General features: G+C 41.6%; 4 protein-coding genes across 12 annotated transcripts; 1 reads left to right on the top strand and 3 right to left on the bottom strand.

Annotated features, from left to right (window-relative positions):
* The first annotated feature begins 12,478 nt into the window (after positions 1-12,478).
* Positions 12,479-111,609, top strand: BMAL1 (basic helix-loop-helix ARNT like 1). Of its 5 annotated transcripts, none has more exons than XM_054027679.1 (19): positions 12,479-12,573; positions 60,480-60,620; positions 61,449-61,596; positions 63,485-63,505; positions 66,952-66,990; positions 67,348-67,389; positions 69,271-69,428; positions 72,688-72,767; positions 73,998-74,090; positions 75,312-75,429; positions 83,496-83,645; positions 86,990-87,236; positions 91,730-91,836; positions 92,247-92,397; positions 93,075-93,163; positions 95,527-95,635; positions 99,306-99,399; positions 109,909-110,011; positions 110,947-111,609. In XM_054027679.1, exons 3-19 carry the CDS (start codon positions 61,457-61,459, stop codon positions 111,105-111,107), a joined length of 1,902 nt encoding a protein of 633 aa, XP_053883654.1. In that variant the 5' UTR covers positions 12,479-12,573; positions 60,480-60,620; positions 61,449-61,456; the 3' UTR covers positions 111,108-111,609. The 5 variants fall into 5 exon arrangements, with proteins under 5 accessions (XP_053883654.1, XP_053883657.1, XP_053883658.1 ...); XM_054027682.1 differs by having other exon boundaries at positions 60,480-60,608; XM_054027681.1 differs by lacking the exon at positions 12,479-12,573 and adding an exon at positions 25,910-25,928.
* On the bottom strand, positions 77,980-91,161 carry LOC128836949 (uncharacterized). Of its 2 annotated transcripts, none has more exons than XM_054027685.1 (4): positions 90,908-91,161; positions 89,172-90,533; positions 79,321-83,628; positions 77,980-78,612 (listed from the first exon to the last, which is right to left on the bottom strand). In XM_054027685.1, exons 3-4 carry the CDS (start codon positions 79,721-79,723, stop codon positions 78,326-78,328), a joined length of 690 nt encoding a protein of 229 aa, XP_053883660.1. In that variant the 5' UTR covers positions 79,724-83,628; positions 89,172-90,533; positions 90,908-91,161; the 3' UTR covers positions 77,980-78,325. The 2 variants fall into 2 exon arrangements, with proteins under 2 accessions (XP_053883660.1, XP_053883659.1); XM_054027684.1 differs by lacking the exon at positions 90,908-91,161 and adding an exon at positions 88,077-88,193 and having other exon boundaries at positions 89,172-90,577.
* A 745-nt stretch (positions 111,610-112,354) lies between the features above and the next one.
* BTBD10 (BTB domain containing 10) lies at positions 112,355-162,267 on the bottom strand. 4 transcript variants are annotated; one of them, XM_054027300.1, is made up of 9 exons: positions 162,158-162,218; positions 147,106-147,262; positions 129,983-130,176; positions 124,926-125,211; positions 121,821-121,923; positions 120,791-120,911; positions 118,583-118,780; positions 116,322-116,432; positions 112,355-113,489 (listed from the first exon to the last, which is right to left on the bottom strand). In XM_054027300.1, exons 2-9 carry the CDS (start codon positions 147,204-147,206, stop codon positions 113,179-113,181), a joined length of 1,425 nt encoding a protein of 474 aa, XP_053883275.1. In that variant the 5' UTR covers positions 147,207-147,262; positions 162,158-162,218; the 3' UTR covers positions 112,355-113,178. The 4 variants fall into 4 exon arrangements, with proteins under 4 accessions (XP_053883275.1, XP_053883277.1, XP_053883276.1 ...); XM_054027302.1 differs by lacking the exon at positions 147,106-147,262 and having other exon boundaries at positions 162,158-162,267; XM_054027301.1 differs by lacking the exon at positions 147,106-147,262 and having other exon boundaries at positions 162,154-162,244.
* A 9,803-nt stretch (positions 162,268-172,070) lies between these two features.
* PTH (parathyroid hormone) lies at positions 172,071-172,966 on the bottom strand. The gene is made up of 2 exons (XM_054027492.1): positions 172,881-172,966; positions 172,071-172,493 (listed from the first exon to the last, which is right to left on the bottom strand). Exons 1-2 carry the CDS (start codon positions 172,964-172,966, stop codon positions 172,205-172,207), a joined length of 375 nt encoding a protein of 124 aa, XP_053883467.1. The 3' UTR covers positions 172,071-172,204.
* Positions 172,967-219,161: the final 46,195 nt, after the last annotated feature.

The raw sequence follows: 219,161 nt of genomic DNA on the forward strand, positions 1-219,161 counted from the left end.
TTACAAATAAGGCACAAATATTCAACAGCGAGGATGTTTCACCACAGGAACAAGCTACCAAGGCAAGTGGTGGGTTCTCCATCTCTTGATGTCATTTAATGAAGACTAGACGCCTTTCTGGAATGTGTTTGCCCAAAAAGTAGCTATTGTGTCATACGGGAGGCCTGTGACATGCAGGGGGTCAGATTAGATGCTCTAAAAGTCTACTAATTTCTGAAAAACTGAGGGTATGTCTACACTACGAAATTAGGTTGAATTTATAGAAGCCAGTTTTATAGAAATCGGTTTTATACAGTCGATTGTGTGTGTCCCCACATAAAATACTAACAGTGCATTAAGTTGGCAGACCGCATCCACAGTACTGAGGCTAGCGTCGACTTCCAAAGCGTTGCACTGTGGGTAGCTATCCCACAGTTCCCGCAGTCTCCATCGCCCATTGGAATTCTGGGTTGAGATCCCAATGCCTGATGATGCAAAAACAGTGTCGCGGGGGGTTCTGGGTACATGTCGTCAGGCCCCTCCCCCTCTGTCAGAGCAATGGCAGACAATCGATTCGCACCTTTTTACCTGGGTTACCTGTGCAGACAACATACCACGGAAAGCATGGAGCCCGCTCAGCTCAGCTCACCGTCACCATATGTCATCTGGGTGTCGGCAGACGTGGTACTGCATTGCTACACAGCAGCAGCTAATTGCGTAGACGGTGCAGTATGACTGGTAGCCGTCATCGGCTATCTGGGTGCTGGCAGACGTGGAGCTGCATTGCTACACAGCAGCAGCTCCTTGCCTTTTGGCAGTGGATAGTGTATTACGACTGGTATCCGTCGTTGTCGTACTCCTCAGTGAGTTCGGTCAGAGGCACCTGGACAGACATGTTTTGTCTCCTGGAGACTCAGTCCTGCCGGCAGTCCTATTGAACCGTCTTGACGATGATGGCTAGCAGTCGTAATACAGCACTTTCTGCCAAGCACCCAGAAGATGCCGATGGCTATCAGTCATGCTGCACCGTCTGCTACCAGCTTAAGATGTAAAAAATAGATGGACCAGATTTGTTCTGTATTCATTTGCTTCCCCCTCCCTCCGTGAAATCAACGGCCTGCTAAACCCAGGGTTTTGAGTTCAATCTTTGAGGGGGCCATTCTGTGTGACAGTTGTTTGTGTTTCTCCCTGATGCACAGCCACCTTTGTTGATTTTAATTCCCTGTAAGCCATGTCGTCACTCACCCCTCCCTCCCTCCCTCCCTCCCTCCCTCCCTCCCTCTGTCAGACAATAGTTTCACGCCTTTTTTCAGTCCAGACGCCATAGCACTGGGATCATGGAGCCCACTCAGCTCACTGTGACAATTATGAGCACTATGAACACCACGCGCATTGTCCTGGAGTATATGCAGAGCCAGAACATGCCAAAGCAAAACCAGGCAAGGAGGCGACTGCAGCGCGGCGACGAGAGTGATGAGGAAATTGACATGGACATAGATCTCTCACAAAGTACAGGCCCCAGCAATGTGCAAATCATGGTGTTACTCGGGCAGGTTCATGGCGTGGAATGCTGATTCTGGGCCCGGGAAACAAGCACAGACTGGTGGGACCGCATCGTGTTGCAGGTATGGGACGATTCCCAGTGGCTGCGAAACTTTCGCATGTGTAAGGGCACTTTCATGGAACTTTGTGACTTGCCTTCCCCTGCCCTGAAGCGCCAGAATACCAGGATGAGAGCAGCCTCACAGTTGAGAAGCGAGTGGCGATAGCCTGTGGAAGCTTGCAACGCCACACAGCTACGGGTCAGTCGGGAATCAATTTGGAGTGGGCAAATCTACTGTGGGGGCTGCTGTGATCCAAGCAGCCAACGCAATCAAAGACCTGCTGATATCAAGGGTAGTGACTCTGAGAAACGTGCAGGTCATAGTGGATGGCTTTGCTGCAATGGGATTCCCAAACTGTGGTGGGGCGATAGACAGAACTCATATCCCTATCTTGTCACCGGAGCACCAAGCCACCGAGTACATAAACCGCAAGGGGTACTTTTCAATGCTGCTGCAAGCCCTGGTGGATCACAAGGGACGTTTCACTAACATCAGTGTGGGATGGCTGGGGAAGGTATATGATGCTCGCGTCTTCAGGAACTCTGGTCTGTTTCAAAAGCTGGAGGAAGGGACTTTCTTCCCGGACCAGAAAATAACCGTTGGGGATGTTGAAATGCCTATCGTTATCCTTGGGGACCCAGCCTACCCCTTAATGCCATGGCTCATGAAGCCTTACACAGGCAGCCTGGACAGTAGTCAGGACCTGTTCAACTATAGGCTGAGCAAGTGCCGAATGGTAGTGGAATGTGCATTTGGATGTTGAAAAGCGCGCTGGCACAGTTTACTGACTCGGATAGACCTCAGCAAAGCCAATATTCGAATTGTTATTGCTGCTTGCTGTGCGCTCCACAATATCTGCGAGAGTAAGGGGGAGACATTTATGGCGGGGTGGGAGGTTGAGGCAAATCGCCTGGCCGCTGATTACGCGCAGCCAGACACCAGGGCGGTTAGAAGAGTACAGCAGGGCGCGGTGCGCATCAGAGAAGCTTTGAAAACGAGTTTTGTGACTGGCCAGGCTACGGTGTGAAACTTCTGTTTGTTTCTCCTTGATGAACCCTCTGCCCCCCACCCCGGTTCACTCTACTTCACTGTAAACTAACCACCCTCCCCTCCCCCCTTCGGGCACCGCTTGCAGAGGCAATAAAGTCATTGTTACTTCACATTCATGCATTCTTTATTAATTCATCACACAACTAGGGGGATAACTGCCAAGGTAGCCCAGGAGGGGTGGGGGAGGAGGGAAGGAAAAGGACACACTGCAGTTTAAAACTTTAACACTTATTGAAGGCCAGCCTTCTGATGCTTGGGCAATCATCTGGGGTGGAGTGACTGGGTGGCCGGAGGCCCCCCCACCGCTTTCTTGGTGCTTCTGGGTGAGGAGGCTATGGAACTTGGGGAGGAGGGCTGTTGGTTACACAGGGGCTGTAGCGGCGGTCTCTGCTCCTGCTGCCTTTCCTGCAGCTCAACCATACGCTGGAGCATATCAATTTGATGCTCCAGCAGCCAGAGCATCGACTCTTGTCTTCTGTCAGCAAGCTGACGCCACCTATCCTCTTCAGCCCGCCACTTGCTCTCTTCAGCCCACGATTCAGCCCGCCACCTCTCCTCACGTTCATATTGTGCTTTTTTGCACTCTGACATTGACTGCCTCCACGCATTCTGCTGTGCTCTGTCAGCATGGGAGGACATCTGGAGCCACAGTCTTTTGGCTTTTTTAACCTTCTTAATATGTGGGAATGGTTTCAAACAGTAGTGCCCTCATTTCCCATACCAAGCACCCGTTGAGTTGGCCATTTAAAATGGGTTTGCAATGTAAAAGGAGGGGCTGGGGTTTCCGGGTTAACATGCAGCACAAACCCAACTACCCCCCCCCCCACACACACACACACAATTCTCTGGGATGATCCACGCCCCTTCACTCCTCCCCCCCCACCGCGTGGCTAACAGCGGGGAACATTTCTGTTCAGCCAAGCAGGAACGGGCACCTCTGAATGTCCCCTTAATAAAATCACCCCATTTCAACCAGGTGACCGTGAATGATATCACTCTCCTGAGGATAACAAAGAGAGATAAGGAATGGATGTTGTCTGCATGTCAGCAAACACCGGGACCATACGCTGCCATGCTTTGTTATGTAATGATTCCAGACTACATGCTACTGGCCTGGCGTGGTAAAGTGTCCTACCATGGCAGACGGGATAAGGCAGCCCTCCCCAGAAACCTTTTGCAAAGCTTTGGGAGTACATGAAGGAGAGCTTTCTGGAGATGTCCCTGGAGGATTTCCGCTCCATCCCCATACACGTTAACAGACTTTTCCAGTAACTGTACTGGCCGTGATTGCCAGGGCAAATTAATCATTAAACACGCTTGCTTTTAAACCATGTGTAATATTTACAAAGGTACACTCACCAGAGGTCCCTTGTGTGCCCTCAAGGTCTGGGAGCATGCCTTGGGTGAGTTCGGGGGTTACTGGTTCCAGGTCCAGGGTGATAAACATATCCTGGCTGTTGGGGAAACCAGTTTCTCCACTTCCTTGCTGTGAGATATCTTCATTGCCTTCATCATCATCTTCCTCGTACCCCGAATGCGCTTACCTGTTGCGTGATACTCTATCGATGGAGTCAAAGCACACAGTTGGGGTAGTGGTGGCTGCACCCCCTAGCATGGCATGCAGCTCCGCATAGAAGCGGCATGTTTGTGGCTCTGCCCCAGACCTTCCGTTTGCCTCTCTGGCTCTGTTTGCCTCTCTGGCTTTGTAGTAGGCTTGCCTTAGCTCCTTAATTTTCACGCGGCACTGCTGTGCGTCCCTGTTATGGCCTCTGTCCTTCATGACCTTTGAGACTTTTTCTAATATTTTGCCATTTCGTTTACTGCTACGGAGTTCAGCTAGCACTGATTCATCTCCCCATATGGCGAGCAGATCCCGTACCTCCCGTTCGGTCCATGCTGGAGCTCTTTTGTGATCCTGGGACTCCATCATGGTTACCTGTGCTGATGAGCTCTGCGTGGTCAGCTGTGCTCTCCACGCTGGGAAAACAGGAAATGAAATTCAAAAGTTCACGGGGCTTTTCCTGTCTACCTGGTCAGTGCATCTGAGTTGAGAGTGCTGTCCAGAGCGGTCACAATGAAGCACTGTGGGATAGCTCCCGGAGGCCAATAACGTCGAATTCCGTCCACACTACCTCAAATCCGACCCGCAATGGCCGATTTTATCGCTAATCCCCTCGTCGGAGGTGGAGTAAAGAAACCGGTTTAAAGGGCCCTTTAAGTCGAAAAAAAGTGCTTCGTTGTGTGGACGTGTCCAGGCTTAATTCAGTTTAACGCTGCTAAATTTGACCTAAACTCATAGTGTAGACCAGGCCTGAGTATAGCATTGGGAGCAGCGTCTGATGTTTTACTGTCTAGCCGGCTTGCTTCCTAGAATGAACACTCCTTGAGTGGGGTGATCCACAGGGAGTAGCTCAAACCTCCAAAGTGCCTGGCCAGCGGCAGGACATTAGCACTGCAAGGTAGGGGTGTGGCAGTGACATCACAAAGGCCTTTTGCAGGACCTTAGACTATTGGTCAAAGGTGGTGGGGAGGTGGTGACCTCACAGAGAGATGCTGACAGCCAGGCAGGACAGGGGCGAGGGGCCCGGGAAACCTCAGAGACTACTGTGGATTTGCTTCAGCAAGTCTCCTTCTCAAGGTCTCTCTTTGAGGACTGAAAGAATATTCGGGTTCACGTACATGAGCGCCAGGAGGAAAGGGCACCCTAACCCTCTGATACCCCCTGCCTCCAGGGTGAGGGAGTCTTGTCTGTGCCTGAGTGTTAGCTCTACATATACACTCCATTGAAGTCACAGGCTTGAGAACATGACCTATGAAGGAAGGCTGAAAGAATTGGGTTTGTTTAGTTTGGAAAAGAGAAGACTGAGAGGAGACATGATAGCAGTTTTCAGGTATTTAAAAGGGTGTCATAAGGAGGAGGGAGAAAACTTGTTCACCTTAGCCTCTAAGGATAGAACCAGAAGCAATGGGTTTAAACTGCAGCAAGGGAGGTCTAGGTTGGACATTAGGAAAAAGTTCCTAACTGTCAGGGGGGTTAAACACTGGAATAAATTGCCGGGAGGTTGTGGAATCTCCATCTCTGGAGATATTTAAGAGTAGGTTAGATAAATGTCTATTAGGGATGGTCTAGATGGTATTTGGTCCTGCCATGCAGGCAGGGGACTGGACTCGATGACCTCTCGAGGTCCCTTCCAGTCCTAGAATCTATGAATCTATAAGAACCTGATTGATTTTTCCTTGTTTTTAGATCCAAGGGGGTTGGATCTGTATTCACCAGGGAATTGGTGAAAGGTTTCTCAAGGCTTCCCAGGGAAGGGAATTAGCTTTGAGATGGTGGCAGCAGACCAGAGCTAAGCTGGTAGTTAAGCTTAGAAGTTTTCATGCAGGCCCCCACATTTGTACCCTAAAGTTCAAAGTGGGGATACAGCCTTGACAACTCCGCATTAGCCTGCCATACATTGTGTCCAGGTGGATCCTGCTGCCGCACACTAAAAGTTCCATACTGAGTTCTGACCTACCCCATTTGAAACGGTAGTAGATTAAAGTGCATTAGGAATATTTTAGTGCATGGCAGCAAGATCTATGTGGACACATGTTGAGGAGCAGGCTAGTGAGGGGGTAGATTTGCTGCAACTTGCTGCAAACTAAGTGTTTGTGTAGACAAGCTCTTACTAAAAGATGCTCCTAATTGCCCATGTGTCATACAGTCCTGGTCTACACTAGGGAGGAGGATCGATCCAAGATACGCAACTTCAGCTACGCGAATAGTCGAAGTATCTTGGATCGAATTACCTGGGGTCCACACGGCGCGGGATCGACGGCTGCGGCTCCCCCGTCGACTGCGCTACCGCCGCTCGCTCTGGTGGAGTTCCGGAGTCGACGGTGAGCGCATTCGGGGATCAATATATCGTGTCTTAACGAGACGCGATATATCGATCCTGGATAAATCGATTGCTACCTGCCGATATGGCGGGTAATGAAGACATACCCAAAGAGTAACTAATCCCAGAGGGAAGGTAGTGGTTCCCTAAGAGTCCAACCAGCTGTAGTGCCCCCTTCTAGTGTGAAGAGACATTGCCAGCAATCCCAGGGTAAAGAAGAGGGATTTTTTGCAAGATAGACCATCTTCTGTTATAGCAAAACTACTTATAGAAACATTGTTGGGTTTTTGTTGTTGTTGTTGTTGTAATAGAGTTAATTTTTTAGATTCTGTTAAAGAAACACAGAGGAGCTATGAAGTATCACGGGGTAGCCGTGTTAGTCTGTATCTACGAAAACAACAAGGAGTCTGGTGGCACCTTAAAGACTAACAGATTTATTTGGGCATAAGCTTTCGTGAGTAAAAACCTCAATTCTTCGGATGCATAGCTTGTTGTTTTTTTAGAGGAGCTATGGTATATGATTAATCTGTCATAGTAAATATGATATCAGCTGCAACCTGTTTAGGATCAGGTTTATTTCAAACAGTAACTTACAGATACTATTCTAAACCAATGTAGTCAATGGGCCAAATTCTCCTCTTACTTATGCCAGTACAACTCATTTGAAGTACATGGTGCTACAGCAGTGCAACAGAGAGTAAAATGTGTCTCAGTACATTTGTGAGTTGTTTTTTAAGCACACAAGCACAGTAGCACAGAAAATTAGCAAGGCATTTTATTAAGCCTTGCTAATTTTCTGTCAGTTCCAGGAGCTATAGATTTTATCCATGTAGATATCTTAAATTCAAAATGCAAAATAATAATAATGATAATAAATAATTAAAAAAACACTTGGAAAAAATATCCTTCAAAAAAGTACTAATACCAAAATCATTGTTTGGGTGCAATAATAAACATCCTGAGTCTACAGTTAGGTGCTAATAAATTTGGAATTAATACATTTAACAAAAATAAATATGTAGGGTAATGCTTCCAGACTTTTGAATGTACCACAAGACCTTAACTGACAATTCTCTCTCTCTCTCTCTCTCTGTATCTTTAACTGAGACCCAAAATGAATGTCAAAATGAATACTCTAGAATAAAGACAGATTCAACATTCTCATGATAAACGTCCCCTTCATCATCAACTTTCTAGACAAACATCATGTAGAAGCTTTTTCTCTCCTTTTTTCAAATATTAACTTTTTAAAACTACTAATCCGCTTATATTTCTCGTGTTAATTAAAGAAAATCACTGTAGTGGCTTCAGTTGATTTATTATGGAGGAACCACTTAAGGTTGCAAGTAAATTTCTATTTAAAGCCAAAATTTGTTTCTTCTCTAAAACCCACACCAGCCTTGAAAATTGTTAAGTCGGGTGCAGGTAGAGTACCTGGGGAAAAATGTAGGCTACTTGCACAGGGGGTTCCTGAAATATAGCACTCCCAAATAGCTGCTCTCAAAGTTTCAAAAGTCTTCTAATGCTTTTTTGTGCACAGATAGAGAATAAATGAGGGTTAAGATACATGAAGCTTATTTCTCTGAAATGAGATCTAGTGCACAATATGAAGAATAACGTGAAATTAAAAAAATAAAATGTTATTAGACCTTGTTTTGGAACTATAGAGTGGCATGATTGTGTCAGTGACCGATAGTGTGTGATCCACTAACAGATTACCAGTACTGGAAAGACTTCTGACTAAAGTGCTCTGCTGTGCTGTACTTCCCAGTATGTTCTGAATTTTGAGAGATACCTCCCCATCAGAATACCCTTTAGCCTAAGGGAAAGTGCACTGCCCATAAATTCAAGTCTCCTTTTCTATCTACTGCTGTTAACATTTCTGTACACTTCAGAATCTTTATTATTATTGACCACAGTCTGATGCCCCTACCCTAAGAGGCAGACAAGTATAATACCTTCTTATATCTTTCCCCCCACCTCCCATTTTACAAATATGGTACTCGAGAGGTGAAACAATGTTAATTCTGGCAGAGATGGGAGTAGAATCTAGGTCTCTAACATGGCAGACCCAACTCATTTCAATCTTAAATGTATCACTTCCTAATTCTTTACGGCTTGTCTTTGCAACCTTAACAGTTCTAATATATAATAGTCACTTATGAAGTTCTTTACAAACTTGCAGCAAGATGTTTTCTGCTCTTAACAGCTTGTAATCTAAGATTAATCTAACAATTAAAAATAGGGTGACCAGATAGCAAGTGTGAAAAATTGGGACGGGGTGGGGGATAATAGGAGCCCATATAAAAAAAAGAATCAAAAATCGGGACTGTCCCTATAAAATTAGGACATCTGGTCACCCTAATTTAAAAAATATAAATAAAGAGTAATGTATGGTTGGTATGTGCCATCAGATATCAAAAGCCAGAATTTGATTAACCTGATGTTATCACTTTCTTTAATACCTCATTAATATAAACTACAATAACAAAAACTATCTAATGTAAAGTGACTATAGGTGGGAAGTCACAACATATGGCCTACTGTGTGGCTGCTCTCCGACAGGAATAGATGCAGACCAGTATGCTTGGCAATTGGCATCATTCCCTGGCCAATAATTACTGTGCATTAACCCAGATGATGGGGTGTGCATGTATGGAGAATCTTTCTTTAAGGTGGAAGGAAACAGTGACGAAAACTGCAAAAATTCATGGATAAGAAGCCAGAGAAATTCCTCCAGTTGCATGACCTGTATGTGTTCAAAAATATTTTAAAACTTCCCAGCCAAGCAATGTATTTTCTCCTTCTCTTTTTTCCCATATGATGTGTATTTTCATTTGCTGAATACATAATATGCTATTTACTGTGACCTGCTGGAGGGTTGCTATTTAAGATCTTCCTGATTTGAACAGGGAGATTCTGCATCCTGCAAGGGCTACTTGTGGTCAATATTCACAAGTCCCAAATCAATTTAATAGCAAGCAGACCTTGATGCTGCCATGAGATGAGATCATGTTCTATGATGATGGGCTGAAGTAACAATGACAATGTGACAAAATAATATTGCAGTGTGAGCTTCTGAGGTGATGTGATGCTAATAAACATTAGATGAAATTTTGATGTGATGACGTGATAGGATAACATAGGAGATTTTGAGGCAATGGGATAACGTGTTACAAGTGGTGTAATGGTAATACAATGCAATGTTTGGGTGTGGTACAGTATATGAATGCAACAACATTGTGATTATGCAGTGGCGCAACCCATCCTCTCTGTGTACAAGTACTGAGATGTCCATGTTTCTTCCTACTCACTTCTTAGCATGTGTAACTTTAGACTGTAAACTGGGGCAGTGAGTGGCTTTACTATGTTCTGTAAAGTGACTAGCACACTTTAAGAGCTGTATAATAATACTATTGCATTAAGACACTACATGAGCCTATTGTGAAATGCTATAGCATTTGGTAACAAAGCTGGGGTGCTGTGAGTATACTGCTGTGACACTGCATGAACACTGTGAGGCAATCTTGCAAGGACACTATTGTACAAGGCAGTACGGGATAAGGATAAGTATGAGACAGTAATACGATAGTGATGCTGTAATAATAATTAATGGAGATATCCCATCTCTTAGAACTGGAAGGGACCTTGAAAGGTCATTGAGCCCAGCCCCCTGCCTTCACTAGCAGGACCAAGTACTGATTTTGCCCCAGATGGCCCCTCAAGGATTGAACTCACAACCCTGGGTTTAGCAGACCAATGCGCAAACCACTGAGCTATCCCCCACACTGTAGTGTAAAGGGATAATGTAGAAGCCTGAGGAAGTAACACTGAGCAGGTTCTGTGGTGCAAGATGATGACCAGGGATCCTAGTTTTCCGTGATAAAAAACCCAAAATTCTCTGATGAAAAAAAACATAAAAATTTGCATTTTCCCTTGATTTAAATGAAATGCTGAACCTTCATTTCCCATGTCTCGATATATAGGTATTAGTTGAACACAATGTTTTATTGATATACTTACAATTTTTAAGCTGACAGTGCAAGTGCCACTGCCCAGGGCTGAAGCTGAAGCCCTGCCACATGGACCTGACAGCCCGAGCCCATTCGCCTGATTATCCAAATTATTGATTATCCAATCTGGCCCCACTCCCAATTAGATCAGATAATCGGGGTCCACTGTATATGTTTTTATTTTTTCACAAATGTAAAAGCTAAAGATTATCTGTAAAAATGCAAATTCCCTGGCAAACAGATTTCTAGGATTCCTTTTGATGACACTGTGAGTGACATCACGGTTCAAGGCAATGATGCAGCAGTGGAAGCACTGCTGTGACACAACGTGGATGATATAACATCATGAGACAAGGCTAGGGTTTCCACCTTTCTGATTGCAGAAAACGGAACAATCTTGCCCCATCTCCTGCCTCGACCCTTCCCCAAGGCCCCCCGCCCTGCCCCTTCTCCGAGGCTCCGCTCCCCACTCAGTCCATTGCCCCTCCCTCTGTCGCTCGCTCTCCCCCACCCTCACTCACTTGCTCATTTTCACCGAGCTGGGACAGGGGTTTGGGGTACAGGAGGGGGTATGGGCTCTTGGCTGGGGGTGCAGGCTCTGGAGTGGGACCGGGGATGAAGGGTTTGGGGTGCAGAAGGGGGCTCTAGGCTGGGACCGAGGGGTTCGGAGTGTGGGAGGGGCTCAGGGCTGGGTCAAGGGATTGGGGTACATAAGGGGGTGTGGGCTCTGGGAGGGAGTTTGGGTGCGGGAGGGGGCTCAGGGCAGGGGCGGGCAGTTGGGGCACAGGAGAGGGTTCATGGTGTGGGCTCCAGGCGGTGCTTACCTCAGGCAGCTCCCAGGAAGCAGTGACATGTCTCTCTGGCTCCTAGACACAGGAATGGTCAGGGGGCTCCACGTGCTCCCGTCTGCAGGCACCACCCCCACAGCTCCCACTGGCAGCGGTTCCCGGCCAATGGGAGCTGCAGAGCTGGAGCTCAGAGTGGTGCTTGCGCCATGGGTAGTGGCAGCGTGTGTAGCTCCCCTGGCTGCCCCTGCACCTAGGAGCCAAGAGGGAAATGCCGGAGGCTTTTGGGAGCTGCACGGAGCCGGACGCTGTGGCCAACTGGACTTTTAGCGGTCCGGTCAGCTGTGCTAACCAGAGCCACCAGGGTCTCTTTTTGACCGGGCATTCTGGCCAAAAACCGGACGCCTGGCGACCCTACACAAGGCCATTGTGGTGACACAGCAAGGTCAGGCAGTAACAGTGAGGAGCTACTGTGGCATGAAGGGAGGACATGGAAGCATGAAGCAGTGGTCACACCGGCAGTGATGATGCTGCAGCACAACGGGATGGGGTAACAGTGTAAGGCAGTGACCCTGCACTAGAAGGTGGTGACACTGTAGTGACGATGCAGGGTGAGGTGACGATGTAGTGGCCCAGTGATGTCATGGCAATGACACAGAATCATAGAATCGACAGGGTGGGTGATGTCATAGTGATGACACGGCAACTGCGTGAAGCTGCTGTGGTGAACTGACCCACGGGAAGAATTGTTCAGAGACCCCCCCCCCCCCAGCTCGCCCGCCAAACCGCTCCCCAGAGTCCGATCGGGGCAAAAGCGCGCCCGGCAGCCCCAGCAGCGCTACATCCGGGTCCCGCCCGCCACCGAAGCGTTACGCAACTGCTGACTCCGCCCACTCATCGAACACGCACGCTCCGCCTCTCCCTCCCCAGCCCCTCGTTAGTACTTCAGTGGGGCGGGAGGAAAACTGCGAAGTCCCTTTCCTATTGGGTCCCTCTCCTTGGCAGTGCGCGGATTGGTCGGAGTTCTGAGGGGCAGGTCCTGCAGGCCATTGGACGACGGCTTTTGTGAGCGGCTCGCTCATTGGCGGAGAGGGGCGCTAGGTCTCGGGCTGGGGGAAGAAGCTATTGGCTGGAAAGTAGGTTAGTGGTGCGACGTTCAGTGGCAAGCCAGGCGGAAAGTAGGTCAGGGACGGGGGCTGCCTGCGCTGCCCATAGCCCTCACCGCGCCGCCGAGGGGCACCGACCCCCTCCCCCCTATACGGTGAGGCGGGAGGGGTGGGGAAGAGGGGCTGGTGCCGGTCAGGGACCCGGCGGGGGAGGGAAGGGGGGGACTCCTGTCAGAGGGGGGAGAGACGGGGTTACCGTCAGGGAGAGTGCGGGGGCGAGAGACGGGGGGCGATTCCTTTCCGGAGCCCAAGAGAGACTGGGGGCGAGGGGAGTGAGAGGGAGGGGGAGGAGTGTGTGTGTACATCGAGGGGGCGAGGGGCAGGGAGTGGGGGTGTATGGAGGAGTGGAGATAAGGGTGTGGGGGTGTAGGTTGGGGGTGTGTAGAGGGATGTGGGGTATTTGTATGGGAGGAGGGGGTGTTTGTGGACACCCAGGAGAAATATATATTACAAATGTGTGTGTGTGTGTGTGTGTGTGTGTATGCTGTATCTACATTACAGGTCCCCATCCCCATACCCTGACACCACCAGCCCCTCTCCCCCTGCCCAGTGTATCCCCAGGGTATATAGTTTTCAATGCTTCGTGAGGGAAGAGGTGGGGGAATAGACCGAGTGCCTCCTTCTGAGTGGAGAGCAGCATCCTCTCTCTTCCAGCCATGGCTAAGGCATAGTGGCTGGTTCAACTTGGGGTTTGTTTTTGTTGAATAACCCCCTGCTGTGTGGTGTAATAAATGACAACAGTTAACCATAAGCGTATATATAAGAACCTAATGGAAATACTAAGAAGTCAAACAGGATGAAATGGGCTTATTAATACACCGAAGGAGAAGCTGCAGGTGGATTCCACTGGTTATAGCTTACATGGTGGAAGATATCATGCATCAGTTCTTGGTGCTTAGAGTCTATCTTAGTACATTGGTTAAAATAATTTGCTTTACTTGTAAATCTGAGGTAACTGTAATTATTCTGTGCGGAAAATGTCCAGTGCTGGAACAAAGTGTGGTTCGGTCCCCTCATGTGCTCTCTGAAGTATGAGGGCTCCCAGCCTTCCTGTAAGCAGTATTTGAGTAGACTCTTTAACCATTTTCAGAGACAGAAGAAGAAGAAAGAGTGGGGCAAAGAGTATTAGGCCAGAAAATCTTGCTGTTTGATCATATTTAAAGTGGTTGACAATCTTTTCAAATTTGCCTTGCTCTCTTAGTTAGCTGAGCTGAGTTCAACCACTGAACCAAAGCGTATTGGTCCCCCTTTATGTAGGTCATCCTTGGGCCTGTTATCCCACTGTTGGCTGCCTTTGCTGTCTACCATAAATTATGTACCTGGTGGAGGGTTTGCTTATGTGAAGAATGGGATAGTCTGATGAACAAAAAATGTATGTAGTTTTAGACACCCCTTCACACCAATGTAAACAGGGTTTAAACATAACTTGTTTTAAATGAACTGGTCATGATCAATCCTAAAATCCTCCTATGGATCCTTTCTGTACTAGGTTCTAAGTAAAAAGAACAGGAGTACTTGTGGCACCTTAGAGACTAACAAATTTATTAGAGCATAAGCTTTCGTGGGCTACAGCCCATTTCTTCGGAGTAGTGCCTAAAGTATTATCTAAAACAAAATAAAAGCTACAAGACACACTATAGGAAAAGATCGAATTCCAACTGAAATGCTGAAACATGGTTCTTTGCAGACTTGATGCTAAATTCTTCCCTGCCACCTAAACTCACTAATTCTGAAACTATCATTGTTGTATGCAGTGTTGTTGTAGCTCTGTTGGTCCCAGGATACTAGAGAGAGAAGGTGGGTGAGGTAATATATTTTATTGCAGTGGTTCTCAAACTTATTTGATCCCGCCCTCTTCTTTGTGTCTAGTCATTTACGCTTCCCCTGCTCCCACCACACAAGAACATATACCGCCAGCTCCGAAGGCTGAGTGTAAAGTGGCAGCTGCTGACCAAGCGCCCAACACCCCGTCAGCAGCAGCAGCACGGAACTAAGGGTGGCATGGTATGGCATTACTGGCACTGGCAGTGGTGCTGCCTTCAGAGCTGGGTGCCTGACCAGCAGCCACTGCTCTCCTAAAGCTTCTCTCTCTCACACCACACCCCCTCCCCCCCAGAATACATTCTGTGCCCCCCAGTTTGAGAACCTCTGTTTTATTGGACCAACTTCTGTTGGTCACAGAGGCAAACTTTCGAGCTTACACAGAGCTCTTCTTCTGGAAGCTCGAAAGCTTGTCTCTCTCACCAACAGAAGTTGGTCCAATAAAGATATTACCTCATCCACCTTGCCTCTCTAATCCTGAAAGTATAATAACTGTCCAAAAGAATATTATTCAAGCTTTTGTGACTACAAAATATATCTAGTCAGTAAAACTAATATGAACATTAGAATATCTTTAATGAGAACTGCTATCTTAATACTGTCCTTTAAGACTTAGTAAGAAAAATGGAAAGACACTAATTCTCCATCTTTTTATGGTCTATTATACCAAATTAACTCTCAAAATTCCCCAACAGTACCTTTGATTTTGGCGTAGAAGTGCCAATATCTGTTTGAGTTGAATAGACTGATGCTGTCACTACACTACAGCTTAAGTTGACATAAGTTATGTCGCCTGTGGCTAATTCACACCCCTTCCCCTGAGCGACATAACTTATGCCTACTTAGTGCTGTCCACACTGGTGCTTATGTCGGCAGGAGAGCTTCTCCCACTGACATCGCTACCACCGCTTCCAGGGGCTGGAATAATTAAGCCGATGAGAGAGTGCTCTCGGAATTGGGCCTATAGCATTCACTAACTATGAACACTATAAAAACAATAGATAGGAATAAGTTATCTTTCTGTTCCTCTTAACTTTATCAAAACGTTTTGGGATGAAGTTTTCCAGGTATGATTTTAGTACCAAGCAAAAAGATTTTTTTTTTTTTTTTTTTTTTTAATTTGATCAATCTATTCAGGTTGAGTTATGAGTCCGCATAAAAATGTGGTGGGTTTTGTAAGCCTTATTGAAGGAGAAACTATCCAAGCTAAAAGAGAAAGTTGTATATTTTTAAAAACAAGTTATGACGTTGTTAAAGGTGGCATTTTCACTCATACACCTAGAGCACTTTCTACTCTGCTTTCTACAGGGATGACTAAACTGGCTCAAAATTTTCAGATACTTGCATATATGGCTGCCTTCTGCTCCCTTTACTAGTTTTTTCTCCCTCGAAAGCAAGGGAAGTTAAATGCAAAATCTAATGGCAAGGTTGAAGAACTTAGCATATAAATCCTACATTTCAAAAAATTTTTAACACAAAACATGAACTTGGCAGAACTGTGCATGCAGTGTTCTGATTCTCCTGATGAAATGTGTACCCTCATATAGTGCTGTTTAAATATGAGAGATTCAGGAAAAACAAGTTAACAATGTATTTGAAATCCTAACTTTTGCTGTATTTCGTTGAAAAATTCGTAGTTTTAAAGGTTGGTGAAATTGTATATCTTGGGTTTTCAGGTAATCTAATATAGCCTATAAGGAAACTTCTTTTATAAAAACCCTGGCTAGTTAACTGTTTTACCCTCAACTATGAATGGCTGATTCTGCATTAAATATACCCTGTTGTATAAAAATGACACATAGGTATATTTTCATCACCTTTCACATCAGATTATGTGCACCACTCTACAATAGGAGCTACATGTCTTATCTGATGTTTTAATCCAATCTGTGAAAAGAAATTTAATGTTAGGCTACATATTCAGAGCCCAGGCTCCATCTCCTTGGAAACCTGATCTTTCACTCAACATTGTAAGCTTAATTTGTCTATTTAATCAATTTTTAAGAATAGATGCAAAACCTCAAAGCAGCTACCACTAGGTTTCAGCAGCTTGATGGATTCATGATCAATTTAATAAACTGGAACAAGATGTTATTTGTGGCCTTTGAGAAAGGTGATGGCTAATGTAGTTGTCCTTGTACTAATTTGGACAGTGACTAATATCTAAAAACAAATTTCAAATTACATTATAACATTAAACTTTCAGTGGGCTTTAGCCCATGAAAGCTTATGCTCAAATAAATTTGTTAGTCTCTAAGGTGCCACAAGTACTCCTCATTCTTTTTGTTTAACTAAAGCAGGGGTCAGCAACGTTCGGCACGCGGCTCGCCAGGGTAAGCACCCTGGCGGGCCGGGTCAGTTTTATTTACCTGCTGACGCGGCAGGTTCGGCTGATCGCGGCCCCCACTGGCCGCGGTTCGCCGTCCCGGGCCAATGGGGGGCAGCAAGAAGCCGCGGCCAGCACATCGCTCGCCCGCGCTGCTTCTCACCGCCCCCATTGGCCCGGGACGGCGAACCGCGGCAAGTGGGGGCCGCGATCGGCCAAACCTGCCGCGTCAGCAGGTAAATAAAACTGGCCCGGCCCGCCAGGGTGCTTACCCTGGCGAGCCGCGTGCCGAACGTTGCCGACCCCTGAATTAAAGAATCTGAAGAGTAAAAATCTAATAAAACTCCTCCCCCATAAATGAACCTAAGATAGTACTAGGTTAGCGGTTCCTAGGAAGGACATCTGTTGTTAGCCCATGTTCTGTGTTTTTCTCATTTGCAACTACAATGGGTATTTCTTAGTCAGCATACAAATTCTGTGTAACCTTTTGAGCTCCTGCTGTTTGAAGAGCTTGGTATTAAGTGTCTCTGATGTCAGATATCAGAGAGGTAGCCATGTTAGTCTGGATCTGTAAAAAGCAACAAAGAGCCAATACGTCTGTTAGTCTATAAGGTGCCACAGGACTCTGATGTCAGAGGTAACACCGGCAGCTGACTTGGAGTCAGAACAACTTGTGAACCTGGGCTGATGCCCCACTGTAGTTTGGGGGCGGGGGGGAGGAGGAGTTTCTAGTAGGAAGGATGCCAATGGGCTTCTTTTAGAGCAAGAAATATCACTCTCAGGAGTTAAAGCAGTAAATGGCATAATCCATTTTAAATGGCCCAGTCAGTCTACATTTCTTAGTAACTTTCTAAAGAAGACTATACAGACAAGTATAAACAGTGATAAAACACAAATTTATTTTTCATAACATGTCGTTGCTTATGGCAACATTTTCTTGTCATTAAATTAGCAAGCTTTCCATTGATATGGGGCTTTTGAATAGCAGCTTATGTGAAGGAAGTACTGTTGTCTGAAAGCTTACTCTTAAGGTAAATATTTAATGGTACACTTCTGGTACGGCTACTGTTGAAATATAATTCCCATTAAGTAGTTACAGTATCATTGTGGAGGAGTATTTCTAACACTTGTCGTGTTAAAGAATGGTAGTTTCACAGTTTCTGAACAGTTTGCATTGGCATCATATCCTCCAAGCCATTTTGTAACAATCCTGCCATTGAGGTTTTTAGATTTCAGATACATGACAGATTTCAAAGAATACAGTCTTCAGCTATGATTTTTTTAAATGAAATTTAGGGAAAAACAGCTAATGCAATCTATGTATTTTAAATGTTTTCAGTGTTCTGGTTACAGGATTCTATATAGAAAGCCGATTAGGAGGTATTGTTATCTTGCGGCTCATGTGCTTTTTTCAGTTTCAGTGAATTACCATATTATTATAGGTTATCAATTTGCTAAGAATCAAATAAATACCATGCAGTGATTGAGCACTAGATCTTTTTTATGCAAGTTGCCCTTCATCTTAGAAGTGTGTGTGTGTGTGTGTGTGTGTGTGTGTGTGTGTGAAGAAGGGAGTACCTACATGACTTGTGCCTTTGCCTGCAGTTGTTTGACTGTCTTGGTACCATGGACAGCTGAAAAATTGGAAACTACAAAATGAGTCCATTTGTGTTTTTCCCCCTCAAACCTATGTTTTGAATCCTTCATGAGAATTCAGATGTCCAAGAAGACTCGGCTAATTATGCATGTTATACAATTAGCTTTATTTTTTTAATGAAGTATTTCTTCTGCCCTGAGATTTTTAAATAGACTAGTTATTTATGCACAATATAGTCTGTGCTTCAGGCCGGAAAAACTAAAAATGCAGAGTTGGATGTAATTGTTCCAGGCTAGTGTTATGAGCTTACTTAAACACTGGTATTATCATTCAAACATAGCCTTACATTATCAGTTCAGGACCAGACAACTGAAGGAGTTTTCAGTCTTTAAACCACCTATTGGACCGAGGGGGCACTGTAATCTTGAGATATAGGGAACTTAAAATGAGTTAAAAGAAATTTTAAGTACTATACTTGCTCCCAAGTGCCCCTGCCATTAAAAAAAAAAAAAAAAAAAAAATCCAATCACATTTTCCTGTTTTTATATTTTAGCTGATTCTTTCCTTTGTGGTGAAAGAGAACCACACAAACAGGAAAAGCCTATTGACTATACAAGAGAAACTGAATAAGCACAAAGTGTGATCAAATGCTTTTCCAGTTTTATACAAGATGCCAGTAGAGTTGAAGAAATATAGTTTCTTTTAAGGATTCTTTAAATAGCCAGATTATTCATTAAACATCTATATGAATATTTAATAAGTTGCTCTTGGAAGAGCTTTAATATACAAACATTCTGCATGGGGGAAATTACAGAAAGCCTAAGTTCATTCTTAGAATGGAAAGTTCTACTGTCTGAACACCTTAAGTTTAAATAATTGTCCATACAAAAGTTTCAGCCAGCCTTTCTTAGTCTGTACTCCTCTCTGTTTTCTGAGTGTTGTTACATTTCTGTCAATAAGACTAAGTATTGAAATGAACTGAGGAGGAATATAAGGAGAGAAGATGGAGTGGATGAATTACACCAGTGGAGGGCAACCTGTGATCCACAGGCCGCACACGGCGCATCAAGGTAATCTGCTGGCAGGCCGTCAGACTGTTTGTTTACATTTGCACGGTCGCCTGCAGCTCCCAGTGGCCGCAGTTTGCCGTTCCTGGCCAGTGGGAGCTGCGGGAAGCAGTGCGGGCCTGGCTGCCACTTCCCACAGCTCCAATGGGCCACAGGTTGCCCACCACTTTCACAGTCTCACAGTAAGATCTTCAAAGGACATGAGTGAGTAAAAAATCAGAAATGCAGTGCCAATGATACATGAACTACTTATGGGACTGAGCATCAGATATATTCATGGGCCAGCACTGGAATCTAAGGGTATGTCTACTCTGCAAAATAAAAGCCATGGCTGGCCTGTGCCAGCCAACTCCATCTTCCAAGGCTTGGGCTGTAGGGCTGTTTCATTGCTGTGTAGACTTCTGGGCTTGAGCCCTTGCAGGCTCCTAGAGCCCGGGCGCCAGTCCGAGCCCGGAAGTCTATACAGCAGTGAAACAGCCTTGCAGTCCGAGCCCTGTGAGCCCGAGTTGGCTGGCATGGGCCAGCCACAGGTTTTTCTTTACTGTGTACCTGAAGAAGACTTTGGGTAAAAACTATTGTACTTGGGCTCAGTGCCTGGGTGTACAGTTTGACTAACATTCTAAAGATGTTTAATATATGGTGTGAAATAGTGGACTTATCACTGGAGTTTCTCCTTGTTGCTACGCATGGCATAGCAGCGCGCGCTCTCTCTCTCTCTCTTTCTTCCCGCCCTCCCCCCATGCCACCTGCTGATGGCTGCTCTGGTCTTCCAGTAGTTCACCTCTTCCTGTGACTTGGTCCTCTGCCACCTTTTTCATTCATTCTTTGTTAGCCAAGTTTGTTTTTTTGTTTTTTAATATCCTTTCACTCAGTTTAGTGCTGTGGTTTTCAGCCTGTGGTCTGCAGATCCCTGGGGGTCTGCAGACTACACCTCTACCCTGATATAATGCGACCCGATATAACATGAATTCGGATATAACACGGTAAAGCAGCGCTCCGGGGAGGCAGAGCTGCGTGCTCCAGCCGATCAAAGCAAGTTCAATATAACGCGGTTTCACCTATAACGCGGTAAGATTTTTTTTGGCTCCCAAGGACAGCATTATATCGGGGTAGAGGTGTATATTTAAAATTTCCAAAGGAGTCCATACCTCCATTTAAAAATTTTTAGGGGTCTGCAAATGAAAAAACGTTAAAAATAACTGGTTGGGTGTCCTTAAAGAAATGCCACAAGGCTTCCTTTCCCCCCCTCACCCCCATTCCATTTCCCTGACGTTCTCATTAGTCTCTTTAAGGAAAAATTGAGTTGGCTTGGAATCAAAGACTTCTTAATAAACTTTCCTTCCACAGACTATTGCTTATTGTCTTTTATGCTTAGTCTATATACTACAGTGGTCTGTGAAAAGGGAAATATCTGTTCCCATCTGCACACTTTCTGGGAGATCATTTGTCATAATGTAAAACAAAGTAGCAGTCCCAAAACGAACTGGGTCTTTTTTAGCTACCCTCTTTACGTCTGACATTTGCTACAAGTGTACTGAGGTGGGGCGATTGGGTCCACAGGCCCTCATTAATCCCCCCTTGCCAGTGAGGGGCCTGTGTGCTCTGTCATGTATGGTGTAAGTAATTTTGTAATTGATTAAAAGTGTGCAGAGACTGGAGTTTTCTTTTTATGTTGCAAATGGCTGACCTTAAAGTGCATCTTTTTCTTCCATAAATGAAAATCTTCACTTTGTGAATTGCAATAAGTTGAGCTTTTTACTATTTTCAAAAGACTAGAGGTACATTCTGGAAGACCTTTCTGATTAAGTCTTTTCTGCTGTTTAATTTAGTTCTAAGATAGAAGGAGAAAAAATGTTTCAGATTTATGCTTGGATCTCTTATAATTGAATTGCCGCTATAAGTGAGAAATTTGAAGGTCATCCCTGCCATATTCATAGAATCATAGAAACGTAAGGCTGGAAGGAATTATAAATTATCAAGTCCAGTCCCCTGCACTAAGGCAGGACCAACTCAGCTTAGACCACCTCTGACAGATGTTTGTCTTACCTGTTCTTAAAAACCTCCAGTGATAGAGATTCTACAACTTCTTTTGGAAGCCTATTCCAGAGATTAATTACCTTTGCAGTTAGAAAGTTTTTCCTAATATCCAACCTAAATCTTCCTTGCTAAAGATAAAACACATTATTTTTTGTCCTACCTTTACTGGACATGGAGAACAATTGATCACCATCCTTTTTATAACAGCCTTTAACACATTTTAAGACTATCAGTCCCCCTCAGTCTTTTCTTGGGACTGAACGTGCCCAGTTCCTTTGCTGTTAGGTGCTAAAGTGATTATGTAGTTTGGCACTCTGTTTTAGGAAAACTACACCCTTTCTGGAGGAAACGAGTCTAACAAAAAGTCCAAAGTAAACATTGGCTCTAACCAGTGTCTGGCATTCTTTGCTCTCTCCAGGCCACAGTACTTTCCCTAAGGTTTGTGTGATATATTCTCCTTTATACTAGGATTCCCCACATATTTTCTTCCCTTAGTTATAGGATACAAATTGGACAACACCAGTCTTTTTTGTCTGGTTCTAATCTCTCTGCCAGGGTTATGACCACCTCCCATCTGACTGCAGTGGAGATTGGGTGAAGAGGAATATCTCCCTTCCTTTTCTTTCTCTTTCTGTCTCAGAAACCCTAAGCCTGTGCCCCTAAAGAAAGGGGAAGCTCACCTCCAGGGGCTCGGCCTGCTCTATTACAATGCCCTGGGTAACTTCATTCACCCACTTCTTCAACTTCTCTCATCTCCTCCCTTTAGTAGATATCTAACGCCTATTACTTTTCAGGCTCTCTAGCACAGCCTGGCCGTTTGCCAGGAACTCTCAGAAGAAGAACCACTGCAAGTCTTGATCCCTCCCTCCTCTCTCTTTCACTGGGGAACAGGAATTGCTTTTTTCCCCCCTGCTTCCTTTCCCAGAATGCATTGCTACCAAGTCTACAATTTAAAACAGTCCCTAAATGTAGATTTACACAACAGACTGTTATAGACTTGAATGAATTAAATTAAAAAGTTGTCTACATTGTCACTGTTACTTATGGTGTATATTCTTTAAAAACACTTATCTTCAGGTCTTGGTTTTAATTCAGAACCCCAGAAAATCACTTAGTCTCTGTAGCAGATAGTTTTGCACCTAGCATTCCTAAATGGCACTCTTATTAAAAAGCCTCAGGACAGTAGGTAATTTTGCTTCCCACTGAAATGAAAAATAGGGATAGTTAAGGCCAATTTCAGCCTTTACCCAGCATAGTGTGGCTTTTGTGGGTTATGCCAGACCTTCAACAACTTAATGTAAAAACAAACTGAAGTTTTCTGGTTTCAGATTCTGTCTGTCACAAATTGAAGTGTCTGTTACATTTCCATTTAGGAATTTAACTTTGCTTTTTATTAAAAAAAAAAAAAAAAAAAAACACTGTTCAAGTGACTTCCATGGCATGATTTTAAAACTCATATAATTGAGGAAATTCAGATGTCTGTTACTTGATTCTTCACTAAGCATTGCAGTATGCAGTGTTATACGCTGTGTGAGTGGAGTGGGGAGATAGCTAGCTGCACAGTAGTATGGAAATTTGTCAATAAAATTAAGGATATTGACACACGCTATTCTAATTTATTTCTCATAACATTTCTTTTATGTGAAATAGATTCCCTGTTTTAGTTGCTGCTATAACAGTTAAATTGGTTGTTCCTAAAGTAAACTGAATATTCAACATGGGACTTGCATATGAGATCAGTCCAGTGGTCCAGCGAGTCCAGTGTCTTAGGTGCCATTGGGGAGTACCAAATGCTTCAGAGGAAGGTACAAACATTCTCTTAAGGGCAATTATAGAATAACATGCCCATAGGACAGTGGTGTCAAACACCCAGTGTGCAGAGGATCCAGCTATCGTAAGGTATTTATTTGGCCCCCCTTTGGCAGACCCAGATTCTACATAATTTAAGCATTCTTTGAGCGGCAGAGGAGGTAGTATTGAATTGTGATGGTGGTTTGTGTTTTGTTTTGGGACAACCAAAAGGGCTAGAAAAACATTTCAAATGTGAGCAGAATGTAAACCCGTGCATGCTTTTCTTTCTAAATTTGCAAACAGCCTGAAACAGCTCAGGTAGCTAACCTTCTTTAAGACGATAATTCTTAAGCATGACTGTGACACTTAAATTGTTTGAATATCTAGCTTTTAAGTACTCAGCTGTGTGCCTGATTTCTGCAGTTACGGGAATTGTGTGTGTGATCAACTATTTACGTACACCAATGGCCAAACAAAGGACAGTAATAGCTGTGGTTCTAAAAGTGGCATAAAGCTTATGTCAGTCTAGTTCAGGCAACAGTGTCTGTGTAGACACTGTGTCCCTTACATGTCTGTTGGCTGTCTTGCCATGAAATTGACAAGAAAGCTGGGGAGCTAGAACCCCTCTCCTTGGAGAGCTGGGTGGCTGGCCCCCAGCTGGGAGTCATGGCAAGAATGGACTCCTTCCCAGCTGGGAGCCTTCCCTCCTTCCCTCAGCTGGGAGCCAGGGTGAGAAGCCACCCCCATCCCACCCACGCTCTGCCAGGAGCTGGGCAGCCTTTTCAATGTCATGGCTCTGTGATAAGACAGAGTCTGTCTAGGCAGAAATCACATTGGGGAAGAAAGCTACTAGAGCCTCCCCTGGGATAGTGCTTGGGCTGTGCTATAGACCCCTGGGATCTGATTTGGATATGGATAGAGACCTCTTTAATGTTTTGAATTAAGTAAACACTAATGGGAATTGTGTGATCATGGGAGACTTTAACTTCCCAGATATAGATTGGAGGACAAGTGCTAGTTATAATAGGGCTCAGGTTTTCCTGGATGTGATAGCTGATGTATTCCTTCAACAAGTAGCTGCTGAACCAACAAGAGGGGATGCCATTTTAGATTTGGTTTGGGTGAGTAGTGAAGACCTCGTAGAATAAATGGTTGTAGGGGACAACCTTGGTTTGAGCAATCATGAGCTAATTCAGTTCAAACTAAATGGAAGGATAAACAAAAATAGATCTGTGACTAGGGTTTTTGATTTCAAAAGGGCTAATTTAAAAAAAAATGAAGGAAATTAGTTAGGGAAGTGGATTGGACTGAAGAACTTGTGGATCTAAATGCAGAGAAGGCCTGGAATTACTTCAAGTCAAAGTTGGAGAAACTATCAGAAGCCTGCATCCCAAGAAAGGGGAAAAAATTCATAGGCAGGAGTTGTAGACCAAGCTGGATGAGCAAGCATCTCAGACAGGTGATTAAGAAAAAGCAGAAAGCCTACAAGGAGTGGAAGATGGGAGGGATCAGCAAGGAAAACTACCTTATTGAGGTCAGAATATGTATGGATAAAGTGAGAAAGGCCAAAAGCCATGTAGAGTTGGACCTTGCAAAGGGAATTAAAACTAATAGTAAAAGGATCTATAGCCATAAAAATAAGAAAACAAAGAAAGAAAAAGTGGGACCGCCGAACACTGAGGATGGAGTGGAGGTTAAGGATAATCTAGGCATGGCCCAATATCTAAACAAATACATTGCCTCAGTCTTTAATGAGGCGCTTAGGGATAATGGCAGGATGACAAATGGGAATGAGGATATGGAGGTAGATATTACCACATCTGAGGTAGAAGCCAGACTCAAATAGCTTAATGGGACTAAATCTGGGGGGCGGGAGGGATAATCTTCATCCAAGAATATTAAAGGAACCGGCACGTGACATTGCAAGCCCATTAGCAAGAATTTTTAAAATGACTCTATAAACTCAGGGGTTGTACTGTATGACTGGAGAATTGCTAACATAGTTCCTATTTTTAAGAAGGGGGGGTGGGGAAGTGATCCGGGTAACTACAGGCCTGTTAGTTTGACATCTGTAGTATGCAAGGTCTTGGGAAAAAATGTTGAAGGCGAAAGTAGTTAAGGACATTGAGATCAATGGTAATTGGGACAAAATACAACACGGTTTTACAAAAAGTAGATCATGCCAAACCAACCTGATCTTTTTTTTTTTTTTTTAAGACAAAGGAAACGCAGAGGATCTAATTTACCTCGATTTCAGTAAGGCATTTGATACAGTTCTACATGGGGAATTATTAGTTAAATTGGAAAAGATGGGGATCAGTATGAAAACTTAAAGGTGGATAAGGAACTGGTTAAAGGGGAGACTACAATGAGTCACACTGAAAGGTGAACTGTCAGGCTGGAGTGAGGTTACTAGTGGAGTTCCTCAGGGATCGGTTTTGGGACCAATCTTATTTAATCTTTTTATTACTGACCTTGGCACAAAAAGTGGGAATGTGCTAATCAAGTTTGTGGAAGACACAAAGCTGGGAGGTATTGCCAATACAGAGAAGGATCAGGATATCCTACAGGAAGATCTGGATGATCTTGTAAACTGAAGTAATAGTAATAGGATGAAATTTAATAGTGAAAAGTGCAAGGTCATGCATTTAGGGATTAATAACAAGAATTTTTGTTATAAGCTGGGGACTCATCAGTTGGAAGGAGCAGGAGGAGAAGGACCTCGGAGTATTGGTTGATCACAGGATGACTATGAGCCACCAAATGTGCTATGGCCATGAAAAAAGCTAATGTGGTCTTGAGACGCATCAGGTGAGGTATTTCCAGTAGAGATAAGGAGGTGTTAGTACTGTTATATAAGGCACGGGTGAGACATAATCTGGAATACTGTGTGTAGTTCTGGTCTCCCATTTTTAAGAAGGATGAATTCAAACTGGAACAGGTACAGAGAAGGGCTACTAGGATGATCTGAGGAATGGAAAACCTGTCTTATGAAAGGAGACTCGGAGCTTGGCTTGTTTAAATATATGGAGATATACCTAACTCATAGAACTGGAAGGGATCCCAAAAGGTCATGGAATCCAGCCCCCTGCCTTCACTGGCAGGACCAAGTACTGATTTTGCCCCAGATCCCTAAGTGACCCCCTCAAGGACTGAACTCACAACCCTGGGTTTAGCAGGCCAGTGCTCAAACCACTGAGCTATCCCTCCCCCTAATGAAAAGAAGGCTGAGGGGAGAGATGATTGCTCTCTATAAATATATCAGAGGGATAAATACCAGTGAGGGAGAGGAACTATTTAAGCTCAGTACCAATGTGGACACAAGAACAAATGAATATATACTGGCCATCAGGAAGTTTAGACTTGAAATTAGATGAAGGTTTCTAACCATCAGAGGAGTGAAGTTCTGGAACAGCCTTCCAAGCGGAGCAGTGGGGGCAAAAGACATATCTGGCTTCAAGACTAAGCTTGATAAGTTTATGGAGGGGATGGTATGATGGGATAGCCTAATTTTGGCAATTCATTGATCTTTGACTATTGGCGGTAAATATTCCCAATGGCCTGTGATGGGATGTTAGATGGGGTGGGATCTGAGTTACTACAGAGATTTCTTTCCTGGGTGTCTGGCTGGTGAGTCTTTCCCACATGCTCAGGGTTTAGCTGATTGCCATATTTTCCTCTAGGGCATATTGGCCAAGCCCCTGGGGGTTTTTCGCCTTCCTCTGCAGCGTGGGGTACGGGTCATGTGGGATCCTCTGCACCTTGAAGTCTTTAAACCATGATTTGAGGATTTCAATAGCTCAGACATAGATTAGGAGTTTATTACAGGAGTGGGTGGGTGAGATTCTGTGGCCGGTGTTGTGCAGGAGATCAGACTAGATGATCATAATGGTCCCTTCTGACCTTACAGTCTATGATTTTATGGCAAGGCTGACCTGCTCCTGGTGGTGGGTGGGGATGAGGGTGAGAAGCCAGGGCAGCTGGACCCCACTCCTCGGGGGCGAGAAGCTCCAAGCAGCTTCCCCTGGCTCCCAGCAGGGAACGAGGAGGGGAGAAGCCCCAGGCAGCGATTAATCGCAATTAATTTTTTTTAGGGCTGTCAATTAATCGCAGTTAACTCAAATGATTAACTTAAAATTAACTGTGATTTTAAAAAATGAATCGTGATTAATCACACTGTTAAACAATAGAATACCAAATGAAATTTATTAAATATTTTTGGATGGTTTTTCTACATTTTCAAATATATTGATTTCTATTAAAACACAGAATACAAAGTGTACAGTGCTCACCTTATATTTTTTATTACAAATATTTGCACTGTAAAAATGATAAACAAAAGAAATAGTATGTTTCAATTCACCTCATACAAGAACTGTAGTGCAATCTTTTTAGTGAAAGTGTAACGTTCAAATGTAGATTTTTGTTTTTGTTTGTTTGTTACCTAACTGCACTCAAAAACAAAACAATGTAAAACTTTAGAGCCTACAAGTTCACTCAGTCCTACTTCTTGTTCCGCGAATTGCTAAGATAAACAAGTTTGTTTACATTTACGGGAGATACTGCTGACTACTTCTAATTTACAATGTCATCTGAAAGTGAGAACAGGTGTTGCATGGCACTTTTGTAGCTGGCATTTCAAGGTATTTACGTGCCTGATATACTAAACATTCATATGCCCCTTCATGCTTCGGACACCATTCCAAAGGACGTGCTTCCATGTTGATGATGCTCTTTTTAAAAAAAAAAAAAAAAAAAAAAAGTGTTCATTAAATTTGTGACTGAACTTCTTGAGGGAGAATTGTATGTCCCCTGTTCTGTTTTACCCAGGTTCTGCCATATATTTCATGTTATAGCAGTCTCGGATGACGACTCAGCACATGTTCGTTTTAAGAACGCTTTCACAGCAGATTTAACAAAATGCAAAGAAGGTACCAATGTAAGATTTCTAAGGATAGATACAGTGCTCGACTCAAGGTTTAAGAATCTGAAGTGCCTTCCAAAATCTGAGAGGGACGAGGTGTGGAGCATGCTTTCAGATGTCTTAAAAGATCAGCACTCTGATGCGGAAACTACAGAACCCGAACCACCAAAAAAGAAAATCAACTTTCTGCTGGTGGCATCTGACTCGGATGATGAAAATGAACATGCGTCGGTCCGCTCTGCTTTGGATTGTTATCAAGCAGAACCTGTCATCAGCATGGATGCGTGTCTTCTGGAATGGTGATTGAAGCATGAAGGGACATATGAATCTTTAGCGCATCTGTCCCATAAATGTCTTGCGATGCCAGCTACAACAGTGCCATGCGAATGCCTGTTCTCACTTTCAGGTGACATAAACAAGACTTGGGCAGCATTATCTCCTGCAAATTTAACCAAACTTGTTTGTCTGAGCGATTGGCTGAAGTAGGACAAATGAGTGGATTTGTAGGTTCTAAAGTTTTATGTTGTTTCATTTTTGAATGCAGTTATTTTTTGTACATAATTCTACATTTGTAAATTCAACTTTAATTATAAATAGATTGCACTATAGTACACCTCTACCCCAATATAACGCGAACCGATATAACATGAATTCAGATATAACACGGTAAAGCAGTGCTCCGGGTGGGCGGGACTGCGCACTCTGGCGGATCAAAGCAAGTTCGATATAACGCGGTTTCACCTATAACGCAGTAAGATTTTTTTTTTTTTTGGCTCCCAAGGACAGTGTTATATTGGGGTAGAGGTGTACTTGTATGAGGTGAATTGAAACATACTATTTCTTTTTGTTTTTTACGGTACAAATATTTGTAATAAAAAAATAAAGTGAGCACTGTACACCTTGTATTCTGTGTTGTAATTGAAATCAATATATTTGAAAATGTAGAAAACATCCAAAAATATTTAAATAAATAAGATTCTGTTAACAGTGCGATTAATCATGCGATTACTTTTTAAATTGTTTGACAGCCCTAATTTTTTTGTTAATCGTGTGAGTTAACTGTGATTAATCGACAGCCCTAAATAATAGTAATAAGTTAGTCCCCTACACAGAATGAATTTAACACACCACACCCCCTGCCCCACCATGGGAAAATTCTTCCCAGAAAGCTAGTGATAAGCATATGTGGTAGGTGTATGCCCTGAAGTGCAAGTGCATGGTTTTGTGTGTTTAATCCTACTTGATTACTAATTAGTTTTTGGCCTCAGTGATATCTTTTTGGCAAAGAGTTTCACAGATTAATTATGTGTTGTACTACAGAAACAAGAGTCCTATAAATCACTTTTAAAGTTTTACCTTTCAATTTGGTTGGATGTCCCCATTGTCTAAAAGAGAGAGAGAAAGATGGGAGTGCCTGATTTATCCTGGTCTATGCTGTTAATTTTGTATCAAGGGTAGGGTTGCCAAACCTCGGATTGTCTGGGAGTCTCTAGGAATCAGGCTCGATCTCCCAGAGGATGCTGAAGCCAATCCAGTAGATTTTTAGGCCGCCGCTAAAAGTCCGTTGGCACAGTGGGGCTAACGGGAGCTGCGGGGGCAGTGCCTGCAGGCAGGTGCAGTGCACGGAGCTGCCTGGCTGCCCCTTAGCCTAGGAGCCAGACTTGCTGGCTGCTTCCCAGGAGCTGCCTGAGGTAAGTGCTGCCTGGCTGGAGCCCGCACCTCAACCCCTGCCCCAGCCTGATGAAAGTGAGTGAGGGTCGGGGAGACCAAGTGATGGAGGGAGGGGGGATGGAGTGAGTGCAGCGGGGCCTTGGGGAAGGGGTGGGACAAGGGTGTCTGGGTTTGTGTGATTAGACAGTTGACAACCCTAATCCAGGGAATCTGCTGCATCAGGCTTGAAATTGCTGTGGTTTCTCTCTTCTCTTTCCCCTCCCCCCATTCCCAGTTAAAGAGTCATACAAGACATTCGATTAATTTACGTAGGAAATACTATCTGCCTGTCGGCATCTGTTATGGGCACGCCTGGTGAACCGTACTGATGTTGCCTGGTGCCCCCATTTTCTCCTTTTCCTCAAGTTTTCTCAGCAGCTGTCTGAGGGCTCTATCTCCAGGTTATTTATTTATTTTGTCTTTAAACCAACTTTTCCATCTTTTTGCAGTTGGTCTCTGACAGGAAATTAATCCCGAGGGGAGCAAGATGGCTGGTGACTCCTCTTGCCTAGCAATAGAGCCTTAGCTATGTCAATGGGTCAGTATGTCCCAGCTGGCAACAAAAGTCTCCAAATTCCAGTATTTGGCTTCCTGCACTAGTAACCGCCACAGACAGCTTCTCCGGTTTTATTTTGAAGCTTTTCCTCAGCAGATGCCTGACTCGCTTTCCTAGCATGGGGCTTGCTTTCTCTATTCACCCTGCTCTAGTACTACAGCAGCCATCAAGTCTCAGGTGATTTAGCGGGCGAAGAATTGTTGAACCTACTCCTGAATTGTGCAGGAGGCTGGCTGTTAGTGTTCGAGGACAGTCCTTGTACAAGTTCTGTTCCTTCTTTGCTTCTCCCACTGTTCACCCTCTGATTCATCTAAGAGGTCCCTTCCTTGTCTCCCTTCTCAATTCCCCCTCAAGCTGTAAGTGACCAATTACTTCAATAACTTTAAATTTTAGGCAGATCAGGCTAATCCCACTTAAGCAACTTAATTCCTGTCTTTACTCAGATTCCGTTGCTCTGTTTTGACTAATTTCTCACAAATCCAAACAACATGGACTTCCTTGCTCACGAGTCCCTCGCACCTCAACAGGTAATCCCCCTCCTTTCCCCTGCATTTCACTCAGTGCGGAGGACAGAGTTCTCCTCTCTTTCAGGACTCTAAACAAAGGCCATAACTACCGTACCTCCAAAAATGGAAATGGGCCTCTTCTTCTGAGTGTTCTCATAGACATAAGTGTCTGCAGCAGTCCTCTGCTGATGAAGGGTAACTTTGCTCCTGCTTTAAATCAGATGGTTAGATTGCCTCTTTCTTAATGAAGACAGACATGAAGGTCTTGGTTGAACTGATTCATTCCATTCATTAAAATAGCTTAGCCAGTTCGACCTCACCTTTCCCATCTTGAAAAAAAATTGACTGCAGGTGGTCCATCCCTGACACAAATTGGTTCATCAGTAACAAGTCGTCTTAAATTTGATAATTTCACTTGTTAAAGGCCGGACTGCAGCTATTAAAAGATATGGACTTCCTACTGATAATCCCTCCATGTGTCCAGTTGTTACTTTACTGGTGGCGATCACCGTATTATCTCTGTGTGGGAAAACCTTTGTCAGATTTGCATGACTGATGGATGGACATTTGGGGCCTTACATGGCTCAGGACAGGTGGTGTCCTCTGGAATTCCAGATCAACATCAACCTCATGAGTTGTCAGCCTTCTTCCTAGGGTCCCTCTAGGAACTGCAGTCATTCATATGGAGAGCTACAGCAGAACCACCATGGATTAGCTCAGCCACCAAGATGGTCCAAAAAATGAAAGCCAGAGGACAGTGTTTCAAGTGCAGAAGATTCTAACATTTGTCCTTGGCAAGACCATCAGTCAGGCCACCTGGCCTAGCATTGAAGCCAGATGTGGGAGAAAGTAAGTAAAGACCATCTGGTATAAATCAGATTCCATTGTTGGTCCTTCCGTAAATCTACCAAAAAGATTACCAAGTCCTTGTCCTGGCATTGGTACCCACAGGCCTGAAGAATGGACACACTCTATCGTTTCTCTGTCTGAATCTATAGAGAGATGCTTTTCCATTCTTTACCTCCTTATAGTTTACTTCCCAGTTCTAGCATGTTGCTTCATCTATATGCCCCATTTTCTGAAAGCAACACTGGTATAAAGACTGCCCAACCTTCCTCCGAGTGGAACAATGGCAGCTTTTACTAAACCCTTTTTTTTTTTTTTTTTTTTTTTTTGAGCCACTGTTAGAAATGTCCTTGTATTTCCTGACCTGAAAGTTTGCTTTCCTTTCTTGCTGTCACATAAACTTGAAGGTTTAGCAAACTTTGGAGCCTTATCTTCAATTTATTTTCCAAATAAGGTTAATTAAAGTCAGAGGATGGAAAGAAAAATTATTGCCTTCCACTTAAACCAATCCTCTATCTTGTTTCTTTTGAGGCCATGATATAATTTAGGACAAGCAGGGCAATACAACTTTACTTACATAGAACCAAACAGTGAGGAAGCCAGATGTTCTAGGATATTTCATTAGAGACTTAGTAAGTGATGCAGAGTCATTTCTAGATGGAGTCTCCTATTTTCCAAGCTTACAAGGCATCTAAATGAGTCTCCTGAAGGTATAACCCCAGCAGAGTTACCGCTACTTTGTGAGTGGAAAAATACTATGTCTCTTCAGATGAGATTTGCTGGGCAGCTACTGAGGCTTCCATACACTTATTATTGAAGTCCTACAAAACTCATGTAATTTTCTTCATCTGAGGTGGCTTTCAGATATAAAATCTTTCATTTGTTCATTGGAAGGCATCTGTAGAGATCCTCTTTAAAAAATAAATGTTCTGTCATTTGACTTGATATGTTTCCACTTGTTAAGGCATTTTCTCTTTTGTCTCCCAGTTGGATATTCCTTATGGCTTGCTAACTCCCAGAAGTTCCAAGCATAATGGATCAGTGAATTCCCATGACAGACTAATATACTTTTACTCATCATTTTTTGTTTTCTCTAATGAGAATAATCCTGGGTCCTCACAGAGCATTTATGTTCAGCAACTTCTGAACTTCTGGTAACTGAGATTTCTTGTCACAGAGAGAGATAGCATATCTGCATTTATTTCATACTTTTCTTGTCCTGGAGGAGGAAAGGGGGATGGAGGTTTTCAACCTGTTGTCTCAAGATTTAATTTTTTTGTTTTTTCTTGTTAGTTCTGGCAGCATGACTTGAGAGCAGTATCAATGCAGTTCACCGGGCATGCCTGCATAGGGTACTGACAAGCACACTGCAAGGAAGGGTGGGGAGGGAAGAGAGGAACTTATTGCTAGCCTTAAAGACTTTGAAAAAGGCAGGAATAAAACCAGTGGTTCCAAGCTTGATGGAGCAGCAGATTCCTATTTAGTGAAGAAAAATTGCAGAGAAGGAAACAAATTTTATAATTTTTCCCCCCACAAGTAAAATTTAATGTTGATTTGCAGTGGGATGCTGTAGCTCTCCACCTTCAAATGCAAATTAGTCACCCCATCATGTAAATTGGTTGGATCTGTTGCTTGATGGCAATAGTATATAGCAAGCTTCTCTTAAATGGTTATTTATTCTGTAGATCTATTTTTTACACATTTTGCCAAAAGGTACTCATAAAAATCTTTTCTCTGGCTGATCTAATCCATCCTCTTCCACTCTCAGCAGGTGCAGTCATTTACTACCTGTGGATCTCAATTCTTGTTTCCCTGTATAGTTTTCTCCACTGCTTTTTGCTTGCCTTTTTGTAATCTTCTAAATGTACTGAAAGTGAGGAGAGAGCAGTTGCAAGGCGCTTTTTCTCATTATTATTCTGACTATAGAATGGTGGATTCATCAAATCCAAATTTGTCCAGATATTAGGCAATGCTCATCTGTTCACATAAGCTTTTGTTTGCCTGATGATTGTGTGCATTGGGGATTTGTGTTTAGCTGATATTTTGTTAAAGTGAAGTCTTAAAAGAATAGTAAGCATATTTTAAAGTAGCCGTTCACAAATTTTCATATGTACTCCACCTTTAGACAGTTCCATGAAACACATCCCATTACGTTAGTGACGTATGGAAAGATGAAAGTAGTAATAGGTATGCTGTATTGGCAACAGGAGGAGAGGAGCCACCTGCCCCACAAGGCTGCGAGACTCATGGCTCTTGCACACGAGGAGGAGACATAAGGTAGAGGTGGTCAGGGACTACCTTGTGAGCAGGACGGACAGAGAGCCCTGCAAATCTGCAGATATCCGTGGACCATTTCTGTGGATCGGACGCAGATACGAAATTTGTATCTGCATAGGGCTCTAGACAAAGGCATTCATTTTCTGACCTTGACATGATGTACTAGGAACTGTGCTGTCTGCCTGGAGCCTGTATCCAAGCCATTACACGAGGTTGCCAAAGCTTGCTTGTTATTCTGACGGCTACCCCTGCTGCTCATCCTGGGCACAAATGATAGTGTATGATCCTGAGCAGATGATCCTGATCAGATCAGTGGTGACAGGAGGACTCTGGGAGAAAGGGTGAAGGTGTTAGTCCATCAATCCTCCCGGTTGAGAATAAGCACCCAGGCAGGGAGCTGGGACCTGCATTCTGGAGGTGAAAGCATGTCTGCACAGATGGTGTTGATCGTAGGCCTTTGGCTTCATCAATCATAGGATGCTATGCTGGGAAGGAAGACTGCAGGGAAGAGATGAGACCCCCCTGACAAAGAAGGGGGAGAACATCTTTACACACCAGCTCACCAACCTTGCTTGGGAGGAGGGTTTTAAACTAGGTTCAAAGGGGCAGGTGACAAAAGCCCCCAGGTAGATAAGTTTTTTGTTTTTTAAAGGGACCTTTAACAGAGCACTAAAGGGGAGGGAAATGGAAAAGTATACTAGAATCATAGGAGCAACAAGAGCGATAATGGGGGAATCTACTCAATATCTTAAATGTCTATACACAAATCCAAAGAGTATGAAGAATAAACAGGAAGAACTGGAAGTATTAATAAACATCAGGACCCTGTCCTTGAAGCCAGGCCTGCTGGGTTTTTTGGGACGCAACCTTGGCTGTTGTGCCATACTGACTTTTTGGGTTACCAGGGAGTTCGCAGGCTTGAGGGGGCCAGCTTCCAGGAGTCCGTGATCTGCTTCCTGATGAGCCCCACATAGTCTTGATCCCGATTGGCTGGTGACTATGTATAAACGTACTGCTTCCCTTTGGGCCTTGTCGAGGGCAACCCATTGCCCATTAATTTCTATGGAGACCACCCTACTTATATTGGTTCCTTGATCCTAACAGGAATCATTAAGACAACTGTCAATCAGATCATTCAAGGCAGAACTTCCTGTGGCCACGGTGGCATACCAGCATTATGCTTATCACCACAGCCAGGAAGGTCCCATTTACACAGTGTGGCAGAAGGTGTGGCTAAAAACTTCAAAACAGACTAACCTGCCCACAAACTGGGCCACCAATATGTAGGTCCTTACGAGATCTGCAGACAAATCAACCTAGTAATCTCTGAGCTTCAGCTTTCCCTAACCCTAAAGCTGCATTCTGTATTTCATGCTTCCTTCTCTCACAATCCCTCCCCCAACCAAAACCAACCTTCTTTCACACTAATTCAGATTCAGGGACAAGAAGAATATCTAGTTCATGAGGTGTGGACTCCCAGGTATGCAAAGGAAAGTTGTGGTATTTTATTGGTTGGCAAAGGTATGTCCCTGAGGAGCGGAGCTGGGAACCAGATCACCATGTACATACCCCCTTAAAAAAAAAAAAAAAAAAAAATACACCCATAGAAGCCTGGACCTCTGGTGTGAAGTTGCACCAACTGGGAGCGTGTGATATCAAGACTCTGGTTCTAACTTAGACCCATTGGGTTTTCAGGAAATAGTGTTGGCTGTCATACACACTGACACAGAGGGTTGTTACCAGAGAATTCACAGACTTGGGTGGGCCAGCTTCCAGGGTTCTGTGACCTGCTTCCTGATTTGGCCACACAGTCTTGACCCTGAGTGGCTGGTGACAATAGATAGTAGCTGAGGCCTGGCCTGACATGAGTAATTAACACAGGGGAGGAGGCCTCATTCTTTGAAAGTTAGGATTAGGGAGGTACATGAATCATTAGGCTGAAAACAGGATGTTTGTGCTAAATAAGATGAGTAAATAGGTCAGTAGGCTAAAAAGCCAAATGTCTGAGCCAACTAAGAAAAGAGGGAGAACACCCAAGGCCTTATTTACTATGTACTAGATAACAAGGGACAAAATAAGTTAGGAATGTAAAGAGGAAGTTTAACCGGGGCCAGTGCATTCTGCACAGGCATTGATTACTGCAAAGTAGCCAAGCCAAAAATGTCTGATGCAGTGTATAGTAAATGCAATGAAATATGTAATGTATATCTAAATGGAGAGGATTTCTGTGTAACTTGGGAACTGATGTATTCTACATCCATCACCGCTCTGTTTGAATCTAACTCGGCGTAGGATTGCTGTATGCCAAATAAAGTTACCCGAGTAACGATGGCTCATGTCGAACTGAGTTCTGGGGAAACTAAGTGGAAAAAAGGTCTCTGAGAAAATCCAAACATAAACTGGGTTTCTCTTCTGGCCTTGCCCGAGCAACAAGCTGTTGCCTGCTGGTTGGCACTCACTCACCTGACCCTACCTTACTGCCCTGTTTGACCCGGCCATGCCACTGCATCTGAGCCTGCCCTGCTGCCTCACTTATGCTGCCTTGCTACCCCACCAGCTGCTTTGCTGTATTGTCCCCTTAGATTAGGTCTCATGATGATTGGACTCCTTGCATGAAAGCCGATCACTAATTGGGACTGCCCTTTGATCTGCATAACTCTTGGTCATTATAATATGTAAGATAAAGTATGACTTAATTGGTATCACAGAGACTTTGTGGGATACATCTTTTCAGTGGAATATTGATACAGAAGGAAAGAACAGGCAAGAAAAAAAAAAGGACGTGCTGCATTATACAACAAGAATATACACACTTGTTATGAGTAAGGCTCCATGTTTGTGACAGAAGTCATGGATTCTGTGATTTTATGTGTCTTCTGCAGCGGCACGGGGTGGCTGGCCTGGGAACTGTCTGAGCAGCTCGGGCAGCCCCTGGGCCAGTTGCACTGGCTGCTGCTGGGGCAGTCTTGGGCTCTCCCATGCCCTAGCATTAGGAGTTTGGGGGGCTCAGGGCTGGGGATTGAGGTGCGGGGCAGTACTTACCTGGGGGGGGGTGCTCCCTAGAAGGGCGACAGCAACTCCCCTCCCTCCGTTCCTAGCTCCATGTGCTGCCTCTGCCCTCAGGCAACGCCCCCGCAGCTCCCATTGTCTGCAGTTCCCAGCCAATGGGAGCTGCAGAACTGGGGTTTGGGGTGGAGCAGAGGCAGCATGTGGAGCTAGGAGCTGGGTAGGGAGTCTGCCCCAGCCCCACCAACCCCTCATCCCCCTGCCAGCACCCGGAGCGCCCCCTGGGCCGTGCCCCCCTCCCCAGCACCCGTGGGCCCCCTGGGCTATGCCCCTCTGCCCAATACCCAGGCTGTGCCCCTCTCTCCAGCACCTGCAGCGCTTCCCTGGGCCACACTCCCCCCACCACCCACCCCACCAGCAGCCGTGTTGCCCCCCAGTACTGCAGCTCCCCCCCAGGCCACCTCCCCCAGCACCTGCAGCATCGCCAGGGCCACCCCCCTGAGTTGCCCCCCCCCCATTTTAGTCAGGGGTATATAGTAAAAGTCATGGACAGGTCACAGGCCATGAATTTTTGTTTACTGCCTGTGACCTGTCCATGACTTTTACTAAAAATACCTGTGACTAAAACATAGCCTTAGTTATGAGGTCCAGAAGGAGGCGAGAGGCATGCTAGTTGAAAGTCTCTGGATAAAGATATAAAAGGGGTAAAAATAGAGGTGCATCATGGCAGGGGTCCATTATAGACCACCAAATAAGGAAAAAGGAGGTGGGTGAGTCATTTCTAGAACAAACAGAAACACAAGACCTGGTAATGCAGGACTTTTACTTTTCCAGCAGATGTCTGGATAGATATAAGGTAAAACACAAAATTTCCAATAATTTTTTTAGAATTGACTCTGATCAATAGGGAGGACTTGGTTCCAAAAGAGGGAGGCAATTTGGGTCAAAGAGAGAATGAAATGATAATTTCATGATTCTAAGGAATGAAAGGAGCGAGCATCAGAATAAGGCAGTAGACTTCAAAAAATGGACTTCAGCAAACCCAGAGAACTGGTGTGTCCCATGGGAAGAAAATCTAAGGACAAAAAGAGTTCAGGAGAGCTGGCAGTTTCTCAGAGAGACAATATTAAAGGCATGACAGTTAACTATGTTGAAGTGAAGAAAATATAAGAAAACTGCAAGGGGCCAGTGTGGCTCCATTAAGATTTCTTTCATGAACCGAAAATCAAAAAGGAATACTATAAAAATTGGAAACATGGATAGATCACTAAGGCTCAGTACAAAAGAATAGCACAAGCATGTAGGAACAAAATCAGAAAGGGTAAGGCACAAAATGAGTTACACTTATCAAGGGACGTAAAAGGTAATAAGAAGAGGTTTCTTTACATCCATTCGGAGCAAGAGAAAGATGAAGAAAGGTGTTTGCATTTTAGGGGAAGGAGAGCTAATAATGAATGACCTGAAGAAGGCTGCAGTATTGAATGCCTATTTTACTTCATTCTTCATTAAAAAGGAAATTGTGATGAGATTCCCATAGGAATGGAGAAGGGCAAACCTAGTATCCATCTTTAAAAAGAGTAACAAAGAGGATCCAGGGAATTATAGATGAGTCATCCTAACTTTGATACCTGGGAAGATGCTGGAACATATTATTAAACAATCAGTTTGTAAACACCTAGAGCAGGGGTCGGTAACCTTTCAGAAGTGGTGTGCCGAGTCTTCATTTATTCACTCTGATTTAAGGTTTTGCATACCAGTAATACATTTAAAGGTTTTTAGAAGGTCTCTTTCTATAAGTCTATAATATATAACTAAACTATTGTATGTAAAGTAAATGAAGCTTCTTAAACATTTTAAAAACCTTATTTAAAATTAATTTAAAATGCAGAGCCCCCTCAGACTGGTGGCCAGGACCCGGGCAGTGTGAGTGCCACTGAAAATCAGCTCGCGTGCCGCCTTTGGCACGTGTGCCATAGGTTGCCTACCCCTGACCTAGAGGATAATGGAGTTATAAGTAATAGCCAGCATGGACTTGTCAAGAACAAATCATGTCAAGCAACCTGTTTTCCTTCTTTGATTGTAGAAAGAAGTGGATAGGCAGTAAGTTGTAGACATGCTATATCTTGATTTTAGAAAGGCTTTTGACATGATCCCTTCTGATATTCTCATAAGCAAAGTAGGGAAATGTATTCGAGATGAAATTACTATAATATGGGTGAAAACTGATTGAAAGATCATACTCAAAGAGTAGTTATCAACAGTTTGTTGTGAAAGGAGGACGTAACTAGTGGGGTCCTGCGGGGTCTGTCCTGGGTCCAGTAATAGTCAATACTTTCATTAATGACTTGGATAATGGAGTGGAAAGTATGCTTGTAAAATTTGTGGATGATACCAAGCTGGGAAGGGTTGCAAGCACTTTGGAGACAGGATTAGAATTCAAAATGACCTTGACAAATTGGAGAATTTGTCTGAAATCAAGAAGATGAAGTTCAGTAAAGACAGCTGCCAAGTACTATACTTAGGAAGAAAAATCAAATGCACAACTACCAAGTGAACAACTGGCTAAACCAGGGGTCTCAAACACGCAGCCCACGGAGTTATTTGCTGTGGCCCGTCATGCTCCCCATTCCCCCCGCCCCTCCCTGAGTTATTTCCTGCGGCTGCCAAGCTCCCCTCACCCGCCACCCCTTCTTCCCCCACCCCTCCCAGCGTGCTGCGTCCCCACTCCTCTGTCTACCTCCAGGCGCTTCCCACTGCCAAACTAGTGCTTTCCAGGGGGGAGGGGGAGGTGCAGGGAGCTGTGCGCTCAGGGGAGGAGGCGGAGAAGAAGCGGGGCAGGGGCGGGGATTTGGGGAAGGCATTGGAATGGGGCTGGGAAGAAGTGGGCCAGGGCCTCATGGAATGGGTGGAGTGGGGGCGGGGGTGTGTGTGTCAGTGATGCGGCCCTCGAGCCAATGTACTAGTCCTCATATGGCCTTCGTGGTTATTTGATTTTGAGATCCCTGGGCTAGACGTCTTGCTGCTAAAAAAGATCTGGAGGATTACCGGGAATCATAAATATAATATCAGTCAACAGTGAGATTCAGTCACGAAAAGGCTAAAATTATTCAGGGGTATATTACATGAGAGTTAGTTGTCCCACTCTACTTGGCTAGGTCTACACTGGAGAGGGGGGGATCGATTTAAGATACGCAAATTCAGCTACGCAAATAGCGTAGCTGAGTTCAACGTATCCGAGCCGACTTACCCCGCTGTGAGGACGGCGGCAAATCGACAGCCGCGGCTCCCCCATCGATGGCGCTTACTCCTACCTGTGCTGTAGAGTACGCGCGTCGATTCGGGGATTGCTTGTCGCGTCCCGATGAGATGCGATAATTCGATCCCCGAGAGATCGATTTCTACCCGCCGATCCAGGCGAGTAGTGAAGACAAGCCCCTTGAAACTGGTGAGGCTTCAGCTGGAGTACTGTGTCCAGTTCTAGAAACCACAATTTGAGAAAGATATGGATAAATTGGAGACAAGCCAGAGGAGAACAACAAAAATAAAAGATTTAGAAAAAGTGACCTCTGAGAAAAGTGTGTGTTTGTTTTGTTTTTTAAACTGGGCATGTTGAGAAAAGAAGAGTGAGTGGGGACATGATATGTCTTCACGTGTGTTAAGGGCTGTTATAAAGAGGATTGAGATCAGTTGTTTCCCATGTCCAGTGAAGGTAGGGTAAGAAGTGATGGGCTTAATCTGCAGCAAGAGAGATGTGTAGGTTAAATACTAGGAAAAGCTTGCAGGGGACTGGGCTTGATGATCTCCCAAGGTCCCTTCCAGCCCTACACTTCTATGATTCTGTGATTAGTGATTGGATAAGCTTACTCCTTTCCCATTTGTGCTTGCATAAATATCCCTGTATAAATTACTCCCCTATTAGCTGCACCTGTTTGTCTGCTAAGGTGTTTGCTGGTCAGGGAGTCAGGAACTATGCATTTACTGTGTGATTTTGAGCAAGTCACTTCACCTCTTCCTCAGTTTCTCTATTTGTAAAATGGGGATAATGCCTCCCATACAGAATGTTGAAAATCTACTCACTAGTGTTTAAGTTGCTTTTGCGATTCTTGAATACATGGCACTGTGTAAGTGTAAAATTAGTAATATTACTAAATTCCTCAAACTTGTCTTGTATTTGTCTAATCCAGCCTCTGATTAGACAAATACATATCATCATTATCATGGCAGAGTCCAAAGAGATGTTGCCTCATTGCAAATTGAGCACCACCTGGATCAATCTCTGGCAAGGTGCTTAAGGTGGTCTTCTGATTGTATATTCAGTTTATGTCTATCACTGGCATTCATATCATGCCATCAAAGCTTTTGGCACCCACGTGATCACTGGCCAGATAGTAGCATTCGTGGGTAAACATGCTTTGGAATTTGTTGGTGTCCCATTCTTATTTATTATATGTCCATACCAAGAAAGCCAGTGAAACCAAACCATGCTGATGGAGGTGGTTGCTGGTTTCAGCTTTGAATATCCTTGTTTCTGGTATTGTTCTGCCACTTTATATGGAGCAGCTGATGGAGACGACAAGAATCGCAAATGTCAATATAGTTTTCTTCAGCTTTCCTCAGTACCTGCCTTTCACTTCCATGCAACAGAGTTGTAATCCCACTCTAGTGGTCTATATGCAGTCCAGAGCTAGTGATTCTTATATTTTATTCAAAGAAAACTTCCCTTACAGGGTTTCAGGTATTTGATTAAAATGGATGATTAAAGACAAAAAGTCCCAAAATTTAAGTTTGAAGTTTTCTCTCTCTCAGAGTTTGTTCTCTTGTGATGTTCTGGTCTCACTAGTTATTATTAATCATGTTTATTACAGAAGTGCCTAGGGACTAGATGATCCTGGGGCCCCATTGTGCTAGTCACCATACAAAGAGTAGAACACATTCCCTGCCCCAAAGAGTTTACAGTGTAAATAGACAAGACTGACACAGGGAAGAGAAAAGGGATGTGTACAAGCAAAATGAATAATGTGATGGCAGCAAATGTCACATTAGTCAATCATCATGGTTTTTCCATTCGTAGTTAGGAAATCGCATGCTTAATATTTTGAATAGGTCACGATTTCATATCTGTTATGTTTTGTATTAGTAATAATATAATGTATTCAATTTGTGAACACTTATGAGCCATAGGACAACTTTTCAACCTTTAGTCAAACTGCTCCAGAGGAAAATAGAGGAATAGTCATCCGAGTATCCAAGAAAACATAAAAGTGCAGTTCAACTTTCAGTTTTATTTTTGGGAATTTGATGTTTAGGACTCTAAAACGATAGGGTTTTTCTGATTATAGATGGAAAGGTAATCCAAATACCTATTTCTAAAAAAGATGTAATATTTCACTCTAGAGTGTCTAGTCAAGAGACACAGGCCTGACTCCTAGTTTCATGTCATATGTTTGACACTATTGGAAAACACGGTATTTTCTCAGCTAGGAATGTCAAACATGCTTAGTGAGCACTCAAGTTACAAAATCTAGTTCTTGTTAGTTTTATTTTGCTCCTTTCTTCTTTGAATATACAATTCCCTGTTTTGCTATATTGAAGATCAGATGCTTAATAAAAAAAATTTTTTTTTTTGGTTGGATGGAAGAGTAAGTAGTGCTGCACTGGAGGATAGTGTTCAGTGTAGGAGAGAAAAGGAAAGCTAGCCCTGTGAGCTCACTTTTTGACTAGTGTTTGTGTTGAATACATATAAAATTTAGAAAAGCTGGATGAGCACAAGTCCATGGGGCCGGATGCGCTGCATCTGAGGATGCTAAAGGAGTTGGTGGATGTGATTGCAGAGCCATTGGCCATTATCTTTGAAAACTCATGTCGATCGGGGGAGGTTCTGGATGACTGGAAAAAGGCTAATGTAGTGCCCATCTTTAAAAAAGGGAAGAAGGAGATCTGGGGAACTACAGGCCAGTCAGCCACACCTCAGTCCCTGGAAAAACCATGGAGGAGGTCCTCAAAGAATCAATTCTGATGCACTTAGAGGAGAGGAAAGTGATCAGGAATAGTCAGCATGGATTCACCAAGGGCAAGTCATGCCTGACTAATCTAATTGCCTTCTATGATGAGATAACTGGCTCTGTGGATGAGGGGAAGGCAGTGGATGTGTTATTCCTTGACTTTAGCAAAGCTTTGATATGGTCTCCCACAGTATTCTTGCCAGCAAGTTAAAGAAGTATGGGCTGGATGAATAGACTATAAGGTGGATAGAAAGCTGGCTAGATCGTCGGGCTCAACGGGTAGTGATCAATGGCTTCATGTCTAATTGGCAGCCGGTATGAAGCGGAGTGCCCCAAGGGTTGGTCCTCGGTCTGGTTTTGTTCAATATCTTCATTTATGATCTGGCTGAGGGTGCAGTCCACACCATCCTCAAGTTTTCAGATGACACTAAACTGGGAGGAGTGGTAGATATGCTGGAGGGTAGGGATAGGATACAGAGGGACCTAGAAAAATTAGAGGATGGGCCAAAAGAAAGCTGATGAGGTTCAACAAGGACAAGTGCAGACTCCTGCACTTAGGACAGAAAAATCCCATTCACTGCTACAGACTAGGGACCGAATGGCTAGGCAGCAGTTCTGCAGAAAAGGACCTAGTGGTTTCAGTGGAAGAGAAGCTCGATACAAATCAAAAGTGTGCCCTTGTTGCCAAGAAGGCTAACGGCATTTCGGGCTGTATAAGTAGGGGCATTGCCAGCAGATTGAGGGACGTGATCGTTCCCCTCTATTCGGCATTGGTGAGGCCTCGTGTGGAGTACTGTGTCCAGTTTTGGGCCCCACACTACAAGAAGGATGAGGAAAAATTGGAAAGAGTCCAGCGGAGGGCAACAAAAATGATTAGAGGGCTGGAGCACATGACTTATGAGGAGAGGCTGAGGGAACTGGGATTGTTTTCTCTGCAGAAGAGAAGAATGAGGGGGGATTTGATGGCTGCTTTCAACTACCTGAAAGGGGGTTCCAAAGAGGATGGATCTAGACTATTCTCAGTGGTACCAGATGACAGAACAAGGAGTAATGGTCTCAAGTTGCAGTGGGGGAGGTTTAGGTTGGATATTAGGAAAACTTTTTCACTAGTGGTGGTGAAGCACCGGAATGGGTTACCTAGGGAGGCGATGGAATCTCCTTCCTTAAAGGTTTTTAAGGCCAGGCTTGACGAAGCCCTGGCTGGGATGATTTATTTGGGGATTGGTCCTTCTTTGAGCAGGGGGTTGAACTAGATGACCTCCTGAGGTCCCTTCCAACCCTGATATTCTATGATTCTGTGAAAATAGCAGGTTGTTTAGAAGTAGAAAACATAAGGCTTCAGGAAAGTGAAAAGTTGTATGCAGTCAAACCTGACAGCTCTGACAATTGTCTTGTGCTGAGTCCGGGTTATCTGACTTAAACTCAGATATCCTAAGGATTTAAGTTTTCTGAGGGCTTGATACTTATCAATAATACCCAGAATGAATATGTGAAGAATATATTTTATGTATTGTTCCTTGTTATAAATGTTGTCTAAGAGCTTGAGTCCTGAAGTTTGGTGATTAACTAATCTCAAGAAACCCACTAAAGATACGGGAAGTGTTTTTCCATTTGTTAATGTGTGTACTGCACTCCGAAGGTATATAAGTACTAAACATTTAGCTAAGAGTTGAAACTACTAATGACCAGCATTCATAACTGAGTGAGACCCGGTCAATGTGATATCAACATTAGTTAAGAAAATAAGCAACTTGCAGAAATAAGACACTTAAAACTCTTGTGCTAGTTTTATGTAGGAGCATGAACTGCCTCCTGGTATTCCCCAGCTCCATCAGGAGCAGACTTCACAGGTCATGGAACATTGCAAGAGAACAATAGGTTTGACAATTTGTCTGCCCTACTCATCAAATATAGATTTTTTTTTTTCTCTATATTCCTCTTGTCAGAGAATAACAGAGTTCTGACTTTTTGTTTGGGTACAGCAAGTCAGATACTTTATTTTTTCTCTATCAATTGCATAAAGGGAGAGAGCTAAACAGGTCTCTTAACAGGTAAACAATTACAGCAAGCATTTATACCTTTTGTTACAGACAATAATGAGCAACAGCTGCATTTTGTTTATACATAGGTTATTCTGATATCTTGTTTTGCTCACTAATGTGGACTTAGTCTACATTCCATATTATTTACACAAGGTCGCAACAACTTTTTACACAGTTTTTTTTTCCACTCGCCTCACACATTCCTTGCTTCTACAAATGTCGCGTTATTAGGGTTACAGTTAGCCTGACTCTTGCTAACAAACTCTTATGCATTGCAATTCCCTTCCTGTCGATTCTTTTTTGGCTTTCACAAACCCCTCCCCCCCCATTTTGTACTACTAGTACAACAAACATTTTCAAATTTTTATTTGCATTAAGTTTTGGAATTTAGATTTTACTTTAGATGCTTTAACCTTAGGGGTTTTGATTGGATGTAATGACAATGCATGATGAGCATGGACATGAAAGGTATTACTATTATTACGTTTTTTACAACAATAACATACTTTTACACTAGCTAACAACAACACAAGCAATAACATTTTCATAGCGATAATATGATGGGGTTGTTGTACAGTTTTAGTTATAAAACACAATACATCATACTTAATACATAAGGTAGACACTTTATAAGCTGTATGAAAGGCAAACTTTTTAACTTGATATATATATATTTTGAAGCATGTGAATTTACCCTTGTACTTCAGAGATTTTCTGAACCTCTGGTAACAGTGAAAGCAAATTTTGAAATTGATCTGGTACTCAACTAGTTTAATTAAAGGGTATTTGGAACCTAAGGGCTACTTGCAAAACTCTATTTGCAGGCCAGTAGATAATATGATTGCCTGCAGTGGTAGTGAGATTAAAATGTTGTTGTGCAATGTGGTGGCACTAATATACACACAGCTATGGAAAAGTAAATGTTCTGTCAGGGTAGTTCCTTGTTCCCTACCCTTCCAGCAAACGTAGTTATGAACAGTGACAACTTTTCCTGGCTTCAGTTTACGTATACACTGAAGCTGTGGGTTTTTAATGGCCAAAATGTCCATTGACTCCCTAACCCCATCCAAATGTCAGGTGTAATTCTAGGAGCACTAACTAAAAATTGATTGGGCATACCAGGTAGTCTAATTTTCCAGATGTCTCAGTGAATTACCCACATCCTTCCCATGAACCCGGCAGGATTCGGTATGTGGGAGCCCACACCCCCTACCCGGTCCATATGCTTGGAAGGAGTACTGAGAACGTCCGCACTTCCACCCAGAAAGTTTCCAAGTATGTCTTCATGGCCACAGATCAGGTGGTACTCCTCATGTGTCTGTAAGGGCAGTGGGCCAAGCCTGATGCTCAAGATCATTTTGAATGGCCATTAGCTGGTCATTCAGGAAATTCTGAATTTCTGAACATGCTAGATCCCACTGCAATGCCTTCCCAGCTTTAGTGATATTCAGTACCATCTCTGACAGCAACTTTTGGGTTATTGAACTAAGGTGGAAATAACATATAACTTACTAACTCCAGCCTGTACCTGGGTTAGCTGTGCCCCAATTTTTTTATCATGTTTTTGGTTTTTAAAAATACTTCAAACTGCTGCTGCACTATTGGCCCCATCCCAAAGTGATCCGGTCAAGTCTCTCTTTTTTTCTAGAGGAAATAACCCAAGCCCTCTGTTGTGCTAATTTAATGGCAGCCCCCTGTGAGCAATTTGGGTATGCAGAGGTAATCTGGAAACTGGATAAGGGCAATGAAAATTTAACAGTCCCTATTGTAGTGTTAATCACAGTCCATTGATATTCTAATACATCTTTTTTTGGTGTAGTACTATACTACATTGGTTGGTTGAACACCTTTATATACTTCCGGGAGGCATTGATAGTAATGGCATAAGAAGGGGTGTATTGCAATAAGGCACAGGTTACATTATTAGTTACTGGAATAATTTCTATGCAGGTAAAATTTCCAGCAGCAGAACAAACTTTTTGGGTATTTGTTTGTTATTTGGTCACCCAATTAGTAAATCATCAATAAGGGCCTTTTTTATTTAACACAATGCAAATTTCAGGAACAGCCATTATATCTACTTCGCTATAGAACCCATCAATTGCAATTACAGATTCTTGGTGTTCACTGGTAGTGATATTATGTATTTTTATTTTCACTGATCCATTTGTTTTTTATTTAATTGTTCGCTTATATATATTATCCTGAACTTTAAAGAATAATTTCTTTGAACAAAATTTTAGTAAATTACTAAGATGTGAGGGACTTGGTCAATGGGTTTCATTGGAATATACAGTATTGTTTGTATCTGGGTAAGTAACAGTGGTGGTGGCAGGGGTCAAGGGACTAATCTTCGTGGTGGCAAGGCGTTTTTGATATTTATTATCTGAAAGCCAATTAGGGAGGGCAGTGCATTCTGAAGGTACCTGTCCATAAGCACAAAACCCTGCCCCTGGAAGAAATTCAAACCACCACTCGACCCCGCATTCCCAAGCACGATCCCCATAATTCCCTCCTTCCCAATTAACAATGCTCCGTTTTTTCCACCAGGGCCAGTTCTTAATGTTTTTTTTTTTTTTTTTTGTAGTTAGGAATCCCTGGACTTTGGTGGTTTCAGCAGAGCAAGTGTTTCTTCTTTTTTTTCTCTAAAAACAGTTGTGATTCAACATAGTACAGGGGAGAGGTTACGAGCACTTCACCCTGTACTGGTGTGATTTCTTTAGAAAAATTTAAAGGCATTGTAGATTTGTCAGTGGACAAAGGAGAGGTTACTAGCACTTCACCTTGTCCTCCTTCCCTGCTGTCCAGAAGGCACAGCAGAGCTAGCAGGAGAAATAGGCTGATTATCAGCTGGAGAATTATCTCCAGGTGGAGGGGTCTTTTTGCAGTGAGAAGCATGGGTCCAGGCAGGTAGTCCTTGGCACTTCACAGTGGTGTTAGTGGTTAACAGGACTTGGAAAGGGCCTTTCCAGTGTGGAGCCAAAGCAGTTTTTCGTTGATGGACTTTACGTTGACTCAGTCTTCTTGTTTTAATGAACAGCAGGGCTACTAGGGTCTTTGGGTAGCACTTCTTTTATCTGTGAGAAAAGAAACCTAACACATTTCATTAATGCCTGGCAGTGTTTTGCAGATCTTATAGTTGCTTGGGCACATTCAGGCCCCCCTTTTCTTGGCTGTTAGCCAAGTCTTAGCTGTGGGCAGTGTCCTTGGATGGGGCCAGCGTCTTATCTTTGGACTGAGCTTGCTAGCTATTTTTTCCAATTAACTCGTTCTGTGTCTTTTTTTCTTTTTTCCGTCTTGGCTTTTTTTAACCTACAAAGGAAACTTTCACTTTTTACTTATACACCTTTTTCCAACAATGAACACATACACATTGCCATTATACAGTATGTTAGTTTTATTATTCAATGTATGCCATGTACACCCTTCCAGTAAAATAACTTTATTACAGAGCTTTGGAGCAACAAACCAGGACAAGCACACCCACTTTTAAGGAGTCCACTCGGTATAACCTCTGGTGTCCAATAGCTTTTCTTCCTTCCCAGCCCTCTGGCTAGAAATCTGAGGTAGCCAGAAGGATCCCATGGGCAATATGGGGAGTGGGTTAACCTTCCATGTCCTTGCTTCCAAAGACTGTTGGTATGCAAATTTTAACAACAATTTTGGCCATAGAACACAAAAATAATTTCTATTGTGCCAGTAAATACATGGTACGTTGAATGCTATTCAGGTGGCATCCATTTTCTCTGATGATCTGAAAGACAATAGAACAGAGGTCTACCCCTTCTGGGCAGTTAGTCATTGCTTAAAATATTTTCTTTATATACACATACTTTTGTTGATTTTAGGCAAAACAGAGGAATTACCCCATATTTCCTTGTATTTGTTTTATAGGCAGCCCAGGTTTTAGTGGCTTTTACCTTATTAGTTAGAAAATTGCATTAATACATATGCTTTCTGGCTTGCTTCCAGATCCAAAGCTATTCACAGCTTAAAGATTCTTACGTAAAAAGGGACACAATTAACTTTTCCAGACGTTTGATTGCCTTTTACTTTTAACTTCTGCTTTCAAACACACAGTGGTTTGAAAAAGACAACACAACCTATATTGGTAGGTTTGCATTTTTTTTACCTCTACTACAATATACACTGTACATGTTCTGGGGAAAATGCACATTCTCTTCACAATTCAATTTTTACAACACTAGCCACATTAATTTTTACACAAGGTGTAACTGTTTCTTTTTTTAACACTGGGTAAAGGCCATTTACTTAACATATAATCCAAAGGACTATCCTTAGAGGGTTTTACCAGAGACCCACCCATCTGCCTACTGACACGCTAACAGAGAATTACACAGAGAACAGAGGGAATTATGGCCTAATAGGATCTTATTACAGGAATTTTTACTAATACTGACTGCAACAGGGGACGGGACAGAAGAATCCCAATTCAACCTCAGAGCTTCATTGCACGCGATGGCTTCCACTCTGAGCAATTACGAATGAGAGGCTCAGTTCCGTCCACACACCTAACGCCCAAATGTATAAGACAGAAATGTATTAACCGGTTAACCAAAACAGAACCAGACCAGAACCAGATAGTGTCTCCTTATCCTATTAGGACTCGTCTTATTAGATCACAAACCTCAGGGGCTGCGGTGAAGCAGAGAAAAGGGGCAAAACACCCTGTTGGCGCTGTTCCCAGTTCGCTGCAGCCGTTCGGAGTCCAATGTCCGAGCTAGGAGAGTCCCGGCGGAGTCGCCAGAAACTGTCACCAAAATATTGGGTCCACCTAGCTGAGAGCCAATAACAGCCAGACAGGGATAAGGAAGAGTTGCTTTATTCTGCAGAAGAAAGGAGAGCCTTGTACCTTGGTACAAAGACTCTGTCTTACACACATTTTACCATTTTAATTATTATTATGGGGATTTGAAATCCCCCATGCTTATAATTACTTACTCCTTTCCTTCCATTATGCCCTTAAAGTTTTCAACCTGTTTTTTAATATCTCTATCTGTTGCCTGCCTGCTTGGGCCCGATCCTGCTTTTGTCCCTGAACCGTCCCTTCCATGGGCACCGGCTTTTTCACTACCAATTTAGCTAGGAGGGTGGGCTTCTTAACTAGCTCCCACTCTTCCTGGTCTCTTCCCTTTAAACATTCTTACTCACAAGGCTACCCGAGTCCTCCCTTATGAGGCTTGCCACCTGGGCAAAACACATGGCTCATTGGCGTTTAGCTATTCAATTTTTTTTGTGGCAAACACACTGCTGTTACAGCATATGCAAACACAAATGGTTAAATTCTGACAAGTCCCTGAAGGACCAGTACTTGCTTAGCCAGTGCTTCCTTTTCTGCCTGGAAGTCCTGTCTCAAGGCTTGCAACTTGCCCTGGGCGTAGGTTTGAGTTGCTACCTGGTTCATGATTTATGCTCTTAATTGCTCAATTCTAGTTATCAAGTACACAACTCTTCCCTTTTCTCCAACTTTTCTATTGCCCAGTCCTGCTACAACTGGGGTAGATCCACCTGACACCCTTCCTGGTCAACCGGGGTGGAGAGAGGAATGCTAAATCCCTCTCCGGTTCTCAGACTTAACTGCGGCTGAGAGTAGGCACACTTTCATACTCACACACGTATGTCCAGACTGGCCATGTCTTTGTATAACGTTCAGAGAAGGTGCTGTGCAATCTCCAACTTGCTTCCTCTCTTGGGAGGGCAGTTCTTTTACGCCCTGGGGTCTCCTGTGGTGTCTTTTCAGTGATTCCAATCCAGGCCGGCTGCCTGTGGCTTCTTCAGATTCACCAAACCACGCCGGCTCCAGGGTCACAAAGGCGGACTGTTGGATCTCACTGGACAGTTAAGCTTTGCAAATGTAATCTCAGCACTGTAACTTGTATTGCCTTTGGTTTGACTGTCTGTATTTTTTTCAAAGCCAGCTGGGGCCAAAAGCAGTTTTTCTTTGTACTTAGCCTGGTCTGCATTGATTCTTAACCTTGAACGCAGATTAACTTTTTTTTATTTCTGGACCAAGCTGAATTTTAAATTAATCAGTTTCTTTCCTCAATAGACAAATTGCTCCCATTGTGTGTCAGAGGCTTTTTGGTGATTAAAAGCTCCTCTGAGATGTATGATCTTATCTAGATTGAAGGTACCTTTTAGTGGGCATTGTTTAGCTGGATTTGCATGCGTGTAATGATTCCAATTCTCTAAATACCTGCAGGTTTTAGGACCATAATGTACATACATGAAATCAGATGGGGTACCCTGAGGGGATGAGAGGGAATGCTTAGACTGTCTCCCACCCATTTTCCAATCACACACACAGGGAGGATGCCCTGTCCGCTCTAGCGGCACATAAACTAAGGATCTTTCCCTACGGGGTACTCACACAGGAGAGGCTAACGAGGATGGCCACGACCCTCCTACACCTCCCTTCAGCAAAGAGCGTCGGCTAATCTCTGAGAGATGGCGATGCTTACTCTCGTTGCATCCAGTGAGATGATCAGACTGTCAGTGGCTCACACAGAGAGGAAAAGGGGGAGGGAAGATGGGTTCACACACTCCTAGATCCAGGTAGCTTCCTCGCCGGATGATGCCAGGACGAGTTAGCCCACCGTGGGTCGGATCTCCTAAAAGATCCTCTAGTTACCGGGCTTGCGTTAGAGTAGTTCAGGTCACGAGCCAAAAGACTTTGCAGAGTACTCTGGGCGTCTTCCGGAAACTCTCAATTCACAGTGGTGTGTGTACACACACACACACACCAAGGGCTCTATCTCCAAATACCACGATGCATCTATACCTTATGTCTGGACTCAATACACTATGAGGCGGTAACAACCCCTCATGAGGCGGTAAAAACCCCTCAGCACCGGTGCATACCTAATGCATCTCTCTTATGCATATGGGGGCGGCCAAACTAACAGTTCCCCAGAACCGCATACAACTACCTTATTGGGTGCGGCAAAACAATTCCCCAGAACCGCTCTGCATCTGATCTTGCTGCACAGTCAATAAGTTCGGATGGCGTGAGCCCAACAGGGACAGACGGCCCCACGGACAGTCCTCCTCCGACACCCCAATAGAGATTTCAAAAGGTCTCTTACCTCTATTGTGGCGCCATGCGGTTCAAAGGGGAACGATCCGTAGCAGCTGCCGGTGCCTCTGCGGGCATTGCCATCCCGGACAAGCCCCCAAATTGTCGGAGAATAACAGAGTTCTCACTTTTTGTTTGGGTACAGCAAGTCAGATACTTTATTTTTTCTCTATCAATTGCATAGAGGGAGAGAGGTAAACAGATCTCTTAACAGGTAAACAATTACAGCAAGCATTTATACCTTTTGTTACAGACAATAATGAGCAACAGCTGCATTTTGTTTATACATAGGTTATTCTGATATCTTATTTTGCTCACTAATGTAGACTTAGTCTGCATTCCATATTATTTACACAAGGTCGCAACAACTTTTTACAGTTTTTTTCCACTCGCCTCACACATTCCTTGCTTCTGCAAATTTCGCGTTATTAGGGTTACAGTTAGCCTGACTCTTGCTAACAAACTGTTATGCATTGCAATTCCCTTCCTGTCAGTTCTTTTTTTGCTTTCACACTCTCCATTGCTTTTATTTTTTCTCAAAATGTAAAACCACCTATGCAGTAGTAGATATGTGATGATTTAGATATTATTCCAACCAACTTAGCATTTATCTGTACAAGAACCTTTCCTTTTCCTTCTATGGTTTTGTTCTGTTTTTTGTCTGTGTGAAAGTTTTTTTTATAATAATCAAGGATGTTTGCGTGATATAGAGATCTATTAAGTAAATCCACTAAATGTTCATAGTGCATGTATCTTTATGCTCTCTGTATTAATAGCCATCTCAATTTGATATGTATGAATGAGGTCCTAGCAATTTTAAAATATTGTTTTCAATTCCAATGATGACTTAAAGAAACATCTTACATTTGCAATTTTAAAACAATTTAGCTTTGGAATCCTCCCCCCATAACCAGTCTGTCTATAACTTAAAATTTGCACCCAAATTTATCTTTAATAGATAAATGTCATGTGGCTGATGATTTGAAGACATCAGCCTTGGAGTATGCATGTGCTGATAAGTGGAGCATGGCTCATCAGAAGTGCTCTAAGTATGAGCTGCTGTTAGCTATAGGCATTCCCCAGGAGGACAAAAGATGCCACTGCTGTAGAACCAATGCCTAAAGAGTGGGTGAGGAACCCTTGATTCAATTGCCCCAATCTAACATGACCATTTTAAAATGTTGGAAAGAAGGCAGCCAACCCTGAATCACTAGATAAAGTTCACCTCTACCCCGATATAATGTGGCCCGATATAACATGAATTCAGATATACTGCGGTAAAGCAGTGCTCCGGGGGAGCGGGGCTGCGCACTCCGGTGGATCAAAGCAAGTTCGATATAACACGGTTTCACCTATAACGCGGTAAGATTTTTTTGACTCCAGAGGACAGCGTTATATCAGGGAAGAGGTGTAGTACATTTGGAATGTCTCAAAGGAAAGCCTGTTAATATTAATAGAAGGATCCAAGGAAGATTCCAGAGGGAATGGGTAGTGATGCAAAACAGTAGGAAGGGGTTTAATAAAGAGCACTATGTAGCAACCTCTGCTGAAACAGAGAAATCCAGGTAGTGTACCAAGTGTGTGAAATACAGTAGAAATTTGTAAAGAGCCTTGCTTAAAACACTAGGGGGGAAAGGTTAAGAAGGAGATTTTTCTGTCAGTGCCACCATTAATATGGTGTTGACTTCAAGTGATTTACCTACAGCACTTTTATAGCCAGTATATATGGAAACTGGCAAATCATGAAGGGCTACTTGCCTGGTAAATAAGGAGAACACAATATCATTGTGTAACGTTCTTAGTTTTTGAGCAAAAACTGATGCTACGTATGTTCGTCATTTGACCAAATAAGCCCAATGCCCCACTGTATTTTCAAATTAAATCTTTAACAAAAGGACATTTCCCAGTACATCTGGATGCTGAAGAATGCTGAGGACAACAAACAGAAACATAATAAAAGATTAGGCTTTTTTCTTAAATATCCTGACTTTTGGAATTAGCAGTTGTTTGCAGTTTCTTCCAACAATTAAATATTGAGAGTTTTTTCCTAATTTCCTATAGTCTTTTGAGTATAATTAAGAGTATGCTTTTTAGCCTACTGTCTGAGAAAAGGAGAATATGATAAGCCTGTTGTTAACAATCACATCTATAACTGAATGAACTTTGTATTTAAATCCATTTAGTGTACATTTTGATACCAAAAATGGCCCTTCAAGTTTTTGATTACTAGCAGTGTTGAATATAATAAAATATTTGATCTCCAAGTTTACCTCATTTTAAGATAACGTATCCTCGAGAATTGATGGATCATAAAATCTGTCTGTCTGTGTTTTTTTTTATTTAAAACAAACTAGGATGATATTGTAGAGGGTTTTTTGACCAGAGATCAGTTGGTGGTGAGGGTGTAAGAGCAGAATACTTACCGAGGGCTTTTGACTCATATGAAGAAGTAGGAAGCTCTTTTAGACTTTGTGAAAGCTTTGCAACCTGCCTCCAGGAATTATCATCCAAATCAGAAAAGGAATCCACAACCATAAATATAAATGTCAAATTTTCAACTCCTCCAGATATGTCTTTAATTGAAATGAGGTGGTGTTTGAGGAATAAAAGGGTAGAAATCTAGGATGTAGGGCCTCATTATATGTCCCGTCTTCTTCTTCCCCAGGTGCAATAGAATACTCTATTTGTTCACCTTTAGGCATAGGAGCAGGAGTGCACACACATCACTTCTGACAATAAGCTTTTATTTGTGGTAGAGTTGTGGATATGTTTTAAATAGCCATTTTGATTCCAAATATCCCAAACTGTTATAATCATATCAGTCTCTTTAATGGAAAATTTTGATCAATTATTTTTATTTCTGTACAGTTTTATATATAATGCAGGCTAATAAGAAATACAGAAGTTCAGAATTTTGAAGAATTATACTCAACATAGCTAAAAAGGACTGATGGGAAATTTAAGAATCTCTGCAAAGATCCTTTGCCAGGAATAATGTATAAGCAGGAACAGGTTCTTTAAAAATTAGTCCTGCATTTTATAAAGAGGATGAAAAAACAAATGTAATGTTGAATACCTTACGCAGCTAAGTAGGCAAATAATTTTTTTTTAAAAGCACATAGATACAACCTCTTCATAGAACAATATTTAAAAAAAAAACCACACCCACCAAATTAGTAGTACTAAATGGATACATACTGTAAACCAAGGCATATGTCAAAGAGGAGCAGAGGATATGTACCTCTAATAAATATTGTAATACTGGACAAAAGTACTACAGTAAGACAGTCGTACAGTTCTCCTGAATAAGCCTAATATGGCATGAACTGCAAAAATCACAATTTTCTTACTTATCAAATTTCCATACACAACAGTGTCTAGCATTCGGTATGTTTGGCTCTATCATTTATTCCTCCCGGTGAAAGGAAAACCAAAACTCCTGTGTCAAATGAAGATCCATGATAATTAGCTGTGGCTTAAAGTTTCCAACTTTCAAAAAGATTTGGAGTCATTATAGATGCTAGATAAATGTATGCATCAATTTAATTTCCTTCAACTGATGAGGCATCTATTGTCATTAGATGACTCTATGGATTTGGTAGATAAGAAACCTATCTACTTTGTCAAGATATAAATGAAATTTGTAAATATCTCTTCCATCCTCCACACACAGGCTAGTAAGGAAAGCTAGGTTTTCCTCCTGGGATATGGATCTGTGGTGACTGATAACATATAATGAGGGAATTTCATTTTCATAGAGCATAATGCTCAGTGTTCAAAACTATCCTTGGTGAAGGAGCAGGGCTGGAAAATAAAATAAGTGGATGTGTTGTATCTAAATGTTGACTTACATAAAGTGTTCCCCCTTTTTAAAGCGTGAATGTTATTCAAATCCACTAGAGTAAATGGTATAATATGGCCAAAAGACAGCAGATTTTCTACTTTTGGCAGTAGATCCGGAGCGACATGGCTCAGTATGTGCAAATCAGGAGATTTATCAGAGCCAAGGCATTCTCACTTGATAAGAGATTTGATCCAAAAATCTGTTTATTGTTTATCCAAAACCGGTTGAAGTAAATGAAAAAGTTGACTTCAGATGGCTTTGGATCAGACCTTTACTTATAATAGTAGAAATGCTGTGAATCAGATGTGCCCACACATTAGGACAGCTTTGTATCACTCTGTTAGCCACAAGGGATCCTTTAGGTAGCTCAGAGCTGCTGGAGCAGATCCTGTGCCATCCCCCTCTCCTGTGGTTGGTACATAGAATGCAGTATCAATTGATACTCGGAGAGTAAGGTGCTATTCAACATGAGTAGGAATACCTGAGTCTGGCCCTTAGTATATATTACCTCTTTATTTATTTAATGTTGAGAGCCAAGTACTATTTCCCCTCCCACACATGAAGAAAAAAAGAGTCTTTAGAAGGACTGAAGGAAGTGAATATTAAATCCAGAGTGCCAGCATAGGTTTTACAATTCCTGTTAAAACTAGTCCCAATTAACACCTGTGCCCCTAGTTAAATACAAAATGTAACTATTAACATTCTGTCATACAGCTTACAGTTAGACATTATTGCTGTGCGAAATTTCAGGATGTCATGGTGAGCGAAATGTCTTCAGCTTTCTTTTAAAGTAAAATTGATTTTTTGAAATTGAAAACAAAAAATATCCAAGATCAAACCCAGGTGGTCTACTTTAAGCCAATTTTTAAAATATTCTTATATGTTTAGCTAGTCCATGCTTGCAATTTTTAACTTCTGAGACATGAAGTATTACTGTGAAAGGGAAATGAAGAATTTCCCTGGTAGATGCAGTTATCTGACTATTTTTGGTCCAGGCACTTTCTATAAACAAGATTGGTATCCCTTCAGTTATATTTCTCATGGAAACCATACCACAAATTTATTCTGTAACTGTGAAAGACTGTTTTTATGTTATTACATGCTTGTGATTCACAACAAGGCTGAGTGAAGTTTCTTTTTAAATAAATAATTGTTGTATGATGGCAGTAGTTGAATCTTGCCCTAGGCATTGCTGAAGCTGGCAGTGCTTACGTAAAGAAGCCTTGACTCCCAGATGGGTGCCTAGGCAGAGTTAGTTGACCTACTTTTGCTCTGACCTTGATTTGCTCAATGAGGTGTTTGCGTACTCGTGATCAGCTTTGCTGCACGATTAAGCCAATCACGTGACAACTGGCACTTAAAAGGAAAACAAAACAAAACACAGATGAACAGTTAGGATTTGTTTTTTAGTGTCTGATTTGCCTCTCTTGAATTTCAGTGCAGCTAATAGGAATGAAGATAAAATACAAGAAAAATAATGGTGTTCAGATATAAAGAGAGAGACTGCAGAGAAAAGATGCATAATGTGGGGCAGTGATAGCATGCTTTGGTTCTTTTCTACAAGGAAGTTTAATCAGGAAGTGGCCTATATGGCATTCTTTCAAGTAGGTCCTTGAAGTGTCTTGGCAACAAGCTCAGGGTCATAATTGGAAGCATTTGGCTGTGTTTATGTTTGTGGGTGTTTATAGTGTGTTACAGTAGTGTTGCATTATTTATAGAATTTTTTGTGCAGTTGAGCAATTAGCAACTGGAGGCTGAAAAGTTACTAAATCTACCTTTTTTTTACCAATTTTTTAAAAAAGCATTGCACTACTACAAGGCAGTTGAGAATTTATTACGGGAGATGCTGGTGATGCACTGATTGTGGGGTTGACAGTGTTTCCATTTTAAACCTCATTTCAAGGGATTTATAACATGTCTGTTTAAATTTACATTAGACTGAAATGTAAGACTGGTTTTCAGGACTGATGTGAGCATTGTGGGAGGGATTGTTATAAATCCATACAGTAAGTTTTTTTGTGGGTTTTTTTGTTTTGTTCTGTTTTTCATTTAATTACCCAGATCTTTTAAAATAGTTTGCTTTTAGGAACATTTTTAATCCTTCAGGTAGATGCTTTTATTTTTTATATATTTACAGATATTTCAGTAGCAGCAGAATTAAACGAACATTTAATTGCTAGACTGATTATATATCTCAATGATAATAAATAGAAGTATTTTGATTGAACTTCAGAATGTAGCTTTTTGTGTGAAAACTTACTCAAGCAAAATAAAAACATGCTGTTCCTAAAACAATCTTTTGTTCCTAAGTACTGCAGGTCTTTTAAATTGGTTTATTTTAGGTGCCATATCTGATGCTTAGAGTTTCTCAGGTTGGAGGATTGTGTCATAGATGCACAGTACTCAAGTTGCATAGTGACCACCTGGATGAGATGCTACTTCTAGTTAGCTGTTACCTAGAGAAGAGAGGCAAAGTAAAACATGGGGGAGGGGAGAGTGATGAAGAGGCAGAGGTGAAGAGCCTAATCCAGTGGTTTTCAAACTGTGGGTCGCAACCCAGAACTTGGTCGTGAAATGGATGGGATTGGGTCACGGCGGCTTTGGTCAGCACCGCCGACTGGGCCATTAAAAGTCCCATCAGCGGTGCTGCCCGGCTAAGGCAGGCTAGTCCCTACCTGTTGCAACACCGCACTGCACTCCGGAAGCAGCCAGTAGCAGGTCCAGCTCTTAGGCGGGGGGAGGGCCACGGGGCTCCACACATTGCCCCCACCCCAAGCACCAGCTCCGCACTCCCATTGGCCTGCAATCAACTTTCCCTTCTAGGGCTCATACATATACATCACCCACTGGTTTGTGGGCTGAGTGGAGCTGCAGCTAGGGACGGAGCTGGGCTGGGGGTAGAGCAGGGTTGGGTGGCACTCCCTTCCTGACCCCCTTGGGGGCTGGCCTGGGCCCTACTGCATGCCCCCTTGAGTGTTCCTCTGGGGCCCCCCTAGGGAGTGCACCCCACAGTTTGGGGACTACTGTGTTACAGTATAACCGAACCTATGTTTGCAGATTACTTCAGTACTAAACAGTCATTTTTTTTTGTGATGCACTCTGTAGGTGAAGAATCTCACTTTGACTAACAGGGCCAACCAGAGCTATATGATTATTAAAACTCCTGATATTAATATTTCTAATTTTGAGATAAAGCTGCAGAACATGATGCTGAGGCCCACCAGAGTCAGTCAATGCAAGGTTTCATGTTGTTGTTCAGACTTGTACTTCCTGCAGAACTATACAAACCTTCATTTATGTATAAACAAGCCTTCTAAGTTTTAATCATGCCAGAATAATTAAAGAAGCCATTTATGAAGAAGTTTGCTTCTTTCAGTCTTTTGCTTGAGACAAGTTAATAAACTATCAGGACTGCTTTAAAGCAATAGTTTTGTATAATGATGGTAAAAGATTGTGCTATAGGGAAAACATCCTCGTCCCTGGCTGAATGTTTTATCATCATTTTTCTCATAACTTTATTCTGCTAAAAGCATTCTCAGTCCTTCATGATGGATGTATGGTGCATCTCATAATTGGCTGTTTCCTACTTCTTTTATTTTCTTCTATCAATCTGCCATTACTGCCAGTTCAGTTTCTGTAATTTTTTCTCCTTTGTTCTATAGCATTTGGCATTGTTACTGGATTATAAAAGGTCTGTTTGCCTGGCATGAAAATATGCTATTAAGATTTGACTGTCCGTAGTATGAAACTCTGGAACAGTTTGAGTTGTCAGTGGATGCTTTTTGTCTAGAAGTGAGGAGAAACTATGTGAACGTGGTGTATGCTATTTGCCTAATCTTAATTTTGAGGGCGAAGTTAGTGTTGTTTTGGTGTAAGTAGTTTTGAAAAGTTTACGATGTTTGATAACTGACACAACTTCGTTTATAAAGTTTGAGAATCTTACTGTTTTATCTGAGGGTGAAGATGAAATTTAATCTGAGATGCTGCAGTCATAGGGGCCTTATTGCTGGATCAGAGCCTTATTTTGTAGACCACTCCCTAACCAGTACTCAGTATTTCTTTTCAGTATGGTTGTAATTTCTGTTCATCATGCCACTTTATTATAGTCTTTGCCTTTTTTAAAACACGTCATGTAATTAAGAATATTATGGCAAGATTTTAGCATATGAAGATCAAAATATATCCCTGCATTATTTATTTGAGATGAAGGGGCCAAATCAGCCTTTCTGTATGTGGTGAGGGTGGAAGGAGGGGCAGCCAGAAATTAGAGGGCTTAATTCATGATTGCACCTTGTGTAGTATTTACATGAGTGAACAGTTAGTGCAAAGTGCTACCATTCTGATTTGGTAGTGTGTTACACTCACTTTGCATTGGTAATTGCACCTGGTACAGGGTCCAAAGAGTTTCCTGTTAGTCATGCCATCAGAATGGTGCAGGACTTGTCCCCATCCAGCCTAGAGCAAGCATGGAGCATAGCTCTCTTAACCAGTAGCTATCCCAAACCAGACATATTTTAAAAGTGACGTGGCTCTTTTGTTTTCTTCCCATTCAGGTTTTTGAAAGAGCTTGACTAACAAATTGCCAGAGCATGACAGAAGTTTTAAGGTGATTGCTGAGGCAGAATCAGCTAGCAGATTGAGTGCAGACCTTTTCTTCTAGGGTGGAGCTAGGCTTCCAGAAAGTAAGTTTTAAGGTAAGAACTGTCCATTGTTGTTTAGTTGCTGCTGATGTGTAGTTACTTTGGGTATCTAATATTTTATTACGTACAGTATTCTGGCAGTGTTCCTTGCAAAATATAATTAAGTGGGTTATTTGGTCTATAGTACTCTAAAACATTATTAAGGCTAATTGATTTCTTTTGTACCTCTGTTCAGTCTTCTCAGAGTTTTTTTTGTTTGTTTGTTTTGTTGGTTCTCTTTCCACTCCATTTTTTTTTACTACCTTACACCTTTATGTTTTCCTTAGTCCCCTCTCTAGTACCTTTTATCCAATTCACCCATCCTCCACCACATCTTCTGCCTTGTTTCTTTTTCCTCATAAAGCTGTTATGATGCTTTGATCTGCTTTTTAAGCCTGTCCCCACTTCTAGGTATTCCACACTTATTACTTATGTGTTGTACTTAACAGATTGCAGTTAACAATGTAGTGTATGAAAGCATTTTAAGAAATTGATCATGTTATATTACTTAGTCTGCAGCACATCCTGGCAGCTGTATGAAACATTGCTTGACTTTAAATCATATGACTTTTAGAGAAAACTGTCTTAGTTATATACTATTAAATATTTATCATATGTGTTGTTGGACACTGTTTACTAAAAGAAATTTAATTACTCTTCAAAATTTCATAACTGTGCTGGTTTTATAATGAACAGAAATTATGTAAATTCATCTCTAGCAAATTCTCTTAGTTTTGTTTTTTTGGGGGGTTGCTTTGTTTAAAATGAAATTTGTAATTTTTTTCTCTTTAAATATAATGTAAAAGTAATGGACCCACGTGCTTCTTTTTTTGGTAATTCCAGACGATCCAATGGCTGACCAAAGGATGGACATTTCCTCTACAATTAGTGATTTTATGTCACCAGGACCCACCGACCTAATCTCTAGTTCCCTTAGCACTTCAGGAATGGATTGCAATAGGAAAAGGAAAGGAAGTTCTACTGATTATCAGTAAGTATGATTTCTATTAATTTTAACTCAGTTGAGAGGAATACTTATCTTTTCTACCCTATTGCAGTTTTGCTATGAAGAAGTAATGTGTTTTGGCATAGTTTCTAGTAGTTTGTTTTATTTTTTTCATAAACCATTTGAAAACTGCTCAGAGATTTGGAATGTTAGAAGTCATGCTGGTGCAGAAGGATTGGGCAAAGTGCTTGATTGGTTATCAAATGACTCCATACTTTGACATGACCATCACCACTGCATGTTTGGGATGTTTATGCCTGGAGGGTATATGTATATGTTATACATAGAAATCTCGACACATTTGCTTTCTTTTAAGTTTTGCCTTTAGAAATACTCACTCTTTTTCTTTCTAGCCTGGTTTAAAGCAAGGTATAGCAAACAGCAACATTACGTTTAGACTTTTTTTTAAGATAACTTTTAGCAGTTTCTAAACTGTTTTTTCTCTCCATCTGGGGCCTCTACAGTTGGATTCATGGTACTAAATACATCTGGCTTTACAGGCAGAAAAACATGAGAAATAGTATTTCAACTTCGTAATGTTACAAATCTTAAGTAAGGTCATGCAGTAAATCAGTGTTAGAGCTGAGAGTAGACCTCAGATGTCCTGTTGCCTGGTTCTTTGCCCTAACCAGTGTTCTGTGATTTGCTCTAATGCCCAGGTAAAACAAGGCTAAGCCAAGCAGTTGATCCAGTAGGAATTTGATCAGGACACAACTCTTTGTTTTTAATGAAAGATTCTATTATGTTCCTTTTTTTTTTTTTTTTTTTTTTTTTTTTTTACAAACTTTGTCAATATTGTAGGGATACTTACAATAGATATATGAAGCTGGGAAACTTAATGAATAGAAATAATTTAGACCATAAGGATGTAGTATACCTAAATAGTAGGAGGAAATGGAAAGTAGGAAATTTTTAGGAAAGTGAAGATTTTAGTAATTTCTGATGAATTTCAGAATAGATAATCCATATTCTGCAGTAAGCACCTCAAGACCAACCCAAAGGCTTTAAATCACCGTGTAAAAGAGTAAAAATCAGAATAATTTACAGCAAGCTCTTATCAATTATTTAACACAATTATTTCCATTTGGAGTATAGCCCATTTTCACGGAAGTCTGTACAAATTCTGTCATCCTAGGTCCTGAGTCTGATTTTGGAATGTTCCATTTACTCTTGACAATTTTTTAATCCATATTGAGCATGTCAGTTATGAAGTAAATTAAGTTTCTTTGAGAAGGATCCGCGAGGACAGTTTCTACTTTAGGGAAATCCAAATTCAAAATTCTAGTAGTCTTTGGAGACTCTGGACATATGTACTGTATACATTTTCACCTGCAAGAGTCATTTGGCCAGTCTTTTTGGAATAAGATCACTGTTCTAATTTAAATTAATTTTAGCAGATTTAGCTGGAGCATTCTTTATTTTATCAACTTCTGCTACCTCAAGAAAGCATTTTTCCATATTTATCTTTCTGAATGGGTAGCACTGCTGAATTCCTTCTTTCCTCCAGAAAGAAAAGTCTTTGGGTAGTATTTAATCTCAAGGGTAGTATTTGTACTTAAGAGTTAAATAAGTGTTAAAACACACTGGTTCCTTAAAGCCTAAGTTTAATAATCTTTCACAGTTCTCTTCTCCTGACCATAAGACACACCATAACCAGGAGGGAGTTGCTCCCTTTGGAAGTAGGTTATAAACAATTTTGTCACTTTAGATTATGAAAATTATTTGCTTTTCCAGACTACGGAATTGCATGTCAGTGTTTATGAATGTGGAAAAACTGGAAATTAAGACAAACCATAGCAATTGGCAGAATGTAGTCTAGTAAGCACTAATGCTCTTTGTACTTTGAGTAATAATTTTTTCTTTATCTTTCCAGACTTGATGGATTTTCTTTTGAGTAAGTATAAACAATAATCTCTCTCTCATCCCCTCCCTCACAGAATATCTGTAACAAAGTTTTTATTTCTGATTGAGACTCTGATGACCTCAACAAACTACTCAAATTCTGCTCTTTTTTGATGGTACTGGAATGTCTTCTAATGTACAGTTTGGAGTACGCTACTCCTCATGCTATAAATATTCTTATTAGATGAGCATTGATTGATGAGGTAGTGCTTCAACTATCTCCCTTGCTGGCAACGGGGGAGTGTTAGAGACCCAGATTGTAGACCCACTGAAACTGAGGACCCGAACCCCTGGATTTTTACACTTAGGCATACTCCTCTCCAGGGCGCCACTGGGCCTGGCTTGTTGGGACGATCCCAATAAAAATTTTCCACTAGCTCAGGGGCATGGACGTGGGCCACGGGCTCCCAGGATCATCCCTTAGGATGGTAACCTTTCCAGGCTCTGAAGTATTGGAGGCAACTTCACTACAGACAGGAGGCAAGGATTTTTATTCTTCATGCCTCTGAATCTTGACTGATGGGGTTGTTGAGACTGATCCAGGAAGGGATTCTCTATGCAGGGCTTGAGAATTGATGCCTGGGACACTTGGTGGATGCAGAGAGACTGGGGAAGTTGCAGCTTATATGCGACTCTGCTGCCCCCTATTTGCAGGTTCGGAAAAGACTGAGGAACTAATTGTCTAATTTTTGAGAAGGCCTGATCATCCTGCCGTGATTTGCGATGAGCCAGACCTTCTGGCTCACAACAAACGCCAAACATTCTTGGTGTTACCAGCCCACAAACCGCTTGTAGGCTTTTTTAGCCACAGCCAGGTGCCTGCGGAGTTCATCTTGGATATGGTGAATTCACTGTACCCAGTCGACGGCCACCAGCTTTGGGAAGTCTGTGGGTAACACGGTGGATATGGGGATGATATCCATAATTTGAAAAGAAGGGGCTCTGTCTAGTGGAGACACGATCGGCACCATTGTAGGAGAATTTGATGTATAATAACGGGGAAACCCAGTTGTACCAATGGAAGTTAATAAAGCACACAAGTATTGTTCCAATACTTGACTTGACCCTCTCCAACTGCCCATGGGTCTGGGAGTCATATGCAGTGGGGGTGGATGCATGAACATCTATTAGGTGGATTGTCTCCTGTGAGAAGTGAGACACACATTTTGGCTCTCGGTCAGGGATGATTTGGTCTGGGAGCAAATGACATGTGTCACCAGCAGCTGGGCTACTGTTTTGGCAAAAGGCTGACAATCACAGGAAATGAAATGGGCCATTTTAGTTAGTCAGCCTACAATTATAGGAACTACGGTGTGGCCCTCAGAGTGGATTGTTGCACTTTGGTCATTCCCTTCCTAGGTGGAGTCTTACAGAAGGGTCGTCTTGAGAAACTGTCTGAAGGAGGATTATCAGGTTTAGGTGGGTTGCGGTGTTAACAAAATTACAGGGCTTCAGGAGATGGGGTGGTTCCGAGTTGGGCTCCTCATTTCCTTGGTAATATTCCCTTTTACTTAAGAAGGTGTCTGCTTTCCCATTGCTGGTTCCTGGACGGTATGAAATGGTGATGTTAAATCAGGAGAAGAATAGTGCTCACTGGAACTCTCTTTGACTCAGGGCCCAAGCCTTCTGGAGATACTCATGTTTTTCTGGTTGGGGAATACCTGTACTGGATGTCAAGCCTCTCCAGATAGTGTCGCTACTTTTTGAAAGTGGATTTAGTGATGCGTAGTTCTGTGTCCAGTATTTCGTAATTCCGAAATCCAGCGGGTGTAAGCTTGCATCAATAATGTGCACATGGGTTGTGACGAAGTGGGAATGTTCTTATTGTTTCCTCTGAATACTGTAGGGGTGCCTCAGTTTCCCCTATGCATTTCTTAGGTATCTAGGTGGGGGGATCAGGGTGTACAATTGTTGCAGAGTCCAAGAAGGCCCCTATGATACTGTCTGGACAGAGAATGGCTTGCACTCTGTCTCCTGGCAACTAATGGCCTGGGCCCCTCCTCTGCAAAGATGCCAACTGAAGGGGTTGGAAAACAAAGAGATCAGGTGACTTCCTGGCCCGGGAAAGAGACAAAGGCCAAAGAGGAGGGGCTGGCGAGTGTCAGTTTGGGGCTGGTTGGGGACGTGGAGTGAGTGCAGACGTGAGTGTCTGGCTCACTGCCCCCCAAAATGGACCCGGCTGAGGGGTCCTGTTCTCTGCACCTACAAGCTCTGATTTAGACCGTGTTCCCGTCATCTAATAATCCTCTGTTTTACTGGCTGACCTGGCAGCAGCATACATTCTGCTTGGTTGCTTGAACAGCCCACCCTGGTCACTTCTGGGCTTACGTAAAGGGCATGAGCCAATTGGGCATTCTGATAGGACTTCCTGTGGGGGTCTGACCTTCCAGGATTGGTGAGGTGGTGTTTCATCTGTCTCTCTTTGTGGAGATGAGGGAGTGTCAGACCGCAGGGTCCCCACCATCTCAGGTTCTAGACCCACTGAAACTGAGAACCTGCACCCTCAGATCTTTACAAGTAGACTCCTAGATTAGAATCCACTGGTAGGAGCTCCCTAGCATCAATGCATTGAAGTCCTCTATGAATATTAGCTCACAGATGAATTTCAAAGCGAACCCTATTTTGAGAGGTACTTCCAGATTCCCATTGGAACAGATATAATAAAGAATTTAAAATGAAGAAAATGAATTGTGGTGCTCTGAAATAAGAGATCAAAAACAAATCTTTAAATAAATGGGGTGGGGGAAGGAGTATAAAGAGAGAATTTTTCTCTTTCATTGATCTGCACCTGCAGACTCCATGCAAGAATGTGAACACCAAGAGTCAAAAAGGAATCTTAAACAGAATGAGAAATCTAAATAACTGAGTTATCTTCGATTTAGAAGTGACCTGAAGTAAAGATTAAACCGAACATGAAGAACTTTTGACTGTTAGCTGAAGACTTTGAAGTTTGAAGACGTGGAACTTAGAGTGACTATTTGTAGAGTCCATAATGAATCTGCTACTGTGAATCTTTTTTTTTCTGTTTTGCCAGTGCAAGTTGACTGTTAATGGATTAAAAGTATTTCTGCTTAGAAGAAAAACTTAAAAGGACATATCAGTAGATTAAAGGACATTTTAATAACACTGATGTCTTCTCTGAATTGAAGCCTGTTTTACTGCCTGGTACAATTATTTGAACATCTTGGTTTATTCCATTGATGTGGTCCCCTCATACTATTTCACAGAAACATTTTTATGTTCTCTTTGAATAAACTGATGCATTATTTTTTGTACTAAAGGGTTTAAAGACAAAAGAAACATTTAATTATGATTTTTTGCAATAACTATGTCGGATTTTCCTTTAAGAAGCATGAATAAATGCTTACTTCATAAACAAGTTGACTTTCGCTAATTTCACTGTATTTCTGACATGCTGTTTTGTTTTTATTTTTGTAGAGAAGGTATGGATACAGATAAAGATGACCAACATGGAAGGTACTGTTACATTATTACTAAAATGTGCATTCCAAGAGATTTAATTAGAGACCAGATCCTTGTGGGTGAACTCTTTCATTTGTGTGGCATATCACTGAAGTCACAGGGGCTGGGCTCCATGTGAGTCTGAGAATTTGCAGGATCAGGAAGGGCTTAATGTTAAAGCTAGAATAGAAAGTAACATAAAACTTACTGTGAAAATCTACAGTAAATAAAAATCCTTTCTAAACTCCGTATGACACCCCAAAATATTGTTGTAACTAAAGACCAACAGCTACTTAGTGTATACATAGAAAATTATGTAGAAAATAATGGCAATAAACCTGTGACTTTGTACTTTAACTTACTCCTCATCAGGTTGGAATATACGGACCAACAAGGCAGAATAAAAAATGCAAGGTAAACTATTTTATTTCTTAACTAACTTACTGAAAAAAGATGATATTCCAGTTTTCCTGTCATGTTAGGGACCTTGTGCACCGGTGCCTGAGTCTCACAGTAAAAGCTTATGTATGGGTTTTTTTCTCTTTGGCTTTTCCATCCGTTTTCAGTTTTAAAGATTTGTTCTTTTATAAACTGCATACAATTTTATTAAAATACTAATACGGTATATTTTTTATTGGAAATGTGTAGTTAAAAAGCAGTTCCCATTAACGTTAAATAGAAATAGCATGGCTAACTCCCTTTAAACGGAACCAAAAGCATTGCATGCTATAAGTGTTATAGCATTACCAGGCGGTAAAGTGCTACAGTACATGTAGCACAATTGGAGGATTGGGCCAAAAGAAATCTGATGAGGTTCAACAAGGACAAGTGCAGGGTCCTGCACTTACAAAAGAAGAATCCCATGCACTGCTACAGGCTGAGGACCGACTGGCTAAGCAGCAGTTCTGCAGAAAAGGACCTGGTGATTACAGTGGATGAGAAGCTGGATATGAGTCAGCAATGTGCCCTTGTTGCCAAGAAGGCCAACGGCATATTGGGCTGTATTAGTAGGAGCATTGGCAGCAGATTGAGGGAAGTGATTATTCCCCTCTATTCGACACTGGTGAGGGCACACCTGGAGTATTGCATCCAGTTTGGTTCCCCCCACTACGGAAGGGATGTGGACAAATTGGAGAGAGTCCAGCGGAGGGGAACGAAAATGATTAGGGGGCTGGGGAACATGACTTACGAGGAGAGGCTGAGGGAACTGAGGTTATTTAGTCTGCAGAAGAGAAGAGTGATTTGATAGCAGCCTTCAACTACCTGAAGCGGGGTTCCAAAAAGGATGGAGCTCGGCTGTTCTCAGTGGTGGCAGATGACAGGACAAGAAGCAATGGTCTCAAGTTGCAGTGGGGGAGGTCTAGGTTGAATATTAGGAAACGCTATTTCACTAGGAGGGTGGTGAAGCACTGGAATGGGTTATGTAAGGAGGTGATGGAATCTCCATCCTTAGAGGTTTTTAAGGTCAGGCCTGACAAAGCCCTGGCTGGGATGATTTAGTTGGTGTTGGTCCTGCTTTGAGCAGGGGATTGAACTAGATGACCTCCTGAGGTCTCTTCCAACCCTAATATTCTATGATTCTATCATTCTGTGTAATATATACAAAACAAACAAAAAAAGCCACTTTGAATTTGAACGTGCAATGTCAAAATGATATGATACTCCACACAGTTTTTCTAAGCAATAGGAAAAGCCCAGTTTAGACCTGTTTTCCAAAATATTTTTAACAGTAATTTATAGGATGAAATAGGAAACTTATAAAGCACATACTTCAGTAAAGAATTTGAATATTATAGTGAATTATAATATTTACACTCTTTAATGCTATTCTTTGGCATGAATTGTTGTCTCATCCAGTTCTGTACACACTGGAACTTATGCATCTATGATCTTGAGCTTGATTTTTACATAATGCCTGTAGTACCTTAGTAGATGTGCTCAGATACCAAGGCAGTATAAAAAAACCTAAGATAGATAGATAGAACCTGCTTATCAGATAATTTCAGTATTTATTGTAAATAAGGCAGCATACAGTGCTGCCTGTGATATGAGTATCTGATGCTAAATTAGGGCCCCATCCTGCCACCTTTACTCCCATGAATAACCCTTATTCACACAAGTAATTAACTTTTAATAGTCACTTCAGTGGGACTACTTTTGTGTGTATGGCCTTATGAATAAGGGGTGCAGGCTGGGCCTTGTAGTCTACTACTTTAAAATTAGTTGTTTTTTATTTTTTCTGACCATTTGAAACTTCATTACGTAATTCAATCTTAAATTTTTGTTATTGCTTAGAGAGGCTCATAGCCAGATTGAAAAAAGACGTCGAGATAAAATGAACAGTTTTATTGATGAATTAGCATCTTTGGTACCAACGTGCAATGCTATGTCCCGAAAGCTAGATAAACTTACTGTACTGAGAATGGCTGTTCAGCATATGAAAACATTACGAGGTGAGTTAAAAAAAATTCTTATCTTTGTTCTGCATTGAGCTATGAAATGTGTTTTGGTCTAGATCTTATGAACTGAGAGCATGGTTCATATGTGTTAGCTGGACAACACTGTACCTTCTGCAGAATCCCTTATTTATATTGGATTACTCATGCTCTTGTCAGACATAATCTCTGTGAGGGATGATCGAGTAGTAGAATCCTGGCACAAATTGACTCTGCTTTGACAGCATTCATTTAAATCAGCTTTGAGACCAAAAGCAGTCTGAAATTGGCTTACTAATTAAAGGCAATGTAAGATTGCAGTTAAACAATGCGGAAGACAGGCAACATAAAGGCAAGATTTCTACAGGAAAGGTAACTCACCCATGTGCATAATGCATAGTGTAGGGAGGCAAAATCCACCCCCAAAACCCAGGATCAGTGTACAGAAGAGTATCATCTATAACGATACTTCTCAAAGCTGGTCCGCTGCTTGTTCAGGGAAAGCCCCTGGCAGTCCGGGCTGGTTTGTTTACCTACCGCATCCGCAGGTTCGGCCGAACGTGGCTCCCACTGGCCGCGGTTCGCCGCTCCAGACCAATGGGGGCCGCAGGAAGCGGCGCAGGCTGAGGGATGTGCTGGCCGCCCTTCCCGTGGCCCCCATTGGCCTGGAGCGGCGAACTGCAGCCAGTGGGAGCCGCGATCGGCCGAACCTGCGGATGCGGCAGGTAAACAAACCAGTCCGGACCGCCAGGGGCTTTCCCTGAACAAGCGGCGGCTTAACTTTGAGAAGCACTGATCTATAAGCTTGTTTACTGCCATTTCCTGCTCTTTCATATCACAGAAATGGGCTGCTAGGGTCTCTGGATCCATTTAATCATTGATCCAGTAGATCCTCACTCAGCCCAGCCCATTCTTGTTTATGCAGGCCGGCACAGAGACCCCTCTTGACACATAGAATGTGCCCTCTAGGACTTAATATGTTGCTGAAGCTCTTATGCCAACTTTCTGCACCTGGGTGAATTTCAGCTGTAATGTATATTTTATTATATATATTTAACCAGAAAAACAGGACTACAAAATGCTACAAGTATAAAATATTAAGGTTAAGGTTTCTGTAGGAGCATTACCTTTTGAATTTTGAGATTTGTGTGGTTAACTTTTTAACCATAGTTTTATCAAAACAAGTATTTAACATTTAACATCTCTGTTTTGTTAAAAAACAAAAACAAACAAAAAACACCAAAGACCAGGAGAGAGGGAGAAGAAAAAATAAATGCTAATTTTGTTACAGTTCTGTAAAATGGAAACCATATACAACTAACGAACTTTTCAGTGGGATATGCATCCGAAGAAGTGGGCTGTAGTCCACGAAAGCTTATGCTCTAATAAATTTGTTAGTCTCTAAGGTGCCACAAGTACTCCTGTTCTTCTTTCAGTGGAATAGGTTCCCCAAACCACCCCAATATAACTATCGATGCTAATATGTTTACCAAACAATATGGTCATGTAAAGAACTACAAATAATAACGACTCACTAGAAATTAGCATTATATGCAAAAAACAATTTATAGATTAATTTTTATTTTTAAAAATTAATTTGAAGACCGTTCCTCAGAGATGTCTATCTACATGATTAACTGTTTGAGTGATCCATGCACAAGATCTAGATAATTTTTAATCAGGAAAGTACATATTAATTCAATGCTGTGCTAACTCAGACAGCTGACCAGCTGTTTTGGCCAAACTTTCAAAGAAGTAGTAATTTAGTTGAGATTGTATGGATATCTTTAACCCAAAAGAAAAATTTTGGAGATAATTAATGGCAGCTCAAAACAAGGTTACATAGAGACTTTAATAACAGAACCCTAACTATAGCATTCACTGTCAGTTTTTATTAATTTACAAGATTGGCCTGCTTTTCTCTGAGGACGGGGAGAAAAACAGTCTTTTGGCACTTTAAGTATTGTATATAAACAGTTAGTATGGGTTTTACTGCAGAGATGTTACAGCGTGAAACTAAATTGATGAAAAGATATATATATATACCTCTACCTCGATATAACCCGACCCGATATAACACAAATTTGGATATAACGTGGTAAAGCAGTGCTCTGGGGGGGGAGGGGGGCTGCGCACTCCAGTGGATCAAAGTAAGTTCAATATAACGCGGTTTCACCTATAACGCAGTAAGATTTTTTGGCTCCCGAGGACAACATTATATCGAGGTAGAGGGGTGTGTGTGTGTATATATATATATATATATAATGTAAGTTGTAATGCAGCTATTTAAGATATATACACTTAAATAGCTGCAATCTAAATAAATATATATAGTGCCATAATTATGCACGTTACTTTCATAATTGTCAGGAGTTGAGGTGGGGAGGTGGCTCAGGGGAGGACCAGGAGGCATTCATTTTTTTTCTGTCTTGTGAATTATCAAGCATTACATCTTATATTACATTTGTTGTCTCTCACCCTGTTAAAGAACCTAACTTCCTGTGCTACTTTTAATTGATAAGACTATAATCTTCCATCAGCAACCTCATTACCAATTTAACTCAATTTATTGCTTTTCAAAGGATATAATGTCAGAAGAATTACTCTAGAATTGGTACAACCTGGGTGGCATGACAGCATTGGAAGCTGCCTCACCTGTAGAAGTGAATGGTAGTTCATTCTCAATTCTTATGCAAATTCTTGGCCTCTGCTGAGACATGAACAGTAAGAATTGGATTGAGATCACCAGTTCATTTCACAAAGGCCCTGAGTAGCCATCAGATAATAATGACTTTCAGCCACTGTTGTTTAGAGTCTACATTCAAGAAATTATTTAAAGATGGAAAACATCAGTCCCTTTAATAATGTCTCAGTTTTTGTTCTGTTGTGGAGAGCACAACTGGAGCAGCCGGGCTCGGGCAAGCTCAGTCCCCACTTGGGGTTGTATAGTAATTTTTGTTGTCAGAAGGGGATCGCGGTGCACTGAAGTTTGAGAAACCCTGCCTTAAAGGGTTATTAACGTTTGGAATTACTGCCTGTTCTTGTCTTCAGTGTGTACTTTCCAGCCAGTGTTCATTCTTTCCTGGGTTCCCTTCAGCTGTGTTCCACTTGTGTAAAGGATACTTGCAATTAGAACACAGCTGGAAAAAAACATGAGGGAGCATCAAAAGGCACGGAAGAAAAAGTGTTTGTAAACAAGAGTATATTTATATATAATAAATGGATGTATATTAAGTTTATTTACATGGGGTAGTCACGCTCTTCTTTTTTCCTGAAGGTGCCACAAACCCATATACAGAAGCAAACTACAAACCTGCTTTTCTGTCAGATGATGAATTAAAACATCTTATTCTCAGGGTATGTTTCAACTTAAAAATGCTAAATTTAAAACTTTGTTTGTAAAAAAAAAAAAAAAAAACAAAAAAAAAAAAAACGAATTTAATCCTGATGAAGGGAAAGACCCCAATAATTATGTCTTTAGCCAGACCCATGGTGCAACTTGAGATAGACCGTCTTGATTTTCAAAGATGATGAACTCCTTCAACTCCACTTCGAAGTCAGTGGAATTTGAGAGGATGCTCAACACCTGAAAATCAAGCCACAGTTATCAAGCTGGGCACCTAAAAATCGAGGGACCAAAAATAAAATATTTTCACATAAAAACATTTTTGACGTAAAAGCACCCTACCATCTAGTCGTTAGGATTTTCAGTTGTTGGGTTAATTAAGTTAGAAGTAAATAAATGAACACCATTGTTTTCAGCTCATTTCTTATTGGCTCATGGCCTTTTTTACAGCCACCTCCCCCGATCATTTGATACAATTTTCAGTGTATAATCAGTTGATGCATAAAAGTCATAACTCAGATTGGTGAGGAAACAACATATAGGTGTATTTCTACTGATTGTAAAAATAAAATCTATATATTTTATCAGCACTATAAAAACATAAGCTATAGCCTTTTTGTTCCAATACTTAAGCACTGACTTAAAAATTGATTCAGTAGGCTTGCAGTGCTTCACAAATCTCATTTAAATGACCAAATAGAGTACATGCAGGATTGAGTTATTTAAACGGTTCTGTGATTTTTATGAATTTACAAAGTTAGGGCCTGATCCCCACAAATGCTTATGTACATGAGGCCCCTTGAATTAAGTGGAACTACTCACATGCATAGAAATGTCTGCAAGATCTGGGCCATACTTAGTTTCCAAAAGAAGTCAAATGAATTTAAAATGAAATAAACATAGGTCAAACACAAGAAGATTAGTTATTGATTTTTTTTAATTTTAATTTAAGAATTGCTTAGTTTACAACTATAATATTACATGAGAAGATGTGAGCTTTTACTATACTAAAATTCTTTACATTCTTGTCATTATTAAGGAAAGTAGTGCCAAAAAAATCTAATTCCAAGTGCAAAAAGATTAAGCTTTTATCATAATTTCATACTTTGGTAATTCAATTATTTCTATAGATGTAACGATATTAATGTTAATATAGAAATCCTACTGTGTAACAATGGTACCTAAATACTTAAAAAATGTAATTGTCTTTTTAAAATAATACAAATATCTTTCCTTATTAGGCAGCAGATGGATTTCTTTTTGTTGTGGGCTGTGACAGAGGGAAGATATTGTTTGTTTCAGAATCTGTCTTCAAGATCCTCAACTACAGTCAGGTATTGTTCTGTACCTTTGGAACTAATAATGGACAGACCTCAGGAGATTGAAAGGTTTTGTTTGTATACACATCTAAACTTTGGAGTATTCATCTGAAATGTCTATGTTTGAGTCTAGAATTATTTCAAAAACATGCTAATTTGCAAGATTTACAAAAATTTCTGTTTTTTGCTGGATTGGAAAAAAACTTCTTTTGATAATACTGCTTCTGGTTTCAGCTGCACCAGGAAGTGAAGAGGAATATCTACTCTATTTTACCACTCACAAAACTATTGGTTTTTTTTGTTTTGTTTTGCCTCTAAAAAGGTTTGGGATAACATTATCAAAAGTGCCTAAATGACTTAGGCTCCTAGGTAAATTTTGAAAGTGGTACCTAGGCTCTTACGTCAGTTGGACACTTTTGAAAATTTTACTCTTGTTCTGGAAAATGTTTCCATTTAGTTCCTGTTTATCTAACTTGATTGCCTTTCCCTTCTTGTTAATTAAATAAAGTCACATAAGGTTTGTACTGAGAGTCAACTTTTGCCATCAGGCAACAGGAACCCTTTATGTAAACAATGTTGCATTTAAATCAGTTTACCAACAAATCAAAATGCATTTGAGTTGATAGTAGCTGGATATGGGGGAAAATGCCAGTATTATATAAGTAGATGTTCACGGGCACAGTATAAGGGAGAATGATTTAAATATGGGTGAGATTTGACAAGATGAGGAATCTGAGCAAAGTAGAAATTACTCTTATGCTACCATCTAGCAGGACAAGCTATATTGAAAAATAATCAGCATAATCATACCAAAGTCAGGTTTAATGTACACTTAACACAAGGCTTGACTTTTACCAAACCTCTTGTTTGTACTACTCTTGTACTACCATTTCCTTAATTTTCTGTACCCTCTTCTCCATCATTAAAATTCTATGAACTTCAAAACTAAATTAAAAAAAATATTCTTTTGGCCAGCCTTTCATTCAGGGTACATATTCTAAAAGCTTTGGGAGACATGATTATATTTTAATTGTGATTTTTACAATGAATATTTGATATATAATTGGGAATAAACCTTTTCAGGGGAAAAAAGAGGCCCAAACTTTGACTGCAATAGACTGAACGGGCTATCGTAGACTGACAAACTAAGTGACTCTTTAAAATTTATGCAATATTTCCCAAATTTTAACATATGTGTTTATTTTTAATTTCTGGTTTAATAATCCATATCTACAGAATGATCTGATTGGTCAGAGTTTGTTTGACTACCTTCATCCTAAGGATATTGCGAAAGTTAAGGAGCAGCTCTCTTCTTCTGATACTGCACCACGAGAAAGGCTCATAGATGCAAAAAGTGAGTGTTTCTTTCCTTGAAATGTTTGTGCATCTTAAACTTGATATATATTTTTATCATCTTTTTTTTAATACCAGGTACATCAATTAAATGCTGGTTAATACTGTTCACTTCCATAGTGCCTTCCAATTAAGGATCTCAAAGTATTAATATTTTCAAGTATTAATGAATTAATTTGTACAAATGGATTAATGAATATTTTCCCCATTTTACAAATGGAGAGACTGAGTTACAGAGAGGTCAAGTGACTTGCACAAGGTCATACAAGAAGTCTTTTTAGTAGAGCCAGGAATAGAATCTAGGGGTATGTCTACACTACGAGAGTAGTTCGATTTTACTTAAAGCGAATTTGTGGAACCGATATTACAAAGTCGAACATGTGTATCCACACTAAGGACAGTAATTCGACTTTGTGAGTCCACACTAACGGGGCAAGCGTCGACATTGGAAGCGGTGCACTGTGGGTAGCTATCCCACAGTTCCCGCAGTCCCCGCTGCCCATTGGAATTCTGGGTCGAGCCCCCAATGCCTGTTGGGGCAAAAAATGTGTCGAGGGTGGTTTTGGGTAACTCGTCATTCAACCTTCACTCTCGCCCTCCCTCCGTGAAAGCGCCGGCGGGCAATCAGTTCGCGCAGTTTTCTGGTGATTGACAGCGCGGACGCCACAGCACCGCGAGCATGGAGCCCACTGCGATCATCGCTGCAGTTATGGCCGTTGTCAGCATCTCGCGCCTTATCATGCACCTTTTTCAGAGGCAGATGCTGAGAAATGGGGCAAGGAGGCTACGGCAGCGCGGTGAGGACATTAAGTCTGAGAGGAGCACAGACCTTTCACAAAGCACCTGCGCTGTGGACATCACGGTGGCAATGGGTCATGTTGATGCTGTGGAACGGCGATTCTGGGCACGGGAAACAAGCACGGACTGGTGGGACCGCATAGTGCTGCAGGTCTGGGATGAATCACAGTGGCTGCGAAACTTTCGGATGCGTAAGGGAACTTCCCTGGAACTTTGTGAGTTGCTGTCCCCTGCCCTGAAGCACAAGGACACCCGGATGCGAGCAGCCCTGACTGTCCAGAAGCGAGTGGCCATAGCCCTCTTGAAGCTTGCAACGCCAGACAGCTACCGGTCAGTCGCCAATCAATTTGGAGTGGGCAAATCTACCGTGGGGGTTGCTGTGATGCAAGTAGCCAATGCAATCGTTGAGCTACTGCTCTCAAAGGTAGTGACCCTGGGAAATGTGCAGGTGATCATAGATGGCTTCGCTGCGATGGGATTCCCAAACTGCGGTGGGGCTATAGATGGAACTCACATCCCTATCCTGGGACTGAACCACCAGGCCAGCCAGTACATTAACCGAAAGGGCTACTTTTCAATGGTGCTGCAAGCACTGGTGGACCATAGGGGACGTTTTACCAACATCAACGTCGGATGGCCGGGCAAGGTTCATGACGCTCGCGTTTTCAGGAACTCTGGTCTGTTTAGACGGCTGCAGCAAGGTATTTACTTCCCGGACCACAAAATAACTGTTGGGAATGTGGAGATGCCTATAGTCATCCTTGGGGACCCAGCATACCCGCTAATGCCCTGGCTTATGAAGCCCTATACAGGCGCCCTGGACACTGAAAAAGAACTCTTGGACTACCGGCTGAGCAAGTGCAGAATGGTGGTGGAGTGTGCTTTTGGACGTCTGAAGGCGAGATGGAGAAGTTTACTGACTTGCTCTGATCTCAGCAAAACCAATATCCCCATTGTTATTGCAGCTTGCTGTGTGCTCCACAATCTCTGTGAGAGCAAGGGGGAGACCTTTATGGCAGGGTGGGAGATTGAGGCAAATCGCCTGGCTGCTGATTACGCCCAACCAGACACCCGGGCGATTAGAAGAGCCCGGTGGGACGCGCTGTGCATCCGGGAAGCTTTGAAAGCTAGGTTCCAGAGTGAGCAGGATAACCTGTGACTATTACGTTTGTTTAAACAGAAGCTGAACCTGCCCCCTTTTCTTTATCCAGTTAATGTTGACTATCCTCTCCAGTTACCAACTCCCTTCTCCCCCTTCCAACACACCTTTAAAAATAAAATAACTGAAACTTTGTTCATTAACACCATTTTCTTTATTAAGGATTTCGCGGTAAAGGGTTGAAACTGGGATGCAGACTGTGGTGGGGAGCAGGTGTAGTGATGGAAAAGACGCTTCTAAACTCGAGGAATGACAGGCTCCTTCTCCTAGAGCGGTCCACAGTGACGGACTGGTTGTTTCAATGGAGCCTGCCTTTTCGGGACTCTGTATGTGGGGGCTATGTGACTTTGTGGCGGGGGAGGGTGGTTACAGATCCCCTGCTGCGTGGCTCTGTCATCCAGGCTAAGGACCGCTGCATAAGATCTGTAACCGCCCTCCCCCGCCACAAACTCACATAGCCCCCCCCCCCCCCCCCCCCCAGAACATGAAAACCACCTCCCAGACTGACCAGTGTGCTTAGTGACTGCAATGTGTGTGTGACCTTCTGCTGAACCTGCCCCCATGTCTGTACCCTGGTAAAGGTGACTGTGCTCTCCAATTACCAACCTCCTTTCCCCCCTTCAAACACACTGTCCTCTAAAAGAACATGAGGGAAACAGTAATTAACAGAAATTTATTTTTTATTAAGAACTACACAGGGGATGAAACTGGGACGGGGGCTTGGGTGATGTGCATTTGGAGGGAAGGAAAGGATGTATCAAATCTTTGGGAATGAGAGCTTTCTGCAATTTGAGCAGTCTGCAGGGGTGGAGTGACTGTTTTCACGGCACCTGCTGCCCCTCCTTCTTGGTATTTTGGGTGAGGGGGGGATGGGACTTTGTGGCGGGGGAGGGCGGTTAGAGATAGAATGCAGGGGGGCTCTGTCCTCCTGCCTCCGGTCCTATAGAACATCTACAAGGCGCCAGAGTGTGTCCGTTTGCTCCCTCATTAGTCCAAGCAGCGTTTGAGTCGCCTGCTGGTCTTCCTGCCACCACCTGTCCTCTCTTTCGCTGTGTGATCGCAGGTATTGCGACATGTTCTTCCTCCACTGGGTCTGCTGTGCTGCCTCGGCTCGGGAACAGCCCATAAGTTCTGAGAACATCTTGTCCCGTGTCCTCTTCTTTCGCCGCCTGATCTGCGCCACCCTCTGGGAGGGGGATGCCGGGGTAGCTCGGGAGACGCTCACAGCTGTGGGATAGGAAAAAGGGAGTGAATTCCTCAAAAAGATACATTTTTGCAAACAACGAATATAGTCTTTCTCTGTGAACAAGACCATGCACAGTACCTATCACATGTGCGCTCAGTACAAGGTCGAATTTTCTTTCTTCACCTTGAGTGCCTGGGGTCTTGCTGTACAGATCACACAAACGGGGCCGGACACCGGAATTCTGCTAGCAGGCGGCCCTGGTAAGCCATAGACTTTTGGCTGCTTAAAGCCTAATTTACAGCAGTGCTTTCCTTTCACGTTCCTAGCGTTGGCCAGTTCCTGCTGCCGGCGATCCGGCCGGCATGAACTCTGCCCCTGTCCCACCCCCTTTGCCGCTGTCCCCGGGAAAGATCCCTGCATGCTGCCGGCGAACCCCTCAGTAGGAACGGTTCGCCTCCCCGCTCCCACCGCGTGGCTGTAAACTGCTGGTTACAGTTATTTAAAGGAACAGGCAATCAGTCCCCATACTAAAATTCCCCTAATTCAAAGCAGGCAATGATCCCGGAGTACCTGCCGCTACCCTGACACGGAAAAGTTTCTACTCTATCCCCAGACATGTTAACAGACTTTTCCAGTAGCTGCACTGGCAAGGACTAAAAAGTTAAGCGCCTAGGGCAAACTAATCATTAAAAACCCATTGCTAACATACCATGCCTATTCTATTCAAAATAAATGTTTACAACACTTACCTACTGATGTTTCCCCTGATTCACGGTCCGGGTTACCGCCTTGGGAGAGTTGGTTGGGAATCTCTGTGAGAGTGATGAAGAGATCCTGGCTGTTGGGGAAATCAGCGTTGAAAGCGCTGTCGACTGCCTCCTCCTCCTCCTCTCCTTCCTCATCTTCCCCGTCCGCGAACAGCTCAGAGGAAGTGGCCATCGACAATACCCTATCGTCAGAGTCCACGGACAGTGGAGGGGTAGTGGTGGCGGCCGCACCTAGAATGGAATGCAGTGCCTCGTAGAAACGGCATGTCTGGGGCTGGGATCCGGAGCATCCGTTTGACTCATTGGTCTTCTGGTACGCTTGTCTCAGCTCCTTGATTTTCACGTGGCACTGCATTGCATCCCAGCTGTATCCTCTCTCCGTCATGGCTTTTGAGATCTTCTCGTAGATCTTCGCATTCCGTCTTTTCGATCACAGCTCCGAAAGCACGGACTCATCGCCCCACACAGCGATCAGATCCAAGACTTCCCGATCAGTCCATGCTGGGGCCCTCTTTCTATTCAGCGATTGCATGGTCACCTCTGCTGGAGAGCTCTGTATTGTTGCCAGTGCTGCTGAGCTCCCCACGATGTCCAAACAGGAAATGAGATTCAAACTGGCCAGACAGGAAAGGGAATTCAAATTTTCCCGGGGCTTTTCCTGTGTGGCTGGTCAGAGCATCCGAGCTCGGACTGCTGTCCGGAGGGTCAACAGCGTGGTGCACTGTGGGATAGCTCCCAGAGCTATTAGCATCGAATTCCGTCCACACTAACCCTAATTCGACATGGCCATGTTGAATTCAGCGCTATTCCCCTCGTCGGGGAGGAGTACAGAAATCGATTTAAAGAGACCTCTGTCGAAATAAATAGCTTCGTTGTGTGGACGGGTGCAGGGTTAATTCGAATTAACGCTGCTAAATTTGACATAACCTCCTAGTGTAGACCAGGCCTAGATCTCCAGACTTCCTTTCCTGTTGTTTTAACTACAAGACCATTCTTCTGCAAGCATTGCAACAAAATGGGAAATGACTGAGTATTGTAGAAAGGAGTATTGTAGAAAGGGATCTCGAGTTCATAGTGGATCACAAGCTAAATAATGAGTCAACTGTGTAACACTGTTGCAAAAAAAAAAAAAAAGCAAACATAATTCTGGGATGTATTAGCAGGAGTGTTGTAGGCAAGACACAAGAAGTAATTTTTCTGCTCTACTCCATGCTGATTAGGCCTCAACTGGAGTATTGTGTCCAGTTCTGGGCACCACATTTCAGGAAAGATGTGGACAAATTGGAGAAAATCCAGAGAAGAGCAACAAAAATGATGAAAGGTCTAGAAAAACATGACCTATGAAGGAAGATTGAAAAAATTGGGTTTGTTTTGTCTGGAGAAGAGAAGACTTAGAAGGGACATGATAACAGTTTTCAAGTACATAAAAGGTCATTACAAGGAGGAGGGAGAAAAAATGTTCTTCTTAATCTCTGAGGATAGGACAAGAAGCAATGGACTTAAATTGCAGCAAGGGTGATTTAGATTGGACATTACGAAAAACTTCCGAACTGTCAGAGTGGTTAAGCACTGGAATAAATTGCCTAGAGAGGTGGTAGAATCTCAGTCATTGGAGATTTGTAAGAACAGGTTAGACAAACACCTGTGAGGGATGGTCTAGATAATACTTAGTCCTACCATGAGTGCAGGGGACTGGACTAGATGACCTCTTGAGGTCCCTTCCAGTCCTACAATTCTATGATTCAGGTCATTATTAATCTTTGTGACAGACCTCTCAAAGGGTTTGGGGGGGGATGTGGTGATTGGGAAGCTGTTAGCATCAATCCTCATTAAAACAGATCTTGCAGTCAGCATGATCTTGATGATATTCAGCCTAAGATTTTCCTTTTCTTAATCTATTCACATTATCTGTTAGGTACAGGGGCCTTTAACCAACTTGTTCGTGGTCTAAATGCCAGCTTAAACTGTAGCATCCAATAACTGCCCAGAAAAGGGAAGAAATGCATATTCAAGGAAATGAATTCATTGCCATTAAGGCCTTGTTTTTGCTAAGAAAAACAATGTGTTTTTACCACATGTTGGTAAACTTCAGTTAACTAACATGAGGTAAAATCCTAAAGAAGACAAGGCAGTCTGTAGTTATCACGTGAGTTAGCAGGTCGAGTTGAACACTATGGTAGAAACTAGAGTTCACTTGAACCTGCCAACTCACGTGAAAACTACAAACTACATTGTCTTTACTAGGATTTTACCTCTTATTAGTTAACTGGAAGTAAGAACACACCCTTTGTCCTACTGAAGAAGCACCCGTGTATGAGGCTGGGTTCATGTAATTAAACAGTGTGGATGACTCGTTTGTTCCTTGTTGACTGGAAGCCCTTTTTGAGTGGGAATGTATTCTGGAGTAATCCTGAAACAACTCTGTGGCAGGGAGTAAGGGATGTTTCAAAATTTCTATATCTTTTTGAAAGGACTTGTGACCTTTGGAGTGACGTGTTTCTTGGGAAGAGAAAGAAACTGACAATACAAATAACATTTATCCAGCTTAGATAGTATAGTCAGATAATATATGATTTTTATACAGTTAAAGGTACCTGAATTTAGTGGTAGCTAGTGAACTTTGTGTTTGTTTTATACAGCAATATGGCCAGTGAGTTAGGAAGCTACTACTAACCCTGGCTGTCCTCTTTTGTAGATTGGAAATCCTTGTAATGGAAGAATGGCAGGAAGCTGCAGCTTCTTGCACTTGGCAGAGTAGTGTGAACTCTGACCCTAGGCCTATGGCTTTTTGGGATAAGTAGTTTTATAACCAGGTGACCATTTTGCTTTAAAATGTTGTGATCTGGTTAACTTTTAAGAAAGTTGTTTTATTAAGCAAATTTTCCTATTTAAAGTGGTGATCTAGTCTCTTTGCAACACATGCAAGTTCATTAGGGTGGTTTCTGACGATGGGAAATTAATAGGATCCCTCGTGTGCAAATTATCTTTGTCTGTTCAGTTGTGGTGCTTTGCACACACAAAATTGCAGCTGTAAATTTAGAAGCCACTTACGAAAATTTGACCAAGTAAGTCTATGTTCCTCGCAAGCACATGTATAAATAACTTCTGTGATTGCAGGATCAAGGCCAATTATTTTTGTGAGGCACAAAGATATTCATATGCTTAAATGTTTGCAGGAACATGCTGATCCATTGAAAGTATCATATATCCTGAGTATTTAGAGAGAGAGAGAGAGAGAGAGAGATTTTGAAATCATTTAAATGTATCTGATACTATGTACATCATATACCACTTTAATGCCACATTTATATATAAAAACATGACAAAGTATGAGCTCATAATTTGCTTTTTTTGTGAAGTGTCAAGTTTCCAAATTCCTGGGGTAGCCATTAACAGTATGCACTGGAAAACATTTAAACACCATATATACTGTTAACATCTCACATTATCAGGATCTTGGCCCATGTATTATTTTGAAGTCTGGATGCCAGGAACTCTGAGGGCCAGATTCAGCCTTGGTGTAAGGAGACACAATTCCAGTGACATTAATAGAGTTATGCCTGTTTTGCACCAAGCTCTCAAATAAGGAGTCCCAAATGCCATACATATCTTGTAAGTTTACCACAGGCCCTATTAATGGTTTGTAGCATCTGGGCTAACTGCACAGTTATAGAGTTCAAAGGAATCACAAAACCTATTGCAAAGACAATGTAGGTTTTTGCAACAATTCTCTGACTTTCATATTTGGGACCCCTTAATTCTAGGTTGGTGTTCCTATACCCAGTGTGACCACTGTTGACAGTGGGCACACAAGTAAATTATCCAGCCAGGTTATTTATTTTATTTTATTTTATTTATGCATGCTGTCTGCTTGGCTGGTTAACACATCTTTCAATAAATAAACATACAGCAACAAAATAGCCCTTCTTAACTTCTGAAGGAGCAAGAAATATTTGTGTCATCTCTATGTGAATCCCAGCAACTCAGCATCGGATATAATCTGATCATTAAAAATAAACTTGAGGTGCCATGAAATTTTCTGAGCACATTACTCTCCCCTCAAAGACATTACTAAAATAACTGGAGAGTTGAGAATGTAGTTTAATGAATTTTAGTAAAGACAACGTTTACTGAGTTTAATTTTTTGTTTCATGCAGCTGGACTTCCAGTTAAAACAGATATAACACCTGGGCCATCGCGACTTTGTTCTGGAGCAAGACGTTCCTTCTTTTGTAGGATGAAATGCAACAGACCTTCAGTGAAAGTAGAAGACAAGGATTTTCCTTCCACCTGCTCAAAGAAGAAAGGTAACGTTTGTACATTTTATCAAATATAATGGTGTTTTTACAGTTATTTTCTCTGTACTGTTGCTATATGAAACACCTCCCAGAGCAACAAGAGTAACTGTCAGATAAAAACAAAACAACCTTCAGTTAATTATAAAGAATTTCTGAATAGAGCTGCTCTATGTTTAGTGCAGTCGTCACTGTTGCGACTGTGTAAAGGTTTGTCTGTTACTCTCTTGTTCTCTTTATAGCTCCCTAAAAGTAGATGTCCTAAAGTTACATGTGCTGAAAAAGAAATTTTGTTGATAAGGCAAAATTCTGCTCTCTGAAGCATGCATGACTTTAGTTGAAATCGATGGTAGAGTGTGCAATTATTTGGGTGTCTGAATTTAACTGTAAGCCCTAAGCTTCAAAGTTAATGGTTCTTAAGTACCTAGGGAATAGATTCACAAAGGTACTTGCATGCCTAGTTCCTCTTTGGGTGCCTAAATCCAACATTTAGGCCTTGGTGTAAGGAGACACAACTCCAGTGACATTAATAGAGTTATGCCTGTTTGCACCAAGCTCTCAAATAAGGAGTCCCAAATGCCATACATATCTTGTAAGTTTACCACAGGCCCTATTAATGGTTTGTAGCATCTGGGCCAACTGCACAGTTATAGAGTTCAAAGGAATCACAAAATCTATTGCAAAGACAATGTAGGTTTTTGCCAACATTTAGGCACCACTGACATTCTCAAAACCACTATTCAGCAGCTGCCTAACACTATAGGCGTCTAAAGTCACCATGGCACCCAAGTTTCCTTTGATAGGCATGTTCAAAGCTGCCTAAGTCTTGATGCTGCCCAACTGCTAACAGGCTGGTTAGAGCCCTCACTTATCCCTAAACCTCAGGGGCATTGTCAAACTAAGTGTTGCCCTGGACAACACCCTAGTAGGGCCCAAACCAGTAGGCATGCTCAGGTTCACATGTACTTTCCTTGGATAAGGTCACGGAATGGGCCAATGGCAAAAGCAGAAGTAGAACCTATATATCCTGTTACTCTGTCTCATGCACTGATCATTTTGCCTCAGTGTGAATGTGATCTCCAGCCAAATGCATCATACGAAAATATTCAGTATACCTGTCTTCAATTAATATTAGGGCTGTCGTAATATTAGGACTGTCGATTAATTGCACTTAACTCACACAATTAACTCAAAAAAAGAATCGAGATTAAAAAAATTAATCGTGATTAATTGCCATTTTAATCACACTGTTAAACAATAGAATACCAATTGAAATTTATTAAATATTTTGGATGTTTTTCTACATTTTCATATATATTGTATTCTGTGTTGTAATTGAAATCAAAGTGTATATTATTTGTATTACAAATATTTGCACAGTAAAAATGATAAAATCATATTTTTCAATTCCCCTCATGCCAGTACTGTAGTACAATCTCTTTGTTGTGAAAGTGCAATTTACAAATGTAGATTTTTTTTTTTAGTTACATAACTGCACTCAAAAACAAAACAGTGTAAAACTTCAGAGCCTACAAGTCCACTCAGTCCTACTTCTTGTTCAGCCAGTTGCTAAGACAAACAAGTTCGTTTACATTTACAGGAGATAATGCTGCCCACTTCTTATTTACAATGTCACCAGAGAGTGAGAACAGGCATTTGCATGGCACTTTTGTAGCTGGCATTGCAAGGTATTTACGTGCCAGATATGCAAAACATTAATATACCCCTTCATGCTTCAGCCACCATTCCAGAAGACATACTTCCATGCTGATGACGCTCGTTAATTAAATTTGTGACTGAACTCCTTGGGGGAGAATTGTATGTCCCCTGCTTTGTTTTATCTGCATTCTGCCATATATTTCATGTTAGCAGTCTTGGATGATGACCCAGTACATGTTGTTCATTTTAAGAACGCTTTCATGGCAGATTTGACAAAATTCACATTGGTACCTTCTTTGCGATTTCTAAAGATAGCTACAGCGCTCGACCCAAGGTTTAAGAATCGGAAGTGCCTTCCAAAATCTGAGAGGGATGAGGTGTGGAGCATGCTTTCAGAAGTCTTAAAAGAGCAACATTCCGATGCGGAAACTACAGAACCCGAACCACCAAAAAAGAAAATCAACTTTCTGCTGGTGACATCTGACAATGAAAATGAACATGCATCAGTCCACACTGCTTTGGGATTCTTCTCAAGCAGAACCTGTCATCAGCATGGATGCATTCCCCTGGAATGGTGGTTGAAGCATGAAGAGACATGAATCTTTAGCGCATCTGGCACATAAATATCTTGCGACACTGGCTACAACAGTGCCACGAGAACGCATGTTCTCACTTTCAGGTGGACATTGTAAACCAAGAAGCGGGCAGCATGTAAATGTAACCAAACTTGTTTGTCTGAGCAATTGGCTGAACAAGAAGTAGGTCTGAGTAGACTTGCAGGCTCTGAAGTTTTACATTGTTTTGTTTTTGAATGTAGTTTTTTTGTACATAATTCTACATTTGTAAGTTCAACTTTCATGACAGAGATTGCACTATAGTACTTGTATTAGGTGAATTGAAAAATACTATTTCTTTTTTTTTATAAAGTGAGCACTGTACACTTTGTATTCTGTGTTCTAATTGAAATCAATATATTTGAAAATGAAGAAAATATCAAAAAATATTTAAATGGTATTCTATTATTGTTTAACAGTGTGATTAATCGTGATTAATTTTTTTTAATCACGATTACTTTTTTTAATCTCTTGACAGCCTAATTAATATATTTTTTAAAGATGTGACAATATTAAATTGTTCTCTAACAAAAGGTAACAGACACTGTTTTCAATTAAAAACCTGTGTACAGAATGCCAGTATATATTCTGAAGGACGTTGCCATGGTATTCTCTTTTAATTGAAACCTCTTTTCTGTTATTTTGTAACCTCTGGAAACTTAAAACTGAAATATTTTACTTTCAGATTATATTTTCCTCCATAGTTTATGCCTCTGCACACTGATTTGTTTTGTCCTGTATGAGCTAAGAATTATTAATGAAAAAGCTCATAGTGTGACTTCTTAAAATTGCAACTTTGTCATTTGCGGGAAAATGCAGAATTGATATTGACTGCAATTGTTGAACTATCGGACTGGGTTTCGATATTAGCAGTGGTATCACAATGGTAAATTTCACACTAAATATTTGACTTGTCTCTAATATGCAGTGTGCATTGATATATACCTCTTCTGCATTAGTTTATTAGTATGCAGCAACTTAGTTTTCCAAGATAGAAGGAGAAGCACTGCAAGTTAGCAAACCTGATTGAGAGCCAAATTTATCTGAAGGCAATCCTGAAGATGTTAACCTTTTCTTTTATAGCAGACCGCAAAAGCTTTTGCACGATTCATAGCACAGGATATTTAAAAAGCTGGCCGCCAACAAAAATGGGACTAGATGAAGACAATGAGCCAGATAATGAAGGCTGTAACTTAAGCTGTCTTGTTGCAATTGGACGGTTACATCCTCATGTAGTTCCTCAACCAGTCAATGGCGAGATCCGGGTTAAACCTACAGAATATGTCTCTCGACATGCAATAGATGGGAAGTTCGTTTTTGTAGATCAGAGGTAAGAATAAGTTTATAATTTTCTTGGTAACTGGAATAATTGTATCATGCTACTTGCTACATAGCCTGATAAGTTATTTATTTACAAGAGAGCCATTGTATTAGTATGAAAATAAAATTGTAAATCATAACTCTTCTGTTGTACTTTATAATAGTACTAATCACAAACTACTTTCATGTAAAGATAATTCCAATGGGATTGCATTATAAATTATTTATGCCCTCATATTATACACTACTGACTCATTAACAAGTCTAACCAAAGCAAAATTATGTTGTACATTTTAAAAACAAAATAATACAAGGGTGGGAACCTTGGTTGCCACAAAGATGAATAAATTCAAAGATGAATTCTGCTCTGCAGATGCTTGATAGAATTTTCTATATGGAATGATCTAAGGAGATATACTATAATAATAGTTTATAAGTTAAAGCATATGCTTAAAGTTAAGGATGTGCTTTAAAGTGCTCAGCTGAATTCGTGCCTTAATAGGGAATCTCTCATAAATGACTCTGGTATAGAGTTTAAAAGATTAATAATCTGAAAGTATCAGAATCTTTGAAATGGAAACTATGTGCAATACTTCAGCAAAAATCACGTAAACTACTGATATCAGCAGTATGGTTTGGTTTTATTCCTTCTTAGGTTTTGGTTTCAGTCATGTTCCTGTGTTTAGCTTTTGTTCACAACTTGTCCTAGAGCAGAAGTTTTCAAACTGTGGGGCATGCTGCCCTAGGGGGGCGCGGAGGAATGGGGGGGTGAGGGTGAGGGAGAAGGGGAGCTGCAATGCTAGCCATGCGAGGCGGAGGGAGGGAACGCCACTTCCATACCCTGACTCACCTCAGTGGTCCACCAAGCCTGTGAGTCAATGTCAACATCCACTGCTGTGGTGCTGATTTCCACTCCATGCCCAGCGCTGGCTCCCCCCCAAAGACTGTTGCACGTGCCTTCCCCACCCTGAAATCCAAGGGGCAGATGTTTCTATTTTTGTCTGGGTTGGTGGGGGATGCAACCAAAAATTGTAACTCAGTGTGGGGGGCACAGCTCAAAAAGTTTGAAAACCGCTGTCCTAGAGCATGGGTTGTCAATCTAGGGGTCACAGACAAATCCAGGAAAAGTACCTTCTTTTTCTTTCGAGGTAGGTTAGAAGGGGGATCTTGAAACTTTCAGGTCATGCATGGAAAAGATCGAGAATCGCTATCCTAGAGTGTTTGCTTTTATTTGCTTATCTGTTGGACTAAAACATTGTTTTGGGAGCACTTCAGAATTTTGCCCTTTCAGTCAAATATATGTTATGGTATGTAAGTACCTTCAGATCTTCTAAATACCACACAATTTAACTACACCATTAAATGTTTAATTTGGTCATGTTTAGTTGCACTATTTTTGTTTCCTCTCTCTGTTGTATTTTCCTCCTCCTTCCCTGTGGCAACCAGTTCAGAATCTGAGGAAGAGAGAGACCTCTGCACATCCCAAATCATCATAGTTTTCTATCCTATTCCTTATTTAATGTTCAGTCCCCTGGAGAGGAACTTGCCTTTCCAATGTTCAAAGATGGAGAAGATGGAAGAGATTGTAGCAGGGTCTCAGTTGGTCCGCCCAGCCGCTGGGGGGTGGTGGAGAGCTACTGCCTCGCCGAAAGGCCTTGGTCACACCTTTCTTTTGTTGGGGAGTTAGTGGAGGGAGGTGTGCCAGCACGAGTCAGTGGCGCGCCCCTCAGGCAGGGGGAGCGCCGGCACGAGTCAGTGGTCTTTACAGAAGTTCTGCCACCTGAGGCGGGGTGGCTGGGGTAGGGGAACGCAGGCCCACCCAACTCCACTGCGTTCCAGCCCAGGGCCCTGACAGTGGCGGGGCAAGGTTCTGTGGGGATCCGTCCGCAACACGCTGACCAAACACTGACACACCACACAGTTCTGCCCTTTGGCTACTTCCTACCTGGTCTCTCAAGTGGGTCCCTCTGGTTCCTCCAGCTCATCGGGATATTCAGCCGCCGGTAGCTCCAGCTCACCCTCAGTATCAGGCTCGCTCTGGTTCGGGTCACTGCCTGGCTCCTCCAGTTCCTCGAGGTACTCTGCGGCCAGCAGTCCTGGTAGCCTGAGTCCTTCCTCAAGGTCAGGTTTCCCCTGGTCCAGGGCCTCCCCTGGCTCGGGTCTGCAGGGAACAGCCAGCAGTCTATGTCTGTCTCCCTCCCTGGTGCAGCCCTGGCTGGGCTAAAGGCCCTGCCTTTTGTACTTTCTGTTCCACCCCCTCCCCTTCCGGGGGGTGGAGTAAGCTTGGCCTGGTCCCACCCACTCAGGCTGAGAGAGTGGCTCTTTACTCTCTGGTTTGGAGGGAGGCCACCCTGGCTCCCTACAGAGATTCACTAGCATATAGAAACTCATGGAGATCTACTGTAAACATCAGTGATGCACTTCCTGTTCTATTTCTTAATTATTTTTTTCTTTCTCATAAGTGAGTTGCTTTATTATTATGTCTGTAGCTCAACTGAAAATAGTTGGCACAGCTTCTGGTTTTCCAGAGTTATCTACAGTACAGCTGCTAAAGCCAATGGCATCCAGTGACCTAACAATGTAAAACTATCCCCGCACAAGTAATTTCCATGCTAACGCACGGTAGTAGTAATGCAAGGAGTATGGTATTTTGAATTCAGTTCGCTGTGTTGTAAGCTGTATTTATAATGTAGAGTTTCTAAAGCAATACGTAGAAAAATTTGAGGACCATCTTGGAAGTTGCTGCACACTCTGGTCCTGATCCAGAAAAGAAGGTAAGCACAAGTTGAATCAGAATAAGGGTGCTCAGCAAACTGCAAGATTCAGTCCTTAATCTGGTCTTGTGACATTCAGGAGTCTATTATTCTGCACAGGTATAGAGCAGTTTAAAAAAATACTTCCATCATGCATTAGGGTTTATGTGCATGCATTGACTCCAAGCTTAGGATATATATAGATCCTTGTTATTGGAATGTCAAACCCAGATATCCCTAAACCTCTCTCCAGAATTAACAGCAGGATCCTGGAGTGCTTGAAGTTTTCCGATGAGGAAGTGAAAATAGGTTGGCTTTGAAGAAAAAATTCTAGTGAAACAAAAGCCTTGTATAATGTCACACATTCCTATATTCCTGTCTGATTATAGTGGTAGTAAAGATGTAAAGTCAGGTATCTCAGTGCTAAATCAGTAATATGTATCCATCGTATCTCCTCTTTACCTTTTCTGTTTTTTTTTTTTCATTCTCCGTCATCTTTTGCTCCTCCTTTAAGGCCTTTCAGCAAAGATTGGGAAACACTCCTATCTAAAATACTAAGATTGACAAAAGCAGGCTTTATGACCAGGGCCGGCTCCAAGTTTTTTGCCACCCCAAGCAAAAAAATTTTCCCGCGCCCCCACCCCCAGCCCCACCCCAACTCCGCCCCTTCCCCTCCCCATTCCAACCCCTTCCCCAAATCCCCAGCCCTGCCTCCTCCCCTGGGCACGCCACATTTCTCCTCCTACCCCTCCCTCCCAGGCAAGCCTAGGGGGGAGAAACAGAGCGGCGGCAGGCTCGAGGGAGCAGGCAGCAGTGGAGCGGAGGTGAGCTGGGGGGGGGGGAGCGGTTCCTCTGCGCTCTTTTTCCCCCCCCTCCACCGGGTTACTTCCTGCGGCCCTCCCCGTGCCCCACCACCACCGCAGCTCACCTCCGCTCAGGTCCGGCTCCTGGCTTTTTGCACCCCAAGCAAAAAAAAGGAACCGGAGTGCCGCCCCTTGGAAAGTGCTGCCCCAAGCACATGCTTGGAGTGCTGGTGCCTAGAGCCAGCCCTGTTTGACACAACAGAATCCTGGGTACACACAGGAAGAAAACAGATTTTAGAACTTTAGAAGCCTGAATGCTCTTGTTAAAATATTTGTTTTCAGTGTTGTAGCTGTGCTGGTACCAGGAACCAGGCGGGTGAGGTAATGTCTTTTATTGGACCAACTTCTGTTGGTGAAAGAGGCAAGCTTCCGAGCTACATAGCGCTCTTCTTCAAGTCTAGACTTGAAGAAGAGCGCTATGTAGCTTGAAAGCTTGTCTCCCTCACCTACAGAAAGTTGGTCCAATAAAAGATATTACCTCACCCACCTTGTATCTTTAGCTAAAATGGCATTTTGTGTCCTCAGGCTTCCTCAGTACCTTGTGGCCTGCTACCAGAAGGCTTTAGCCAATTCTAAACACTCCAAATTACAATTTACATCCAAGGCTTGGTAATTGGAAGTGCTTTTGTATCTGTAGATGACCCATCAGTATAAACTATTTCAGAGAAAGTTATTGGTATTGTATGTTTTTTGTTTTTAGCTTATTTCAAAATTAAGGTACAAATAATGGAAACTTTCAGTTTCTCCCCTAAGTTAAAATAATATATTCTATGGTATTGTTTTATAACTGAGTAGGGGGCATGGGTACATGTTAATAATACTGATGTACCATTTTATTTTAAAAAATTATTGTTTGGGGGTTTTTTGTTTGGTTTTGTGTTTTTTAGGGCAACAGCCATTCTGGCATACTTACCACAGGAACTTCTAGGCACTTCATGTTACGAATATTTTCATCAAGATGATATAGGACATCTTGCAGAATGTCACAGACAAGGTAAAATGATTTATAATTCAGTGTTAAGAATGAGGGTTTTGGTTTCAACAAGTCAAAACAGTCAAATATATATTAGTCTTCCTGATATTTCACACAAAAATAACAACAAAGGGATAAGATTTTTTCAGGTTGGCAAACGTTAGATTTTTCTTGCATGAAAAGGACTTTGTTTGATATACACTGAACAATGTAACTATCCTAAGCTAAAGTTAAATTAGTATGGAGTCTTCTAATTTGCACTTCAGGTACAAAGATAAAAAAAAGTATTAGAAATAGTGCTGTTCTCTGCACCCAAAAAAAAAAAAAGGGCAAATGAAACTGGGAGGATCTGCATCAAATCTTTACTCTTCATGTATTCAGTGTGCAGGTCTGAAAAACTAGGGTTGTTCCTTATGTCTCCCTATTTTTAGTTTTACAGACAAGAGAAAAAATTACAACTAATTGTTACAAGTTTAAAATAAAAGATGGCTCTTTTATTACCTTGAGGAGTCGCTGGTTCAGTTTCATGAACCCTTGGACCAAAGAAGTAGAATACATAGTCTCAACGAATACAGTTGTTTCGTAAGTATTTTCTTCTAGCAGATGCCCTTGAACATCAGGAGTGTAGCCATGCTTCAAGTGTAAAATCATGGGAGTTGCTCCAAAAATGTGTACACATCATATATTACATAAAGCGTATGAGCTTAATAATGGCTAGCCTTACAACAAAAGGAATGAAATCTAGAAATTAGCTGATCTTTTATTACAGTTTGTATAAATCTCAATAAATAATGTACAGAGTAAGACACTGGGCCCCTAATCTTTTCATTGATTGTACACGGGTGCATTGTTTACCCCCGTGGAGCCTCCATTTTCTTCTCTGGAGTTCTGTGATGATGCAGGGGTGTGCCCCTGCACAATGAATTGTTTGATCAGATCCTGGATCAGCTGCTCGCTCCTGTTAGGAGAAAAGCAATTTGGGCTCAATAATGCATGCTTGAGGAGCCATAAGGGTTTTTGTTTTTCCTTTAGGATTGTTTTTAGTATATTATGCAGCTGTTGCTACTTAATGTGTCCTACAGAACTCTTATTGATTTATATAGCCCTACCGTATGTGTCATTCACTATGGTTACCTCCATGGTGATGACTAAATTTGTCTTATAAATCGCAAACGTTGAAACTTCCCCCTTATAACTTGCTATGTATATTTAGCACTTACAGCTATTTTATCACAGTTTCTTCCTGTTGATTTCCTCAGCACCAATGTACTTGATGGTGGAGATGCAGCCTTTCCGCAGCTTGCAGCTTCTCCGCACAGCATGGACAGTGTACTTCAGGCTGGAGAAGGTAACTACAGTATAGTGAGAAGCTTGCGCTTGCTAGCCAGCAATCATTAATAGACTTTCCTTGGTTACTGAATTAACCCTGTGTGCTCCAGTTTGTTTCTGTCATCCACCCGAGATTATTAATCACTTGGAAGATGATAGGTGTACACTGTACTTAACATATATAAGTTCCAAGAAGGGCTCTGCCCCAGTGAGGTTAAATCTATTTTAGATAGAAACATACAAATAGTGACTGAGGAGCCAGAGTGAGTGCATGCACTCATAGGGCTCAGTGGTGGAAGGCTGTAAGGAGAGATTTGGAGGAGAGGAAAGGTGTTTGCCGCATGAGGACTGCTCCACATGTAGGTCACTTTTTTATTTTTGGAAAAGACACCTGTTCTGATCCTGAGCTGTGGCCCAGGAGCACATGGTGCAACTCAGCTTAATCCTTAGCATCCCTAATCCTATCTTTAAGATCCCCCCAGTTCTAGATCTGTCCTACCACTTTTCCAGTGCCAGACACGAAAGCTGCTCTAATTTATGCTTGTTGCCTACGAACAGCCTCAGAGGGCAGCTAGGGATCAGCCATACATGGGAGATACCCTGGTCATTTCAGTGGCACATGGCAGCAGGGTTGGGAGGCTTGGTGACATAAGAGCTGCTACTGTGACTGTATGCCACATGAGGATCCCTCTGTTCTGGAGAAATCCTGTAGTAGCCAGTTGAGCTGGCTTTACAACAGTTTTGTGTTAAATAGAGCGGCAGAAATCTGCCCCAAAGTACTGAAAAATGAGTCAGGACTAGGGGCACTGGCCACTAAGAAGAGAGGATTAGCCAAGAATGTATGACCTGTGAGGTGGTGTGGAAAGGAACAGGAGCTGAGCTGTAGGCAAGGATGTGGCTGCATTGCAGTAGTTCTGGCTACATTTAGTGTGCGGTGTTTGGGATCTTTGAAGATGAAAGGTGGTATATAAGCGGCTTTATTATTTTAAAATCTGTAATACAAATTTATTTTTCTTAGATTAGAAAAAAATCCTATTAGAAAATATGCAGCAAAATATTTCAGACGGAAAAGTTGAGGTGGCGTTAGCATGGGTTTATGAGTTCAAGTTTGGGCCAGCAGTGATTCGTGCTGTGACCTGGCACACAAGCTTGCAGCACCACTCAAGTTTGGCCCACCCACCCCTCCATCATGATGGAAGGACAGCCAGGCCAAATTTGGGTGAGTGGCATTGGGGTCTCAGTGCCGCTCAGAATTTATGCCTGCCATCAGTAGTGCGGAGAATGCTTTTACCACCCTGGCTGGGCCCAGATCCCACCATCGGCACCACTGGCATCGTGCAGGGCCTGAGGCAGCTCACCATGCCAAGAGCCCAAAAGTAGAAGCGGGGTTGGGGATACCACTCCCACTGGCGTGGCTCTGGAGCTTAGGGAGAGGCAGGACTAGGAGTGGTCCCCTGGTTGCAAGCAGGGCAAAACCCCTCCATCTGCACAGGGAGGATAGTGGCCCCACAGTTCTTGGCCCGCTGTATTCCCCCCAGCCCTCTACTGAGTTGAGATGTGATTTGTAAGGCTGACTTTAAGGACCTGATTCTTCAAGGTGCTGAGCTTCCCCAATTCCCATTGACTTCAACCCAAAGGGTTCCTGGCGAGGTTGCTAGTATGAATTGTTAACACAGAAGACCATTAACAATTGCACACAATCAAAACTCTATCACGTCCTTATTATTTTAGTTCATTTTATGTCAGTCCTTCCTCTACTTGCTTCATTGTGCCCTAGAATAGAGTAAACTCCTCCTGGCTTCCCCATAAGTGCTATTCAAGTGCCAAGTCCGTATCAGAATAACAAACAGCAAGAACATAATGTTCAGGTCCCCTGTTGCTTTTTACTCCCTTGTCAGACATTTACAGTTACCCTAATGGACGTGATTTAAAAGTTTAGCAGGTAACTGTAAATTATTCCCTGTTGGCGGTGGTGTTCTGCTAACATGCTGACATGATAGTACTGTGTTTAGTGTGTGTCAATCCTCTCTCCCCCTGACTGAAATGTGTATAGACAGTAGATGAGCAGCTAATATTAAGTATTTAGCACTAACAGTCTGGGCAAGGTGCACCCAGCTGGGCTGGGCCGGCTCACTCATTCAGCAAGCCATTGGATATTATAGATGTGTCATTAGATATACAAGTCCGGAGTCTGAGCTGCATCTCCTAAGAGGCACAGCTTAGCTAGGCCCAGAATTCACACCCATCGTATTCTGGTTCCAACCCCCAGCATAAGTTAGAGCAGCCCTGGGGCCTCCTCTCCTCCCCTCCCCTTTAAAAACCTTGCATAATCTCTTTCCCTTATTATGTGTGTGATCTTACAAATATTGTTCCATATTTTAGGTGGCACAAAAAGGACCCATCCTACAGTTCCTGGTATTCCAGGTGGAACAAGAGCTGGGGCAGGTAAAATAGGTAGAATGATTGCTGAGGAAATCATGGAGATTCATAGGTGAGAGAAACTGGTGTTCTGCTCTAACTTAATAGATAATAATTTTTTTTAAAGGGGAAAGTAAGAAATACTCTATCTTTTTGATTTCCATAAGCACCAAGTATTACTATGCAGTTGCAGTGTAGTGGGTATTTTCCATTACAGTGAAACTTTATCTGTATTAAGGGTATACGGACATGGTCAAGTCAGAAATTACAACATTATCGAGAAATATAATTTGCTCTCATTTTTCAGTTTGTTTCTTCTTACGGTTAGTCTTTTAGAGTAATCTGTGTGCATGATTACTGTAAAGATCTGATTATTAGTCACTGTAATCACTTACTTTAATAACCTTGGAAGAGGCAGAAAGAGAGCAGCTAACAGTGAAAGAGGTTAGCTCTGGAGAGAGGTCAATGAAGCAAATAGTCTGGGGAAAAAAGTTAAGTTTCACAAGCATAAACTGTATGGCCCCTAAATGCCAAAGAATGTTGAATAGGTACCAAGAAGCAAAGATTAATAGATAACCTGCAGCAGAACAAGGAATACTAGGACCAAATGCAGAGGTGATTTATCAATTGATGTAAGTTACATTCAGGACTCAAATACAGGATACTGCTCGGGGGAGGGAGAGCTGGGCTGGGGGGCATCCTGCAGCTGGATTCTGGGGAAGTAAGGGGTGTGAGTCTGGGCCAGTGGGTGCCCCATGGCTGGGCTCTGGGGAGAAGGGGATGCGGGTGTCTGAGATCGGAAGAGCAGAGTTTTCCTCCAAGATGGGCCCAGCTGGCATGTGTGACACATCCAGACTGAGACATCTAACAAAGAAACAGGAACTGGGTTGTCGCAGGAGTTTCTTTAACACACTACTCCTGGGGGGGAATTTTTGTTGTCTGTATTGTTACAGACGTACTTGCTGAAAGGTAATTTGAAATAAATTACCAAAATAATTGAAACTGGCATGATTATATTGTGTTATTTTGTCAAACAAAATATGCAGAATTTTAAAATATTGTGCGCAGAACTTTTAATTTTTTGGTGCAGAATTCCCTCAGGAGTAATACAATGCATGGAGAGAGCTAGGTGCCTAAAATTGGGATTCCTAGAAGTCAGCATGCTGAGTGGGGAGCCACTTAAGCTAGCCAGTAGGAAATGCTGAGGAGTGGGGTATAGCCTAAGCCCCACCCCCAAAGGGAGTTCAATTTTGTGAACACTGATGGTGTCTAAATGTTGAAATTAAGTACTTAAGGTTCAATTAGACATCAAAACCCCCTGTGAATCTAGCCCTAAGTGATTTGACTAAGGTCACACAAGCAGTATGTGCCAGAGGAAGTTGACCCCAGATCTCCTAGGAGGCTAGTGCCTTAACCACTGGACCATCCTTCTTCTCTAAGATAATAGTATCTGCCCTTGTCAGTTCTGTTCATACAGGCAATACCAGTAGTTAGCAAAATGGATAAACATTTTTGTAACAATGGAGAATAAATTCCTGCTATGTGTTTAGTTCATTAAAATTTCCCACTATGCTTGAATGTCAGTCCTAAATATTTCCAGTAGGTGGCCACAGGTGCCACACAAGCCATGTCATACTTCATACTGGGATACAATGGCTTGTTAGTGGCCTGGAGGTCACAAATCACAGTGGGCTGGATGCAGTTGACTACCAGATGTCTTGTGGCAGTCGATTTAAAAGTGAAACAGTATGGCGTTAGACCACTAATTAGTCCTCCATAGGAGACAATAGTTCACTGTCTTGCACTTCAGGAATAATCTATTATTTTACTCTCTGACATTCATTTCTGAAGTGTGAAAATTAGACCAAGACCAGTTTGAAGTGTGGTTTTGTTATGTGAAGGGACTCTAAAATTGGCATGGGAGGGTGGCATGTTTGTGTATGTCTGATTCCAGCCCAAATTTGGTCAGTTGAATGTGTTTTAGAATGGCCAGACCTGTAAACTCAGCTTGGGATCTGAAAGTAAAGCTTGCTGACTCGGGATGGGGATGACGGGGTGCAGAAAAGATTAAAGAAGGCTTTGCAGACACCCCCCATTCAGGGGCCATCTTTCCACCGGTCAAGCCCCAAACATGAAGGCTGTTCTAATTTACCCTACTGTCAACAGTCTTAAATAAGGGGCTGTTTTATATGGCTGGTCCCCAGCTGCCATAAAGGAGGCCCCTATCATGTTCCCTGTACCCAGCTAAATTCCCCTTCTCTAGCAGCTGGGATGGTAGTTGTCATAGGACCTGCTACAATGAGCTCTCTGGCATATGAGGTTTCTTGCTGCATGAATCCTCCAGTGGAAAAAACCAAGAAAATCTCACACATCCAATAATGATTCTGCAGCTTTAGTTCATAATCCTGATGATGCACAAGCCAGGACAAATTCCAGATCCTTTTTCCATAGCTGCTTTGATGCTGAAGGCACAAGAGGAGTAAAAACTAGTGAAATGTTTTTATCACTTCAGTGATGCACAAAATGTTATATAGGAAAATAACATTTTTACATAGTTGCTTTTGTGACCCTCCCCCACCACATTTTTTAAATTAAAAAAGCCAAATCCAAGGCTGAGCAAAGACTTTAAAAGTTTCCACTACTTTTAATAGCTGTAAAACAGTCTATTGAAGCTCATTTTAAATAGCATTTTGTACTATTATTCATCTTACTAACAGAAACAAAGTACTTTGGATTGTATACACTCCACCACTCTTGTTTTCCTTTCAAGTGGAGAGAACCCTGGTTTAGTTCCAGTGCTCTTTCACCAGCTGTTTCTATTTTCCTCTACTGCCTTCTGTTCACAATCTTCCCACTGAAACTCTGCCATGGTAAATGAGCTTCCCACTTTAAAAAAAAAGTTTGGCATTTTTAATGCTAAGAGGATCCTTTTTACAAATTATCACATGGGAACTACCCCACTCTATTTTCTCTAATTGTACAGCCACCAAGTCTACAACTCCCTAGCATTTCCGCTAATGTGCAAAACATTCAATGCTAGTATACCAGGTTGGGGAAATCCTGAACTAAGTAAAAATAGTGTGACTTTGAAATGTCTCTCTTACTGCATGCTCACTACACCATAGGGATAAAAACAAATGCCCAGTGTACCTGTCATGATAGCTTATTGAAAAAAAAATTAGGAAGGAAAATATAATGAAGAAGTTTGTCCTATTAACATCTCAAAGCATGTAGAAACTGTATAAGTCTGGCTCTTTTTTGGGTCTCCCATACAGCAATTTTATTGTTTGGACGTTGTGGGCCAGACCTTTCTTCAGCTTGTATAAATATGCAAATTTACATCAGCTGAGGATCTGACTGTGTACTGCTTAAAAATATTTCCTACAGAGGCTGTGCAAAAAACTGGAATAGGGGAGAGCTGAAGTTTATAATCTGAGCAAATTGGACTATGCCAAATTCATGTAATTGTTTCAGCTGTCTACGTTGTTGAGGGTAATAGTGGCAGCAGTGTTTAATTAATGGACAGACTAGCACTACCAACCCCATACCAACAGAAAAAGAGTGATCACAGAGGATAAACCTGATGTTAAAGGCACTTGGAGATTCACTTGACTGTTAGTCTGTTGCTGGCAGTGAACATTCAAGTATCCACCAACATGATTCATTGTTCTCTAGATGAATAGTACATTAATTGCATCATTTTGCATTGCCTCTTTCTAATTTTAATGACATTGGTTTGAAAGGATAAGAGGGTCATCACCTTCCAGCTGTGGTTCCAGTCCATTGAACATTACCAGCACACCACCCCCTGATACGTCTTCTCCAGGAGGCAAAAAGGTGAGAATAAAAGTTTTTAAAATTAGAATCAGTAGTAGTAATTGAATTCTTTGTCACATGTTTCATAAATCTGACTATCTGATCCCTTGGCTGCCCAAGTCTGGGGTAGCAGAACCTAGCATACTTAAGTTTTTGAGTATTTATACATAATGAAACAGCTTCAACAGGATAGATGAAGAGAGACCCATCCCAGAATGCCCATATTGGTTTGAGCATTTACCTGCTATATGGGAGACTCAAGTTCAAATTTCTATTCCAAGTTAGGCAAAGTGGAGACTTGAATCTAGATCTCCCACATCCCAGGTGAGTGCTCTAACCACAGGGCTGTAGGGTGTTGCGGGTGGGGAGCACAATCTCCATTTGTGGTTTTGGGAATAACATTTCCAAATTTCCTTTTTTTACACAACAAAAAGTGTTTAAAAATGCCCAAAATCAAAATGAAATGTTTTGTTTAACCCAATGCCTGCTTTTGTTTGTTTCATGAGAAAACCAAAGCATTTTAGTTTAGGATTGGTCAGAAATGAAGAAGGTTGGTTGGTTTGTTCAGTGACCCCTACATTGCTATGATACATATCAGCTTTAGCCCTAAAATTAGACCTCCTACTGTGAGCACAGTGCATTAGTCTAGAATAGGGCTGTCAATTAATTGCAGTTAACGCATGCAATTAACACAAAACAAATTAACACGTTATTTTTTTAACAAGAGTTAATCGCATACCTCTGAAGACAGGACTCGGCGGCAGCCGAGCAGGGAGGGAGGGAAGCACCAGCTGCGGCAGCAAGCAGGAGGTGGCCAGGAACAAGAGACTGCAGGTGATTTGGGAGACCTGGTCAAACACCTTCCAGTGGGGAGAGAGGAGCCCGGCCCCGCGCCGGCTGCCCCATCCCCTCCCTGTTGGACAGGGCCTGCCTTAGGGATGGGCAAGAGGGGCCACTGGCCAGGACACCATGCTCAAGGGGGCGCCACTGCATGCCTCCAGGGCACGGATGCCCTTCCTCCCACCGCCCTGCTCCACTGCTGCTCCTGCCTCCCCCCACCGCCATGGAGCTGCCCCAGCCAAGCTGTTCTGGACTGGGAGACTGCCTCCTGTCTGTTGTGCAGGTCTTCCCCTGCCCATGTACCTGATGGCGGCTGAGCTGGGGTCAGGGAACAGGGGGGAGCCTATCTGCTGCTGGCTCAGGAGTGAGTGCTACCAACAGCAGCTGCTGCTGGCTGAAAAAGTGTTCAGGTTCCTGAGTGCTCTGCTTAAAGAGGCAGCACTCCCCCAACACACACACACGCACGCAAATATTTGTAATAAAAAAAAAATATGAAGTGAGCCCTGTACATTTTGTATTCTGTGCTGTAATTGAAATCAATAGATTTGAAAATGTAGAAAACATCCAAAAATATTTAAATAAATGGTATTCTATTGTTAACAGTACGATTAAAACTGATTAATCGGGACTATTTTTTTTAATTTCGCGATCAATCGCGATTAATTTTTTTAATCATTTGACAGCCCTAGTCTAGAACAGTGTGACCTATATTGGGACTGGAGTGGAGCGGGGACAGATTTGGAGCGATAAAAGCAGGCCCTCCAAGCAGTTCAGTACATACAGATAAAGGCTACTGAACAGCACCTCTTACAGCAAGCACATTACATCTGTCCTCCAAGAGCTGCATAAGCATTCCTTTAGTCCTCTAGTTCAGGGGTCAAACACACGGAATTATTTGCTGTGGCTCGCCAAGCTTCCCACGCCCCTCCCCCCCCCCGAGTTATTTCCTGCTGGTGCCAACCTCCCCTCATCCGCCACCCCCTCCCCAGCACGCCGCGTCCCCGCTCCTCTGCCTACCTCCAGCCACTGCTGTTTGGCGGCGCTTAGCGCTTTCCAGGAGGGAGGGGGGAGGAGGCAGAGAAGAGGCGGTGCAAGGGCAGGGATTTGGGGAAGGGGTTGGGATGGGGAAGGGGTGGGAAGAGGCGGGGCAAGGGCAGGACCTCATGGAAGGGTGGAGTGGGGGCGGAGGCAGTGGGAGGTGGGATTTGTACCTTTATATGAAAAGGTGTTAGTGATGCAGCCCTCAAGCCAATGTACTAGTCCTCATGTGGCCCTCGTGGTGATGTGAGTTTGAGATCCCTGCTCTAGCTCCTCTTCTCATGGAGAAATCCTTCTAGAGTGGCTTGTTTCAGAGCTGCAGCAAGAGAGAATTAGACTAAATTTGGGATGATCTGTCACATGGGGGCCTAAAGTTACATGTTTACTAAAAATTGGAGAAGCGGAAGTACGTGCTTAGTACTATGTCTCAAACTTCTATTTCTGATTTTAAATGGGATGTTTTAATGTATTTCTCCCTTCATTGTTCTTTATTTAAACTATAAATGAATTTACAATACCTTAGGCTTCAGATCGGTGTTTGCTTAATCTCACTTACGGGCTAGATTTTTCAGTGGGCTCTGTGCACCTGTGCCTTGAAAATCTCTGGAGAGATGCTCTAGAACCCTTTGTATGCAAGAATTCTATGGCCATGCAATCCCCCTTCTCCTTGTGACAGAGCTGTGTTCCAGTATCTAAACTTTTCATTTTATTAAATTATTTCATAAGAACATAAGAATGGCCATACTGGGTCAGACCAATGGTTCATCTAGGCCAGTATCCTGTCTTCCGACAGTGGCCCATTCCACATGTTTCAGAGGGAAATAAATGAAATGGCAATTTATCGAGTGATCTATCCTGTTTTCTAGTTCCAGCTTCTGGTAGTCAGAGGTTTAGGGACACCAACAGCATAGGGCTGGGTCCCTGATCATCTTGACTAATAGCCATTGATGGACCCTATCCTCCAGGAACTTATCTAATTATATTTTGAAACCAGTTGTAGTTTTGGCCTTCTCAACATCCCCTGACAAGAAGTTACACAGGTTAACTGTGTGCTGTGGGAAGAAGTACTTCCTAATGTTTGTGTTAAACCTGCTGCCTATTAATTTCATTGGGTGACCCCTGGTTCTTGTATTATGCAAAGGGGTAAATAACACTTCCTTATTCACTTTCTCCAGAGTATTCACAATTTTATAGACCTCTATGATATTCCCCCCTCCCCCTTAGTCATTTGTTTTCTAAGCTAAACAGTCCCAGTCTTTTTAATCTCTCCTCATATGGAAGTTGTTCCATCCCCCTTATCATTTTTGTTGCCCTGCTCTGTACTTTTTTCAATTCTAATATATATATTTTTGAGATGGGGTGACCAGAAGTGCACGTAGCATTCAAAGTGTGGGCGTACCATGGATTTATATAGTGGCATTATTTCTAACCCTCCTAGTTCCAAAACTAACTTTGAAAATGTGAGCAGGATGTAAACTGCCATAGGATTTTCTTAAGGCCTGGCCTACACAAAAAAGTTAGATTAACCCAGCTACATTGTGCAGGGGTGTGAAATGTAGTTAAGCTGACATAACCCCCAATGTAGGCAGCGTTAGGTCAGTGGAAGAATTCTTCCGTCAACCTAGCTACTGCCTCTTGGGGAGGTGGATTACCTATACTGACAGGAGAACCCTTCCTATCGGCATCAGTAGTGTCTACACTGAAACAGTACAGCTGCAGTGCTTCAAGTGTAGACAAGCCTTATATTCTGCAGAAAGTCTAAAACAATATCCCCCAGAGGTGTGAACTTCCTATTAAGCTGAACGGGGCATTAACTCAAATCTAAGAGTGTCAACACCATTTATCATTTTAGATGATACATCCAACAGATGTTCTTATTGCACCATCTCAAAATGCTTAACATACCTCCACGGCTGACAAAACCCCAACAGGTACAGATCCAATTTTCCCACAGACTGTTCTGGGGCAATTATACATTGTCAGTACAAAAATGTGACATACTGAAAACTACAAATAGTGTGAACTTAATTTAATATCAACAATGAAACTACTGTGCTGATATTTTCATAATTAATGAAAAACCTCCATATTGAAATCAAACTGCTGCAGAATTTAGGCTCATTTTGCTTCTGATTACCTGGGGCCTTCTCTGTAGGAGAAGGTGGGAAGCTGTGGAAAATGCTGTTGGTGAAACCACTTGACATTTAATCAGAGATTATAGAGCTGCAAGCAACCATTAGCTTCCATCTCCCAGAGCAGCTACTAGGGAAAAAGTAAGGAAGTAGGCCATTATTCAGAATGGATGTAGCTGCAGGAAGGAAAGCAATTATTAATTATTTGTATGTCTGTAGCACATAGGAGCCCCAGTCACTGATCAGGGCACCATTGTGTTAGGTGCCATATAAATACAGAACTAAAAGATTGTAAGCTCCTTGGGGCAGGGACCATCTAAGTCTGATACATGCATGTGGTGTTCCCTTATTCTGTTAATCCTTCAAATGTCTTTTAATCCTATTGGGAAGAGGAGATGAATTCAAGATATTCTGTGGCCAGGGCCCCAAGAATTTTTAATTTAGTCCTGCCTGGTAATACAGTGTATTTCATCAAGAGCTATATGCTATGTCCTAAGACTGATTCTGCCTCTTTACCACTGGATTTACATATTTATAATATTAGAGTAATGTGATATTCAGATTCTTCCATGTGCATTGGTGTGTTAGTGTGCTAGAGTCAATCTGGATTCTGAGATCTACACAAGAATATTGATAAGTTTTCCCATGATGCTGTGTGTCATAAGCATTAGGTACTTAACAAAAAAGCCTATATCAACAAGAGTCACTGTGAAAATGGTAATTAAAAAACAGTATGGTAAAAAACCTTGTTATGCTAAATATCTCTAGAAATAAAAGCACTTCCATAGGAAACATGCTGAATGCTAAATATTCTAGTACCCTTCTAAATTTTTTTTAACGAAGTCCCTTTATTGAATGAACTAAACAATGTATGCTGCATGCAAGACTGCAAATGTCGTATCAGTTCAAGGGAATGACCCAGAAAATAGCATGACATGGCCCTGATTACATGTTTTTGCTGGAGGTAAGCAAAAGACAGGTTAAGCAATAGTGGATATCACCTTCACATTGGGTTTGGGTCAGCTCATTATGTAAATAGTTTTATCTATTCCATTCATTTGCTTTCTCATGTAGAAACTCTGTTATGTACAGTGACTTTGTCTAAAGTTTACAACAGAACAAGCTACTAATGAGACCTCCTGATTATTACAAAACTGGTCACCTTAAACATTCTCAATATGATAAAACATACAGCCAGACCAACAAATATTCAAATATGAATACTGACAAAGAGGCTACTAAAGAAGTGGTCTGATTTTCAGAGATGCTGAACACCTGCATTTCCTATTTACTTCATTGAGAGCTGCAGGTGGTAGGTAAACTTTTAAAATTAGGTCAGCTATTTAAAGTTGGACCTTAAGTTTGGAAAATATGGGTCTAGGGATAATGTTTTCTGCCCTTTCTGAAAATAAACACAAGATCTTTCTTGCTGAAGACTTGTCAACTTTCAAAGAAAATTGTCTTGCGCCACCTACAGGGGATCACTTAGTGTGCCAGTTCTCACATCCCCAAATGCATTTTTATCAAGCCAGAGATATTATTTCACATAAGTTTCCTAAATACAGTAGATTCCTCCTAATAGCAATGTTGTTATTAACAACTTTGCTTATTAGCAGCATTTTGCCAGGAACCAGTCCCATCCCATTGACTTTAATGTTAATGAGATTTGTATATTGGCAATAGTGTGATGCCTATGGAGAACTTTTTGGGGAAGAAAGGCCTCAGCTGCAGGCAGGTTTCTGGGGCTGCAACCAGGGAAGGAAGCACTTGGCAGACCTGGCTGGGGACTTGCCACCTACACAAAGGGGGAGGCCTTGCTGGAGTCCTGGCACTGCAGGCTGGGGGGGAGGGGGCGGCTTTGGACAGAGCAGCAGTTGGGAGGAAGCTAAAGCTCACTTGCTGGGGCTTTCCACAGGGAACAGGGGTGCTGGGGAGCTGTACAGTACCTCTCCCTGTGCTCTCCAGGCTGTGCTCTGCCCTGGCACAGAGGGGCTACAGCTAGAGAAGGAATTGTGGGACATGCTGAGGCTGGGCATAGCTTGTAGAGTGCAGGAGGAATTACAGTGCAGGCAGCCCCTGAGGCCCCAGCATACCTGCTGCCTGTGGAAAGCTGGGCTGCAGCCCTACTACCGCTGTGCCTGCAGGCAGGGCTGCAGCCAGGGAATGCATGTCCCACCCAGTGCTGCTTTCCCTGATTGCAGCCTACAAACCTGTCTTCTGTTTATTGGCAACTTCCAGATAATGGCAACTTTTTGCTGGGAACAGAAGTTGCTAATAAACAGAATCCAGTGTATACAGAAATTTTAGAAATACAAGTTAATTATCTTTATATGTGTATTGTGTATCAGGTTATAATTACAGCTCTCTCATTTGTGATGTCACCAGCCCCCATTATTAGGACCATAGGCTCATTAGGTTAAAGATCAAAGAGATTTATGACAGTACTGATTACTGTACTATTGCTGTAGTAGAGAATTGATTGTAACTACTTTCATTGTCTTGTGACCTTTAGCCCTGGTGCCATGCACCTTACCTTGTTTTTCCTTGCCAGCAAGCTAGTTAATTACTTTAGTATCCTTGTAATGGAAAAGACAAGAACGTAACTTCATACACTGTTTGTTGCACAAACTGACATGTTTTAGCTGAATACACAGCATCTAGATGAGTAGAGGCTGGAGCCTGCTGCTCACAGGAATTGTCCCATTTAAGTCAACAGAAGTATTTGTACAAGTATGGATTTGCAAATTCAAGCCTTAAGACAACAGAAGCGGTTGCCAGAGAGACTGACTAGATGGTCAATAAGAATTCCCTTTACCATTAGGGGAAGATGTTTAATTTGCAACCAACCAACCAACCTCTGTTACAATATTTCAATTCTAATGTGTTTATAAATGTATGAAATATCCCTCAGGCTACTCAGGTATGAAGTATGTGATTTAAATTAATGGAAGAAACTGCAGTCATATAGCACAATCAATTTTGAATCTCCCTTAAAGTAGCATAGCAAATACGTGCATAGAAACACTCCTCCCACCGTGGGGGCCCTGATCCATAAATAGGGCCCCCAGATGCTACTATTACAAATACATAATAAAGCAGACTGAGAAGTTTACATGTAGCCTTGGTGCTTCTTTGGAACTACTATTTAGCTATATTCTTTCATTAGGATACATGTATATCCTTTAACAGTGATTACCTAAGTAAAAAGCGCAAAAGCGGCTGACTGCTTTTTCTTTATGAAAAAGATTTAATTCCATAATCATACACTCAGGCACTAAAACAACTCAAAGTGCTTCAGTATTTGGCTAATATCACCTCAGGCAACATGTAGCAGTTACAAGCCATCATCACCTGGAACCTAGGTGATCATCTAGATTTTGCATCCCAACAAATACACTTGACTATGGATGATCCATTCCATTTAGGCTGCAAAGTTGAGTGGGCAACTCCCAGGCTTCTACCAAACAAATCTGATTTATTTTTTGCTAGGTTTATGGTAACTATAGGATCCATGAAAATGAGATTTGAGCCTCAAACTAATGGACATAAGCCTTGCTGTGCCTGTCCTGTACTTTTGAACACTGAAAGCCAATCATGCTGATCTGTATGGTTTTATAAGAAGGTTGGGTAGAGACTAGAGATTAAGTATGACCTTAGTCAAGAGGTGAATTTTCATCTCCTTAGCTAAATAGCTAGTGTATTAACCCAGACATTTCAGTGTGAAAATATCCTTGCCAAGAATCAATACAGATGTGGTGCCCTACATTTAATTTTAATAATTACTAGTTTAATTTATTCTCCCTGTACCCACAATGGCAGCAGTGAACTAACTATAGCATTTCACACATCTCTAAGCCAGTGTACAAAAGGAAAATATAACTGTAAAACAACAATCATGCTGTTAAATCAGTAGGCACAGAAGTTTGCAAGCCAGGCATTCAAAGTAGTGCAAAATAGTAAATTATAGTACAGCTAATTTCATATTACTTTTCAAAAGCTTGGCAATGCAGTCTCTTTAATACAAACCACAGTGACTCAGAGAACACAACATTTTGATACTTCAAATTCTGAATGTATAGCTAATGTTCGGAGTTTCATGGGTCTAGATGACAGACAGAGAACAGAAGTTATTTGCTCCATTTTCAATAAATGCTTATGAAAGAGAATAAAGTCACTTGAGACAAATCAATGAGTGACAGCAGCCATATACTTCACTCTCTTTGTTTAAACAAGTTAGTATTATAAATATCCTTGCAGTGCCATCAGAAGCCTAGAAATCCCATCAGACTAAAGCTATGGATACACTACACAGCTTGCCACTGTAGTGCTACTAGTGCAGATGATCTAAGCCAACAGGAGCCTTTGTGAACAGCGGTAGCTATGTCGGCAGGAGAGCTTCTCCCGCTGACACAGCATTGTCCACACCGGCACTTAGGTCAGAGTAACTTACGTTGCTTGGAGGGGTGGCTTATTCACACCCCTGAGCAACATAATTTATACCGCCATAAACTGTAGTATATACGTAGCTTGAGGCATATTCGCAGATAGTGTATCATAGAATTCAAATTCCCTAGGAGAAAATACAAAAACATAAAAAACCCCACAGTACCTTGGGAGGAGAACTCACCCCTCTCCAAACTAAACTAAAATGTTACTACAACCTCTACCTATATTACATAACAAAACTTAACAGCGATTGTAACCAGATGCTTTCTCTTGCCCCATGAGCCATGATCAAGCGTAGTAATTGCGGTGTTATACCTGCTGCTAGCAGAGTCTGTATTGTACAAAAATCCTTGCAGAGCATTTCCCAATGGAGTAGTTTCTTATCGTAACCTACACTGGTATAAAGAAACCACCAACTATACGTGCAGCTTTGGCCAGAAATTCAAGGCATGGTGCCAGTGCTCCCCTGGAGGGAAACACTACATTTTGGTTCTAGAGAGCAGTGGTTCCATTCAATGAAGGAAGGAGTAGGGCTGCTTTAGAAGCAGTCTCAGCTGGCATATCATGGAAGAAACAGAAGAGATCACCACTGAAAATACCATTAAAGAGATTTACTTATGGAGAAACTAGATGTTAATATAAGGCTAAAAAACTGAAGTCTTAGCTATATGGGGATGGGTTTTGATATTACCTGAGTTGTGAATTTAAACAGCTGCAGTTACACCAATAAAATCCCCACGTGGGGGGACAATCTCTGAGAACAGTGCTTTTTTGTTTAGCTTATGTCACCAGACCAAGTGTCCGAATTCGGGGAAGGGGTTATACCAGTGTAACTACACCATGGTAACACCTAAATCTTTCCCATCTCAAGAAGCCCTTAGTCAAGGGCCTGATTCTCTGCACTAGTATAAATCACTACACACAGAGCAAGGAAGCAAAATGGGAGTAAAAATGCTACCAATTCAGTTTCGTTATTTCCTCTTTGCACTCACTTTACAGATGGAAATAACTAGACAAGTTGCAGGGCAGTGGAGCATCAGGCTATATTTTGCCTAAGTATTGTTCTTGTGGATATATTCCTTAGAGCAAGCTCAGAACTAAATGACCTCTAATAAGCACAACTGAGTAGTTTCAACTAGAATCAATTTTTTTTTTTTTTTTTTTTTTTTTTTTGCTTCCTTATTGCCCTTTATATATTAGGGCATGGGGCAAAAAAAACAACCACCCTCCATCTCTATTCAGGGCATCCGGTAGGGTCTTTGTAATGCAGATACTCACCAATGGAATGTTACTAGCCAGAACAAGCTGAGCAGCCCCATGGCACTCTGTATCAAGAGGATTACACTAGAGATTGTCTGCGTTTCAGGGCTGGGACTGTAGCCTGTGTGTTTGCACAGCACCTAGGCACTACCCAGATTACAAATAAATACTCACCTTCTAGGCATCAGGAGTTAGACAAAATCATTACAACCTCTAACAGTGTTGGCGGGGAGGTTGGTTCAAATGCATTTTATAAATGGCTCTATTTGAAATTTACAAATGGTGGAACTTAGAAATTCCATAGCAAGAACCCAGTGCTGCAAAAAAAAAATTAAAAAAATAAGCAATGTTGTTTATAAAAAGCAGGTGTTTCTGAAGAAAGCGCTGCCATCTAAAGATCATTGGTTACAGTACCTTTTATAGCAGTTCCTTTACTTTCCAGTGTTTGACATTGCTTTGACACGTCTCACTTTCACTGGGCAAATAAACTTTGCCCATTCCTCACTGAGGCTTAAAATTGATACAATAGTAAGCATGAAGCATTTTAAGATAATTTCATGTTGTAGGTGGTGTTTAACTTCTAACAAAGTTGGTTTGCAGGTAGATTGTCTCGCATCTCTCCCCCGGTCTTCACCACATTTAATATTAAAGTATCCTGCTGTGAAGTCTCACTGGAACGCAGTTTAAGTTCATATGTTCGGATCCTAAGACTTGCTGTAGGCCCTCCTTTTTCAGATGTGCTACATAGGTTAAGGCTGAGAGCAACATGAGTACCACAGGACACTAGAAATTTACATTTTTCATTTGTTTCTAGATTTTGAATGGTGGAACTCCAGACATTCCCTCTGCTGGTTTACTATCTGGGCAGATCCAGGATAATTCTGGCTATCCATATTCCGACAACTCCTCCATTCTTGGTAAGCACAGTCATACAATTAAGTCTATAGTTCAGAGAAGTATGACAAATGTAACTCTAGCCATCTCAAAGCATCATCTTTACACAAAACTTTATCTAGAATAAAATTAGGCTTAAGAACATTTTAGGACAAAGACCAAGTAAGAGTCTTCAAAAATAAATTAGTAATAAATGCCTTTAAAGCTCTGTGCTGATAAATACGTTACAGCTTAATTGGTTATAGCAGCAAACCCCATTGTTTACCTGATGTCTGACATATCTCAGCTCTATGCACACCTTGGCATGATCTTTTGCTCATTCACAAAACAATTAAAATATATAAAATGGTAGTTTATACAATGAATCTTTCCCATATGAAGGAAAATTCCTAGCAAAATGATAAGAAAATAGTGTTTTATAAACATCTACCCTATATGATTTTCAAACACTTAAACATTTTACTTGGACTATTTGAGCCCCTCACTTCCTATCCCGCAAAAGTTCAGCTTCTTTTCAACAGCCCAATGGCCATTTTCAACTCATTTTACTGAAAAAATGAAATTGGATTTTTTTTTTTTTAAATAGAATGAGCTGGAAGTGGCCAAGGCCCCCCACCAGGCTGGCACATTGGTTACTTGAAACTGCTCACCCTGATATTCTACCCCTTTCACACACCTCCCACAGCCCTTGTCCTCCACTAACTCCCCATGCAGCCCCACGGTTAGCACAAATCCTGTAGGTAATTTTTCTGTCATCGGGATGAGATCCCAGCTCTGTACTGTACGCTGAGGAGTGCATTTGCCATCAAACATCCCCCCCGCCACCTATCAGAATGCAGTTTAGCATACTCACTTCCAACACAGTTAATGATTGACATTTTTCTGAGCAATCACTTTATACAATATATAAAATCATATTTTAAATGCTTGCTGCAGTTTTCTTTTAATACTTTCACAGGGGAGAACTCTCACATAGGCATAGATATGATAGACAACGACCAAGGATCAAGCAGCCCCAGCAACGACGAAGCTGCAATGGCAGTTATAATGAGCCTTTTGGAAGCAGATGCAGGCCTCGGAGGCCCTGTGGATTTTAGCGACTTACCATGGCCCTTGTAAATGCTACATATTAATTCAGCATCTGAATATCAAAGTGCATTATTGGTGGAGTTCTACAGTCTGTGAAGCTTGGATTATGAGAATAGCTTTTATGTTTGAATTTCATAAAAGCCATATCAGAACACACACCTCATCCTACCATGTGTCATTTCAGACAAAGTGGAGATAAAACATGCTACAGTGTTCTTGCATTATGGATTTGGTTAGCTGTGGATAGCTTGCATTAATTGTATATTTTGGGATTCTGTTCTTTTTGAATTTTTTTTTTAATCACTGTGCAACTCAGCACTGTTATCATTGGTAGCTTTTATATGCAAACTGTCATTTCAGATGTATGATGTGTTTTTACACTACAAAAAGATCTCCCATGTGGATATTTCTTATACTAATTGTATCATAAAGCTGTTTATTCTTTCTTGTCAGAATCCTTTACTATAAATATTGTTAAAGTGTAATGTATTAGACAGTTAAATATTTTTAAAATAAATATGTTTCCCTTGTTCTAAAATGCAGCATTTACTTTTTTTATAATAAAAAAATTCTGATAAGACCCCACATAAGAAGTATGGTAGAAGCCATAGATTGTGCCTTGTTACTTTCAAAATGGAGAAAAAGGGAAACATTCAGTCCCAAGGCTTCATTCTCAGCTCACTGCTTTCAGCCAATTTCATATACACACACACTTTACAGTAAACACATTTCTAACATGTTTGCTTTTTTTTTTTATAGAGTTAGTTCTTCTATAATTCCGGTAACTTAAAAATTATCATGAACTATCTTTGGAAGTGCATCCATTTGATAAATGGAGAGAATTATAGTTTAACCATATTGCCTTACTTCCACAACTGATGACTTCCTAATGGAGGAATGTCATCAGGTTTTTATTTTGGGGGAAGAAACAGATTGTTTATGACATTTTTGCCTCTTGTAAGTATGTCCTGTAGTCAAAACAGCTTCTCTAGTAACCCCCCAGCAATACCACCTCTTATCTAGTTGGCGTCAAGATGCGAACAATTTTTAATATTTTGATTCAGAAGATAGGAATCCCAGCACTGGGGAATCTAACTGGTATTTGGTGGCTGATAAGGAAGGGAAAAATTGAAGACTGACACCATGCCTTCCATTATTAACACATTATATTCCTCCTCTAAGACTAGAGGTGGAGAAGTAGTAAGTGCACAGATAGTCACTGGAATTTATACCTAGTATATATAATCTTTGGTAAGGGATAACTCGTGTCAAACTGATTAAAATAATGGAAATTTTATTTGAATGAAAAACTTGAATTTACAATCATTTAATAAATGAAGAGTGAACCATCTGCATTTTTCTATTCCATGACACTTATTACAAACTTTTACTAAATAAATATTTCCATCAACAAATTCAGGTAAGGCAAAATTTAAGAGAAATCCCCCATCAATTGTTCACAATCCTTGAACATGGCTCACATTACAAACAAGTGAAAAAATTCACTGGAGAAATTTGAGTTGGGCAGGATGTTAAATGGGTAATTGAATAATGTCCTCAATCCAAAAACCCCAGTGGTAATCATTTTGTGCTCGATCATATACAATACATTTAAGAGTCCATCTATTCACATTTAAATGAGTAGAAAGACTTTGATAGAAGCACTTTTTGTTAAAGTTAGCATTGTGCAACACATTTATAAAACATGGCTTTGAGAATCCATTTATCAAGCAGCCATTCATAAAGTGCTACTATCAATTCTGATTCTGCATTTTGCCTTCCATGTAACAATATTGAATGTACAGTAGCCAGCAGATCCCATTGTTTTTGATGGGCCTAGAGTGAGGAGGACAGTCCAGCATACAAATAACCAATATCGCAAACCTACTCAAACAAATACATGTACAGAACTGGAACCTCAGGATGTTTTAGTTGTACTCTTTAAAAACCACGATTAGATACTCCTTTGGTCTCTAAGAAAGCCCATTCTGCAATATCCTAAACACTGTGTTACACAATGAAGAAAAGCTGGAATTGCAGTGCAGTATGAGAGAGAGTCACTTTTTAAAGTAGCATGCTTTTGTTTGAATAAGAATCTGAATCAGAGTGCTGGGTTTAGTCCCTCCGGGTCCACATCATTGTTGCTGGGTGGAGGATGAATAGGTAGAATATCCAGCTCATCCACTTGTGGTGTGGGGTGCATTACCACTAGCTGATCCTGGGGGATATCTGCTGCAGCTGCTGCTAGGTTTGTAATAGATTTACTTTTTACACACTGAAAGTCAACATGCCGACTCTTTCCTTCTTCTTTTTCCCAAGACATCCGAATGAATGGTCTTTGGACATAGTTGTAAATCACCTCTGGCCTCCCACCTGGCCGTTTCTTCACTTTTTCTTTGTATGTGGGGTAACCTAAAAATATTAGAACAAAATGACAATTAAAGTTTCCAGTACTACTTAGCTCAAAGTTCTCCTTCACCAGCTCAGCTTCAGAGCATGTACACAACCAGCCAACCAGAAGGTTGAGATACAATGAAGATAAGCAAGTCCATTTCCAGATTAGCAGACAGAATGATGCCGACACCACCATGTTTTTTTTGTTTGTTTGTTTTTTTAACACCAGGCATTCCCCAGTTTACAAACCAAACACAAATTAGCCAAAATCCAAGGGGAAAAAATGTTAAGGCCATTTACTACTACAGCAAGTCTTTCTAGACCTAGTGAAGAGAATGCCTGCAAAAGTAATGCTAGTAACTCTCCCCTCCAGACAGAATGCTGGTATGCTCCCTCAGAGCACTGTTGGCCTGGAGACCAAGGGATGAGGTTTGAGATGTGAACCCCCAGAGCGGTGAAACAATAATATGCTGGCATGAGTTCTCCAGGCCAGGTCCCACGCATTTTCCCCCTCATTTCAAACACTGACTAGTGATAATAGTACATCACTATAACTTCTGCAGCAAAGCAAAACTGGTTTCCATATTTGCTTTGGGGGTAGGAAGAGAAAAATGCAGCCAAGTGGTATTTTATTTCTCATTACTAAGTATGGAAAGTTGTCTCCAGTTTTATTTCTATGGGGGCCCAGACATATAGTCCCAAACACTGCATTTGTAGGGCTATTTATTTAAGATCATAACCATGTTCACTTTCCTTAAATCTCCACTACTGGGTTTCTGGGAGCCGAGTTCAAGCCTAACTCAGTTCTTGTTCCTGCACTGATGCTCTAAAAATTTAGGGACACTAAACATTTCAGCTGTCCTTTGCCTGACTAACGTTGTGCTAATGGGGTATATAATAGGGTTACCATCTGTCCGTATTTCCCCGGACATGTCCGGCTTTTGTGTCTCTAAATAGCCGTCCGGGAGGAATTGGTAACAAGGTTAAAATGTCCAGGGAGGTTTTCTCCCTCGCCTCCCTCCCTCCCTTCCATGCAGAGTGTGGCTGCTGATTGGGCGGCTAGGCCGACTGACCCACTCCCATTGGCCTCCAGCAGCCAGAGCCCTCCCCTGCTCCCCCCTCCCTCTCTCTGTAGTCCTGTGTAACACGCAAACCAACCCACGTGGAGCCAGAATGGTAAGAGGAGTCGGGGGAGGGGGGGCCAGTCAGGGAGCGGGGGAGTGTTGGATGGGTCCCCAGCCTCCACCTGCCATCCCCTCTCTGCGCATCCCCCCCTCCGTGGGTCCCCCCTCCCTGTCTGCCTCTCCCTTGTCTGCGTGTACTGCCAGAGCCAGCAGCAACTGCTGTCTGCTGCCCCCGGGTCCTAGTACCCCCATCCACTAATGGGAAGACAGGCTGCCCTTACCCTGCCCTTCCACCCTAGCCCTGAGCCTCTCCAACACCCCAAACCCCCCAGCCCTCATCCCCACACACCCTAATCCTCTGCTCCATCCCTGAGCCCCCTCCTGCATCATGAACCCCTCATCCCCAGACCCACAGCCCTCACCCCTGCATCCCCTCCTATCCCCAAACTCCCTCCCAATCCCTTTCCCCCTTCCCACACACCTCCTCCTGCCCTCAAACTTCCTCCCAAAGCCTGCACCCCCTCCCTTTGCACCGCCTCTCACCCCTAAACTCCATCCCAGAGCCTGCACCCCTCACCCCCTCCTGCACACCCACCCCCTGCCCCAGCCCGGAGCCAGCACCCAGCACCCAAACTCTATCCCAGAACCTGCACCCCTCCTGCACCCTAATCCCCAGCCCAGGACCTGCACCCCAGACCTCCTCCCCCCACCCAACCCCCTCCCAGAGCCTTAGGCAGGTGGGGTGGGGGGTTCTGGGCACCACCAAAATTTCTACAACCCTGCCACCCATGCGAGTGGATAAGGGTCAGGGCAGTCAGGGGACAGGTAGAGTCCTGGGGGGGGCAGTTAGGGTAGAGGGTTCTCAGCAGGGGGCAGTCAGGGGACAAGAAGCAGGGGGGTTGGGGTTCTGAGGGGAGCAGTCGGGGTGGGAAGTGGGAGGGAGTGGATGGGGCGGGGCTTCCCCCCCCCGTGTCCTCTTTTTTGTTTGTGGAAATATGGTAACCCTAGTATATAAAGGGAACAGAGTCCAGCCCTTCTAGGCTAGAAGAAGGTTGTCATGAATACGGCTGGCCAACACTCTTCAAACTACTTTTGGGGGGAAATTTATCTTGACAATTTCCATAACATCTGGCTTACTGCTTTTTTGAGTTACTAAATTCTTATTTATGGAAAACCAGTGTTCAGTAAGCTTAAAAAGCTTTTCCTATTTTTCTACCAGCAGAGTAGACAGCAGAGGACAAGATCCTTAAAGCTCCCTAAAGTTCAGAGTGACCCAATTCCTTCCCTCTTCCCCCCAGTCCAGTCATGGCAGCTTTCTATAGAAGACTATGAGAGGGGTCAGTTTGTCTATGTGAGCAGGTCATGAGAAATATTTTTATATATAATTTTACATTAAAAATCTCCATTATGAGATTATTTAGATTGCAAAGAAAACACTTGAAAGTTAGGAAATCCAGAATTAAGGTCAGAGGATGCAGCAGAACCATCCACTCATTGATAAGTCAAAGAAAGCTCTGCAGTGGGAAGGTATGTTAGAATTTGGATACAAGATAAGCCAACAAGGTGAACAAATTAGTCTCCACCATAAAACAGACTAATAGGCTAATACCACTGACTTACAATAGCTCATGTAGCAAGGTAGGGACAGTGGCTGTACAGAGGGGCAGAAGCACAGAAATGCCCTTTGCCAAAGAATTAGCTTGGAAGCAATGAAAATTACTCTTACCTTCAATACCCAATCGAATCTTCTTGAGCCCCCTTTCCTTCAGAACCGATTTGGCCACATCTCTGTTTTCAATATACTTGAAGAATCTATATAACTTTGTGCTGTAAATAACTGGGGAAATTGCATTTCAGAGATTAATAAAAAGTTGTACTGGAAGTTTTTAGCCTCTAGTTGTACAATGAAAATGGTCTAAGTGGTGTTTACAAATGAGGCCAGAGGGGGTTGATAAACACCACAATGTAAAGTTACCTAGTATTCAAGCATATGGGTGAATCATGAGCTCATATTCCATCATCCTATTTAAATCTGTAATTCCAGTTGAAACTATTGAAAAAGTTCCTAGGATGTTATAAGTCAACTAAGATTGAAATATGAGAAAAATAAAGGCATATTTTCAAACACAATTAAAGGGTATTGTCAACTGATGGTCTGGATGGTTTCTCCCACTGATTTCATTCATGTTTTTATAGACTGATGTTTTCTTGAAGGCGCTCAGAATGGACATGGCAGAGTCTGTAGTGTAAATTAAACTACAATGAATCCCAAGAAAGGTAAAGTTCTAAGGTGTGTTCCGCATATAGATAGATTGCCTTGCACACGTTAAAATGCTTGCCAATCTACTTAGCAAGTGGATTAGAGTTAAGCTTTCGTTATTTCTTTTAGAGAAAAAAAGTTTCCTAAAAGGGCAGACACTCCATTGAGAAGTGGAGCCTGCTAAATACAGAGGAAACTTCTCAGTAATTTAGGTTAGTAGTCCACAACCCTTTCCTGTTTTCAAGCTATGTTATTTCTCAGAAAATAGGAATTGCAGAGATTTACACACAAAAAAGACCCCTTCACAAGCTGTGTAGGATTCCCAGAGAAAACACGAGAGTGTGTAATAAACAGTTTTGGAGTGGAGACCAGAACTAGAACAGCTTCGGAGCAGTGGAGCTGCAGGTTTTTGCCTGGAGCTGGAGCAGAGCCGGAGCACAGCTCCAAAGCCCTGGACAGAACTAATTTTTTTTTTTTTTTTTTTTTTTTTTTTTTTTTTAAATTGAGACAGTTACTGCCTCCTTAAGATTGCCAAAAGTCTGACCTGTCTTCTTTGCTTTGCTCTGCTAGAACAGTGATATTATTCATAGTTGGGCTTGGAAGTATTAGATTTTTATTGATAAATGTCAGTAAACATCAATGTCACCAAGTACACAAACTGACAAAAATATTTCCATCAATAATTAAAATTTATAGACAGGCAAAGTAAGAAAATGCTGTTTGAGAACTTCGTGATTTAAGTATACTTATTTTGTATATTTTGACAAAAACGCATGGTCAATGTGTTTTTAACAGTTATAAAGCTTTAACTTTTTGAATCTCAACATCTGTCATTAATTGTCTGACCCCTCTATTCTCTGACTACAAATTCCAACTGTGAAAATTTAAATTAATAAAAATCAAAAAATGGTTAAAAATAAACATTAGTATTTTCCGTTGAAATTAAAAAACAAAAATCAAATTCTGCCATGCCTACACATACTGTCTGAAATTATTTTCAACTGAACTATTTTCATTCCCTCAAACATTGAGGGGGGGTGGGAGGGAGAGAGAAGAAACAAGTTTCTCAAGATTAAAATTCATCTTGACTGAGTTTTTGGTAAAGTTTTAACAAAAGTTACTTGAGAGGTTTGCATTGTGTCAGATTAAAAAAGAAAGCCTTTGAGGGCCTTTTATTTGTTGGAGCACAAAAAAGTCAACTTTTTAAATACATTGAATCCATGTACTCAGACTGGAAAGGAACTTCAAGCTGCACAAAGATACTGTGCATGAGCAGAAGGGAATTCGTTATCAATTGCTTCTAACTTACTTATGGACCAAACTGTTAAAAATGTTTTCATAACAAAGTAAGAGAACATTGGCTGCTGCACTCGATCCATTTATCTTCTGTAAACCAATTCTTCATTTTAAAGTAGAACTGGCCAAAAATGGGAATCATTCTTCAAATGCTTTCCAACTAGCTCTGTTTGAAAGTATTTTCCCCCCTCAACTGCTTGTGTCCTTTAGGAAGTATTTTATTCCGGTCTTTGAACAGAGTGCAATTTAACATGGCTGCATTTTCTTGACTTCAACTGATACAGCATATCATCATACCAAATACAAATAATCTGCGCACTAGCAGCAGTGAGGATGTTGTAAAGCTCTAATAGTGCCTGAGTTTAATACTGATGCAGAGTCAAAGCACTTTGGTAGAGCTAAATTCAATAAAAGTATAAAATCAGACTTACTTTGTGAATATTCCTCTCCCATCTGTGGAGGATACTCTTCATCCCAATCAACCACATCATCATCCGTAAGCACAACAATGTGGCACTCTCTCTCGCCGCTCTGGGCACTAGCTACCATCAGTGGAAGAATCATTTCTTCAAGGTAAAATTCAAACTGTCTGCGAGCACCATCATTTGATAATTCATGCATAAGAGCACCTGAAATCAAACCCATAAAAAGCGTACTGACATTGGGAATCATGGTAGAGAAATGCAGGCTGGAATTAAAACTGAACAGCAGCACACATCCGCCCATAACGAAATAAAACAAGGCATAAGTCAATTCCTTTGACTGTTAAGTGGTCTGATAGATTTCCTTCAGTTTATTAGTATGAGCAAAAGCAGAACTGCCTTTCAATTTAAATAGCCCAAAATAATGTGTCAAGGTTTGTATCGGAAGGATTGTCTTGCAGTTTGCTATTCCCCTGTCAAACAGAGTAACCTGATAATGTAGAAAGACATGGTTGCATAATCTAGTTAAGTGATAATATTTTTCTTGTATTTCTGGTACATGTATGATAGTGATTTGTAAAATTCCCCTCGTATTTGCTAAAAAAAGTTTGCAGTATTGTAGCAGCCCAGGATATGAGAGAAACAAGGTACGTAAGGTAATAGCTTTTATTTGGCTAACTTCTGTTGGTGGAAGGGGTCAGGCAAGAGTTAAAATTTAGCTAACAGCTAAGACAGAAACCGCAGATCAAGCAGGAATGCTTTAGAAGCCCAAGGACACTGACACTGTAAACACCTGATAAACTTATATGATCAAATGTCCGCCCAGTAACTCGGCTCTTACAACAGAACAAACCCTCCCTTCACAGCCCTCTGGATATTGTAAACACTCACCCCCACCCCAACCCTTCGCCTTAAGGTATTCACGAATAATTGATGTAATCAAAACAGTTTGATGCGTATGTTCAGTTCCTGTCACTGTCATGTTAAGTGCGTTCTCTGTCATTGAAACAATGTTTGTCTCTGTAAGAACAAGATAAATGCAAATGAAGTGATAAAAGAAAGGAATATAATTGGTCACTGTAACCCCACACCTTTGAAGCTGTTTATCAGTCTTCCCAGTACCGTGAATAAACCCCCTTCAGTATTGTCTGTGCTTGCCTGATACTTGGGGAAAAGAATCGCTTTGCTTAACAAAGGTACAAGCTTTCAAGCTACACAGAGCTCTTCTTCCGGTCTGGGGAAACTCCAAGGTCTCAATTCTGAGGAATTTCCTCTAGGTGGGACATTACACTAATATGAGATTACAAGTATCAGAAATATAGACTCATGAATGCAAAAACGTGTATGCCAGTATATTACTTAAAAACTTGAAATACTATCTACGATGCACTTTTTATTTATTAAAAATTTTGTGCCTACTCTATTTGGACCAAAAGACTTGTATAAGTATTGCCTCTTCTAAGCCTGGAAAATACGGTCATAGATGCTAAACATTGTATTTTATACATCCATTTCTCATCAAGACAGCTTGTCACTTTTACTGTGAAAACACTGAAATTAGAGAATGACCAACTTTCTAAGGGTACGTCTTCACTACCTGCCGTATCGGCGGGTAGCAATCGATTTATCCGGGATCGATATATCGCGCCTCGTTAAGACGCGATATATCGATCCCCGAACGCATTCACCATCAACTCCGGAACTCCACCAGAGCGAGCGGCGGTAGTGCAGTTGACGGGGGAGCCGCGGCCATCGATCCCGCGCCATCTGGACCCCAGGTAATTCGATCCAAGATACTTCGACTTCAGCTACACTATTCACGTAGCTGAAGTTGCGTTTCTTGGATCGATCCCCCCCCCAGTGTAGACCAGCCCTAAGTAACAAATGATGGGGAGATCTGTTCATTAACTGCACCTTATGTATTTGTTCCCAAAAGATCTCTGCTGTCATCCAACTGCTGATATTTCTCAACTTGTCTACACAAAGATATACATGAATAAATAAGGACTTTAATGAAACACCTGTTACAAGGGCTGTGCTGATCTGGTGCACAGGAGAGAGTGAGAAAGTTTGATCCCCCATAACATTCTACACATTCCAGATTATGCATTTGATTGTCTTACAATATTTTACAATAACATCAAGACTAAGTAAACTATGTGTACATTTTAATTATCAAATGTACACTACAATTATTGTAATAAATTCCATACTTACTGAGATCTCTACATTTGATAGTACTATATTCAAAGGAGATGCAAAGATAGTCACATGCTTCTCTTAGTTCAGGAATAGATATTCCGTCAGGACAACGTATAATCCCAGTCTTATAGTAATCCTTATAAAATAGAAAAAGCACAAATATTAGACTAAACCATCTGCTGATAGAAACATTTCATTCACTATTAAAAGGACCTTTTTCACATTCATAAATCCTAATGCTTTGTATTGCAATCTTCAAAAACAAAGACTGAACCACATGATTAATATGTTCAACATATATTTATCCTCAGACTTAGAGCTTCCAGAATAGAAGGGCCACTATCAAGTGAAAAGTCATTTTCAAGTTTTAGCTGTATTACGTTTCTATTTTAAATTTCAAATTCTTGAAACTGAACATTTAAGTATGACATTTATTTTTATGGCTTACTATTTACACATCACTCAGCTTCCTCCACACTAGCTCGGCCAACAAAGCAGTACAGCAGCCGGACTGCATTGTGATAATGTTTAAGGCAGTCTAATTTTCTTTGCAGACTGCACTTCGCATTTTTCTGCAAGTGTAACTGCCACCTACAGTACGTTCTGCTGAAATAACTTATTTCATCCACTGCAAAAGAATCAAGAACAAGAGCTGATAAAATAAAGCCAAAATGGCTTTTTGAATTATATGTTTACAAAAAAACTGTTTAAAAATAAGTGAAATCTTTCATAATCCTTGATTCCTGAGGCTTAGCCAAACCCCGGGAGTACCTGGCTGGAAGCACAACTGCACTTAAAAATAAAAGGAGCATTTCCATATCAAGGTATTCTTTCAAAAGGAAAAATAATCACTTATTTATAGAAGATTGTATTTAAAATGTCACATCAAGCAGAGAAATATTGCCTCACCAGGATCTCTGTCAAACTTCTATTATGTGCCTGTGTAGTTTTTAAATATAGAAAGTGTTCAGCTTTTCCAGTTTCAGGGATTATAAAATCTACACCTCCTATTGGCTAAATTGTACTATTGAAAATAAAAGATCACCAGAATAGCACGAAACACAGTTGAGCCAATTCCTTCAGCTACTTCGTATTCTCCCTTTTCATTGGGACGGGTGAAGTTATGTTCTCTGCCTGATCCAAACATCCTATTGAACAGAATGACAATTCAGTTAGAACTCACTTCTGATTTACAAGGAACTTAGATGAAGCACAACATGCTCAAACTGCAAATGTAATGGCAAAGAATTCACACTCCAGCTCAGAAGTTATTGACCCTATACAAGAGAAGATATTTGTGCACTGTTCAGCAGAGCTGGCCAAAACTTGGAATTTCCATTCATGGACATTTCAATGTTTGATTTAGTTCCAAACTGGAATGAAAACAAGTAATTTCAAAACCTCCTGCAAAACAAAATTCTGAAAAAAAAAAAAAAATTCTATCTTGAAAAAAATTCAAAAGTTTCATGTTGAAATAAAACTTTCATGTTGATGTTTATTTTGCAATACTTAAGGAGGCTTGGAGGATCAGAGCGTGGTTGCTACAGAGTAAGAAGAGGAACACATTCTTCCTCAGGGTTGAGGGCACTGTCTCCGCAGCATTCCCAGTTTTGAAAGTTGGGTATCCAGCTCATTCCCAATCTCAGGTGTGTTATCATTATACTCCCCATTCTATCGGGCTCTGCTCACATCTCTTGGTTCATCCTCCTCCCTCTGCTTCTGGTTCCTACCATTTCCCCCAATAAAGTGCTTCCAGTAGAGGATTTTGCTTGTGCCACTGCTATACATAGCACATCAACAAGTACTGGCAGCAGTAAAGAGAAAGTTACTAGGATTGCACACATTGCAATTAACACTGTTGGTAGCAGCCTCATGAAACCGAGAAAGCATTCTGTGGTGAAGCAGCACCGGCACAATTCTCCACCGTGGAATTCTCCTGAGCTATCATTTTAAAAATGCAAGTTTAACATGAGGAAATAGTGACCCAAGTGCTCTTAAAACTCTACTCAATGTATTAATAGGAGTTATGTGCATATTATGGAAGTACAGTTTTGCTGGCTGTGCTTCCCAGTTAAAACCACCGATCTTCATTAATAAGGGAGACCACAATCTTAAAGAGGATGGACTTTCAGCAGTTTTGAAAACTCCATCTATTGCTTTTACACTTTTCATAAACATCAAGCTGTATCCATTACTTTATATCAGACACGAAGCTGAAACGCTGCTTTTTTTTTTTTTTTTTTTAAACACACAAACAGGCTTTAAGGCATAAAGTGTTATGCTTTTATCCATCTTATACCATTAGACATTTTACTTTAAAAATGCACCCAGTTGTCCCCCCCCCCCCCAAAAAAAAAAAGTTTCTGCATGTATGTACATATCAAGGGCAAATGCCTAGTCTGAGTAATTTTTGTATTAATACAGGAGGCGAGCCTTTACATTCATATCCATGCCCTTGTTTAATGAGTGAGTTTAATATTTTTAATTTATTAAAGCGAGCCCAATAGGTTCTATTAGGCTTTAGGCAAAGAGTAAGTCTTCACCGTGGTAACTTTCAATTCCAAGCAGACTCTGGTTAAGCGGTTCTTGCTCAATGCCCTGCCAACTGGTGCTGGAGAAGGAGCAACATTAGATGTTATTTTTAGACCAACATTTTTATTAATAACCTACTTTTGAACTGGCAAAAGTATAGAATAAGCTTATTTATTAGACCAATCCCTAGAGGAGAGACTAACCTAATGACGTCTCAACTACACAAGAGCTCTAGTATTTTTGTCACTAGATGTCTATCCCCCAAGTCAATGACAAAGGAGACAAATTTTCTGTGTTTTACACTGACAGACATTTTGTTTCCCACCCACTCCCTACATATGTCAAAAACATTTCCTTTCATCTATTATGCCACCTCATAAAAAAGAAGGTTAAAGAGGCTGGTTTTGCCTTAATTCCAGTTGTTTTTGTTTCATTTTGTTCTTTTGGCACAATCACAAAAGGACAACAAAGTTACTATTTAATCCTCCCATTGGTCATTTAAACAAAGCATGAGATTGTAGGTGGTAAAAATGATAAACACCTTGGCAAGAACCTCCATCCAGACATATTTAAAAATATGACCGCATGAGTGCCGTGCTGAGACACAGCCATGTCGCGGAAGGCTACTTACAGAGAAGCACAACAATTTGATACTCCAGCATGAGAGACCCCCTCAATGTCCCATGAAGAGGAAAAAGTGACCCTTAAACATAGGAAATGGGAAAGTGCCTGGCGCCCAGCTGGTTGACCCAAAGGGTCTTTTCTGACCCATTAAATTTATTAAAAATACACAAAATATTGAAGTCAACACTGACTATTAAAGCCACGCTTCTGATGATCTTTCATTCAACAATTTACCACTTCTTTAAGTGTTTTGATTCTCTTTGCTAATAAAACACTGCCAACCATCTGCATTGCCAGGCAGTGTCATTCAATCTCAGAAACAGGGCATGCCACTTTAGAAAACAGGAATTTGTGGGTGTTGAGCACCATTATGACTTTTCAACTGACTAGAACAAGATAATCCATATCTTCCTGAATGGCTTTCCTTCACTCTATTATCCCAGAGATTAGCTATGGTTCATTGCTTTGTTATCACCAAAAAAATGAATTAAGAAGGGCAAGTGTCCAGACAATCCCAACACTCACTGGTTCAATTCAAAACCAGTTGCTTTGTAAACTGACTACAGTGCGGGATTGTATGTCTGAAAAATGAGAAAACATTGAAGCAATGTACAGCAAGAGAAGAAGCAGCAAAGCTTCCATTAACAGATGAATGTTTAATTTCCTCTCTGAGAGACGGCTTGCCAGCAGTGACCATTTTTTCCATTTCACAGATTTCTCACTACCTTTTTAACTAGTCATTTCACAAGGATGTTCTCTCTTGGATACAACTAATTGTGCTACTAACTCAGTCACAAAATCATGTGAAGTGAAATACAGGAAAGTAGAACTTACACAGTAACTAGGTTTTTAAAAAAAATATTAAAAAAATTAAAGATAAAACATTAGCAGACAAAAACGTTAGTGTTTAACATTTGTTTACAAAAAAGCAATTCAAATAAGAGTCAAGAAATGTTTAGAGTACTGTATTGTGCAGAATAATAATGATACCAACCTGCCCAACATTGTATTAGGCTGTGCAGTAAAAATCGAAGGATCTACAACAAATCTAGTGTTGTCCACGATAAGAGTAACTCGTTCAGAGGTTCTTACACTCCGGGCTCCTTCTTTTGCATTCTCATATACAAATACCATTTCCCCAGCAGTCTTGCAACTCCCATCTGAACTTGACTGGCTACTGTTTCTACTGCTGTTCCCAACACTACTATTGGAACCATTTGGGGAAGTTTTCTGAGGACGAGGACTGCTTGGCCGAGATGAACTGTGATCCTTTTCTCGATCTAAAAACAGAAATTGGGGAGGGAAGGGAAGTCAGAATTTTAGGTTTACAAGAGCTCGTCAGCCCATCTACCTTATTTAACAAAAAGCAACAACCATGAACGTGGTGATCTGATTAACTGAAAAAAGTCTTAGGACTTGTCTACACAGCAAGTTAGTGCATGGCAAGTACAGCACATTAGCTTACTATGCAGTAGCATCCGGTGTGGACATTGCTGCAGCACAGTGGAAGTCCCAGGGTGGAATTTAGCACCAACACTGCCATATAGGAAGTTACTGAGCAGCATGCTGGTGTGCAGTAGACCCACACACTGGTTTGCAGAGCAGAAGCTTGCCCTGTAGACAAGCCCTTAAAAGCTAAAGACTAATAAGGCAAACCAAATATTACATTTCACAACACATCAAATCCTGCTACATTTTCAACCAAAGTTCCCATTTCCTAGATATAAGCATCCTTTTCTCCCAAAAAGAGTTCCTGAGAAAATTTAACATTCCATTTTCAGAGAAGTTCAGTGTATTGTATGAGTTGAGTTTCCAGCAAATTAAAACAAAGCATCATATTTTAAAAATACTGCTTTTTAACAGCAGTTAAGCTTTTGCAGTGTTCTGTACCATTTGCATCAACCCTGTTACTATCCTCTGGTGAGTCACTGACCAGCAGGAACTGCCAAAGGACTTATTATATGCTTCCCACTAGTGGTGCACCTAGAAGTCTCGTTACCTGCCAGATGGAGGCCAGCACCAGATTACTTCACAAAAAGCAATAAGAAACGCCATAGTGGACATGAGAACTAACATGCCCGTAGGGGAAATTTCTACCTAACCCTGTCAGTCAGTGGTTAACTTAAGCCCTGAAGCATGAGGATTTATGCCCATTATAAAAAAAGATTTTAATCCTCGCTATTATTGTGGATGTTCTCATCTGTAAAATCTCTAATCTCTTGACTTCGAAGAAACTCTTGACCTCAATGAGATCTTGTGACAAAATACTGCAACATTTATACATGGGTGGGGGTGGGGGAATCAATTTAACATCTGCCTTTCCGTTTCACTGTAACATTGCCATTTACTTTCTATATACCAGTCATAATTTCGTATACCTCACATCCCTTGTCATGTGTTTCCTCACTAAACTTTCTCAGTCTTTTCCCTCTTCATACCACTCCATGCCTCTAACCGTTTATACCACTTGGACCAACGATTTAAAAGTCACTTGATTATTTATTTTTTTTAAATCTGGTTTAAATCAGGTTGAGGCTTTGTAAAAATTAATTTGAAAATCTGGGCTATGGAATTTTAGACTAAAATTTATAATAAAAATACAGCATTTATAATTTTATTAAGTATCACTAATGATAATATATATTATTTAAGATTACAGAACTGCTGTAGGCAAAAAACAAAAACTTGAAAGTTAAGGCCCTGTTCTTACAAACAGCCATCAGACACAACTTTACTCACATGAATAATCCCATTGATTTAAATGGGACAACTTGTGTGTTTAAGATTAAACAGGAACCACAAGTGTTTGTAGCATCAGGGGCTAACATTTTTATTAAAAGCTTTCTAGCATAAAATCATTGTCATTTCAAAACAAAATGAACAATGTTAGCAACAATGCAATGTTTAGAGACTTTTGATACATTAGCAAAATTAGTGAATATTTTTTTATATACAACCCAAAAGTTTCAAAACAGGCATGTAAAGTCAGACCCCTAGGATTGTTTTTTTCAAAAGCACTGAAGTGACTCAGAAGCATAAATCTCAGTTACTGCACACCCTGAAGGAGGAGTTGTTGGGTGGTTGAAGCATTTCAGCCTTCTTAATTTGTGGAAGTTCTATAGGTCAGAAGTTGGATTTAATTACAAAGTTACACAGGCTATTTACTTAGCAATTTTGTGTTGCTTTCACAGTAAGAATGTTAACGAGACCCTGGAGTTGTCTTTTTCAGCATAGTTGAACATTTTAAGTATGAAATTTCTCCATAGAAAAAAATCCATGTAAAATCTAAAATGACACTAATTAGGAAACTTACAAGTACAAAACATCCACTTCAGCAATTTAGTACAAAATGGGAAGTAAAGCAGCTTTGACTTGTTTGTTTTAAAATAGATATAGATCATGGATTTTACCCACCATGCTTCGTATCGTTATGCTGTGACCAAGTCAACCCCTCCATTCTTAGGGGCAGAAGCACAGGGGCCCACTTCCATACAGGAACAGAAGGGGTAGTAACAGATATTCTCTCCCACCCACAGAGAAAAGGGTGGTGACAGGGCACCTCCTTCACCCCCATATACACCTACTCTAGAACGGGAGACCGTGTATTTAAACTTCCTATTGAGTTTATGCCTCTCAGAGCTATCATTTCACTCTGCCTGCCTGAGTCTGCAGACCTCACTGCATTGATTACATTCATTCAAGTTCTTCTTCACAACTGTGATAGCCAGATATTTGATATTTCCTAAAAAAATAAAAGCTCAGATTCTGATATAGTCACATGACTCCAGAAGATGGGGTCCTACATGCAGGCCTATAATTTGTATGCGTCATCTGTTTCCAACTGAAAAAGAAATGAAAGTTTGGGTTTTTTTTTAAACCAAACACTGCATTTCTTGGCAGCTAACAGAAAATTGCATGTTAGAAGAGGTCAGGATTGCTCCTAAAGTAGCACTTAGGAAACTGATTGCTTTTGTCAAAAGCAAAGAGGCAGACGACTTTGCATCCTTCAAGTTCTGGGAGGCAGGTAATATTCCTATAATTGACAATGAATGGAACACTGCTGAAGAGGACATTGGCACCTGTTGGATTTGGGGAGTTAAGGATTGTTCTCAACTGCCTCAATTCTGGATAGACAAGGTGGGTGAAGTAAGATCTTTTATTGGACCAACTTTGTTGCTGAGAGAGACAAGCTTTCGAGTCTGGGAAAGGTACTCGGTGTCACAGCTAAACAGAAGGTTGAACAGCTACTCTCTAGTAATCACCACATGGAGTGAGCATCTCTATACGCAGTCACCTATTTCTGAAATCATACTCAGTGCAGCAAAGGAAAATACAGCCCAGTAATTGCTGAAAGTATTTAAAAGCCTTTAAAAAGTCACCTTTATTAAATATAAAAAACATGTGAGTGAGTTGAGTCTCTGCTCTTTCATGATCTGTGACTTGACCTGCATCTGCCTCTTGATCTCTCATGTCTACCACTAGTACTATGGAGGCTCATTTTGAAGGGAAAAAAATTACAGCAGTCCGTCCACCAACACCATTTAACTTTTCTCATTCCGCTAGTGAGGATTATCCCAGAGACCAGATTTTATTTATAAGTAGCAATCTACTGTTATCTCATAGAAAATAGTTCTCAACGGTGTAACAATGGCTTCTCTGGAACAAAGAATGAAAATGTGAACATAAACCTTCACTTTCATTCTCAACCCTATAGTAGCCAGGTGAAGCAATGCTTCTTGTGCGCTTCAGAAAGAAAGCGTGTTCAGAATTTAGGAGTAAGTTAGTCCAGCTCAACAGTCCGCTTTGCCCAGTATTGCAACAGTTCCACTATTGCCTTAAAATGTTAATGCACAAACTTTAGTAACACCGGATTGTTAAACACCCCACAAACAGCAAGGTAGGGATGCTCATTTCCGAGCTTGCTTTTGGAACTGGAAAAATGCAGTTTACTTCAGAGCTAGAATCAAGTAAGATTTCATGTGTAAATTTGAGATCCTATAAAAATCCAGCTGTTTGACATTATGTTTCTATTACTGACATGACATGAGAACTAATCATGACCAACAACTCATTCTGGCTATATTTCATCAGCTGTGCCAACATGGGGCAGGAGCTCCAAACGCCAGACTCAAAGAAACATTTAGTATTTTGTTCATCCCACGATGTCCGTTTCCATCTGGTACACCAGCTCCTTCTCCTATGTCACATCCCAGAAGGCAGGGAGCCTGTCTTTAAAAGGTATGGAGAGGCTGAGTTTTTGTTTTAAAAAAAAAAAGCCAACTATATCACAGAGTCTCCAGAGTTTAATACTTTATACCTCAAAGAGTTCACCAATTTACAAAACAAGATAGTGTTTTGTTTTGTTTTTTTAATGGAAGTATTTACCAGACACTCTCCCTGCCTTCAAATATTTAAGGTGCTACAGTAGGGGAAAATATATTTATTAACCAACTCCGGGCTTCAGCAGAGTTCTCTGGTTATTATGACTCAACAGAATAGTGCCGATCCTACGTACTAGGGCATCATATCAAAACAGGAACCACAGGCCAAACATGAATCAGCAACACAGTATGCCTAAGTGGAAAACATGAGTTTTGGACTAAAAACTACTACACCTCTACCCAGATATAACGCGACCCGATAGAACACGAATTCGGATACAACGCAGTAAAGCAGCGCTCCAGGAGGGGGAAGGGGGGCGCTGCACGCTCCAGCGGATGAAAGCAAGTTCAATATAACGCAGTTTCACCTATAACGCGGTAAGATTTTTTTAAAAAAAGAAGAACAGGAGTACTTGTGGCACCTTAGAGACTAACAAATTTATTAGAGCATAAGCTTTCGTGGACTACAGCCCGCGTTATATGGGGTAGAGGTGTATTACTTTCTAGTCCATGAGAGGCATTTTCCTAGTCTGAGGAATTTGAGCATGTATATATCATAATCCTGACATCGCTTGTAAGAAAAATTTTCCTTAGTCGGCTCTACACAAAGGAAAAAAAAGATTAGATTAAAAGATTAAGTTTTTGGAACACAAATTAATCTCCAACATACCACCATGGTGTTGCCTTGTTGGTGAAGTTACATTCCTGATACATGGAGTGAGTTGAGACTCTGATCTTTCATGGGACGAGTCTCGTGATCTGTCACTTGACCTGCGTCTGTCTCGTGATCTCTCATGTCCACCACTAGCTCCATGAAGGCTCATTCTGGTATTGTCTACTCCTTTAGCAACACGAGATGGTGTACTAAAAAACAAAAAAACAAAAACAATCTATTCAGCATTCGACAATCTTAGAGCAACTTGTAAGACCATTCAGATTTTGAAAAATAATCCAGTATGTTTCTATATACAATTTTTAAATATTTTATACTCAAGATACACAAAACTAGATTAATTTTATTTACCTACAGTTCATTGCTATATCATTCACATATTTCTGTATCTATGCAGTATCATTTAGAGAATCAAACAATTACTCTCATATCACTGCAAATCAACCTATAGAAAAATGCTACTGATCGCTTCCTCGTTTGTAAAACCTGATTTCACAGAATCCCTTGCAGAGCTCCAACCATTACAAGTGAAGCACATTTTAAAGTCAAAACAAAATATTTTAATTACTTCAACAAAATATATGAACAAAAGAAAATAACAATGCACCTTCAAAAGAAAAACCATGAAATTAAAAAGGGTCAAGTTTAGCCCCAAAAAATTGAGTTTTGTAAAGAAAAGCTTTTATAAAATGTAAGACTAACAAACATTGCCATAATATTTTAAAATTTAACTTTTCCCCTGAAGTAAACATTCCCCTGCAGTGTTCAGCCTCATGCTAGCAACCAAAAAGAACCTGAAAATGATTTGAATTTTTGATATCCAAAACTGAGAGAAATAGAAAAATGAAAACCCATAAATCACAGCAACCCAGTAAGCAAAATAGTAAGCTACTTTCTTAAAGCTGAGAAGTTATTTAAAAATCTACAGTGCTAGTAACAGACAAGGACATTTGTTTTAAAATATTTTAACTTGACTGCATAAGATCAAAGATTTAATCAATATAAAAGTCATATGTTACATTTCTTTGTTTAAATAAACAGAATGTGTTTTCTTAATACTGGCACATTTAGCATTTAAACAAAGTTTTACTTATACATGTGAAAATATTTTTGTACTAAGAACTGGATTTCAAGCTCCATAATTCCAGAGGGTAGCTAAAATTACCTAATAATATTCTTAATCTTAAATTAATGTATGACACTTTAAATGCATCAAAATTTTAGATTACTACTGCGACAGCTTGGCACAGGAGTGATTCCACATAGTTTCTTTTTTGCACTCTTGACTTAGTTGAGAGTTCTAGGAAGACTATCAATATAGACATGAATTATAGGATTTCATATCCGATAATAGAATGCAAGCCACTTTCTAAAAATTAAGTACTGAATTACTGAGGCATAAAGAATCAGCCTAGGAGGCCAACATCAGATAAAGAAAATCACTCTTTCCTACTTGTTTGTGTCCAAGAGATGGGGCTTGAATTACTCCCTTACTTGCCAGCTTGTAAATCCCACAAACAACCGTACTCTCAACCAAGAGAGCTTAAAGAAAGGACTGCTTGAGAAAAGCAGAGAGATTCAAGAACAATCCTCACCAGAAAAGGTGGTAGGAATTATGATCCAATTAAGAACTACCAAGCTAGACAGTGCACCCCACTATACTTAGAGGTACAAACTTGACAAGCCAGTTTCTGAAATATTTTTAAAAGGTCGATTAGAAGTTATCCAAGTGGAGATGAGATACAAAGACCACTCAAAAGGTAAGTAGCCAGCACATAACAGATGTTTCCCCTTCAGTGATGGGTGCAACATAAGAACCTAAACACAACAGAATGATAAGCCTCAAGCCATCACTGCTTAATCTTGATGCTAGAGCCCACCAAATTAAAAAAAGGATAGTGACTCTCCAAGAGGAGGAGTTGGTTAATGCTAGTTAAGAGACATCCAAGAAAATCCTAAAAATCTATATCTTAAAAAGAATTTAAGAGGTCTAAAGTTTCTCCACACCCTACTTGGATGCAGACCATGAGGGAAAAGTTTCTACCAATGAAGCAAAAAATTGGTGCGGAGAAACTACTGCAGTATCATTTTCTGCCAAGTTTAAAATATGCTGCAGTAAGACGACACATTTTCTGGATGTAAAGTTGGCTAAGAAGTTACTGAATAAGGTAAAAAATGCCAAGTCTTGATTTTTAGAGAGTAGCAAGGATTAGACGCACATTTCAAAATGAACAAGCTCTAAATGGATTCATTAACAAATGATGCTTTCAGAAGACACTTAGTGCCTACTTTAAAAATAAGTAATAAAATAAATTTGCATTCTAGAATGTCAAAATTTAAGGACTGTAAACATATCTTCTTGTATTTGCCTCTCCCATTATGAAAGTAAAATAAGACTGGTTCTTCAAAAGAAAATGAGACTTGCAGCAGAAGTTGCAAACAAGAATCTGTAACCCCACCCCTTAGATTCCATGAAGATTTTGGGAGGGAACATCTGCAAATGCCTTATTTTTCTTCTAAGTATTTGCATTTATAAACTCAACTACTTTCCCTGGAAGACTATGAAATATTTTCAAAAATTAAAAGTGACAGGCTACAACCGGGGGGAGGGATAGCTCAGTGGTTTGAGCATTGGCCTGCTAAACCCAGGGTTGTGAGTTCAATCCTTGAAGGGGCCATTTAGGGATCTGGGGCAAAAAAACTGGTCCTGTTAGTGAAGGCAGGGGACTGGACTTGATGACCTTTCAAGGTCCCTTCCAGTTCTATGAGATAGGTATATCTCCACATATTATTTGAGCAGGCCAATGCTCAAACCACTGAGCTATCCCTCCCCCCTAATTTTAACCATGTGGTGAAAGGTGCCTCATTTCATAGTAACAGTATTCATCATGACATGTTTCTTTTTGGATAATGGTCTGCAAATACATACATTTCTTTAGACAAAGAAAATGCACTACTGACACATGAGACAATACATAAAAGACTATAACAGGGTACCTGCAGATTACATGCTTTGGCACTCTAGAGACATGAGCCAATGGAAAAGTCTATTCTTCAAGGAAGGACATTTATAGATTTTACTATATTCTCTAGAATTCAAATTCCTTTGTACACGAGGGCCCAATCTTTCAGGTTGAGGCAAAGTCCTTCAAAAAACAAATCAAGATATCTACAGTCACTGCCACTTCCCAGGCAATGTTCTTGGAGCTCACAGCAAAGCAAGGTTGACCCTGGTTAATCTTTCAATGGGAAATTTCTAAGGAAAATCAATGCTACAGGAAGTAGTGTTGGTGACTCAATAGGCCATGTATTTTCCTCTTTGTCAGTCCTGAATAAACACCCAACAAAAGAGAGAGCACTCATTATGTTACTGGAAATGCCTTCTCCTGGACAAGTTGTAAAAACCAAGACCTTCAGTACTCTGATCTTTTAAAAGGTACCAAGGCACTTTATGCCAGAAGAAGGGAGTCACAAAGGATAAGATTCCAGGCCCAATGTTCGCATTCCACCTACATTCTCCACGTAGTTTGAACTGGAATTGCTGTTCCTTCACTCCTCCTCTATAATAGGCTGCTGAAGGTTTCTTGTTTCCATTTTTAATGGAGACACAGATTAGATTCTCACATGTAGAATCCTGTTCTTTTGGCTGCTAGGTACTCTATAAATGTAAGACTTAAGTACACAAGCCAGACTGATTGAAACAGCACCACTTGAAACATGAACACTTATCTTAATGACAGCCACTTGAACATCAATGTTACTGCTGAATCATAGCCAGACAAATTCAGAAAATACATTTACTTGAGCAGTTAATATACCTGGCAACATTTAAAGTTCTATTCATCTGAACACATACACTACAAAATAGAATACTATTACTGAAACACAGGCATATTCAGCAGTAAGTAAGACAGTTAAAAGGGACAAGAAGCTAACCCCCAAATTTTGGGCTATATAAATAAAAAGGGTGGTAAAAGCCTTAATGTGTTAGATTCAGGAGAAAAATAAATGTCAGTTAAGAGAGTTTACTGAACTTTGCCCTGCAACATTGTGAGCCAGAACATTGCAGCATGAGGCTAGTCTCAGAGCCTCTGGAAAGTGAAGCTGAGTGAAATAGAAAAAACAAACCAGATGACTTGTGACTCAGTGATTATTTTGATTTGTAAAATTGTTTTAGCAGTAAAAGGTGTTAAATAGTAACACAAATAATTTAAAATACCAAAACCATCAGGAACATTTTTTTTTTAAAGTCTAGTTAAGCAAAAATCTTAATACACAAAAAGTGATCATCATCTCAAACTAAAAAAAAAAAAAGTTTTAAACAATTGCTACTTGTATCCTTAGTGAACCTATGTATGCAGCAGAATCTCTCTGTTTCACACCAAACACTGGGAGACTGGATTAGTTAACGATTTACACTCATTCGTAAGTGCACAAAAACAACAACAAAAATAATGCATCACAAAATGCATTGTATTAAATTTACCACTGTGGTGTAGTTTAAATGATAACACTACCAAGCGTAATAGCAAATGCACTGTAGTATATTTTGTGAATCAAATCTTAGGCTTTGTCCACATTGAAACTATAATCACCAGCATAGCTGCACTGCTGCAGACAAGCCCTAGGGGTTTACACTGGGGATTTTTACAGCAGTAGACTGTACACTGATACATCTCTGTCACAGCAAACTCCTAGTGTAAGTGAGCTGCACTGGTGAAAAACTGATTTGCACCAGAAGGGCCTATTCCACTTTCAAGCAAGGATAAGCCATGCCGACATAAATAAAATGTATAGCCACGTGGCACGTCTACACTAAGCAGTTGCACCAGTGCAGCTACACCAGTGACCGGTCACTGACAGCTAATACACCCACAATAATTATTACTCTACAGTACCCAGCTGTCACACTGCATTAATCTGTAATTTCAATCTTCAAGAAAGCTATGGTGTTTTGCTTATCACACTTTAGCAAGTGTCCAGATGAACCACTTTAACTGCACATCTCTCTTTCATTCTAAACTCTTGGAGGGTTTGCAACTGGGAACTTTCAGATCAGCAGAGACCTGAAAGTGCTTTTTTTTAATTCAACAATCACCTGTGAACTCCTCTCTCTCTCAAAAAACACCCACCTTTGAATATAATCAATAAATGATTTTAAAAAGTAATTAGATTTGGTAGTTTTGCATGTTTGGGTCACAGTAGAGGAACAGAGCAAATTTTAAAACCATAATTTGGAATGCAGATTCTCCTTATTTTGATTTTAAAATAAACTTAACATTTTGAAATCAACTGTTGCATAGTCGGTTTTGATCCAAATCAAAATTATATTGACCCAATATTGAAAATGAGGTGTACAACATCATTATAGAAGGCAATAAAACGAATTTGGCTTTTTAAAGTTGCCAACATAAAGCAGCAGCATAGTCTATTTTACTGTTTTCAGAACTAGAGAAGTAAAAAAAAAAAAAAAGAATGTTGTGACAATACTGGTACACTCATCCAAAACTTTTGGGCCAGCCTACCTGGAGTATTTATTTTTCTTTCAATCACTGGATTAGAATGTTTTGCCCCGTAGTGTAGTGGTAAAAAAAGAAGTGGGTAAACTAACCTAAACAACATATTCCCCAAATGAGAAGTAGGTAAACTCAGTTTACCGGTGCCTACTCTCTACTACACTACTGAATGTGCCTCTAGAAATTATTAAAATATATAAAATATTTTAAAGTGCTTTAAAAGCAATTGCATTACAAACCAAAAACTTGACATGCTCAAAGCTTTACTTAAACACAGAAAACTAGATAATGGAGTTGGATGGAAGAAAAGCGTAAAATTTGTCAAAATGGCAGGTTTGTCAAAGTGTCATGATATGTATATTTTGTATTTCTGCAGTCAGGCAAGAGTTGATAATTTTTATAAATGCCAAAAGTCCTATTCCAATTTAAAACCTGGATGCAATTGTGAAAAAAATTTTAACCTTTCAGAATAAAATTTTATTCATTTGATAGATACCAAACAATTAAGGAAGGATTCATTTTATCATCAAAGTAAGTGCCAGAGATTTCAAATTGCCAAGCTAACCCACACTCTAATGGACATCGTATAAAATGTAATGGTTTACAAGCAATTTGTTGTATCACTTAAATAGAATCATAGTATATTGATGTCTATGATCAGCAAAAATTTACGGTCAGTTCAATTACAGTGAGCCAATAACAAAACCAACTTTAATACAATTTCTCTTCTTGCTATATTCTCTAAGGCTTTTATTTAAAAAAATTTCCTAACATATTAATGTATAGCTAACCTCTTGCACGGAATTGTGACTGTATTCATGTAATCAACACTTTCAGAAAAGTGAGGCCAATCTTTAAACATAAAGTTACCACAGCATTTTTGTAAGGCTTTTTTGAAAAGAGAAAATCCTCTGCTTTTATTACAGTGACTTATCTTAGAAGTAACAAAATAGTCTCACACGCACTTGGAAGTCTGCTCATTTAAATTGACCAGGATACACAAAGGACAGTGCATCTCCATCTCTGTACTGTCCGTCCTGTTATGTATTGCTCACAGATTATCCCATTATCAATGGTTACGCACCTTCCTGTTGTATACACCAGGGAAGACATACAAAAACATTGAAATAATTTTGAAATCAGAGTACAAAAGAATTCTGCTCCTTCCAAGAAAGCAGCTCTGGAAGCCAGCTCAGCATCCTTTGGCATTACTTGCTAAGTTCAGCATATTTGATATTTCCATCATCTCCTCAGTAGCCCACTGCACCATTAGCCAGTCCTACTTTTTTCTTCTGTTTTCCTCTCTCCCTCAAGATTGACAATCCTTTTGCAGCTATTCAGTCCATTAAATGTTCAGAGACGCAAGCCCCCCAGATATTAATTCAATTCATTTTCTCACAGTCACTGACTCAGCCGTGCGTAGTGCAGTACTGACGTCTGACCTCGCAGCCTCCTGTGAGCTGAATTCATGCTTGCCATTTCGCCATCTCTAAGCAGCCATTGGATAATGAAATTGATAGACAGGGTAAAGAGCGCGCGAGAGGAGAGCTGCTTGATATATTGCCAAGTACCATCTGTGAAGCTATTTCTAGTCCTGCCAGTTTGTCAGGTTTCAGCACACAAACAAAACACTGAAAAGGTTGTTGCTAACTTTCTCTTATACATACATACATTTTTTATGTTTGTAAAATACCAAATGAAAACTTTAAACTAATGCCTTGAATAGCCATAAAACCAATCTGACTAAATTAGTATTTACAACCAAAACATTCTTTCGCTGAGACCACAAGCACGTGTTGCAATTAACTTTTGAGGGAGAGGGACGATAGGCTCCCACCTTTGGACCCAGAAATCTCTCTTCTGGCAAATCCAGATTAGGAAAGTGCATGCGAGAATGAGGAAATGATATAGCAAAGTATGGTACTTTTCCCTGTCACTAAGCATATTAGTATGTAATTGATACAAAACAAATTCATTGTCTCCTGATCAGTGCAATCTTACAAAAATAGATCACTGAGTTTTTGTTTGCAAGTCCAATTTCTCATATACAAACGGGACTGGGTAAGAGCATCCCAAGCCTATATTTAACAGTTTCAGGGCCACATTTCTGAAAGTTTTTTGGTGATCTGAATGCTACACAATATTTTTTAAATTGATTCATATCATATCAGACTACTGCTTTACAGTCACATTACATTTAAAGAGGGAGGTAAATCCCAGGAAACAGACAACCATAATATAGAAAGTAAAGAAGGTTAAAGAGCAGATGATGGAAGTTAGATAAGAGAGATAGTTAAGAGTTCATCAAGAATTTGCAGCCAGGAAAGCAAATTTGAATTTCTAAAACAAAAAGAAAACCAGTAAAGGAAACAAGACAATACGGTTTTACTACCAGGGACAAGAGAATAGCTTGCAGCATTCCAGACCTCTTGAAGGATTTCAAGAATATGGATTTAGAACAATAAAAAGGGACTTACAACAGTCAAGGTGGAAAGCTACAAAGGATTGAAGAAAGATTTCTGCTCATACAGGTTCAAAAATCTAGATCAATGGGGTTCCCTTTACCGTTCTAATTTGTCAGGAAGCATCTATCTATCACTGGCTTCCAATACTTTTTCTCCCTATGCCCTCTACAAGCTGGCTTCCATACCTTGTTCAGATAGTCTTCTGCCATATTTTAAGATGTCATTGGTCTCATTATGAAGCTGTCAACTGATAGGAAACACAGGTGCAACTGTATTCAAATTCCTTCAGCCGCAGGCTCACGATGCTGTAATTGCAGGACTCGTTTCACCCTCCTGCAATGGAGTAAGCCCAAGTTTGGAGTCTCTTCCCCCTCCCAGGGCAAACAATAGGGCCTCTTACAGCAACACCCATGCAAGGGGCAGTAAGCTACAACTCCTTTTTGCTTGGTTTCAGGTGAACACATGCCCTCTCCTAGCACCCCAAAGAGTAGTCAACATTAAGATATCAGGCTCCAGATCCCTCTCACTTCTCAGGCCAGGTGGTGTATTCCACAAAATGCCCCAAAGGTATGATTCAGAAGTCCATCTCTCCTTCCCACAAATAACTCTTCCAAAGCACCCACTACACTTCTTGGTGGTGCCACAAGTTTTTCCCTCACCAAGAGAGAACAGTACTCTAAAGAGCCTTCTGACCTGGGACCCTGGAGCACCCACAGAACCTTTAGTGGTTCCCCACCTCTAGTTCAGGGCAGTATCCCATACCAAGGATGGAGTACCACCATATTACTCAGAGCTTCAGATCCACTTCACTTCAAAATACTGTCAACGGAGGTCCCTACGAAGGAGATTTTTCAAGTAGTGAGGAATATTTTCTGGAGGTGGATTTACACAGAAACCCTATCTTCAGTGGGTCAGGTTATCCAGCATCCTGCACCATCCTCCATGAAAGGATGCTTGTTGTCTTTCTTTGTACTTTGGCTCCTCCTCTGTTTCCCAATCCAATCACTAAGTAAGAGTCCAAAAAAGGAAGAACTCAAGATGTAGGGACTTCCCACCCAGAGGAAGAGGAAGTCTCTTAGGGCAGGTCTATGCTACAGATTTACTTCAGTACAACTAGATCACTCAGGGATATGAATAATCCACATCCCTGAGCGACATACCGACCTAGCTGCCGGTGCAGACAGCACAATGTTGGCAAAACAGCTTCTACCACCAACATGGATTACCATTTGTCACAGAGGTGGATTAACTATGCCAATGGGAGAGCTCTTTCCCGTAAGCATAGAGTCTTCATTAAGTGCTAGTGGTGCAGCTGTGCTGATGCAGTGTTTTAAATGTAGACATGCCTTTACTCCCCAGAAGGACCAGACCTCAGACATTTCAATTCTGACAACCTAGGTTCAAGCAAAGGCCGAAACCGTAATAAGCCCATTACTAACACTCCAGCGACTGATAGGAACTGCCGGAACAAAGATTCACAGAAGGACAGGAAAGAATACTTTCTTAACAAGACTTAAAGGATTAACTCTTTCCCCTCCTATGAACTCGAAGATAGAGACGTGGAAGCATCTAGATCCTTATTCTTCCATCTCTCCTACTTATGACAAGCTCTACAACATCCTCTCAGATACAACAGAACAGCGGCAGTCCTCCCCAAAGATTGACCCAGTGGTCGGTCAATCTGAGAAATGTTCTCCTCTTTTCCAGTAAGAGACCAGAGTTTGCCTCTCAAAACCTGAGGCCAGAGAACTGGACTCTACCTTAAGAAAACAGCATGAATTGTCACTTACATTTTCATATGCACATCAATGCTTTCTCCTTGTGTGTCTCCTCTGAAAGCAAAATGGATTCAGTACCTCTTCAGAAACCTGGAAATTCAATCCTGACTGCCTAGAAAGTTTTTAAAAACAGCACCTCACATTTGCCTTACAATGTTGCCAGGGACTCAGTTTAAGATCCTGAATCTGGTAGTGGTATGCATCATTAGGGTCAGCCACTTCCAGCACAGATCATGAACTGCTGACTCAACATCCATTTTGTGGCCCTTTTCTTTGAAGGGATACCCTGGGACAGAACATGAAAGACATGGCTGATCCTAATACATTTCTTTCTTCAGATAAGCCAAAAAAACTGGGACCTCCTTGGCTAAATCTTCTAGGAACTGACTTTCCTGGATTTCATCCAGGCTCCAGTTTTCCAGATCTCAAGGCCAACTTCCAAATTAATATATCTGTCACCCATCTGCTAACTGATCAGTCCACGTTGCACCAAGTTCTTCTTCTGAGCCTGTTTCGCAGGGGTAGGCAACCTATGGCACGCGTGCCAAAGGCGGCACGCAAGCTGATTTTCAGTGGCACTCACACTGCCAGGATCCTGGCCACCGGTCCAGGGACCTCTGCATTTTAATTTAATTTTAAATGAAGCTTCTTAAATATTTTAAAAACCTTGTTTACTTTATATACAACAATAGTTCAGTTATATATTATAGACTTATAGAAAGATACCTTCTAAAAACGTTAAAATGTATTACTGGCACACGAAACTTTAAATTAGAGTGAATAAATGAAGACTCGGAACACCACTTTTGAAAGGTTGCCGACCCCTGCTGTATCCTATCCATAACAAACAAATGGCTACATTTAATTTCATTTTTTTTTTTAATACTCTTCAGTGGGTCCTCTCTTCCTTCTCTTTCCAAAACCTAGTTCTGTCCTCTTACTCATCTTCCAAAAGATACAGAAACCTCATGTTCCTCAGAGTCTATCCTATCTACAGTCAGCAGAAGATCGGTGCCAAATTATCCAGTCCTAGACCTTAAGGGGCTGAGTCACTTCACCCATGACAAAAAATATGAAGTATAATCCCTCTGATCCAGGGTAGTTTGGGCAAATTTCAAATGTCTATATATTAGAAGATGCACACCTTCACATATATATTCTAGAATACACTCAGAAGTCTTTGTTTTGCCCATGGGAAGGGTCATTTCCAATACTCCTCCCTCTCGTTTTGGTCTCGTCTCAGCACAGTGAGTATATTGAAAGACTTTAGTTGTTGTGACAGCAGCTCATAGGGAAAGCAACATTCAGGCAACCCCTTCTTTGGAAGTATGGTCAGTCTGGGATTTATGATAGACATGGATAAGAGCTCTCTGCACATCCATTCCCCCCAGCATTATGACCAGATCTACAGTACATGCACTTTGCCGGTATAGGTATGCTAAGACTGGCAATGCACATCTAGTGTGTATGCAGTTTATACCAGTAAAACTTCATTTTGCTGGCATAGTTTATTCTATGCTCCCTCCCCTAGTGAAACAAGCAGAAGTGAAGTTTTGCCAGTCTGAACTGTGTCCATTGTAGGGGCTTTTGCTGGCACAATCATGTCCATCAAAAAATCAGTCCTCATTACATCCATGAGACAGCTTTCGCTGGCAAAAGTTTGTAGGATAGACTGGCCTCTCTCTCATTTTGTAGCCCATTTCAAGACAGTAAAAGGGAAGGTTCATTCACATCAAGAATGCCTACAGTAGTTTACAAGACCACCACCTTCAGATCCTCTCACCAACAGTATTGGACATTCTCTGCTTTGAGACTGCTGTAGATATACTAACTGGTTCAGTACTGAGAGACTTCATTTCAGAACACTTCTCCACTCATTCATCCTCAGAGACTGCAACACTTCCATCTATCATTGCATCATGTCAGGGAATTGTTAGGCTGCTTGATTCCTCACAGCACAATTTCTATTGATGTTATCCACTATGGGTTCGTCATGGAGTCCAGTCTAAATGCTCTGCGTGCAACCTGAACAACCTCTCAGCCCAAGATTTATGAGCTAGACAAGTTTAAAAGTGGCACAGACTGGATCTGCAAATTGTTGATCTGTTGGTAAGTCAGCAGCACTGCCAAAGCCATACATCTGGTAGAGACACTCAATGTCCAGGTCAACTGGCTCAGAATTGATTCACATAGCAAATGTGATCTGGCCCAATCAGTATTTTTAAGAATCTACAGCCACTGACGGGTTCCAAAATTTGATCTGTTTGCTGCTTAAACAATACTCCTGGGGGAATTCTACTCACAATATTTTAAAATTCTGCATATTTTACTCATGAAAATAATACAATACAATCAAGCCAGTTTTAATTATTTTGGTAATTTGTTTAAAAATAACTGTCAGTAAGTATGTCTGTAACAATACACACACACACACATTTCCTGAATCTTTTTTGGACAAATAGATTCCTTACTAGGCATATTAATACAGAACTTTGAGTAATAATTAATTTAAACTACAATACAGAAATGTATTTCCTGCATCCTTCAAAAGCAGTGCAAAGACTTGGGGGGAGTCAGGAGTAACAGAGAAGCTGAGGGAGAGGGAAGTAATTGCTGGGAAAGAGCCTGAGTGTTAACTTGGAGAATTGTTGGGTTGTGGGTGGGAGATTGTTAGGAAGCCTTCCCCATGCAGACCCTGGCTGACCTCTAGCCTCTCCGTCAGGCACATCTGCCCCGTCCCCATGTATCCCTGTACTCCCCTCTGTTCCCATGTGTCCCTGCACCCCACTCAGACACCCCTCTTCCCCCATCCACACATGTCTCTGCACCCCTCCTCCCCATCCCCATGTGTCCCTGCACTCTCACTCAGCCAGCCCCCTCCCCTCATGTGTCCCTGCACTCACCTATCCCATCCGGCCCTATGCCCCACACTCAGCAACTCCCTCCCCATAGGGGCCTGCACCCCTCCTCTGCCAATTCCCATGTGTCCCTGCACACCCATTGAGCTCCATCCCAGAATGTCCCCCCAATTAGCCCTTCTGAACTCCAATCTTTAACTCCCCAGCAGCTCCATGTGCCCCACGCTGTCTGTCCCCCCATATCCCGTGCCTCCTGACTTGGCCCCACAGACAGGGCACTGTGAGGAATGCAGCCTCTTCTCTTCCCTATCTGCAGCTGGGGCTGCTCCCACCTGGGAGCTGCTGCTCTCTGTTCTGGCACCACAGTGGCCCCCTGGTGGGCAAAAGACATAACTGCAGCACTTCTCAGCAGAATGTATTTTCTACTGAGAAAAAGAATTTTGTGCAGTACATGAATTCTGCTTGTGTGCAGTGGCGCAGAATTCCCCTAGAAGTAAAACAAGCCAGAGCTCTACAACAGGGTAAAGAAGGCAGCAACTCATCCTGTAGATGCCTTGTCCATAGGATGGGCAAGAGTCTGAATATCTATTTCCCCTATACCAAGTCTTTCAAGTTACAAGCGAGAGACAGGGCACTCAATATCCCTCATGCCTTCTCTGAGGTCTCGGTATCCCAACTTCCTGCCCCTAACCAAACAGCCTCAACTTGTCCTTCCAATTGCTTCTTCCTTCCATTTCTTGACTCAGTACTGCAGCCCAGAACACAACAACTTTCTGTGGCATCCTTGATTAGCAAACCCTAGTGAATAAAGAGTCGTCAAATTCATCCACCCCACTATCCAGTAGGCACCCAATCATTTTCAAAGCCTACCTTGGTGTGACATACTGTACCCCAAAGTAGAATCCTACAACTCCCATATTCATCATTCAGATATTTCACACAAAGCATGCCACGTAAGATATCATATGAAAAGTCATATTCTGCTGAAAACCATTGTTCTGTCAAAATATGTATATCATTACCATGTATGAAGTTATGAGACGTTGCTGTACGGTTGTCATTTAAATATGTTGTAAGTTTGGGAGTCATCCACCACTAGTTCTCCAGTGACAGCAAAGCGGTGATCCACACCCAGGAGGGTGTTAAACGACCATTCATCGAAAAGGGAGTTGTAAGCAAGGAATTCACAATTCCGTAAGAGAATTGTGCAAGCATCACACAATGGGTAATTGCTCAAATCTGACTCAAAGCCCACCAGGACATGTCTGGGCTAGTGTTTTCCAGACACATGGAATGAGGATATAAAATAGGGGACAGTGGCATCATGCTTTTACCTTTCTCTTCCCCCACTGATACTGGAAGCAACAAGAATGCTAGGAAGACAAAGACTTGAACTGAGGAGACTGGTACCAGGCTTAAAGGGGAAGCCTGTGTATTAAGGACTGTAAACTACCTGCAACATCCAGTGGGGTGAGAAAAATTGTTTGATCCAAATACTACCTAGTCTAATAAGGTTTAAGATTTAGACTGCACGCTTACCTTTTATTTTCTTTGGTAACTATCTCTGACCTTTTGTGCCTACCACTTATACTCATTTAAAGTTTATCTTTTTGTAGTTAATAAATGTGTTTTTATATTTTATCTAAAACAGTGTGTTTTGGTTGAAGTGCTTAGGAATTCTCAGTTCAGTTGACAAAGGCTAGCATGTGTCCTCTCCACATCAAGGGAGAGGAAGACTGGGTAATGAATTTATGCTGGTCAGGCTTCTGACCAGGGTCAGACAGTATATTCCGGGGGTGCAAGGCTGGGGGCGTGGGAGATTTGCTGGTGCCTTTCTCTGTGTGATTCGTGAATGGCTCAGGGAGCATTCATGCAATTTAGCTGGGGCTCCACATGCTGTTGTGCTAAGTGATAAGAGCAGGTGGCTGGGTTTGCTGCTTGCCACTAGCAAAGCATTCTGAGAGACAGTTCAGGATGAAGAGTTAAGGGGGCACAGCAGTACCCCAGGTATCTAGTTGTACCCCAGGGATCCTGTCACACTGGACAACTCCAAAAAAAATTAAATTACATTAGATAAACATCACACAAGATAGTCACAATTACCTCACTCTTCTGGCAGGATTGCAATCTGGGTGTTCATAAAGCACCATGAAATTTCTACTCTTAAGGCAGGGGTTGGCAAACTACAGCCCGGGGGCCACATCAGCCCTTCAGACGTTTTAATTTGGCCCTCAAGCTCCCGCCAGGGAGTGGGATCCAGGGCTTGCCCCGCTCTGCGCGGCTCCCAGAAGCAGCAGCATGCTAGCTTGAGGAGAGTTAACACAAGTAGGTCTTGTCAAGCTGGGAATCATACCCTCAGCTTGAAGTGTAGATGTACCCTGCAATGAGCTACCACAACTGAATACTGAGCTCAGAGAGGGAACACACAGGCATTAACTTCACTTATGGGACTGAAACATTTCAGATCTGGGTTCTACCTGTAGGCTTTTTATTTTTATATTTTAAACTTGAGCAAAATCTGTTCAGCCATTTTCTTTTTACACTCTCTCTGTGTGTTCAAAAAAGAACCCAACAACATTCCCAACATGCCATTTGCTGCATTTAGTAAGGCACAAAGTGAATGAGACAGAATTCTGAAGTAGCCCTTGTCCGATTATCAACCTTGTGCAGGACAATTTGCAAATAGTTCCAGATCATACAGTCTCTTTTTTAAACCTAGTAAACTGCATAAAAACTATATCAAAAATGCTAAGGTTGCTTGGTTACACACTCAAAATCAGGAAATGCCAGTTTGTGCATGCAACCTTAACTTTACTCCCTTGTTCAGATGGATTAGAATACAGTCTAGTTACATTACTACCACGTGCACTTTCTCAAAACATTTTTTCCCTACCATGATGTAAAGTATATTCTATAAAGTGCAACATGAATGAGACTGGGGTACCCAATCCTCATAACAAGCTAGTGCCTTGTGAGTGAAGGCCTTAAGTTTGGATCCTAAAAAGCATTTTTCTACCACCACTAGCTCTATGCAGATTTTAGGTTCTTCTTTTGCAAAGATCATCCAGTAAGTTTAAACCCATACTGAATAGACTGGTCTCCTAAAAATACTAATTCTATTCTTTAGCTCAGCTTTTGGACGGAGCACACTTTGTTTTCTAGTAATTCAGTCCTTTGCCCTTACACACTACTTTTCATATATTTCAATGTCTCAATGTGGCAAAGACACAGACTTTTCAGTGTGAGTTATTTCTTGTCAGCTGAAACAATTAAGTCAATTTCTTGTTCAAAGTTTCCCAAAAGCTGCCTATATTATCCAATGGTCAAATGTTAGTTTGAATGCTTTCCCTTCAAAATGGACATTAGAGTATTTTTGGCATATTATACAGATCTAGAGCCTGTAGAGCACTTAGCACTACCAAGTTATTTATCTTTAAGAGAAAACATTTATTTGCTTGAACTTACTTTAATTTATGCTTCATTTTAGAGACATTAGTGCTCAATAATATTAATTCAACTGTTTTACCTGATGCATATTTGGCTGAAAAACAATTATGCCAATTGCATGTCTTCCATATCTCCTACTGTAATATTAAACTTTATATTGTAAATTTAAGTTATTTGATACAGCAATATCCTGTTACTGAGGGAGGAAGGTTTAGCAATTATAAAGGGAATATAACAATCTGGTCTTATAAATTGTATTTCTAGCTCAACTGTTGAATCACTGTGTGACTTGATAATCATTTAACAACTGAATGCATCAGTTTCCCCACCAGTAAAATGGATAGTCTAACACCTACCTAGCTGAGCAGAAGATTGTGAGGTGTAATTAATGTTTAATAACGGCTCAAATCCTTGAACAGACACATATGTGAAGAGAAACTTTGCTAGAAAAATGTTTGCAACTTAAGCTATTGTCTCGTTTAGCTTCTATTCTGAATACAACAGCTGAAAAATAAATTTACTCCCTAAACTGTCTTCAAATTGAGTATTTACAAAGTATCTCAACTTGAAAAAATCTGTATTTAGGTAAAGAACTCATTTAGCAGTCAAAAGCAAGCAAGTTTGCTAAGCAAACAAAGAGCCATAAAGAGTGAAACTCATATAAGCAAATATTAATTCATCCCCATGAGCAAGCTGCAATTACCCCAAGTGTGCTGTTAAACAGTGCCAACACACTGAAATGATTACCAGGGAATAAACTGTCTGGTATCCATCCCAACTATTCAGGTATCCACGTCACAAGCTACCAACTAAGTGAATTCATAATTCGTTTAATTTGGAGAAGACTAAGAAACGAACAAATACAAGAGAAGATTAGGAAGACTGATAATTGTTTCAATAAAACTAATTCTTTCAAGTGACATTTTTAACTAGAGTTGTGTTAAAAAGAGAAGAACTCCCACATTCATGACAGGACTTGCCACAACCAAATACAGTTGTCTTTAGAATGAGATTTACTGTAGCTCTGAGATGCGATAGATTGTATATGGCACCTACCTTGAATGTTTACAAAGCTTACGGGGTCTATTATGCAATTTCCGATCCCAATTCTCTGGATCACTGGAGTTACTGTCATAAGGATGAGGCCGTCCTGCCATCCCACTGCAAGCTTCCTCACACTATTGCTCTGAAAAGCACACATGCAGAACTCAACCTACATTAAAAGAGCAGTGTCGATCTTTAACAATGCCATACAGAAAGAAAGATGAAGAATTCAAAGTGCTCTTTCTTAGTTTATATTAATGAATACAGTATATTCTAGTTTTTATATTCTTCAGTCTCCATGGTGCAGAAGAGAGCTTATATCTCCTACCTGGCCTGCTGATACTGACACTAAAATTGTGTTTTCATTATAAGAGGTGTAATCCTATATACTTTAGTAAATAACTTTAAATTTGATTTAATTTATTCCATTGTATGCAGACAAAAGGTTATTAATTAGATGTTACAAGCACAGTAGAACACTTTTCAATATAATTTTAACTACATAAAGTTAAATAATTCAGAAACAAACCATTTGTCTACTACAGGAATCCTTGAACAGGAATAGATTTGGATTTTCTTAGGTATAAAATGTTATCGTCTAACAGTGAATGAACAGTTAATTGTTCATCCAGTTGAATCAGAATTAAAAGAACCAACTTTATAGTTAGCAAATAGTGACATTATTGCCTGTGCTCAATATCCCATTACAAAGAATTATTTAAATGTTAAATATAATGAAAAATCCTACAAATTCTAGAACAGACATAAGAATTAGATGTGAATATCTTAAAGTGAAGACTTTGCAAACCTGCATGCTTAAATTGTTTCTCAAACTGAGAAATGGTTTTGTACGTGACTCATCCATTAAGAGTACTTTTAGGTAAAACATTAAACTTATGACTGATAAAAGACACAGTCAATACAAGTGACATAAAACAAGCTACATCTGGAGTGGAAAATACATTCTAGAGAGATTTGCAAAGTTTTCCAATCAATCAATCAATTCTTCACCATTAGAAGAAGGACATGCTTTACTGATCATGTAAGCAGTTAACATAATTTACTTCTTGTCTTCATAAGATATGGAAAGCCTAGAGAAAATTATTTCAGAAATAATCTGCTACATTGGTTTGGCCAGATTAAGCTGAATATTCTGTGATCTTGTCTTCCTCTGCCTTTTCACTGTTATTCAAGTTTCAGCTTTTATATATTTTAATAACGAAAAATTACTCTCAAAACTAATGAGAATGTCAAAAAGTTTCTATTGCCCAAGAAGAATTTAAAATGTCTTGTTGCTTGGAAAAACTTCCAATAAAGGCAAACAGTAAATCACAAGACTCCTGGACAGAGTTAATTAAGAATTTAGAAGACAGAATTTGGTTAGTGCAGAGGAATGGAAAAGCACAATCCATTTTTAAATTAATTTGGGAATTATGTTTTCTAATTTGTGATGTCCATTTCTAACAAATGAAAAGAACAAACAGTTGTAAAAATATTTACTGGAAAAACTATTTAATACATGTAAGATCATCTTTTTCAGCTAGCTGTTTAATTAATCTGCACCATTATTAATACTTACATATAGGTGCTTAAGTGTTTAACTTCAATGGGACAACTCAAACACACCGTTAAGCACATGCATAAGCGTTTATAGAATTGGGGTTTTAGTATCTTAAATGTTCAACAACTCCTCCATACATTTCTTCACCAAACATTCAGACTAACAAAACTCAATGGTTGGTGTGAAGAATGAGGGAGGGAGTTGTATGTAATTTTTAATATAAACATCATATACCCTGATATTAACCTGCCTGAACACCAGAGGTTAAACCAAAGGATGCTGTGAAGGGGGAAAAGCCACAGGAAACTAAACAATGGTAAATACAAGGTTCCTTGAGGGAACAATGGGAGGGGGTGCCATCAAAAAAAAAAAAAAAAAAAAAGTGGCTTCAACCAGGCCAGAATTGCTTCTCCTTCCCACAGCTGAACCTAGGATCAAAGATGATCCTCAAACCTCATAGATGCTAGAAAAATGAGGGATTGAGTGAGTAGCCAAAGGCTACCCAAGTTGTATCAGTGAAAGCTAACAGACTGACACATGCAAAGACAGGGAGCCTGCTGCCACAGGACAGGCTGTTTCTCCCTGACAGAGACAGTTAGCTGGGCTGAGGGGAACTTACAAAGCTGGCAAGGAAAGTTTAAGATGTAAGCCCCATGTGTGTAGGGCCGGCTCTAGGTTTTTTGCCGCCCCAAGCAAAAAAATGTTTGGCTGTCCCCCCGTCCCCCCCCAACCCCAGCCAGGGCCAGCTCCAGGCACCAGCTTAACAAGCAGGTGCTTGGGGGGGCCAAGGGAGAGGGGCGGCACCTGTGACAATTTGGGGGCGACAGGTCCCTCACTCCCTCTAGGAGCGAAGGACCTGCCACTGAACTGCCGCCGCCGATCGCGGCTTCTTCTCCCCCCCCCCAATTGCCGCCGCCGATCGCGGCTTTTTTTTTTTTTTTTTTTTTTTGGCTTGGGGCGGCAGAAATGCTGGAGCCGGCCCTGACCCCAGACCTGGTCTACCCGCCCCTCCACCCGCACCCCCCTGCTGCCCCAGCCCTGGGCCTCCCTCCACCCGCACCCCCCTGCCGCCCCAGCCCTGGGCTCTCCCCCTCAACTGCACCCTCCTTCTGCCCCAGCCCTGGGTCACTGGTAACTCGCTCCCAGGGTGGGTCATTCAGCAGGAATTTTAGATGTGCACAGAACACAGACAGGATTGGTTCCCATATGGTTACAGAACTCTAGTAAAGTGGAACAATTTTCAGCTTGTGTGACCGGAGGATATCTGGATGCATATTATAAGACTGTCCTCCATAAATGAGGAAAAGTTGAGGTGCCTTTATTATTCTTTTGTTCCACTCTTTGTTTCTATGGGGAATTTGCCAATGCAATATCACGGTCTTCCTTTTAAACAAGTAAAACTAAAAAAAAAAAAAATTGGCAATGGCTGTTGAAAATAGCAATTCCAGTCCTAATAAACACTGGGAAGCATTTCTTGCTCAATTTTATCCTGCTTTTTCTACAGCAAGTTACAGTGGATCAGTATATTTGATTTGGGAGAAATGAAGTAATAGCTGCCTAAATTGAGCTTGAACACTCCTGAATTTTGAGATGTTCAAATCTGGAAGGCAGATGCTAGACTCCCTTTCTGAATATTAGCTAAAACTGGAAAGGAAAAGTCAATTTCTGCTTCCATGGCTCAGAAGTGGAAATCCGCCTACGTGCCTGGTACTGTATCTAAAGCTGCCCAGGTCCAGAGCCTCCCCTCCCTTACTTTTCATTTTAAATTCTAGTGGGATCCACATACCTCCCTTGCTAGGCTTCAGATAGAGAGGGGCACTGTCCAATTTAGTCCACCCAATTCTTTCTTTGGGGGCTGCAAGGTGAGGTCAACCCCAGTATCCCTAATCCAGGCTGGGGATATCTGGGGCAAAGCCTTCTACTCCTTGGGCATACTTGTTCCCCGTTCACAGTGCCACCCGTTCTAGCAGTGAGCTCTCCATTCACGGCAAGCTGCAGCATGAGGTTTCAGCTACCATACTCCCTCCCCCTCCCTTTCCTGTTAATAGCAGCCAAGGGAATGCTGGGAAATGTAGTTCTTTCCCTGCTCCGGGGCTGGTTCTTTAGACAGGGAGCTAACCAAGGAACTACAGCTCCCAGGGCCCCTTGTTGGTTCTCAGCTCCCATGCTGGCTCCCTGCCAGCTGCCGCCCCTGCAAATGGGCTGCCCCAAGCACCTGTTTGCTTTGCTGGTGGCTAGAGCCACCCCTGCATGTGTGTAGGCCTATTGATTTTACCCTGTACTGTACACACTTCATACCTTTGAGGAACAAATAAATAACGTTTTGTTTTGAAGACACTGTTTCTATATCACTGAAAACTTATGCTATCACAGGTTCTCAAATGGAAACCACTGCAGATCTCCAAACCAAGTTGTGCCTTCGTGGTCATGAATCAGGGAGTTGAAGCCCAGAAATCCCATCTAAGAGTGGTTTGACTGCAGTTACACCCTGAGAGAGGTGCAGGAAGCCAGGCAAGTCACCTAAGTGGGGCACTCAAGAGAGCTAAAGAGGCCTAAGGTGCAATTTGCCCTGTAGTCATAGCAGTTTGACTTTTGAAACCAAGAGAATTATAACATATCCTACAAATCAACAAAACATCTCTGTATAGCACACAAAACAAACATAGAAGCAAGAGTATTCAAGTTTTCGGTAGTAAAAAGCATTTTGACAGTATCGGTATCAAACCAGGTTAAAGCAGCAGCTGAAACTGCTACCTCTCACAATTCACAATTAGATGTTAACTTGTTTATCTTGACCTGTGTCTGCCCAAAGAGGCAGGAAGAAAAAAAAAAATCTTAAATTTATCTATTAGGGCAGAGGTGGGCAAACTACGGCCCACAGGACCATCCCAGCCAGGGAGGCTAGTCCCCGCTCCTCCCCTGCTGTCCCTCCTCCTATAGTGTGGCTGGCTCCGGCCAGGCGGCACAGCTGCCAGTCCTGGTGCTCTGAGCGGCCTGGTAAGGGGGCGGGGAACGGGGGGGTTGGATAAGGGGCAAAGAGTTCCAGGGGGCAGTCGGATAGACGTGGGGCGGGGGTGTGGACAGGGGTCGGGGGGTGTGGACAGGGGTCGGGACAGTCAGGGGACAGGAAGCAGGGGAGGTTGGATAGGGGGTGGGGTTCTGTGGGGGCGGTTAGAGACGGGGAGTCCCGGGAGGTGGCGGTCAGAGGACAAGGAGCAGAGGGGGTTGGATGGCAGAGGACAAGGAGCAGAGGGGGTTGGATGGGTCGGGGGTTCTGAGGGGAGCAGTCAGGGGGTGAGAAATGGGAGGGGGCGGATAGGGGATGGGGGCCAGGCTGTTTGGGGAGGCACAGCCTTCCCTACCTGCCTCTCCATACAGTTTCAGAACCCCGATGTGGCCCTCAGGACAAAAAAAGTTTGCCCACCCCTTTGTTAGGGGATGCTAAGTTATTGCAGCAGTAAAAGAGCCCTATGACTCATTTTATATGTGAACTGAAAATTTAGGAGGCCAAAACATGAAGTGTATGTGACAGTTTTATAACAAACCTAATGTCATTACTGTATTTACCATTTATCAAAGAGCAATGTTTTTGGTGCTTAATAAAGGAACCTGCAATCTAGTTCAGTCTCAGAAAAAAGTGGATAAGATACTGTGTGTTTCTGTATGAGCGGATGGTGAATTTAGTAGTAATCTAGAGCATTGTTTAATGTTAATTCATAGGTGCAGCATGCCATATATTTTCAGCCCCCAAATAGTATTTAATGAATAAAATCTTTTTACATACCACATTTCACCTTGAATTGATACAAACTATAAGCATCACTGATTCCATTATTAATGTGGGCTCACCTCTGGAATGATAAGCAGCAAGTTTAGCAATAATGTATCTGTGTAGTTTAGGACAGGAAGTAAAGAGTACTTTTTCCAGTTGAAACTACACAAGGAATTTAGGCAAGCAGGCAGAAGCGTAAATAGTCACACACACTAGAATTTGGCCAGAACATCAGTACCCCTATTCATAGGTATTATCTCCCCATCATTGCTGAAAGCCTGTCTCGTTTAGATCTGTTCTGAGCAGTGACATGGTGCTAAGAACACCTATACCCTATCTACTCTAGCACTCCTGCCATAACTACTGTTAATGTTGTTTTTCCAAATTACTTGCTCACTTTATACCCCATATTCTTCATGGAAATATGCTTATGATATGGATATGGCATAACAGATATATTTTATGCAAGATGGGGCTTGTAAGGTATCATCGGAAAGGTTATAATTTACTGAATGTGATTATCCAATTTTTATGCATGTACCATTTCTGTATCTAAAGTTAGGAATATTGACTATGTATGGATGTGTATTTGGGAGACACCCACCAGACAACAGCCTTGATGGGCCATTAGGAAGAAACAATAAGACTTTGAAGATACTAATCTCTCTCCTTCCTAAATGGCATTCTGGGACATTGTGGTGAAACTAATAGGTCAGGTGGTCCTGTCACCTGGTACTAAACACCACCTTGGACTTCTAGTAATTTTCCACTAAAAGGAGAGGGAGGTCAAGACTGGGAAACAAAAGATTCCCACCTTATGTAAATCTTATTTAAGGCTGGGGAGTAAGTTGATCTTGGTTCACTCTTCACTGAATCCCCACCCAGTATGACTGCTGGAAACACCTAAGGAACAAGGACAAAGGGAAAGGGGGCAGAGTACTGAACCCAGTCTGGAAATGGAATTCATCTAGTCTGTGAATAAGATACCTGAAGATTTAAGCTGCAAGCAGGATAGCTAACCTTCAAGAATTTCTGCAACCTGCCCCAAAAGCAACATTTAGGGTGAGAAATTCCTTCTTGAAACCAAGTCTTTTTAAGATCTTAAGCTTAGTATGTGTGTTTTGTTTTATTTGCTTAGTAATCTGCTTTCTTCTGTTTGTTATCCCTTATAATCACTTAAAATTTACCTTTTATAGTTAAACTTATTTCTTGTTTATAACATAACCCAGCTTGTGCAATTCATATGGGGGTGGGGGGAGGCAAGAAGCTGTGCATCTCTCTCCACATTGAGGGAGAGGGTGAATTTTTATGAGCCTGCACTGTGCAGACTTTTCTATACACCGCAAGACAATATTATTTTGGGTTTACTCCCCCAAAGGGGTGTGCACTTGAGTGCTGGGCAATTTCCTTGCTGAATCTTCCCATAGAGAGCTGCTTGCAGACCGTGTGTGATTCTACAGATGGTGCGTCCCTATCTGTGTGTGTGCTTCCAGAGGCCGAGAGCCTGATTCAGCAAAACAGGGAGAGGGAGCCCAGACTAGTGGAGCAGGCGGGCTCAGTGAAACCCAAATACATCAGGTGGCATCCCGGACAAATGGGGGGTGGTGAGGGGGTCCTAACCCATCACAGGCTCCCTGGACTATTCTAGGCTATACCTACACTAGGAGAACTTTACAAGTATACTTTACCAGCAAAGCGCTCTGAGCACATACAGAGATAGAACAGTAAAACTGTGCTTTCTATGAGTATAGTAAATCTACATCACCCCCTGAGCAAAAAAAGCTATACCCATAAAAGCACAGATTTACCAGCCCAGTGCAACTGTGTCTACACTAGGGGCTTCTTATGGTACAGCTGTGTCGTCAAAGATCACACCTCTTCACACTCCTGACTGACAGCCATGCCAGCAAATATCCTAGCCTTAGCACCTTACCCTCCAGTTCAAGCCAGCTGCCCTATCAAAATAAGTATGCAGCAGCTAATTTCAACTTTTTATAAAAATTAACATTTGAATATTAAACAGCTCTCAATTTAACTTTTACACTGGAAAGTGAGGCAAAAGAGGCCAAACGGACTAAACTGCAGCTGAAGTGGCAGCCAAACTTCTGGAGGGAAAGGAGCAATTTAAAAATCTGCTTTTTCTCCTTCACTTTCCTCATCCTCCCTTACTTCTCTCACCGCGTTCATCTTTGTTCTCTCCATCAACACTCCCTCTCTCCCTTCATTTAATGTAACAGACACAGGGATTGTGAGTAAGTTTGAGATACTAGATCTATGTACCACCGGGAGACAGTGTGCAGCTATGTCATCACCAAGAAGGCCCAACCTACCAGTGTCCCGAATCATATACACCTCTACCCAGATATAATGCGACCCGATATAACACAAATTCTGATATAACGCGGTAAAGCAGTGCTCCGCAGGGGCGGGGCTGCGCACTCCGGCAGATCAAAGCAAGTTCAATATAACGCAGCTTTACCTGTAACGCGGTAAGATTTTTTGGCTCCCCGAGGACAGCGTTATATCGAGGTAGCGGTGTACTGTAACAAAATGTTTCAATGTAGCAGATAATAAATAAGCTCTTACACAAGAATTCTTCCCAGGATCCTGCATTGTCCTTAACTGGATGCTTCAGAGACAGGCAAAAACTCTACAATGCCTTTGGCTTTACTATACCATGGGGAAAGTACTTACTTCCCAACCATAGTTAGCAAACAGGTGACGTCCTAAAGAATGAGGATTTGCGCCACTGTATATTTTTTTTAAATCATAGATAGTGTAAGTACAGATGCTATTTTTACTCATATAAATTGCTTTTTGCATCAGGTTTTTTTGTCCAAGTTTATGCCAGGCCAAGTGACATTTTTCAGCTCTTACTGCTCTAATAAGACCAGGTCATAAGAGAAATGTATCAAAAGATTAAAAAAGTGTTGATACCACTGAGAGAAGCTGTGCGGTAGTCTGAACTGAATGAGAAAACATTTGCTGATTGAGACAGAACTAATCTCGCTAACATTTCACTGAGGCAAATCCACTTTTACTGCAATTAGTCTCCCTGGTAACAAATAGGCTTGGGGAAAAACAACATTAAAAAAGATGACAGATTTCCACCTACACCAGGGATCATCTTCAATAAGAATCTGGGATGTGCACAAAAGATATACTTACAACCGCATACATAGAGGGTCAGACATTGATATGGACCATTAGCCTTTAAGATGGTAAAATGAGTTCTGTCTTGCCACTGAATATTGTAAGTCCATAAGGGGAGGATCTCCTATCGCACTCAGTATCTCATTTGGCAAATCAGAACACCTTAGCCAGGACGGGTGTGCGGTTACTATGTTTGCCTCGGTTTTCACTGCAGTGTCAATGGCAACTTAAGTCTCTAAATGCCCTGGGTTTAGCTTCCTCAGGCAGTTGATAAAATAAGGGGGATAGTTTATCCTAGATATGGAAGACATAAATTAGCTAACAAACTGATAGTTGTATGCACATTTGTTGAATAGCAATGAAGTTGATTCCAGGGACTAGAATCCACCTCTCCAAGGTGTGGTATATTTGACCCATTGAAGGGAGAGGCAGGAGAAGATTCCCTGTTTTGTGCCACAAAGGAAAAAAACTAACCCGGTAAAAATGGCAGCAAACAGACTTAACTCCCAATAGCAACTCTCTCTGTTGCCTGGTCCTAGGGGAAAAAAAGAAAAGGAAAAAAGAAAAAAAAAAAAAGGAGTGGAAGTATCAGAATTTTCAGTGCAACAAACAGACTCTTTGGCACCTGGGAGCTGGATGTAATGCTATCAATCCTCCCTGAGGCACTGACGCTGAAGCACTGAGATGCCGGATACAGATGCACTGAAACCCAATTCAGCAGACAAAGGTCTCCAAAACCAGATGGAGCGGATGCTAGAAGGCCTCTAACAGAGAAGTGCCTGGCATGGAAGATGATGCAGCACCATGCTGGCTGTAATGGGGTGGCCATTTAATGAGCACCCCCTCATAGCCAGGGGTCACTTTGCAGGCCCCCTGCCACTATTAGCCCCCCTCATGTGAGCCCCTTAATTGCTGAACACAGATTTTCATGTAGATATTAAATCAGGCCCAGGCAAGGGTATTAACAAAAATGGCTCAACAATCCTCAGGGTCCCAAAATAAAAGTCCATCACCACACTACAGTCCATACTTTGCTCTGGTGTCTTCTTTCTCAGCCAGAGCTCTTCTTCTGTCCTAGTCTGTTCTCACAGCCCATCCTCCCAGCTCTTCCTATCTGGAGCCTACCTTGCTACGCCCCCAAACTTCTAGGGTCAAACTCCATCTGAATTTCCCCACAGGAGCCTTCTGCTCCCTGTGCTTCTCTGTCACAGCTCCCTTGGTCTCAGGTCTTCCATGCAAGAGCTATTCATACACTCTGCAGTTTCTCCACAATTTTCTGAGCTTTCCACTGCTCTTTATAGGGCAATCACTGTGATCTCTGCAAGGTGTGGTTGATTCTGTAATCAGGGATGGCTAGCACCAGGCCTCCAGTGGCACACTAATCTGTTACACTGGCTATGACATCAAATTGAGTTGTGAGACACATGGCTCCATTTCTTCAACTCGAAATAAACACTGTGACAGCAAATAATCCTCTAAAGGTTCAACAGGTCTTTCCACATTGACACTGAAGCCAGTGTTGAGCTTGACAGAGCAGACATCTTCCAACTCTAGGTGCCAGATTTTGGGGAATGCAACTATGAGATTGAAGAGTTCTTTGGTGGTAGCTTAGCCTAACCCTCAGTATCAAATGTAAGTGATAAGTCCTTGGATATCAAGCTTTTTCTGGCAAGGAAGTCTGCTGGATGCCTGTTCTTGATTCAGAAGATAGGGGCCAGGTACTGCACATTGACTGCTCCAGTTGATCAGTAAGAGGACAATATTCAATTAGCCAACAGGTGGAATTTAAGGCTAATAGCCCTACAAGTATGATTGGTAAAAATCTAATACAGAGAAAGCAGAGTAGGTACAGAAAACTATCTGTTGCAGATACAGTACCCTCAGAGAAATACATCTTAAAGCTGAACAACAGACTCACAATAGCACAAGGAAGTCTCACTGGAGCCTGGAAAATAGAATGCCCAATGGGGCCAAAATTTTGACAAAAGTCACACTATTAAATATTCCAGATTTCTAAGTCAAAATACTAAACTTCCAAAAAGGGACAGACAGTTAATTTGCTGCTCACTGCCTACAGTTGGCGGAAGAATATGAATAGCAGTTGAACTGCACTCCTTTATATATCCTTAGCTGGGATGAGATGAGGAGATCAGCAGGTGTGCTTACAGTCCCAATGACATCTGCTTTGTAAGACGTTCCAAGTGAGCATTTGCCATTGGCGCGCGCACACATCCTACCCCACCTGCTGTGAAGATCCATGTCTGTTAAATAAATTTGCTGTAGACTTAAGTACACATCTACTATATAAAAGCAACTTTATGTGGCTGTATATCAATCATAATTACTTATAAAATGTTACTAAATTGACACTGATCAAAGCCTAATTGATAAAGATCCCTTGCAATACAGCATTAACTAACATTAGGTTAGGTGAGATGCAAGTAATTCAGAACTTAAAATAGCAGCCATGTACTCTACAGTGATGTAGAGAAAACTTCCCCTCATGAATAAACAATAGATGGCAGTTGAGTGAAACTGACAACATTCTCACCTGTGTAACAGCAGATGTAGAAGAACAGTCCTAAGTTTCACTTTATTGCTACTGCAAGAGTCATGGAAGAGAAATGTCTAGTCTCACAACAGCACACACCTAAAAACTTGTCCTCCTACTTTTCCAAGGACATAATAGATCAGCTCAGTGAAATTCAGTCACTCAGCCTGCTCCTATTGATTTCAATGGAAGCAGGAGGGGGCTCATCCTACATGAAAGCAAAATCTTGCCTGCTACTGCAGGACCAAATGGAATAGCAATTCACAGGTTAATCACTCATCTCCAAATGTATATGCAGGGCTAGAAGTCAAAAGGCCAGTCACAGCTATCAACAGTTCAACTGCCTCAATAAGCAAGAATACCATTCCAACAGAACCATAATTAGCTCAATACTACTCAACACCAGTGACAAAAGGATCATGGCATAAACTTAGGACTCACTGCCCAAGAGCCAGGAAGGGTTTATAAAGGAGGAAGTTTCAGCAATCAAAGAGCTAATGGGTATTTCTACACAGCAAAGAAAAGCCTGTGACTGGCCCATGCCAGCCAACTCTGGCTCGCAGGGCTCAGACTGCAGGGCTGTTTCATTTCTGCATAGACAGCCAGGTTCAGGCTGAAGCCCAGGCTCCAGGACACTTGTGGGGTGGGAGGGTCCCATAGCTCAGGCTCCAGCCTGAGCCCAGAAGTCTACACAGCAATGGAACGGTCCCTGAGCCTAAGCTGGCTGGCACGGGCCAGCCACAGGTTTTTCTTTGCTGTGTAGACATATACATGAGGCTTTGGGCAAAAGTTTTAGCTGTGTGGATGGAAGAAAATGTCCAGTCTTAGGGAAGGTCTACACTTACCCGGTAGTTCAGCGGCGAGCGATCGAACTTCTAGGTTCGACTTATCGCATCTTGTCTGGATGCAATAAGTCGAACCCGGAAATGCTCGCCGTCGACTGCGGTACTCCAGCTAGACGAGAGGAGTACCGCGGAATCGACGGGGGAGCCTGCCTGCCGCGTGTGGACCGAGGTAAGTTCGAACTAAGGTACTTCGAACTTCAGCTACGTTATTCACGTAGCTGAAGTTGCGTACCTTAGTTCGAATTAGGGGGTTAGGGTAGACCTGGCCTTAGAGATGCCATACAGGGAAAAACCGCTAGATTTAGACAGCCTGGATATGTCAGAGTAGAAAGAGAATAAGTCAGAGATGAAACCAAGACTGCAGTCCTGAGTAAAAAGAGACAGCAGCCGTGGACAACAACGGCACTAAGAAAGGGGAGAGATGTTTAGAGAAAACAGTTCAGTTTTGGCTATACTGTCAGGTTGAACTGAGAGATGTATATACCATCATTGTTTGCGATGTTACTGTAGCTTGTTGGTCCTAGGATGAGATACACAAGGTGGACTAGGCTCGAATGCTTGTCCATTCCACCAAGAGAAGTTAGTCCAATAAAAGACATTACCTCACCTATCTGGTCTCTCTCAGATGCATATACATAAGGTGATGTAGAAAGATTTAGTCTAGATAGAAGGAGGCAGGTCTGAAGTAGCAACAAAGATCTGTAAATCTGCATAAAGATGATGACTAGAACCTTGCTTTTGAATTAGATCATCCAGATATAATGTGTAGAGGGGCAAGAGGAATCCAAGAGCCTTGTAGTACCCCCACTGAATGTTGGAGCAGGGACGAGGAGTATCCTGTGAACGAAACATTGAAGAATAGTCTCAGGTAAGAGGAGAACCAGTAGAGGACAGAGCTATTACAAGCCAAAGGAAGGACAAGATTTTAAGAGCATGACTGATGTCAAAGTCAGTCAACAAATAAGAATGACAAAGATGGAGTACTTGTTTGTGAATTTTGGTGAGAACTAGTCAGATGAGTGTGTACAGGTAGATTTTGGCAAACCAGTAAAGTGCCTGAAACCACTATGGCTTATTGCTAAAAGCAACCTAGTCAGTAGTCTCAGCATAACCAAGGCAGGAAGAGAGGGGGTTTTGGATGCCACAGAAAGGGCAGCTTAACCCCGCATCCTTCCTGATAAGAATTGTGTTGAACTTGCTAATACATACATTTTAGAAGAGCAGGATGTGCCTCAGGAATGTCTATTGGGGCCTCAGGGCTGCAAACTCTGGAAAAACCCACAACTGGTTAATCAATAATCAGAAGGAACCTCTTGCTTGACCATTGAAACTGCTTACTTGACAAGTTTTCTTTAAGGGACATGTCATTCTATTACTAATGTATAAATAAGGGTGAAAAGTTTGAGGTAGTTGGACTCTTTTGGACGCTTCCTCTGGATACATCTTGTGGTCCCCACCGGCAGAGGGAAGATTTGGCCATTGGAAGCCTGCCGCTGTATCACTCAAGAGCCGCACTCAGCTTTAGTAATTATCAGGGGTTTGGGGTGTTTTACTAACTGTTGCGGATGTAAGTGCTTGAGACTATGTAAAGTTTAGCTTTAAGAGGACAACACAAGAGTGCTTTCAGTTTGTGACAGCCATCTATCGGTCGGACAGCCGTGTCTCCCGATTTATTTCCTGACACCATCTCACACTGAGTAAAAGTTACCAAGAGCTTTGGGTTGAAAGAGCCCTGGGTAACAAGTGAAGTGGGCATTTCCCAAATTGGAAAGGATCAAGGATGAAGTTGAAGGAAAGGAACTCCAGACAGGTGTTAGATGACATTCCATGATCTTAGAGATGAAATGGAGGAAGGAGATGAAGTGACAGCTGGAGAGGTGAGTGGGGTTGCGGGTGGGTTTTTATGCTATGTTGCTTGCAGCATTGGTGATCAACTGCATTTTACTCATCCCAAAATTTGCAATTGCATTTTGTCAAAGCAATTTTGTCAGAATACAACATTGTGCATTTCAGGTGCCAACACAGCATTACTAAGCGTATCTTTGATAACAGACTGATACTTCGGGACAAGGAGGCACTCTCAATAGTTTCAGGAGGCTCAGTGGAAAAGCTGGAGTTGCTGAAGAAAACATCAGAACTAAGACTTCATCAAGGTAAGGCAAAGTTGCTGGTCAATCAGTACATTCACCATTAGGACAGTGGTTTTCAGCCTGAAGTCTGTGGATCCCTGGGGTCCACAGACTATGTCTAAGATTTCCAAAGGGGTCCACACCTCCATTTGAAATTTAGGGGTCTGCAAATGAAAAAAAGGTTGAAAACCACTGTCTGATGATACTACAATAGGATTTCAGATTACTCTGTAAACATTGACAAATTCAACATCACCAAAAACAAATCTCAAATCCAGAAGAATCAGGGACAGGCTACAGTCTTAACAACACCCCACCATCTCATTGTTTTTATCTAGCCATCCATTGAGAGTAGTTCATTTTGGTGTTGAGAGAACAGCCCCAAAAGCTAAGTGCCCTGCTTTAAGTGACTGTACACAAAGGAACGTTCCACTGTTCACTAGTCACCACCAGGAGGAAGGGATATTAATTTCATAGGAACCTGCAGAACTGCCCTTTACAGTTTAATCACTGTTTTTAACTGGCACACAAGAGAACAGAGCTCCTTTCAATCCCCAACAGGAAATGCCATTCTGACACGTGACAGAAAACCTTCATTAACACGATTTATTAATAGCATCTCCAACCACTTCATTCAAAAGCTACTAGTATGACTAGCCAACCAAGAGCATCAGGAAACAAATCCACTGTCCATCTTCCCAGAAGGCAAGATATCAAATGTACACAGAGTACGAAGGAACGGTCACTTATAACGAAGTAGCACCTTATAGACAGTCACAGCAAACCTGCTACCAGGGGGTTGGGGGGTCATTTATCTACACCCACCCCAGCGACACCCCACTTGTGCGCCCCGCAGCCCTACCTGCTTCCCCACCCCTACAACCTCGAAGCCTCCGCTCCCCGCCCGGAACCTCCAGCCTCCTCCCCAACACAGCTCCGCTCCCCCTCGGCCCGGCTCCACAGCCACTCCCGCCCCCACACAGCCATGCAGCCGCGCTCCCCATCCTGTCAGCCCCCGCCGGCCCTGGGGGTCCCGGCCGATCTCTCACCGACCCCGCCAGGTTCCGGGACAACGGCCGCCTCGCTACCAGGCTCCTGCTGTACCTCCCAGGCCGCTCGGCCTCGGCTCGGCCGCTGCAAGCTCCTCCTCTCGCCAGAGAGGAGGGAGGAAACGGGAAAGGGGTGAAATATCGCGAGGTTTGCGCCGAACGCCCGGTATCGTGCGGGGGAGTGTAGTGGGTTTGCTGCTTTCCAGGCCCTGCCCAGGCGGAAGTGAGGGGGGTGGGGGCGCTGCCTGGTGAAACCGAAAGCGAGGGCGAAGCCCGGGTCGAGGCGCGTGTCTGTCGCCTGTGTGACGTTCGGTGCCCCAGGGTGCGGGCTGGGGAGCCGCGTGCGCCACCAGGAGGTCACCGGTCCCATGGTGACGGGGTGGTGCCCAGAGCCGCTCGCAGCAGGAGTGGGACAGGCCGGGGGAGGAGATGGGGGCAGAGGCGGGAGGGGGAGGTAGCGTGGGGGCGATGCAGCCGCAAGTGAGGGACGGAGGAGCCGGTGTGGGGAGATGGGGCTGTGAGAGCGGGACCTGGGTCGCCGCACAGAGCCGGTTTTCCGGGGGATTCGAGCAGGCGCGTGGACGGGGGGAGATTGACGGGCAGGAACTGCCCCCTCACCAGTGGCGCAGCAGGTTACAGACCATGGGGGGCGGGAATGAACCTCAGAACCGGGAGATTCTTAGTTCTCCGTGGCAGCTAGCGGCCTTGGTGATGGTAGGGGGTGAGGAGGACGAGAAGCTTGATAACGATGATCCTTGGCTCATCCAGCCCGTTAGCGTGGCTATCGGGGGCATATAAGAACCTACAGACAGGTCGCTAGCCTGCTGTCAGTGTCACCGGTTCAGCTGGCCGGCATCTCCTCCCAGCGGTCAGACTGCAAAGAGTTTACAAAACAGCATTCTGTAAGTAAGAATGACAGACAGGCCCTGAAAACAGAGACGTACCAGTGTTGTTCTAGTGATCATCTTTATTGGGACAATTTGGTGTAACATCTGTAATTTGTGGCTGGGAGCGATGTTGTTTTGCCACACGCTCAGAACTTTGGGATAGGGTGTGATGCTTTTGAATTATGGGTTGTCATAAGATCAGCCATGCTGATGAGTTTTCATGTGCTTGTCGTTTTGAAACCAATACCATAGCGTTAGATTTGGATCCTGGAATTTTGAATCTGTATACCCTGGTAAATTGAGAGGGTCTAGATCTGTGGTTACAATTTTGGCCCAATTCACAAAGTATAGTCATGAAGGAGGAAGTGGAGATGTACATATATTAGTACAGTATCTGTGAAATTACTTTGTTCTCTTCCCCCGTCTATATGGATCTTTATGTTTCTCAGAGCAAGAAAAATGGATAGAAACTGGATTACTGATGGTGGAAAACCCAAGCTGAGGCATACAAGTGGAAGCGCAAATAATTTCTACATGTCTGTTGCTGGCCCAGAGGGCCCGAGGGGGCAACAGCGGGGTTCGTTGCCCGGTCTGCGTCGCACCAATAGACACACTAGAGTGGATAAGCAAACCAAGTTTATTCGAGATCTCGAAAAGGCACTCAGGAGACCAGCATGTCTCAAATCAGAAGCGCAACAAATACAAGCAAGTTTCCCATTTTATATTCCAAGCTGCTTGTGTAAGCCTTTTGTTCTGTTTCCCCTCCACTCCTCCCTTCCCGACAGCAGTTACAGTAGGCGGGACATTGTGGCGTGTTAGAAAAGTTCTCATCCGCATGTTTATCTTTGGCCTTGCAGGCCCAGAGACATGTAGACTTCCCCCTCCCCCCCTCACCCTTCCTTATCACTACTGCTTTTGCTAGTTTGAGCGAAACTGCAGCTGTCTGCTAAAAAAGCTGACTGTTACATATTCTGCTTTTAGGCTGTTACCATTGAGGCTGGTTAAAGTTCACAAGATGGGGTTGCTTTGGCTCACTTAGCCCCAGAGCAGGGGGGGTTCATCGACACTTATGGCCTTCCGCCCTCCCGAGTTACCTGGTACCTATGCCTAGTGACACCAATATGTCTGTGTTCATAGATTCTCTCTTCTCTTCTTCCTACAAACATGCTCAAAAGCTGTTGGGGTGAGTTGCTTTATCTCTCTGCCTACATAACACAAGCTAGCATTTCTTGCATAAGGGTGCATTCATCCTTTTTTCACTGAGCTCACCCATATCCAAGGTTTCTTGAGATACCTGGAACTGAACATCATGTACATGTCCAACATCATGACACATTCCTTCCCCTGATTTGGTCCATTTAGAAGTCCTATACATACCAATCAAGAGCAAGTCATTGCTGGCTGGAGAAAGAGAGAGAAGAGTAACTAGGAGTCCTTGTAATAGAGACTGTTAACACCATGTTTGAAAAAGGGATACTACTTCCCACCTTAAAACCTGCTATAATCTCCCATTCCCAAAGAAACCTTTATGACACATAACAGATCTATCTTGGTACCAAATCTGTCTCTTAGCAAGCTAATCACAAAGCCCGCAAGTACATACTTCAAGCCAATCTTAGATCTGCTCCATTCTGGCCAGGAATAAATCTGAAATGGTGCTGGTGGTGCAGATGAATAGTCTCCTGCAATCCATGGATAAAGAACATCTGTTCCCATACACTTAGACCTTACTGTTATAAGATACTTAAGAGATGAGACAAGGGTCAAGGGAAATGCTCTGAAATCTTTCCTTGAAGGCTATACTCAGAGGGTGCTGCTGTACAACTTGTTTTTCACCACCACTTTTTCCATATTTACATATAGATGCTATGAGAAACTGACACTTTATGGGCTCAAATGCCAATGACCAAATGATCTTGGCTCCCTTAATCGTTTACAATATATACCACCATCTCGCAGCTATCTCCATGTCTATCAGAGATTAGTACATAGGTGAGAAAAGAGTTGGCTGATGTTAAATCTAAACAAAATGAAGGTTAAGCCTGTAAATCTGATCAAGAGAGGGCCTCTACCAGCTCCCAGTTCATTTCAAGAATGAATTCAAAATCCTATTCTTAATTTATAAATCCTTTAATAGACAGGGATTGTGCTATCTCAGGGATCAGCTATCCATCCATGACTCTCCTAGACAGTTATTGTTATGTTCCACATGCTAGACAAGCTCAGTTTGGTGCACGCTCCATATGGGAGGAGAATAAACTGACCCCAAACCTGAGTGCATTCAGGTTTAAACTCAATGCTCACCTCTTTTCTAAGGATCTTATTCAGTACTATTATTAATTAAGTATTTTATGTGAGGGTAGTGCCCAGGCTGATACCTCAGTCACCCCCATTGTACTGGGCATTGTACAAACACATACAAAAACAGTCAATTCCCCAAAGAATTTACAGCCTAAAACCATTAGTATCTTCTCCCTTGGAAAGCTGGAAGAAGAGAATGGAGAGAAAGAAAGAGAAGGGAATATATTTGCAGTGCAGGGAGATGAAAAGAATAGAGCCCCCTTTGGACACAATCTTAGAGATAGAATTGTTCCAGTAACATGCATGACAACCTGAGTTTGGGGGGTACCAGATATAGGATTGCTAGCATTCGCTTTGCAAAGGATGATGTCAAACTAGTGGAGAACGTTCACCGAATTGGCCCTGATTCCAGAGATTGAAACTCAATATAATCTTTGCCTGGTGTGCCCTTTAAAGTTTGCTCTGAAGTTTCAATGAGTTTATATCTCTGGCCTTGCCTAATGCATTATCAGGGCTGAGTTTTTGGAATTAACCTTTTCCAATAGGGAATCATCAACAAATATGTCTTAAACTTTACATGAGATATGTGCATGAAGCTTTTCTCCCTTATAACATTAAATGGCATATGAGAAACTGGAAGCTTAACTACTGCATGCAGCAAAATGTGATTCAGTTAAATGAGCTCTCTCTGGGTATGTCTTCACTACCCACCGTATCAGCGGGTAGCAATCGATTTATCTGGGATCGATATATCACGTCTCGTTAAGACGCGATATATCGATCCCCGAACACGCTCACCGTCGACTCTGGAACTCCACCAGAGCGAGTGGCGGTAGCGCAGTCGACAGGGGAGCCGCGACCGTCGATCCCGCACCGTGTGGACCCCAGGTAATTCAATCTAAGATACGATCCCACCCCCCCAGTGTAGACCAGCCCTCTTTCTGTCCTTTAACAACAGAGCGGTAAACCAGACTATTCTGGAAATCCATCATTAGGACAATAAAATGCCAACAAAGCCAGCACAAAAGACAAAGTAATTAGAATCAAGAATGTGCTACCTAGGCAAGGAGTCAAATGTTACATGCTGTTTACCAGCAGTCTCAGCAATATTCAACAGCAGTATTTAGAGGAGACAAGCAGCAATAATTGTTTTCTCAACTGACTTTACAATTTCTTCAGTTTTTATTGGAGTATATTTTGCATGCTTTCATTGCTGTACTATTGTTCTGCTTCCCCTGAAAGTAAAACAATTATTGTGATATTAGTTCTGCACAGCTTTTGAAATTTCTTTTTTGGGAGTATTCATAACCTCTTTTGGGCTGGCAGGAATCAGCATCTGCCATGATTGCTGATTTAATTGTGCCCATTGTTTCAATAATAATTCAGTAGTGATTCATGTATGGAATATTTATATAATAAATTGAGGATACAGTATTTCCTTTTTGCCTGCAGGCAGCATAGTAGTGTCAAAATTAGGAGTGTGATTCTACATGGTCTCCAGGGGAGAGGCCTCGAGCACAGTATTGCATTCCTGGTCATCTTGGGTAATAGCCATTGATGGATTTATCCTCCATGAATTTACCTAATTGATTTTTGAACCCATTTGTACTTTTGGCCTTCACAATATCCCCTTGGCAATGCGTTCCACTGTAACATGTAACGTGCTGAGCATTGTATGAAGAAGTACTTCCAGTTGTTTTAAACCTGCTGCCTATTAATTTCTTTGGGTGATCCCTAGTTCTTGTGTTATGAAAAAGTGTAAATAACACTTCCTTATTCACTTTCTTCACACTGTTCATGATTGTATAGATCTCTATTATATTCCCTCCTTAGTCGTCTCTTTTCTAAATTGAACAGTCCCAGTCATTTTAACTTCTCCTTGTATAGAAGCTGTTCCATACACCAATCATTTTTGTTGCCCTTCTCTGCATCTTTTCCATTCTAATATATCTTTTTTGAGATGTGATGACCAGAACTACACATAGTATTCAAACTATGGGTGTACCTTAGATTTACATAGTGGCATTATGATATTTTCTGTTTTATTATCTCTCTTTCTTAATGATTCCTAAAATTCTGTCAGCCTTTTTGACTGCCACTGCACATTGAATTAATGTTTTCAGAGAACTATCTATGATGATTCCAAGATCTCTTTCTTGAGTGGTAACAGCTAATTTAGATCCCATCATTTTGTATGTATAGTTGAGATTATTTTTTTCCAATGCACATTACTTGCACTTATCAACACAGAATTTCATCTATCATTTGGTTACCCAGTCACCCAGTTTTGTGAGATCCTTTTATAACTCTTTGCAGTCAGCTTTGGACTTAACTATCTTGACTAATTTTGTATCGTCTGCAGATTTTGTCACCTCACTGTTTACCCCTTTTTCCAGATCATTTAGGAATATTTTGAATAACACAGGTGCCAGTCCGGATCCCGCTACTTACCTCTCTCCATTGTAAAAACTGACTATTTATTCCTACTCCTTGTTTCCTATCTTTTAATCAGTTACTAATTCATGAGAGGACCCTCTATCTTATCCCATGACTGCTTACTTTGCTTAAGAGCTTTTGGTAATGGATCTTATTAAAAGCTTTCTGAAAGTCCAAGTATACTGTATCAACTGGCTCACCCTTGTCCACCTGCTTGTTGACATCCTCAAAGAATTCTAATAGATTGATGAGGCATGATTTCCCTTTACAAAAGCCACGTTGACTCTTCCCCAACATATCATCTTTATCTGTGTGTCTGATAATTTTACACTTTGAACCAATTCACTTGGCACTAAAGTTAGGCTTACTGGCTTGTCGTTTCCATGATCGCCTCTGGAGACTTTTTTTTTTTTTTTAAACGGCATTACCTTAGCTATCCTCCAGTCATCTTTTACAGAGGCTGATTTAAGTGATGGGATGCAGTTAGTAGTTCTGCGTATTTGAATTCCTTCAGAACCTTTGGAGGAATACCATCTGATACTGGTGATTTATTAATTTGTTTCAAAACCTCCTCTATTTACACTTCAATCTGGGACAGTTTGTCAGATTTGTCACCTGAAAAGAATGGATCGGGTATGGGGATCTCCTCCATATCCTCTGCAGTGAAGACTGATGCAAAGAATCCCCTTCTCCCGTCTCCCCCCCAACAGTCTTCTCTTCCTTGAGTGTTCCTTTCGCACTTTGATCGTCCAGTGGCCCCACTGACTGTTTCACAGGCTTTCTGCTTCTGATGTACTTTAAAAAAAATAGCTGTTAGTTTTTGTGTCCTTAGCTAGTTGATCTTCAAATTTTTTCTTGGCCTATCTTCTTATACTTTTACACTTGACTTGACAGCGTTTATACTCCTTTCTATTTTCCTCACTAAGATTTGACTTCCAATTTTTAAAGGATGCCTTTTTACCTCTTTTACTTATCTGTTTATCCATGGTGGCATTTTTTCGGTCCTCTTACTGTTTTTTTTTTTATTTGGGGTATACATTTTGTTTGAGCTTCTGTTAAATAATTTCCATGCTGTTTGCGAGCCTTTTACCCTTCTGACTGCTCCTTTTAATTTCTGTTTAACTAGCCTCCTCATTTTTATATAGTTGCCCTTTGTGAAGTTACTACTGTGATGATGGGTTTCTTTGGCATTTTTCTCCCTACACGGATATTAAACTTAATTACATTATGGTTGCTATTACTGAGCGGTTCAGCTATATTCACTTCTTGGACCAGATCCTGTGCCCCATGTAGGATTAAATCAAGAATTGCCTCTTCCCCTTGTGGGTCCCAGGACAAGGTGCTCCAAGAAGCAGTCATTTATGGTTTCTAGAAATTTTATCTCTGCATCCCTCCCTGAGGATAGTTGGAATCCCACATTATTATTATGTTTTCTGCCATTGTAGCCTCTCTACTCTCCCTGAGCATTTCAGTCCCGTCACTATCCTGGTCAAGTGGTCAGTAGTATATTCCTTCTGCTATACTCTTATTGTTCAAGCATGGAATTTCTGTCCATAAAGAGTCTATGGTATAGTTTGATTCATTTAAGATTTTTACTTTATTTGACTATATGTTTTTTTTTTTTTCATATATAGTGCCACTCCCCCACCAGCACAATCTACTCTGTCATTCCTGTATATTTTGTACTCTGGTATTGCTGTGTCTCATTGATTATCCTTATTCCACCAAGTTTCCACGATGCCTATTATATCAATATCCTCATTTAATACGAGGCACTCTAGTTCACCCATCATCCATTTTAGTATTTAGACTTTTAACATTTTATATAAGCACTTTTATATTTTATCCATATTCAGTTGCTTCCCATCATGTGTTATATTTAAATAGGATTTATGTTTGAGTGTTCCTCAGTAGTTCCCACATGTACTTTACCAACTTCTTTCCTATCCTCTCTACTAGGATACAGAGTTCCCCCTTTAATAGATTCATCCCTAAGGGATGTCTCCACCCAAACCATGTGCTCCTTCGCACCTGTCAGCTTTCCCCCAGCTCTTAGTTTAAAAAAATCTTCTACAACCTTTTTAATTTTTTATGCCAACAGTCTGATTCTGTTTTGGTTTAGGTGGAGCTCATCCTTCCTGTATACGTTCCCCCTTTCACAAAAGGTTCCCCGGTTCCTAATAAACCTAAAACCTGTCTCCCTATACCATCATCTCATCCGTGCATTTACCAATATAAATACTGACAGGAAAATCAGAGTTCATTATGCTTTATAATAATGTCCAAGAGCTTTTGGTCCATTTTATTTGGTGATACATAAGCGAGACATAGGTACAAAAATGCAATTTTATTCCTTTATAAGTTATGCACAAACATACAACAAAAGAATAAATAGAAGGTGCACTTTAAGGCCCCAGTCCCACAAATAGATGTACTATCATAGAACCCTAAACACCCATCACGTACCATTCACTGTAATGGGACTTTGTGCAGGTGCAGGGTCTGCATTAGTGCATCATCAGTTTGTAGCATCAGGGCCTTTACATTAGTAAAGGTATAGTCAAGATAGTGAAATACAGTTCACTAGTTGCAAGTACATTTCTAATTTGCCAAAGATTTTAATTTATATTTTGAAATTATTATTTATTATTTGTTCACTGGTTTCCCAAAGCGTGAAGACACCAAACAGACAAATAAACATTATGTGGGAACAGGGCAGGTTCTAGGGGCACCCTCGGTGCCAACTTCCAGGGAGCGCTGTGCTGTTGTGACCCGCTCTGCCTTTAATTTTTGCTCTATGCTTTGCCTGGCTGGCCATTTTCCATTTGCTTCATTGATTGGCCAGCCCTTTTTTCCCTCCTCCCCTTGGCCATTGCAGAGAGTGGGTGGTGTTGAAAATGTTTACTTCCATGGCTGGCAAAATGGCTAGGGAACATGGGGAAAGCCAGGCTGGCTGAGACCAATAGTTCATCTCATCTAGTCCAGTATCTGGTTCTGATAGTGCTCTGTAATAGATGCTTTGGAGGAAGGTGTAATAAACTCCACAGCAGACAATTATGGAAAACATTACCTATAGGAAAAGTTTCTTCCTAAACTCCATTAGTCAGAAGTTTGTTTATGCTCCAAAGCATGAGGGTTTATATTCCTTCCAAAATTCAGATTAAGGATTTTTTCTTTGTTATTCTTTTTTATCCTTACAATTTAACTTATAAACCTTTTTGTTATTCATAAAAATGTCCAATCCTTTTTTGAATTCTGCTAAGTTCTAAGCCTGTGTGGTATATTGTGGCAATGATTTCCACAGGCTAATGGGAACCTGTTGCAAGGATTTTAGAATCTATTACCCCATTCCTATAAATACTTATGCATGCACATGAGTAACATTACCCATATGAATTATTAGTCCTGCAGCATAAAGTTACTCACACATGGGGCCTACGATAACTTACAGACAATTTAGAGAGTGAATAATTTACAGACAAGAGGGAGATGAAAATATTGTGTACGATTTTGGTTTTAATTTTAATTGTCTGACCCATACCTCACTCCCACTTTGTGTTACCTAACCTCACACCTAGATGCATGCCACTACATCGCCTTTTATTGTTTATGTTATAGATCCTATCCTTTTGGCCTTTGTTGGGTAATTAAACCTTTCCCCTATTTTAATATTATATTTAACCCTTGATTTTTCTATTTTTTATAGAATTAGTTTTAATTCTAGCCCTTTCCTTTTAATAATTTATAATCTTTGTTTTTCCTATGTTTATATTTTACCTTACTTTTTAATATTTTTTAAATTAAAGTCCTCTTTTTTTATTTTTATATGTAACTAACACTTCCCAAATCTTGGCTTGATCTTGTAAATGAATGTGACTTAACTTTATGCATTGTGAGTAGTGGATCAATGGGACTGGTCACTGTGTGTAGAGTGAAGCACATGTTTCAGTCCCTATAGAACTGGTGGTGCCCTTTTTATTATGGGGTCAGATTCTGCTGTCCTCACTTAGGTTGATTAGTAAATTATTCTGTGAGGATTCCATTGGGTTAAGGTACTATTCAATGTGAGTAAGAGTGGTAGAACCTGGCCTTAAATTATTTTAACTCTGCCTTTTTTGTAACTATTTATATTTAAACCTCCTGCTTTTTTGGTTTTTTAAACATACATTATTTTTTTAAACAAACGAAATAAATGGGACCCATTAGCGATTGAATTAGATATTCAAAAATTATCAACATTTGAGATGGTGGGTAGGGACAATCTCTTAATTTATGTTTGTAAAGGACCTAGCTGAATGGAGCTTCAGTCTTGGTTGGGGCCTCTAGAAACTAATGTAATACAAATAATAAATAATAATAAAATGCCCTAGTTGCTCGGTGACTTACAGACATGTGCTTACTTGGACAGATACAATGCTATGCCTCTTTCACTGGGACTTTGTTTTGAAGAGGATGTTGTCCATGTAAGCTTTGTCCAGAACAATAGGTTTCTTCTGCATTGCTGCCTGCAAATGCTCAGGGAGCAGCCTACGACTTCTGATCTCTCCCAGAACAATATCATCCTTCTTTCGGGGCCTCTGGGTTCTAGCATCCACCAGTGCCTCGGGGGCACTGTGCACATCCTGCAGTTTCAGCTGAAGCCAATCCTGTCTCTCCACAGTGTGCAGGTGCTCCCCAAGATTGTGCATCAGTTGCATCTCACTCACTGACCTCTTCCTGTATGAAGGGTGAACAAAGTAACAATCTCACAATGGCCTTTCCTTGAATTCTTGATCTCCACTAAAGCCCAAGTTTGGGAACTTTTGGGAGGCAGTGCAAACACATTTATTCAACCTGGATTTTTACCCAGGGGATATACTGTCTGCTGGTGAGAGGGGAAGTAGTGATATTTAATTGGTGGTGGATTTATTAGAGGGAGGAGGGTTAGAAGAAGGAAATGGTCTAGTTTTGTGCCAATATTGTTTGGCCGCTGGCATTGTTTATTTTAATTCTTGTACTTGATGCCAGATTTCAGATGATGATAGGCACGTAATCATCAAGATGAAAGTAAAGATATTAGTAAAAATATCCCCAAATTCAAAAAATGTATAGCAATATACTTACGTCGCTGGTTTTCCATCAGATTTTGCAAAGAAACAAATTGCATATACAACGACTGCAGTCTTAGCCATATCTTTGACAGAAATCATGTTAACTGTAAGGATAAAAGGAAGGAAATTTGTAAATCTATATTTCAAATAATTTCAAAACAATTAAACTAGGGGAACAGTTAGGGTTAGGTACAGAGAAAAGTGTTGAACATGTGTATAGTCAGAAAAGAGATTGTGTAAAAATGTCTTTCACATGTAGTGGTTACAACAAGGAATTTAGGTATCATAAGAACTGGATTATATTCCTAATTTTTATAATGACTTGCAGTATAATCTTGGGCAAGTCTCTAAACCGCAGTATGCCTCAGTTACCCCATATTACCATGGGCATAATAATACCCACCATTTTGATATCTTTGGATGCAAAGCAGTGTTTAGTTGCAAAGTATTATTATTTATTATTAATTTCTGTCTCATGGAGATATTTGTAAAGATCCTTGAAATACCTGTATACAGCTATGTAAATTGCAAAGTATTACATTTTGTCTGCTTCTTTTGTGTCATTAAACTTTGCTGATTTTGCTGATAGAACCAAGAACCTTGGTTCTCTTATGGCAGCTTTACATTGGCATAACTACTGAGGTCGGTGTTGTTAGTCCCTATATACCCTGATGTAAGAAAAATCAGAATTGGGCCCCAAGTTTTTACAGTTTCTATTACTACATAGGTCATACAGCTATGGAAAAGAGATGGATTTTATTTTGATTTGCACATCAACAAAATTGTCAGTTGAATTATAATTGCAGAATATTTAGTACTGGTGATGGCAGAAATAAGTTTGAAAGGCAGAAATAACTTTGTATTTCAGATTCCAATTTGAGTTCTTAGTGATGATAGCTAGAAAAACATCTTTTGAGTTGTAAACCAAGCAAATTTGATGTGGAGTAACTGAGGCAGAATACATATAGAATCCTACAATGCCATTTTTACAGTTACTTTCCTGTTTGATTTTTACAGTTTTACTGTAGGTCAGAAAAGCATTTACAATACCATGTTTTACATCATAGCATGAATATGCTCCAAGCACAGTATCTAACTCACTATTTTAAATCCAGTGGTTGAATTCACTTTGAGTTATTTCTTTAATCCACCATCATAGGTGAATTTTATTCATTTAAGTGAATTTTAAAAAGCTGATTCAGTTAACAATCTTAAAAACAGCAGATTTTCACTTTCATTCCATTTTTATGCTTAACCTAATCAGAAAACAAAATACACAAACTGAATTATAATTTATTAAAATCACTTATCTAGTGTATCCTAAAAGAAAATATGGCAAACTTACCAAATAATGTCTTAAACAGGTTTCTGCTTCAGATAAGTTAGCAGCTGACTGTCTTCTGATGTTGAGTATATTTAAAGACTACTGAATTGGTCTAGTGGACCCCTTAAACGTAACTTTAAAATAGAACTTCGAAGTAACTAAGAAGCCCTTTTATTGTCTCAGTTGACGTCATTCCCAACACACGCCTCCTTGATCCTCATCCAATCCTATCCAATCTTATGCTTTTTTGTTAATTGGGCATTTAAAGAAAGAGAGAGAAAGGAAAGGTTAGGCTAAAAGAAAGTATCCTGGGTAACTGTGAAGGAGTTTGACTTTTGGAGAATCTGAATTTGGGTTAGGAGGAAAATGCAAGTAAAGAAATTATGTCAGTGCCTTAATTTATTGATCAGTTTTAAATGTTAATGAGTCCACAGATGACTAAAGATAGTAATTTGAAAGTGAAGTGCAATGACCAAATAAAGTAAATATCATGTTTCAGTAGCCTTTACTTTTCAACTCCTAAATAGCCTTATCTAGATAGCTATTATTCAATAAAAAAGAAAGAAAAACTATTTTCAGTTGATAACTTTAATTCAGTATTGAAACTTGCTTTCAGTGCACACGCTGCAAAATAGAACAGATTAATACTAATGAAATGGATCAAATATTCAACTATTTTAATAGCTAAATTGCAATTTTACTTGACCCACTCTGTTTCTTGGTTTTACAAAAGGATTTCTGACCCTTGTTATTCCTTATCCATCTAACAAAGGGGAAATAGTTAGGATTGATATCCTCAACTGCACACTATGGCCCCAGTTCAGCAAGGTACTTAAGCATGTACCTAACTTTAAACATGTGAGTTGTCCCACTGACTTGCTGAATTTGAGCCACAGTCCTGACTAACTGCTTTTTTGAGATAAATTAAGTAATATATAAATATTGAAAAAAATATTGTAAAGATTGCACCAATGTAGTGTTCAATAGAATTTCAATATTTATGTGAAAATGTATGTGGGCACAGGTATGTCATATAAAAAAAATCAACATCTGACCATAATCTATACAATTTCAAATATCTAAGGTCCCATCCTGAAGTCAGTGAAAGCAAGGTAGGGTCCTAAAGTAGGTAGATTGAATAACATCATCTTGCTGTTTGATAAGGTGTACATATTGTTATATCTCTCTAGAACCTATAGGAGAGATGTTGTAACTAAAGGCCCAATCCTTACAGCAAAGAGCTCCATGCAAGTGGAAACCCTGCACCCCATAGAATCCCATTGAAGTCAGTGGGGCACCATACAGGCACAGGGACCCACCCACACAGAGCACACTGCAGGACTGAAGCTTTAGTAATCACATACTTTCATGTTCCATTGCACCGGTAAAAGGCTTGATCCTGATACCAAACTGGGAGGGATTGCAACTACTTTGGAGGACAGGGTCATAATTCAAAATGATCTGGACAAATTGGAGAAATGGTCTGAGTTAAACAGGATGAAGTTTAACAAAGACAAATGCAAAGTGCTCCACTTAGGAAGGAAAAATCAATTTCACACATACAGAATGGGAAAAGACTGTCTAGGAAGGAGTACGGCAGAAAGGGATCTAGGGGTTATAGTGGACCACAAGCTAAATATGAGTCAACAGTGTGATGCTGTTGCAAAAAAAGTAAACATGATTCTGGGATGCATTAACAGGTGTGTTGTGAGCAAGACACGAGAAGTCATTCTTCCGCTCTACTCTGCTCTGGTTAGGCCTCAGCTGGAGTATTGTGTCCAGTTCTGGGCGCCGCATTTTAAAAAAGATGTGGAGAAACTGGAAAGGGTCCAAAGAAGAGCAACAAGAATGATTAAAGGTCTTGAGAACATGACCTATGAAGGAAGGCTGAAAGAATTGGGTTTGTTTAGTTTGGAAAAGAGAAGACTGAGAGGGGACATGATAGCAGTTTTCAGGTATATAAAAGGGTGTCATAAGGAGGAGGGAGAGAACTTGTTCACCTTAGCCTCTAAGGATAGAACCAGAAACAATGGGTTTAAACTGCAGCAAGGGAGGTCTAGATTGGACATTAGGAAAAAGTTCCTAACTGTCAGGGTGGTTAAACACTGGAACAAATTGCCTAGGGAGGTTGTGGAATCTCCGTCTCTGGAGATATTTAAGAGTAGGTTAGATAAATGTCTATTAGGGATGGTCTAGGCAGTATTTGGTCCTGCCATGCGGGCAGGGGACTGGACTCGATGACCTCTCGAGGTCCCTTCCAGTCCTATAATCTATGAATCTATGAAAGGAATCTTACATAGAACTCCCATTGATTTAAATGGAAACTTGAGCTATGAAAGCTTGCAAGATCTAGGGGCTTTGACATATGTCTTTCATATGGAGCAAAACAAGTCAAGAAAGTTGCACCCCATCTGAATTTTTTAAATCAAAATATGGTTTCCATTGTAAATGAGGCATTTTCTTGCTACTATCCAGAAGAAATAATATTTGAAATCAAGAAAATCAGATGCAGGATTAGCTGGAATGTAATGTAGCTGTTAAACTGAACAAACTGAGTTGTTTTGTTATTACTTTGTTATAGACTATTTTGTATTTAACTAGTAACTTTCATCAGAGAATTTCAAACTACTTCATAAGCCTGAACAAGGGAAGCATCACACCACCATGAGAAAGATACAAATGTTATCCCCATTTTATGTATGGATAAACTGAGTGACAAAGAGGTTTGTGACTCTTCCAAGACAGTCAATACCAAAGCTGTGAACAGAGCTCAGGGGCCCTGTTTTCTAATTTCCTATTATAACGATTAGGCAACAGTTCTGCCCTCTCCTTCAGAAGAAATGTTGCTGAGTGCACAAATGCTTTGTCCTGTTACCATTGCATATAATTTGGTGAAAAATCACATCCACCCAAATTTACTTCTGAAAGTCTTTAATAAGGACTTTAAACTAGGTGGTGATATTCTTTTGCATAGTGCACATATGAGTAACAAGTTGATTCTGTGAAAACTTGGTAACAAATCATTATGATTAGGTGAAAAAATTCAGAGATTATCCTCCTTGAGAGGATATAATTGATTTTTCTGACTTGTTTTCAATGTTTTTAAAATGTAAAATGTCTGCTAAAGTTTATGAAATAACATATAGAGGTGTACATGGCTGATACTGTAACATAGGCCTTGTTTAATCATTGCAGAAGACAAGTTTGCTGTTCTGAATCTACCATTATTGATCTTAGAAATGAAACAATATACAACTAGTCAAAAGTCTATTAGAATAATGACTTCTCCATAATCTCAGGCTTTGTAGCTACAGGAATCAGACAACAAAAAGGCACTCCAGAGGAAGAGGGCTGGGAGTCTGAGGCTATGTCTACACTACCGCTGGATCAACAGTCCGGCAATGGATGCACCGGGGGTCGATTTTAGTGGGTCTAGTGAAGACCCACTAAATCGACGGCAGATTTAGTCTGGTCGACCCTGGTATTTCACCCCGAACGAGAAGAATAAGGTAAGTCTCTCGTCAACCCAGCGCAGTGTAGACACCTCAATACGTCGACCTAAGCTGTGTCAACTCCAACTATGTTATTCACGTAGCTGGAGTTGTGTAACTTAGGTCAACTTACTGTGGTAGTGTAGACATAGCCCTCGGGACTGAAGATGCTGGAGTCACACTGTGTGAGGGAAGAGCTGACTACAACCTTTTGAAGAGCTTGATCAGGCATAGCAATACCCTTCTCTGACCTTCACGCTCTGATTGTACAGATACTTTAACCAAGTCAGCATGAAGAAACTTTGTACTCTTACGTTTGCAGGAGGAATGCCACCTTGCCTTGTGTTTGTGCCACAATGTAATCAGGCTCCAAGCGGGAAAATAAACCATATTATCTGCAAGATAATTTTTTCAGAGGGAGGCAGAGGACAGTGTCATTCTTAAAATGCAGACTTTCATACACAAACATCCTTCCTGAATTATATTCAGTTTGGCAGAGAATGGGGTTATATTCAGCTGAGAATTCATGCATATTCATGCTTAAGTGCTTTGCTGGATCAAGGCTAGAGCCTTGTAAGATGGACCCCTAAGTGACATGAATAAATTATCACAAATTAAATATGCATCCCCATAAAAGTACATCCCAGTAGCTTCCTAATGCATTAAAACTCTAATTAAAGTTAAAGTCTTAACTCAGATGAAAATAATGTAATTTATGATATTAGGCTTTTGGCTTATTGTTTGTTTACACACACACACAGTGGGAGCTCCCACATTAAACGCATTCTAATCACCACTGTAGCTAGAAGGATATTTGTAGATTTTTTTTGTGTGGAAGGAGGAGGGTAAATGGTGACACACTGGATGACTGTGGTGAGGCAACCTTTCTAAATGTGTCTAAGGAATGTTTCTGTCTTGACACAATCTGGATCCAAAGTGACAGTAAATTCTTTAGATCTTCATTTGATTGACAAGATTTGTGGCTTTTCAAATGCCTCAGTCGCATGTTTGGTAATTTATGTAAGCAATGTGATGTATCTTTAGGTGTTTCTTGGGTTATTGCAGGTAGATGAAGCTTTAATCAAATTAAATTTGATTCCAGTTAATGATGAAAAAGAGAGAGGCCTCATGTCGAACTCAGAATGAGGCTAATACAGCTTTTCGCAAATGCCTATGACAGTATGATGCAATTCATTTATTAGTAGCTACTGCTAAATCTGAGTTTAGAAATAATAGCTTGCAATAATGTTTCCCTGCAATTTTATCGCACCTTTCATCTAAGGATCTCAGAGTGGTGTACAAATGCATGAATTTCCCCAGTTCCCCTGAGAAGTAGCTAAGTCTTACAGTGTTGTCTATATACTAGGGAAATTTAGGCAAAGAGAGGCTAAGTGCTGAAGTTACTCAGAATCAAGTCAGAGGAGAAGAGAATCCAAGAATCTTGGCTCTCAATCTGCTTTAAGCAAACTACCTCACATAGATTATCTTGATAGTACTCACTACTCAGTAATCCAAAATCTTTCTAGAGTTTGCAGTGATTAAATCCAATATGTGATGTAACTAAAAGGATACCTGCTTTAGCCTTGCATACAGCACATCCACAGTGTCACCCTTGATTAGGCATTTTTGATAGTGATCTACAGTGGACATGCCATGTTTTGATGATATGATCATGAATGTATGAGTCTGCTCTCTGCATGCCACCCTACACCTTGGTTGCATAGAGTTTCATATAGCGTTACATGGCTGTTTTGAAGCCTAAATGGGGAACCCTGGTTACCTCATCTCTCTCTAATGAGAAGAATCTCAAGCTTGGTCAAAATACCCAGAGGAATGCTGCAATGGCTGTTAAGGAAAGTCATGAAGATGAGGTACATCTTATTCTCTACAGAGACATGCTTCACTGATCAATAACAGAAATGCCATTGTGTATCAGAACCAATAAGAAAAACCTTACTTAGTTTCAAAATCAATGTATACATACAAATATATATAGATATATACACACACACACACACACACACACACACACACACATAAATGACTTCTTTTGTGATATCAATTGTAGACCTAATGTCTTGTTGTTTATAGAATTGTGTAGGAGAAAATTAATTGTAATTTCAAAATTTAAAATTTGGGTAAATTACTATACTTTAAACTACTACACAATGATAGTAAAGTGAAGTATTAGCTTGCTCAAACTGAAAATTTAATATATTTACTCTGCTGAATATAATACATAATTAATACCAAGCATTTATAATATTTTTATTCTGTAGATCTCAGGGTGGTATTGTACTCAGACCTGGTGTCAGATAATCAGAAGTTTGGTGTCTGATCCCAAATTTGAAAATATCCATAGGTCAAATGCTAGCCTTAAATACTTTTAGCACAGACAGGGGTTCACATTTAACAATGTAAAAAGTTGCTTTAATGGGGGCCTGTTTTCTTTTTGTCATCCTAGAAGTGGACACACAATCCCTGCACAGCCACCCAAATAGATTACACATGCTAGGAGCACAAATAATTCCAGAGGGGTATGTATGTGTAAGAGGTCAGGAAGACCCCACCCTGGAATGCCTGCCCTGCTGCTGGGGCCAAGGAGGAACTCTGGAGTGTCAACTGTGTGGGGTTTGGCTGGGTTGCACCCTGGCTGGCTATCTCACTTTGGGCCATTCATTCAAATGCCATTGAAATCAGTGGAAACACTCCTATTGACTTTAACATGGCTTGGATAAGCATCTGAAAGTTAGCTTGAATTTGGCCCCTTAATGTTAGTCAACAAATCAGTTTATCATTAAAGACTCTGGACTTTTACAAAGAGAAGATATAATGAAGTAGCTGGTTTTTGGAGTGGTTGAAGCACAGAACAATTACATTCCCCGAACCAGTTAGATGGTAGCTATTCAATAAAAGGGAAATTCACCCTTGTGCAGATGGCCAGCACAAGGCCCATGCACCATTTGGTGTCTAAGTGAGACTTGAGTGGTTCATGTGTCTTGTGCAGGCCCCCTGCATAGGGGTAAATTTCACCCTAAGAGCTCTGCATTTCAATTCTTCAGCTTCATCAACATACGTCAGATTATTCCTGTTAAACCAAATGACTGAAATAGACGTGAATTAAATCATTTGTAATAGAATTTTGAGTAGGTAAATATTTCATATTTTTGAAATATAATGTCTTGGCATCACTGTGAGGTTACATCAGATTGCTGCCCTGGCCAAAATAGCTAGAGCCCATTATCACATAATCTCATTTTATTCCAGTATCACTAGCTATTAATCATATCACTGCTCATAATGCTATTGCTTGTAGTTAAATCTACAGTCTTTATAGTCTATGCAGTATTTATCAATACGTAATGCCATTTACTGTAATGCATATGCTGCCTTTTCTAATAGCATTCTTGTTCTATGATTAAATGTTTTCCTGCTGTCTGTCTTCTGATTAGGATCTACAAGACAAATTCTGCTCTTAGCTACACCAGAGTAAATCAGAAGTCAGGTTACCTGTAATGTGATTTTTATTTAAGTATCCTTATGCTCAAAAGACTAAATCTTTCCGTTGCACTGACAAATATACCTTAGTACAGTGGTTCTCAACCAGGAGTATGCAGACCCCTGGGGGTACACAGATATCTTCCAGGGGGTACATCAACTCATCTAGATAGTTGTCTAGTTTTACAACAGGCTACATAAAAAGCACTAGCAAAGTCAGTATAAACTAAAATTTCAAGAATGACTTGTTTATACTGCTCTATATATTATACACTGAAATGTAAGTACAATATTTATATTCCAATTGATTTATTTTATAATTATATAGCAAAAATGAGAAAGTAAGCATTTTTTCAGTAATAGTGTGCTGTGACACTTGTATTTTTATGTCTGATTTTGTAAGCAGATAATTTTTAAGTGAGGTGAAACTTGGGAGTACTCAAGACAAATCAGACTCCTGAAAGGGGTACAGTAATCTGGAAAGGTTGAGAGCCACTACCTTAGTACTCAAGTCCAGGTGGAAAGATAGGTACATTTGTTGGAGAATAACTTAGGTAGGATCATTCCCTCAGATAGGCAGAAAAACTAAAAGTGACAAAGTCAAGAAAAATGCCTAATTCCCCAAAACATGCTAATTCCCAAGAACAGTGCATAGATCTATAGCAGAACCCAGTCAGATTAGTAGTGATGTGAGTGCAAGGACTGGCAAGGAAGATAGAGGGTTCTGTGCTCCCCTTGACTTCAGCAAGAAGGAAGATGAAATCTTTAGATCTGGGCCTGAGGGTACATGGAGTGGAGGAGGAGAGCTGGCAGGATGGCATGCCACCATGTCCTCAAACCCCACAGAAACATGTCCCTGGGTACTGTGTTAGGGTTCTGAAGTGTTGGGAGGGGTAAGTCTGGCAGCCATCCATACTTCATGGAATAATTTCCCTCTAGCAACTGCATGAAACAAAGCTATAGAAATTTACATCATACAAATGCTATAGTAACTTATATAGGTTCTCATCTGTCCTGTGACACACACACCCTCCCTGAGGGGAGTTTCAGAGGTTAAGAAACAGGCAGCACCGCTTTGCAGAGGAGACATGCTGTCAGTAAGCTGCAGGGGCTAGACGGCAGTGCAGAGATAAGAGGCCGCCACTTGGATAGCCACTGTCTCTAGTGGTTTCTTCAAGTTACATGTGGATCATGGGAGATTTGCATGTTTATAATTATTAGTCCCTAGAGTCTTCAGTAGAGAGCTAGTTTCAGCATCCTGATGGAAGAATTCCAGGGAAATTCAGCCTCAGCTGATACTCTTAGTTTCCAATGCCAGGTGTCAGAAAGTTTAAACATAGACACGCACAGATCACTGTAAATGGAGAATGAGAAGATCTATTAGATCTTCAAGTCTGTCTTCCTACATCTGCAGAGCATAGACATCAAACAGAATATGTGTTAGATGAGACACTTGTATTACACTGGATCTTAGTCAAAGGGTCTATAGATTCAGAAACAAAACTATAGACTTCATATCCTAACATGACCAAATAGACGCCCCTGATTGGGGATACAGGTAACTGTTATAGAACATTACATAGAATCCTGGATTGGTACCTTCACTTAATAGTCTGGGGTCAATTTGATGATTAAACTTACGGATTTTATGAAAGGTTGTTAGTTTATCAATTTCTTCAGAGAAAATCTTCCCTAAGTGAATGTTTGAAATACATCACCCTTGCCTAGCATTCCATTTTTTCCACTTCTCATAAAAGGCTAGGGTTCAGACAGTCACAGCTCATTTCTTGCCATCCGTCCATCCATCTATGGTGTTTCTAGATCATGTGCACTACAGTAAGTAGATATATATCAGCACAATCCGCAAAGCCTGTTGATTTACAATAAATTAAGACATTTCCAAAGCTATGTTTAAGCAATTGAATTGAAAATATTCAATATCATTTTGGCCCAAAAATGGGAGGCTGGTAAACCATAGATACACAAGAGTATCAGTTTGACCTAACAGGGGGGTTGCTAATACTGCATAAAGCATTCTTACGTGGCTCTGAACAGTACAGTATTGAATAGGGGTAGGTCTAGATGTTTTATACAGGCAATCAGATATTTTCCCATTCCTGCTGTTCAAAAGACATTTCAAGGTGAGACTTCCATACTTTTGCAATCCTTGCAGATGAGTTGATAATTTCTGAGTAAATTCCCTACAGCTTGATGACACAGCATGGGAATGACCAGCTCATTTTACAAATGAATGATAACATGTCAGACCTTTGCTTCAACGAAGAAAAGTCCTTGGAAGTGCTAAGATTGCAGTTTCTCAGCTAGAAATATAGATTAAAAAATAGATTATCTCGCAAATAATTATTTGGCTTACTAAAGGCCCCATTGTGCTAGGTGCTGTACAGACACATGGCCCTTCCCTAACGAGTTTACAGTCTAACTAAAGGCAACATGTATGAGTGAGTTTAACAAACAATAGGAGGGAGGAATGATAGAATAACAAGTTCTACAGTAAAAAGAAAATTTTTGACATTCAAGTTAGTGCAGATCTTAACGGGGCTTCTGTAATAGTACTAGGTTTTTCTGTTTAATACAAATTAGGACTGTTTACAGGCTATTTTTAAGCATCAATGAGAAAAGGACAGTAGCAGGAAGTTGGCCAAGGGCAAGAATGGAAGAGGTACCAGGGATGGCAGGGAAGGACAGGAAGATAGCATGGTGTGGTTGATTGGAGAAGAGGAAGGAGAGTTGATATAAGGATCAGGAGAATGAGTACAGGTGGCATTGTGAGGTAGGCAAAAGCAAATAGTGTCAATAAAAACATGCTAGATCAAGCAGGTCAGTTGAATGATGGCCGCATCTATGAATTTTCAGTTAATGGAAAGTGAATGGGTTGGAGTGGGGGTTGTTGGAGTTCACCTTGCAGTCCACAAGTAGTGCCTGTGGTGAAGAGCAGCCAGAAACCTGGATGTTCTGGTTCATGGGAGGCCAAAAATGTGAAGCACTGTGCTGGTTAAGGAGCTTTAGCAGCCCTCCAAGCAGCTCTTGTGCCTGGGGCCAATTCTTCTGCATGATCCAGTGGGAAGACAGAGAAAGGGAGGTGAATGTAAATTTAAAATCAAACGAGCAAAATAACATAATACTGTAGTCTTTCAGCTACAGTTTCAGTGAGAGAGATAATCCCCAGGATAACTGCTATTCTGCATTAATGCTTTTTAATTTATTCTTATATTTGGATGATACCATACTGTTTATCTGCAATTTGCTAATTAACAGTGATTTCCATTTAAAGTCTCACTATTTGTATCTACGCTTTCTGAACAAGAGGGTAATGATTTCAAAATGGAGGCAGCACCAATAGCAAGAGAATACACCTGTGCCATTTCCTATGCAACTGTGATCTTCAAATGATGCAGTAGGACTAGAGGATTAAGACTGCAGAGGATCCAATCAACCAAAACTTTGGTCTCCTAGGCATGCTGGCCAGGTTAGAGTTGCACAACTCCCAGATATTGCCATTCTTCTTACTTCCCTCCAATTCTGTATTGCAACATAGTGTGAGGAGTTGAGGTAGAGGTACCATGGAACCAAGGTGCATTTCCTTTATGGGTCCTGCCCTAGCAGCAGGTAGTTGACCACAGGACCCAAATCTCAAGAATTCTGTCTGACTCCTTGCTTTACAATGAGCTTGTTATAAAAATAAGGAACTATCAGCTTTATGGAACCTGTCCAGACCATATGAGCTTCTACACAACATTAACTAAATCTCACAAAGTCCTGCCCCAGCATGTACGGAACTATGGTAGAAACAGGAATGGATGCTTTGGAAGTGGGCTCTTCTTTGGTTGATCCAAAGTCCTGGTCAAGAACTAGGAGGGGATCTTCCTAGGACAACATATTGTGAAGCCAATCCTCCCAACCTTGTCCCCCTGATTGTCAGATTCTCACAATTATCTCCATGTCTTCTTCCATGAACCTCCCCATGCATGGTACAACCTGTCCAAGCTCATCCATAAGACCCCTATCCTGTTCACATTTAAGTCCCTCCTGAAAAGCAACTTCAACTGTGCTGTCTATAATGAATCAAGTTGACCTGTACATAAATTACCTATTGTTATTCCCCTTCCCTGACCTCTTTTTATTTGTTTGTCTGTAGACTGTGAGATTCTCAGAAGGACTGTCCTTCTGAAGTGTCTGTAAAGTGCCTAGAACATAGTTAGTCCCGCCACAAATAAATAATAAATTATGATGTAGCCTTAAAAAATAACAACACTGCATAGATTATAGAAATAAGTGTTATGTCAGAATGGGTTTGCTAATAGGGTTTAATTAATATGTTTTTAAACACCATTTAGCCTCTAATATAGACAGGGTTCAACACCTTTAAAACATGTTAGCTTTTCAATGTTGACCTTAAGGGATAGCCCTCAACATTTCAACACACCATCTATCTTCCTAGCCTAAGACATATCCTAAAACAGAATATTGTCCTCTTCATTGTCTTGCCAATATTCTTCTAATTTGAGGTTCTGTGTTTATCCTGCAAAATGTGATGCAACCCAAGCGCCTAAAACACCGGATTTTCCTGAATGCTGTGCCCTGCTTCAGGTACTTATGGTGTCAGCTATTTCTGACTTTTCCTACAATTAGGAAAGGCATTAATCTCAATGTCTCAGAGGCTGTGGTGTGGTAACTCTTGGTAAATGCTCAGTTTTATTAGGGACCAATCTAGTATAGGAATCCTGACTATCCCAGCTCACTTGCAACACTGCTTGTGAATGTGATATTTCTGTTCTAGGGAGTAAAGTCCTTTTCACATTCCACTTGTGAATACATCATCAGTCCTTTTATCAGCAAAGAAAAGAGTTTCCCATTTTCTACATGAATGTCCAGAGAAGTATGAATGTAGGATTTAAATCCATAATCTTGTTTCTATCAGTATCTTGTATTCAAATGTATTGTGAATCTGGGTTAACATGAAAAAAATTTTTTAGTGGAAATAGAACATCTTTAGGGCCATAACTTCTCTCTCCCATGTAACAGGAAGACTAACCTGAAAATATGGAGAAATTATTTTGTGTGAGAATCCACCACACTCTCCCATCTTTATGGCAGGGCACATGATCTTGCAACATCAGCATAGGGCACAGCCAGTTGAACTCACAGAACCATGGGTAGAATTTGATTAACTCATACAGTTTACAGACATCCATGTGTCCCCTTACTGCTACCCCATTCCTTTCTGTTCATCCCATGCCACAGCTCAGGTTCTTGTGCTATCCTGCACTGGCTACTTCCCACTTCCCCTGTGCAGTACTGCCTCCTCTGATAATATGTGGAAAATCTGGAGGAGTTCTCATCATTAATTTACATGGCAATTTCTGCTCAACAACATTGCCCTGTCCCCTTCACATCATAGGCTCTTCACCTCTTGCTTCTCCATATGCACAGAGGAGCACATAACAGCTACATAGTATAGTGAACCATACTGCATATCTGATTTCCCCTCCCTAAAATCTCTTTTGCACATTCACCATCTGTTTGCTTCCTTCTGTGCCACAAAAGAGAGAGGCGGATATGGACCTCAGTTATTTGTGCAGTATGAGCCATCTTTATTTTTGTGAATGTGGCACTGAATGTGTAACATTGATACCAAGCATGGCTGATTTTAAAATACATTTCGATGTTAGTACAGTGATCCATGGTGAGTGGTTTTTTTAACATCTGTCAAGAGGTCCTGTGTGTGAGGAATCTAATTGATCTCCTACATATATGCCAGTGCTCCCATGCTCTGTGCATCTGCCAGCAGTTAATCTCTCTTTCAACACTTATTATAATGTTATCAATTAGGTTTCAGAAAGCTCTAAGGGACAGAGAAAGAGCACCTAACTGCTAGTCATTGTTGCTTATGTTTTCTTTACATTTTGTGTGAATTAGTACGTTGAAAAGTAATGAATATCACAGTTAGTCATGCTATATGTAGGACTTTATAGAGAGAATGTCCACAGACAAGGAAAAATAAAATGTCATGCAGCAGCACATTAGCTTTTCACCTCTGGAGAAGTGATCTGCAGTTTTGAGTAGGTTGCAACTAAAGAGAAATCTAGTGAGTTCAACACTCCTAATTCTGTTCAGCTACCATATATTAAATAAAACTATATATAGTGCTGAAGAATCGCTCTTGGTTGCAGTAGTGGAAATGTGTAGCAGCTCCATTGCTTTGAAGTCACTGAGAGATTGCGTGTACTCATCACTTTGCAGATCGGTGCACTAGAAAAAAAGGAAGGTAAAAGAGAGAGAGCTCTCAATTGAGAACTAACTTGTGCTTTCTGAAGATCATGTGCTCATAAGCTTGTTCCAAAGATTTGCAGGCTACAAGATTTACAAAGCTCTAAGGAATGAAAAAGAAATGTTTGAAAGGCTCTGCGTTGTCAGCATTCAGGAATACGCAACAAAATAAGTATTTATGCACTGTAGTTTTCTATTGTGTTCTAAAGCAACTCTCCCTGAAATAAACATTACAGTATTGTAGTATTTATTTATTTATTTAAATAAACATTACAGTATTTTTAAATATTATTTTTTGGTAGTACAGTAGAGCCTACAAAGATTCAAACACCATTTTGCTAGGGGTCTTACACATCATGAAAAGATGATTCCTGCCCCCAAAGAGTTTACAATCTTAAAATATATAGTTCTTTCTTTTTATACGGGTATTACTTCATTTATAACAGTGGCCAATAAAATATTTTATCTTGTATTTACAGAATGATTTGGCCCGGAAATTAAATTAAACAAAAAGCCTATCCATGCAAAAGGTAAAATAGTTTCATTATTATCCTTTTTATTTGGTGTTTCTTTAGGTATTCTCAGCGTCTGCATCATGCTGCAGATAATTTCCTTAGCTCTCAATTAATTGTGGATTCACAGGTACTGATTTTGCCCTTTTGTCACTGATTTCATAAGCAGAGATTTTGAGGTTAATTATGGGTAGACCTTTGAATCTGATTAATTGTTTTAATCTCTTTCCTCATAGTTAATATCGTCTAAGACCTTTCCTTCCCTAGAAAAAATATTCATCAAAGGTCTGAGAAAAGTATAAAGGGACCTCCATTCACCCAACTATGACCCTGTGTTTCTATGTTCCTACCCCAATCTCTATTTTGAGCTAGAAGTGAGAGGCTAGTTTAGACTCCATAGCTCATTCAGTCCTTGGTTTCTTAGCTAAGACTGTCAACAAAGGAACCAATTAGTACTAATTGTTAATGTAGTTTTTGTGAACTGATTGACTGTACTATTCTGAAACTATGAAGCTCATTATGTCTTGCTTGGATTACTGTAACGTCCTCTCATATGGCCTCCTTTCTTCTCATCTCTTCCCTTCCCAATCAATGCAACATGACTCAACTAAAGTTCTCTTGATGGCCAGTTTTTTTTTCTCATATTCTCCTGTGCTCAAATCCCTTCCCTGGCTTCCTCTCTCAATCTGTGTTAAATTCAAAGTCGACATATTCACATTCTAGACTCTTTTCTAAGGGCCTGATTCTCCACTGCCTTGTATCTTGTACTGTGTTATACACCTGTGTAAAGTGCGTATAAGATGCTACCAAATCAGAATCAGTTTTACTCTCTCTCTTTGCACCAGGTGTAAACAATGACAAGGTGCCAGGCGGTGGAGAATCATGCCCTATACATATACCCTTATTTTCTGCAACACCCCAGCTTTCCACTGCACTCTGCCAACTGTTTCCCTTGGACAGCATCGTTGCCAGAGGATGTTGTGAAGGCCAAAACTATACCAGGGTTCAAAAAAAGAACTGGATAAGTTTATGGAGGATAGGTCCATCAGTGGCTATTAGCCAAGATGGTCAGAGATGCAACCCCATACTCTGAGTGTCCCTCGTCTCTGATTGCCAGAAGCTGGGAGTGGGCAACAAGGGATGAATCACTCAGTGTTTTCCTACACTGTTCATTTCCTCTGATACACCTGGCATTAGCCGCTGTCGGAAGACAGGATACTGGGCTAGATGGATCATTGGTCTGTCCCAATATGGCCGTTCTTATGGTCCAGTGGGTATGAGCATCAACCAAGAGTTAGGAAACTGTTGTATTCTTGGCTCTGCTGTTAATTTGCTGTGCAGCCTTAACCAAGTCACTTAACTCCTCTGTGCCTTAGCATCCACATTTGTAAAATGGGGTAAAGAACTTTGATACCTGCAGGTTAAATGCACTAAGTGATAGGTACTATTATCTATCTGACTGAATCCTGTCACTTCCCACTCATGTCTGCATGCATTTTTCTGTGCTGACCCCAATCTGAGGAACTGTTGTTCTCCTGGATGCCAAGCACTTCACTTCTAATATCTCATTGTTTTTGGTCTTCTTTTCACCACCAACCATTCAATTCTACTCCATTGCCTACTTTATAATATGTAAGAAATATATAAAATCAATGTGTGTGTGTGTGTGTGTGTGTGTGTGTGTAATACATACACCCAAATATTAGAACCAACAAGCATGCCACACCTATGTAATCCACATTGCATGATTTGATTTTGCTGCCTTTCGTCTCCTTCCTTTGTCTGTGCATTGTGAAACTTGGGGCCTCGTCCTGCCACTACAAAGCCCTGGTACATTGGTGCTGACTTCCACTGTTCCCGGTGGATGCTTGATCCCACCCCTGCCCTGACCCCGCTCCTGCACCGCCCTCGCCCTGCCCCCATTCTACCACTTCCCCAAAGTCCCTGCCACCATTCCACCCCCCTCCTCCAAGCCCCCCGCCCTGCCTCTTCTCCACCTCCTCCCCTGAGCATGCTGCATCCCTGCTCCTCCCCCCTCCCTCCTGGAAAGTCCTAAGCGCCGTCAAACAGCTGTTTGGCAGCAGGAAGCGCTGGGAGATAGGCGGAGGTGAGGGGGGCAGGGGTGAGGGGAGCTTGGCTGCTGGTGGGTGCAGAGCACCCACAAATTTTTCCCCATGGGTGCTCCAGCCCCAGAGTACCCACAGAGTCAGTGCCTAAGCCCTGGTATGGTATACTGTTCAGGGATAGACCCAGTATCAGAGGGGTAGCCGTGTAATCTGTATCCACAAAAACAACAAGGAGTCTGGTGGCACCTACGGGATAGACCATGTTTTCTCATGCATCTATAATGATGGGCCACAAGTGCAAATGTTACCCTCTCTGCCCTTGGAGGCAGTGTCCCTCCCTGTCCCCAGAGCACAGACCCAGGGATCCATGTGGAGGAGGAGCATGAGCACGTCATAACCTTACCAGCTGTATAGAGTGAAGGTCAGAAAAGTAACACAGTCCATGGCTGCATTAATTTTCCACAGTCCAGCACAGGTGCCAACTTTTTTCTGCGCTGGTAGGTGCTCGCGCCTCTGCCCTGACTCCACCCCTGCCCCAAAGTCCCCGCCCTAACTCCACCCCTCCCTGCCCCTATTGGACCCCTCTCCAAATCCCTGCCCCGGCCCCGCCTCCTCCCCCAAGCACGCCGCGTTCCTTCTCCTCCCCCCTCCCTCCCAGGCTTGCCGCACAAAACAGCTGTTTCGCGGCGCAAGTGCTGGGAGGGAGGGGGGGAGAAGCAGGACGCAGCAGTGCACTCAGGGGAGGAGGCGGAGCAGAGGTGAGCTGGGGCGGGGAACTGCCAGTAGGTGCAGAGCACCCACCAATTTTTCTCCGTGGGTGCTCCAGCCCCGGAGCACCCACGGAGTAGGCGCCTATGCATCCCGGTGTCCTCCCTGCAGTGGAGAACCCCTTTAAAGGAGATTCTGGGGATAGCTGCATAAGGCCTGACAACACATTTCCTACTTGCGCATGCCATAATGCATGTACACATTCACATATGTGTCTTCTCCTGGGGAACCGTACAGCCAGATTCCTGGAGACTTGGCTTTAGATGTTAAGAGCCCACTTGGTGGCACAGGGCTTCAATGCAGATGGATCAGTTGTGGTAAAGTCTCCTTTTTAATCCCCTCCAATGACTTCCCTGTGGGAAGGATCCAAAATTTCATGCCCATTTATAGAATAAGGAAACCTACTTTATTTAGGATCCAAGCTCTTCAGGCTAGGGGCTATCTTTTACTATGTGTCTGTACAGCACCTAGCACAACAGAGCCTAGATCTTGGCTGGGCCTTCTAGGCATTACTTTACCACAAATAATAATTTGAGGGATACAAAAGCACAAACAGAATGTAATGAGAAATAGTTGGCTGTGCACAGTAATGTGTGAAACGTTTCAAAGACAATAGTGAGCCTACAGCTCTAAAATCTCATTGTAATTGAGAGTTCTGTGAACACAACCCCATCCTCAAATAAGATGCATAATGGTCACTTCAAATGCTAACTGTTGGTTGTTATTGCCTGTCGATGTCAAACTCTAGGAACCGCTTCCCTAGAAATAATTCTAACCAGTTACCTTTTTCAGATCTTCAGTGATGCTTGATTCCAAAAATAGATCATTTATATCACTTGTGGATTCTCTGTACATTTTTTTGCTCTGCAAAATAGTTTCTTTTAATTTTTTTTAATTATTGCATCCTTCTAGATGACAATTAAAACTCTTTGAAGCAGCTCCTCTGATCGTGTAAATAGGTATAGCTGCACTGAAATCAATGGAACTATGCTGATTTACAGTAGCTGAGGATCTCTATTCTTTGTCTTCAGACAATATTTGTTAAAATGCATGTAAAATAGGGCATAGATCTGATATATCAGACAGTAATGGAGATTGTAAGGCTAAAACGTAACCAAACCTTAAAAACAGCATTTCTGCATGCCTGACATGAATGCGCAAATCAGGGCTGCATGTGAGCATAGGTATATGTGTGTGGGCAAATATCCAAGCATCACATGCACATCAGGCTCTGAGTACACACAAAACCATGCAGGTGGGAGTTGTCAATTATTTTTTGTCAAGGTCCAGATTTCTTAGTCAAGCTATAGCAAAGTCCAGACTCCAGAGAAAATAACAAAAAAATAACAATATGATAAGTAAAGAAAAAGATTGCGGGGTCTGTTCAAAAGCATCTGGTGATCCGGTTTTGCCCCCGGGTCCACCTATTGACTACTCCTTCATGCACATTTGCAGATTTGTCCCTTACTTTAGTAGCTGAATTTAAGATTATAGCAGAAGCTAAGAGGATGGTCTCTTTTCCTGGAAAATGGCAATTATCTCCAGCACATGTGATTTTAAAAAAATATTCCATGTTTGGAGCTTTGAAATACCTCTGCAAATTTGGATCTGCAGCTTGCTGACTGACTTATCAGCATAACAAATACAAGCCCCATGCTCTTCTCTGCTCCAGACCACTGAGGGAAGAAAAGGCAGCAAAAATGGTGGAAAGGCCCTACAACTTGTGGGAGGCAGGAGACTGCAGTTCAGTGGCATATTCCCTCCTCCTTTGGAGCCCACAGAAGCCATTTTGCATCCATACCATTGAGCAAAGGAGTAGCTGATCTCTACATATCTGTGGGTCTAGTGGACGTCACATGGAAATCTCTCTCTGAAACAAACTTTAATTCCCTCTGTGTGCCTTTTACACCCACTAAGGGGAGTGGGGTGAGCAGGGGCAGAAGAAAGATGTAGGCACAGCCAGGGGAGCCAATAATAATACAGAATCTGAGGGGGCCCAAGCTGCCAGGAACCGGAGCTATATAAAGGGGATTAGGGCCAGATTTTCAAAGGTATTTAGGCACATAAAGATGTAAATAGAGTTCTAAACAGATCTGGTGTCTCCACAGGATTTCATGTCAGCATTAACTGTCCCCTTCACGAGCCTCCAAGCTCCTCCCCTGTAAGGGAAACATTTTTCCTCAGAAACTGTACAAAGGCCTTGATCCTTTAAGTCCATGTGTGCTACATGAAGCAGAGTTCATGAGTGCAGTTGGGAGCTATGCATGGACCCAGGTAACTAAGTTCTAGACATCATCCTCTGGCACTGAGCAGTAACAGGTCTCAAAGCTCTTGTACACTTGCTGCCAGACATGCAAGTTCACAGATTTAAAAAAAGAGGCAGGTCTTGGGAAGGGGTATATCTAAGGAGACATGCACTTAATCATGAGCCTCATCATGTTAAGGAGGCACTTAGAGGCATAGTCTCCTCCTTAACCTCCTCCTTAACCTGCTCCTATGCAGGAGTGACTTGGTGTCCATGCACCAACAGTACCATTAATGCAGCATCAGGTTTAATTGAACCTCACACATTTTCCAGAAGTGGGACAATAAGCCGTTCTTACAGCACCCCTAACAGGAGAGGTGTCTTATCCATTTTACAGATGGGTAAACAGACACACAGAAGGTGATTTGCCCAAGATCACAGAGGGTGAAATACACCTGTGGTGAGAAGTGCCACTGCACCATTCAAGCTCCTCACTGTGTGAGGGGAAGGTAGGTATGTGATGTAACTTGTTGTGCAAGGTTATGGCTGCAGAGACCAAAGGCCAGCCTCCATTTTGGAAGATGGGGTCCTGAACCGCAGGGGGCAGAACAGACAGTGCTGGCTGCCTTTTGCAGCAGTCTCTCACGGTTGTATTACTTCATGTTAAATAAAAATAATGTAGTTGCTACACACAAGCTCACTGTGCCTTATGGAGAACAACACAGTAAGAAGAGTGGCCTAACTCTTATGAGAACATGCATCCCATGATACTGTTACTGAATCTGACAGCCCATTTTCTTCCCTGTGTTGGGATACGCAGACATGAATATTACTCAAAAGATTATTTTCCTCCACGCTTCTCAAGTTCAATGTTATTCAGATTTTCACTTTAATTCTAACCCACATCTCTCCCATGTTTTGAGCTCTCCAGAAATGTCAATACCAAACACATTTGCAGGAGAGGGGTGTATTTATATTGAATACATACTTTTCTCTTAATTTATAGGTATGTTCTCTTAAACCATAAAGTAAAAGCTCTTTAAAAAATATAAACATTGAACGGCATGACTCTCATTCTTAGGATTGCTGGGAGGCCTCACACTGACAGCTGTTATTTCTGGTGCCAATTCCACCTCCGTTTTGTCATGTAATAAAACACTGTTCTGTATTATCTCACTAAACCAGTATGATAAATACTTTGTCACTGGCATTCACTTACATCCTAGTCCTTTCTGTGACTGTGAAACACAGGTGCTAACAAGTCACTCAGCAACTTCTGTGGCTGGACTGTTAATAGCCTTAGACTAATCAAGTGAGCATATCATATCAATATTTCTCACCCATAAAAACACAGGTTACATTTTTGAACCCAAAGTGAAGATCATGAAACATTACAAAAAGATTTTCAAATTTCTCCATATTCAGAAGAGACTGCTATTTGTGTAGCTTTTTTAACAGAAGGACAGGCTTTTAATGATCTCCCTATTTTACCACCAGATGAAGTGAGGGGGAAAAAATCTGCAAGATATAAAACCAATTATACATGAGTTTCCAGTATGATACTGATGCAAAAATAGCAGATCCTAGAGTGAGGCGTTTACTTGGCAGTTTCATATGCAAGACTAGGGAAGTAATTCCTCTCTGCATTGCCTTTTAAGGCCATACTTATGGAATGAGTAGCATAGGTTGGGGCTTGTTATTAATAAAAAAGACACTAAATTAAAGGAAAAAGCGAGAAAGGCAATTAAAAACAAAGAACTCTTAGAGAATGAATGGGAATAAACATTTATATGGATAAACTGCCTAACCAGAGTCATCAAAATTAATAACAAATTGTGTGAAAGGGCTATTACACCCTTTGTTTCAGGGCTTAAGTCAATATCTAATGATTGGAGATCTGGATGAGATCTAATGTGGGTGACAGATTATTCCACATCTGCCTATTGCAGAGTTTTTACACTTTCCTCTGGTACTGGCCACTGTCAGAGATAGGATACTGGACTATGTGGACCTTGAGTCTGATCCTGTATAGTATTTACCATATTCCTAAGAGTACATCACTCATTTGAGTCTCAAAGGTCCCTACATTCTACACAAATGTAGTGTCCTCTCACTTTTATTGTTAAAAGTTACTTAGACCAGGTATAAAGTAACATGAAACTGAGGTTACAGAAATAATTATTTATGTGAAAAGAAGGAATCCTACAACATTTAAACATGCCTGCATGAATAATTTGTGTGCACCCCTCATTTTAGATCTTTGTCACCCATTGCAGCCTGCATTTGGGTCTTGACAGGTTTGATACAGTTTCATTTCTAACTGCTCTAGTGTTGAATGCTCAGAGCAATGCAATGTGAGAGATTTCTGGGACTTCAATTTAGCTTTGTATCTTCTTAAACTTATGTGTGTGGAGGATTTCTTGATGTTTTCCAATCTTTCCACAGATTCTGCCATCTTGGATAATATTAATTTGTATAGCTATGTATGGATGACATTAAATGACACCAATATGTTCAGATTATATATACACATATACCTTCTGTTCATATACATGCTTTTATCACAAGAACCTATAATACTTTAAAATGTATAACACTGCAGGACAATGAGATTTTACATATATACAGTTGCGGTTATATCTGATCAAATAAATAATTATGATTGTTCACAACTGTATCAATTAATACGATAAATTTCAGAGTTTCATGGGGATTCCGGAACAGTAAAGTTCTTGCCTCTTTTTCTCACAGGCTTTTGCTGGCTGCCAGCAGCAGACTGAGATAGGAAATGTTTTACCAAACTGATGCCTTTGCAGCACATCAATAACACATATTTCAGCATTATCAAACCTACGCTATTAGTCATGGGCATTTGCAATCAGGAATGGATCTGCTGAGACGGATGTACCATGAAGGGCGTTCTTTGTCTTGCATGTGATTTCCTTGGCTGGCATTATCATTTTATCTGTATTACCATTTTTTTTCAGCTATTTTTGTTGGCATATTGAACCAGAAAAGCACAGCAGAAATATAAGATATTATGTGGAAGCAGGTATCATTTGAACAGATCATATCTGCCCCCACACTCCTTTGTGTCACATTTTAAAGATGCAATTTGTAATGCATTTCAGTGCACTCAGGCAGGACGCAAGGAGGGTGGCAAAGGTGGCACTATGACATATTTATGTTTCCTTATCCTGGAGACATCTGGGAGCCATCACAGTAATGCAAAGAAGATGGAGTGGGGCCCAGAGCTGGCCCTCAGACTCTGGCCTACCCAACGGGAAAAATTTTGATTGGATTTGGTCGGGACTACAGAAGCTCTGTGAGTTTCCTGGGCTTTGCAGCTGCAGAGGCTACTTTCTATTCTATGGGGGTAAGAACCTCTCTGTAGTGGTCAAGGATTATGCATTCTGAGGGGGACAATCTGTGATTCCCCTCAGTGTAAATTCTTGGGCCAAATTTCCAAAAGTAGCATCTAAAATTATACCCTCAGTTTATATCCAAATTTTTGCAAGTACGCCTGTTCTCACTTTTTGGTGACGTAAATAAGAAGTGGGCAACATTATCTCCTGTAAATGTAAACAAACTTGTTTGTCTTAGCAACTGGCTGAACAAGAAGTAAGACTGAGTGGCCTTGTAGGCTCTAAAGTTTTACAATGTTTTGTTTTTGAGTGCAGTTATGTAACAAAAAAATCTACATTTGTAAATTGCACTTTCATGATAAAGAGATTGCACTACAGTACTTGTATGAGGTGAATTAAAAATACAATTTCGTTTATCATTTTTACAGTGCAAATATTGTAATCAAATATAATATAAAGTGAGCACTGTAAACTTTGTATTCTGTGCTGTAATTGAAATCAATATATTTGAAAATGTAGAAAAACATCCAAAAATATTTAATAAATTTCAATTGGTATTCTATTGTTTAACAGTGCGATTAAACCTGCGATTAATCACAATTAGTTTTTTAATCGTGATTAATTTTTTGTTATTCGTGTGAGTTAACTGTGGTTAATCAACAGTCCTAATTTTCTAGCATCTATTGTTTTTGCAATATTCTCTCGGAAGCATGAAAATCATATTTATTGCCCTACTGGTTTTGTTCCTTTCTATTGAGTAAATAATCATTGTTTCCCCTCTCTGTTTCTTACAGTATGTAGCACAAGCCACTGGGGATAGAAAACAGTTCAGACATTCAATACAAGCTTCTAAACTGCAGGGCAGAGATTTACAGAAGTGAGATTTCTGCAAGGGCAGAATCACATTAGTCAATTTTGAAGGTTGAAATACACAGTGTAGTGTGGGAGATAAGTGGTTCAACACTGACACTACCACTGCAGAAAAAGGTCTTGGGAGTATGCCAGGAACAATGGTCCTGTAGCTGAAGAACAGGACTGCAAGTCAGAGCACCCGATTCTCCTCTGCTTTGTCTTGGTGGAGTCGTGCACCTGTGCAAAGGGTCTGTAAAGTACTAACAAGTCAGAATTTTCCTCTCAAATAGGTGTACTTTGTATGGGTGTAAATGGAGACACAAAATGCAAGACACAGGTTTTATTTCTGGCTTTATCACAGATTTACTGTGTGAGCTTGGCCAATGACCTGATCATTAGAGGTGGTGAGCACCCCATGATTGCATCTGTAAAATGAAGATATTAATTCGGTGTTTCCCTACCTGTTAGGGCATATGTGAAGCTTAACTGATTCATGTTTACATGTTCTATAGCACCTCAGATAGAAGTGATATAGAAATTCAAAGTATTTTTTTAGTTGTTGAGAAAATCAAAAACAAAAAACCTCCAACATTGTTAGTGGTAAAGGTGGGAATTGAAACAAAAAAGGGAAAATCTCAGTTAAGGTGCCCACAGCTAACTTTAATGATATCTTGTCTTTTTCACCAAGAGAAGTTGGTCCAATAAAAGATATTACCTTACTCACCTTGTCTCTCTCATGTCTTCCATATACTTGCAGCAACCCGCCTCACAGGTAGACAGATCTCCCTCCACGTAACAATAACATTAACTCTGCCCTCATATGAATACATACTTTGAACTTTATGAGTGCCTTTTATCCAAGTATCTCAAAGGGTGAAGAGGCCTTCAGCACGTAGGTAGAATGTGACCATCAGCTACCAGAGATGGCTTAAGGTTCTAATTGTGCATTTGCACCAATGTGCTTACTATGTGACTCACATTTAGTCCTCCCCCCATTTTTAACTAACATTTTAGTTCAAGTGCTGCTCATTAATAAAAGCTTTCTGATTCATTCCTCAAGGGAGCTGTGTGGAGTTCTATCAGTCTGCGAGACTACCATCCTCAACAACATTTCCTGAAAAGGGATTTAATACACATTAGCAGCTGGATCATGAAGGAGGAGAAAAATGTAGCACTGACATCGAAAATGGAAATCAACAAATCAGATTTATTTATAAATTAAGCAATAAATGATGATTGTCTAGGTTGCCAATCCTGGGGAAAGGCTATAATTATAGATTGTTAAACACCCGTAATGAAACCTCTTTGCTCTGTCCCTAGTTCTAAATAAGCTTTTCTTTATACTTTATAGTGCTTCAAAGTGTGACAAAAATATCACTAAGTTCTGAGATGCTTAAAATAAGGTATCTGGGTGCAACCACAGCGCTGCAGTGATGCACTTTCTGAGTATCCTATTTGCAATACTGCCATCAAGTGGAGAGAAGGAGAGAACGTTTTTATAAACAGATTTAATTGATATCTAATCATGTCCATCCAATCACTAACAAGAATGCACTGAATGGATTTGCTGCCTCTACTGAATGCAATAACACAGGGCACCTAAGTATTGTTATTTGAGGGACAAGCCCATCACGTGGGCGAGGAAGGAAATGGATAAACAAAGGGCCTCCTATTAAGAAAAGAAACCAGACAACTGACCATATGAAAGATGCTGTGGCCATCAGTAGAATAAGCTGTATTGACAGAAGAGACTGGAGCCAGTTCACCCTGGATGTAACTCCAGTGTAGTCAATAGATTCTAAGGCCAGAAGAGATGGATTTGGAATGATAGGTCTAGCATTTACAGTTTCTCCATTGCTGGCTGGTGGTGCTGAGGTAATTGACTCTTATGTATCTTCAGCTTAGAAAAGAGACGACTAAGGGGGGACATGATAGAGATCTATAAAATCATGACCGGTGTGGAGAAAGTAAATAAGGAAGTGTTATTGACTCCTTCTCATAACACAAGAGCTAGGGGGCACCAAAGGTTTAAAACAAACAAAAGGAAGTATTTCTTCACACAACGCACAGTCAACCTGAGGAACTCTTTGCCAGAGGATGTTTGAAAGCCAAGACTATAACAGGGTTCAAAAAAGAACTAGATAAATTCATGGAGGATAGGTCCTTCAATGGCTATTAGCCAGGATGGGCTGGGATGGTGTCCCTAGCCTCTGTTGCCAGAAGCTGGGAATGAGCAACAGGGAATGGATCACTTGATGATTGCCTGTTCTATTCATTATCTCTGGGGCACCTGGCATTGACCACTGTCAGAAAACAGGATACTGGGCTAGATGGACCTTTGGTCTGACCCAGTATGACCATTCTTATGTAACTTGATGAGTTATGCATGAGTATGAAGAGAAGAATATACATCACAATGAAAAATGTATGTCACCAATCCATGTGGAGACAACTGACATCTAATGGGAGTGTTATACTACTTAGAAAGTAGCATCTTAGCCAGTGTGTGTATTAATGGCATTATGAACAACCACACTAGAAAAATATCTTGTATTACACTACGCTTACATAGTGCCTGTCATCCAAGGATCTCAGCGTGCTCTCCCAACACCCACTAGCTCAGCTTCGTATCATCCCTGGGAGGTCAAGAAAGATGATCAACCCTCTTGTACAGGTGGGTAAACTGAGGCTAAAATAAGCTTAAGTGACTTGCCAAGATGACATAGCAAGTTAATGGAAAAGTCACTCAGGGGTCTTGCTCTAGATTTCTAAACCTTTGTGATCTTTTATACACACAGAGGAGAGAGAAATACAGGTCTCAGAGATGTTCTGATCACACCACTTGGCTGTCTCTCCAGTGTGACATCAGTTAACACAAACAGAAGCAGAAGGAGGAAATAGCTGCATGGAGTTTGTTCTTTGTCAACTGGTACTGTTGTATTCAAAGTTAACATTGATAATTAACTCCATGTTTCTTGTTTGTATAGACCACCAAAAAATGCATTTGACCATTACAGTTAGCAAAGCAAACAAAAAAAAATTGTCTCCTGGGAAATCAATCTTGTCAGACATTCTTGCTTTTCCTCTGCTTTTACAATGAAAATATCTGACAGGATAAGGACACAGTTTTTGAATGCCATGTTCGACTCTCACTAAGATGTGCATGTACATATCCGTGGCAGACCTGCAAGAGCCATCCTGTCAGAATCCACAAGTAAAAAGATGATGTTAAAAATACTTTTTAAATTAAGGTTTTTACCAGTTTAATTAAAGTTGTGATTTTAAAATAGTTTCATTAAATTGGTGCAAAATTATGTTTAAACACTCTTTATTCTATTTAAACTTGCATCAATTTAGCTTAACTCATGAGTTAAATTAACACAAGTGATACTTAAATTGAATAGAGTGAAAACACAGATTGCACCAGTTTAACTAAATCAGTTTTTAAGTCAATTTGAAATAAAACAGGTGCAATTTTGAATACAAAGAAGGCATAAATAAGATATTACCAATGGAGCCTTGCTCTTATATAGCACTTTTCTGAATGCAGTGTTATCTTCTTACAGTACAATGCCAACCTCCAAACTAACACACTTCTGAAGACCTGCTCATTGATACAGCGGTGACAGTGCTCATAACTAAGGTAGATTGGATTAAACTGTGTCAGCTTCTAAATAAAGAGTAGTATGATAAAGAACTTATTAAAGTCTTGCAGTAGCAATGCAGTCTTTTGCTTCACCCACATACATATACCCAGCAAAACAGAGCTATCGCAGCTGAGATGAATGACAATACAATAATAGATTGTTTTTACCTAACTAAAGACTTTTATGCTGTTTGGAACACGATATGAAATATTTCAAGAAACATTATAAATTCAAGAAACTTGTTACAATTTGTCTTTTAGTGGCTTGGGGGAGGGACAGGGATATTTGATATGGGAAGCATTCCCATTAAGCAATAAGGGGCTAGCGGGTGGAGTAGTTCATGGAAAATGTTGAGAACCACTGCCCTATGCTAAAGTAATTTCTCCCACCCCTCCAATAAGAAAATCCTCAACTGAAACCCAATATTCTGGAGAGTTAAATTTTGCTTACATGTGGTTTTTGTTGACTTCACTGAGCCATCAGAGCTCCAAATGCACACCCAAGGACAGAGGTTGACCCTAAGAATATCCCTGGTTAAAGTTACCTCCTAATATTCTTAGCCTTGGATTATCCTTGAAATAAAGTTACTACCCCACTACCAAGAATTTCATACTTCCCTCATACAAATATCCCAAGTGAAGTTTGTCCTGTAGGGATTTCCACAATGGGGAACCCATCTCCAAAGGCCTCTAACTGTCTAACAAACGTAAGGAGACAAATTAAATATAGCTCAATAAATCCTAGCACAGAAGAACGAGAAACCCTCAATAATCCCTGCCAAACAGTCAATACATAAAGCATCACTCGCATAAGATTAAAAAGGAAAATGGACATTTTTTGTGCTGTCCCTGGAAAGATGACATAAATATGTGTTGCTGTGTACTGAAAGACAGGAGTATTCCAATGTCATGGGCTGGCACAAGAGGAGACTCTGCCATCAAAGATGGTAAATTATTCCGCCTTTAATTTATCTCATTAAATTAATATGGGAATAATTAATAAGAAATTATTAAATTAATATGTAATAATTTACCTCATTACATTAATAGGAGATCTGCCTTTTTTCATACTGGGGGATACAAAGAGCTTATGGTTTTGGCAGCAGAGGCCATAGACAGACTGTACCCAGGCCCTGTTACAAAAGTGGTGGAAAAAGAGACTCCTCGGTTTCAGACATGGGGGCCAGGCAGATCTCATCATGATCACATGTTATTGATGATTTATTTCCAGCAGATCATATTCTCAGTACAAAGCCATTGAAGATCTCAAACCAATTTATTCCATGTTACAGAAATGTGTAGACTGAGGGCAGCATTTCACCCTTAATACTTTGATGGTGTGTTGTCAACACATTTTCCAATTAAAATCAAAGCACAAAAAGATTTTTAAGTATTGCCCTTTTGCAGTTTATTGAAATCTTGGTTTTCTCCTGACCCAATATGTGCCCTGATTGTTTGCCACTAGATGGTGCTCTTTCCTTCATAGCCAAGAGTCCCTTATGGATGTTGGCCAAGAAGACCAACAGCATATTGGGCTGTATTAGTAGGAGCATTGCCAGCAGATCAAGGGAAGTGATTATTCCCCTCTATTTGGCACTGGTGAGGCCACACCTGGAGTATTACATCCAGTTTTGGTCCCCCCACTACAGAAGGGATGTGGACAAACTGGAGAGAGTCCAGCAGAGGGCAACAAAAATGATTAGGGGGCTGGGACACATGACTTATGAGGAGAGGCTGAGGGAACTGGGGTTATTTAGTCTGCAGAAGAGAAGACTGAGGGGGGATTTTATAGCAGCCTTCAGTGCCCTCACGCTGGCTCACGTGCCAGGGCAGAAGCCAATAACAATGGCACTCTCCTGGCTGTCTCTGCTTTTCAAAAACAATCACTCCATAGCTGACCTCTCAGTCCTTATCCTCAAAGGAAATCTGTACAAAACCTTCAAGAGATGAGCCTGTCTTAGGCCATGTCTGTAGTGTAGCTGCACTACTGCTACAGCATGTCTGGTGAAGACGCGTTATGCTGACAGGAGAGACCTCTCCCGTCGGCATAATAAAACCACCTCTGCAAGCAGCAGAAGCTTTCCCGCAGAGATAGTGCTGTGCATATGAGCGCTTATGTCAGTGGAACTTATATCGCTCAGGGGGGTAGTTTATTTACACCCCTGAGTTACATAAGTTATGCTGACATAGGTTGTAGTGGAGACATAGCCTTACATTCATAACTTCGTTAGACCCTAAAAAATATGGACTCAATGAAGACACTGATTTGTGGCTCCTTGCAACAATCTATAACCCACTAATCCTCCTTTGTCCTACACTTGCAAAAGAGTTAACTGCCCACTTCAATGGAATCTTACAACATAACTCCTTACAATCTGTTCCACCCAGGGCCGGTTCCAGGCACCAGCTAAGAAAGCAGGTGCTTGGGGCGGCCAATACAAAGGGGCGGCACTCAGTCTGCTGTTGGGGCAGCCAGTCCGGGTCTTCGTCAGGAATTCGGCAGCGGGTCTCTCAGTCCCTCTCTTTCTCTTTGAGCTGCCGCTAAAGAGGAAGAGAGGAAGTGAAGGACCCACCGCCAAACTGCCGCCAAAGAATGGAGCGGCGCGATTGAGCTGCCGCCGAAGTGCTGCCTATTGGCCTTTTTTTTTTTTTTCCCACCGCTTGTGGCAGCAGAAAACCTGGAGCTGGCCCTGGTTCCACCTTGCATTTAGCTGTGACATTGAGTACCCAGGGCTGGTGCTACCATTAAGGCAACTAGGCGGTTGCCTAGGGTGCCAAGATTTGGGGGCGCCAAAAAGCGGTGCCCCCAATTTTTTTTTTACAGCGTTCCTGGGCTGGGCTGCCAGCAGCGTGCGCTGACATGTGCGGCTCAGACTCCCTCTCCCAGCGCAGCGGCCGCTCCACTTCTCCTGGCTCCCAGGCTTGCGGCATTAGTCAGCTGTTTGGCGCCACAAGCCTGGGAGAGGGGGAGAATTAGAGCGGGGGCAGCGAGCTCGGGGAGGAGGCGGAGCAGAGGTGAGCTGGGGTGCTGCGGGGGGAAGGGGTGCCTCAGAGTGGGAGGGGGGAAGCTGCCGCAGGGCTCCCCACCCCAGCTCACCTCTGCTATGCCCCTCCCCAAGCACGACATTACTGCTCCACTTCTCCTGCCTCCCAGGCTTGTGGTGCCAATCAGCTGTTTGGCGCCGCAAGCCTGGGAGGGGACGAGAATTAGAGCGGGGGCTGCATGCTTGGGAAGGAGGCGGAGCAGAGGTGAGCTGGGGTGGGGAGCTGCCACACAGCTCCCTGGAGGGGGGAGGAGCTGCCAAGGGTGGGGCGCCTCAGGGCGGGGGGGGGCGGGGAGCTGCCGCAGGGCTGGGGGGGGGCGCATGGTGGAAGTTTCGCTGAGGGATCGAAACTTCCTTGCACCATCCCTGTGAGTACCTTTCCCAGACCTGAAGAAGAGCTCTCTGTAAGCTCTAAAAGCTTGTCTCTTTCACCAACAGAAGTTGGTTCAATCCAAGATATTATCTCACCACCTTGTCTCCCTAATATCCTGGGACCAACATGTCTACAGCAACACTGCAAATCTCCTATCTCTGGCATCTCTCATGAGGAACACTGCCCCACCTGCAAGAGATAAGTCTGTTTGTTGTTGGTTCATGTGACTGTATGGCATTTTATCTTTTGTGTTCTCTCTCTCTCTTCTGGCTGCACTAACATTTTTTCCCTCATTCTTGAGTTTCCCCTCCCAGAATTCAGATGAGTATTATTTAGGTCAGAGCTCATCGAAGAACAGGTCCCTCTGGTCCCCAATACTTGTGCCACATGTGGCAATGACCCCATAAGCATTTTACTGGTTGAACAAGAAACAGGAAGGACAGGTGGTTGCGGGTGCTCACTTGCTAATAAGCCTGAGATTTAGGGTTGTTCTGGGGGGCGGATAATTTAGCCTAGTATTTCTAAACATCTGGATGCTTTTCATTATAACATTCCTTTCTGTTTTTCTCTTGCAGGTAGATGCTGGGCATGTGGGAATTGCTACTAGGGCATTTGCCTCTGGGACCTTTCAACCATGGCTCACATTACAGTGAGTGGCCTTAGCACAATAGTACTCTGTCCCTCCCCTTCCTCTCTCTGGGGCAGATCCTCAGCTAGTGTAAATCAGTGTAGCCCATACAAAGGAGCGTAGCTCCATACAAAGCTCCATTGCATGGAGCTACACCAATTTACACCAGCTATGGATCTGACCCTCTGTTTTTCAGACAGAATCTGTTTCTATGTAGAAAGAGCAAACCTTGAACTGACAACCTAAAATGACTTATTTTAGAATAAAGAAAACAAGAATGAACAAGAATGTGTTACAAGTTTCCCCTCTGTGTTGATCCACAGAGGATAAGAGTTGTTAAAGGCCAGTTACTCTTTAGTTCATGCTGTAGCAGGTAATGCTTTTAGCACTGTAGGGTCCCTGCTTCAATCCCCAGGTACTGGCACTCACCAGTGGGTTATAAGAGTACAGTGTATGAGTCTCCTTGTAACAGGCTGTATCTACTTGGAGAACAAAAATGGCTGCTAAATTGTGCACACAAGAACTCTTGGAAGTTTAAAAGTGTAGTACACAAAAGAAAAAGTATCACATTTTCATAATTACAAACTTACATAGTCTAATGAAAGTGTGTGGAAGAGAGGGAACTAGGTCCACAAGAAACTTCATCCAAGTTCATTCTCAATTTTTACTAAGACAAAGTAAGTTTATTATAAGTTAGTAACATTTTTTTTATTGCTTCAATGTATCTTCTGCCTTCAACCCCCAAAAACATTTAAGGACAATCAAGACCCAGAAAATCTTCTAGTTTGTGTCAGGTCTGGGGATGAGAACTGGGAGTTGCAAAATGCAACAATGGGATAGAGGGGCCTCTATAAAAAAAGTTGTGCAAAGCGTCCAACTTAGGTGTTGACCTTTTGTTGACTTTTTGAGTGATTTGACTTGCTTTTGATTTCCTACCTCCAGGTGAGAGAAGATTTCTTTGGAGTTCATTGTATTAAAAGGGCAAAAGTTTTGTATTATTGTGGCTTTTTTAGCAGGGAAGACATAACTAATGTAAACCCTGGGAAGTGTTATGAGCATCAAAGGACTATTTTAAACAATGGGCCAGACAAGAATAAACATTTGACTGAGTGGAATACCAAGGAAATACTTGAGAGGAAGGGAATGCCAATTTCGACTTCTTGACCCAACCTTCTGCCCTAAGAAAGCCATTATTTATGAATTACCTATTCCCAGATCAAAAGGTCCAAGCTGTATAAAGGAGGGACTAAACCTTTCTATCAGTGTTCTTTTTCTGAGCAAAAGGCCTTATAAATTTGTAACCACAGAAAATCCTCCGTGAGGGATCTGAAGGATTGTTCACCTGCCAGACCCATTGGTGGAGTTGGGGTAACCTCTGCTAAGCTTATTAGCATGTGTGTAGGTTCTTCTATTGTTTTTACCTTAAAAATAAATATGCTTGCTTAGACAGAGCAGTGTGCAAACTTAATTGTGGGCAATTACACTGTTTATAGCCTTTGAGGAGAAGGCTAAGCAGGCTGGCTTAAGCAGTTTGACTTGCTGGATAATTCACAGTGTAGGCAGGGAACTGTGCAGCCTGGAAATACCCTGGTCTGGAGGGAGAGAGATGCACGTCTCTGCCGAGCATAAATGATGGCTGGAGAGCCATAAATCTTAGAATGGTCCCCTGGCAGGATCACGGAGGGGGAAATACTGGTGCAGTTGATCTAAACTGTGACACATTGGTTTTGGAAAAATAAATTAGCTGTAGTTTATTCAACAAATTTAACATCTTGTGTGTCATCTCCCAAATACCTTGGCCTAGAAATTCCCACACTTAGTTTGGCTAGCTGAGGAAAAGTGAAATTTTGGTATTTGGGGAAGGGGAGAGTAGACAGGAAGAGGAGCATAGAGGGAGCATGAAAGGAGTTGTATGTGTGGAGGTGATAGAGGTGGACAGGGAAAGGCAAAATGGTTAAAGCTTTCCAGGTGAATAAAAGCATTCCCATGTCCTTCATGCCCTCTCCACCAACTACTCCCCTATTTCACACAGGTAGACTCTGCCACCACACCCTTTTTATGAGCCCCAGAAAATCTCAGAAAGCAGAGCTCTCCTCCTGCAAGCTTTATCTCTAACCTACTTTACACTTCTGTCACTTCTCAAAGGAGAATTTGTAAGCACGAGAACTTTTCAAAATGTGTTAGAGGTAAGTGTTTCAGAAGAACTATACCTCCCATTTGAACAAAAAAAATCAGTTTAACATCTTCTGGGATATGAAAATCACCATGCTCAACATAAATGATGACACCTTCCACAGCAGTACATACACTAACCCTAACTTTAATGCTTAGACTGCGGGAAATTTGTTTTCTATTGACTGAGTTGTTAAAAACCAAGTTATACCAGTTTGACTTCAAGACTCTTGAGACAGTGACCTCTCACTTAATCACTGCTTGCCAGACCTGTTCAATTGACATTAGAAGTCAGGAGTTCCCAATGTAAAGTGTCTTGTGCTCAGACCACTTTATCACATTGCTTTTAATAAGCATAATTATTGAGAAATATTGAATTAAGAAAAGAGCTAGTTTACGTGCATCACAGATTCACACTTTTTTATGACTCTATTATTTCTTGTCATCGTGGAAGAATCCACACCATTCTCCATAGTTTCACTGAGATATCTACTGTCTCAAGATACTTTAGTAGGCTGCACCGGATTTTTTATTATTATTATTTTTTATTTTTTACTATTAGAGGCAGAGGTTCATACTGTGAGGGTAATTTCTCACACATAACTGTCACTCTAAACTAAGTGGAAGGTTAAGGTTAGTAGAGAAAGGAGGATGAGGCTCACAAGTTGTGTTGTGAGTAGAGCTGGGTGAATCATTCATTTTTTGGTTCAGTGGTCAAAATGAAAAACTGAAAAATTGGTCTCAGAGTGAATGAAACAAGCTCTGAGGGGTTGCAAGTGCTTTGGAGGATAGGATTAAAATTCAAAATGATCTTGAAATGGTCTGAAGTAAACAGGATGAAATTCAATAAGGACAAGTGCAAAGTTCTCCACATAGGAAGGAAAAATCAGTTGCACACATACAAAATGGGAAATGACTGCCTAGGAAGGAGTATTGCAGAAAGGGATCTGGGCGTCATAGCGAATTTCAAGTTAAATATGAATCAGTGTAACACTGCTGCTGCTGCTGCTGCAATAAAAGCAAACATCATTCTGGGATTTATTAGCAGGAGTGGTGTAAGCAAGCCACGACAAGTAATTCTTGTCTGATTAGGCCTCAACTGGAGTATTGTGTCCAGTTCTGGGTGCCACATTTCAGGACCGATGTGGACAAAGTGGAGAAAGTCCGGAGAAGAGCAACAAAAATGATTAAAGGTCCAGAAAACATGACTATGAGGGACAATTGATTGTTTATTCCGGAGAAGAGAAGACTGTGAGGTGACATGATAACAGTTTTCAAGAACTTAAAAGATTGTTACAAAGAGGAGGGAGAAAAATTATTTTCCTTAAACTCTGAGGATAGGACAAGAAGCAATGTGCTTAAATTGCAGCAAGGGAAGATTAGGTTGGACATCAGGAAAAACTTTGTAATTGTCAGCATGGTTAAGTACTGGAATAAATTGCCTAGGGAGGTTGTGGAATCTCCATCATTGGAGATTTTTATGAGCAGGTTAGACAAACACCTGTCAGATATGGTCTAGATAATACTTAGTCCTGCCATGAGGGGACTGGACTAGAAGACCTCTCGAGGTCCCTTCCAATCCTACAATTCTATGAATTGCCCTCATTGATGAAAAGCTATTGCTTTGTACCACTATGAAGACTGAGGGCCAGAATTCCTTTGGGGAATATCACATTAGTACTCAGACTTTAGTGTGACAAATATTGATGGGCAAGTATCCATCTTTATTTTATTCTGTTAATATATAATACCTGTGCACAGAATGGAGCCATTCAAATACTATCAGAGGAGTAACCAGGAACTGCAGGCTTGTAATCAGTCATCACCCACAACGTAAATAATGGAAAGGGTAAAGGGCAAACAATGTTCTATATCTGCAAATAGCACATTTAAAAATATTATTTACAGTGGTTGTACAGGTGCTTGCACATATATTTAACTTGTTAAACACTAATAAATGGTTAGGTGATTTGAATCTAAAAAAAACTAAGCAATTTTTTTTAAATATATCAGAAGCAGGAAGCATGCCAAACAATCAGTAGAGCCACTGGATGATCAAGGTACTAAAGGAGCACTCAAAGAAGACAAGGCTGTTGCAGAGAAGCTAAATGAATTCTTTGCATCGGTGTTCACTGCAGAGGATGTGAGGTAGCCATTCTTTTTAGGTGACAAATCTGAGGAACTGTCCCAAATTGAGTTGTCAGTAGAGGAGGTTTTGGAACAAACTGATATATTGAACAGTAATAGGTCACCGAATGGTATTTACCCAAGAGTTTTGAAAGGACTCAAATATGAAATTGAAGAGCTACTAACTACTGTGGTATGTAACCTATTGCTTAAATCAAACTCTTTACCAGATGACTGGGAGGATAGCTAATGCAACACCAATATTTTTAAAAGGTTCCAGAGGCAATCCTGGCAATTACAGGCCGGTAAGCCTAACTTCAGTACCAGGGAAATTGCTTGAAACTACAGTAAAGAACAGAATTATCAGATGAACATGAACATGATATGTTGGGAAAGAGTGAACATGGCTTTTATTATGGGAAATCATGCCTCACCAATCTATTAAAATTCTTTGAGTATGGCGTCAAGCATGTGAACAAGGGTGATCAAATGTACTTGGACTTTCAGAAAACCTTTGACAAGGTCCCACACCAAAGGCTATTATACAAAGTAAACGATCATGGGATAAGAGGGAAGGATCTCTCCTGGATCAGTACCTGGTTAAAAGATGGGGGGAAAAAAACTGTAGGAATACAGTTTTCATGAGGGAAAGAGATAAATAGTGGGATCCCCCAAGGATCTGTACTGGGACCAGTGCTGTTCAACATATTCATAAATGATATGGAAAAGTGGATAAACAGTTAAGTGGCAAAGTTTTCAGATGATACAAAATTACTCAAGATAGTTAAGTCCAAAGCTAACTATGAAGAGTTACACAGGGATCTCACAAAACTGGGTGATTGGGCAACCAAACAGCAAATGAAGTTCTATGTTGATAAATGCAAAGTAATGCACACTGGAAAAAAATAATCCCAACTATACATACAAAATGATGGGGTCTAAATTAGCTATTACCACTCAAAAAAGAGATCTTGGAGTCATTGTGGATTGTTCTCTGGAAACATGTGCTCAGTGTGCAGTGGAAGTTAAAAAAACGGACAGAATGTTAGGAACCATTAGGAAAGGGCTAGATAATAAAACAGAAAATATCATAATGCCACTATCTATATATCCATTGTACGTCCACAGCTGGACTACTGCATACAGTTCTGCTTGCCCCATCTCAAAAAGGATACATTAGAATTGGAAAAAGTAAGAAAGACAACAAAAATGATTAGAGGTAATGGAACACCTTCCATAATGAGGAGAGATTAAAAGATTGGGACTGTTCATCTTAGAAAAGATTCTATTAAGGAGGAATATGAGAGAGGTCCATAAAATCATGACTGGTGTGGAGAATGTGAATAAAGAAATTTTATTTATTCCCTTCACATAACACATGAAGCAGAGGTCACCCAATGAAATTAATAGGCAGCATCGCATAAAACAAACATAAGGAAGTACTTCACACACACATACACAGTCAACCTGTGTAACTTGTTGCCAGGGGATGTTTGAAAGGCCAAAATTATAACTGTGCTCAGAAAAGAACTAGATAAAGTTCATGGAGGATAGGCCCATCAATGGCTATTAGCCAAGATGGTCAGGGATGGAACCCCTTGCTGTGTGTGTCCCTAAGCCTCTGACTGCCAGAAGCTGGGACTGGACAACAGTGAATGGATCACTCAATAATTACCCTGTTCTATTAATTCCCTCTGAAGCATGTGGCACCAACCACTGTTGGAAAATAGGATACTGGACTAGATGGACCATTGGTCTGACCCAGAATGGTCATTCTTATGATGTCTTCCTAGAACCTCATACAGATTTAGCTAAAGGCTCTTTGAGGCTGCTTCAACTGAATAGTACTGGGGAAAGGAATTTTTGTATCTCCCAGCGAGACCATCACTTCTTAAAGTGAGCTGCCTCTGTAGTACAGTTTGTTTGTCTTGAAGACAGGGCAGTCTACTAATGATAGACTATGGTCCTGTTCTTTCAATCAGGTGGGGGTTGAGAGAACAGTCAATTATCCATTTTGTAGCAGAAGTTTTCAGGCATAGTATTTCAGGGAAACCAAGGTTACATAATGTAGCACAGTATTGACTGGAACCTACACTACCTTCTGGAATTCCAATGTCTAATCTGCTTTTGACTTGCAAAACTGAGCCTATTATAATGAGCTGCACAGTACATCACTCTAAATACATACTTATGAATTTAATTTTCTGTTGTGTAACCTCACATGTTAATTCCTCTGGATTAATCAGTACTGTTTCTCAGATTCTAAAACCAGAGCTAATCACTGTGTATTTCTTAGATCAGACCACATCCTGATCCTGGCAGCACTAATCTATGTACCACTGTTCTCCCTCCACAGCTCAGATCCTTGTCCCAACTGAAATTTTGATGGGCAAATGGACCTCATTACAGCTTTCAAACATAGATGACATTAAGCTGAAGACAGAGACACTCCAAAGTTACAAAATTCCAGAAGCTGAGGTTGACATCCTGTATTTTTAATGGTATACAGAACTAATACTGACCTCCCTCTGTAATGGGATGAAATCAGTGGGCTGATCATGTCAGCAAGGGTCTATGGATCAAGTCTTTTTGCATTAAAATTTACATTTAACAAGAAAAACTGGAATAGATTACATCTGTACAATATGTATTTAACTTCTCTGTAAAGTTATGCGGTGCTCTTCTTGGAGACCTTACAAACTCTGCCTTAGAGCTTGTAACTTCCTTAGTGGTGATATTCAGTTTGCAGAGTTTGTGAAATGACAACTTCACCAGCAAATCCTGTAAACTGCTTTAAGTGGAGTTATTTAGCTTGCCCTTACTACTTTAGATCTGAGCCTATGCTGAAATGCTAATAAGAGCTTTAACTCTGGGTTTATGATAAACGGGGCCCTGATTTAATGTTCTCGCCCAAATTTTTAAACTGAATGTTTTCAGTCCTAGTGGCTCTAGTACAACCATCTTCAAAGCATTCAATGGGGCATCCTTAATTTATCTGTACATAACTGGCTTAACGAGTTTTTTGATACAGAGTTGTTCTAGGGCAGGGGTCTCAAACTCAATCTTAGGGCCAGTGCCAGTCTTCAAATCCTCCCAGCGGGCCAATGTCACTCATGCTGCCCAGAGCCCGCCTCCCAAAAACTCCACCCCCACCTGCCTAAGGCTCTGGGACGGAGTTTGTGGGGGGAAGGAGGTCTGGGTAGGCAATTGGGGTGCAGGCTCTGGGAGGGAGTTTGGGTGCAGAAGGGGTGAGAGGGGCTCTGGGAGGGAGTTTGGGTGGGGGAGGGGACCTGGGATACAGGCTCTGGGAGGGAGTTTGGGGGCTGGGGGCGTCACACCCCAACGGTCCCCTCCCTCAAGGTGTCCCCTGGGGAAGGCAGATCAGCATTGTATATTGCTAATGCTGTTGCAGGCATCACAGGGCATTTTGGGAAGGGTCAAAGGTGCGAGTATGGAATGGAAGATCATGAAAGGCCAAAGGGGGAAGAAGGGAGCAGAGAATGGGTTAACTCCACATTCCTGCTAGGCCCGAAGATAAGACGCTGACTCGAGCCAGCTCAAGGCCACAGCACACATCTGACTCTCGGCTGCCTGCCAAGAAAGAGAGGGGCCCAGACAGGGCTGGCGCTTCCATTTAGGCAACGTAGGCGGTCACCTAGGGCACCAGGATTTGCGGGGGGCGGCATTTTGCCACCCTTGGTGGCAATTCGGCGGCAGGGGGTCCTTCCGCGCTCCGGGTCTTCGGCAGCAATTCTGCAGCGGGTCCTTCACTCACTCCGGGAGCCGCCGCCAAAGTGCCCCAAAGACTGGGAGCTCAGAGGGACCCCCCCGCCGCAGAATTGCCGACGATGACCGGGATCGTGGAAGGACCCCTGCCTAGGGCACCAAAAACCCTGGCGCCGCTCCTGGGCCCGGAATCCACCGACCAGCCGTGAGAAAGGAAGATTCAGCTGAACAGACCTGCAGAGCCAGCCCATAACAAGCGAGGCAAGCGAAGGCCAGCCTGGAGGAAAACCAAGAGGACAACAAAGTCTAGCCGGTGTGTTTTAGGAAAGTTGAGGAGACCACAGAGAGTGGTTTTGACTGGTACAAAGAGCATTAGGAGCAGAGGTCCCTGAATGGAACATCCCCAAAGGAACCCAGGACTTAAAACCCTCCTGAGAGCTGGAGCAATTCAGAGATCAACAGTGGATCTCGGATGACCTAGACCCAGGACAGAACTCCCATCCACCCTTCCCCCTCTTCTTCTTACATTACTCCCAGGCTTGGCCAGCCTTGGGTAGAATGTGTGTGAGTATGAACGTGGGTTAGGGCTTGGGGCACTAACACTTTCTTCCTTCCTCTGAGTGACCTGGGGAGCACCCATCACTCTCTGCTGTTATTTTATTATTTTATTAATAAAGCTTTAAAACTTAGACACTTGATGTGTTTTGTCATCTCCTCCCCAAACAATCCTGTGGCCTCAGCCTGATCACCTGAAGCCTCAGGCAGATTGGTAACAGAAATCTGTCACAGGGGGGTGTGGGGATAGGGTGCAGGCTGTGGGAGAGAGTTTGGGGGCAGAAGGGGGGGTGTGGGAAGGGGGTGCAGGCTCTGGGAGGGAGTTTGGGGCTGGGGGGGTGTGGGGACAGGACACAGGCTCTGGGGGGTGAGTTTGGGAGTGGGAGGGGATGTGCGGACTGGGTGCAGGCTCTGGGAGGGAGTTTGGGGTCGGGGGGAGTGTGGGGACGGGGCCCAGACTCTGGGATGGAGTTTGGGGTGGGAGGAGGTATGTGGGGAGGGGGTGCAGGTTCTGGGAAGGAGCTTGGGGGAGGGAGGAGGTATGTGGGGAGGGGGTGCAGGTTCTGGGAGGGGGTCAGAGGTGTGGCACTTACCTGGGGCTCCAAGGCGGGATGGGGGGCCTCCGCACGCTTCTGCCCCCAGGCACCACCCCTGCAGTGTCCCATTAGCCACAGGGGCGCTTGGGGTGGGGGCAGTGCGCGGAGGCACAGCCCCGCCCTGCCCCTGGGCTGCAGGGAAGGGCCGGCAGCCACTGGAGTGAGTAGTCAGACACCGCTTCGCTCTGCTGCGCTGCCGGGGCCCCTGAGGGGGGAGCACCCGGGGGTGCCAGGTGGGGACAAAGGAGAGACCCAGCCCCAAAACTGCTGGAGCCCCGCAGGCCACATTGGGGAGGCTCGAAGGCCACAGATGGCCTGTGGGCTGGGAGTTTGAGACCCTTGTTCTAGGGAACTTGTGGTCCACTGGATTTGCTAGCAGATTAAGATGTCTTTAATTGGTATCTCCTTAAAATTCATTGTGACACTAAGCACCCCTGTATTCACACACTATTGTAATAATCTTTGTACAAAATATGCCTTGTGAGGTATCATTTGAAAACTAATAACTTGCTGATCCATAATATCCTGGTAAAATGTATGTAGTAACATTATATGTAAGGTTACAAATTCCTCTGTATGATGTTACTAGCACATGTTCAAGACCAGAGAGCCTTACCTAGGTAAAAGGTGTTAAACAGATCTATCCTAAACAAAGGAATGTGGGTTTACCTCAATTTACACATAAGCAGTAAACTGGGACATCAAGGGGAAGAGATTGCTAATATGCAAATTGTTCTGTTTCCTGCAAACACCAATGGGGGAAGACAACAGCATGGAGCTTCCTTCACCACCAGACTCCGTATTGCCTTTTTCATGGCCTGAATAAACTTTACTTTGAGGGGTAACCTTCAGAAGAATCTATTTCAAAGGTTTACTGGACTATAAAAGAAAGGGGCAAAGAATCCCAACTTATCTCTTTCACGTAAGACAAAGGAACCAGCACTTCAGGCTTCTGGAGAAGATCGTGGCAGGGGGAGGGTCAGACATATTGCTGGAAGACTGTGGATGAGAAAAAACATCTTGAACAAAGACTTTATTTTAGTAGGTTAAGTTTTAGTAATTAGAAAGCTTGACTTTTATTTGCTTGCAACCATTTCTAACATCTCATACCTGAACTCACTTACAATGCTATCGTCTTTTGTTAATAAACTTGTTTTACTTGTAATCGAAACCAACAGCGTTGTGTTTGAATTACAGTCAATGTTAATGCTAGTTAATATGAGAAACTGTTGGGTGTTGTCTCCTTAAAGGAGCAAATTAACCTTATTATTCCTCTGAATGTTGCAGGAGAGGGCTGAAAATTGCAGAGACCTGGGTTTGGGAAATTTCAGGAGCTGGGGTGTTTTGGGGTCACCTGCTAACGTTAACCAAGTCTGGTAAAGACAAAAGTGTGTCTCTGATAACTGCTGATAGGCTGTTGGATTCAAAGAGGTTAAATCAGAGTTGTACATCACACAGAACACACAGTGCATCCTGATTGCTGCCTATGTGTATGTCCCAGGCAGGGAGCCTCAAGTAGCAAAAGGATTTTGGGGCACTCAGGGTTATAATATAAGCAGTGACACAGCCTCTCTGACCTGTACCCCAGACCGTGGCATTCATCCATAAAAGTTGTATCCTCAAGTCACTCTAGAATACACTACAGAATTGAAAATATCTAGTGTTTTATAAGTACTGAACCCATTTTCTTCAAACTTGTCTTGGTTTTACATTTCACCAAGATTTACAAAGTTTTGAAGTTTTGGGAGTAACAGACTATCAGAGTGTAGAACTGTCATTTGGAATCTTGGGAAATCCCCCCAATCTTTTGGATAATTCAAACCACTTACCTAGTTTTTCTGGCAATTTACACAAGTTTAAATTCTGAGCTGACACCTAGCATGAGAATTGATTGAGTAACAGACTGTCATAGTCCTGGCAGAGAGATTGCACAATCCGTGCTTGTCTAAGGAATGAAGCTCTCTGCACCAATAGCAAGTATTCATTAAAAGTGGAAATACTTGCTCTTGCAGCCTGCTACTTCTATCCTTTAGGTAATATTAAGTGAGAACAAACATAAGGAAGGATAGAACAGTTTTTCTGGATGGGAGAGAGTTAGGGTGCAGAGATTATCACTGTAACCCTTCCGCCCTCCAGCCAAGGCTCATTCCCCTGCCATGGCTAGATGAGAGAAAGCAAAGCCTGTGAAGTGTTCCACAGTACAAACTACCTTCTGTGTGTTCAGTGTAATCCACTGTTTCAATCCACAGAAGCTTTGCCTGGCCTGCTCATTTCACACTCAGACCACTTTGAATTTATTGCTGTATTATAGTCTTTTCATACTGGAAAAGAGTGCCGCAAAGATACCATAATGGCCTGTGTGGAATTCCTCCATGTAAAGGAAGTCCATCCCTGGCAAATGCATCCATACCTTGCAAGAGCTTCTGGAACAAGAAGAATAGCTGGAGAGGGAAAGGGTGTGGCTAGGGTGTTCATGTGTCCTAGTAGCCTACTAGGTGTTGTAGATGTGGACACATCCACAGACCTAGTAAGCAGACATCTACTGGGATGATCCAAGGAATGGAAACCTGTCTTATGAAAGGAGACTCCAAGAGCTTGGCTTGTGTAGCCTAACCAAAAGAAGGCTGAGGGGAGATATGATTGCTCTCTATAAATATATCAGAGGGATAAATACCAGGGAGGGAGAGGAATTATTTAAGCTCAGTACCAATGTGGACACAAGAACAAATGAATATATACTGGCCATCAGGAAGTTTAGACTTGAAATTAGACAAAGCTTTCTAACCATCAGAGGAGTGAAGTTCTGGAACAGCCTTCCAAGGGGAGTAGTGGGGGCAAAAGACATATCTGGCTTCAAGACTAAGCTTGATAAGTTTATGGAGGGGATGGGATGATGGGATAGCCTAATTTGGGCAATAAATTGATCTTTGATTATTAGCGGTAAATATGCCCAATGGCCTGTGATGGGATGTTAGATGGGGTGGGATCTGAGTTACTACAGAGAATTCTTTCCTGGGTGTCTGGCTGGTGAGTCTTGCCCACATGCTCAGGGTTTAGCTGATCACCATATTTGGGGTTGGGAAGGAATTTTCCTCCAGGGCAGATTGGCAGAGGACCTGGGTTTTTTTTTGCCTTCCTCTGCAGCATGGGGCACGGGTCACTTGCTGGAGGATTCTCTGCACCTTGAAGTCTTTAAACCATGATTTGAGGACTTCAATAGCTCAGACATATGTTAGGGGTTTATTACAGGAGTGGGTGGGTGAGATTCTGTGGCCTGCCTGCATTGTGCAGGAGGTCAGACTAGACGATCATAATGGTCCCTTCTGACCTTAAAGTCTATGATTCTATGATCACATTAGCTCTTTTGGCCACAGCATCATACTGGGAGCTCATGTTTAGCTGATTACCCACCTCAACCCCCAAATCTTTTCAGAGTCACTGCTTCCCAGGATAGATTCTGTATCCTGAAAGTATGGTCTACAGTCTTTTTTCTTAGATGTGTGTATATATATTAATTTAGCTATAATAAAACATACCTTATTTGCTTGGCCTAGTTTACCAAGAGATCCATATGGCTCTGAATCAGTGACCTGTTCTCTTCATTATTTAACATTCCCCCAATGTTTGTTGTCATCTGCAAACTTTCTCAGTGATGATTTTATGTTTTCTTCCAGGTCATTGATAAAAATATTAATTAGCATAAGGCCAAGAACTAATCCCTGCAGGACCCCACTGGAAACATGCCCACTTGATGTCGATTCCCTATTTACATTTTGAGACCTATCAGTTATCCAGTTTTTAATCCACTTAATGTGTGCCATGTTAGTTTTATAATGTTCTAGTTTTTTAATCAAAATGTCATGCAATACCAAGTCAAACACCTTACAGAAATCTATTATTTCAACACTGTTACCTTTATCAACCAAACTTGTAATCTCATCAAAAAAGATATCAAGTTAGTTTGACAGGATTTATTTTCCAAAAACCCATGAAGATTTGTATTAATTACATAACCCTCCTTTAAGTCTTCATTAATTGAGTCCTGTTATCAGCTGCTCCAGTATCGTTCCCAGGATCAATGTCAGGGTGACAGACCTATAATTACCCAGGTCATCCCACTAACCCTTTTTTATAAAAGGGAACAACATTAGCTGTCTTCACTTCCCCAGTGCTTCAAGACTTATTGAAACTCAACAGTAACAGTTCAGCAAGTTTCTTAGAAATTTGTATCCAAGAGTTTTAAAAGAACTATCTGGACCTGCTAATTTAAAAATGCCTTAGTAGCTTCTGTTTAGCATCCACCAGAGATACTAGTGGAATGGAAAGAGGTGGCCACTAATTAGTTTGTTTTTCATTTTCTGAGTACCCAATTTCACAGCCCAGGTTCTCCAATTTTGGAAACATTTTTGGATGACAACTAACACCTTGAACAGCATTCAGAAGCAAATAGGTAGTCAGTATGGAGCACAGAGCGCTGGTGTTATGTGCTCACAATGGCTTCCATCACTCAAGAAGTACTGCATTCTTTGCTAGCTAAAGCTTCCAGGTGATTTTCAAAGGTGTTCCCAAAGAGTGCACCACAGTACTCTCGACTTGAAACTAGAACCATATAGTTATAACCATGTGCTGAGATTTGCACCAGGCAGAAATATCCCCTACATAAATCGATACTGCGAATGGCACCACTTGCCAGAGCTGTTACCTTGTAATTCAGGAACAGTAATAGATTGACCCAAGACTGCATACTCAACTGACAAAGGTTAGACACACAGTACCATTTCAACAGAAAGGGCACTCACACCCTTCCTCATGCCACTCTAATTGCTTTCCCTGCCTTTCAACGTCACTTCATCTTATTCAGATTGAGCCTACACTAGTTTATTTCCATCCATAGCCCTATCCTTCTCAGACATTGGGAAAGCGGAGACATACAAGTCTCTGGGTTTGGTTTAAAGACTATGTGAAGAAGAGGTGTGATGGGGCATACTGGCTGTTCAGGGTTTGGGGGAGAACCCATT

The sequence above is a fragment of the Malaclemys terrapin genome, chromosome 4, assembly GCF_027887155.1.
Source record: "Malaclemys terrapin pileata isolate rMalTer1 chromosome 4, rMalTer1.hap1, whole genome shotgun sequence".
NCBI classification, from domain to species: domain Eukaryota; kingdom Metazoa; phylum Chordata; order Testudines; family Emydidae; genus Malaclemys; species Malaclemys terrapin.

Coding starts and splice junctions, on each gene's coding strand:
- LOC128836949 (XM_054027685.1), bottom strand. CDS start 79,723: ATGACGGAGAGAGGATACAGCTGGGATGCAATGCAGTGCCACGTGAAA. Junction 78,613..79,320: donor ATCAGGGGAAACATCAGTAG/GTAAGTGTTGTA, acceptor CCTATCCCACAG/CTGTGAGCGTCTCCCGAGCT.
- BMAL1 (XM_054027679.1), top strand. CDS start 61,457: ATGGCTGACCAAAGGATGGACATTTCCTCTACAATTAGTGATTTTATG. Junction 72,768..73,997: donor TAAAACATCTTATTCTCAGG/GTATGTTTCAAC, acceptor TTTCCTTATTAG/GCAGCAGATGGATTTCTTTT. Junction 74,091..75,311: donor AGATCCTCAACTACAGTCAG/GTATTGTTCTGT, acceptor CCATATCTACAG/AATGATCTGATTGGTCAGAG.
- PTH (XM_054027492.1), bottom strand. CDS start 172,966: ATGATTTCTGTCAAAGATATGGCTAAGACTGCAGTCGTTGTATATGCA. Junction 172,494..172,880: donor TCTGATGGAAAACCAGCGAC/GTAAGTATATTG, acceptor CCCTTCATACAG/GAAGAGGTCAGTGAGTGAGA.
- BTBD10 (XM_054027299.1), bottom strand. CDS start 136,710: ATGCCAAAGGATGCTGAGCTGGCTTCCAGAGCTGCTTTCTTGGAAGGA. Junction 121,924..124,925: donor CCTAATACAATGTTGGGCAG/GTTGGTATCATT, acceptor TCTGTTCAATAG/GATGTTTGGATCAGGCAGAG. Junction 116,433..118,582: donor GGGAGAGGAATATTCACAAA/GTAAGTCTGATT, acceptor CAATTTCCCCAG/TTATTTACAGCACAAAGTTA.